This window comes from Copadichromis virginalis, linkage group LG11 (genome assembly GCF_057382275.1).
Source record: "Copadichromis virginalis isolate Kocher_CV1m ecotype Utaka linkage group LG11, C_Virginalis_male_GT1.1, whole genome shotgun sequence".
In the NCBI taxonomy this organism is placed as follows: domain Eukaryota; kingdom Metazoa; phylum Chordata; class Actinopteri; order Cichliformes; family Cichlidae; genus Copadichromis; species Copadichromis virginalis.
This window is the reverse complement of record NC_140628.1, coordinates 15,322,535-15,582,758: the sequence shown is the minus strand read 5'-3', so window position 1 is coordinate 15,582,758 and position 260,224 is coordinate 15,322,535. Positions and strand designations below refer to the sequence as shown.

Genomic DNA, 260,224 nt, shown 5'->3' with positions numbered 1-260,224 from the left:
ATTTCAACCACACACTTTGCAGGCAAGTTTGAAGTATGTAAATATTGCATAAATGTACAATAAATATGGTGAGTTGTACTGTATGTACTAGTTAAAGTGCAAGTCTCACATCTCGCTCACTGTGGCCTTCATTCTTGTGGAATACTCATTACACTTTGTGCATGTGTTCAACACTTGCCGCTTGTTCTGTAGATAATCAGCTAACAGGCTGTATTTGGCTCTAGCGTTCTACAATTTCGCGCTATAAGTGTTAATTATATTAAATTAATGTCTTCAGCCACATTACAGCCTCTCAGCTATTGGGATAAATGAACTGCTTTTTAAGTTACTTTGTTGATGTTGCTTTTTTTAAGACTGAGGATAAATTTCAGTAAGGTGGTGTAGCTTTCTTCAACTCCTTAAATGACTTAAATATCAAAGGTGAAAGATGCGCTCAGTGTTAAAATGTTGATGCCTCTTGTGCTGAATCAACAGTGACTTAATTTATTTGCTACAAAAAGTTAATCCTCTGCTTTTTGCTGTTTGTACTTTCGTTTTCATATGTTCAATAAAGTCTAGGCTGTGGATAGAAACGAACGCTTTTCTTTTTTTAAGCTTTTCTTTTAGTTTAGGTTTTAGTAAGAGGCCGGGAAAGTTTAAGACAAACACCTTCACAATAACCGTGAGAAGAATGAAACTGAGGAAGGGATTTTGTCACAGGTCTAAATATAAATGTGATTTTTGTCCAGTGGAGGGCAGCAGAAGCAAACATCCACATGTCACCCAGGAACAGCTGGTGCATGTTTGCTCTGCGGCTGCTCACTTGTCCTGCTATCATGATCTTTAGGAACATATTTCTATGTGTTACTGATAAGGGCCGGCACAATAATGACTGGATTTGTTCTGTAACAGCCTCATGGAGCTGCTTTGCCTAACTGTAAATGTAGTGGAAGGCTGTTATCGCTGAACAAACGGGACTGTAACCTGAGCCCTTCTCATATTCCCGGCAGCTGTACAAGCCCAGCTCGATGATGGCTGAAGTAAACAGGGTTGGAGTCAGGTATCACACTCCTGTTGGAACAAAGGAGAGGGTTTGTTAGGGGGAAGATAAAGGTTGGTTAACCTTTATTTGCTGTGGCAAATCGGTTGCATTTTAAAGTATGAATACATTTGATGAAAGGTGGATTAAAAAGGAAAAAGCGTGGGAGGAGTCACTGTAACTGCCTTTACAGGAAATCATACTCGCATTCTTTACGTTAAAGCTCATACGCCCACTCACATCTTGAAGTCATTATCAGCGTCTGGATTTTTTCCACCAGTGGGAGAAAAATGTTCTGTACTCATGAACATCCTCTAAAAGGAGTTAAAGTGTCAGTTCAAATAATTTAAAGGTAAATACAAGTAACTGGTAGACTGGGGGAAAATAAATACTACAGTGGAAACAAATGAAAAGCTGTTAAATTGAGTAGGAGCTAAAAGAAGTCAGATTGAATCTCACCGAATCTTAAATATAGCATCCGTGTAACCAGCACATGCAATTTTTCCTCAGTCAGTACAGCTTTAAAAATTCTTATGACAATTCCAGTCTGTGATTCTCCTTTTAAAGCCATTTAAGATATTTCCCAAGCGCTGTTAAACAGCAAGCATAGTTTTAACATAGCCTTTTCTAAATATCCTGGTTTTATTTTGGATATTGTAGAAACAAAACTACAACAAACAGCTGTGTGTTGTCATTTTCAACAGTCCCACACATCCATTCTTTCTTGGCGACTCTCTCAAGGTCCCCACAAATTTGCAGTGTGATTCTAGTCAGGGCTTTGTGCAAGCCAGTCAGTAATACTCCCATTGGTTTTCTGGAGGTACTTCTACAGGAGCGACATATTTTGTGGCTCTTTGTGTTGTTGGAATACAAACCCAGACCCAGATTTGTGCTGAGTGCTTGCATTTATTTCTTTTTTTCTTATTTTCACATGTCCTTCTTTCTTCATGTTTCCCACAGCATAATGCTCCCACCACTGTGTTTCACTGTGGGGACAGTGTTCTTTGGATCGTACACCTCTCCCTAAGAAGGATCTCTGTGGCCAAAGAGCTCTAGTTTCATCTCATCTGACCAAAGGACCTGTTTCCAAAGAGAACCAGACAGTATAGAACAGTATGCTAAGGATGACCTTTCTCCTGGTTGTCAATATCATACTTCAATCTGGCTTCAGTCAAGTGAAGATTTTCTTGATCTTGCAGTCAATTCTTGTGCAAGGTTTTAGTGACCGCCTTCTTTGAGAGGACAATTCATGACTTGGCTAAGTCATTCACTAATGTCTAGGCAGTTGTTCTTGAGACACATTTCACACTAGTTTTCTTTCCAGAGTCTTTGAAATGTTTCACTTCCTGCTTATACCAGGCTCATTCTATAACCATGTGTGACTCGCCTTGAATTTCTTAAAAATACTTCTCACTGCAGTTCTTACACTTGGAAATGCTTTGACTACTTTGTATAGCCATCTCCGACTGTGTTAGTGTTAGAGTCAAATTGTTAAATGTTGCCATTATTGTACTTACATTTGTAAGTCTTAGTTCAAACAAAGACATTCCTTTGTTTCTGACCCCCGATGACGAGCCAGAACCATGCAGGAGCGCTGACGGGCTTCAGCCTGGGTTGAAGCCCGCCAGCGCTCCCCAGGACGATGATGACGTGCTGGACATCGGCCTGGACATCCATGGTTTGTCGGAGGATGAGCAGGAGAGCTCATTGTCGGCCCAATGTACTGCCGCTGCTGCGCCGGTCGGCCACGATGACACCTCTCTTTTCTCCCTGTTTCGCCGTGCTGCTGAGAAGCTGCAGGTGGACTGGCCCTCTCCTCCGCCAGCTCAGAAGCCGTCGCGGTTCGCGGGGTTTTTCCTCCCACCGGAGCCCGCAACGGCCAAAAACTGCCTTCCCATGTTCCCAGACTTTCTCTGCGAGCTAACAGCATCATGGGACAAACCTCTGTCTACCCGCGTCACTGTGCCCGGCTATGGACAGTACATGGAATTGGACGGCGCTGAGGGGGCTGGCTTAACTAACCCACCCCCTATAGAGCCGTCTCTGGCTGCTCATCTGGCCCCGTCCCATAACCATGGTGTCGGCGGCCCCGCAACTCTGCCGTCCAAGCACTGCAGATTCTCTGCTTCGCAGCTGGAGAAGATTTATCGAGCTCAGGCCGGCACTGCTCGCGCCATGAGCTCTGTCACCATGCTCCAGACGTACCAGGCAATGTGCCTGGCGGAGCTCGGATCGCTGGTTCCTGATGACAGCCCGCTGGCACCTCTTCTTAACGAGGTCAGAGTCGCCACAGATTACATCCTCCGTGCGTCTCGCTGTGCAGCGCTCTCCCTGGGCAGAGGGATGGCTTCGACAGTAGTGGCGCAGAGGCACCTGTGGCTGACCCTCTCTGACGTCCCGGATAGGGTCAGGGCTGTATATCTGGACGCACCAGTGTCTGCGGCTGGGTTATTCGGACATTCACTTGAAGCCATTCAGGCTAGATTCGATCTGAGGAAGAAGCAGACGGAAGCTCTGTGCGACATCATCCCCAGACGTCAGCCGAAACCCAAGCCCGCAGCTAGCTCTCACAGGCCCGCCGCTCCTCTGCCGACTGGCAAGAGACCGGCGCCCACTGCTGAAATGGGTGTGCTGCCAGCGAGAGCACATCCTCCGGCCCGAGCTCCACGCCAGTCGGCCTGGAGCAAAGGCCCACCCTCGGGCCCCCGGCGGGACCCGACGCCCAGGAGGAAGAAGCCTCAGCCCTCCTAGCTGTGGTTTCGAGTGGAGAGGGGGTCCAGCAGCAGGGAGACGCTGTTTTTACCCCTCTGTTGCCGCACAAGAGGTGCCGCTTAAGTTCTGTTCAGGTTGTCAGCCCCAGAAGGCGCTGCACTTTCCTAACACTGTCTCCCAAGCACAAAACCCCTGCACACAAAATGCCTCAGGTAACTCCCTGTTCAGGTGTGTTAAATGTTCAGGTGACCACATCGAGTGTTCCCGCTATTTTTCATTGTTGTGCCTTAGAAAAGGTGCCTCCAACAAAATGTATAAATGTACATGTTTCCATGTTAAAATCAATAAAGAGTGTTGTTTATTCTCAAACAATCACAAATGCTCAGCCTGCAGGCAGAATGTGCCAGGTCAGGCAGGTGATGCAGTCCCCTGCAGACACACTGGGGGGTGACGACACACTGGGGGGCGACAACGCCCCGCCGACGGTCAGCCGGCTGGCTGCTGACTTCCCTCAGTGCTGCGCTTGCGCCCCCTCTCCATGGGTGCTGCGAACTGTTGCCATGGGTTACCGGTTGCAGTTCCGGGTCAAGCCGCCTCGTTTCCAAAGAGTCGTAAACACGACTGTCAACACCGAGGCGGCCATGATACTCAGAGAGGAAATAAAGGCGCTATTGCAGAAAAGAGCAATACGAGTGGTCCCCGCTTCGGAGACAGACAAAGGTTGGTACAGCCGTTATTTTGTTGTTCCGAAAAAAGGGGGAGGGCTTCGTCCCATCCTCGACCTGCGAGTCTTGAACACGTATCTACGAACGTACAGGTTCAAGATGCTAACACTCAGACAGCTCTTGAATGCGGTCGGCTCGGGAGATTGGTTTGCAACAATCGATCTAACAGATGCTTATTTTCATGTCGCTATACACCCGAAACACAAGCAGTTTCTGAGGTTTGCATTCGAGGGCGTAGCCTACGGATACCTAGTGCTGCCGTTCGGGCTGTCGCTTGCTCCTCGCACCTTTACGAAATGTGCCGAGGCAGCACTAGCGCCCCTCAGAGAGAGAGGAATCCGCATCTTAGCCTACCTAGACGACTGGGCTCTCGTAGCTTGCTCCAGAGAGCAGGTAGAGACACAGCTGTTGCTGGTTCTGTCACACATTCAGACACTGGGGTTCTCTGTGAACTTTCAAAAGAGCTCGCTAATCCCGAGTCAGCAGATTACTTTTCTCGGTTTGGAAATATGCTCGCTTTCCAGCCGCGCGCGTTTGTCGGAGCACAGAGTGGCCGCGTTTCATCGCTGCCTCGCTCAGTTTCATTTGGGACGCAGACTGCGTTTCCAGACGATATTAAGCTTGTTGGGCATGATGGCATCTTTGATCGCCGTAGTGCCACTTGGACTGTTAAAAATGAGAGCGTTTCAGCGCTGGACTGACTCTCACCGTTTGTGTGCATCGCGTCACCTCTGGAGGAGGCTGCCGGTAACCGCGTCTTGCATGCTAGCTCTCAGTCCTTGGAGGGAGCCCGGGCTGCTCCTGTCTCGCTCTCTGCTGTTATGGTGCAGTGTTCATTTTCTCTCTCTAAGAGCCACCCATGTCCCGGGCCACCTGAACCTGGAGCCCGACCTTCTCTCAACGGGGGGGTCCTCTGGTGAGAGAATGGAGGTTACACCCTTTAATAGTGGCTCAGATTTGGGACCTATTAGGCAAGGCGCAAATAGATCTTTTTGCTTCCAGGGTAAATACTCACTGCCCCCTGTTCTTCTCCATAATCGACCACGATGCACCCTTGGGCTTGGACGCGCTAGCGCACCAATGGCCAGACGTGCTCCTGTATGCATTTCCCCCAGTGGAAATGATATCTCCAGTTCTAGAGAGAGTGCGTTGGCATTCCCTCTCTCTGATTCTAGTGGCCCCTTGGTGGCCCACAAGGTCGTGGTATGCAGAGATAATCAGCCTGCTAGCAGCGAGTCCTTGGCAGCTTCCTCTCTGCAGGGATCTCCTCTCTCAGGCGGGAGGAAAAGTGTTTGATCCGCACCCAGATCTGTGGCGCCTTCATGCTTACCTGCTGAGAGGTTAAACTTGATTGCTAAGGGTTTGCCACCTAGTGTGATAGCGACAATTCAGAGCGCTAGGGCCTCATCTACTAGAGGCTTGTATGCTTACAAATGGCGAGCCTTCGAGCAATGGTGCCAGGACCGCCACATTCTCCCATTTCAGTGCTCTATTGTGGATGTTTTGACATTCCTGCAGGAGCTGCTGGATAAGGGCCTTTCATTTTCGACAATTAAGGTTTATTTGGCAGCTATATCTGCTTGTCATATTGGCTTTGACGGGGTGACACCAGGTGCACATCCCCTCGCCATACGTTTTCTGAAAGGAGTTCGCCAGCTGAGGCCCGTGCTTAAGTCCAGTGTCCCTGCTTGGGACTTGTCTTTGGTGCTGGAGGCCCTTTGTAGCCCCCCGTTTGAACCCATTGAATCTGTGGATATGAAATTTCTTTCATAAAAGACTGCATTACTTCTCGCTTTGGCTTCGGCAAAGCGAGTGGGTGACCTTCATGCGCTCTCTGTGCATCCCTCCTGCACACAGTTCTCTTCTGATGGCCACAAGGTCGTATTGCGTCCAAATGCTGCCTATTTTCCCAAGATCATGCCTGCATCTTCTAGCTCAATGGAGTTTGAGTTGCTGAGCTTTTGCTCCCCTCCTTTTGCATCTGAGGAGCAGAGGAGGATGCATTCTCTTTGTCCAGTGCGTGTGCTACGCACCTACATTGAGCGCACTCAGAATGTGCGTTTATGTGACCAGCTGTTTGTCTGCTTCGCTAATCCAAATAGAGGTAGAGCTCTGTCGAAACAGAGGCTGTCCCACTGGATTATAGAAGCTATCTCACTGGCATACGGCTTGGTCTTGCTTTGCCCCACGGGGTGAGAGCTCATTCCACCAGGGGGATGGCAACCTCATGGGCTCTTTTTAAAGGGGTGCCTGTAGCTGATATTTGTGCGGCAGCTAGTTGGGCATCACCGCACACTTTTGTGCGGTTTTATCGGTTGGACGTTACAGCCCCTTCGATGGCTCATGCTGTCCTTTCTGCTGGGTCTACCATTCACTAAGGATGTGGTGGTCCGATTCCAGTTCGGTGGCTGCTCTGTGGGGCGTGTATATATGTCCCATACTTATGTGTTGTACCGAGTAAATCGACTGAAAGGGAACGAATAGTTATGTCTATAACTTCTGTTCCCTGAAGGAGAGGAACGAGGTACAACACAAGGTGGCCCCACTGAGCAGTTTGGCTTGGTGAAGAGCGGCTATCGAACTGAGGGATGACTGTGATGACAGCGGCTATATGTGCAGGCGGGGCCATGCGCGTGTCATCACACGTCATCTGCCTTAAAGGCGTGATTAAAGGTTTCTTCAGCCAGGACACGCGAGGGCGTGATATCCCATACTTATGTGTTGTACCTCGTTCCTCTCCTTCAGGGAACAGAGGTTATAGACATAACTATTCGTTTTACAATGGGTGTTTGTGGAAACTGGTGAACAACAACTGGTGCAACAGTGCGAACGTGGTTCCTCTCACACGCTCCTGCACACCAAATCTGGAACTACTGTCCATCATGTGTCGTCCTTTATATCTACCTCGGGAATTTACATCGGTCATTGTAAGTGCCGTTTATATTCCACCACAAGCGGACACGGTCACCGCCTTATGCGAGCTGCATGAGGCACTCACACAGCACCAGACACAACACCGGGACGCTGCGCTTATTGTGACGGGGGACTTTAATAGTGCCAACCTCAAACGCGCAGCGCCGAACTTTTATCAACACATCACCTGCCCCACCAGAGGTGAAAGGACACTAGACCACTGCTACACTACGGTCAAGGACGGCTACAAGGCACAATCCCGCCCTCCGTTTGGCAAATCCGATCACCCCGCCATCTTCCTCATGCCAAAATACAAACAAAGGCTGAAACAGGAAGTTCTGGTTCAGAGGAAGATCAATCGGTGGCCGCGTTAAAGGACGCACTCGATGACGCAGACTGGGGCATGTTCAGAAACAGCTCCGATGATGATGTCAACGTGTTTACGGAAGCAGTTGTGGGATTCATCGGGAAACTAGTGGATGATACCGTGGAGACAAAGACTATCACAACGTTTCCCAACCAGAAGCCGTGGGTGGATAAAACCATCCGCGACGCTCTGAGATCCCGCACCGCTGCCTACAACACGGGACTCACGACGGGGGACATGGACCCGTACAAAGCCGCGTCATATAACGTGCGGAGGGCGGTGAAAGAGGCGAAGCAGCGCTACGGGAGGAAACTAGAGTCACAACTCCAACAGAGTGACTCTAGGAGCCTGTGGCGGGGACTAAGGACAATAACGGACTATAAAGCACCAACAACCGGTATGACGAACGCGGCCGTGACTCTGGCAGACGAGCTGAACACTTTCTATGCTCGCTTCGAGGCTGCAGCTAAGGACTCCAACAATGCTAGTGCTAGCGGCGCTAACGGCTGCAGACAGGAAGATACTGCCAGCACCGGAAACGTTCTCGTCATCTCCGAGCATGAAGTAAGGAGAGCCGTCAAGAGAGTGAACACCAGGAAAGCAGCAGGACCAGACGGCATCCCAGGTCGTATCCTCAGAGACTGCGCATACCAGCTAGCTCCTGTGTTCACTGAGATATTCAACATCTCTTTATCTCAGTCGGTGATCCCCACATGCTTCAAAGAGTCCATCATTGTTCCTGTCCCGAAGAAACCCCACCCTGCTTCTCTCAATGACTATCGCCCTGTAGCCCTCACCTCAGTAGTGATGAAGTGCTTTGAACGCCTGGTCAGAGACTTCATCATTTCTTCACTACCAGACACACTGGACCCACTACAGTTCGCTTACCGTCCAAATCGTTCCACAGACGATGCCATCTCTCATCTCCTCCACACATCACTCACTCACTTGGACACTAGAAGGGGGAATTATGTTAAAATGCTCTTCATAGACTACAGCTCTGCATTTAACACCATAATTCCCTCCACACTCACCACCAAGCTGGAGCATCTGGGACTCAGCTCATCTATGTGTCAGTGGATCTCCAACTTCCTAACTGGCAGACCACAGGCAGTAAGGATGGGCGGACATGTCTCAGCCTCCACCACTCTCAGCACTGGAGCCCCCCAGGGGTGTGTTCTGAGCCCCCTGCTGTACTCTCTGTACACATATGACTGTGTGGCCACTACCAGCTCCACCACCATCATCAAGTTTGCTGACGACACCGTCGTGGTGGGCCTGATCTCTGATAACAACGAGACGGCCTACCTGAAGGAGATTAGGAATCTGGAGAACTGGTGCCAGAGGAACAACCTCCTTCTAAACGTCAGTAAGACAAAGGAGCTGATAGTGGACTTCAGCACTAAGCAGGAGAGGAACTACCAGACCCCCGTCATCAACGAGTGCCCAGTGGAGAGAGTGGACAGCTTCAAATACCTCGGAGTTCACATCACGCAGGACCTGTCATGGTCCTGTCACATCAACACCGTGGTGAAAAAGGCCCGTCAGCGTCTCTATCACCTCAGACGCTTGAGAGACTTCCAACTGCCCTCCAAGGTGCTCAGGAACTTTTACTCGTGCACCATAGAGAGCATCCTGACGGGAAACATCTTAACCTGGTTCGGGAACAGCACCATGCAGGACAGACGAGCTCTACAGAGGGTTGTGCGGTCAGCTGAGCGCACCATCCGCTCCGAGCTCCCTGACCTGCACTCAATCTACAGCAGGCGGTGCTGGACCAAGGCCAGGAAGATCGTGAAGGACCTCAGCCATCCCAACAACAGACTGTTCTCTCTGTTGAGGTCAGGAAAGCGATTCCGCTCCCTGAAGACCAACACAGAGAGACTGAGGAGGAGCTTCTTCCCGCAGGCGATACGGTCTCTCAATCACACCACCACACAGTACTGACCCACACATATAGTTCTTACACACACACTGGACATTCTGGACATTGTTTTCACTTCATCACTTAAATCACTTTAAGCATATTTGCACTGCACAAGACATAATGTGGATTGCACAACACTGGTTACTATATTCTTCATTTCCAGTTAATACTTGTACAGCTGCTGTTATTGTGAGTACAGGGAGTGCAGAATTATTAGGCAAATGAGTATTTTGTCCACATCATCCTCTTCATGCATGTTGTCTTACTCCAAGCTGTATAGGCTCGAAAGCCTACTACCAATTAAGCATATTAGGTGACGTGCATCTCTGTAATGAGAAGGGGTGTGGTCTAATGACATCAACACCCTATATCAGGTGTGCATAATTATTAGGCAACATCCTTTCCTTTGGCAAAATGGGTCAAAAGAAGGACTTGACAGGCTCAGAAAAGTCAAAAATAGTGAGATATCTTGCAGAGGGATGCAGCAGTCTCAAAATTGCAAAGCTTCTGAAGCGTGATCATCGAACAATCAAGCGTTTCATTCAAAATAGTCAACAGGGTCGCAAGAAGCGTGTGGAAAAACCAAGGCGCAAAATAACTGCCCATGAACTGAGAAAAGTCAAGCGTGCAGCTGCCAAGATGCCACTTGCCATCAGTTTGGCCATATTTCAGAGCTGCAACATCACTGGAGTGCCCAAAAGCACAAGGTGTGCAATACTCAGAGACATGGCCAAGGTAAGAAAGGCTGAAAGACGACCACCACTGAACAAGACACACAAGCTGAAACGTCAAGACTGGGCCAAGAAATATCTCAAGACTGGTTTTTCTAAGGTTTTATGGACTGATGAAATGAGAGTGAGTCTTAATGGGCCAGATGGATGGGCCCGTGGCTGGATTGGTAATGGGTAGAGAGCTCCAGTCCGACTCAGACGCCAGCAAGGTGGAGGTGGAGTACTGGTTTGGGCTGGTATCATCAAAGATGAGCTTGTGGGGCCTTTTCGGGTTGAGGATGGATTCAAGCTCAACTCCCAGTCCTACTGCCAGTTTCTGGAAGACACCTTCTTCAAGCAGTGGTACAGGAAGAAGTCTGCATCCTTCAAGAAAAACATGATTTTCATGCAGGACAATGCTCCATCACACGCGTCCAAGTACTCCACAGCGTGGCTGGCAAGAAAGGGTATAAAAGAAGAAAAACTAATGACATGGCCACCTTGTTCACCTGATCTGAACCCCATTGAGAACCTGTGGTCCATCATCACATGTGAGATTTACAAGGAGGGAAAACAGTACACCTCTCTGAACAGTGTCTGGGAGGCTGTGGTTGCTGCTGCACGCAATGTTGATGGTGAACAGATCAAAACACTGACAGAATCCATGGATGGCAGGCTTTTGAGTGTCCTTGCAAAGAAAGGTGGCTATATTGGTCGCTGATTTGTTTTTGTTTTGTTTTTGAATGTCAGAAATGTATATTTGTGAATGTGGAGATGTTATATTGGTTTCACTGGTAAAAATAAATAATTGAAATGGGTATATATTTGTTTTTTGTTAAGTTGCCTAATAATTATGCACAGTAATAGTCACCTGCACACACAGATATCCCCCTAAAATAGCTAAAACTAAAAACAAACTAAAAACTACTTCCAAAAACATTCAGCTTTGATATTAATGAGTGTTTTGGGTTCATTGAGAACATGGTTGTTGTTCAATAATAAAATTATTCCTCAAAAATACAACTTGCCTAATAATTCTGCACTCCCTGTATATATATATATATATTTATTTATATTTCTTCATACATTCTTATATAGTTCTATACTGTTTATTTTGTTGTACAGTTATTTTATTTTCAACTTTAATTTATATATTTTATCTTATTCTTTCCCAGTTAAATTTACCCTTCATTCTAATTTGTGTTGTACAGTTATTTCATTTTTAACCTTAATTTTTATATTTTATTCCTTCCTAGTTAAATTTACACTTTTTAATTTTTTATATTTATTTCCTATCTTATTCATAGCCTTTTCCTTTTTTTTTTCTTTAGGTCACGAGCAGTTGTCTAAGCATTTCACTGCATATCGTACTGTGTATGACTGTGACAAATAAAATTTGAATTTGAATTTGAAACTGCGTGTCACAGAAATAAAAGGCTGCAGTGGAAGCTGGTTCTTCGAAGTGGTCTGACACCAAGGGCAGAAGGGCTGCTCTGAGATCCTTCCCTTGCTAGCATGTGAAAACCGGTTGAGCTGCTCTGTCTTGCTTTGTTAACAGAAATAAGTCTAAACCAGTGGGACCTGTGGAAGTGCAGGCCCCGCTCAAGTCTAAACTTGTTGTTTTGGCACGATGCTTTCTCAAATGACACTCAGACCCTTGAGGTTTTTATACCGTGTGTACATTGGAAAATAAAACCCATCGCTGGTTTGTGTTATGGTTTCTAGGGGGGTGGGGGAGCTAATAATATCCACTCAAATCATTTTGTTTTTTTAATGGAATAATTTTGTAGTTGTGTATTAACAGAAACAGTTTTCTTTAAAATGCACCTGTACACCTGTAAAATAATGTATTCAACAGTTAAGCTGCAAACTCACTTATTCCACAGTTGTGTTCCCAAGGTTTCTATGGGAAGGCTCTGAAACTGGTCTGATAAAACTCATCCAATTAAACAACACAAACATTTTTCTCATGACATACTTCAACTTTATTTATAAAGAAATTTGGTATACAGTCTTAAGCATTGGCTACAAAGAAAACACAGAGTGCAACAGAACACCAGCGATACCTACACAAGTTTGAATACAGAGCGAATTGGAGCCCGACTGAACTGCTCCTCATAATGCCTCAACTGTTTCTACTTTACTGCTGATTTCGTGAGAAGCTTTGCACTCCTCTAAACAGTCTATGACATCCTGTTTAAGATTGCAAAACTGATGATCAACAGACTTCAGTCTTCCACTGTTTTTCAGCATGGACAAAACACATGTCTCCATCAGTGAGGAATTTTAATGTTCGTAAACATTTTAGCCTTTTAATACTTTCACAAAACTCAAAGTCAAACTTTAATCTCACAACCTAAAGTTGTGATAATCATTTGCCATTTAATCATGAAACATAAACTTTGTATGGCATGAATTCTGCTTGTGTAATGACAGCACAATAAACTCTCATTCATAAGGCATCAAAATTGAGAAACAAAACCCCATACATGTCAAAAATGTGACGATAGATGCGTGATAACATACAAAAGCAAATCATAAGCAAAATAACTGATTAGTAAATATGAATCTTTGGCAATAGATGCTAGTCTTCACACTGCTGAAGAGTAATGGGTTGCAGTGATTTGGATGTATTCAGCAAGATCATAACAATAAATTGCCAATCACTGTTGATAATAATTTGATTAACTCTGTAAGACCCAACCCATCAAAAAATAACCAGAAAAAATTCAGATTGTTTTGGAACTGAGATGTTTAATAACCCTTATAACCAAATCCACATTTTCTGTGCTATATTATGTTGTTTATGAGATATTTATGAGATATTTTCTTTGTATCACATTTGATACATTGGGCGTTTTTGACAATTTTTTGTTAACAACAATGTTAAATTTAGACTCTTTTAAAAAAGAGTTTTGTCCATAACATTTTAAAATTATGGAAGGTATTGATTATGTTGATGAGAAAGAGGGCAAATATGATACAAATGCCATTATAGGGTTAACGTCAAAGATTTTTCAGCACATTAGGGGCCACAAATTTAAAAAGTTTCCAATAAAACGTCATCCTGAAAGCCAATAATGTTCCTGATATGATCACATAACCTGTTTCTGAGCATGAAGAGGCAATATAGAAAAAATGTTAAATCAGTATTTGCCAACGGCATTTATCACAACTGCCACATAAACAATTGTGAGGATCAGGCCAGCAATACCGAGTCCCAAAGCCACATGGTTCAGTGTCCTGGCTGTCCTGCTGCTCCGCTCCGCTGACATCCGATCGCCAACGTGGTTGGATTCCCGAGTCTGAAAGTGATAAGGAAGAAAAACAAAGCAATTTGGTTGTTGTTGCTGCTCTTGGTTGTTGGACCTCCACTACACAGGATGATACTTGTTTAGAGCTTAAAAACCCAGAAAGCATATACTCTGATCTTCTGAAAATGGAAACGTGTGGAAGATGTAATGTTTTCCAGCAGTTTGAACATTGAGACATTCTACAACCTTCAACATTCATAATGTAAAGAAAATTATTAAATTACATAATAAAAAGAATGAGAAGTAGCATAGCCACGCAAGCCAGGACGTTTTACATTATCTCAGTAAGAATTCCAAACCAAGTTTTCCTGCTTGATTATCAGAATCAGAATACTTTATTAATCCCGAAGGAAATTATAGGTTACAGCAGGCAGCACGCTAATGGCGCATGCACACTTACAAAGGAACCTTCTGACCAAACTTACACAAACAACACATTGGGAAGACATGTCAGAGAGGTAGGCTGATAGGAAAGGATGTGTATTGCTGTTCTGAGTTCTGGTTCAGGTTTTCATTTCCCTATTTGGAGTTTTTGGTTACATTTTGGCTTTAGTATCCTGGTAAGAACTGGTTGTGTCCCTCTGTGTTCCCTAATTTGGATTTGTGTTAGTGCGTGTGCCCCTGCCTCTATCATCATGTTTACTGTGGGGATTTCTATTGCTGTGTGGCATTGCTTGCTTGGTTCCTGTTTTACTTTCACAGTCAATTGTCTCTTCTAACCGTCGTGATGTTTTCCCATATCTCATTCCCCATTGGTTTCCTGTGAGTCCCACCTTCCTCTTCCTCCTTTCAAATTGCCCGTTGCTCCTCCTAATGTGCCTCAGATTTACCTTGCCTAAAGAAATTGTGTCTCATATGTACGTTTCTAGTTACATCCTTTGTTGGATTTTTGGGTTCTCCAGTTTAGTACAAACCCTTTTGTCAAGTATTGTTGGCATCCTATGATTCTGCACTCTGCATTACTCTGTAGTGGACATGCATCAAGTTCATTTTTTCTCATCAGCCATCTCATCTCATCCTGCATCCTGTTCCCTCTTAATGATGATGTAAACAAAGATTATTTTTCACTTTGGAAAATTTGAAAACGGAGTATTGAGGAACTGATGCATGCACTTTCAGAAACACAAAAGCTTAGCAGTAACTCTTCACAAACACAATCATGGCACAGAACACTCTAAATTACTGTACCAACTGTTATGTTGTTAGAGGTGTGGCAAGAACGTTTAACTTACGGAAAACAAGCTGACTGTTGAGACTGTGGAACAAATGGCCCATGACGGTGATATGCACACACTGAGAAGGAACTCTATGTGATGATTACTACTTATGGGTAAACTGTAATTTGCGAGCAATTGCTGTTTAAGAGCCACACTGCAGAATATTTACTGAGGCAATATGAAGCACTCCCATCGTTTTATCTCTTAAATAGAAGTTTACCAAGAGTTTTAATCCAATATTTACTCCATTAAAAAAAAAAAAACCTTTTAGGCCACATGAAAACTTAAACTGACATGTTGGGACAACGTGGGAAACCACAGGACTTTTAATAAAATAGGAAACAACAGACCAGCTGTTGTTAGCATACTTTATTCAGTACTTAGACTGGACCACACCTATCCTCCATCTTTATTTTGAGCTCCCACTAAAAATGCTGAGGAGACATCTGCTTAATGTTTGTCTAATCCATTAGTTTAAAAAGTACCTTGAAGCCTTGAAGACTAATAGGGGCCACAACATACAAAAACAACATCACATTGCATTCAGTGACTCTTACAACTAGCAATCGAGCACAACCTCATCAAGTGAGGTTGTACACAAGAAAGCAAAGGGCTGTTTTCCTACAAACATTTAAGAACCACAGAGTCATCTCTGCTGCCAATTAGGGGGGGAAAATTCCTACAAAAGCCAAGGAATAAAACATTAAAATATATTCTTATGGTGATATTACAGCTGAATTATTTGTAGGAAGGAGCTTGGCTAACAGGATTAGACAGTCCATTCAACAGAACAGCAGGCCCAAGGGAAACAAACTAATCTGATAAAAACACAGCCCAAACTGGTTTGTAGAAAGGGCAGCCTTATACAGACTAATGCACTAGTGTCCCAAAATCGAGAAAGTGCTCTTTGAAAGCACGGCTCTCCTTTCCTTCTGACTAGCTTGCCTTGTTGTAGGTTAGACAGTATAATCTGTGTGCCGTCTCAATGGAGGGTTATCAGTGTGTCTGCCCGTGCTGCTTCTTCGTCTTCTTTCTGCATGGGATTTGGTAACATTGCAGCAAGCACAGCTGAACGCAGCTGATAAAAAAGTCTGCATAGTTTTGCCACAATGAAATGAAAGCAAAGTGACGGGCAAAGAGTAGTTTAGCTAGCTTATTCAGTGAGTTAATATTGTTCAGATGTTCTTGTTCTGTCTCTGTCTTTTCAACCTACAGTTTACCAACAGTTTAGAGATTTCCTGGAACATGTACAACATCCTCAACACATCTTAACCACACAAAATGTCACTCACCTCTGTGAGCCATCCGAATCTTGTGGTAAGGCTAACAGCAGGGGGGTTGAGTGGCATTTTGCTCTTTAACAGTTTTATGTATTTGTGGTTGAAACTCAGAAGCATATTTCTATGTTAAACACGTACCAACACGTACATACTTGTGATATATATGGAGTCATGGGAAAAAACGTTTTCACAGCCTTTTGGCCAAAGGTCAGACTGTTCAATACTCAAAGAAAGTAAAAACTAATAATACAACAACAACAACAACAACAACAATAATAATAATAATAATAATAAGAAGAAGAAGAAAATTCAAGAGCCAATGACAGTACAATTAGAAGAAGCACAGCTTGTATGGAAGGGTTGCCAAAAAGAGTCTTTCCTCTCTAAAAATAAGATAGCAACAAAGCTTAGGTTTGGAATTTTCACAAGACTCCTGGAAAAATGTCTTTTGGATGGACAAGCACAAAGTAGAGATGGTTGTTACGGTCATAATGCACAGTGCCATGTTTGGGGAAAACCAAACGTGGCATATCAACACAAACAGCTCATACCAACTGTCAAGCACAGAGGTGTGGAGTGATGATTTGGGCTTGTTTTGTAGCTATAGCATTTGGGCATAGCTCTAAAGTGATTCTGTTTCCCACACTACGCCGCCACAGTAGAACTTGGGGTTTTTCATTATCTGCCAAATCACAAATCTGTCTGCGGTCAGGATGTGGACCTAAATGTACTCAGAAACAGGAAGCTAACAGTTGCGTTATTTGCTAAAACACTCTTTGTAAGAAGTAAACTTTACAAAAACAAAACAAGAACCTCAAACATGAACTAACTAGACTCAGGAAACTAAAACTAGGAAGCATAGACTAGGAGAGTGGAACTGGGAACCAGAACTTCACCAGAACACAGAGGGATGAGACACAACACGGAGAAGGTGTGGATGACGTTAAAGATGTGACACAGACAGAGAGAATCGCAAGGCTTAAATACACAGACTGACAACGAGAGGATAGGGAACAGGTGATAACACAGCAGGAATAAATCAGAGCTAACAAGACACAGGAAGCAACGCAGACCAAACGCAAGACACGAAAACTTAACACAAAGACATCAGACACAGCAACAGGGAGGGAACACAGATGTGGGACCAGGACAGGCACAGAGACACAGAACAGGAGCTAAAAATACAAAACAGAAATCAAACCCTAAGAACAAGAAAATCTTAAGAATTAATCTTAAACATAAGATAACAGTATTCAAAACCAGTGAGTCAACTCAGGACCACGACAAAATCTCAAATTGAACTTTTAAAAACCCAATTGTTTTTTTCTTCATTACATTTGCAATTTAACTTGAAATAAAGATTGTATTTACCTGCATTATCATAATTATTTTATTATTATAACTAAGTGGCAGGTGAAGGTTCAGATAACACTGCACAAAAATAGGTGCTACACAAATACCTGTGCGTCTACTTAAGTGACAATTGTATGTGCTTTTCGCACTGCTCTGTTGCCCTGCTTTTAGATTTGTTAGCGATGACTTTAAATAAATAAACTTTTTACAGTCAAATATGCCAAAAGTTTTAGACATCAGAAAGGAAAGGGTTAAAACCGGATTCAGTACACTCAGTGATGAATTCTTACCTCACTGCACAGCTCTAATCAATGTCTTGCTAACCACTTATCATGGTGAAAACAAAATAATCTCTCATTAGATCTTTTTCACATCTTTCTACAGTTCTCCTGTCATCAACTGTTATTTCATTTAACCGAGTGAACGTAGAAAAGACGCCATTCACATCTGTCAAATAACATTTTCAAGTAAGTTTAATGTAATGTTCAGATAGAAAAGTGGTTATTTCTCTTTAGAAAAAAAATATAATGTAAAAAAACAAAACAACCAAACAAAAAAAACAGCTTCTTGTTGCTATCAGGTAGTTGGTCACACTGATCTGAGTAAAGTCCTGTCGGAACAAATATTTACTTTGGCTTTATCGGTTTTGGTGACTACAGACAGTTTTACATGAAGATCCTTTTACAGAATCAAATCTAATTTTCTTTAGTGTTGATCAAACATTTTACACTTTAATATTTAAATTTACCTCAATCAGATGCTACAGAGCACCTGACATTACAGCCAATGACCAGTGTTTGCCTTTATGTTGCTCTCTGTAGCTCCGTGGTTAAACACAAAACTGTCTCCACTTTGATTTCAATACGTAACATGACAGTTCAGTAACAAGAAATGCCATGTTAGACCAAAAATAAATTTGTATCACATTTTAATGTGACACAAACTAAAATGTATGCCACATTTTAAGGTCAGCAAGAGGAAATAACCTTAAATTCCAGTTAAAATACATCACCCCTCTGCAGAAGAATTAGCTCATCTGAATGTTCACTCATTGTAAATAAGGGCTTCTGAAGAAAATGCTGGCATTTGGGGAATGTTAGGGAGTTTTTATTGTTTTACTTGCTTATGCTTCAAAAGTTATGTTACACATATTTCACCAGACACAGCTTTCTGTTGAAACAGGAAGCTGACCCTGTGACACTGACAAGAGATCAGTACAGAAATACACATCTGCAGAAGTTGACTTGCATTATATTATTCTTAGAAATTGACTTGCAACACACATACTTTGTGACACACACACACACACACACACACACACACACACACACACACAGACAGCATCAGGACCTGCGTAACAGGAAATGTGATTATATTTGCATATTGACGATGTAACCTATAAAAATAAACGAATACTGCAGTTCGGTGTGATTTGCTCTGAGCTTTTCACCCGTGCCGCACGTTGTCAATCTTAAGTGTCTCAGTGTTGTTTATTCACCTGACTGTTTGTTAACTGTAAATCTCTGACAGGGAAACAAAGAGCTGTTTGGTGATGCCTTCACAAAAGCAGGCAATGCCCTTGAGCTGAGGTAACTGACTGCTCGAGCCTGATTGCGACAAAAGTGGGGATTTTTGGAAAGCCCGGGGGCATGTAGTGCTACTGAAAGCTCCACAGTATTTTGTCATAAAGCAATTAATTCAGAAAAGCTCACAGAAAAGGAAGAAAAACCCGGAACTTTTCCATTAGAAAGAATGGAAACAAACACGAATCACCGTTACCTCAAATTGTTCATAACAACAAGCCACAAGCTGTTAAGCCCCTGTTGCAACTGGCGTTGTTGCTTTCACAAACAGCAGCGTGCACCAAAACCTTTGGTCTTTATTCCGCTGGTTGTGCACCTCTCAGTGTCTGTCACCTCACACATGTGGTGTGGCAGGTGGTGCCAGGTTGAAGACATACAGTGGGGCAAAAAAGTATTTAGTCAGCCACCGATTGTGCAAGTTCCCCCACTTAAAATGATGACAGAGGTCAGTAATTTGCACCAGAGGTACACTTCAACTGTGAGAGACAGAATGTGAAAAAAAAATCCATGAATCCACATGGTAGGATTTGTAAAGAATTTATTCGTAAATTAGGGTGGAAAATAAGTATTTGGTCACCTCAAACAAGGAAAATCTCTGGCTCTCACAGACCTGTAACGTCTTCTGTAAGAAGCTTTTCTGTCCCCCACTCATTACCTGTATGAATGGCACCTGTTTGAACTCATCATCTGTATAAAAGACACCTGTCCACAGCCTCAAACAGTCAGACTCCAAACGCCGCCATGGCCAAGACCAAAGAGCTTTCGAAGGACACCAGGAAAAGTATTGTAGACCTGCACCAGACTGGGAAGAGTGAATCTACAATAGGCAAGCAGCTTGGTGTGAAAAAATCAACTGTGGGAGCAATCATCAGAAAATGGAAGACATACAAGACCACTGATAATCTCCCTCGATCTGGGGCTCCACGCAAGATCTCATCCCGTGGGGTCAAAATGATCATGAGAACGGTGAGCAAAGATCCCAGAACCACACGGGGGGACCTGGTGAATGACCTGCAGAGAGCTGGGACCAAAGTAACAAAGGTCACCATCAGTAACACACTACAACGGCAGGGAATCAAATCCCACAGTGCCAGACGTGTTCCGCTGCTGAAGCCAGTGCATGTCCAGGCCCGTCTGAAGTTTGCCAGAGAGCACATGGATGATACAGCAGAGGATTGGGAGAATGTCATGTGGTCAGATGGAACCAAAGTAGAACTTTTTGGTATAAACTCAACTCGTCGTGTTTGGAGGAAGCAGAATACTGAGTTGCATCCCAAGAACACCATACCTACTGTGAAGCATGGGGGTGGAAACATCATGCTATGGGGCTGTTTTTCTGCCAAGGGGACAGGACGACTGATCCGTGTTAAGGACAGAATGAATGGGGCCATGTATCGTGAGATTTTGAGCCAAAACCTCCTTCCATCAGTGAGAACTTTGAAGATGAAACGAGGCTGGGTCTTCCAACATGACAATGATCCAAAACACACCGCCCGGGCAACAAAGGAGTGGCTCCGTAAGAAGCATTTGAAAGTCCTGGAGTGGCCTAGCCAGTCTCCAGACCTCAACCCCATAGAAAATCTGTGGCGGGAGTTGAAAGTCCGTGTTGCTCGGCGACAGCCCCAAAACATCACTGCTCTCGAGAAGATCTGCATGGAGGAATGGGCCAAAATACCAGCTACTGTGTGTGCAAACCTGGTAAAGACCTATAGTAAACGTTTGACCTCTGTTATTGCCAACAAAGGTTATGTTACAAAGTATTGAGTTGTATTTTTGTTATTGACCAAATACTTATTTTCCACCCTGATTTACGAATAAATTCTTTACAAATCCTACCATGTGGATTCATGGATTTTTTTTTCACATTCTGTCTCTCACAGTTGAAGTGTACCTCTGGTGCAAATTACTGACCTCTGTCATCATTTTAGGTGGGGGAACTTGCACAATCGGTGGCTGACTAAATACTTTTTTGCCCCACTGTAAGTGTACCATGTCTTCAGGCACATGCTGCTGTAAATGCCATAAAATTGGTTTTACTGCTGTTTCAATGATTTGTCAGTACTGAAGCTAAGAGATTCACAGATTACACAGAGGCAGATTAAAAACAAAAATAAATCAGTGGGCATTCTCCATATTGCCAAAATGATGAAATTCTCATGACCGCGTGATCACCAACAATCTGAAATTCCTCAGCTTGACAAAAGAGCCAGTGTCTATGAGAAGAACTGCATTATTATGTCTAATGTAGACCAAAATGACCAGCCCCAACACAGAGATACTGTTTCTACAAGACAACACCAGACAAAGTGTTAGACCCAGCGGCTGTGATATAGTAATGGAAAGAGGTGGGGCTGCTATAATGCCAACTTTGTGTAGGCACAGACAAAACAAGGGCCAGGATGCGTGAACCTGCAGGAGAGACGAGGAAGACAGAGAGGGAGACATCGAGGAGTTCATGTTCTTCCAGCACGAACTGAAAGTGTGTCTATGCATGATTCGGGAGAGCAACAAATCATCAACCTTACATAAGTGCCCTTTATGAATGTGAGAGTGAATGAATAGTGGTATTGTAAAGCGCTTTGAGGGGTCCCGAAAAGCGCTATAGAAATGCAACCCATTATTATTATTATTAAATGCTAAAAGAGGCCGAAATAAGCCTTGAGTGATTAATTTTAAATCTTCTGCCTTAAAGCATAAACTTAGTGAATAGAGTTTGTTGATCTTATCGTGCCTTTGTCGTATCCCAGCATTTGATGCTAATTTTTTTCATATTTAATCCGCACTGGTCAATATAGATGCCTTTTTAAAAATTGTATTTATTTATTTTTAAGCAATAATCCTACAATGTTATGTAATGGTAAAAAATATGTTTTAGTTTTATTCTAATTAGGTTCACAACAGCAACTGTGGGAAACTGTGGACAACCACAATGTAAATACTGAAAGATACATGTGTAACATTTTAAAAATAACAGCTCGGAAGCATCTGCTGCTTTGGAAGGTATGTGTCGCGAGTTATAATTAGCACAGCATGACATGTGTAGTCTCAGCCATAACTTTAACAAAACCTAGCACAGGAAATTTAGAAAAGCTTAAAAGCTTAATGACTCTGTTTTTTCATCTGTCATTTTCTTTGTCTCAAGAAAGGCTAAAAAAAACAACAACAGAAAATGCAGGGCAATATGCACGCTTTGTGTTTCTGTAGGCTTCTGAATACTGATGAAAAAATAAACATAATATAAAACATTGTGCACAGTCACATAGAAGTGCATTGCAAGTCACTATGGCAAAAACATTTACATTAAAGCTTCAGAAGTCACCTTTATTTAAAAGTGATACTCTGCAGGAGTCTCTGCGAATGCAGTAAAATGTAAGGTTATTTTTGGCCTTTAACTACAAACATGGAGGAAGCAAGGGTGTCTTTTCCATCCTGTAAGAATCAACTACCACAACTTCCAGAGACAACGTGCATGCAGTAGCACTCTAATGAGACCGTGTTAAAAAAGGCATTAAAGAGGGCTGTTCTGCTCATTTTCACCTCCATATTTGTATTCCTGGACTAATTGTTGTAACTTTGAACAGTTACTAAAACTAAGATTTGTTCTAGTACAGCTATAAAGCAATGGCTTTAAGCACATCCTGCTTTATAGCCCTTCTTGACACTAATAATGACCATATTTTACAAAATAATCATCATATTGTTTTCAATACCACTTAAAACCAGGGACCATAAACTCATCAGAAAAGGCTTTACTGAGACCATGGATAAAGGGAGCCGTAGACTGTTTTCCCCATATATTCCTGTATAACAATATTTGTTACCACAAACATAAGAATTGCCCCCTGCTGGCTGGTATAAAGAATGCAACTTCCACATTGGATTCACTTTGAGACCCCTTTTATTTGCAGCCTACGGAAATTCTTTTTTCTGTCCCTTTAAAGCCCCTCAGTAAAGACCTACTTTCTTTTAATTGCTCTTAATTGCAAATGACAATTTTTCAAATCTACAGTTATGTCTTGGAGCCAGAATCTCGACTCTACCAGAATACAAAGAGCCCAACGTCAGCAGCAACAACGATTACAGCAGGACGTGCCTGTAAATATTGCATTCACTTATTGTGGTGGATTTAGTCCCTGAATAACTGGGATGGTTGTTGCTGATGATCTCTTTTACAGGACAACGCCTCTTTGCTGCTCACTGTGTGCCTCAGAGGAAATTATGTGGGTCTATATTCAATTACGCCGGTAATTACAGCTGCCTTCTTTCAAATGCAAGTGAAACCCTTGCACTGCAGAGCGTTTCACCACCAGCGTGTTCTTACTGCTGAGTTTTCCCACAATGGTTATCTACTCTACTCTCTCTCTGTCTCTGTGAAAGTCACACCTGCTGACTCGAAAAGACAGCCAGCTGTTTTATGATGGCCACACCCAATGCAGCCACTACTTACTCTTCTCCCTGCCCTCTGCAAAGACATTCAGGTCAATCAAGTCCAAAACCAACCATTTAAAAAGCCATTCGTTCCAGATGGAAGTAAAAAGCAACACCCATCCTCCCCTCCTCAAGACTGTGGGTACAATATTTTTTGTTTTGTTTTTAAACATCTCGCTCTCATCTCTCGTGCCACATTGGATATGGCATCTTTACTTATTCCCCTAGTCTTTTTGATTTCCATGTGAATTCTTGTCACACAGTTATTGCACATCTTTGCATCTTTCACTTCTCCTTTTCTCTGCACAAATTTTTACACCTTCTGGTAACCTAAGCATGTTCTCTAATCTGGTTCCCACGCAGTAACATGTGGGTGTTAGATGTTGTTCTGAACAGCATGGTTTACTTTAATACCTCAATGAACTTTATACTGAATGTTTTAAAACTATGGAGGGCTAAATGTGCTAAATGTGGGCTAAATAAAAAAAACTGCGTAAATAATAAATGAATACATTAAATTTATCATTAATTAATTAACATTTCAATTTGTTTAATTAAACATATCTTTAAATATTCCACTTTTTAATCAATTACTTCATGGTTCCTGTCCTGGAGTGCACCATAAAATTATTTTAAAATGTAAATTCTTGCTGTGGCTTTTCAACAGACCCCAACATCTAACAGCAAGTCAACACAGATTATCCAAGGTACTGAGTTGATGCAGTGTTACAGTCAACTGAATTGGTGCTGGTGTGGACTTGATGTAGCCAGGTCTCCCAAAATACATTATAAATGAAACCACAAGCATCAGTGGTGGAAGAAAGCCACCAGAACTATTAGTAATCTTTGAGTTTATTATTTTGATTATTAGTAGAATTATTATTTATTCCCAAATTTAATTACTTAATGACAAATTTAATTTATTATTTCATTTCATTTTAGAACTCTTGGAATTCTTTAGGTATCATCTCATCTCCTTAAACAAACAGCTTTATGATGTGTATTTATTGCAGTGCAACAGTCCATGAAGAATGAAAAACTTTCTTTTTTGAGACTCACCAAGATGGAGAAGATAAGGGCAGCAATTCCAAGTGGCAGGCAACAGCACAACATGGTGAAGATGGAGTAGCCCAAGTAGTCATTGACGGGGTTAGTTAGAGGACCCTGAGCCACATACACTGTGGGCTGGACCACGACAGTACCCTGCTGAGGTGCAGGGTACTGTCCACCCATGGGATGAGCTGGCTGTCCATATCCTGCCCCTGCAGGCTGTCCATATCCTGCCCCTGCAGGCTGTCCATAACCTACTCCTGCAGGCTGTCCATAACCTACTCCTGCAGGCTGTCCATATCCTACTCCTGCAGGCTGCCCGGGATAACCCTGCAGGACACAGAGGTGAAATAAGACCAACTCATTTCCACTGCAAACGAAACAGGTGGTTGAAGTGGGAAAACGGGTTGGATAAGTGATTTATGGAAAAACGAGACTGTTGTTGATAGAGGTTAAATATAGAAGGAGTACATCTTACCTCGTCTTTAGATCTCTCTCTCTCTCCATATTATATATATATATATATATATATATATATATATATATATATATATATATATATATATATTTTTTTTTTTTTTTTTTTTTTTTTTTTTTATATTAAAAATGTGTCTTTAAATGTGCTGGTTACCTGCAGTGGATATCCAGGGCCAGGGTTACTGTCGTCCTGGTAGGGTGGAGGGGGCGCTTGGCCCATGGAGGACTTCTCACTGGACCATCCCGCTGGTGGAGCGCATGGGTGTTTCCCCGAATCCATAATGCAACTTCTAGGTTTTCACACAAAAAAGAAAGTCAGCCTTGTTTTTTTGGCGCCGGGTTCGCGTATAGCTTACTTCTCTAAAATATTTAATTTTTTTTTTTCCTTTTTCTTACCAAGCCCTTTTGAATTTTACAGCTGAACACAATCCGCTACACGTCGTAGTCCTATTCCAAACGCTTGACAGTCAGCGTAGCCCCTCGTCGAGCATTGCATATCACACTTCCGCTTTCAAATTAAAAGAGCTGCGGAGCATATTCGCGGTTTTATTTTATCTTGTACCTGCTCATGCCGCGGTATTTTTGGTCTTGATCAATATTGGTCATAATGAGAAAACTGAAAATACAAAAGTAAAACAAACAAACAAACAAAAACAGCTGGGTCTGTACTCGATTTCACAACTTGAATTTGATTATGGTTTTCAAAATTAAATGTCTTATAGTTAACATATAAATGTAATTTACACGCACCTAGGAAAAATGCATAGGACAATGTGCTTCAAAAGGTCCCCCTGCGATGCTCAGGTCCTGCTGTAATGTAATTTTAGTCCGTCGTTAGGTGGTTGCCAGGCAAAGTGGGTGCGTCATGACTTGTCATGGTAGGGATTATGGTTGGAGTTAAAGTGACGTGATGCTTTAAGATAAGTCTTGGGTTCATACATGTTTAAAATTTGTAATTCTTAGTCCGTTAGTTGGTGGTTGTTAGGAAACGAGATGATGCCTGCCTTTCTATGTAGGCTCTGGAAACAGGTGAAGAGACAATATAGAATGAAAACAAGCTTATTTTTACCCTCAGCCTCCACAGACACATGTACAATTTAACCAAACCAATCTTATGATTATATGGGTCACACGAAACACATATCAACAATAAAACCCGGAAAATACCTATCTATAGCCACAAAAACACGTATAATTTCCACATCCAAAATGGTGTCTCCGTCTTGTTTCTTTACGGTCTTCAACGCAGTACGCTTTTATTTTGTGAATGCAAATATGCTTAATTTCCGGTCTCAATAGCTGGCTGGACATATGTAAATCAGGACCTATAGAGCCTATAGTATGGGTCGGCTCGGTGGGCATAATCAGGGGTGACGGTCTCTCACAAAAACTGCGAGTTAACTGGAAAACAGCCCTTTATGTGAATAACTGAGAAATATTATGGTCTTATGGTTTGAAGTTGTCATACAGTTAATTAAAAGAACGACTCATGTCGAGTTCTTCTCTGTAGATTTACACACCATGTAGTTTTGTTACTCAAGTATTTAAGTCTGTATCTCACGGGTAAACACGAGGGCACCGCATGATTGGAAGGCTCATTATGCGGTCTCACTACCTTAATCAGGCAGGGGGAAACAGATTGTCCACTAGATGGCGACAGAGCATGTCTAATAAAGAAGAAAGAACATGGCTATGAAGGCCACTCCTTATACTTCTATTCATTTACTTACTTTGAAAACCCCTTTAACGCTTACACAAGATGCTTTATGTGAGCTCCCTTTTTGATATAAAAACCAGCACAACTATTTTCAAACAATAAAAGTGAAAAGACAGCACTTTGTAACCAGCTTTTACGTCCCCTCAAGTCATCTTAAAAGACAGAAGCTACGGAAGTTTCTGGATTGTTTTTGTGGATGCAGTGGCACCCTGTGTTCACTGAACATAGGTAATGTGAGGATTTCCACTTTAAGGTTGTCTGTTTTTTATCCCACGACACAGAGTGACACATTTTTATTTATTTTTTGTTCATTGTATACTTTTTTGTTGTCTTTTTCACCCTTGTATACAGCGACTTAAACCTCAAATTCTTTTCTACATTTTTCCAACAGATGAGGAAATCAGCAGTTGATACATAACATGGTACACAGCCTTTTAAAAAGTGGTCGACTTCTTCTCTCGGGTGCTCCCTTTAGGGGTCGCCACAGGGATCTGCTCCCATCTCACCCTGTCCCTAGCATCCTCCGGTCACATGTATGTCCTCCTACACTACATCCATGAATCTTTGTGGTCTTTCTGCCCCCTGACCGCTCCATATTCAACAGCCCTATGCCTCGTTTACACATTTCCAGCTATTCCTCTCCAAATTGCTCTGATATGATCATTTCTATCTTGCTAATCCTTTTCACTCCCAGTGAAAATCTTCATTCTTCTACTACTTCCAGACCGACCTCCTGCCTTCATCCAAACATCATAGCAGGTCTCACTACCACTTTCTGTCACAAACCACCTCTGACACTCATCTCCACCCACTTCACCCTGCCTGCACTGTATTCCCCACCTGTGTTGTAAACTGTCCGTTGCGTCAGAACGTTGACCCAAGGTATTTAAATTCATCTACCTTCACTACACCTACTGCTTGCAGATTGTTACACCCATGAGGTGAATCTTTCCAATTCTTTACTCCTTAAAACATCTTTCAGAAAATCAGACACACAGCGTACAATGAGAAGCGTATCCAGTTAAGCCTCATTCAATTGTTGGAAACAACACAGCTCACTCTCAACAACTACATCATTTTTGTCTCTGTATTACTGCCTTCGGTATACTGGTATTGTACAGCAGGCCTTAATTTGAAACTTCATAAAAAGCCCCTTTGTAAAAAAGTAAGAAGTAAAGAGCACATAGGTGTTTCAGCATTTCTTTTATAGAAACATGACTCTCTGAACAGTGCAATCCACTACACTCTTTCAAAAGGCAAAACATGGAAACGAACAGATTTTGATGAATTCCCAGCAGCACCCTAATTACTCATGAATACATGGATTTCATATAATTCACACAAAAGCACACAGGGTTAGGCCGGCCACAGTAAGTGACTAACATCTACATCAATGTTTGACTCAGACATACAGTACAGGTATGAGGAGTAATGTGAGACATTTATTTGGGAATAGGTTTGTGCTACTATTTTACTTAGATACATTCAAAACTACTAACATAAAAAAAGACCTGTGTGTCAATGACCAATTTCTGTCGTGAGCAGCTGGGTATCACAGCTGGTTAATATCGATTTATTCATTTTTATTTTTACACAGTGTGCAGTATCACAAAAGGTAAACTGATTGAAATGAAAGTGGCAAAACCGTGTGTGTGTGTGTGTGTGTGTGTGTGTGTGTGTGTATATATATATATATATAAATGTTTTTGAACGTGGGTGTATGGGTTGAGGGGCGGATTGAAGATCAGTAGCTCAGGTAGAAAGCGCCACACCTCAGATCAGGTGCACACAGACTACTCTTTGTTTATCTCTCTAAATAAACAACAGTAGGGTGTTGTGGGTTGTCACGAGTCCCAGTGCTCATCCTCTGCGGTGTCTGTTGCTTGCAGATTTGGGAAGTCGGTGTGTTCTGGCTGACATCTAGCAGTCGCAGGCACGACCTACAGAGACACACACAAAGGAAAGCATGGTTGACTTTCTTCCTGAAAATATGATTGCCAACATGAGGCACAAACGGGGTCCTTTAGTAGGGTCTGCATGACTTTGCTTTAATCTGCAATATAACTCAAACTGCATTTTTTAAAAAAAAATTAAACCTCTAGACTTTAGAGAACACTGTGACAAAACATTGCAGATTTAACTGGGATCTTGTGACAGCAGTAAACTTATTTAGAGAAGTAACTACTGAAAAGTGTGACTTTTTTTATTAGGCATTAAAAAAAGGAAAGAAGAAGCAAAATACTTCAAAAACAAACAAATAAAAAACACCCCCCAGCTCAACCCCATCATGGCAAGTGAGGCCGTAACAACGTAGCAATCATAATTTTATGTAAAATGATGAATGTTTGTGGCTCTTTGTAGAAAATCCACTCTTTGTTATATGCTGCTCATCATCTGAGAATGAACGTCAGAAAGAGGAAGAGTGTGTGGGCCTGTGAGTGGAAACTGCCTAACAGTGCAGTATGTCCCTGTGGGATCCTGCTGAGTTGCCTGTATACACACCCAGTGTTTTTTTTCCATATGGGCCACCTGTGTGTTTGTCCTATATTAAAGCTGCTAAAATCAAAACAGCTTGGCCTCAGTATCAACAGCTCCAACACAGAGTATACAAATTAACAATATTTCTGTGTTAAAAAAAAACAAAAAACGCTAAAAAATGCAAAGTTAAATGAAACAGCAGTACTTTTTGCCTTCCTCTCTCCTTCCCTTCTCTGCCTGCCAGACTCCCAGAGTCCCTGCACCTGTTGAACAGCGAGGTCTGTGCCATCTCAGTCCAGCACTATGAGCGTTTTCCATTCTGTGTCAGTGTGTGCGTGCGTGTGAGAGACACATGGGGATGTCTACAGTGAAGCAGATGGACCGAGTATATATAACTTGAGATCTAGGCAGGATGCCAAGTGGGTGATAAAATTGTGAATATGTTGATAAGAGAAGAAGTTGTTTATCCGGCTTCACACAACTCATAGGTATGCATTAAAAAGCTGAAATAGAGTGTCCTATACAGGAACAAAATATTCCATTTCCAATATTTATAACTTCATCACATGACAGAACATCAAACTTTTTTCCTCTTTTTCACTCAGTTTAACTGTCTAATGAGTGTTTTTGTTATAAACATTTATGTGGTTGTTCCCCCACTTAGAAGAACTTTATCTTTGCTCTCTGAGAGGAGCCTGCACACTGTGCCGAATGGGACATTAAATGGACTGGCCTGTAATCGGACACACGTGAGGCTGACCAGTCAGTCACTGATTCAGGGTGAGAATGCTGGACAACAGTCTCTGGCCGGTCGACTGGTGCACCTTTAGTTTGTGAACCAGTTAATAAGGTAAAGAGTGTTGTCAATGGGGCGACCGTGGCTCAGGGGGTTGGGAAGCGTATCTGTAACCGGAAGGTCGCCGGTTCGATCCCTGGGCTCTCTGTCCTGGTCGTTGTGTCCTTGGGCAAGACACTTTACCCTACCGCCTACTGGTGTTGGCCAGAGGGGCCGATGGCGCGAAATGGCAGCCTCGCTTCTGTCAGTCTGCCCCAGGGCAGCTGTGGCTACAACCATAGCTTGCCTCCACCAGTGTATGAATGCGAGAGTGAATGAATAGTGGTATTGTAAAGCGCTTTGGGTGCCTTGAAAAGCACTATATAAATCCAATCCATTATTATTATTATTATTATTATTATTAATCAGGATGTATGCATTACCTTGATCGGTAAGCATCTGCTGAGCATTGCTTCCTGTCCTCCGCCTGCAAAGAGAAGCAAGAATTCAAGAATTGGGGTTGAAAAAAACAAAACAAAAGCCTAACATGACTTGCAAGATAATATTTGATATGCGGTGCCATTAAGGTCCGTCCACACTGGAAGTGCTTTGTTTCTTGTGCATTGCTTTGAAACTGAGGGCTGGTTGCAGATATTCGAGGCTCCAGTTGTCAGGAGTATCCTGTGCTCTCATTGGCAGTTGCTTCAATCGCTTAGCTGGAAGTGCCACACAAAATGTGAGAAAAGTTTATCTCAGGTCCTGGCCGCTTCATGTTGCCAGCGGTTATTTAACCTGTAGTCACTTGTAGTCAAATGTGATCACTTTCTGTGGTCTCTGGTGGGCACATTGCTGCAAAACATTTCCGGTGTGGCCGCAGCGTTAGTTTACTCCTGTTACACAGATGTTTTTTAAATATTTCGATGACAGATCACCTCTTATTCTGGTTGAACTTGCACCTGCAGTGGCCGCCTGAAGTGAGAGAAAAGAAGCAAAGATGACTGCGTGCCTTTGATGGAGTCTATTTATAGCTGTGCATATATTTGTATAATGCATGTATCTGTGAGTATTTTGCCACTTACTGAGAAGGATGGTGATGCCAATGAGACAGAGAACGGCAGCTAGGATGAGGCCTCCGACACGCAGTCTGTGATAGTCTGCACGAACACATCATGTTAGCCATTAGACAACAACAACAACTTGAAGTAAAAAAAAAAAAAATAGTCAGACAAAAGGTCGAGACTGAAATCGATGCACCAACAAGTAAATAAATATTATAGACATTTACCCAACAATATTTATATTGCATTCTTCTTTTATATAAGGGTGCAACAATCAATATAAGGCATCATCTTCTTACTTTAATCAACTGACATAAGACAGTAATAAATTTACAGATAATTACCAAAGGTGAAGGGGTCATCTTCCGCTGTAGGAACAGAAATAAAGAGGATCAGTTAAAAGCAGACACACGGGAAACATTCAGAAACATCTAAGTAGTGTTATCATCAGTGGTATTATCAGAGTTACTAAATCGTGGCATGCCTAAGTGTCAGGAGGACAGGTTTCAAACATTAGGCTCTATTGAATCTGACGTCCAGGACTGTACTTACCGTTCTGTTCTTCTGCGAACACCAGGGACACAACTGCAAGGGATCAGACACAACAGTGAAACAGAGCCAATCTCGTGCTGCTGATAAGAGATCTTGAAAGTGGAAGCTGATGTTAAACTATTTCATGCAGCATTCAAAGAAAGGCAATGAAATTCTCTCAGTGGCAATTCATAAATACCCCTTAAAGCTTTCGTATTTAAAATTATAAATAAAGCTCCGTTTCACCAAATATCATCTCTAGTTTCCACTTGATGAAGCCTCGCTTCATTACCAATGGAAACTACACTGTCAGAAATTAGTTCCACATACGGTGCTGTGAAAATGTATTTCCCCCCACTTCCTCATTTATTGTTTTTTTTTAATGTAACATATTAATGACACTTAAATGTTTCTGATAAAACATTTTATTTTTAGACAAATATAATCAAAGTGAATACTAAAATGCAATTTAAAAAAAAAAAAAAAAGGATTTTATTTATCATGGGAGAAAAGTTACCCAGACCTATTTGACCCTGTGTGAAAGAGTTTGGTTTGAGGTCACAATAAAATATCTCGATCAGTTTTCACTCAAGATTGTTTTTTTTTGGGTGGGTGGGTGTGGGGGGGGGGGGGGGGGGGGGGGGGTTGTATTTTGAGCCATTCACAGGTGGACACGTGGTATATCTAACTGAAGTGTTCTTGAGCTTTAGGACATGAACTGATGGATGGACATTCTCCTTCAGGACTTTCTGGTAGAGAGCAGAAAGCAGCCCAGACCATCACACTACTGCCACCATGTTTGACTGTTAGAATCTCGTCGGTGTTTAGAATATTTTCTGCAAAGTTTTGGGGGGTCATCAAGTTTTTTTGGTAAATGTGAGAAGAACCTTTGGGTTCTTTCTGGTCAGCGGTGGTTTTCTCCTTAGAACTCTCCAATAGATGCCATTTTTGCTCGATCTTTTTCTTGTTGTTTAATCATGAACTCTGACCTTAACTAAGACTAAGTGAGGCCTGCAGTTCTTTAGTTGTTGTTCTGATTTCTTTTGTGACTTCCTGCATGATTTCTCCAATCATCAAGTATTTTTTAATTTATGATTTAATAATTGAGGCAATTACTTTTTCACACAGGTAGGTTTGAATACCCTTTTCCCTTAATAAATTACATCATCATTTAAAAAGTGCATTTTGTATTTACCCAGGTAGTCTTTGTCTAGTTTTTCAATTTGATGTGCAAGAAAAAGGAAAATCAGAAAGAAGCATATACTTTTACACAGTACTGCATTACTGTAAACCTAATTAAACCAAGACTGAAATGGTGACCAGATGATATCTGTAGCCACTCATGAACTCTGCTGTTTATTTTCTCCCCCCACCACGTTATCAGGAGTCCTCAAATATTTGTACAATGTTCTGACAGGAGAGAGACTTGCAAGCTCTGTTAGAAGGAAGTGAAGCTAACTGGTCATGCTTTCCGATTTAACAAATGAATGAAAATAACTTAAGTTTCTCATTTTAGAAAAAGAAAAAGAAAAAAAAACGTGATACAATTTTTTCCCCCACACTATATTAAAAGACTTGAGTTTTACTTACTTGTCATTAACACCAAAACACAGATCTTCAACATCTTCAGGATTTACATAAGGACAGAAACACAAGCTCTAGTTAGTTGAAACATCCAGAACTTCATGTTTCACTTGTGCATGCATGTTGACTGAAACCATTAACTTCTAGTCAGTACAAGGCTCTGGCTAGTACCAGCCAACAAAGTCAACAGACATGATGCAACATTTAGCCTCACAGTATTTTCTGAGGGGCAGTAAAAGGACTAAACACACAGAGATACGCTTACAGGACATGCATCTGTCCCCTTTGAAGCACACACAAAGTCAAATGATCAAATTCAAATGGATACAAAGTGGCCCCTCCTGCTTTATTTTCACACACAGAAACTTGAGCTGATGTTGATGGACACAAAGTGCTCTAATGGAGCCTCAACAGGAGAATTACATCTCTCGTGCATACTGCATTGCACTGCTGCCATCTTAAAGCACCGAAGCATTAATGTTCTATAGCCTGAATATAGACCACATTCTAATGTCATCATGCATTATATATTGTGTGGCCACAGCTATGGTGACTGTCCAGGTGTTTGAAGTTTCCTGTCAGTTTTTTTTAAGTCTTCTTTGTAAATTAGCTTTCACTTGCAGATAAACAGGATAAATCCACAAGAATATGGTAAGTGCACTCAAACTTCACAGCTATTTCTGTCTGAAAAAACAAGAACAAAACAACTGAATTCAACTTTTTTTAAAGGTGAACTGTGCATTGGCCAATTGAGCTATTTCTACTGTTGCCTGAGGAGCTTGGAAGAAAAGCATCTGGACTTCTTTAAGTTTCTTGAAGACGTTTCTCCTGTCATCCCAGAAGCTTCCTCAGGTCTAGGAGCAATGGTGTTCCCTTAGAAGTGAAGAAGATTCTCAGATGAGAGGTGAAATGTCTTCAAGAAACTTGGAGAAGTCCAGATGCTTTTCTTTCCAAGCTCCTTAGACTAAGACGACCTAGATACATCTATAAACTTGTGTCACTGTTTATAGAGAAATGTATTTCCAGAGAAGGGCACCCATATTAAACACACTATCTGAGGTATTTGTGCTGTGTGAGGTGGAATATCGGAGCAGGGGTATCATGTGCTCTCAGAAAGGACACGCCTTAACCCCCTGCCCCTGAAAGAAAAAAACCAGGGCAGCGATTTTCCACTTGGCATAAACATTCACACATTGGAAACCTTTAAAAAGTCTGGCATCCCCTGACATCCTGAGACAATGGGTTGGTCTGAGTTTTCAGTCATAGACTATAAGACTTTTGCAAAGATCTGGGATCTTGACAGGATTAGTTTTTTTTCCCCCAAGACTGCAACGAGATTCTTTTTGGGATTATTCTCCATCATGCTCCTGGTGGAAATTTACAAGAAGAAAAGCTGTTGATCCATGGGGGAGAAACAGAAGCAGCGTTTAGTAACGACTGCCTTGGATTGAATGTTGTTTGCATGAGGCCAGACACAAAAGTTAAGATAACATTAAAGAGAGAGGGCTCCGACTGAGCTTTGCGGCCACCTTACACCAAACAAACCAGATGGGGGACACAAATTTAGCAAAACTGTCATGTATGCCCTGCAGCATTTGTCTGTGAACTGAAAGGCTGCCATAAGAGGAGATCTGAGTGCACCCCTAGTTACTTGTCAAATTTGATGCCCCACTTAGCTTGTCTAAACTGTCCTGAAACCAGTAACAGCTTACCACTTACCCCCCTCTGTTTTTCATGAAACTACTATTTCCTGTAATTTCATGAGAAACATGAGAAATTATTGATTTTCTCCACCATACTTGATATGGGAAAGACTATCTTTGGATTTTGGACTGACAGACAAAAACAGACACCTGCCAATGATCTGATGGGTCTGTGAGAAAATCTGTATTTTTCACGTGTCATTTTATATACAAAATTATTAAATTGGTCAATTAATCTGGTATCTTCTAGCATTTTTGCTTGTGTGAAAGGGAGACATGGTGGTCACTATAAAGAATGTAAGCAAGAACAATGTGTCTCCCTGTTCAGCTGGTGGTATTTCGGAGTTTGGCAGCAAAGAGGAGAAAAAGAAGATCAGGACGAGCGCCTCCATCACAGTGCCTCCCCACAGCAACCCAAGGCGAGCCAGGGGGAATGCACAGTTGCTGGAAATAGGCCAACAACCACTGGAGAATGGTTTACCTAGTTAGAAAGGCACCGGGGGAGAGAGAAAGGTGGGAGAAACAAAGGCAAAAGCAGACAGAAAGACAGTAAGAGAGAACAAAGATGGAAAAAAAGAAGGGCAGCTGAAAGGTCAGGCAGGGGAGAGAAAGGTGGCGCCTCCCAGCTCCTACTGAAAGATCATATTCTAACGCAAATGTTAGTGTAGGGTGGGGCGAGGCAGTAAGTGATGAAGGTGTGTATCCCAATCATTGTGTTCATGACTTGCAGAAACACAAGAACAAACCACCTGGTGTGTAAGTAAAGTGTTCAAACTTGGCCAGAATATGCGGATTGTTCATGAATAACTCACATTTACACAACTACTAGATTTTTCATGTATAAAAAGAACAAGAAAAGCTGCAGATCTTCAAATTGTAAATGCTGGAAACATCAATCTATATTGTATTTTTGTTTAAAAACCTACAAGAGTCACTGGCTAATCATCCTGTTGTTTCTGACCTAATTTAGTTATGGTTTCAGGCCACTTGGAAATTACAAATGTTTCCAGAGAACCACTAAAAACCTATATTCACAACTGCGGGCACCAACTCCCCGTGGAGCTTCTTCTGCTCCAAGGATAAAGAGCTTTCTGTTCTGGCTCTCCCCGCCTGTCTCCGACTATCCCTCGCGTTTTGTTGTCAGCTCTCGGAGCATCCCTCTCCCTCCTGACCTCGGGAGTGCTTTACACTCCGTCTCATGCTCTCTTGCTGCGTCCTTTCACCCATTGCTTCTTTCACTTCATCTTCTCTGTCCTCATCAGAAAGTGTTCAGCAATCGCATGTTTGTTTAAACACTGCTGTTTCATACAGCTCTTCTGTTTTTTAAGCTCCTGTTACCCTTCCAGTGCCCTCCAGTCAGTTTAGACCTCTCCTTTATTCTCTACACTCTTCAGTTCCTGGACACGCTTCATCACGTCCTTGCACTTTCCCCAGCATTCTCTCGTTTATCCCTTCCCTTACAAATTCCCTTGAAGATAGGCTTTCTACTCTATACACTCGAGCCCATGGTGAGCTTCCCTTTTCCGCCCAACACTCCTTCTCCTCCCTTTTCTACAAGTGAGGTTACGCAATAAACTTCAGCTACGTTCCACTTCGACTTCTGCTAACAAGTAAAGCTTCTGCAAACTGATTTTTAAGTAACGTGAACATTTTGTGATCAGAATTTTTTCCTTGTGTTGGTGCTACTGCAGGAAAGATCGTAGGGATCCAAAATACACAAGGAGCGCTCCTCGGCTACCATTCAGTGTCAAGAAGATGATCTTTGGGGAATGAAATGAGCAAAGCACACAAACATGTGAGCACCTCGGCTTTGAATGTGAGCCAACTGCCAGTTCCACCAGATCATGCTTAAGCTGCTTAACTATGTTTTGAGCCATGAGGGTAAAGTACAAAATGAATCAGTGATACAAGTACGCGTGTATGAAAAACACACGCATGCAGTACGTTATAACTACACTCTAAGTCTTAATATCAGAGCTTCCTCTACTGTGTGTGTGTTTACAGCATGTATGACTTGGTTTCTGTCTTCTAACAATCCCCCCACCCCCCGTCCACCTGTTTGAATGCTGGACACTGGTGTGCTTGGGGTCATGTAATGCACTACAAAGCCAGCTGCCTATTTTCAGAGGCATTTTTTTATTCCTAAATTAGAAGCAGTGAATTCCAGTATGCAAAACATCCTGTACGAGTCACACACCCACAGGGAAGTCTTTGTCCTCGAAGAAACACACTGCACACAGTGTGAACCTGCTTTAACCAATACTTTTCCTCTACTTGCCCAAGACAGAGCAGAACCTCCCTTCACTTTGTGACTCCGGCGTTTGATGATTTTCCAGAAACGAAAGGCTGGAAACGAAATGTGTGATCACAAATGCAAGCTGAAAACAGCAACCACAAAATGGGCTCTGTTGTTGCAAAACTGTGTGGACTCCATTGACAAGTAAAGAGAAACAAGCAACAGAGAAAGGAAGGAAGAGGCATGAGGTGGAGGAGATCAGCACTGGCAAAGAAAATGAAAGAGTGACAAAACTGAAAAAAAAAGGGAAAGAAATACATCACATGACATAAAGTTTTGAAGTAGGATTTAAGCTGACAGTGAGTGGGAGAGAGGAAGATGAGGGAGAGTGCGGTTGGGTAAGAGAGGGGAAGAGGAGGGACACAGAGAGGGAGTGGAGCATACTAAAGCCATGAATCACTCATGGAAACCACAGTGAGCGGCTAGAAACAGTCTTTATGTTGTAGAGTCATACTCAGCAGATCAACAAAGACCGTACATTTCCATAATTTAACCTCCTCTTACACCCATCAATCTCCCAAGTGCTGACTAGCAGCTGCTCAAAACAAAATTTTTTGGAAGACCTCTATCATCGGTTTCTCTTCCAACATTATCCCAGAGAAGGAAAGGGAATGCTCTGAAGGTCACAGTCACATGGCTGATCTAAAATCAATGTCTTCTTGTTGCAGTTTCTAAATTTGTGTTTGTCAGCCACTGAACTGATGCAATTAGGAAAGGTGAGCAGCAAGTGTGCCACCTAAGAGCGCTTCCTCGTCCTCCCTTTTCTCTCCACTGCTGGTCCCGTTTTCTTTTTAGGCTTTTGTAATTTACATGAGGAGGAGAGGACGTCCAGACAAGTCTGTCTCAGCTAAGAAAGGAAAGAAAACGCCATTGCAAATACTTTGACTATATAAGTGAAGTTATTATCATCACAAAATCATCTTATTTAGCTTCTGTCCTGTCTTCTTACCATCTCTTCTATTATATCACCAGCCTATTATCCTAATGTTTGCCCCCTAGCTTATATCACTGGAAAAACAGGGAAGAACTGTTGGGAGAGAGTTGATCATCATTTTCCACAGAGTACATTTGCTCTGCAGCACTCCCATCACGTCTTTGCACAACACATTTCACAGCCTCACTGTGGTTATTTGGTTCTGTGGGGGCTTTATTTTGGTGGAAAGTTAACTTATTTGCTCCATATCTGAATTCCTTGTGCTCTTGCAGAGTCTTCTTTGCACATGCACAGTCTGTATCTGAAACCATGACGATCAAATGATTGCTTTGATAAATTAGCAGCATGCTATGCATGTCCTGTGCAACATAATCTGACTGCCTGTGTCCTTGTCCCACTCTGTCCTGGTGGCACACAGTCACTTCTGCTCTTATCAGCTGGTCACACATACCATTTTGCAGTCCTGTTAAAAAAAAGACCGTGTATACAGCCTACAGTATGAGCACGTTAGAAAAGTCTAAAGTAGGAAAGCTTACAACCGAAAACGGAAAAATAATGTGCGCTTTTTAAAAATCCAACTCCTTATTGGTGCGATAAAATATGCCGCAAATATTCCTTTGAGTTTTTCCTCTTATCTGATGAATTTAAACAAGGACCTATCTACAAAAAGCTGGTGTACATTAAGCCTGTTGAGCACTTAAAAAAATAGCAAAGAAGGTGATGGACACACGCACGCAAATAAGCGCGTGCAGTCCCGTTGTCCTGGCACTGGTGGGCTCGATGGAAACGGCCAAATAGACGTTATAGGCGCCTGACGCTCTGCTTTTCCGCCTACGTTGTATTTACTCGTCTTATTTGAACCTTTAAGTGTAGAAAAACACAATAACAAAGTTTTTCCCCCCCAAAAGTTCTTCTTTTCTAAGATGACAACCTAAATGTGACGTGACCCTACAATTAGCCCGGAATGAGATTAACGCTTTCAACTGACGAAAAAAAACGTAACTTCATCAACAAATTTCCGCAACTAAGGATAGACGAGGGCGTCACTGCTGTGTGAAATGTGAGCTAATTTATTTGTTTCGGCACTTACCTTTGTGTTTAGCAGCGACAAGCAAATCACGAGGAAATTTCTCACGAGCGGACGGATACGTGACACTGAAACTGCGACTTCTCTCCACGCGCTGCGCCAACACCCTGCCTTCAGCACTCCGTGACACTCTACAGGTTGGCTGGGTTTTAGGGAAAAGGGGGCAGAGTTTAAACTGCTGGAGCTTTGTTGCCGTATCCTGATCCCAGGTCAGTTTTTGGGGGTTACGTTTGTCAGCAGAAGGGTTGGCGGCTGGAGAAGAGCTGGGTGTGGAAGCTGATCCAGAGTCAGTTGTAGGCGCAGAGTTGGAGAGGAGGGGAATGTTTGCTTGTGGAGAAGGAGACGAGGTTTGTGGGGTCGGGGTTGGCTTTTCCTCCGCTCTGTGATGTATGTTTACAAAAACGGGCAGTAATAATTTTATAAGTACTGTAATAATAGCATTTGTCACCATTACAGTTGAATATGAAATAACGTCTTATTTTACTGCTGGAAATGAAAGTTTGCTAATTTGCTGTAGGGAAGTTATGAAAATGAGACTCTTGGTTAGTGACACCAACATTTATTTTGACTTTAATTTCGAATTGACTCAGGATATTTGACAGAATACACTTTTCATGATTATTCCAATAGTTTAGAGTTTGACAGCATCAGTATGGACAACTGATCAAAACAGCAGGTAGTAATGCTAAAATGCTAACTGTGTATTACTTAATCAGCTTTACACAATATTAATAACTAAAGAAGCACCATATGGCAGACTGGATATGATGCATGGATGAGTGTGTATTTACAAAAATAAACATCAACGTATCAGCACAGAAGTGGACATTTACTTTTTCTCTTTGCATCTCCTTCTAGCAGACTGGAAGGAAGTGATGTCAAATTTGAGCAGTACTTGATTAAAAAAAAAATAGGATGTGTCTTCACACAGGTATCTGAGCAGGTGAGCCTCCTCTGAACCCCCCTGCTCTCAGGAGGCAGTCAATCTCTCCGCCCCATCTCCTGCCAGCTCTTCTTTCAAGGCCAAAACCAGTTTGTCAAGCATCAGATCAGATTTCACTGCTGTTGTCAGTATGTTTTCTACAAAGTGACAGAGGAGCGAGAGGAAGTAATTAGTGAAGTTTCAACAGAAAGACGGAGATGGAGACAATAAATAAGAGTCACTCAATTAGGGCTGTCCCAAACGATTATTTTGATAGTCGACTAGTCACCGATTATTTTTGCGATTAGTCGACTAATCAGATCATGCATCCATTGAACGTAAAACGTACAGCTTATTGCACCAGCATGCATCTGCTCTTATATAACTATCATTAGCTTACAGCTTTAAGTGTTTAAGGTATGTGCTAACTAAAAATAAAGACAAGATAGTTTATTAAATTTAAATGAAATTTGCAGATTGTTTCGGTGAAGTTTAATAAACTCAGCCGTCTGCTCCTTGCTATCTAAAATATAACAGGACACCGGAGTATATTCTCAAGCATCTCACACTTCTGATAATCAGTTGTCTGCTTGACGTTTATTCAGCTGTGTATAAACTATAACTTTAATCTCAGCCAAACCGATTTACTCAGGAACAAATACTGAAAAAAGCCAAACACTAACATTTTTAAGTTATCTAAGTGACTTATATTACATGTTTAACCTGAGTAGCGAAAGACGGCGGTGGGTTTGAAAACGATTTGCCGGTCCGGTGTTCTCACGGCTCTAGTTAGCCTAGCCCCCGGCTAACTATCGAGCTAGTGGGTAACAGATGTCTCTGAAAACTTCGGAGCACTTTTGAAAATATGTGGTGTCTTGATAAACTGAGCAGATATTTCAAGTTTACACAGCTACATTAACATAAAATATGTTAAACGTTTATTTTGTGACCAGAAAGAATAATAAGAGTAACATTAAAACTAAGTAGCTGCCGCCATTGTTGGAAACTGAGCTGGGCTGCACTATGAATTCTGGGACACAGTTTCTTCTTCTCCGGGGTTTAACGGCAGCTGGCATCCTTGTACATGCAGTGCTGCCATCTTCTGTTTCAGTCCGTTATTACACTCTTAAATCCTGCTACTTATTCCTGCGTCTTTTGGGATCTAGCTTCAAACGACGCGTCGACTATTAAATTAGTCGTCGACGATTTTGATAGTCGACGTAATCGTGACTAGTCGACTAATCGTGGCAGCCCTACACTCAATTTATTTTACAAAGTGAGGCTTAAAAAAGACACAAAAAGAACAGCTTACCCTCTCTTCTTGCATTTGCCATCTGTGGAGAGAAACCATGATGTAGTCAGTCCCAACTCAATTACAGTGACCTTTTTTTTCTACAGAGGTTCAGAGGCACATTTTTGTCCATGTGTGTGTTTTTGTTGCGATTACAGTACTTACAAAGCAAAAAACCGATTCCTGCACTGATCAACAAGATGGCAAAGACCAGTCCTCCAATCCGTAGGCTTTCATAGTCTGTTTGATGCAAAGCAAACACATCCGCAAATCAAGCAGAGAACCAGCACATTTTCATTTATGATATGGATTAAACTGAACAGAATACACATTGTCATACTCTGTTCTTTTATAACTTTTTAATGAGCACATATTATTGATGTGGTAGATTTCAAATTGTATATGATAAAAGAAATAAGAGCATGTACACTTACTGTAAACAAATGAATCTTCAGACACATGAAGGAGGCGATATAAGAGAGGGAAAAAGAAGTTAGTGACAAATTTGAAGTAGTCGTGAAGTGTGACAGCATTTGGTTTCCTTGAACCAGAGGAAAGAGAGAATGTAAAGCAAATGGAAATAAATAAATATGGTGTAGTAATGACATTCTGTGAATTATCAGTTGAGTAGCTATTATTAGAACTAAGCAAACTGATTTATCTGCTCTGCGATGACCTTCTGCAAACAGTTTGACTCTAAAAATATTAGTCAGGGCTGCAGAAGAATGACTTTGATTGTAGGGAGAAATACATTTGTGGATGGCTTGTTTATAAACCAGGACTGCGACAAACCCATTCTCAAGGTTAGGTGCACGTAGTTTTGACCTTACTTGCTTCGGCTTCCACAAAAAGGCCGAACAGCACTGCAAGAGAAGCAAGGGTGATAAAATATGAATTCTATGGATTTTATGTGGACTTTGTCTTTAATGTCATTTTCTGCATTTCTGTTTTGTTTACCTGTGAGAAAAGCCACAAGAGTGAGATGGCCCATCTTCAACACAACTGAATGAGACAGATGGAGAGAAATGGTGAGACACGATTGCGAGACATCACTTTTTCTCACATGCATACATAAGAGAGCCAAACAGCGCACGCTCTGCCCTCTCCTCGGGAAGATTGCCCTTGCCGTGTGAGAGGTCGGTGTCTCGTCAGCAGGGATGCACTCCGAGTGTTTGGAGAGTAAACAGCGGATCGCTTTTTGTTTTGGGGAGGAACCCAGCGGGTCCTTTCCCTCAGCCTACGCTCAGCTCTGCAAATGTTCATTGCAACTGGATGAATGCTGTCATGTGCTTTCCAGTATCGTTTGTTTTGGAAGTAACATGCTCAGTGGAAAAAAAAAGAAAGAAAAGTTTTGCAGTCTTTTAAAATGTATGGTGTCTGAGGAAATTAACCTCAGCGTCATCCCCGAGTTCTGAATGACCTTGGAAGACCCCTGGGCTGGCAAGAGTCAAGGCATTCTAGAAATTTAGCACCTTTTCTCTTATTGGCTCTTCTCTCTCTTGCTAAAAGTGATTTTCCATCACTGTTTGGATTTTTAACAGCCATGCCTCTTTTCAAACCACGCACAAAACCCAGCAAGATAAAAGACACCTCGTGCTTTTAAAACACATCAGATTTGCCTGTCAAGAAGATCAAAAAACACCTTGATGCATAAATATGCCGTCTGATTTTTTTTCACCATGCATTGATCCAAAATCACAACTGCACAGAGTGATAACGGAGTTTACCAGGAATGGGAGAATTTCTGAAAAAACCCATCAAAAATGAAAAAAACAACAACAACCCCAAAACAAACAGACCGTGGTTGCAGTGGACACCTTTCTCAGTTTCACTTCAGCTCTTTGTAAGCTATAAGTTTGTAGTTCTCTATGGCTCACCGATGGACCAATGTCAGCAAAAACACAAGTAGTACGAGGTAGGTAGACCGCTTGTTTGAAGCTACATTCAGACTGCCAATGCATCGCCAGTGCACTAGAATGGCTGAACCATAATTTGCCCATCAGAAAACAGAGCAGCAACATGTTTCGTTTTTACAAGATCATTGATTTGATCTATCCAGAATTGACTTTTCAATTCTGAATATGCAAAGAAGACACCAAGACAAAAAACATCCTAAATATGGAAAAAGATAAAGTTTTGCAGTCTTTTAAAATGTATGGGGTCCGAGGAAATTAGCCTCAGCGTCATCCCCGAGTTCTAAATGACATTGGAAGACTCGGTGCATAAATAAACCAAATATCCTAGATGCCCTTAACAAGTCTACAAAACAAAAAAGATTTGCTAAGCACTCTCTTAAAGCAAGCTCAGCACACCTACACCATCACCGAACAGCAACTACAAAGAATCATAACCTTGGCGCCTGATTCCTAAGTCCTAATTCCCATTGTACCTCGCTGCACCATACCTGTGCTTACCTGAGCTGATGGTTCAGTGGCAGTGGTGTGTGCGGTGACAATGTTCTAAGACACGGTCTTGTTAAAAGCGTCTTTCTTATTTTACCTGACTAAGTGCTCCCTCCTCCTCCTCCTCCTCTTTATTTGGGATATAAACAATTGTGTGTACACGTGTCCGGTGTGGATGTGAGATTGGCTGCTGTGTTGACGCATTTACACATGTATCAGAGACCAAAGTCACTGTTGCTACATAAACATCTGCGTGTGTATGGGGATAGCAGGAACAAAGCCTGTCATAATGTCCCTCAGAGAGGACATTCTTAAACGTAGTTGAGAAACTCTGTTATATATGTTGATAGACATTATTATCATGCTCTAAGCTAAGCACTGCTTTGAACTGCAAAGGATGCTTTGACATAACGGTGAGTCGATGAATCCTTTAAATAGACTCATTTGCTGTCCCTGCTGCTTTCAGAGTGGATAGAAGTCAGGAAAATACACACACCAACTCCCTGACAGTAGCATATAGACCACCTTGCTAGCAACAGGTTAGGTCCCTTTTGCCTTCAGTTCTTTAATTTCCGAAAGATCAGCAGTTTCTGAATTACTCAGACTGTCCGGTCATGTCTCCTTCAAAGTCACTTACATCACCTTTCGTTCTCATTCTGATGCTGGTTTGAATTTCAGGGGGTCATCTTGACCATGTCTACATGCCTAAATGCATTGAGTTTTTGTCCCAGGTTGGATTTTCTAGCGTATTTACAGAAACACTAAATCAAGTTGAAGCTTCAGCTCCCTGCACAGGTTTTTCTATGGATTTGCTACGGATTGGCTAAGCCCCTCCATGATCTTAATGTGCTTCTTCTTTAGCCCTTTCTTGCCTTGGCAGTATGTTTTGGGTCACTGTTATATCATGAGACCCATCTACTAAAATATAACAGAATAGCTCTTTATTGTCATTGTACATGTACAATTTGTTCTGGCTGAGGGAAATAAGTTCTTATGGTAATCCACAACCAGTGAGGCAAGACCTTGCTTGGAGATTCATACTGAGGGCGATTGATGGTCTTTTTTATATTTCTTCCATTCCTGAATAATCACAGCAACACTTGTCACCTTCTCGGCAAGCTTCTTGGTGATGGCCATGTTGTTCAGTCCATTGTGTGTGTTTATAATCTTGTCCCTTACATTCTTTTGCATGGGATGGAAGAAATTGTTTCTGCGGACAGGTGTGCTTTGCACATATAATGAGTTGCGATCAGGATTGATTGATCAGTGGGTCACATGGGCACACAGCCAAGCTGTGGGAACCAGAATTCTGGCTGTTATTCGAGATCAAATACTTATTTCAGTCAGTGACATGCAAACCGTTTTATAACTTCTATGTAATGTGTGTTTCTGGATTTTTGTTTTATATGCTATCTCTTTTCATTAAAAAATTAAAATACCATAAAAAGTAGAAACTGTTCATTCCTTTGGAAGTGGCAAAACTTACAAATTCAGATATCAAGTAAGAATTTTTTCCTATTTTCTACTCTATTCATTTTTTGTATAGTGTTATATATTTATCAGTTTTTATGTTTGAAAGTAAAATTTTGCCTGAATTATTAAGGCTTACCTCTAAATGTAGCCTTAAATAAAGACATGCTTGTGTGAGCCTTTGTCATACATGTTATTTTTCATTTCCTTCTCCTTCTCCTTTTTTGGTCATGCCCCCCCCCCACACACACACACACACATATTGTCCTGTTTCTGCCATTTGAAGATCTGCTAAGTTTCCAGGTATCCCCGGTGCTCATCTTTCTGTGGAATATGTTGCACTGTTTTGGTCTGATGGTTGCTGGGCATTTTCCGTTTATTTGTCCTGGGCAGGATATAGAGGTCGTTCTGAGAAGAAAACTTTCAGCTTTCTCCTTGGTTAAAAGATAGCATAAACAAAAACACAGTTTTCAAATTGCGATGTGTTTGTTTTTGTTTAATAAGGTGTTTGTGTACAAGTATGCTGGTTAGTTATCCGCGTAGATTTTCTTTGGTGTTACATTTTATCATGCCGTATAGTGGTGCCATTCCTTGTTCTGTCACACAGCAGAAAAAAGCCGAGGTAGACTGTATCCGTCTGATACCTGCAAGGTTAGAAAAGAGAGACAATGACACAGACACAAGAATGTAAAGTATGTGTGCTGAGGTTTTGGTCTATGGGAGAGTAAAATACTTTGACACATGATAGTGGCAAAGCTGATGACAAGAAAGGAAAATGGGGGAGTGGAAAAACTAAAATCCAACATTTTTTTTTTACATCCCAATGCTATGCTTATGCTTAGCTTAACTAATTTATAATTCATCAATGGTTTGAAGTTATTTTTTATACAATTAAATCACATTATTAAGCATACAGGGGTGAAAGAATGAGGCACTCAATAACAGCTGTGTGTGTGGTGTCTGTCTGCATAAAGCACCACTTGCTTGTCATAAGTGAGGTTAAATAAAGGTCATTTTCTTCCATGACATTGGCATGTCACTGATAGAATTACAGGACGTGTCCTGTACAATATGTAAAGGACACTCATGCATTTCTTTTTGTGAAGGTAAGAGGTTTCTATCTGCAGGAGCTGTTTTCTTCTTCTCTGGCCTCCTATCTATATTAAAGAACATTTTAACAGCAATAAGAAACCACAGTAAAGTTTATCCTCGAACAGGTATGAAACTACTCTGAAACTACCCCAGGTCAATATAGCATACTATTGTTCTTTGACAGTGAAGCTGTTGAAAGTCTGGTTCTTTTCTTTAAATACAGGTTGTAAAAGTAAAACAAGCTCTCAAAAATAACATTTACAGTCGCAGGACATCATTACAGTTCGTACAGAACTAAGAAAGAAGGCATTTTCTGCCCCGTCTTCAAGGACTAGATTATAGAAGCTCTCTCGATGATCGATTTCACTTGCAGACTTTAAAAGACATACAAATGACCTTGTGAAATCATCACTGGGAACTAGTTCCTGTTTTTGACATGACTGTGTAAACATTAGACAATTCTTTGCTCTTTTTATGTTTTTTGTTTTTTTTATTGTTGTAATTTTAATATGTTGTCTCTCTTGTATTTGAGACATTGAGTCTCAGTGGGACTACCTAATAAATAAAGGTTAAATAAATAATGTCAACTACTTGTTTTGGAGACATAATGTTTTAAAGCATGGCATAAACCAAAATGTTTATAAAATATTTATGTTATGTGTTGATTTTTGGAGAGCAAAATTTAAATTTCAAATCTCTCAGGAGCTCTCCGAAGGCGAACAAATCCTCCTTAAAAGCACAAAAAAATAGAGGCTGTATCTAAAAGTTGTAAAAGCTATAAAACTGATCAACTGCCCCACAACTAACTCAACTCGGCCAGTGCTACTAGTTATTACTAGTCTACTACTAGTCATTTCTTTCGATATAATGGAACAAGTTAAATAGTTTCATTGTATTTGACAAAGGTCATCTTGAGAAGACACACTGAACAGTGGACACACACGTGCGCCTCTGTTATGGTGGTATTTGAGGGTGTTTTTCCATAAACAGGAGAAAGAAAGGTGTGAGGACAGGTAAGCTTACGTAATAGTTAGAAGTCAGACCTAGAAATGTGTATAATAATAATCCTTGCACATAATTATCCTTACAATGATATCATTATAATGATATCATAACAATAACAATAAAAGCCCAACAATAACAATAAAAATGATAAAGCCCTTCAAAATAAAGTCACAACATGGTTTATACGCAAACACAAAGTCATTCAGATTTACTAGTTGGTGGCCATGTGAGAGTCCTGTGTGTTTAGACAGTTAGATTTAATCCCAGCCAGAGTAAGAAATAAAAAGTGAGGAACATAACCTGACTGGCTCCTAAACACATATCCATCATTTTCCTCATTCATCTTTTAGCCATGCTAACACTACGGGCTAAGATGAGACACTAGAATATGACAGAAACCTATCGTGGTGCGGACCGAGGTGCAGATGAGCAGCTGAATCAACACTTTGCTCCAAACTACCTCACTGTATCAACTAAAAGTTGAGGGAGAATTCTCTCCTGCTGATCTCACTCTCTCTCTCTCTTTCTTTCTCTCTCCCTCTCTGTCTGTGTGTGTGTTTTGCTGGGCTCGTCAGTCAGGTGTCACAACACACAGCAGAGTGAGTGAGGATCCCAGTCAAAGGCAATCAAATGGCAGGGTAAGCGCTGTATTACTAATGAGAGACTTGGTCCCTGTTTTATGCACCCAGACGTGGCACGTTTTATGAGTAGCAATGTTTTAGTGACGTTGGAGAGAACTTTAGCAACATTAAGTTTAGAAATAAATGGTTAGTTTATTGGAAATGTTATGAGCAGCTTGCTTAGACTGACATGAGGGTGGAAAGTTAAAAAAAAAAGCAAATACAAGTAGGTAGTAGCTGGTCCTGAGACAAACTGTAATCACCACCAGGGGGAAGCAAAACACAAGAGGTCGCTAAAAGAGATTTACTTCATATCAACAGGGAATTACAGTTTTTTCTGAATGCTTAAACCCTAACTGTGATTCCTGTAGCACAATCTCTAAAACTATTCAGACTTATAGCAAAACCACTCACTGAGTTTGCAAAACTAAAAGCACAAAAACTGCTTTGCACTCAGTTTGCAATTTTGTAACACACACTTTGCACAACTGTAGGCACAATTCACTGCACAACACTCAATTACCAAATTTCCAACACACTCCTAGCAAAAGTATACACATGTATGGCTATCATTAACACTAATTTGCCAACTGTCTGGCACACTTTCACATGTGAAAACTTTTTTAGATAATTAGTTCACTTTGCAATCAGCCTAAGCACTATAATACAGGTAAGCTGTGTGTGCGGAGTACAATGGAGGGAGCAGAAAGAGTGAGAAGTAGAGGAGGCCGAGGAAGAGGACGTGGAGGTGAAGAAGTAGGATGAAGAGGACGACAAGGACAAGGAGGAGCAAGAGGAAGACGAGGAGGAGGGAGAGGAAGATGAGGAGGGGGGAGAGGAAGGGTAGGAAGAGTAAGAAATAGAATTGCTGATGACATCAGAGCTACAATAGTGGACCATGTAATCAACCGTGGAATGACCCTGAGGGTAGCTGGCCAACGGGTCCAGCCTAACTCGAGCCGCTACACTGTAGCAAGTACCATAAGGACATCTTGAAATGAGAATCGGTTAATACAGTCACTTCGCACAAAGATTTGTAGCACTGCCATATGCCAATGAGAAACACACCAATACCATTGATGTAAAAATACTGAAATTGTTACTTTACAGAATTGCTAGATGACCAGATGCTGGGGGCAGAGGAAGCATGTTCACTGCAGACCAAGTAACCCATATAGTCATTATGGCGATTGCAAATAATCCTATACTTGGAAATAAACACTTGTGTTTGTTTTGATGTGTTTGAATAAACACCAGTACTTGATGTTTGGATCCCTCTATGCTTATGGATCTGTGACAGAAGTATGAGCTCAAACTGACATAGCCTACCTTGTGCACAGAGAAAGCAAAAGCCAGATGTGTTTTGTATTCATACCATCAGTGTGCAGTTGGCGCATTGTGTGCTTAGTAGATGATGGCTTGTGTGTACTGTTTGATACGGAAACTGTCAGCCGGTGATCGGCTGTGATCAGCTGATAACGGGGCCGGGGTTAAAAGAGAGACGCCATCCACCTGTTCGCCGCTCAGACATCAGTCTCTTCCTGTCAGGAGCTCCGAAACTCTGCCGACATCAGTCTCCGCCTGATTCAGCAACCGTGAGTGACAATCCCTTTCAATCCTTTTTCTCTTCCCGGCTCCGCTCGCTCTCTGTCTGTAACGACAGTTCCGAAGCCACGCTTCGTGCACTGATCATTACTAGAATAACTGCGTGTCTGCTCCAAACCCACCGCTAGCCTTCGCCGCGCTTGGGTCTAGCCAGCACGCCACACGGGCACGCCGAATTACTGTGTGTGATCCGCCCGACCGTGACAGGATGTCTGAGCCCCATATAGACCCAGCGGAATTCGAACGGCTGAAAGCCGAAGTATTATATCTTCGCGGTGTGGTGGATCGGATGAGCACAAAGATGGAGTCTCTCACCGAAACTGTCCTCCAGCTTTCCTCTTCCGTCACCTCGCTGCAACGTCAGCCAGCGCCGGTGAGCGCTGAACCCCGGATCGGACTACCAGATAAGTGGAACGGAGTAGACGGCCGGCCTGATGGGTTGCTCGCCACCTTAGACATGATGTTTGAATGTCAACCCACTAAATATGCCACTGCCCGTGCAAAAGTGGCGATGCTAACCTCTCTCTTGTCTGGCCAGGCTCAGGAATGGGCCGCGGCTCTCTACAACAATAAGTCTGCAGCGTGTAATGACTATGCTCTGTTTGTGCAGGAGTTAAAAAAGACTTTCGTTCCCCCCAGCAGTGAAGTGGAAGTGGAGTCACAGCTGCTTCATTTACGCCAGGGCAGCCGACCAGTCTGTTACTTCGCCTCCCAATTCCGCACCCTGGCTGCTAAGCTTCAATGGGGAGATGCTTCTCTGCGCTCCATCTTTCTAGAGGGACTGGCTGATTACATCAGAGACGAGATGGCCGGCCGTGAGGCCCCAAAGACCTTGGATGAGGCCGTGGACCTTGCCCTGAAGATCGACCAACGTGTGATGTCGCGGCCTCGCCATGCCCCTCGGGCCTTAAAACCCTTCCAGCCTCAGCAGACCACGTCGTCGCGACCTCCTCCCCCCTCTGATGGAGCCACGGCTAGCCCAAGCAGCACATCCAGCGAGGAGCCCATGCAGCTGGGTGGACTCCCCAAAGAGGAGAAAGAGAGACGCTGGCGTGAGGGCCTCTGCGCCTACTGTGGATCAGCTCGACACCGTCGTCCCCAGTGCCCGCTACGGCCGGGAAACGACGACGCCAGGTAGACTGCGGGGGTGTCCCACCTGGCCCTTCCCACTCCTCCGATCCCTCTCGTTTTCTGTTACCGGTCACATTTCACCTGAAACACCAACAGCTCTCATCCGAAGCCCTCCTGGACACCGGAGCTGCCGAGAACTTCATCGACCAAAAACTAGCCTCTCGGCTTCGCATCCCATTGACTTCCGTCGACCGATTTCTCCCGGTGACCTCAGTAGACGGGCGACCACTCCAACCCTACCCGGTCCAGTTCCAGACCCAGCCAGTCCGCATGTCTGTCGGGGATCATCAGGAGGAGATCCGGTTTCTAGTCGTCTCGGCCTCTTCCTCTCCTCTCATCCTCGGATACCCCTGGTTCCGTCGACATGACCCCCACGTCTCCTGGTCTTCCTGCCAGATCCTGGACTGGGGTCCCCGGTGTTCACGCCGCTGCCTTCTCCTCCGGACTGGACAGGACTCAAAGTCAGAAGAGGCGTCACCCCCGGAGCCCATCGATCTGGATAGGATTCCTCCGGCTTACCATGACCTGTCCGAGGTCTTCAGTAAGAGGCGAGCCTCTGCTCTCCCTCCTCATCGCTCCTACGACATGGCCATCGAGCTCCTCCCGGGAGCAGTCCCTCCTCGTGGTCGCCTGTTCTCGCTGTCAACCGCAGAGAACAAAGCCATGGAGGAGTACGTCGCTGAGGCTCTCCAACAGGGCTTCATTCGCCCTTCTACCTCCCCTGCAGCTGCGGGGTTCTTCTTTGTAAAGAAGAAAGACGGCGGGCTTCGCCCCTGTATAGACTACCGAGGCTTGAATAAAATCACTGTTAAGAACCGCCATCCTCTTCCTCTGCTATCCACCGCGCTTGATTCCCTCTCCCAGGCCTGCATCTTCACCAAACTAGACCTACGCAGCGCTTACAATTTGGTGCGGATTAGAGAAGGGGACGAATGGAAGACGGCCTTCATCACCCCTAACGGGCACTGGGAGTATCTGGTGATGCCCTTCGGCCTCTGCAACAGCCCTGCTGTCTTCCAACACCTGATCAACGATGTCTTGCGGGACATGCTGGGCCGGTGGGTGTTTGCCTATCTGGATGACATCCTGATCTACTCCCGCACCGAAGTGGACCATATTCGCCATGTGCGGGCCGTGCTAAGCAGGCTGCTCGAGTACCAGCTGTTCTGCAAACTGGAAAAGTGTGCCTTCCATCAACGGTCCACTACCTTCCTGGGCTTCACCATCTCCTCCAATGGCCTGACCATGGACCCGCAAAAGCTCCAAGCCGTGACCCAGTGGCCTCAGCCTTCCAGCCTTAAGCAGCTACAGAGCTTCCTGGGCTTTGCCAATTTTTATCGGCGCTTTATCCGCAATTTCAGCACCATTGTCGCGCCACTGACATCCCTCACTAAACCAGCTAACCTGCCCAGGCCCTTCTGCCTCCCCCCTGGTGCGAAACAGGCATTCCGAGACCTTATCCGTCGGTTTGCTACAGCTCCCGTCCTGCTCCACCCTGATCCTGCCGGAGATTTTGTGGTGGAGGTGGATGCCTCCGATGTTGGCGCTGGCGCCGTCCTCTCTCAACATGGCCCGGATGGAAAACTTCACCCGTGCTGCTATTTTTCAAGGAAATTCTCTGACACGCAGCGACGGTATGGTGTCGGCGACCGGGAACTCCTGGCCATCAAGTGGGCCTTGGAAGAATGGCGGCATTGGCTCCTGGGAGCGAAAGAACCATTTCTGATCTGGACTGATCACCAGAACCTGATCCATATTCGTTCTGCCAAGCAGCTCAACCCAAGGCAGGCCCGTTGGGCCTTATTCTTCGAACCGTACAACTTCCACCTCGCCTACCGCCCTGGCTCCAAGAACACCAAGGCAGACGCCCTCTCCAGGCAGTTCGCCCAGGACGACTTCACGTCAGACCCTGGACCTATCCTACCGTCTCATTGTTTCGCTGCCCCCCTTCGGTGGCCCTTGGAGGACTCTATCCGGGATGCCCTGACCGCCGAACCGCCTCCGCCGGAGACCCCAGCTGGGCGGCTCTATGTGCCATCCCGGTGCCGTCAGGAGGCCTTGCTCTGGGCTCACTCCTCCCCGCTCTCTGGTCACCCAGGGCCCGACAGAACCCTCCAGCTCCTCCGTCGTGCCTTCTGGTGGCCCTCCATGACTCGGGACATCCGTGACTTCGTTTCCGCCTGTGACACCTGTGCTCGGGCCAAGTCCTCCACCCAGCCGCCCGCTGGCGACCTTCACCCTCTCCCGGTGCCGAGACGTCCCTGGTCCCATGTCGGCCTTGACTTTGTTACCGGCCTTCCATCTGTGGACGGTCTTGACACCATCCTCACCTTTGTGGACCGGTTTTCTAAGGCGGTGCACCTGGTCGCCCTGGCCGGCCTCCCCTCCGCCAAACGGATGGCCTGGACCATGTCGTCCGGCTTCACGGATTCCCCAAGGACATAGTCTCCGATCGGGGGCCACAGTTCACCGCCAGGTTCTGGAAGGCCTTCTGCCGCCTGATTGGAGCGTCTCCCAGCCTCTCGTCCGGCTATCACCCTCAGACCAATGGGCAGGTTGAACGGACCAATCAACAGTTGGGGCGCTTCTTACGGTGCTTCGTCTCCGCCCAACCGTCGCTATGGCCTCGTTACCTGGTGTGGGCTGAGTTGTCTCATAACCTTCACATCTCTTCCGCCACCGGTCTCTCGCCCTTTGAGGTCTGTCCTGGATTTCAACCTCCTATCTTCAGCCATCAGGAAGCGGAGGTCGACGTGCCGGCTGCTGAACGGCTGGTCCGCCGCTGTCGCCAGGCCTGGATCAAGGCGCGGGCTGCCATTTCCCGGGCCAACGCTCTGTACACCCGGCAGCATCATCGCCGCCACCGCCCGGGTCACCCCTTCCAGCCGGGGGACCGCGTCTGGCTCTCCACAAAGCACCTACGGCTGCGCGGTGAGTCCAAGAAGCTCGCTCCCTGGTTCGTCGGCCCGTACGAAGTCACTGCCCGGCTCAACCCCGTGGCTTACCGTCTCCGGCTTCCGCCCGCCATGAAGGTCCATCCGGTTTTCCACGTCTCGCAGCTTAAGCGGCACGTCGCTTCCCCACTGGCGCCCCCCTCCCGGGCCCCGCCCCCGCCCAGGATCGTCGATGGGGGTCCTGTCTACGCTGTCCGTCGGATCTTGGACTCCCGTCCCCGGGGCCGGGGGGTCCAGTATTTGGTGGACTGGGCTGGCTACGGCCCTGATGAGCGCTCCTGGGTGCCGTCCCGCTTCATCTTGGATCCTTCCCTCATCTCGGATTTCCGTCGCCGCCGTCCTGGCCCGTCGGGTGCCGGTCCTCGGGGGGGGGGGGGGGGGGTCCTGTCAGCCGGTGATCGGCTGTGATCAGCTGATCACGGGGCCGGGGTTAAAAGAGAGACGCCATCCACCTGTTCGCCGCTCAGACATCAGTCTCTTCGTGTCAGGAGCTCCGAAACTCTGCCGACGTCAGTCTCCGCCTGATTCAGCAACCGTGAGTGACAATCCCTTTCAATCCTTTTTCTCTTCCCGGCTCCACTCGCTCTCTGTCTGTAACGACAGTTCCGAAGCCACGCTTCGTGCACTGATCATTACTAGAATAACTGCGTGTCTGCTCCAAACCCACCGCTAGCCTTCGCCGCGCTTGGGTCTAGCCAGCACGCCACACGGGCACGCCGAATTACTGTGTGTGATCCGCCCGACCGTGACAGAAACACCATTTTTACGAAGGTGTGAAGAGTTAATCTAGCTGTGTTTGCTTTTGCAAGAGAACTACAATGTTTTGATTATTGGGTGACAGGTTTTCTTATCTGTGTGAAGAGTTTTGCAAAATTAGCCAATAGTTACAAAAAATGTGCTTAAGCAATCAGAAAAAACTGTAAGTCCATGCTGAAGTGGCAAAAACTGCAGTTCAACACAGACTCTTGTGATAAAAAGTCAAATTTTAGAGGATTCAAAAGCATATTTACTCACTGTAAAAAGGCCTTTGCATGGTTTCACCATTCATAACAAAACTGAGAAGGGTGGTTTATTTATTTATTTATTTATTATTATCATCATCATCATTAGTAGTAGTAGTAGTATGCATGTATGAGGCCACCTCTGGCTTCATTTCATGGCTCAACAGTTTTCTCTGGTATCAACTGCCTACTGTTATATGCTACTAAGTCACTCTGAGAGTAGATAGTTAAGCATACTGTAACTCAAATTTGTGTATAAAATGTGGCATGTGTAAGACTAATGCAGACATTACGCAGTGGAGTTCCATCAGGAAAAGTAAGGCAAGTAACGCTTGCCTTACTATCACATTTAGAAATAGACATTAATTAAATAATACCGAAAAAAGGGATCTCTCTCCTTTCATTTCAGACAGTGCTGTCATAAAGCTCCTTGCCTGTTTACATCCATCCGTTACATTATTGCCATCTGTATGGTGTATCCATCTCCTGTTAACAATGGCTTGAACTGGGCAAGCTGAGAGGCCAGGAGCTTTTTTCTGTTTTTTTTCACATTTGCATCATCGATAAACCTCTGCCATGTTAAACAGATGTGGGGAATCATCTCTGGATGCCTTTCAGTGGTCCTCGACACTGACATAGCTTTGACAGGCATGATTTGCTCGTCTTGGTTCAGGTGTCCATTGTTCTTGTGGTGTTATCATTTGGAGGATTGAAGGTGAAAGCTTTTGCAGATTGAAGAGCTTTGCTATGGGCTCAACATGTGGTCATAAATATTTTGTACTTGTAAGTCAGTTTTGTACTTGTAAATCAGGATTTGTATGTGTAAAAAGAATTTGTGTGTGTGTAAAATTTTTTGTATGTGTAAAAAGATTTGTGTGTGCGTAAAAAAGATTTGTGTGTGGACTTAGCCAGAAAAAAACCCTGCAAGTTACAAGTACGAATTTTGACCCTGTTTTTCTTCCTTTCATCTGATTGGTCAATATCATGTCAATCACAAATGTAACAATCCAATCAGAGAATAGATGGGTTTTCAAGAAGTCATCTAAAGTCATTTAAGGTCCTTGAATAATATATCTGTCATTAAAGGAGCCTTTGTCACTGTAGCTCAAAGCCATGTAATGCTTTCGTGTTTTAATGATGCAACTGATCTTGCCTGATCTGCACTTCTCGTTTTAAAGTATCTACAACCTCAGAGTACACCGTTGTTTTCAGAGATCATAACATATGTATATGGTATAATGTGTGTTACAATGAAAGGATTAATAAATAATATTAGCATCACACTTAGCATAGATTTGATTAGTGCATAACTCTAACGTACAGATAGAACAACCATTACTATCGCATTTGATGTTAAGCTGCCAGTTTCATTCACTATGGGGTCACTTCAATGCAGACAAAGTTTCTTCTGTCTGCGCAGTCCCTGATCATCCACGTGCTGTTTGTGTCAAACTTGGACAAAGTCCCACAGTGTTCCCAGTTGGACGGACAGTCCGGCAGCATATCTTTGGGACCTGGTTTGTCTCCATTTAACCAAAACCATTTTCCTCCCAGGAAGCGCAAGCCAATCCAAGCCTGAGAAACACAGGACAAAACTGGGAGAGTCACTCCTGGCTGTGGAAGTGTTGATATAAGAGATTTCTATTTGCAAATTAAGCCGGACACAAATACTCATTACCGAGGCTTTAGTGAAGCCTTTCCTGAAATGAATATTGATCCTTTTTTTAATTTACCCCCACCCCCTCCTTCCCCCCCCATGCAGTTGTTTTGTACAGTATAGATTTTAAACACATTGGACATGAAAGGACATCTCCACAGCACAGCCTGCCTTAAAGCACTGAACTAGTAGAAAGAGTAAAGCCACTTGAACGTGAACTCCTCTGGTGTTTAATGCAGAATCTATGAACAAGTGATGCATTTAGAAGAACATCTATAATTCAAAACTAATAAACTCAAACCTCATCAGTGGTTGCTCTGTAGATCCTGTCTCTGACATAGTTGTACTGAGAGACATCGGTCAGGCTCAGGAGGTCGTACGTACAACCAGCACATGATGCTTTCATCTCTCTGCAGTGAATCAAGGCGTCCTCCCATGTCTTGTTCTCATTCACCACCACCAGGTTGTCAACAAAACAAAAAGGGTTAAACTTTTCAGAGCAAGCATAGCCTACCCAGCCTCCGATAAAAGCATGCAAAGAGCCACAGTCTGCAGTGAGTGGCTGTCCTGGTGCCCAGTTTCTGTAGCTAGATGCTAAACTACCCGTCCAGTTCCAGGTCTTGCCTCCCACTCGATACAGTCCAATCCAGCCCCGTTTGTCAACATCACCTGAGTTTACCTGGGTGACAGTGGCTAGGTAACCATAGTTTTCCATACAGCACTTTACAGCATCATACCAACTGAGCATAACAGTGTGATACTGGATTACATCACCTCGGGAACAGTAGACATTATTGATACTTGAACATTGTGCACTGTACCACATGAGGTCATCTCCTACAACTGCACAGTAGTCCTGCTGTGCAGAGGCCCATTTGCTGGTATGTGAGAGGTCATCACCTGAGACACCTTCACCTGTTCTGAAATCAACACAACAATCATCTCAAAATCAGCATAAACAGACATGGATATTGACATAAAGGTCATTTCAAAATTGACACTCACCTTAGATTTATAGACTTCCAGAATGAGTCATCTTCAGGATCTCTGAGCAGACCAATCCAAGTGTTTGGGATATTCCTTTGGACCAAAAATGGTATAATAACTTTCATATTTATCATCTCCAAAGTAGCCAAGTCAACATAATGTGTCTGGCAGAATAGTCTTGCTTGTGTCCAGTTCCTTTTCCCAATAAAAATTTGTGTGTCACGTTCAATGTTTCCTTGTAAGCCACAGGCAGCAATGAGTACGAGGCAAAGTGCCAGTTCAAAGTTGCTTTTCCCCATATCTGCTCCTGTTTGGACAACAAGCCACACAGATCAGTTTTCAGAGATTGTATTTGCTGTCAGTCAGTTTATGATGTGATCCGTGGCTGCTGAACAGCAATCACCCTGCTTTTATAGCAACCAGCTATGTGATCAGTGCCACCTACACACACCTCAACATCCAGCTTACCAATAGGAACTCTGCACAATTTCAAATACATTTCAAATGGCCCTGTTGTTGTACTCTCCTGTTGTCACCTTTGACTTTGTTCTTAAAGATGCTCTCCTACTCTACTGTGACACTACATGTTTTATTTTATATTTGTTGAAATAGTTTGGGAAAACTCTTCCTTTCTCTCTAATTGGGAAACTAATTGCATCTGTTTGAGAATGTCTAATTTCTTTCTTAATAAGTGTGCAATCCAGTTAACTCCCACTACTACTAATAAGTGAGGTTTTAACAACAGCTCAATCATATTCAGTCTTGTATGGAGCTTGAAACAGAGTTAATCTTAGTTCAATCTTAACCCTGTATCCCTAGCATTACCCACTGCTAAAACCCCCACCAAATCTGGTATATATTTATACGATATTTGCATGAATGGGGGTCTTTGCTTCTTTCAAGCAGTTACAAAGGAAATAGGGATTGCAAAGTAACATCTTATCCCTGCTACCTGCAGGTAACGTCAGGTATAAATTAATTTTGAGACTATAATAGAGAGTAGCATGTAGAAAAATATGTTAAAATCCCACCTGACGCTCTCTTGTCTGCAGGCGCCTCCTCTTCTGCTAAGCGGGAAAATTACTTTGGAGAATGTATTCCAGACGACATTTGGGAGAACTGCCTTGAAAACATACAAGAACGCTTTCCATTGTCTCATTCAGTTTAAATTCATTCCCAGGCTTCATTATATTGTCAGGGGATGTAGCTCAGTGGTAAAGCACATGCTTTGCATGTCTGAGGTCCTGGGTTCAATCCCCAGCATCTCCAGGTTTTTATACCAACAAGCTTCTGAGCTACAGCTCAAAACTTCTACTGAATTTCCTGGAGGAATCCACCCGAGGGATTAATAAAGTTTCATCTAATGTAATCTACTCCGAGTTGCTGTATAATATGTATCCAGAGTTTTTGACTATCCCACAAAATCCAGCTTTTTTTGGCTGAGATATGTACCCCAATGTATGCGGTCACTAAGAAACTGTTTAGACCAGAACCTTTTTTTTGCTCACTCATGGTGTTTCTGAGACTTTCAGAAACGTTTTCTGTCATATTGTCTTTTAGCAGGCAATAAATAAATAGATAATAAATAGACTGCCCACTCAACCTGACAAATACACTCCATCTAAAAAAGATAAGACACGCTGGGGATGACAAGAGATGTACCTGGAAAGACTGCTGAGTGAGTGAGATTCTACATTGGACTTATTTGTGGATGTGAGAAGGATTTTTATTTTCTTTCTTTTCTGCCTCCACATCAATCTTTCCCTAAAGTTTTCATAAAATGTAGGTGTGTCTAACAAAGGATCAGACGTTTCTTTCTACTAGAAAAACCATGACAGTAAAAGTGGCCTGATCTCATTTGCTCCTTATGTAAGAAAATGGGAATCGTAAAAAAACAAATTTTAAGTAAGCACATAAAGTGGACCCAAATGCAGCCATGTGTGGTGGAGTAAAAGGCTCTGATGCTCTGTGTTTTAAAGCCCCAAAGAGATTTTCTACATTCAAATCCAGCCAGTCTCTGGGCTTAGTTGGCAAATTAAGGTTAGGTAAATGTCTGAATTTGAATCTTATTCAATATGACAGGCTACTGACCTCTGTCTCTTTCACGAGTCTTAGTTATTGGTCCAAATGACTGAAGTGCAGAAGAAGATGATGAAATGATAAAAGAAGATATCAGCAGAAGGCAAAAGAGCAAAGGACTTTCAAACTGGATCTGTTAAAATAAAACCTTTGGTATGGTCGGCCGTTCTGAAATATTTAACTGACTCAGGATAATGAGCCAAACATGTGAAGGGAAAATCCATCAGTTATCATCATAAAGCTTCATAATTCATAATGTGGATCAGCTGTGGACTGCCTTTCTTAAGTTTGAATATAAACAGAGAAGAGAAGAGAGTACAGTCTAATACTCTAAAACCATCTGCATTGTTGAAGCCGGATTGATATAAAAGTTCACTTTAACTAGAACCAAGACTGCAAATGAAAGTGATGTGCAGTTATAGGTAGAAAAATCAGATTTTATACAACAATTTGTATTTGTTGTATAAAAATGTGGAATTTTTCATAGATTCAACTAAAGAAATGGGAGCAGATGTTGCGCCGGATATTGTGATGTCTAATCGCATTACTGACTCGTGGTTGCAGGGACAATTCATCTGGGTGTCTTGTTCTAAAGTGAATACAAGAAGGTCTGACCAGCACAACATTATAGAAGGAAAAAAAATCTGATGGTAAACTTCCTACAGACTACAGAAGAAAATCAAGCCTACATCTACAACAAATGTCATAGACATAGACATCCAGATATCTCATTAAACACAACGAAAGGCCGTATCAAACGTAGTTTTTTATCTAACTTATCTTCTTAGGCTTTTCTGGGCCTGGATTCTACAAAAAACATGGTCATAGAATGATTTTTTGATATATTGATTAGGAGTTAGAGCACCTAACCTGCTCCTCTAATAACTAATGACCCAAGATTACATAGTGACCCACAGAGCGAATCAAACAGCTCAATATGGAGAAAAAAAATCAGTAAGGGCTGGATTAAAGTGCACTCAGCTTTTATTTTTAACATCAGTGTGTCTCATGAAAAGTGTGAGCAGCTGCAGCAAGATATATGTAAAGAAACATACAAATATATTTAATATATGAAAAAATTAAAGTAGAATGCATAGACGGCAAATAACCACATACACACAAAGCATAAAGAGTGATACACCCTGAGCTGTAAAAACTTAAAGCAACTCTGCTCTGTGCTGTCTTTATGGAAAAAGCAACATATAAATATAGATGCTCACTTCATTCAATAAACTCCAGTACATCAACATCTACAGTGTACTTTTAATTTATTAGCATATGCAAATTATGTTGACTAAGAGTTTTTATTCACAGTCATTCTTTGATGATCAGCTTTTCCTCAGAGTAAGTGCTTCCCTCAAGTGGACAAACTGACCTACTGTTAAAAGCACATGTAGTTCCTGCATTAGTGAGCAGCCCATTGTCAGGCTGAAAGCCTTCAAAAGCAGGCATAAATGGAGCAGAGAGAGAAAAATGTCAGTGCCATGTAGTAAAACATGGCACCGACTGGCTACAATGCACCGTCATTTCTGTCCTTTTCCTTCCACCTGGAGCTGAGATGAAAACATGTTTACAGATTCAAAATCATCAAGTGATACTAAATTACTTGTAATCACAATTTCAAGTTTAAGTGGCCTAAATCACATCGTCCTTTCAATAAGTAATCAGAATTGGTACAGGTGATTTTTGCGTCGTTGCACTGCATAAATGTGGAATTATAATATTTCCAAAATAAAACAGCTATAAAATACCAGTGTTGTTTTTCAAGCTAAGAGAACGACTTATTTAGATGTAAATGAGCTCATTGCTCTTTGTCTGCCTGATTTTTCTTTTCTCTACACACATACATACACTAATTTTAAGTAAGTAAGCAAGATTTATTTGGCTTGTGGTCACGAATAATTTAAAGCGTGAGAAGAAATTATTCAAAGCATCTAAATTGAACAGATCAAAGTGTAGGAACAGATTGTCTCGTCATATCTATGAGCACTTTCAGTAAAAGTATTGATTTTAAACATTTGCAACAGCATTATCTCCAGACCTTGGCTCAGTCCAGCTCTCACTTTAGCTAGCCTGGTAACAAAATAGAAACAGTTTGTGTATCTATTTTCAGTCTGTCACATCCTGACTTGATTTCTTCTTTTGTTCCGTTGATACAATAGTGATCATATCATCTTCGGTTTCTTCCCCACCTAAAAGCACAGACACATTGTATATTAATTGTCAGTCTATTTATTCTTCTCAGTCATTTCTTGTGCTAATAAATTTATCCATCACTCACCGAAGCATTCCTGGAAGGACTCAGATTTGACCAGGAAGGTGTATAACAAAGCTGCCACTAACAGGACGCCAAAGAATCCTCCAAGAATACAGCCAATGAGAAGGACATTGGTTGCACCAGTATCTAGGCATAAAGTAAAAATAAAAACAACATGAGTGCAAAACAGGACACCGCCATGTAAAGGAAACTTTACATGCTGTCTCAACTACACAGGCTTTTCGTGGTCTCTGCAGATTGAGCCAGCCTTGTTGCATCGTGTTTAAGAGAGGTCTCACCTTTCAGAGGGTATCATTCTTTTTCTCCTTATCAGAGGAGAAAAAGATCACTATATCTAAGATTATAACTGTATCTGGATCCTATGTATCCAAGTCATGCCATGAACAGATATGATGAAGAAGGCTTTCAGTTTTAAGGCATTCCTCAGAGATGAGCACCTCCCTGTAGTTTGTGTGCTTAGAAATGTCCAAAAATCTCAATGCCCATATATGGATGAGCTGGATGATGTAACCAGAGCAGCCCTAGTCTCGGCAAAGTAAATACATTAGAAATTAGACTTGCACCTGATTATGTACTGTGTGTGTGTGTGTATTTAACTGAAAAGGCTGAAAAGACGCATTGCTTATTACACTTTCAGTTTGTCATAAGGTGCGTCCTGCTTCGAGGTAGGTAAAACTATATGCTCTCTATCTCCTCTTTTCTGCCTCACTCAGTCCTCTACTTCCTGGAGAGATTGAAAATGAACACTGACAAAAAAACAAACAAACCACTCAATAAAAAGCTAAAGGGTTAAAATGACTGCACATTAATGAAATGCTGCCAAATTGAAGTTAAGAATCTCATATTGAAGAAACAATTTGAGTTTTAGTGGTTTATCTGCAAAAAAATGATCACTTAAACTTGTTGCCATAAGATGTAAAAGCTGCAATGCCCATTGTCTGTGGAAAGTCACTAAGCTCAGGGTGTCCTCTTGGCAGTACAGCAGGACTCCATAGACTGCAAACATTTTGTTGGGCACAGTGGTCTCAGACTTAGTGTCCCCCACAGAGAATTGACAGGTCTTAGTGTGTAATGTTGAGGTCCTACAATTAAGAGAGAAAACCCAAAAGTCAGATGATCCCCTCTGAGAAAGAACTAGGAGATGATGTTATTTCTCCTTTTAACCCCCTTTTAATGGTAAGAAACTACGGGAAACGCTCAAAGTGGGGCAACCATCTGATTAAACTGCAACTACTGAAAGGTACAAATAAAGCGACTTGGACCTGAACCCAAGAGACTACTGGATTGAATTAAACTGAAGACATGCAACGTTAGGCAATGCACTTAGTTTTACTGTATTTCAATACTTCACCATAAACATGCAGGACGGCAGAGAGCGCTCTCGGGTTGCTCAGCTGCTGACAAACTACTCTTGTGCCGTTGTGGGGCAAGGCAGTTCCCAGGAGGGTCCACGTAGCCAGCGACTCTCCATTCTTCATTTCACAACGTCCATAGACAGCCTGAGGATGGAGAAAGAGGAGAGAAAGGAGACTGAATAAGGGATTCAAAAGTGCTTCAAAAGAAGACGTTTTCATAGGGTGATTGATGGTGGTCAATTTACAATGTCAACACAATCTTAACACACGTAAGACGATGATACTATAAAATGATCCTGGGTCGTTTGATGGGGATGAGTTGAAAATGCACCATAGTGCAAACATGTTAAACTCATGATTGAATGTCCTTATAATGACCACTTACAATGAAAAAAATGATTATGCAGACACGCTTAGAATATATAAATCCACGGCACAGTGAGGGCTGCTGTAACCTTATTGTAAATGTGACTTGGTTCTACTTTGGTTTCCTAGAAAAGCTTTGTCATATTTGTTCCTCAATGTGCACATCCTGTTTCTGCTTCTTCAGAAAGACTCCCTGTAATCTAATAGCAGCTGTTTCCTGTCAGAAAACAACAGTCACATGGTCACTCCCCCCTCCCCTCCCTCACCTGGGGGATGTCTTCCACGTGGCCACCGGGGCAGGTGAGGCTGTAGTTGTGATTACTCCCATACAAGGTAAACGTGAGGTTCGGATGCGCTTCGGGCACGCCACAGTGAAACACTGCAGGCTCTCCCACACCCACTGAGATGTTAGATGGCTGTGTGCTGTACTTGAGAGCACCGGTGCTTGGAGCTTTGGTGGTGGTGCTAGCAGTACTCAAAGTTGTGTTTTGAGCTGGAGCAGTGATTGGGTGATCAATGCATGCGCGTGAGAGAGAGAGAGAAGGAAGAAAAATGATCAGGTAAAAAGTAAAAAGTTGCAATTTAACAAATGCACTGCTAACCCAAATATATCAGCAATTTCTATTTGGTAAAACTAAAGAGTAAAAAAATTCTTATAGAAAGTAAATAACATCAAAGTTATTTCACAAAATAAATACAAAACAAATATCCAAATACAGAGTCACACCTCCTCTCCTAAATGTATATCTAGCCTAATGACTGGAATGAAATGGATGGAAAGATTTGCGACGATGGAATGAGGAAGCGTGAGAGAGGAATGTCTCAGTGACTGCAAAGTATATTTTGGAAGTCATGGATGTGGTTGGTTTACCTGAGGAAGGTGTGCTGATCTGGAGCACAGTCAGAAACAAGCACATCAGAGGAAGCGCCCTTCTGCTCCTCATTTCTCCGTCCATATTTTCTTCACTATAGTTCCAGTTAGTAACCTGCAAACAACAAAAACTTCATAAACCATAAAAGAAGTTCAGTGAATGCAAAACCAGGTTATACGGGTGCCTGTGTGCGGGAGTGTGTAGATAACCAGTTATTTATGCAACCATTCTTTTCATGGGTGTAGTGCAGCAGTAGATGAACACTGTTCTAGAATTAGATATAGCAAACTGAGAGTGTTGACAACAACATAGTTTTAAAAATACTATAAATTAAACATACATGCAATCTAACATGCTGCTCTATGTCACCTGAGCAAATGACTTACTTTTTTCATTTTAGAAAACATATGAATTTCAAATGAAATTACTTACACTGAGCACAAAACGAACTGGAATTTCCCAACCAGCTCTACAGAAAGCTTCCTTATTTGAAGATTGTTTGACGGTGCCTCTTTAAAAAGAAAATCCTATTTATTGCACAGATGTGGTGGAGACCGGCCGCTGTGACGAACATCTGCGCCCACTGTCCATAACAGTGTCACTGTCCTCACACTTCTTACCCTTCGCTGCTTCACTTCTTTCTGCCTATCTCCATCCGCTCGCTTCAGAAGTTCAGGACAACAGGGCGCTTTTAGGAATGTGGAGAACTTCCTTATGTGCAAGCTGGATTGATGAAAACAAGTAACAAACAGGTTATGCAGGCCCAGCCTGAACCGATTATAGCTGGGTCAGACGTCAGGTTCGCGCACGCGCACACACACACAAACAAATGTCTTAAACCTGTCTTCTTTGTTCACCCTTCAATCAGTGATGCTTCTCTTTGAATGGTTTAAAAAAGGCACAAGGGACAAAGTTCATGGTAAATGATCGTGACCTGCCAGAAATGCCTTCCTTCTGTTAGAGGGTTTTCTTCATTTTTACATTTTGGTGTTTGGCTGGATGGAAAAAATAATCGAGGGGCATTTGTTTTCAAAGTTGTCATATTTTCATTACGAAGTGAGAGTAATAACAGAAATGGAAGTTGAACTAGTGAAACACAAGTTCCCCATCTGCCAGCTTATAAAAAAAATCTTGAAAAAAGTGAATAATAAGTTACAAATAAATGAATATTTGCTGTAATTTATTTATGAATGGGTTTCACAAATGTTATTAAATTAGTTTAAGGCCAAAATAAAACCATTCTGTCTTCTGTTTTGTTGTTTTTTCACCTGACTTTAAATTGTCACATTTTTGGCAATGAGTCATAACGGAGGATGGGTGAGAGACCGCTGAGCCCTCCCACTGTCTGAATCTCAAGTTCATGCAGAGGTCTCAATGCAACTCTACAGAGCAGAATGCAGAAATGTGTAGCTGGCGTCTACTGTATCAGCTACAGTAGACGCCAAGACTTCAAAGCTGTGTGGAAATATTGCGCATTGATGTGGAGATGATGATCGCAGTGCTGCTGCTCCTGACTGTGAAGTCAGGTAAGAAGATTATTTATCAATTGAGTTTTAAGATAACATAAAAGCTTGGAATGGAATAAAACTTCTTTTGATTGCAATTCTAGACTTTTTTTTTAAGTATACTTAGTAATTATCTGTTATGTCTACACTGCATGGGGCTGCTTTTACTTTGTAAGAGCCAAAGAGTGAATGTGGAACATGAGGATAGAAAATAACACAGTTGTTAAGATGACTGTACCTGCTGAAGCAATGATGCATCAAACAGGAATAAATAAAAAGATGAGACAATGAGTAGAGGGATTATATTATTCTGAAAGCAGGTACTTTCCAAGATTCAAATTTTTACAACCAACCATCTTTTTTTCTTCAAAGTTTCACTTTGATGTTTTGGACTTTCAGTTGCTAATGTGTAGCAGTGGAAGACTTAAATGCTGAAACAGTTAAAATGCTGTTTAACTGTTTCAGGATGTGTGATTTTCAGCGACTGCAGACACTCAAATACAAAAAAGTACTCAGTGGGATTTTCCTCTTTGAAAGTTAAAAGGCAACAAATGAGCAAGAAAAAACATTGATGAGGATGAGAACAGCAATATTATTCTCCTTAAATTTTATCGGAACCGATTGTAATCCATCAAATATGAAAAGCTTGGTAGAGAGCTGCCAGAAGAATATTATCTGATAGCAATTAGACAGTCACGTCACAAAAAAGAAACACACCCAACCTCTACTTGCTCTCTTAAAGGAACCTACTTACTTTCCTATTCTGTACCCAAAACACGTACCCAGTTTTCACTGTGGCAGTTCACATGCACATTTGAAAGTATTTGCATTACACGCACTGCTGGCAATCATGTAATCAGGTAATTTCCCCTGATTAACTGACTGTTTTAGTATCTGTCAGGTCAATGTTTGGTTATTTGTTTCAGTCTGAAAAGCCAAACCAAAATGATGACAACAAAAAGCTGCAGTTAGTGGAGGCCGAATAAGAGTGAACAGCAGAGTGATCTTCACCTTCTTGTTGTTGCCTTGTTTTGACAACTTCACTTCCTCATTTTTTTGTAAGAAGTAAAAAACACACTGTTCAGCGGTTTACTTCAATTTCCCCTTTACGTCTTGTCTTTGAATTCTCCATAATAATAAAAGAAACTAACAAAATATGTTCTGTCGTGTTTCATCACCTGTCAGCAGGAACTGTGAGTGCTGCTCGGTCAGTGACATTTGAAAACCCAGATCTTTGTGCTATAAAGGGATCATCTGTGACTTTTAGGTGCGTATACAACTACACAGCTGGGGAAACTGTTAGAACGACTGGATGGTACAAGGGACGTTTGGAAAATGGTGTCTGGAAACGAGTTGAGCTTTCAGTCGACCTTCTGTCGTATCGCCATCGTTATGAATATCTTGGCGACCAGCAGCACAACTGCAGCCTGAAAGTTCATGACCTGCAGGTTAATGACACTGGATATTACTACTTCCACTTTGGCACGGATACGATAGGAATGCGTAGCAAAACTTCTGTGCATCTGACCGTCTCAGGTAAAGTGATTTTACATTAAACCTGCTCTCCAGACTTAATGTTTCCAGCTTCTTGTTCTTTTTTAAAAAAAAAAAATTTAACTGACCCACATCCAGAGATGAGAGCCACAGTGCAGCCGGAGAGAGTGAGAGCTGGAGAAAAGGTGACTCTTGAATGTGTGACATCGTGCCAACTTGGAAGCACACTCTGGTTCAAAGATGGACATCCAATGACAAAAACATTGTTGTGGGCGCAGGCAGAAGACACTGGGAAATATTCATGTACTGTCAAGGGGTATGAGTCAGTGCAATCACACCCTGCTGCTCTGGATGTTCAGTGTAAGTAGATGAAGATAATATTGATTCTTGCAAGCTGAGTTTTTACTCATACAACACAAAGTGCAACCAGTGACTTTGTTTAATGCAGATTCTCCACTGAACGTGTCTGCTGAGGTGAGTCAGGCTGGCCTCCTGTCAGTGGGCAGCAATGTGAATCTTACCTGCAACAGCGCTGCTAACCCTGAAGCAGATAGTTACACCTGGTACAGCTCCAGCTCCAGGCTTCAGGTGGCCTCGGGCCGGGTGCTGTCTCTTCCCTCTTTGGAGGTGTCCCACAGTGGAGTCTATCTCTGCAAGGCCAGGAACAGTCTCGGAGAAAGCAACTCGACGGCGGTCCTGCTGGAAGTGGAAGAAACAAAGAGTGAGTCTGTCAGGCGAGTGGGCATAACCTATTGTTCAAATGATGCAAATTATTAGTAGATATTTCATAAAATTGTTAAGAAATCCAATCTAGTGGCTCAAAAAAATGTGCATTTATTTTTACATTTTTGCAGAGGAAACTATGCAGGCTTGGTCATTTGTCATTTTCTCCTACTTTTCTTAACAGTTGATCGTGTTATCCTCCTTTTTGGTATTGGAGTCAAAGTGGTTTTGATGCTTTTCCTTACACTGATTATTATCTGGGTTCGGTAAGTGAATCATACCAACTATTCCTAATTTAGTAGCAGTTGGATGATTTTGAATGTTTTTGTGCTGTGTTTGCAAACGTCTCTCGTTTCCTTGTTAAAGGAAGGGGTGGTGTAATCCTGCTGGGGACAGTAAGGTGAGAAGGATGACACGTTGGACTCGGGTCTGTTTGAAATATTGATTCAAACTGATTATAACCGTCTCTCACAAAATGTCTAATGCTGTCCTTTTATGTTTCAGATGGACAGCAATGATTATGAAAATATGACAATGTGAAATGGGTAAAAATAACCCAGAAAACAAGAATCCACACATACTATTATCATTTGCTAAATGTTGTCAGTACAAAAGCAGCAGGCTTTAAAGCAAGTTTTAGAGATAGGAAACATTTTATGAAAGTTTGACCTTATTCAACCTTGAAGAAGAGATCAGAGGTCTAAAGTAACATGATATTTAGAATATCCATATACAGCAGGTAAAACTTGTATATAATATAATATAATATAATATAATATAATATAATATAATATAATATAATATAATATAATATAATATAATATAATATAATATAATATAATATAATATAATAGGGGCACGGTGGTTAGCACTGTTGCTGCACAGCAAGAAGGTACTGAGTTCAATTCCACCATCAGTCTTTCTGTGTAGAGTTTGCATGTTCTCTCCGTGTTTGCGTGGGTTCTCCCCGGGTACTCCGGCTTCCTCCCGCAGTCCAAAGACACGCTGTTAGTCGGGATAGGTTAATTGATTAATCTAAATTGCCCATAGGCGTGAATCTGAGTGCGAATGGTTGTCTGTGTTTCTATGTGTTAGCCCTGCGACAGACTGGCGACCTGTCCAGTGTGTACCCCGCCTCTCGCCCCATGACAGCTGGGATAGGCTCCAGCGCCCCCCGCGACCCTGGAAAGGATAAGCAGAAGCGAATGGATGGATAATATAATATTTAAGCATTGACTACGTCAACAAGTAAATATACTTCCAAAGGTGCTAAACTGATCAAATCCACACATTATGCAATATTTTGTGCAAAATCCTTTGTTGGTGACTACAGCTTCAAAATGCCTCCTATTTAAAGAGAAATTATTTGCATGCATTGCTCAGTCGTGATTCTTCCACACAAACAGTCCTGATGGTTCAGTGGACCCTTTCTGTGAACTCTGACCTTTAGTTCTTTCCATAGATTTTCACTTGGGTTCAGGTCAGCTGATTGGCTGGATCATTTTAGCAGCTTTATTTTCTTCCTCTGAAACCAACTGAGAGTTTCCTTTGCTGTGTGTTCGGGATCATTGTCTTGCTGAAACGTCCACCTTCATCTTCATCATCCTGGCAGCAGATACATTTTTTCATTCATCCTTCCTTCAGTTATATTAAACATGTTGGCATGGTGTTGTTGGGGAGATATATGTAGTGCCTTTTAAACATGGTGTGTTTTTTGGCATCTAAAGAGTTTTTCAATTTTGGCCTTGGCATTGCTTTCTAATTACTGATAGATTTCCTCTGGTGCCATGACTTTCCACATCTTTTTGCGTCTCCCTTTTTTCCTGGGTTCAATACTTTTTCCCTGTGTCATTTCCCATTATTACACCTAATTTGTGGACATCTGTGGTTTATTTCCCTTGCATGTGTGGATTGGATGGGTTATTACTGACATCTGGTGAGAATTTCATGTCAATAGCACCTTTAGAAACACATTTACTTAGAAAATTGGTGACATGATAAATACTTATTTTACCTGCTGAATCAGTCCTTATGTGCACAAATGTTGTTAATAAAAACAATGGTAATATAAATGTAGTTGTAAATAGCTCTATATAGCATTAGTTACTTTTACCTTGGAGGAGAGGTCAGCGGTCATGTGACATGAAATTTAAAATCTTCATACAGTGCTTTCTATACGTTGCCAATACGCACCACACTTGATGGTCTTATAGTCTCTAAGTTATAAGGATTTTTATCTTTGTCCAATAAATGATTAACTTGACCTAGACGACCTTGGTGGATGTAAGCCAAATTTTAATGGATCGTTAACGTGACCTCACTCTATGTTCCTACAAAGTTTTATCGGAATCAATTCAGATTTTTAGCTGACAGACAGAATGACAAGCACAGAAAACATAACAGGTTTATGCAGAAAGAAAGAAGAAGAAGAAAAAGCTGAGCTGCAAGGTTGCCTTCGTTAATACTGGGTCATTGTTCAATTTCACGGCGCAGGGAGGGAGAAAATATAAATGTTTAATTCAACAATTGAGGCCCACAAGCCTTAGTGTGAATAGGAATTCTCCTGGGTGAAACTGAGAGGACATGTGATCTCTTTAAGTCTTCCTTCACACCAGTGTGTTATGTTAGCCACATTGCTGATGTGTGGACATATGGCTTTCATTGGTTACAACACTTTCTGCTCCCCCTTGAGTTACAATAAGCATGTGCATTCTCTTCTGCTCACAGGTCACATGACACCATCGCTCTCATAGTCTTTTCTGTTGCTAGAACTGTGGTTAATGTTTTAAAATGTTCAATGTTAATTGTAACAGAAGCTTGGATAAATATTTGCTGCCATATAACTGTATAAAGATTATTGTGTAAAACTTGTTGCCTTTTGATCTGCTTCCGGCTCTTCTTTTTTTAACTATTTTTTTTTAATTTCCAAGTTCAGTTTGACTTTGAAAACGGTCCGAAGTCTGAGTTTTGTAAGTTTTGGTCCCACTGCAGTTTGCTGGATGCTTTTCAGTATAAATTTCAGCTCGTGAGCATTTAATGAAATTATAAGTTGGCACTGACAGCACAATACATGCTCTACAGATCACATGAAAACATCAAATGGCTGCAAAAATGTGTATTAAATGCAACTTGTTACAGCTAAGAGTCACATGTGCAAAACTGTCTCTTTGGATAGTTGTTAATGAAACACTTTATTGTTTATTAAAACAACTTTGCACGTCACACCTCACTTTAATATGGCAAATCAAACAAAAGCAAAATCCTAAAATAGTGCAGTTTTTAGATGTCTGGGTGTTAGAGTCACTGTCCTCTTGGTTTTCATCCTCTCCCACTTCTCCTCACGCTCTGCTCAGTATCTGCTGGAGGCTTATCGCTCTCAGGAGTTTACTCAAAGCCACACAAACAGGATCCAGTTGGACTTGCCAGCAGCACTTAATTGGGTTATCATCTTCGCAGTCATCATCACTGGCAGGCCTTCAGTAATAACTTCTTCAATGTTTTCTCTTTCTGGACATTGCTTGTACATTACCCGGTGCACTTTGTGCTGTGTGGTTACAACCCTGTGTCAGGAAGTGTTAGCGAGATCTCCGGATGTCGCCTGTAGTCGTGTTATGCAATGAACCGTGGAGGATATTTAAATTCAAATCTGTTACGGCAACACTCCAACAAACTGAAGCGAATAACATAAAATAATAAAATAAAATACAAATAAAATAAACTTAAAAACAGTAATAAATAAATTTGAGGTCATATGAAGGGGTGACATTTGTTTCCTAGCTTCTTTCTTTTGGAATAAAACCTTTTCTTAGAGATGCATCACTTCATCCTCGACTCAGTACTAGGCTTAATCCTAAAGAAGAAATGCATTTAAACTAATGGAAAACAAGCGGGTGAAATACATTCTGACGGTGCTCCATTGTTCGCTTCTTTCTGAAAAGGAAACGAAAGCTCAGGTCAGTGCTTTGAAATCTGTCGCATCCTGCTTGCTTGAATGAACATTGATGTTTATCACATGAGCTGCACACGCTCACAGCTGGTGAGAACTGGTGCCAAAATTTGATTACCACCTTAGACTTCAGCCATAGTGTAATAATCATTTAAAGTTAATGTGATGTGGTCTTACTTTGGGGAAAGTGATGTTAGTAACCACACAGGAGGAGCTGAAGAAAAATATTTGCTCTGCGTGTGTGTGTTAGAGAAATGTACAGATCTGTTGTTGGTGCATGTGCTGCACTGTGGGTAAGATTCTAGGTAGAATAAAGCCTGATTTCACTGACTCTTTAAGGCTCTGACGCAGTTGCAGTGAGCACATATGACTGACGTCTGGATGACTTCTGTCTCCTGAAAGCAAAAAGAACAAAACATTTTAAGAATAAAGACATTGTCACTGCAATCTAAAGTCACTTTTCATGTTATATAATGAACTAAATTCATTAATTCATCCTTTCAGTCATATTTAAACCTACTGTTTAACTATTTTGGTTCCTTAAATGATCAAAGTTAGTAACCAATCAATCTACCTCAGAGATTTAATTAGACTCAACTAGACTTCTAAAAAGGTATTTGATATATGAAATTAAAATTAACAGCAATCATTATATACTGTATATTCAAACTTCGGGCCATAACATTTTTATGCATCGGTGATGACTCAGCAGACAATATTTTTTAAAAATATATGATTATATAAGAGAGACCCAAGTCTTGAAAATGAAAATGTGCACATATTTAACTACATCATGTTCAGTGTTATAGTTACAGTACTATGTAGAAACGCTCTGATATATGGAATTAAAATTTCACAGGACTCATTATATAAATTCAAACTTCCTATCATAAAATTTTTATCCAAATCTGCGATGGTCGAGCAGAAATCTCGTGTTGATTTGAGATAGAATGACCCAAGATAATTGATTGATTTATCTTTTTGGTCATATTTAAACCTAACCTTTAAGTAATAACTCATTTGCTTAAATGATCCACGCCAGTAACCAATGACTCTGACTTAAGCAATGACCACTCTCATTTGATTTTAATGAAATTATTTCACACATATTGTGCACGAGCCCAGCTACAGGGACTGTGAAGTGAATTATGATGAAAGTTACTGGTTGTAAACAAACAAAGGCCCACCTTATGACACAGATGGCTATGACAACAATAACCAGAAGGATTCCAATGAACACTCCAGCAATCACCCCTTTTCTTTTTCCAGAGAGGGGTGGGATCACAGCTGCAGTTGACAACAAAATACACATTAGTAACACTTAATGTTTGAAAAAAATGGATATAATGATATTGTGGTGGTAAAGTTTGGCTTTATGTGATGTTTGACACTGTAGGCAGGGAAAGGTCTTAATATTATATTAAGACCTGCCTCTTCATACACCTACCTCTGGAGGCTCTGGGCGTTATACTGAAAGTCTGAGATCCATGTCTGTTTCGTGCCACACAGCAGTGCTGCCCAGATTCCTCAGTGGTGATGTTGGCACTGCTGGATGTCTGGCTGCTTCCTGTGGTTGTAGCTACAGTTCGTCTGCCTTGATGAAAGCTTTTGTCTGCGTCACTGAGACATGCTGCACCCTGGTACCAGATGTATGTGTGCACGGGCGGGTTAGCATCACTGCTGCAGGTCAGAGTCATGGGGAGCTCGTAATCTAGCTGTCCAGCAGGTGACACTGAGACGGTTGTGTTTCGAGGAGCATCTAGAAGGAGGCATTAGAGATAAGTTAAATCTTCAAGTGAGTTTGATTCAATTCAAATCAGTTTTATTTATATAACACCAAATCACAATAACAGTTCTTCAAGGCACTTTATATTGTAAAGTAAAGGCCCTACAATAATACTGAGGAAACAGAGGAAATAAAAACTCTGTAAGAGCACTGCTTGTATCCCTGTTACAAAAGGTTAACCCAGGCTTAATGCGGAAGTTTCTTACTTTTAGAATTTCTCTAGAAAGAGTTAAAATGCTTCGTCAGCAGCACATATTTTAAGCTTGAAAATTTTCTTTCTGCTCTTTGGAGTTCTGTGTGTCAAAACAAGCTTAATAAATAAACAGATGAATGACCTTGTATATAAATGTTGATCTGATTTTTACATTTATAACAAAAGCTTGACTTACACTGCACATCAACTGGTAGTATGGTTGAGTTATGCACTTTGGCTCCAGTTTGCATCTGACAGTAGTAGCTGCCAGAGTCATCTGATTTAACTTTAGTAATATTCCACACCTGTCCAGTGTGTGTTACGCTGTTACTTGTGCTCTTGTGCCAAGTCACATTGGCCTGTGACTCTGCAGGGCTGCAGCAGGCCAAACGTAAGGTTGCACCCTCTGTGATGCCCCTGGATGGATTTGCTAAGGCAGTGACTGCACTGGGGAAGTCTGAAGGGAAAAAAAACAGAAACAGACAAAGCACATATGTGGTGAGATTATTATTTCATATATTCAAATGGAAAAAACAATCATGAATTACAAAAAGCTAAAAGTCAACAACTTTTAAAACACTATCCTAATAGTTAACTAGTTCATTTTTGTTAATGAGGACAGTATTCAAGGAACAAGCTCTGCAGCTGAAAAACAAAGCCAAAGTAAAAAAAACAACAACAAAACAGTTCCTCTAACGGTAACTGGAGGCTGACTCTAAAAGTGAGTCAGCCTCCATAGGTGCACATGTAAAAATGCGCAAATAGAGCAGAAGGAAGTACACTTACAGCCTGGTGTCTGTAGTCTTTAGGTACCCGTCCAACAATGCAACAACCAAAATACCACATTTGAGTCTAAAAAAAGTGGTTGGTAAGCCAATGGGTGGAGTGATTTATATACCATTTGTACATGCCTATTTTCTATTTAAAGGTAGGAGGAAACCACTATGAATGCTTTCTATTCCATTGTTTTTTGGGCCATATCACTATTACATGTGATAGTATGTATGTACTATTTAATTTCTTTATAGATCCACAGAAGACCACCAGTTTTAAAGGACAGGACTCTGATGCTCTCATATGCATGCAGAACCAGACAAGCTATACCAAGACATAGAGCTGAGAGGCTCATATTAAAGCACACACACAGGGAATGTGTTTTAATTTAATGCTAAACACTATTATTCCACAGTGTCTTAACATAATCATATAGCTATTTGCTGTCATTTCTCACACCAGCTTTATGTAAGACAGACAAACTCAACTCGATTGCCTCTCAACAGGTTATAATATCTTTTTCTCCCAAGCTCTGCAAATACTAACCCGTCTTTAATGTTTAGCTCTAAGAGTAATTTGACTACAACCTCAAAAGCATCAAAGGTTATGAAACAGAGTCTTACATCAAGATTACTTAAACCCAACAAGTCGTCGGTTTCACTTCAGCTTCTCATAAATAGCACAAAATGTCAGACAAAGGGTTGCACAAAGGAAACTGTTACTGAATATTGCAATGGTGCTAGAAAAAGCAACGAGCTTTGCTAAGCAGTCATTTAAGAAATACAGTAAGGTAAACTGTAAACGCTGCTAGCTTTAGGTTATTGGACAGTAAATGCTGGTCTCTGACTGCGCTGTGTTTCTGACAACAGGGAATCACACTCAGATCCATTCATCAAGAAAACAAAATAAGAAACAGAGCAAACAGAGATATATTCTGTGACAAGGAAGTTGAGCAACTTACAGAGAAGTTTTTTTTTAATCTTACTTACAGAGAAGTTGACCAATACATAGCAAAAGAAAGAGAAAGACAGACAAAACCACAATGCACATAGAAAATAATAAGGGATGTGTGGTTTGTCTTTAATGGTTTGCCAGGTCATACTGATGTGACTCATCCAGGGTATAAAATGATCATGACAACAGGAGGAAACTCATAAAAATAGATATAAAATAAGGTATCTTTTCTTGCGTACTTTGCAAATCTATAAAAGCTTTTGAATGATGGGGGGACGATGCGTTTGCTGATTGCACACCATCATTGTTAACGATGAGAATGATATTTTTACTCATTTAAGGTTCACACCTGCCACCAGGAGCTGTACGCCGGCCTGCTCTGGCATCTTCTCTGTGGAGTGGTTGGTGATGAGGTAAAACACGTAGGTCCCGCTGTCTGACTGCCTTAGATCAGTAATCCTCAGAGAGCAGACCTTGCTTCCTGGTTCTCCCAGGTACTGCACCCTGTTCTGGTAGGATAGATCTGGGAAGATGTGATCGCTGTGGTACACGTATCTAACACAGACAGAGGGAAAAGCAGACAGACTTAGACACCTGTGCTCTTTACTTCCACCCTCGTGTGTGTTTCTGTGACTTCAACACATCATTGTTACCTTGCCGTAATACACCGGCTGTCTTCAAGGCACCACATCTCAGACAAAACCATGTACTTTTGTCCTCCTTCACCTCCTCCACCCTAACAGATACACAGAGCTTTTTAAATCAGTGGATACTGTAAAGTGGAAAATTCTAGATTAACTTGACTGTATCTGTTCAAACCACACCCAAAACATCACCTGTAAGCTTAGCATAAAAACTAATTTTGGCTAGTTTTTATCAAAGAACTGACACTTGTTTTTATTCTGACTGCAGTTTTTAGCTCTTAATGCACAGTATAACTGCTAACAATGCCTTCTTTATTGAAATACCTGAGCAGAGGGCCACCCCTCTTCCCTGGTTTCATTGGAGGTCTGCGGGTAGTCATAGGAACACGGGATTTCTATGGAAGAACCAATCACAGCACAGATGGGACCAGATGGGAGATGAACTGACCAATCACCAGCAAGAATACCTGTAATACCAACAAAAAAACCCCCTAAATTCTAACCATCACTGTCTTTGCGTGAAGCTCGGATCCCAGCATGACTGCTGCAGCGCTTTTATATATGTACCTACCTTTAAGAGAGAGTGTGACCAAGAGCCAGCAGTTCTGAGCCATGCCTCCATGCATCTTTTGCCTTCTTTGCTGTCTGTTTAGCTGTGGTGCTCTGATCCTCCCAACCTTCTTTGGCTTCACTCTCACCCTGTCTAACAAGGCGTCCTCTTCTAGTCTTTGGGTAATTCAGTGCAGTTGTAAGTGTAAGTCAAATGTCAAATTCCCTTTTATACTATCTGCCAACGAGGAACTAGGACCGTGACTAGGCTTTCATGTCAGTAAAGAGAACTTGGTGTGTGTTTGTGTGAGAGAGAGGGTGCCGGCTGGTGGATACTGCATGCATCTGCTGACTCAGATTGAGGTCAACAAGTTCAGTATAATATACAAAATAACAGCTGACAGTGTTTGTCTCAGTGAGCTTGTGTTTATATGTCGGTGCGTTGAGCTGCGGCAGGTCTGTAGGGGTCCCGAGAGAGCCCTCGCGCGCGGTTTGTCCACTCAGAAACGTGTGCTGACGTCACTCGTGCCCCTCTCTTGTGCGCAGATGACCGCTCGCAGGACGACCACAGCACACGCACACACAGAGCGACGAAACTAAAAGTTTGTTTTAATTCGTCCAAATGTTTCTCTCTCTCCAGTTAGAAGCGAGCTCTGGTGGTTTTGGTTGACAGGAAGAGCTGTCGTAGAAAACGGCTATTTACTGTTTTTTCTTCGTCTTCTTTGTTGGGGTCAGTAACCTGTGGAGAGAGCAAAAAAAGGGGGGGAAGGATTTACTTGGCAAAAGCTCGGAAAGTTTTGGATTTATCCGTGTTGGCGTTTAAAATTGCTATCCAATTTCTTCCTATTAGAGGTTTTATGGGCCTTCTTTTGATTTGTACATCTTTTTAAAGCGAAAGGCTCCACCTGTAGCTGAGGAAAACAGACAGGTGAGTCATTGTCTGGAAGGCGATTTGAATGGTGTCTTTAAGCCTTGTTGGTTATTAGCAGTCACGCTCATTTCGTTTTCTCCTTAAGGAGTTAACCTTGCTCAAGTTATTTGAAATAGTCTAAACTAAAGTTGGCAGTGATATTTTAATTATTTAAAGTTTATATGGCGAGCTTCTTAAAATGCCCTTGGGTCTGTTTAACCTGTTTAATCAGTGACACTCAGCGGTTTAAATTAGTCTCCAATACTCACTGCCAATATTAGCCTACAAACAAACACTTTTCAAACGTCACAGCACAGGTTTTACATTGTGATGTATAGAATGGCAATGGGATAGACTTTTATACAGCCAGGATACATTACTTTAAATGAGATCTTCAGATCTCAGCGATCTCATTTGTATGTTGTATGTATGTTGTGCTTTTTCAAAAGCAGCAAAAATTGTAACTAATTTTTAAATGACCATCATCCACTTATCTGTTATTACGCACATGTAATTACACTCACTAGCCACATTTTTAGGTCCTTGGCAGCAAACCGATGCATTTAGGCAGGCAGACATGGTTAACACAACCTGCTGAAGTTCAAACCAAGCATCAGATTAGAGAAGAGGAAGGATTTAAGTGACTTTGAACGTAGATTGTTGTTGATGCCAGATGGACTGATTTGAGTATTTCAGAAACTGCCAATCTGCTGGGATTTTTCCAACTCAACTATCTCCAGGGTTTGCTGGGAATTGTCAGAAAAGTAGAAAATGTCCAGTGAGTGACAGTTCTGTGAGAGAAAATACCGTGTTCATGTCAGAGGTCAGAGGAGAATGACCAGACTGCTTTGAACTGATAGAAAGGAAACAGCAACTCAGATAACCACACATTACAACGAAGGTATGCAGAAGAGAATCTCCAAACTTGTCAAACCTCGAAGCAGATTGGTTAATAACAGGAAGTCGAGATTTCAATTCACACAGGCTTATCCTGTGTGTTGTAATCTAAAGCTGGATAATAGGAGACTGAAAAAACATTATCTGGATTGATGAGTCTTGATTTCTGCTGATAGGGTCAGAATTTGGTGTTGCGTGGATCCACGCTGCCTTGTTTTATATGTTCTGGTCGATGGTGGTGGTATAATGATGTGGATTATCTTAATAATGAATATTATAATAATGAACCATGTTGCAAAGTTCAGATCATCTCAGCCTGGTTTCTTGAGCACTGCAGTGAGTTCATGGTACTCAGATGGCCTCCACAGTCACCAGATCTCAATCCAACAGAGTGCCTTTTTGGGATGTGATGAAACAGGAGATTCCTAGCAGCCATCAAGTCTGCAGCAACTGTGTGATGCTGTCGAGTGGATATGGACCAAATGTTTCCAACAAATTGTTGAATCTATGACATGAAAAATTAAGGCAGTAGTGAAGGCAAAAGTGGATTTAATCTGGTACTAGCAAGGTGTACCTAATGAAGTGGCAAGTGAGGGTGTAATTCATAGTCGAGCCCAATGTAACAGGAACTTGTTGGAAAGCCTGGATGGGTGTGGGTCTTGGGTATAGAGGATAGATATACATCCTCCGAATTAAACAAAGTCAGTGACTAACAGCTGCTGTAACATCTCAGAGTTTCAGGAATTAATTGAAAATATAAAGATCAGATGTTTTAGAGATCATAAAATTTATCAAAGCAGGTTTTGAGTGAATTGTTTCTGCCCAAAGATAGACTATAGTACAATATTATACTACCCGCTTTATCGATTTTTTATCTTTTTTACACAATCCTATCAATGTCATGCTGCCAGACAAAAGGGAGCACCAAGGACTTGGACCATCTGCCTCAAGGAGTCAAGGAGAGGAAGAGAAAGGAAGAAACTGCCGCTGTCGACTGTTGCTTCCTGTTGTGCACAAATGTATGCTGAAAAATTTGTGACTGAAGGAAAGATGGGTGAGTGCGCATGTGAAATATACAAGTCTTTGCAGTCTTATCTCCTGCCTTTCACACACACACACACACACACACACACACACACACACACACACACACACACACACACACACGCGCATGCATGCATGCATACATATCTGAAGATTGAAATGCTGCGCTGGTCATGCTGCAGCCCATGCTGCCTACTTTCTGTGTCTGGGAAGAGACATCAGTCCACATGACAGTTAACCATTAACCGGTTTTTGCAAAGCTGGCTGTCTCTATGATAGTCACTGGAGTTATTTTTGAGGTTCTTTTAGGGTGAAAAACATATACTTGAACTGGCTGATGTTTTTCTCTTACAACAAGAATAAGCACCCAACCCAAGTAGAAATCTGATATGTCAAAGTCCTTTGCACACTAGCACGGTAAACTGTAACACAATATACTAACTGCAATAACAACATCATCCCTTGGCAATCGTAAACTAACTACTTACTGTAACCTTAGTTCTCTTGTTTTATTCCAACAGCATCAGGGAAAACCAACATTAAAAAGAAACCAGAGACTCCACATGTCCTCCTGTCTTTTGGTATTAGCTAAAATGTGATGTGGCACAGTTTTATACGCAAGTTTTACAGCTGCAAATGACTTGACTGTAATTTATGGAAGGAAAGATAAGATTATTTGCCATGTTATTGCTGAAAGGCACTTGTGTCAGTATGAACTGTGACATTCTGTTTGTGATGTCTACATAAATATGTGACCTTTCAAGAGCTCTTATCATTTTAATCCTAAAACAGTACTTTAACACTGTTTTTATCTCTTTTAAATGTGCTACTTATAAGTTGCTTTCCTTACCTTACACGAGGCACAGCTTTCCAGCATTGAAGCCGATAGTCTCCCAGGAAATGAAGTTTTCCTTAAAATGATTTCCACATCTTCCTCGGTTCTTCTCCTTCGGCAAGGCTTTGCTGTAATTTACTTTCTGTGTTTCAGCATGGGTTTGCGAACCACTAATGCCTCACAGAAAAGGCGTCCACCCAAACACAGGCTGCGTCTTTAATGTGTGTAATTATATGGAAAACACACTTCATCTTAGGTGTGTCACATATGTTGTGGCTAATTTTGTTTTTGTCTGAGCTAAGATTAGGTGGTACGTCATCAGCTTTCAGAGGCAATCTGTGTTTGTCTCAACCTCTACATGATAATACCACGTAAGTGTGAATAAGTAAAGAAAAGGAAATATGCACATGCGTGTAAGCACACTCTTCTCATAGGATAGTGTGTCTGTCTTATTAGATTAATATTTCCTGTGTTCGTGTTTAATTTTAGTCTTGTGTGATAATGGCCGCTACATGTATGACTCATAGCTCGTGTTGTAACTTTAGCTGTGTGTGAGGTCTCTTTCTGCTCCTGTACTGTTATTATCCCACTCCTACTGTACCACACCTAGGCTTACTTGATGATGGACATTCCTCTGTTCGTTTTGCGAACCCCTTAAACCTTTTTCCTATTTATATTGCAGGGGATGTGTTTGTTGAAGCAAGATCAGACCTGTTTTGATGAACCAGTTACATAAATATCTGATCTTCCTGGTTTCCCCATGTCCAAATGTCGCTGCTTAGAGGATAAAGGATGATACATTAGATGCTGACAATGCAGTAAGGAATGGAGAGGGTCAGCAGACCTAATAAACATTAGCATAGCACAGGGGTGTGAAACATAAGGCAGGGAGGCTGAAATTGGACAGACTGCGATCCGGCCCACTGAACAGCTTTTAAAAATGTGACGGAGGGCAGATATTTTTACTTTAACTGTAGTTTAAATAGGTTTTTATAGTTTTTCCTACTGATAAAAGTCCCACCCACATTTTTTTTTACAATAGGTTCACAGCAAAATAAAGAAATTAATTATCAGATTTTTTTCTGTAAGCAAGGTCCATAAAGACATGGATGAGCGAGTTTAGTGTGGAAGAACTTGACTGGCCTGCACAGAGTCCTGACCTCAACCCGACAGAACACCTTTGGGATTAGAGCAGAGACTGTGAGCCAGACCGTCTCGTCCAACATCAGTGTCTCACCTCAGAAATGTATTTCTGGAAGAATGGTCCAATAAATACACTTATAAACCTTGTGGAAAGCCTTCTGAGACAAGCTGAAGCTGTTATAGCTGCAAAGGGTGGGCTGACATATTCAATTAAATTCTTCATTATTGATTAAGAATGGGATGTCTCTTAAATTCATGTGCATGTGAAGGCAGATGAGTGAATACTTTTGGCAGTATAGCGTATCATAAAATGCACTGTGGTAACATGACAGTAGTCATGTGGTGTGGTGTTTTTGTGTTTTTTAACTTGGTTTAGGGAGGCTTAACCTGTCATCTGGTGCATAGCTGTTGCTTTTTAACCAGCAGTCAGATGCTACATGCGATGTTAAAAGTATAACGTCCAACATCCCACAGAATGACTAACATGTGACTCATGATTGAGAACAGACATTGGAAACTATAAAAGAGTTTGTGGATGATCTGCACGTCTCTGTGGATTGGTCATGTACTATATTATGATTCATTCTTACCCTTATTTGCCATAAAGACAACAAACCATGGCAACAATCTATCCAGACACACTTCGTAGCAGCTCTAAATTTGGAATTCATGGTAAAATTACACCAAAACAGTGATGTTGCTAATACACACTAACTAAAATGTTTTTGTTGACTAAGCTTGTTGTTAGCAAGAGCTCAGGGCTCAGACTTTGTATCTTGTAAAAACTTTTGTTAGTAGCTTTTATGTTTGGGTTAGCTGTCAAGATAAATGAACAGGATTTGCTAGTGCGTTCTTTCAGGGTAGCATATATTCCTAATATCATTCATATGGACTACACTCAGTGCTTTATAGGAACATTAACTATTTTAATCCAATCATCGACTATAAGACCACAGCGATTTCAGAAAGCCCTGCCTCATAATACACACATTGACATGTATACCCACACACACAAGAGAAAAGTGGGTCTCAGGTAGAGGTAGATACAATGGAGAGCTTGTTCTGACCTGCTTTGTGATTAGGAAAATGGCATGTGGGGAAGTATAGCTGGAAAAAAGAAGGAACGGCCAATATGAGGAACAAGAAGGGTGAGTGGCACCAGTCTAGAGATGTTTCACATGTAAACTGGGTATACTGGAGAGAGAAACAGTTAGAAAGTGACCTTTATTCACATGTAGAATATGATTACATGTAGCTAAACAACAAGTCTATATGATGCTTTGTCATTTCTTCAAACACATTAGATTTATGTGTGGGTGTTGATGGCTGGAGTGTGCAGGTGGCAGGAAACACTATGCCCACTAGTGTGAATTCTCTAGACAGTTACTCTTGTCTCTTGAGTGGGCTGAGCTGGCCATCACATGGAGTTTGTAATAGGAAGATGGAGGGGTATACCTCCTTTAATGTCTGACCTGACTGAGTTAGACATTTTTTGGTCTCACGTCTCTGTTGGATGTCTATCAATGTTCAGGGCTGCAGTGTATTAAAGCAGCAGTAGTGTAGTGGCTCTATCCAGAAATCCCTGTGGGGTTGTGCCAAGAAGGACATCTAATGTAAAAACCAACAACATTTCTTTGTGAAAAGAGAACAGCCAAAAATAGCTTTTTGGCATGTTTTTGTTAGAGCTGAGGTATGGTGGAAAGAAAATGTGAAAGAGCAAACATGGGTCGTTAAGTTTAATCATACATCTCTATACCTCTGTTTCTATCTTCACCATCTCCTTCTGACCTTTGGGTCACAGCTGTTACTCACAGTTTCAAAGAACAATAACACCATTGTTTAGCTGGATGGGAAGCCTGAGGACAGGAGAGGTGGAGGAGAGGACAGGTATGGAATGGGAGGAGGAGAAGGAAAAAGGTACAAAGAGAAGAGAGGGAGGAGGCAAGAAAGACGTAGGGAGTTTTCAAGCATCTGTGTACAGGTAGAGTTAGTCAGGGAGCAGTATCGGTTTTTGATACCGGCGACACGGGCGGTTGCCCGGGGTGGCATCATGGTGGGGGACGGCATCACGGGCATCGACCAAAAAATAAATAAAATTGCTCGTACTCATGCTGCCTCGACGTCATCCCAGCGCATATTGGGAATGGCATAGGCACCGATCGGTTTTCTATCGCCCATTTGCTGGGAGTAAGGGCGCCCTCCGTTTGCGAGGTGCGCCTGCTGCTTGCGGCACAGGGAGGAGAGGGCGGGGCGGCGGGGGATTCTCTGGCTGGCTGGCTGGCTGGAGCGGCGTCTAATAACCAACTCGCAAAATAAAACAAAATAAAAACAAAACAACAAACACGAAAACACCAGACATCATGATACAGACTTATAATTTGCACCGATGTTTTTTCGAAATTCTATACACGAAAAGTGAGCGCGAGAGCCCTCGGTGCGCCTGCTTGCTGCTGAAGTCAAAGTAAACTATACTGTCGTCTCCGCTACTTACAGTCCAGTATATAGAGAGACGAGACGACGAGGCTCCAGTTACAGCAGTGCAAGTAAACAAACAATAAATATAAGAAGAGTAAGAAAATAAACATATACATTAGGAAAGGGATCAATGACAATTTAAAATTTATAATTTACAGTTTGAAGATTTAAAGTCTTACACACAACCCTTCGAAAGGGTCAAAAGCTCTTTCCAAATAGAGCACATTTCATTCATAATGTTGTAAATCCAAGCCCATAATGTATTATTATGTATTCATGATTTGAATCCCGGGTTGTGCGAAATCCAAGAAATGCACCCTAGACAAAGCATATCTGTGAACTAAGGTGTAGGTCTATTAGGTTATGTTGTGGTGATCCTCGAGTTGGGGGATGGGTGTTCATACTGGAGTGCAAAATTAAAACCAATGGCAGATGGACAAGGGAATGTTCGCCCAGGGCGCCAAACAGGCTAGGACCGCCACTGTCAGGGAGAGGTTATGTTGTGCAGTGTGAGGAGTTAGCAGAGTAGAAGGTTAAGGTCCCTGGATCAGCAAGTCTACACAACTATCACGTTTCTTGATAACAACAATAACAATTCAGCAACTGTGGAATTGAACAGTCTCACTATATTTTCTTTTTAATGCAGTTTAATGCAATTTTTAAGATTTTTTAAAATTTTGCTGTTACACTTCTGCTGATCACATACTGGACAGAAAAATCCACATAAAGTCAGTACCTGTGGGGCAGGAGGGCTGATGGGGAGTAGATCTAATAAGAAAACCATTTAAGAACCCTTTAAAATGACCTGATCATGTTTGTTTCAGTGACATGTGTAGGCCAACTCAATGTGTCTGAGCCACAGATGTCAGGCATGAACTCTGGAGGTCAGAACCGCCCACCAAAGGGTCCTTTGATGGATTTGCAGTTTGAAAATTGCAGAGGACACAGGCATAATTTTCATACTGTTCACTGTTATTAAGAATGAGTCACATCATAAGACAGATTGTCTAAACTGTTAATTTATCCAAACTAGTGTTCTGAAGTATCATTAGGTTTATCCATCATCTGCCATACTACATCAAAGTAAGGTAGTCAAGCAAAGGAGCCAGGGTGACATGTAAAGACTAAAAATATGCAGAAAAATGAGACATATTGTTGAAAGTGCACTCATTACTCAGACATCTTGAAATGGTTATCATGTTTAGGGAATGTCATGGTAATTTCTGGGCTTTGTTATGAACTGTTCTCTTTTAAAAGTGGAACGATTGTACAGCATGCATCTTTAATGACTTAAAAAACAATAATTGAGTGCACAAGTTTGTATTTATTTTGGAGTTACACAGACTCCCACTAATATTGATTAAATGTCTATTAGCAGCGTGCACCTTGACCAGATGCTTTTTACAATCATAAACAAGCTTTGGCATAATTCTGGCTGGACATGTGACCACTCTTCACAGCAGAAGAGTTGGTTGGTTTCCTGACATTGAACTGGCCTTTAAACACAGAACACAGATTTTCAATAGGATTAAGATCTGGAAGTTCATTCCAGACACGTAATGGGCCATTTCTCAACTACTGCGGAGTACAGGATCTTCAGTTTAAGCAATTGCATGTAAGTACAAGTTATTCTGATATGTCATCACTTTGTCAGTCGGTGCTGAGCAAGAAGGAAGTTCCTTTTCTAAAATTGACATCTTCAAGCTCGAAACTTGTAGCCAAATGCTTTCTGGACAAACATGTTATGATCAGACGAGACAAAGATTGAACTATTTGGCTAAAATGGCAATAAATATGTTTGAGGGTGAAAATGTGAGGTTTTCAAACCTAAGAAAAATGTATGAGCTGTCAAGTATGGTGGTGGTAGCATCATTGCTGTTCTGCTGCCAGTGGTACTGATACATTGGACAAAGTGATGAAAGAACCAAGATGGACTGCCTCCAGGTTCTTCACCTCAAATTATTAGCTAGATGGTTGAACCTATGACACAGCTGAATAGTCCAACAGCACAAGGATCCAGGCACACATCAAAAGTTTTAGGAATGTACAAAGTATAGTAATGTTAAGCTTCTGAAATGGCTTTTTCAAAGCCCTGACCTCAAACTTAACTAATATTAGTGTACATATTCAGCTCCTGATGCTGTGTGGATTTGAGAAAATCCAAAAGAAATCGTTCAAATTCTTGTTTTTTAGATACTTTAAAGACGTATGCTGTACAGTCATTCCACTGACTGTACAGCATACGTACAGTGATCAAGGAAATTAATGGAAAGCCTCAAATCACAATGCCCATGATGAGTGTTTGTAAACTTCTGACCACAAGATGTAGGTATCTTTGCATCTGTCCCCATGATCTAAAACGAGCTTAGATCTCTGTATTCCTGTCTTTATTAAACGACTTGAACGTGAAATGACCAGCAATACTTTTAAACACTTGTTCACATAGCTGAGGCTAGAATGCGGTGTTCTTATTATTAAATTCAGGAGTACATTTTAAGGTTCTTTACACTATAAGGTAAAGATGCTACAGTACAGTAAATGACTTGTCAAATTGTGAAGCACTTGTGTACTCAAGTAGCCACTTGACATATTACAGTTTAGTATTTCCATAAGTTTCATCATGGCCAGTTAATAACTATACTAATGCTGGTGTGCTTAAGTATATCATAAGTGAAATATAAGTTGATATAGTCAGTGTGGTTGGGTATTTTATTTATACTTGTATCACTGTGGATGCCAAGGACATGAAGGAGGAGGAGAAGTGGAAGTACAGTAGTAAAGATTTGAAGCTGCAAGTCATCTGATTTTAGATGTGCTGTAGTTATAACCTTGATGAAGATTGTAACGACAGTGGGTTTGTGTAAATGGTTGGTAGTGGGAAGAGACACGGGGAGACATATAATTCACTATAAGGGATTGCATGGCAGACTGACAGTTATCGTAACGAGTTTCTTTATTATTATTTGAGTGAAGTTTAACAAACTTGTCAAAGCAAGAACAGGACTTATGAAACTGTTACAACAAACTGCAGACCAAATGGTTGTAGATCATGACAGTGAGCAACCCGACACAATACCAGGAACTTGAGACTGGCATACTAAAATGCTGTAATACTGTTAGGTTTTCAGTCCATCACATGTGTGCAATGAAAAATGAGTAATTACTCAAGGTCAAGTTGACAAGCTGTTCTCACAGCAGAGAAAAGCAGACAGGAGGGGAAACACTGAGAGCGACACCCCAGTGCAGGTGCAACACAAACAGACAGTACGTGCACTCAGGACAGCTTTGGCACTATATCATAGTTGAAGAGTTTGTTCTTGCTTGGTGGAGAAATCCTAGACTTTAGACTATTGATCAGTAAGTGTCACTTGTACTTTTCAGTTTGTGCCAGGGAATGTGCTGTATGTCTGCTCTCACTGGGGCTTGAGCCATCTCTGTGAGGGTTTGAAGGGCAGCTGGAAAGTAAAAACATGAACTACACAGCAGCTACGCAGCTAGTATAGCTCACTATTTACTCTTTTAGATTTCATCACCTTTTCAGCAAAGTGTTTTTGTTGGTGTGTTATGTAACGTTAAAAGCTGGAGTGCTGCACAAGCATGTTAGCATGCGAGCTTTTGTGCTTGTCAGTGTGTTGCTGTGCAAAGATGCTTTTATATTATCCTCTGCTATTTTATGTATGCTTGTTTGTGTGTCCTCAAATGTGTGTGTGCAGGGAGCAGGGGCATCTCTCTGACCTGTGTACTGACCCCCTGTCGGGTAATTGGAGTGTGTGTAACGCTGATGACCTTGGGAGCCATTGGAGCAGCCGTTTGGGCCGTAGGTCAGACTGCAGTTCTTGCACACCTACACACATTTGGTTCAAAAGTGTTGACGAACATAATCTGTTATTGTTGATATTTCAAGCAGTTGATATTCTGTGCTCTGTGCTCTGTCTGATGATGCAAATGCTTTCATTGTTTGCTGTAACAGACTGATGTGCTGTTTTTATTAAACTTTGTAGTTACATATTGCACAATGGAGGAAGACATAGAACAGTATGATGGTGAGTCTACTGATAGCTTTGAATGTATGTCTTTCTTTCTTTTTTCTTCATTCTTTAATTAGTGATACCGTCAGAACCCCCTCCACCCCCCCCCCCCCCCCCCACACACACACACATATATATATATATATATATATATATATATATATATATATATACTACATTACAGGAGTATGTGCTATTGGACCAGTAGTTTTAAAAGTTGCTCTTACAACTCCCCACAGTTCAGGTAAATTCACCTGACCAGCATCTCAGAGTCTTCGACTCCACTCACAGGAGGTGGCGTCAGGTGTGTTCCTCCCCAGTTGATGAACTGCTAGCTAGCATCAGCTGTGAAGAAGTGGGATTTGTCAGGTGTGGTAATTTCACAGTTGTATCTCGTTGTTTCAGTGTGACACACTGTCATCCTCGGGACTAATGTGTGCGCGTGCTTGTTTCAGCGTGGTGAATTACTCAGTCACAGCCGTGTCAGAGGCCAGCGGCGATGCTGGAGACTTCTTCTGCGTCAGACAGGAAGAGCTCAGCTATGGCAAGAAAATCAAAGACTCATTGTATCCATGGTAACGCATACACCTGAGTGGCTGTCTGTCAGCGGTCTGCCCTTCTACTACACTGTCCTCTCTGTTGCTCTTCCTGTCTCTTCTTTCACTCGTCTTCTCTGTTAACATAGAGGACAGCCGAACACTGGCTTCAGTTTTTGGATGTTTTCTGTGTCAGGTTGTTACTAACTCTGTCCGTCTTTGTTTCAGTGACTGTGAAAGCCGGGAAGTTCTCACACTGTTGTGCCAAGGTAAGATCGCAGATCTCCACTCATTCTGTCTGACACACTGGCCCACTTTATACACCGACACCCAACACCAACACTGTTTTCACCCCGGTGTGTAGAGCTCCCAGACACGGTCTGTTCTTGTCTTCTTTCTACTAATCTCACATGTATTTATTAAGCTATTGTCTGCTTTGTTTACTTTTTTAAATGGAGCTATTCTCATTGATTTCTTGTCCATAATATATCAGTCTTTCAACTAGAGTTTAAAAAGTAACTGGTCTTTTTCCTCACTGTTACTATCTTAAACCAGACTGCGGCAGACGTAGTTTTGCGGCAGACCGTATAGTGGGTGGTGTGGACGCCAGGCACGGCAGCTGGCCTTGGCAAGTCAGTTTGCAGTACGATGGTGTTCATCAGTGTGGAGGATCCATTATCTCAGACCGCTGGATTGTTTCTGCAGCTCATTGCTTCCCAGAGTAAGTGAAACAGATTTAACACAGAAACAACAGCTTGATGGATTATTGTAGCTTTTTGGAAAATCCAAGGCATACATGAAAGTTTAATAAATTTGTACAGACAGTTTGAATGAAACTGTAATTTTACTTCTATGAAAAGTTCATTTTCAACATAGCTGTGTGTGTATTTTGCCCTCGCCACATAGGGACAATCATCAGACTGCTCTGCCTGCTGTTTTGTTTAACGTAGTGTTTGCATGTAAATTTAGATGTTTGTGTGCATAAAAAAACACATCACAGCTCTCCTATTTTTGCTCTTCTAATGCTAGGCGGTATCGCTTTGTTAATCGCTGGCGTGTGCTGTTGGGCTCCATCTACAATAAACCTGTCAATGCCAACGTAGCGGAGGTTAAGACCATTGTTTACCACAGCAGCTACCTGCCCTTTGTAGATGCTAACATTGACGACAACAGCAGAGACATCGCTGTCCTGGCCCTCACTCAGCCTCTCACTTTCAATGGTAGGACGCATTTGCACATCATCAAAATCTGCCTGGTTTCAGTAACTTACCTCCTAAATTTGATCCAACATAATTGTTTCAGGATAAAAAAAATTGCAACTGTTGGTTGTTCCTGATGCTTTAGGGTGACACTAAAACTTAAACAAGCACTGTGTGCAGAATATTTTACATATTTTAAAAACATATATATATATATATATATATATATATATACACACACACACACACACACACACACACACACACACACACACACATCTTGGTAATGTGATAGACTAGAATTACTACAATCAATTAGTTACAAGATTTTAGGGGGGGAGAAAATAAATATCAGAGCATAAACAGTATTTATACTGAATAAAATACTGGAAAAAGTATCAAACAACTCACTCAAAATTCTGAAATATGAAATAATTAATCACAGGTTTTTAAAAATCTAATGTGACGATACCTTATAGGCACTGAACTAATTACTTCAATTACTCTAATTGAGAAAGACTGCAGATAGGAGATGAAGTGCGTCAGATACTGTTACATCTCTGTGCTGTCATCTACTACAAGTGTTATTCCAGTACATCATGTCTGACATCTAGTGTTCAACATTTAGAACTGCAAAAAAAGAAAAGAAAAGATGGAAACACTTTGGGTGATGTCAACAAGCAAGCATGAATGAAAGGGGAACAGCTGAGGGGTTTGGGGGAATCAAGTAAGAGGGAAGGTAGGAATGGCTGGCTTTCTTCAGGGGGTGACATGAGTTAATGAAATGTGACAAAATCAACTGCCTGCTATTTTCATTAAATGTATGCATTTGTTTTGTTAATAAATATTTGTTTGTGTTTCATGTTTGTCTCTGTGTGTAGAATACATCCAGCCTGTTTGCCTACCTGCATATGGCCAAAGGCTGATAGATGGACAGATGGGAACAGTGACAGGCTGGGGAAATGTAGGGTACTATGGTGAGTATACGTTACATTAGTTATTGATAAATTTGGTAATATTTCTATAGAACGTCGTCTTCTTGCATTCAGTCGTTGTTTTTGTATTTAAACTTATCATATTTTGCATGAATACTGCGGTGCACTAAATAACAATAACATAAATATAATGGGAAAGGTTTCAGTAGCGTGACGATAACAACTATTCATACGTGACTGTTTATATTCAGGTAAAAACACAGTTGCTCATATTTAAATTTTGATCATTCTAAACTATAGGCCATCTAGCAGATGTTCTACAGGAAGCCAATGTCCCCATCATCAGTGACGCCGTCTGCAATGCTCCTGACTACTACGACAACCAGATCACTACTAGTATGTTCTGTGCTGGCTATGAGAAAGGAGGCACTGATGCCTGTCAGGTCAGATTGTGCTCATGCAGCATTTCTGTCTACTTTTGTTTAGTCTGATAAGTCCTTCTTTTACTGGCATGAATATAAATTGGCATGCGTACTGGTTTGATGTTATATCAGTGTCATGCATGTGATTTTCTCTTATATTTTCCCATGGGTAGTTAAAATGTGAGTGTGTGTCTGTTGTTTTAGGGAGATAGTGGTGGACCCTTTGTGGCTGAAGACTGCTTGTCCAAGACCACTCGATATCGTCTGCTAGGAGTAGTGAGCTGGGGAACTGGCTGTGCCATGTCCAAGAAACCTGGTGTCTACACAAGAGTGTCCCGATTTCTGCCCTGGATATCCTCAGCCATGAGGGTAAGAGTCCTGCCATTTTTCATTTCATCGGACACTGCATAAAAACTGTCTGTGCAGCCCCATCCACTCAGCCAAATCTCCTTCAGTCCCAGCACTTTCGATCTTAATTGTTTGCAACATGTGATGTTCACTTGTGCAAGAATGAATCACTTGCAGGGGATGGGGTTGGAAGTCTGAACACATCTAATTAGCATCTGAAAAGGAGTGACTACATTCGCTCACATTCTGTCACTGGAAGAAGCCACCAAGAAATATCACTTGTGATTTGTCATAAATACTGATCCACTGTTATACAGGCTTAGGTAAACACCTTCATAATCACAAGTCTGTGTCAAAAGAGACTTGTCAGAAGCCTCTGGACTACACATTCCTGATTTATATTTGTATTGCAGTTGCACTATATTGCATTGATAGAAATCATTGACTTCAGGTGTCAATGATTCTACTTTTATGGCCACAGGTGTGTAAACCAAGCCCCGAGGCATGCAGACTTCTACAAACATTTGTGAAAGAATGAGTCACTCTCAGGAGCTCAGTGAATTCCAGTGTTTTATTGTGATAGGGTTCCACCTGTGAAATTTCCTCTCTATTAAATATTCCACAGTCAGCTGTTAGTGATATTGTAACAATATGGAAGTGATTGGGAAACAACAGCAACTCTCTTTGGGGGAAAGAAGATTATGGCATTGGGTTGTTTTTCAGGAATTGGGCTCAATTTCTTAGTTCCAATGAAAGGAAACCTTAATGCTTCAGCATACCGAGACATTTTGGACAATTTCATGCTCCCAGCTTTCTGGGAACAGTTGGGGATGGCCCCTTCCTGTTCCAATATGAATCTGCACCAGTGCACAAAGTGAGGTCCATAAAGACATGGATGAGCGAGTTTAGTGTGGAAGAACTTGACTGGCCTGCACAGAGTCCTGACCTCAACCCGACAGAACACCTCTGGGATGAATTAGAGCGGAGACTGTGAGCCAGGCCTTCTCGTCCAACATCAGTGTCTGACCTCACAAATGTGTTTCTGGAAGAATAGCCAAAAATTCCCATAAACACGCTCCTAGACGTTGTGGAAAGCTTTCCCAGAAGAGTTGCAAAGGGTGGGCCAACATCATATTAAACCCTATGGCTTAAGAATGGGATGTCCCTCAAGCTATTGTGCATATGAAGGCAGACAAGCAAGTACTTTTGGCAATAATGTTCCCAGACCTACGAACTGGTGGGTTTACTTCTGACATCCTCAGGCCTGTAAATCTGCAGTTACACCCAAGACTATATATTTATGTTTCCTGTGAGCAGAAAGTGCAAATATGCAAATACAGCTGAAACTACTGGATCAGTTAGTAATAATAAAGTAGATTTTTATAGCACCATCAACATGATCTCATACACACACAAACACACACGCGCAAAAACACAATAAAGAGCAAAGTCAGCTTGAATAAATAGGCAAGCATAAAACTTAAAACAACACTCACTTTATCTCACAAAGTGTTTCATGGAGTGGCACAGTGGTGCAGCAGTTAAAAACCTGTTTTATGGTATTGCTTTTAGGTATTTGACTAGGGAAAGGGGTATGCAACTATTGCAAACATGAATATGTGCCGTCCTCCATGGACCCTCAATGTGGTTGAACATTAACTGGTTGAAAAGTGGGCTGGAACAGTGGTGTTCACCACAAACGAGAGAAGTGCGAGAGACATATCAAAAACATAAAGCATGAAAAGAACAGACACAATGGACACTATTTCACTTCTGCTCTTTCTGTGTTTTAACTTTGCTCTTCTCTGCTGCTGGCAACGACCAATAACAGCACTAACAAGAGTAGTCCACAGGCCAGTCATGTATGACCATAATCAGCTACAACATGTAGACAGCAGTCCTCAGAGTGGTCTCTAGGATGTGACCACCATTGAACCATGTTGATGCCTGAACATTGCCACAAAGTTCTTGGTTAAATCCTGCTGGTTGCTTCTTCTTCACGATTTTCCAGAACCCAACAATATATTTGTCGGGTTAATTTCAAACTGGCAGCAGGTTTGGATAAGAGAGTGATTTCCTGCAGCTTTGTAATGGATTTGCTTGTCATCCTATGTCAACTGTGACAATGATTAAGAAAATGGATGGATAATTGTGTGATAAAAAAATAAAACAACTGCTGTATCTCAGAGGCTTGATGATCTCCTGAGAGGAAAAATTGAGACACTAAAAGGAAAGAATGGACTGTTGTACATCGGCTTCATGTCATACTGTGATAGAGAGGCTCAGGACCAGTTCAAAAGAGCATTTCCTTTTAATTTCAGCTCTGCCGTTCTAGTCCCCCCCCCCCCATGTATACAGGTCAGTGGTAGTGTGGAGATTGACTTGAGGTGACATTCAGTCAGAGATTTAATTCATTTCATTAGGCCACAGTCACACGGAGGATCTCATTATCCACGCGGTGATGTTCTGGACTTTCAGCTAGAGCGTCGTCCAAAGGAGGCAAGTCTGTGTCATCGGGCGAGCTCAGTCTGTCAAAACACAAAGCAAATACATCATAAAACATACAGCAGGTATTTAAACAGAAAAATGTGTCTCATGCTTTTGTTTTTAAACTTACAGTTCTTCAGTTTTGTAACTAGTGCAGTCATTCTCAAAGTTGTGATGATTCATAGCTCTCTATAAAAAACACACCAAGACACAAACTGGATTATAATCTTTTTCATCTATATTCTTATAAGGAAGCTTGAGTGCTATGCAGTTGTTAATAAAACCATCACCCAACCTGGGGGATAAGATGCTCTTTGAAATGTTTCTTTGCTGCATCTGGATTGTATGCGTTTGGAGGATTTCTGTCTGAATCCGGTCCAATATGCAGACGTCTGTGATGTGTAGATGTGTATTTTGGATTAGCTTCCAATCTAGCCTGAAGAGTCGCACACAGATCGGTGAGTTCTTTGCTTCGAAAGGAAGGAGGCCTAACAATCCACCCAGCCACCCCTTCAACAGCACCATCCTCCTCCTCGGACATCATATCAATTGTTACACCCCTCCAGAAGTCCAGTTCATCTGCACTGAGGACTCCCTGCCTGGCTTCCAGCAGCTGTAAGCAGAAGCAGTACATACAGTTGTGGATGTGCAACCTCTGTGTGGTGACAGTTTGTGCACTAATGTGACTGAAAAACAGTGCAGCAGTACTGTCAGTGAGTTTAAATCACATCAGATAACTTTACCCTTTTCCTTCTCTGACGGCTGCGGGCTGCAGTCTTCATTGCTTCAGCCTGGGCTGCAAGGTCCGGCTGGCTGTAGCGGAAATTCCTGCGTATGGTCTCATAGTATGTTTTACAGGCAGCTGGAACCATTAAGAGAGCATGTCACAAACCTGGAAACAGACAAAGCTACAGTAAAAGAGTAAAGCACAAACAGTGCTTACATAGAATGGCATCTCTAGCCACGTTGTGCAAATCCGGACTTTCAGCCAGAGCTTGGACCAAATGAGACGTGACTGCCTCATTGTGAGGCGAGCTCAGTCTGCGAAATCCAGATGTTTACACGTCAGCGATCACATTGCGATATATATGTATATATGTATTATACAGCCTGTACAACTTACACGACATAATATCTCACCCTTCTTCGGGATTATAGCGCTTGCGATTTCCCTTGGCGTTATGAAAACGACGCACCGCCTCCTACAAAATAAAACACCATAATTGACTTTATGAACAAACTCTCTCATCCAGCTGTTCCCAGCTCGTCAGATGTGCTAGTCGTTTAGAGCTTAGCAGTTAGCGGTGGCTTCTCTCTGCCTCTCCTGCTCGGGGTGTTTGTGCGGCTCTCCTCTGCCTCCTTAACGCACACGCCGCATACATGCACACATACATACCGCAATCTTGGGATTGTGCGCCCGTCTTTTCCTCTTCTCCTCCACACAAGCGCGGGAGTTCACTACTTCTTCTAAAGCGGTCATCCTCTCGTCTATGGAGTGCAGCTTTGCGTTTACCGCTGTTAGTTGGTCATTCACATCAGCAGCAAACCGAGCCAGCTGACGAGACAGCCCTCTCACAGCAGTGAGCAGTTTGTGGTCTCTGCTGTCCGGAGCAGCCAGCCCCGGTCTGTGCGGGGAGTTCCCGGCATTGCACGGAAAATCCAAGCCGCCAACACACGGTGTCCTAAATCTACCCAGCCTGACAACTTCTCACCAAGCGGAGAATAACATGCTCATATGGTAATAAGAGACGCTCTTCGCGAGGTTCCTCCAATCACCTGCAAGATCCTGGTCACATGGAAACCTCATCCAATTATATGCGAGGCTAAGGTCACAGGTACTCCCGGCCGGTGTGGCGCCCCCCGCCCCCAACCTCATTTGCATTTTTATAACTTACAGCATTTTCATTTGCGTGTGAAAGCCTCCACCTTACCTGGGTGGTGCCAGGCTTCTCTGACATGCAAAACTAGCTGAAATTCAAGTTCAACATAGATTCCCAGCAGTTCCTGATTTTATGTGCTGCCTACAAATTCCTGATCTCTACCTGCACCTCTGCTGCAATTCACTGTGCTGCTTACTTCAAAACCCCCACTTTCATGTGGTGATGTTCTTATTAGCGTTTTACTGTATTACTTGAATTTTATTATCTTCTAATAATAACAGAAACACAATGGTGGTGTTTACATATGTTGGGCAACATAACCTGCTGAAGTTCAAGAAAACATCAGAATGGAGAAACTGATAGGAAGGCAACGGCCTGTTACAACAGAGGTATGCAGATCTCTGAATGCACACCAGCCACAGGAGTGATGGTGTCACTCCTGCCAGCAAAGAATGGAAAAATTAGACTACACAGGCTCGTCAAAACTTGACATCAGAAGACTGGAAAAACACTGCCTGGCCTGATGAGCCTGCACAATTTGTGAGGTCAGACACTGATGTTGGATGAGAAGGCCTGGCTCGCAGTCTCTGCAGCAATTCATGCCAGAGGTGTTTTGTAAGATTAAGGTCAGGACGTTGTGGAGGTCAGCCTTCCACATTTAACTCGTTCATCCATGTCTTTATGGACCTTGCTTTGTGTATAGTCATGTTGAAACAGGAAGGGATCATCCTCAAACTGTTTCCACAATGTTGGGAGCATAAAATTGTCTAAAATGCCACGGGGCGACCGTGGTTCAGGGGGTTGGGAAGCTCATCTGTAACCGGAAGGTTGCTGGTTCAATCCCCCAGCTCTCTCTGTCCTGATCGTTGTGTCCTTGGGCAAGACACTTTACCGTACTGGTGTTGGCACGATGTGCTTCTGTCAGTCTGTCCCAGGGCAGCTGTGGCTACAACTGTAGTTTGCCTGCACCAGTGTGTGTGAATGAATAGTGAAATGTAAAGCGCTTTGGGTGCCTAGAAAAGCGCTATATAAATGCAGTCCATTATAAAATGTCTCTTTATGTTGAAGCTTTAAGGTTTCCTTTCACTGGAACTAAGGGGCTGAGCCCAATTCCTGAAAAACAACCCAACACCATAATCCCCCCTTCACCGAACCGAGTTGCAGTTGTTTCCCAATCAGGGATACTTTGTTATAATACCACTAACAGTTAACTGTGGAATATTTAGTGTTACATTGAGACCTGAGAGCGACTCATTTTGTCACAAATGTTTGTCGAAGCAGTCTGCATGTCTTAGTGCTTGGTTATATACCTGTGCCCATGAAATTGATGAGAAGACCTGAAGTTAATGTTTTGGATGGGTTGCTGAATATTGATGTTTTAAGATGAATAGAATGATACAATTAAGAATTTCATCCTGTTATAACATGTTCAATTCTGCTTTTGTTTTTCCTCAGAACTATCAAAACTCACCCGGTGTTCATAAAATGGCACGGACATGAGATTCCTGCTTTCATGTTTCTGCTTTTTCCACTCTTGGATGACAAAATGGACAGTCCCCATAAGTGATACTGTGACTACATAGGTGCTACGACAGGGGGAAACAAGGCTGTGATGTTCCCCTCTCGTCAAGCCTTCCATTCTCACTGAAGCATTTTTCTGAGGATTTTAACAACTCTCTGAGCCTTTACTGTAGAGTGAAAAGTCTGGACACACATGAAGGTGTGACACAGTCACACCTTCATACCGTACATATTATCAAATGTTAACAGAGGCTTATGTCTTTGCAGGGATACACAGACAGAGCCCAGACATGAGGATCTCAAGTGATGAGCTTACTGATTCACTGCAGTAATCAGAACCACTACAGTTTGTAAACTACATTATTTTTCTGACACCATTTTCTTTGCATTTCTGTGGAAAAAAAAAAGTTACCAGAAGTAAACCTATAAATACAACATCAGTTAATTGCGTACTTATAAGGTCTGTTTGAAGAATTCATGATGTAATTTCAAGCCTCATTTTATGAAATTCTTCTTTATGTGGAGATTTTATTTGTTCGCCCCACACAAGTCACTTTCTTCAGTGTTGGTCTTCCTGCAGCCTTCTACTCAGCAAGCCACAGTGAGTGCACCCTGCATCATCAATTAGTACTAAATACTTAAAGTACTTTGGTCTTAACAGAAAACTAGAGATTAGTGCTAATTAACATGTAGAGAAATCCTGGAGTTTCTGTTTTTTAAACTTAAAACTCATAACAGTCATTTACAGTTCAACCTGTACGTGTGTGATACACGCCATATCTTTTTATATGCAGTAGCTTTACTTTTTTATAATAAAAATAATAATAAATCATACAGATTACAGTTAAAATCAATCAGTTTTTTGTTGTTGCCTTGTAAATATTAGTCAGTGTCTTGTTTATGTAGATGTTTATTTGTGACATTTTACACATGTCTAAAAGACTTGCTGATCTGAAGAGCCAACAGTGCAATACCGACTATAATCATGTTCTTATTAAATATGTACGTTGCAGACTTTTATACTTCTACTTGTGACTTTCAACTTTCAAATGCTAAAGGTGTCCCATCACATTAACTGGTTTTATTCCTCCTACACACATATACGCACACACATTACTGTATATCTTGGTTTTGTTCTTACTTATTAGAGTGGCTGCTGAAAATTGAATTTATACATGACCCAAATAAATGATTCGATATTCTACATCAAGAACATCAACATCTTTTTATGATGTAGGCGTCAGTGGTAAGATTGACTTGTAAACAGATTTTACCAAGCAGGAAGTACTGCAGTTCAATCAAGTCTGTTCAGTCTAATAGTTACTATTTCGGACCACCATGTGGAATAAAATTGTTTTACACTTACAGGATTTATCATGTGCATACTATAAATATTGTAAAATGTAATTGTTGCATTGAGTGTTGCATTGAAATAAAGCTTTAATTGGCCGCAGGCATCTTGTAACAATATTCATTGTTCATTCATTCGAGCTAAATAAATAAATTCAGCTAAATAAAATAACAGTACAGAGCAGTTTTACAGTAACCCAGACTTAACAGAAATAACACGAGTACTCTGCCACTGCACAGCGTACACCCCTGCACCCACAGGAAGAATATCGAGACCTGGATTCGTTTGTGATGTTTCTTGAGAAAGTCACACTTTGTCCTGTCTGTAAATAGTAAAATATTATTCTTGAAGAAATTCCTAAAGCGCCAATCTCCTCCTCCCTGTCAGCTAAAATTGTGACTCATATCTGTTTATAATATATTAATCAATCCCATTAACAAATTAATTCACAAGCTGAACCAGTCTCATTACCTCTTAGCTGATGGAATGACAGAAATGTCATTTTTTCTCCCTGCCATCCTTTAAAACATATTTTAAATTTCACATGCTATTAATTTGATCAGTTGTGTTTTTACAACATAAACAGTGCAACAACATGATTGCTATAAATAATTAAAATTATTTCAATAAAAAACATTTAGTTTTCAAACGTTTTAACACTCCTGAAAACAGGTTTGCCTTAAGATGACGGTACACTGAGCTTTAAACTTGCTTATTTTCTTGAGAGGAAGAGGGCACATGACAAAATGCAGAGACTCAGCTGGATTTAAACACAGAGGCGTAGATCACAGAGTCGTTGTTTTCTCTTGCTTCGGACCTGAGGAGAAAACAGTGGAATGAACAATGTGGTTGGGTCGCAGTCTGAAGCTGTGTCAGGTGTCACTTCTGTGATAACCTTTATGATGACACACCGATAGCAACACTGAGGCAGTTTAAGATCAGTTTTGTTATCATGGAGTGTGGTTGTGTCTCCTTTAGTAACGTTTCTAGAAATGTGCAGGCTTTAGCCATTGTTATAAAGATAAATCTTAATTTTTTTATCTGTGATGATTTCAGTTATTTTGCTTTAGTTGGAGACGTGTGTGGAAACCCTACAATGCTGTGCTGTGAACATGTCAGAGTTTGGAGAGGAAGCATACCAGGAGTGCTGTGGCCGTCTGTTGGAGTTCAGGTGATGTGGAAAACTGGGGTCTTTGGGCCTGATGGTCACTGTGGAATAGGTAACCTCATCTTCATAAGAAGTGGTATCCTAAGAGAAAGAAGAAGTTGATGTAATATGAGTGTGTTGTGTTTAGCAGAAATGCTGAACAGTTACGACTGTGGATCATTACTTACATCCCGGTGTGAGCTCCTCTGTGAAGCCGTAGAAATGGCCTGAGGAGGGACAGAGGGAGTCGAGGATGGAAGCGGGTGGATGTTAGCATAAGTGGTGTCAGGTGGATCTTCGGCGGCTGAAGATCTTGATCTTGTTCTGATGAGCCTGGAGTCAAACACTCTCTGCCAGAGTGGACACATCCAAATCATCACTCTACTAGAATATTTGGTCTGCTATCTGTGTGTGTGTGTGTGTGTGCATGCTCTTCAGCGGGATACTTCCCAAACCTGTGTGTAACTGACAGATATGGCTTATTTAAAGATTTTTTTGCATGTACTCACTTTCTTGTCTGTGCTAGTCTTCTGTTTCTTCCTGCCATGACAACAAAATTTAAAAAGATAAATAAATCAAGGGTTAAATATGTCAAAAGTTGTGCCAACTCAAGCCAGAACAGAACGTTCTACGTTGCTCAGTCACGTTTCCTAATGTTTAAGGGAAGCTGTTATGTAATACTAGCAAACACAGGCAGCTTACATGCTAAAATACTGCCTTCTAGGAGTTTCTTAATATATCAAAACTAACTAAATGTACAGACACAATCTATAAAGAATCCATGAAAGTCGTTTTATGTATAGTAGTGACCTTCTGTGCTGATATGGACCCTAGCAATGAATGCTCCCCTCCCTACTAAATGCCAAGATACCGACTGTCAGTGTAGAAATATGCTGCGGTGACTGATGTGTTAAAAATGGCAGCAGCAGAATGGAAATTCAGATGACACACACGGTGCATGTTAACACTCATTACAGCATTAGGTAAGACACGTTTTTAAAAGTTCTGCAACACGTGAAAAAAAATACAGTGACATAAGAAATATGCACATTTAAGTAAGTGTTTAAGTGCAAAAAATGACATGAGTCAGCCTCACTAAAGCCTCACTCTCCATCTCTTACTGACTCACCGGAACAGAAGAAGCGCCACCACTAGTGTCACAAGAAGAGAAACTCCAATTCCAGCCACGACTGGGAGGGACTGCCCTTCTGAGGGGAAAGCACACACTCAGCTTGGAAATCACATATAGTCAATTAGCTCAATAAATTTCAATAAAGGAATTGAGGCAACTTAAGATTTATTTTTCATATCAGATTAAGAGGTTGTGGTATTTGGCACAGATTGCCTTTTGAGGATACAACGAGCATCTGTAAGTATTGGCTCCTACCATCCTGCTTTCTCTGCATGGACAGCAGCACCTGAGTTGAGTTGCTCTCCCCGAGACTGTTCCTGACCTTGCAGAGGTACACTCCACTGTGGGACTCTTCCACAGAGGGAAGGGAGAGCAGCTGTCCTGAGCCCACCTGCAGCATGGAGCTGGTGGCGTCAGAGTCAACCATTTTGTACCATATGTAGCTGTCTGCTGCGGGGTTAGCCACACCGCTGCAGGTCAGATTGACACTGCTGCCCTCATCAAACAGCTGTGGATCCACTGAAATGGAAATGTTCGTTGGAGGGTCTGAAAAAGCCCAAACATCACGATTGTTAACAGATTTGTTATAAAAAGACAGGAAAAATGGTGATAAGTGATCAGCTGTTCACAACCTCTTCTTCTTTGAGTGCTAAAATCTGAAGAGACACATTACAACTAAAATAATTACATTTAAATGTGCTCTCTTGTCTTCCTAATAAAAACAGAAGAGATACACTTCTCAATAGCTTTAAGATCCAAAATGTAAATTAAAAAAAAGGATGACACACCCCCCGGCACACACACACACACACACACAAAAGCTGCTGACTTTAATTAATTTGGTTGCATGTAATCTTGCATCTAACTTTGATGCCTAACTTCAGTGGAAAATGTTACATTTGTTGGAATCTTGTTAAAGATTAATTCTTTGAATGAATAAACCTTAAGAGTATCAGTTAAACTCTAATTTCATCACGTATTTGTTAGGACAGGACAGACTTTGTCTTCCAGAAGTGATCTCTAAATTAAAGTGGGCATGTGGGACTAATTTGGACCATGGAGCCCTAAAAAACTGTTATAGATTTAACTCTTTCCGTGAAGCTCAATTTAGGAAATAAATGTTTAAAATAAAAGTTTTTAGAACCCACATAAACCCACCTAAACACTAAAAAACAGTCTAAGGGGGTCACCTTAGACTGCAACAATTAGATTTTTTAAAAATGTGTTTCTGGTCCTTTCATTCATCAGTCTCTTCTCCCTATGGACAACACTAAAGAACTTGTTAACTTGTGAATAATCAGGTCTTAGAAAATTTCCTTTTTAAGTAGATGGTGAAACCAGTTAGACGACATGTGTGCTTTACTGTAAAAAGTTAAAAAATGATGCATCAGCATGGATATTTTAATATCACTTCCTCCAGACTGAACTTTTTGACACATTGTGACAGCAAACAGACAGACTGTAGCAATCATCAGGAAGTTGTGATATCAGTCAGTTGAGGATTGCCTTTGAAATGTCTGACACTGTACTCATGACCATGTGTCTAATTGCCCTCCTAGATAGCTTCCAAGTAACCAGACACACTCACATCTAACGTCAAGGTGAACCTCTGTCGAGTTGATCAAGTCGATGCCCCTCCAGCTGATGTTATTCCATGCCTGGCAGTAGTACCATCCTCTGTCGCTGGGGAGGATGTCAGAGATGATGTAATTCTGCCCTGAACTGAGAAGCTGTCCATCCTTATACAGGCTGTATCCGCTGTGTGCCACAGGAGGGTTGGCATCGCTGCTGCAGGTCAAAGTCGCTGTCCCTCCACTGCGGATGTCTCCCCATGGACTCACTGATAGTGTCACTTCTCTGGGAGCGTCTGCTTGAGAGGAGATAAGGAAGTGTAGCCACATGGACGATAAATCCTGATCGTAATGATGGAGTCATTAAAAGTGTCAATACATGCAACAAAAATAAAATACAATGAAGGAAAATTTCAGTATTTTACTTCCCCTTTTCTGTTTTTAAAACTAATTTTTACAAGCCACAAAAAAACTCCTCTGTCATCCTGCTGTCTCTTATCTCATCGGCATGGGCCACAACAATGGTGCTCATGCTGGATAAAACATAACCTTATCTGACCTTATTTCACACTTAGATCAAACTTCAAGCAGCCTTTAACCTAATTTCCCAGAGTAAAGGTGATATATTGTGATGTCCAAGTGAGGATATGTAAAAGTACAACTTGAGCCAATTTCTGGACACAATTGTCCAAAAATGATTCTAATAATTCACATGATCAAAGTTATTGAAATATTATGATGAGATTCAAGTGTACTCCTGTAACAATTGGTCTTCCTCACAGGAGACAGAAAGAAAAACACAGTCATATATAATAAAGTTAATCATATATTCATGTAGCACGTGAATAGAGCGGGGCCTGTAACTTGAATTCTGTGGTATGCTTTCTTAACCCTCTACTCACATTGAACATTCAGAGCCACAGGTGCGGATCTGACTGATTCCTGTCCATGGACTGCACAATAGTAGTCCCCAGCATCCTCTCTCCTGGCCTGGAAGACTGGATTTGACACAGGTTGCCCATCTCTGAACCAGACAATGTCTTTAGGCTCAGGACAGCCTGACATACAGGTCAGCGCGACATGACCTCCCTCTGTCACAGTGCTCGGCTCGATGACTGTGGTCAGCTCTGATAAAGAAACATAAATCAATAAATGTTTGCTAAACTCATCGAAACAGAAATGTTCTCGTAATTAGTTGTTACCTCCCACAGACAAGTACATCGGTTTTATGCTCATCCATCTGTTGAATGTTGTGGTAAAACGAAAATAGTAAGCTCCTTCATCAGTGTGTTGTACATCATTGACCTTCAGACTGCAGTCGCCGCGGAAGTTTCCCAAATATTTAAAGTGGTCCAGACTTGAAGTAAGTTTATCAAGAGGAAAAAGTCCCCATCTGCCAGATGCATACAAGTTTTTAAACCAGCTGACAGAAGTAACAAAGTGACCTACAGGGTAGTCATATTTGCAGTTGATCAACACTGATGTTCCTTTCAAAGCACACTGATTTTCAGACGTCACACTCCAGTCTCCGCTCCAGACACCTTTGGACAAAAATGCAGAAAATGAAGAAAAATGTATTTCCAGAATTAGCGCTGCAGTTCCATTTTAGTCATCACATATCCTGTTTATTAGATTAAAAAAATAAATCTCCTCACCTGGCGTTATTACCAGAATGATCAGGCTCCAGCTTTCCATTATTTGAAGTTTTACCTGCAACAATCATGACACAGGTCAATATACACCAGCTGTCCCAAAAAATAAAGAAACCATGAGTTAGTGATCAGAAGTACTCACCGGCTGAAGCAAAGTGGCTTATTGCTTTACACATTCTTCATTTTTGTGGTGCAAAAAGCAGAAGTAGGCACACATCCTTTCGTTGCTTCCTCTAATGTCACACTTTCAGAATGATTATGAAAAGTTATAGTTTCATTTTTTTTAAAAACGGATATCAACACAAATATTTCAATTTATAATTAACCTATTAAAATGTTTCCATACTCTATTAAACAAGCATTATCTAATAATTGTATTTAAAAAAAGACAACTAATTGATACAGCTTACATCTAATGAAGATGTTTTATTTATTTAAGATGATCAACTCTGACTTCGACTAACATCACTTTAAAATGACTGTTCTTAATTAAGGATTTCTCATTTGTTGAATGCCCGCTGTTCTAGCTCATCGCCTTTTTTTGGCCGAGGAAAGGAGTCAAGGATGTAGGAAGGGCTTGTAGACGACCTGAAATATATTTTTCCACCAGGTGGGGCTACCGCTCTATTTAAGTGAAGCTGGAGAACCCACCGGTGTCTTCATAGATATTTTTTGCTCAAAGTGCAGCGCTGTGATCGTCTTAACGTATTTTCATGTGATACCTCTGTGTGCAGCTGTCACTCTAACGCTGTGGCAATGGATTGTTTTGTGTTTTGGATCTCGCAGGCGTTTAAGTATCAAAAGCAATGGATTTTAAGAGCATGTTTCATGACTCATTCAGGTTTGTGGTTCTTGTATCCAACATAAGTGAATTATGCTGTGCACTGTGGTTGGTGTCCATGAACAGGAAGAGCCTGTTCTCAAAGGAACAATCACCATGTGATTTCCTCTCCTCTCCGCTGTATTTAACTAAGGCATTATTAAGGTACTTTTATATCGTGCGTCCAACAGGATGATTGTAACATCATGATTTGTCATGACTGATTTCTTAACGTTGTCTTTTCTGGACACATTGCCCCACGAAATATTGCAATTGCTGCAAAAGAAAGGAAATGTTACAAACAGCGCATTAGTGACACATTTATAGGCAAAAACATTTTCTAAAATTTGAAAGTTTGAAGCTATAGGATGAAGTTCTGCATCAGGTCAAATATGTAGACTCTTTCAGAAAGAGTGAGTGAGCCTCTAAAGAAATTTGTGTACAAATCTGGGACTCATCAATACTTTCTTGAATTTGTTCGTACTCTACGAGCAAATGTAGAAGCGCTTCAGAACATATGAACAAATGATAAAAGCCCGGATGTCTTAGAAAATTTAGTCACACATCTTTAAACTGAACACTACAACTACTAATTCTATTACTAATACTGGTTATTATAAGTTTCTTCATCATTCAAAGGTTTCCAAAACACTAAAAGCTTAAAGTGCTCAGAATTAGAATGAAATATGTGACAAATGTGAACACTTTTAACCTTTTTATTAATAAGCATATAACAGCTAACAAAGGCATTGTGGTGTCTAATCTTATCTCATCTTAAAATATTCTTCATTTCCATCCAGCAAGTATGGAAGATGAAGAGTATAGTTTCATTTCTCCACACTGTCCCAGCTTTGCTCGTGATAGTGGATGTTTTTCAATAACTGCAGTGCAGTTTCTCATCTGAGGCTGACACATCCTTGTCCTCAACTTTTTTTTCCCAATATCAATTTAGATATATTCCAGCCCAAGCCTGGTGTTTTCTGCTTAAAAAAAGGGAAACAATCACTTTAGAGTAAAAATGCACTTTTTCTTCAGAGACTATAGTTTCAGTAGCCTCAGTCAGACTTCATTTATGAATTTATTTCCATTAATTTCAAGATAAAGAGATTTCTTTATATAGAGAAAAGAGGGTGTGGTATGGAGATTATGGTAGCAGTCAGGAGTAGTTGAGAGTGAATCCAACAAACGCGGTGATAACTGGGACAATACTGGTTCATGTTTGAGGTTTCACTTTCTTTCTTTTTTTGCGCAATAAGAACATTTAGGTTAGTGAATGAGACCCAATATGTGCTTATTTTTCCTTTTCAGGCTTAAAATCTAAAGTGTTGCAAAACAAGACGTGGATCACCACAAGAAGCAAGACGTTCTTGAGTCGATCCATGTCACTGTGGAAAGTCTCAAATGTCCGGTGAAAACCGTGCACAAAGTACACAGTCATAGATAAATACATAAGATTCTTGTGAGAGTTAATTGTTTGAAATATTTATTATTTTATTACAAATGAATTAGATGATATTTTAAAATCAGCAGCAAAGAAAAACAGACATGCACAACTGATTGATTTTATTTTATTTTATTGACAGCTCATTTGCATTGATTGGATATAATACAAGCTCTATCAACTGCACAAACATCTAAATTTAGTGGAGAAGATCAATCAGTGCGGGAACTCATCAATGTGAAGTGCTGTATATCCTTTATGCATGTCAAAAATGATTCTACACGATTTCTCCCTCAGATATCAAGCTCTTATTTTCATACAAATCATCACTGCAAATGATAAAGTAGCAACCGCTAATAATTGGTCATCAAAAATTCCACTGTTAAGTATCAACAAACAGGCAACACTAGAAATATGGCAACCTGCAACGTGGAGTGCAAGCAAAAAGGCATTCAGTGTTATTGCTGTTCAGGTGCACAGAAAGAAACAGCAAAGTTAGGAGCTGGACTCCAGGAAAGAACACATGCTTCTCTCTTAGTGAATCCATAATGTGACACAATCCGAGTGTCTGATCCAGAACGGTGTACGGTGTCACCAGGGTGAGTTTCCTGTCCCTTGAGTGGACAGAAGCAAAGTGATTAGCTCAAATGAGGAAAGCTGATGTGCCATTCAGCTAAGAAAGAAAACAGGAGAAGAGAATAAAATATAAAACCTGCACTTAAACAGGGAGCGTGTCCAGGTAAGAAAAGCAACAACAAACCTACATCACAGTGCTGTTGCTGTTTTTGACACGAGCAGCTGTAAGTGACTTACCTGAAGCTGCTTCCTCCTGGTTAGTGACGAGGCTGGGGCAGTAAAGTGTAAACAACTTTGGAGGAATCCTTTGGTTTTTTATCAGCACCCAGTGGCCGGTTGTGCACCTGCACCTGATCTGTGCTGCACGGACAGCAAACAGGAACCACATTAGTTCATCTCACATCATATCATAAAAGTAACAGGTCAACATAACATAAAGCAATAGTAGAAAACAGCAAAAGTAACAATAGTACTGTGGACCTAAACGTTGGAGAAACAAATCGACAGTGAAACAGGAAGTGGGTCTTAAATTTGGGGACGATTACTGGGGAAAAGTAATTGGCAGAATTCCTCACCCTCATGAAAAAGACTCGCCCTTATTCAGGTTAAGACTGTATACAGATTGCATTTGTAAAAATCAAGACGATCTAAAACACATCCCGGCATCCTTTTAATACCTCTGCCCGTGATTTAACTTGCATGTTTTTTACCAGCTCAGTCATGCTGGACTTTTTATTTTGAGGTGCTTGCGCATGTTTTGATCGTTGCGCTGAAATCTCATCCACTAGTTGCCATTTTTGGTCTCTGAGGATTCCACTCTAAACCTTAGTCGTAAGCTGATGGATGTTTTTGCATTTACTTCAGTGTTGATGTAGAATTTTGCTGTCCTCACCCTCCAGCTACATCACTTTGGCTGAAAGATGTTTTTTTTTAAACTGTGAAAAAACTAATTCAGGCTCAGAGGGAATGCTAATAAGTTCTTGTACATGTGGCGGCTGTTTATCATTTATTTTAACTGCTTGAACACAATTGTACTAGGCTAATTTTGAGTGTATGTTTTTTAAATTAAAATTTTTTATATATATTGGGTGGGACCTTTGGGATGGGGAAGGTTTGTAGTTTGCGTAATATGGGAAAAAGATATGCAGGTGTGCCGTACCTGGACAACCTGGAGTAGTGCACAGTGATGTAGTTGGAGGCAAGGCTGCAACTTTGACCTTCTGTGATTGGTGGAGCATCCTTCAGAGGAACAATGGAGGGATGGGAGCTGTCACTCAAATCCTCTGGCTCCTCCTGCACACACACACACACACACACACACACACACACACACACACACACACACACACACACACACACACACACACACAAATGCAAAAACTGCATTTCTCATCCATAGCCATGTATGCCTCGTAAATATTTTCTCACCGGTATGTCGGACATCTTGCCCTTCCTCACTGGGTAGATATGTTCAGCTGACTCATAAAACATAGTGTCAGCTGTCACTGATGGACACTGTGGGGGTAACGCACGAAAACACACACACACAGCAGAGAAAACTGAGAATTAGACTTACAGCAAAACTACAGCAAGAAATGAAGAGATAGAGCAATTCCATAACTGATCAAAACCAATTAAACAAAGATCACTGTACCTTGTTTGTCACGTCTACTGACTCTGTGTCTACTCTGTGCATGTTTTTACTGGGAAGGTAAAGAAAAGGGATTGTTAGCAAGTGACAACCCCTCTAACAACACTAATACAAATAAGCCAAAGGGAAGAAAAACGAGCAACTGACAAAACTGTCATATGTTCCTCCTTAAAACAGAGGAAGAAATTGTGCTTTTTTTTATGTCTGCATAAGATCACAGAAATAGCCCAGGAGTAGTAATGGATAAATAGCAGTGTACTTCCTGTCACCTGATCATAACAGCCACTGTCAGTGTGATGAGTCCAGCAGAAACACCCACTGCTGAGGCCAAGGCAATGACCTTTAAACGACCTGCCAATGGAAGGATTACAAGGGTTATCAGTGTGACTAGAGGGGGGAAGAAAGGAGATGAAATGATGGAGTACAGAAGTGCCGCAAGCTAAAAAAAGATCAGAAATAAAAATAGAAAGTGTATGTGACTAAAGAGGGAAAGAGCACGGCATTAGTTAGCCGCTGTCTAGACTTTAGTCTTGTGTTTCCAGTCCTGATTTCCAAACCCAGCTCCACTTCTTCGGCTGTCTAGACTCACAGAGTCGTTTTCCACAGCACCTCATCACCTCCTCCTCCCCCCTTGTAGAGAGAGGGCTTTAAGTGACTCACCATGACTCATACAAAAACAGTCAGAAATCATGAGACCATATACAATGAAGACCAGAGCCTGCGATACTGACAGGAAGGTTTCATCACCATTCAGACAAAGGAAAATCTATCCAAACATCTCCTATGGTAAAAAATTGCAGATAAATACTCGAAGCCTTGTTGAGTCTGCGCCTGATTGAGTGTGAGTGTGTAAAAAGTGAAGAGATCCCCCAAATTACTACAGTTTATCCGGAGGAAATGTGTACATTGTGTATGTGAGGACAAAGTTTAAAAACTTTCCAATGATTTTTGAGCTTTCATTTTGATGATCTCTTGCTGCTTCCAAAGAGCAATATCCTGGGAGGAAAGTACCAAAAACTGAAGTTCTGAAACTGGACATTGGCGCTAGCTAGTGCCAAAAGTGAGTCAATCTAAACTTGGGCAGAATTAGACCAACAAAGCTTTGGTCTATGGTGCTAACATACCTCTTTATTGAAAACTGTGCGGATATTTATGTTATTATTAATGTTTTTGGGGGGAGTTTTTCTAGCTAAAACTACCTATGCTGGTAAGGTTTGGCTAAAACCAACTGCTAAACTGCTTTTCTGCTCTCTGATAGCGCTTTAGCTATTAGCTATGTATTGCTTCAGCTAATAAGAATAAGAAGGAATTGTGCCTGTGGTAGCATTTTTAAAGCAATTATATAATGAATATCCTTCATTTTTTTCTTATTAACTGTGCTTTTTAACTATAGCTTGTTTCACACACATTTGGTGAACAGTATTCTAGTATCATTTTATTTTCATGTTAGCTCTAATTAGCAGGGATATGTGTCTGTTTGCAGAAGCACTTTGCTAACCACAGCAGGAGGCGTTAGCTGGTAACTTAGCACTCCACTCTGTCATAATCAGTTTTGGCTGCATATAACAACAAATACACTAAACTTGAGGCTTCAAACCATGCACATCTTTATATATATATATATTTATAGTCTGTAGGTGTTGCTAGTTAATCAGTGTTTGGATCCTCTTTAAGAATATTCATGTCCCTACGTAATTTCATCTTTGTTCAGATATTTCAGTCTCAGCCAAAGTGGCGGGCAGACCAAACAACATGTCCTTCTTTAAAGTTGCACTGTGGTTAAAAATTACAGCCATATTTTTATAAACTAACAAAAAAACTGCTTGATAACATCCTGTTGACAGACATGTAACAAATGTGAATGTGTTTGTACCTCTGACTCTTACGGTGAGGACTGGAGAGCTGTGGGCTCCAATTCGATTCCTGGCCTCACAGTAGTACTGACCGCTTGCACTCGGGCCAACCTCAGAGATGGTAAAGACAGGACCAGACTTGGTGACCCAAGCTGCATGTCAGAGCACAGGAAAGGAGATTCTTCTTATGCATGCCACAACACAAATTCATATAACATACTTCCTGTGGAGGATCCTACAGATGGAAATGTTGCCTTTGTATAAATGCTTTAAAATGTATTAGTTAGTTTTTATATGCTGACATTGCACAGCCCCTCCATCCAGAGCTAATCGGTGCCATGTGAAGTTGTCCACTGCTGGGTTCGCCTGACTGCTGCAGGTCAAGGTCAAAGGTCTGCCAGCATCCACAACACTGGAGGGACGAGCCAGAACTGAAGTGTTCTTAGGGGGATCTTGAGAGAGAATAAGAAAGAATTAAGACAGCTTCAAACTTTACTCTATGAAGAAAAGCCACAGGAGTACAAGCAGAGCAGAAACTGAGACAAAACTGCTAAACGACACGAAGCCAGCCAACACATTCATTACTTACACAGCACAGTGAGAGTAGCAACAGGTGACGTTTGGTATCCTAATCCGTTTGAAGCTCTGCAGTAGTACTGACCAGCATGGTGAGCACGCACAGACGACAATGTCAGGTTCTGAAAGGCACCTTTAGCAATCACCTGGTCACCAATGATACGATACCAAGCATACCTGTAGCAGAGAGGTGATTATGGGGGTGGGGATGATGATGATGATTAGGGTGAAAATGATTCATGGGACTGGGCAAACATGAAGCAATCATTTTTTGTTAGTTTTCCCTGGTAGAAGACTGAAGATTAGGGGGGACAGGGGCTTTTAGTCTGTGGCACCCAGACCCTTTAACAGGTATAATCAGGCCTGCTGTTGACATTCATTTGTCTTTAAGTATTTTTTTTTTAATTCTGTTTTAAGATGTTTCTCTATTGATGTTAATAAAAGTGTCTTAATTGCTGTACAGCACTCTGTGCCTTTTATGGCCACAAACTGTGCTAACTAAATAAACTTTACTTACTTATATTTTTAATGACTGATAGTGCTGGGGGGTTTTCGGTGAAGAAATAATAAAATAATTCAGGACTTGCAAAATATCCAGTTTTAAATGAGAAACAAGACTGAAGTTTGAATTTACATAATTTTAATGTGGTGAAAAGCCATGAGAGAATCATGATACTGACGAGGAAAAACACCAAGACAAGGAAAAAATACGTAGTAGAATTAAACTTGGTTGTTGCTGTACCCTCATACCTGTTGGCAGGAGGGTTTGCGTGGCTGACACAGCTCAGGTTTGCAAATGAGCCCTCTCTCATATCCCCTCGAGGACTCACCAGCACATGAGTGTTCTTCGGAGAGTCTAAAGAAGCGGACAGACAGTCAAAAAAGAAAAAAAAGATGCTATTATTTATAATGATTATGCAAATTGGTCAGGTTGCGTCAGTAAGGACGTCCAGCATAAATTTCCAAATCAAACACACAGAGCTAAACACTGTGACAAACCCTTGTGGTAAGAGAGCAGCCAAAAGAGCTTTTTTATTTGATTATTAAACTTAATCTGTGTGGAACAGTATGAAAAAAAAACTGTCTGAGCTGAGGTTGTATCACTTCCTGTTCCTTTATCCATATGACATTTATTTGAGTACTCGCTTCATATCTCGCTTAAAATAGAGTCGTTGCTTAATCAGTTTAACCCAGACTGCCCTTTGACAGATTTACAGAATAAGAACTAGAATAAAACCCCGACTAGAATAACCATTTACAGAAAATGACACCAATCTATTACTAAACACATGATTTTGATTGGTTTAATTGGGGGCAGATTGTCTCTGTGATATTAATAAAAACATGCAACAAACTTACAAGTGACATTGAGTAGAAGCGCTTTGGAGCGATCCGTTCCAAGTGAGTTACGGGCTACACAGAAATACTCTCCTCTGTCTGTGTATTTGAGGTTGGACAGGTGGAGCTGAGGCCTGAAACTATCTGGGATGCTCCCACTCTCCATGTCTGGAAAACACACAAAGGATTAGTGCAGGCATAAAATTTAAGTGTGGTCATAATCCAAGAAATATGTTTTCTTCTATAGTACACTGTTTCCAAAACTTCAGTTAGTTTAGATTTTTTTATTTCTACAAATTATTCATTATTATGTCTACTTATGTGTAACTGTCATCAACCAGTTAGTCCATCCATCTCAATCAGGTGGACGTGGATGTATCACATATAATTTAAATACAATGAACAGAGGTGAGTCCGGTACCTTTGAACCAAGCAAAGCTCTCGACAGGCGGAGCTGCATCGCTGCTGCAGGTCAGAGTGACGGAGCTGCCCTCTGACACCTCTCCTACTGGAAAGACTGTGATGGAGGTGAAGCGAGGACCATCTGGTGAGCATGAGAAAGAGCAAAGAGGGACAACCCCATTACCAAAAATCTGAGAAGATGAGTAAATATAACAAAATGAAAACCCTGTATTTAACAGAAAACAGTACAGACAACATATCAAGTGCTGAACTAGTCGAATTTTATTGAATATGCTCATTGCGAATTTGGTAACAAGAGCATGTGTGCAGTATATTTTATGTTTGTGATCTGAGGAGAGCAGATGTTGTTGTTGCTTTTTTGAATTGGTTGATTTTGGATTGCAGAAGCACAGCAGTTTAGGGGCAACTCTGTTGTATTTTTGTTCTGTGGAGTTCAAAATGTTTCTATTTCAATTTTTCTACAAATCCATGCTGTACATTTAGAATGTAGTTTGGCATTGTTTCACTGTAATAAGAAAGACGATTAAAGTTAATTTGGTTGGTCAGACCTCAGGATAGTTTTTGCAAATGTTCTTTGGAGGGCAATCAGTGTTGGTTTTCAACCTTGTCCCTGAAGGTTCGGATATTTTCTCTGGATACTGAAGACTTCATTGTGGAATTATTGAACTGTTTAGCCACACTATATTTTATTCTGAAAGGACCTTTTTCTGCACATTACTTGGTAACCTCATTAGCTATGACATGATTAAAAAAAATTAGTGTAACATACTTATGTAGTCTTTGTATGATTTTGAATTAAATATAAAATTTAATTGATTTCTAAATAAATCGTTATGTGTAGATTTACATTGTGCACAGCATCCTAATGGGTTTGTACACAATTTAACGTTTATCAGGGCCAGTAACATGCATATATGCCCTATATGTGAAGTTCAGTAAAATCTGAAAATTTAATTGCTGATCTTTCCAGCAGTTACATTTTCCAGCTATTCCAGGAATATCCTCCTACATGCCTGTGAACATGACATGAAGAGATAAACTAGAAGATATGAAAAGCTTTCAGGTTTGGTTGCCTGAGGTTGCTTACGTCCCAGTGCCAGTGAGAGTGATGGAGACTGTACGTTCTGGGGTGGGATCGGTCGACAGGTGTATGCTCCGGCATGCTGCTGGTCAAAGCGGTTAATGATCATCCATTTCTCATAAGAGCCGAGGTTTAGACCATTCCTGCGTGCACAACAGCACAGAAAATCTACACTTAACATGGACTGTTTTTATAAATGCTCAACAGACTGGTTCTTTTTTCTAACACTCGAAGCATTTTACACAACATGCCTCATTCACACCCATTCACTCAAGCACTTTTCTATGCTTAAGTGCTTTCTGTCTAGCATTCACACACCGATGGATGCATTGGAGAGCAACTAGGGTCTCAGTATCTTGCCCAAGTATACTTTGGCATGCAGGCTGGAGCAGCCAGAGATCAAACAACCAGCCTTCACATTAGCTGATGACCTCCTCTACCTCCTGAGCTACAGCCACCAACAACAAACAACATAATTCTAACTTTACTCTAATAACAGCTGAGAGACATGTACGGTGTGTACTGTGTACATGCACACTCACGCACCTGTAGAGCGCAAGGCTCCTTCCTGGAGCAGCACATCCTCTGGCCTGGCAGCCCACAAACACAGTGTCTCCGAAGCCGAACATGTTGCCAGGCCTGGCTGGATGCAGCTGGACCTGGAGGTCTGAAGCACAGCTGTTAAGACCTTATTACATAATAGCAGTCATAGCAACTTTCATTAGTGTGAACCTACCTGTTACATCCAGAGTGATGGTGTCCGGGGAGGTCCATCTCCCCAGGGGCTGATCTGTCTCAAATCTGAAGTGATACTGACCTGCATCACTCAGCTTTACACCGCGAATCTGGACTGAACAGCTGGAGTAGCTACCCCCAGTATAACTGGAAGATAGATTTATATTAAAACACATTATTTCTAGAAGTGTTAAAAGAACTTTCACAACCAAACTTTCACTTTAATGCATCTGTGATGTGCGGGTGGTCCCACCGTGTGCGTCCGTGGTATGACAGGCTGATCTGGTTTGGGTCGGTGTGGTGGGTGAACTCCCTGCGACCCTCAGCAGACACACGGAACCACATGACCCGCTTTACAGTGTGACCTGTGAAGATCATAAAAACAAACATACAAACAAAAACTGCAAATTTCATCTTTCTTTAATGCTTTACATTTTTATACTATTTCTTACTATCCAGTGTTTATCTGATAGTACAGAACCCATCTACCATACCCATCTTCTGTACCTGATGGGTAGTCATATCGACAGGGCAGAGTGACGGTCGTTCCTGCCCACACACAGATCTGCTTCCTAGAAAATGAGACACTCCACCTGCTCTGGATGCCTGCAGGGGGTACAAACAGGTATAAGACAGAAATATTGAAGAACACACACACACACACACACACACACACACACACACACACACACACACACACACACACACACACACACACACACACACACACACACACACACAGTTAAAAGAAAGCCTACAAAAACCACATGTGTATGATTCACCATCTCATCACGTCATCTTATAATACAGGCTCCACCAGGGTCAATGAATACATATTTGGGAAGTAAAAGAATAAATCTCAACAACCCACAAGTTAGAGTGACTCCTCGGAGGGAAAGCTGTCAAACCACAGCTCTCACTGCTCCGTTCAGAGGGACACATAAAAGTGAAGCAGTGTAAATGAGGCTTGATGAGCAGCCATTGTGACTTCCTGTGCGCCTAACAGCCTGCCTCGGCTGACTGCGTTGCACAAAAGGCAATCAATACTTATAAATAACCTGAGCGTAAAGGCAAGGACACCTGGCTGCAGAAGCCTTGGTGCACAATACATCTGTAAAAACTGTTGTTGTTTTTTTTACTCCTGTCATGTAAATCCTTTTGCATGTGATATACTTTTCAATAAAAATCAGTTTAATCTTTGATTAAAAAAAACAAACAACCCACACATCTAGTAATTAATCTCAAAGAATGCACAAAGGTTTAGTTTGCTTCTTGTTTGATGCACAAAATGGAAAGAAAAATGTCATACTTTGATCTCTCTGTGATTTCTCTTACCTGGTAAAGCTGTAAGGATGGTGCCCAGAACTAACGCACCTGCCAACATCTCCGCTGACACGAGCGCTGGAATGTCACCGGAGACGGAGAAAAACACGGGCAGACGGAGCGCTAAAGATCACATCAGTCAAATTTTTAAAAAAAGTCATCGAGTCAATTAGATCTGAAGTACTCACCTCTCAGAGGGTTTACTTTCACCTCGGCCAGTCAAACAGAGTTGTGGGATGTTTGCTACCCCTGATAGTGATGGAGGTGATTTTTATAGTGGTGAGAGTTGCATGGTGATCTGAATCGGCTGGCAGGAGGAGCGGAAGGGGCAGGAGGAGGAGGAGGAGGAGGAAGAAGAAGAGGAAGTATAAGTAAAAAAGTAACCTCTGATTTCTCCTCTGTCTTCATCTTGAAGCATTTTCACTTTTACTCCCATAGCTTTTTTAAGGTCACTCCTCTGGTGACTTACAGTTCCTATTTTGTGTGGCTGTGAAAATGTGACATCCTTGTGATCATCTCACTTGGCAATGTTGCAATTATTCTTACTGCAGGTTAAATGTCATTGACCGGTGGTACGTACAAATAGGTGGTCAATCAGTTCGTAGTATAGCCAAACTAAAGAAGTGATAAAGAACTACCAAGATCTTTGATTGAAAGTGGTTTAAATACGCACAAAATTGGGGCATACTGACCATTAATTTTTTCATATCTGGTCGCAGGCTGTTGCTGTAACACGTCTCCCTCGATTTTCTAAATTGTTTTTAATTCTCTGTAGTTATAGCATTATGAAAAAGTCTTGAGCTATCACTCATTTTTTTCAAATATTTTTAAAAAGGCAAATGGGAACTGTGTGAAACAAATGCAATCATACATGGAAATACAGCATACAAGGCAGAAAAGAGGTTTGTAAAACTAATAAGCTTGAAAGTCAAATATTTGCCATGACCACCTTTATTTCAGGGATAGCTCTTCACGAAGGACATCCAAAGCTCTTCTTTGGATGTTGGCTTCCTTTTGGTCTGTCAGTAAAGTTGAGGTTAGGACTCTGGGGAGACCAATCTATGATAGTGTCCCACTGTGTTTTTTCTATCCAGGTATGCTTTTACTCCCCTGGCAGTGTGTTTGGGATGATTGTTATCTGAAGAATGAAGCCCTTTCCAATCAGACGTTGTACTAGTGGGTGGAAATGGGAAGCAATGTTTCTGTATTTATAATTCCATCAGTTTTGAAAAGATGCCTAACACCACTTTTTAAGGCATTTGACATTTTTCATGGATTCAATCAAAGATATGGGAATAAATGATCTGCTGTTGCAACAAAATGCCTAAAAATACAATTTACCAATTTAAAATTGGTTCTTTGCTAAGTTGTCTGTCATGTGGCGACACATGGCACTGATTAATCTCTTGAATTAGGTGCTTTTTATGCTTTATTCACAGGTCAGTGTTAAGTGGTTCAAAAAATAAACAAAAAAAAACCATTCTTCTGAAAATGGTCAGGTGTTAGGACTGGACTGAACTTGAGCAGCCAGTGTTCAAAGAAAAAATTTGAAAGTCCTTCAGATAGCCTGGAAAACTACTGCTCAAGATCACTTTATAAATTAACAGTCTGTGAAATTGAATTTTTTTTTAAAATTTTGCTTCCAAAGGGCCAGCCAGACTGTCACATGGTACTGCAATTACAGTGTAAAATGGGTAAAATAAGTCTAATAAGTGTTTACTATGCTTTTTGCATGTTGCAATGTTTAAACAACTATGCTTATGTCCTTTTGGGTTAGAAGAGTCAGGCTTCTAACCCAGAAGCTTTACTGAACTGTTTTTTATGCCTTTTTTCTTCACTGGGAACAAAACTGAGATTGGGTCCAAGAGTTGACTCCAGTTGGTTCCAAATGACATAAATTGTCTATGTACTATCCAATTTGTTGCGACCACTTCACTGTGAGGGCCAACTGCACACACTTCCTTCAAGCAGACTAAAAAGCAGTATAATAAGAACAGCTCGTCTGCGGTATCTGCAGCTGTCCATGTGCGTCAGCAAGGAAGTATAACCTCAGCCTTCACCTCAGTTCCTGCTGTTCCTGCTGGCAAGTGCACTTCAAAGCAATGTACAGAAACAAACGGCTCATTAATAAAATATTAAAACAGAGTAGAGACTATTTCCAGTTTTTATCTTGGTATCTACCAATCTACCTCTATGGTAAGTTTTGCCAGCTTTATGTTTTGTGTTGAGCAGGTAATCTACCGTGAGTTCATCAGAGATTTCTAGAGAAAAGAAGAAGAAGGAGCGCTAATAAGAATAGTGATGAATCTGTGTGAGTTGTCTGCATGAGCAACACCTTCCATGGATACATATTTAACCAGTTTGTTGAAATAAGATCAATGCAGCATGTTAATCCTGCAGAAATGCAGAATTACTGATCTAATTGACTGCAGTGTAAACGACACTGACATTGTCACAGACTGGTGGAACTCTGACCATCCCGATTGACTGATGCGCATGCACGGTTCATTTATGAAACAAGACCAGGCCTGTTGGCGTACATTAATATACATTAGTCAAGTAGACATTGACTCAGCAGCCCAGATGTCCTCTCATCCACTGCTCTAATTGAGAATTGTTGGCACTGAATCTACCCACAACCAGACGTGGGGAGGTACGAGACCTCTCAGTCAACTGTGTCCACTTAGGCTGATGAGTCTAAATGACTTTAACATCCTAGCCTGCCACAGCTTGGCCAATAGATGTCAGTTTAGCGTCACGGCTCGGCCAATTGGCTACTTACTCCAGCTTTGACCGAGGAGTAATGATGATGTACAGTTTAACATATAAGTCAATCTTCATTCATGGGCATAGAGTAGAATAAAGTGTGTGGGGGGGAGTTCAAAGTTTCAGAGATGATATTGATCACCATCTGGAAATGAAGCTTGATATTTTGCTTTCTAGCCAGCTGATCATGAAAATGATGGCGGGTGGGCGACAAAGGGAATGCTGTCCGATTATATCCAATTTATACGCTGCAAGATTTCAGCATCTGTAGGTCTAGCTTTTGTTGGGCTTCAGGGAAAAATGAGAATAATTGTCATTTATTAATACAAATATATTGGTGGAGTGTTAGGTTAATGACACTCCATATGCTCCCAGTTTGGGTTCCTAAGAAGAGAATTTTGTTCAAGGGATCTGCACTAAGTTTAGTGGGAAAGCTCAACTTTAAAAAGCAGCTTTAATCAGGAACAGAATGTCTCTGGTTGGGAAAGTTACCTTGAGAACATAATGAAAGTTTTCAGGATATGAGGTTAAACGAACAATATACTCCAGTTCACAGATTGCTTGGTTGGATTATGAGTTGGACCCCACTCTACTGAGCCTCCACATGACAAGAAGTCTTGTATGATTTAATGATCCTGGATCCCAGCGTAAAAAAGTCATTTTGGTCGCTGGCTGAAAAGTTTTTAGAACCTACACTGATTTTTTTCCTCTCCCCTCCAAATACTGTCTGTATTATGTTGAGTAAGAAGATTGGTGGGCTTTGAGCTTAACCTGTAACCACAGAATGACTTCAAAAGGATCACGGCACACTAATAGGTCAAAGCCTGATGTAATCTTAATCGAAAACAGAGGGGACTAAATGAATGAAGAGAAACAGATGGATGGAGCTAGATTAAGTGTGACTGACCACAAACAGAGAGAGAAAGAGGACAAGAAAGGGAGGAATGAGAAAATTTGAAGGGAAGGTAGCAGAGGAAGGGGGGATAAAGACAAAGGCATAAGAGAAAGAAATAAAGGATATACAGACGATGGAGCTTAGAGAGGCCCAGAAAGCTGAGCAGAATATAAAAGAGAAAAGGGGGGACGAGGCTGAAAAGTAGAGAAGTGTTACATTTGTCAGAGAAATGGAAAAGAGTGTGAGCGGGAGCAACAGACAAATGCATGACAGCGTATCCTGCCCTGACGGTAGGCAAGATATCCATCCGCTGACCGCAGCCTCCAGGCCAGATGAAGTGTGACTGTCTGGTGGTCAGACTGGACCTGAAGATTTTCCGCTGTTGCAAAACACTTCCTGCCTGCTGTGTTCATGTAATGTGACCGCTCACAGTTTGCTCCCCTGCCATACTTTAAGTTGTCCAATATGTTATTTCTATGTTTTTCCTTATGCCCACAGATTAGACTCTTGGCTCTGCAGGCCCTCCAGCCTTGGACGAACTCCACATAAGCAAATAATCATTCGACTGTCCAACATGTGTTAGTCTTCATATTGAGTGGTGCTCTCCGCAGGGGGAGTCAGGGCAAGATGATCAGAGCTGCAATCATATCTGACAAGGTGATATGTTGTTCCTGCGCTGTCTTTTAGGAGCTCTAAGTGATGACTTGATGAGCAGGATTTCAGCCAAGAGAATCACTGAATCGATGGGGAATTAAAGAAAAGAACAAAAGAGAAACAGAAAAGCTTTTCTCCTTAGCCTACCTCATTCATGTTATCAATAAAACACACAGAATTTACTCGTTCACACACTTGACTTTTAACAAAAAAAGAAGGAAAAAGCCAATCCAAACACTTGGTGATTTCTTAAAACTCCTAAATCTTTGAAACTTATTGAAGGCCTATTAAATTTACCCTGGTTTTGCTCATTCCGGTCCCATTCACAAACTCTGCTGTGGGGTCGGATTTCTGTTCCATGTCTGCCAGAGACCTGTCTGTGGCTGCTGTGGTATTCCACGCTGAATGAGTCATGTCTGGTGGTTATTATGGGCAGGCGTTTGCTCCCCCCCCGTCCCGGCTCTCGCCCCGTCTAGTGGCAGCAGACAAAATTACATCTGCTTTTGAGCCTTGTCCAACCAAGCTGACTAAGATCAGGTTTTCATTTGACCAGACTAGATGAGTTAAGTGCACATTTTTGGTTAGTGGCATAAGAATAAATTGTTGTTTTAACTTCATGTTGAGGGAATTGTGTGCAGAAAGCTGATCGAGGATGGTAAAGTAAATTTGAAGCTGAATAGAGGTGGTGATCAGTATCATGGTGAGCATTTTGGAATGTTTTGGGGGCCCAAACAAAGGGGAGCAGTTACTTAAACTTGTTACTGAAAACTTGAAAGCAGGCACACTGTTTGTACTGTCTATAACAGCTTCACAAAAACGTCTTGATGCATTCCCAATCATCCAGGTAAGTAAATCTTATAAACAGTACATTTGCATAATGACTGAAACCAGCTGATTGAACCAGTGGGCTGGTTTCAGTCATTATGCAAATGTACTGTTTATAAGATTGGGGAAACCTGCAGTCAGCTGAGACTGAAGAAGTCACTTGGATGAATGACGAAACGTTCCTCCCACTGAAAACGCTACGTCCAGATGAACAGAATCAACTTTTGGAGCTTCACAAAATGTGCTGGAAGTAGGAAGCTCTGTCCCTATTGTGAAGATTTCAGACAAATTAAACATGACTTTTTGGTGTTTGGCCTGCGGCCTCTGAAATAAGCCTGAACCACTTGTGCCCTTGAAATTTCAGCACGAGTATTTCCAGACTGATGATGCCTTGGAAACGGTACATGTTGCAATGTGCTGCTTGTTTGTGTTTATTAGTGAGAGAGAGCTGCAAGCTTGCTGTTTCCCCATTTTCAGCAAACTAGTTGCCAGAGTTGGGAAGTAATGAAGAACAAATACTTTGTTACTGTACTTAAGTAGAATTTTGAGGTATCTGTATTTTACTTGAGTAGCTTTTTTATGACATATTTTACTTATATTCTCTACATATTAACACAAATATTTGTACTTTCTACTCCTTACATTTTCAAAACGGGTTTGTTACTTTTGGTTCAACACATTTAAAGTGAGTAAATTCGTCACTGCGAGCCTTTAAATATCAAATCGATTTAAACCTAAACCGTAACAAATGAAAGTTAGTCCTGTTCACGTATTAATCACCAGGGGATGTTGCATAAAAAGAGATGACGTGTGCCACACTCAGGAGTTAAAGTGGGCTGGCATTTTGTGTATCTGTCACAACACCGGAACAACTGCAGGTGCCAGTAAGTGGTGATGGTGGCACTTCAGCATCTAGCTAGCTGTACAGAACACGAGCGAGAATAAAGGAAATAGCATGTTGTTTCAGGTAATTTCAAACGCAGTGTTTCTATCAGCTCAGGAAACATAAGCGAACACACAAACTGTTTGTGTGAAGTCTGTTGCCTAAAGGTCCAGCTGCTGTACTTAACAGAGAGAGAAAAGAAAGAGCTAACTTCACTCAGAGATGGAGAAAGATAAGAAAGACAGGAGAGGAAGAAGAGAGGTTATATTTAAACCTCAGAGCAGCAGTAGCTTAGATCCGCTCTATTGGAGCTCTAATTAGAAATAATTGTGAGTTGTGATTCTTTTTCCCACACTGAGCAATTACTACAAATTTTAGGGTCCCACTAAGTGCTGAATCCCTCTTTAAACTATTCATTTCCTGTTTAGAGGCAAAGTTACCCTCTGCAATGTAGGCAACAAAAAACAGAGATATATTCTTCTTCTGAGTCAAGCTGAGTACAATTAGATTTAAACTTTAGACTAAAATAAAGTTTGTATTCCTGTCTACTAATGTTCTAAAAGCATGAGGCTCAGTTAGCTTTGCACTAATTCCTCCAAGCAGCTACTTTTTACTTTCTTACTTTGAGTACATTTCAGAGCCTTTACTTTTTAACTTTTACTTGAGTAAGGTAGCTGAATCAGTACGTCAACTTTTACTGGAGTATTTTTAACACTACTATCTGTATCTTGATGCATTCTCAATCATCCAGGTAAGTAAATCTCCAAAGGTTGATTCTGTTCATCTGGACGTAGTTGTTTCAGTGGGAGAAACATTTCATCACTCATCCAAGTGACTTCTTCAGTCTCAGCTGACTGCAGGTTTCCCCAGTCAGATGAACAGAATCAACCTTTGGAGATTGGTATCTGTACTTCTACAGAATGTCTGTACTTTTGCCAACTCTGCTAGTTGTTGGTTGTAGCTTCCTTTATACCACACGGACGTGAGAGCGAAATCTTTTCATCTACCTCTTGGGAAGAAAGCAAGTAATTATATTGGGTTGGACACACCTTTTACCCTCAGGCCTGCCTTAATTCTTCACGGCACAGACTCAACAAGGAGCTGGAAATATTTCTCAGCTTCATGTGACAGCATCACATAAGTGCTGCAGATTTGTCGGCTGTACAATCTCCTGTTCCACCACATCCCAAAGATGCTTTGTTGTACTGAGATCTGGTGACTGTGGAGGCCATCTGAGAACAGGGAACACATTGTCAAGAAATCAGCTTAAGGCGATGTGAGTTTTGTGACATGGCCCATTATCCTGCTGTTCAATTGGTAGTAAGGAGCCAATGTGTGCCAAGAAATCCACGCTTTCATGTTATGGACACCAAATTCTGACCATCCATACATTCATAATAAAAATTAAGATAATAATAAGATAGATAATCCATCCATTCATTCTCATCCGTTTCTCTAGTACAGGGGGGCGGGGAGACTGGACCCTATCCCAGCTACCATAGGACGAGAGGTGGTGTCCACCTTGGACAAGTCGCGAGCCTGTCGCTGTACTAACACAGACAACCATTGCTTTCAGTTGAGCAGGGTGTGTTATCATGCAAGCACAGTTTTATTTACTTTTTTTTAAATGATTTTTTTGTGTATATTGATTGTAAATGTAGTGACTGTCATGTATAGTGTACATTTTGTTTAACATGTACAGCACTTTGGTCAACTGAAGTCGGTTTAGATGTGCAATAGAAATAAACTTTGATTTGACTTGCTGCTGCCTTCTCATCAGCTCGAAGAGTCTGTGACTCCTGACATTTTTACCCAGGGAACTGCTGCACACTGGATATTTTCTATTTTTCAGACCTTTCTCTGTAAACCATAGAGATGGTTGTGTGGGAAAATCCCAGCAGATCGGCAGTTTCTGAACCACTCAAACCAGCCTGTCTGGCACCAAAAACCATGCCACCATCAAAGTCACTTAAATCCCCTTCCAACATGATTCAGGACCTTGGTTTGAACTTCAGCAGGTCAAGTGATTGGCTGACTGGATATTTTGCGCTAACGAACAGCTGCACAGGTGTACCTAATAAAGTGGCAGCTGACTGTAGTTCCCAAGATAACACAGCAGCCATTTTTAACCATAGCTCAATACCATGAGAGAGGTAGTTAGCTTTTTACATTCATATTACACAATTCAGGTTTTTGCAAATTGTTTGCATGTGGCTGGTCAGTGTGTTCCAATCAGTTCCAGGCAACGCAGAAAATTCATTCGGCTGTTTCGATGGAAACACTTTGTGCAGCTTAAAGTGGTTCTGGAAATCCAGGGTTCGCTGTGTGAGGAAGAGAAAGGCACACCTTGTTCATTTCTACTATCCAGATATTCCCAGCTGGGAATCTTGATCCGAGACAGCAATGGCACAAATTTTCTGCTGCGAGCCAAACGTCTCTCCGTCTGTCTCCCTGCACTTTTTTTATTTGAATTAAAAATAAAAGCCATTTCCTGGTTGAGCTTGAGTGAAACGTGCACGTCTCCTGTGTGTGAGAGCAAGGCAGTGTGTGGGAGTGCATATGTGTGTGTCTGTGATAGTTTTACCATGTGCAGAGTCGCTGCATGAGGCTGAATGAAGTCGGATGTGAAGGAACCTGTCAGATCTGGGCTACCGTCGGAAACACTCCTTCTGCTATTACCTCCTCCTCTTCCTCTTCCTCCTGATTGAAGACTGGACAGGAAAACTCTGCTATGCATGCTGCCAGGAACTTTGTCTTTATAATGTGTATGCATATAATACATTTGCATGCTGCAAATGACTTGAAAGTTAAAAACTGTTGTTAGAACATTTTAGTTTTCTCTTGCTGTTGTCAGTTTGTATGTCACTACCAAATATTTTGATACCAATAAATCTAAAAAATAATAAGTATATTCTATAGACTCTATAGTTTGGGGTTAGTCCAGAGGGGGAGTCATCAGATTTGTCCAATGTTCAGTCCCACCCTGGCAGCCCTTTGGCTACGCCCCTGGTTTCACATCTTCCACATGGAACAATCTCAGTCCAGGACTTTCCTTCAATCCCAACCCCAATCCTAACTTTAACCTAAACCCTATAATTAGCTTTTCGGAGGGAAAACTGTCCGCACAAGTCATTTTCTGGTAATTGACTGCAAGTAGAGTTTAAATGGTCACAGGCACATACGCATGCAGCGTGTGCACGCAGTCACTCCTATAAACAGTGGTCGTGTGCAGCTGCGGCGTTTGTGATAATGAGACAATCCTTGGAGGGGCTCATCTGGACCAAGTTATATCATCGCCCTGGAAACGGTCCACAGCTCTAAAATAGGAGTGTTTGCTCCCAGTCAGCTGCAGCATGATGTCATCCAATATAATTCAAACAATCAAGGAAAAAAAGGGATATCTGATGACATGTGAATGTGCAAAGAACGGTGGTTTCCTTAAATAAGGAGATTTTTGTGGTGCAGACTAATTTTGAGCTCTGTCTGCAGCTGATGTTTGTCTAAACAGAGACGTGCCATAAACAGAAAAACATGTTGCTTTAACCGGAGCACCTGTCCCTTATTATTCGAAACAAAAAATATGCAAACCATGTGAACTGTCAGTATATTTGATACATGTGAAAAACTAAAGACTTTATACAGTGCACATGAAAAAAAAGCACCTCAGTCTGCTGTTTCTCAGGTTCTTCCAGGTGTTCCACTTTTCTAATGAGTTTCACTGAACTACTGACTTCATAGCAATCACTGGGTGTCCCCCTGCTGTGGCTTGTATTACTAACCCCACATCTGGATGAGGGAGTTCTACAGTACATTCACGGCTTTACGGTAGAACCATATGCAGGCAAAATACTTATAATTGCGCACATCACCTAAAGAAAACAAAACAAAACACAATGTTCAAAATAGACCATCATTTTAGGTTATGTGTTCTTTTTTCCCTCCTTCTGGTCTGAGGAATAAGGCTGTCCTGTACTGACCCATTAACTGCCTGAATCTATATGAACGCGAGCGTGACCGTGTCACTCTCGCCTTAAAAGAGCTTCGGATTGGTCGAGTCTGGTCTGTTTTACCGAGCAATAGCTTTATTAAAGGCTGCGTTTGTGCGTGTCAGTATGTGTATGTGTGTGTGGTTTACTAGAGGGCTGTGGTGGATCTCAGGGGACAGCCCACTCCAGCTGCTCCTTTACAAGACTCTAACATCAAACACACACACGTACACACACACACTTAACACAAGGGCTCGACTTCACACATCTTTCCCTTACACCGTCAGCCTGCTTTAACAAGTTCATCAAATGAACGCTTCTCATTTCTTCCATTCCTGACATGCCGCTGACCTTCTCTCTCTCACACTCGCCCTGTGACATGAAATATAAATATACATATTATATATATGAATGTGTTCCGTTTTTTCTGTTTAATATGTTGTGTATGCAGTGCAGTTTCCTATTGTTTATAATGGGATAACTCACATGATAATCACCTGCAATTAAACAAGAGTTGTCAACGCGCTGCTGCTTTTGAGCTTTTGAGCAACATTAAAATATCTTTAAATATGAGCTATACACCAATAGGTGTAGCACCAGAGGTGACCATGATCTCTGAGCCGCCAGGAGCACAACGTGCAGAAAGGTTCTCTTCAACCCCTGCCACCCAATAATTTCAGTGTCACTTTTAAAGAGGGATTATTTTTCACTCTCCAAGGTCTGATGGGTGAAAGCTGCTTGACTGCTGCAACACAGTAGAACTGTCATAAAATGTAGTATGAAGTATGAAATGTTTGTACTTGACCTGCCATAAAACTCCCTTTGCACTTTATATTTATTTTCATCACACCTCTGCATTAACGTTTCAAAAGCAGAACTTTGGAAGGAGTCTGCAAAGTGGTCCTGGGTACATTTATGTAGTCAGAAAATAATGGTACGCCTGCATGTCTATTGCACAAAACAAGGCTATTTTCCAAGATGTGAGAGTATAGATTTGCAAGGTGGGGTTGGAGCCTTGGTACTGACTGTGTGAGAAGCAGGGTGCACCCTGGAAGAACTCCCAGCATATCATGGGAGTTATGCAGGAATATAGAAAAACCTCACAATGAAAAATTTCTGTTGCAGTGCAATAGTGAAAAATACTTCTAGTGTGTTTTTTCAACATATTTTATTCAGCTCTGTTTTATTAGCCGTCATCACAGGGCACTTTACGTTGTGAAGTAAAGACCTTAGATAAAAAGAAACTCAACAGCACCCAAGAAAGAGACAAAACAAGACCACAGGGAGACAACGTGCAAAATAACAATACCTGGAAGGCAAGTAAGGTCAGTAACTGGAGCTCCAGAACCAGAGATGCCTGGGAGAAGGCAAAGGGAGAAAGAGGACAGACAGGAGAGAGGACAAAAGGGTAATGACACACAGTATTGGAATGTAAATAAAGGAGAGCAAAAAACGGAAAAACAACAACAAAAAAACAAAATTGCAAACTGCCACCTAGAATATGCTCTGTAAAAAGGGTAAGTGTAATGAGCTAAAGTTTAAGGCTATAACTTGATTGTGTTCTCAAGCACTTGTTAATTATTCTTGTTCACCTTTTTTGTCTTATGTGCTTACACACCACTCTGCATTTAATCACTGGTTATGAATAATCTCTGGCTCTACTTCACAGCATGTTTTGTCTGTTTGGTTGCCCCTCCCTGACGGTTCTTCCTGTTAAATGGGAGTTTTTCCCTCCCACTCTCGCCAAGTACTTGATTATTGGGGTTTTTGCTGTATTATTGTAGGGTTTTTACTTTACAATATAAAGTGCCTTCAGGCTACTGCTGATGTGATTTGGTGCTATATAAATAAAACTGAAATGAATTGAATTTATTTTTCTTGGTGGTTGTTGTTCTTTCTGAAAAACTACAAAACCTGCCAAAAATAAATTAATCTCAAAACCTCAAGTAAGCAGATCCCGTTTCTCATTTTAAACAATGCTAAATAAATGTTTCTGTGTTTATGTCTGTGTTTCTTCCAGTACCTCTCAAAGCTCACTCATGGATTTCACACTCAGTAGCAAGTTGCTGCTGATAGGCTATAGATAGTCCATACCCCTTTCTCTCTTTCTCTCTGTTGCGCTCCAAGCTGCCCTTTCTTTGTCCCCCCTTTCTCTCGCTCTCTTAGTGATGTGAGCTCCCTGGCATTTGAGGCAGCCAGTCATTACACCATGGAACGTATTGGAGCCAACCAGAGCTTCAGGAGTTTGGAAAACCAATGTGTAATGTTTTATTTATTATTACCTTTTAGTTACCACTCATTTATTACAAACAATCCTGTTTGCATAAATGATTTGTTTCATAAGAGACTTGATCAAAGGTTTAGCGAGGTTTTAGTTTATACCAGTGATAGCTGCCCAACTCTTCCATTCAAGTGTGGCACTGGAAATGATTGAAGTGAACCAGCAGAGCCGACTAAGCTCATATAACCAGTGAGGGAAAACACACAGCCCAGGAAAAAGAAAAAAAAGAGGGGGGACGGCAGAGATGGTGGCACATGGGAGGGGAAGAAAAAGTGGGTGAGAAAGTGACTGAGAGACATTTAGAGAAAGTTAAAAATACAGAGAGAGAGAGCTGAGGTGGTGAGTGAGTCAGGTGGTCAAATCGTTCCTGCCACCTCATTAGTGGCGATGACATCACAGCTGATTCCTCTTTTGGTCCGCTACTACTGCTCCGCCACTCCTCTGTTAACAGAGCTGCTACTGGCCAGTCTTTAACGGCAGAGTCTGGGGAGCCACTTTTATGTCGTCAATAACTCAGAGAAAGTAGAAAAGGAGGCAGGATCCACCGTGATTGGTGAAGCCGTCTTTTTTTTTTTTTTTGAGATTTGATTTTTTAATGTTAGATTTATTCCCCGTCATGAATACGCTGCAGAGCAGCTGCAGCTGTCTGTATTCAACTGATTTAGTTGAAGCAGAGTCTTTAACGGTTTCTCCTGAGGATTTGGCTCACATTAATGCCTATAGAGAGATTTCAAGGACGTTTATGTAGCAACAAAGCAAATATCTCACAGGTGAGCAGCAGTGCTTCCAAACTGGGTTTCAATTCAGAAACAAACCCACTACTTGTTTGTGTGTGTGATTGTGCTCATTTTCTGCATACAGCATTAACTCAACAAGAAATATAAGCCCGATAATCAGAAGAAGGCTGTTCTTGAAATGTAGCAGGACTTTGATTTACACTGGAACAAAATGCGTGTGAGTGTGGGTTAAAGTTAATGTGTAACCAGCTGGGTTATGTTGGCTCCGCCCACCTGGAATTGACCTGTTTGGAATTGACACACAAGTCATGTGTTGACCACCTCCACTCCATGGTCTTTCTTTTGAAGATGAGGAACAACATGGTTCAGTCTTATTTGCCTGATACTGAGTGGGGTCGGCTTCTCTATGCAGCCAAGGCTGCTTTGCCAGTTCAGTTTTATTTCCAGCATCACTTTTCTGGGTTGCTGCTGGGTTTTTATTAAAGGTTAGCCTTCATGGCTGTTTAAGTCTCCTGTGTTTTTATTCATTTATTTAAGGAGGGCTACTTAAGTGTTGACTTGATTTTAAACTTTATCAGAGATGTCCAGCACCTATTACAGAGCCAGTTGTGCACTGTAACAAGTGACTTCAGTTGTGTCGCTCATTCTTTGCTTGCATGTGCTTTTCATTTCCACTGATTGTAGTTTGCAGTGGCAGGAAGCCATTTTAAAGTGCCATTTGGCTGTCTTTTAGGGAAACCTTTGTTGTGTGGAGGAGAACCAGAAGATTGTTTGGGTGCAAGTCTCAATATGGCAATAAGAACTTTTAACCTCGTGCCAGTCTGGTTACAGGCTCCTCAAAGATATGCAGTAACTATGTCTCTGGGCTCCTGGACTATGCACCAGCTTTGATTTTGATTGTCTCCTTGGCAGGACTACACCGCGTTCAGTGGAGCTGCTCTGCTGTGATGAGTCCTTGAAGTCCGTCTGAGCATTTCCCTTGTGTGTCTGTGACGCGTACTGGATCTCCTCATATGTCAGACTTTGGGGAAGAAAATGGAGCCATGGGGCGCCAAATCTGGTACGTAGGTTGAAAGAAATTGTGCTGATGTGGCAAAAAAAAATCTGGCACAATGGCACACATCACTGCAATGGGTGTTTCTGCCAAACGCTTTCCCACATCAGGATGTAACAGCTGTGCTCGACACTCTGACCTTTGTGGATTAATTCACAGTCCATAATGAATTAAAATAAATAAATAAATAAAAGTGACCATACAACACGCCCTCACTTAGATTCCTGACATGTTGATTTTGGGCTTGTCCATTGAAGTTTAATGTTAAAATGCAGTCCAATGCAGTGACTTTTACTAAGAGGTAAGCAGAGTTGCCATCCTAGAAATCAGTGTTACATGGATTACTGCTGCATGTGTTTAAGGTTGAGATCATTGTAAATATATTCTGTATAATGACAAGCATTATATTATAGAAAATCGGGCTTGTGGTCGCTGTCCTGTGAGAATCTCAGTTGTTCATGAGCTCATAAACATAATCATAAATTAATCTGAAAGTGCTGCTGATCCTGCACCTGCTTAGCTTACCAGTTTTATTAGAACTGACATGGTGAGAACTGTCCTCTCTCCATCGTTGCCAGCTTATTAAATACGTTTTTAACAGGTTTTTCAAACTCCATCTTCTCGACATACACCGTTAGCAAGATGAAACTGAACTGTTACAATAATAAATCACTGAAGCTAGTTTGCTTGCTAATGCTAGCTGTGTTTCCATAAGAAGACATGGATCTAACTGATCTCAGAGCAGTGAAAGCGCCAGCTCGCGTCACACACTGGTTTCTGGAAAGCACTGCTTGCCTTGCTTGTCCTTATGGAACACCACTGGCAAAAGGTAAGAGTAGGACTCCTTGGAAGCAATCTTAAAAAATACAAACCAAACCTGTAAAAAGTGTTGCAGCTGAGTTACCATTGAAAATTTTGGGGGTTTCTATCAACTTGAAATCACAACTTCTTCCCTTAATTTCTCTTAAGTGAAGCGTGCAAGTTAAGTCTTACTTATTATCTGTTGCTTGTAACTTAAATCTGTTGGAAGGTTCTGACTTGCTGAAATAAGTTGTTTTAAAATAACTTAATTAAATGTGTTACCAGTTCACATAATATCATTGAGTTGTTCCAACAATTCTCTTTTTTTCAGTAACCAACCAACAAAACAAACTGAAATTGATAAATTCTGGTAATTTTTGTTTTTACCCTAGTAACTGGGCATTACATTTGGACCTTTCTGCACTTTTCTTGAGTTATGATGTTAAATGAACCCATTGTTCCCATATGAATTCATACTTTAAAACCAAAATAAAGACTTACTGTCACGGCTGCCGAGGCGAGCCGTGTGGATATAGAAGGAGGACCCAAGATGCAGGCAGTGGATGAGATACCGGTGGTTTTATTTACAGAGGTGTAGTGGCAAACAAACAGTGGGGCATAATAAACAACTAAAGACACCTAAACTGGGAGAACTAAAATAACAGACCTGGGAGCATATGACAACGGATGATGAATAGCAGAAAGACGCAGACGAGGAACAGGACACCGTGGAACACAGGGTAACAGACTGACACAGAGTTACACAGACTGACACGGAGGAACACAGACGAACCGGCAACAGGCAGGAGAACACAGGGCTTAAATACACACACACACACACACACACACACACACCAGTAATCGGGGATGAGAGACAGGAGGGCAACACAGCTGGGAGGAATCTGGGCTGACGGGACAGGGGAAACGTAAACTGATCACACTCACATATGACACGGACCTTCACAATAAAACAGGAAACTCAGATACATGGAACCAGACAAGACATTGAACTAAACAGACAGATTCACAAACAGATGGGGAGACACCATAGACAGACAGATACAGACGCAGACTCAGAGGCAGATCGAAAATAACACAGAACTTAAACAATCATCATCTAGAAAATGATAACAAACTAAAAGCGCTGGGTCACCGACCCAGGACCATGACACTTTCTATTCAAAGACGATGCTTAGTTTTTAAATTTATTGCATCCAACTCACCACAAATAGCATCCCAAATGGTTCCCAGCTATGTGCTTGGTGTCAGGAGGTAATTGGTGCAGGCATGAAAGCCTTTAATTGCTCATCCAACTAATACTCTGATCAATTACCAATATCACAAAAGACAAAGCAGTGTATACTTGACATATAGGTGTTCCACTGATCAAGCATTTAAAGGCAGACATAAATGGAGTGTGTATCCCTTTGCAGACTCTCATTATGCAGTGGAGGTGGACTTTACCCTCGGTTTTCCCATAGGAGTAGATCAGTGACCAGAAGCTGCTTGTGGAAAAAACACAGTGCATGTGTGAATTAACCTAATTTCTTTATTTTAAAGTAAAGGCATCTGATGAAAACCCCGTCAAGGTGGAACAGAAACTCAGAATGCAGTAGAAATGAAGCAAATTCAAAACGACCACAAGATAAAGGATTAGAAGCAGATTTCCGTCTCTCAAAGTTTCTTTTATTGGCCCACTGTGTTCACAAACTAAAAGGAGACATGCTCATACAGCAGGGCTCAGATGTATGACGACAGCCTTCAGACGCACTCAGACAAACGAGATAAAAGTCACACAGACTTTAATTTCCCAGCATTTCTTTCATTGTTTTACAGCATTCTGAGGGATGTCAAATCAAACAATAGCTTTTTACTACACGCTTGAACCCAGTGCACCGCAAGCGTGTTTGTGAGAAACTCTATCATAAAACGGGATATGAACGGAAAAAACTAAGAGAACGAGCGCAGTTTCGACTGATGTCTTCCAGTTGTGTGACCTCTCTTTCCTTCCCGGTCTTTTTTCTGTCTCTCTGCCTCTCTCAGTTTAATAAGGCCAGCTGTAGAGTCTGGCTCTCTTGGGAAACACAGTAGAGTGTGGCTGGCGCTGAGGCTGAATGAGGCTGAAATTGGGGCTAGTGGTGGTGGGGGCTGCAAGTTGGGGGGGCGAGCACTTCCGACCATTTTCCCCATACAATACACTTTGCAGTCCGGAGCGCTGGCAGGCTGCCACCAGCTCTCTCCTCTTCGTCTTCTTTGACACCCCCCCCCCCCCCCCATTCACTTCCCCCTTTTCCATCCTACTTTTCTTCCTTGTCCTGCTTTCCACCTTCCCACCTTCTTTTCTCTCTATCCCTACTCTTCTTCCCATTGTCATTATTTGTGCGCTCCCTGCTGCGGAGAGCACACACTTACTTTTGGTAATGACCCAGTCCAGACGTCTGCTTAGTGGCATCATAACAGAGATCTTCCCCTTTTCCCTCTTTCTATCAGTTTCGGTGGAGGCTATAGAAACGATTATCCGAGGACTACAATAAATAGCTCAGTTCCTTGGAGTGTCTTTCCCCTGCTAGGCGCCTGCTCTCTGGTACGGTATCGAGTCCAGACCTGCTTCCGAGTTTTGACAGGTCCCTGACCTGTGCCAGAGTTGTTCACTTCACTTATTCTGACTGAGAGAGAGTGTGTGTGTGTGTGTGTGTGTGTGTGTGTGTGTGTGTGTGTGTGTGTGTGTGTGTGTGTGTGTGTGTGCGCGCGAGGCTGGGCCCTACTAAGATGGTGGGTGTTTTTCATCAGACTAATGAATAATACGTCTGAGCTGAGCAAAGAGTATCAAGCGAGAGGAGAAGAGGAGGAGAAGGGATGGGGGAGGAGAGGGGAGGGGTAATGACTATCAGATGGTGCTCTACTACTGTGCTGCTGCCACCACTACTGCTGCTGTGTCTTTAAAGGAGAACACCACTCAATTTCAAAATGCGTGATTAAAAAACACACACAAAAAATAAATAAATCTAAAACTGTCATTAAAAAAAAGAACTTCCAAAGTCCCAGTGTGAGAAGAAAGAGCGATGCAAGTCGAACATAAAGTTCACTGCTCATTTTTCAATAATCAATCCTATTGGCCTTTTTTTCTGTGATGTTGGTTCATGGGATTCTCTAAAATGAATTTGCCAAACTCTCTTTGCCAGCTCGTACTAAATCACTTGCTTCAGCCTGACAAATGCCATAAGTCCACGGTCCAGAAGGTGTGTGCTCGGGAAATTACATCCTCGGTACAATCAACACCTCTTAAAAATACCATGAGTGGCTACCTGTTCATTCACAAATAAAAGAACTTTTGAAACTGCCTTTTTCTTCTGGCTCCGCTTTGAGCTGCGTCGCGCAGCTGTTTCCAGTGAAAAAGCTCCAAGTCTGAACATATACTTGCTTTTAAGTATGCGTTCACCAGTGCACGATATGGCCATTTGGCACTTGGTTGGTGCAAAGCCTCAAAACCTAATGCTAAGTTTATACAAGATGCAATTCCCACATTCTGGTAGGACTCTGTCATATAACACGGCATGTCAAATGTCACCGTTTTCATTATTTGCACTATGCAAATCATGCATCATACATGTACAACTTAAGTGTAAAACTGTAAGTGTTACACTGCAAATTGGGTCTGCAGTTCAGTACAACGATAATATCTGACACAGGAACATTCAGCATCACTGTGTAATGCACAGTCTGCATCGAGGAATATTGGTCAATATTTTTATGTAGTTTAAATGTAAATGTTGCCATTACTGAATTGTAATGCGACTCCTTTCTTCTTATGCAACATTCACTTGGCAAACATACGTGATTATAAATAGTGGATATACCCAGTCGAATGGGTTCTGGCAGTGATTCAGAGAGAAATGGATACTGTATTAGACCAGCCACACGCTCCTGGGATATGCAAACTAGGGGAAGATCATGCTAATGCAATGTAATGATGGGCCGCAGAGAGAGCGCAGCTGGTTTGGAAATACACCTCCACATTTTAGCGGTCAGTCAAAAATATGCAGATAGGCAGAGCACAGCGCAGAACAAGTCGTTTCAAAGATCATGTCTTCATCTCTCTCTAACTCCAGGGCTGTAAATCATCGCAGGATTCCTCAAGCATTGACAATACTAACATGCCACATTACCGCAACTCCTGACCTTTTGTTGCATGCCCCCCCTCCTTCACACACACACACATACCACATTTTCTGTCCGTCTCTGCCGCAGCTATCAATTAAAGGCATATATGCCAAAGCAATAATATTTAGAAGAGATCCAAAATGTTCTCCAACCCAAACCCAACTGTTTACCACATACTGTCCTAGTTTTCTCCCTCGCAAGAGCGATGAGCTGTCGGATACAGCGCTGGCTCCTGAAAGACAAAGTTTGTTTTCACTGAGGGATTTTGTTATTTTTGGTCCACTTTTATTTAGTTTTTCGGCATTAGGAAAAGTTTAAATAGCTACAAGAGCATCATTAAAGGTTCTTTTTCTTTAATCTAAAACATTGATTGGAAGTTGGCCTGATCTCATGAACGGATGTGTTCAATAAGAGTTGAAGGGAAGTGGAAAAGGTTTTTTCCAACAAAGTGTAAAATTGTTACACTTGGGGGGTGTTTCCCTTGCTTTCTTCCTTGTTTCCATTACGTCCTGCAGCTGAAGATTATTTTTTATTTATTTATTTATTTTTCTTAAGGAGATTTATTCATGGTAGCAGTGTGAACTCTGCAAAGGTGGTGTAACGTGAACTGTAGGAGCAGAACCGCATTGTTTGATTGCACCTTCAGGAGGAACCGATCAGTGCCAAAACTTAATGCTTCTCTGCTTCTGTGAAGCACTCGTATGTAGGAAGAGCAGCACATTTTGTTTTCATTATAGTAGTCCGACTGGAGTTTAATTCCCACCTATGCTGCACTTTTCTGTGCTTCCTGTAGGTACTGCAATCAACCGCTGCAACCAGCGTTGGCTTTGGTTCATTCACTCAACACCACAGCATAAACACCACGACTAAGATTGAAGGGCAGGGATGGACACCGAGGGGAGGGGAGTCAGGGAGAAATATGGGCAGAAGAGGGAAAAAGACAGAGAAATCGAGAGTGATGAATGCCGACTGTAACATTGTGTAACTCTGACAGATTATTCATTGTGCTATTAGTTTTCAGCAGCAGCTTACTCTTTGCCAATCTACACAAAAGAGGCATACCAGTAATGGCAGTTGGGTTTAGAGTTTTCACTGAGGTACTGCTGAGGATTACAGACTTCATAGCTGAGCTTTACATAGGTTGTCAACCTTTAACCGCTGTACATTTAAAGTAGGAAGAAACACATAAAGGTCACACAGTCTCTTGGCAATAAGAGTTAAGCTGCGCGATCATGACTAATAATATCACAAAGAGTTTAAGCAGAAAACACAATTAGACTTTGACGCTCCTGTCTTGCCTTGTCTCTTGCTAATTTACTCCCACTTGTGTCTGTCTTCTCGCCTCTGTCTCTGCTTCCTTTGCTGTACCTCGTTTTGAACTATTAACTTCCTTCTCGAAGAGAGGATGACAGATAGATGAAGGCAGTTTAAAGTCGCAGCTCTCCTACTACAATCTCCAATCGCATGAACCTTAAATTCACGTTAAATGTCTGAGTCCCATGAGGATAGATACATTGCAAAGCTCTTTAGTGCCACAGCTCGTACAGATAAAAGTCTTGCGGTCGGATAAACCTACATTTTGGCGTCATCCATGAGCTCAGCGATGCCTCCCGGCCAGCTGTCCCGGGATGAAATCAGAGATGTAGACGGAGGGAAAGAAAAAACACTCACACTCGCCACTCTGTCTTCACAGCTTACTGCAGTCGAGGAAGTGGTTGAACGAAACATGATTTTTTTTTTCCTGCAAACGCAAAACCCAGTTGTACCTCTTGCTGGTAGCGTGCCCTGTCAGACTAATGACAGAAACCAGGAAGAACATATCACATGAGAAACTGAAAACAAGTTAACACAACAGAAATTCTTTTAAGATATTCAGTCGTTATTCAAAAGACAGTTTGGTAAATTTGATTCTGGACACATTTCTGTGGAAAAAAGAAAATAAATATAGAGAAATAGATCAACCTGACATCTGATTGTACCGTCCAAGATAACAGCTTTATTACTAATGCCACATGACAGCATTTTATCCAACACATCGACCGTATTTCTTAAATTTTAGAGGGCCCCGTGGGTGATGCAAGATCTGTTTTAGGGTGGATTTCCCCTGGAACATATCAGCATGCAGCCAAAACAAACTCCTGCGGATGGTTTGCCTCTTGCCTCCGGTCTCTCCGGCCTGCTTCTAGAGAGCAGCCAAGGGACCCTCAGTGCTCAGAGGGAGGAGCAGTGCAGTCCTTTTGCCCTCCCACTGGCTTTAAGACCAGAGACAGACGGAAACACTCAGACTGCAGGCACATGTGGAGCAGAGACACACAGAGAGGGAGAAAGGACAGAGAGCACGAGAGAGTGAGGCGGCTGGCGCAGAGTCGTTCCTGGAATTGAAACGGGCAAATATAGAAACGAAGGGCAAAGAAAGACGCGCAGAGAAGCAATGAGAAACGAGACCAATTTTTGCTTCAACATGCAAGTATAAACTGATTTTTTGATTCTTATTTTGAAGTGATAGCTGCAGGAGACACAGATCTTTGGGATGTGAAGTGCATGTGAATAGATCCAGAAAGAACAAGAAGGACTTGGAACCTGCAGCTGTCCATGACCCGAGTGCTCTGAGGTCAAGTTGTCGTGACCTCTTAACCTGCTTTAGGATCAACTTCAATAAGGGGAGATTACAAGTTGAGGCAAATTAGACTCGCAAGGGAAACATCCGATTCTCCTGGCTTAATTTATTTTGTGAAGAAGAGAAGTTTTGGGGGAAATATCTCTGGTGGACACCTTCAGCCAGCTTCAGCCAACAAGCTTCATCAGCTCAACCTTGCCTTGAGGAAGCCCCCACAAGACTGACCGGTAACTGTCACGCTGTTGCGCCCAAGATGACATTCGCCATGCTGCGCACGGCACCCCCCGCGGGCCGCTTCCTGTACGGCGACATCGCCCTTCTCTCCGAAGACGATGACGAGAACGGCAGCGAGGGCTCGGGCTCCGAGGAGCGTACCAGCAATTCCTCCAACGCCGCCTTTCGCTTGTCCTCGTCTTCCCCATCTGCCTTTCACATCAAGGTGAACAGGAAGAGAAAGCTGTGCGGGGGAGGAGGCGGAGGGATAGAAGTAGGGGGCATGGCCGCGAGACTGGTCCCCCCGGACTCATCTCCACCTAAGGAATATCGCCAGAGGAACGCGGCCAACGCGCGGGAGAGAGATCGCACCAATTCTGTCAACACAGCATTTACAGCGCTGCGCACACTCATCCCCACCGAGCCTGCAGACAGGTAAAGACCTGCATGAGTTACTGTTTTGTGACATCATGCACAAATAAGACGAAAAATTCTAGCATCTAGCATCATTCTCTTGCAGGTTTGAACATATCCTATGAGGCAGATATCTTTACGTTACCCTCCAAATTTCTTTTTTTCCTCTGTCAACACCACAACTGTTTTCATGATTGCAGGAAGTTGTCAAAGATCGAGACGCTGCGTTTGGCCAGCAGCTACATAAGCCATCTGGGTAACGTGCTGCTCCTGGGCGAAGGGCTTCATGACGGACAGCCCTGCCACGCTCCCTCACCGCCGTTTTTCCATGTCAGCTCCTCCCCCAACCGAGGATCCGACCAATCAGCGCAGCCCAAGCACATCTGTACCTTCTGCCTCAGTAACCAGAGGAAAATGGTGAGCGGATAACGAACTCTCAGTCAGTTAAAGAAGAAGAGGGAAATCCGGGAAAACATTAAGTTAAAAGTGCGTTTTGCTTAAAAATCCTCTAAAACTAAATGGCGGGAAGTTAAAAAGAAAAGTCTTGTTTTCTTTATTTATCTTTGTTAAATTTTCCAAAATACAAATGATAGAGATTTAGCTGAAGACCAGTGCGGTCAGAGACACTGTGTGGTGGTTTAGGACAGCTGACCTGAGATCAGTGAATGTGCCCATAAACCAGATTGGCCCAGAGGGACTGTAAAAGCAAAACCACTTTTTAAAGGACTCAGTGTTATTGTATCATCGGGGGTTAGTTTTAATTAAGCAGGTGGTTTCTGAAAATCTCTGAGCATTACAGTCCACAGCAGTGGTTGTTTTTCTCTCCGAGAGCTGGGTTCAAACAGCACGCAGGCTTTTTCCAGACTAAATGTGTACGAGTGTTGTGTCTAAACCCATCTATGGTGTTGTTTGTGCTCTCTTTTTAAAAAATATGAATTTAGAGTTTACAAGGGTATTTATGCAGTGACTGAGATTTATGACCAGGAGCCCGTGAAATCCGTCCAAAACCATGCGTATAATTTCAAGAATGCATTGACGTCAGCCCGAATACGAGAAGGTTTTAATCATAACTTCTCGAGATTGACCTGAGAGATACAAATTGGTAACTGGCAATTACTTTGTTCCAGTGAAAGTCACAGTCACAGGACAAAATGTAGGTGGAGAATCGATAACATTTTAGAGCAAAAAAACCAAAACAACCAACTTTTCTTCTCCACTTTTGTCAATAATCTTGATAAAAATCTACATTTCTCTACAACTATTAAAATGGATAAGCTACACCTTAGGGCGAACCTGTTTCTGCTCATATTTGATTGAGTCATCGCGGGAAATTAACATAATCAAAGCCACTCTCGCAGACGAAAATCATCAGCTTGATGAGAAAATACAGAAAATGAGGGATCAGCTGAGTGAAGTTAAATATATATGACCCCAGTTCTGATTTTGACAAATGCTACAGAAGATGATAAAGAGTTGACTTTCCCCCCCCCCAGCCCATAGCTGCCGCCCATTTAGCAGGATTTATGGGTAAGGGGCTGACATCTGGCAGACTCCGCCGTTACCCCAGCAGTGTGTGAAAGCTAATACCCTCCTCAGTGTCTCAACCCAGAGACCCTTTAGCTGGGGGATAACCTGAGACTCAGCAGTCTTAGTGTCCCCCCCACCCCTCCAAACTTCTGCGAGTGAAAAACTAGACGTCCTGAGCGTCCAAACCCAGACGTCCTCAGCTCGCAGATAACTCGCCTGAAACCTATACCCCGTCCCTTCTTTTTTAACCTGTCTGTCCTCGCTGACTCCTTCACTTCCTCCTTCACTTCCTCCTTTGTCCTCGCAAACATCTCATTCTGTTTCATTTCTTCACCTTCAACATGTGCACCCCGGCTCCCCTCAAACACCACCACCACCACCTTTGTGCATATCGATCGACCTGATGGAGGTCAGAGCTGCCAGTAGGAGCTTTGTAATACTATCTGCTGCTGTCAGCTCGCTGCTGTGGTTGCATGACTGACCTGTAAATGCATGCTGGGTAGAAAACTATTTCTCATGTCAAAACACTCGAGCGCAGACACTTCAGCTTACTCTGTGTTACACACTGTCAGTCACGTTATGATGTTTCCCGGTAGCTCAATGAAAAGTCTCATTATTCTCCCCTGTGTGCTGTGTACGTTGCATCAAGCGTACTTGGCTGACTTCCCCAAACGAATCCAGAAGAATCGCAAGCGAGAAGACAGAAGATGAGTTAGCACAAGGGTGTAGAAATGGTTGCTTAGTTTTGGTTTATGCAAACAGTTTTATGAATCACACACAAACAACTATAATGTCTTTGCAGTTCTGCTTAAAGTGAATTTAGTAGCTTATCAGTATCACAATGTGAAGATCTTTTTTTTTTTAACTCTATATTGCATTTTCTTTTACTGCATACAACCAGTAAAAAATGTTAAATGGTGCACTTTCTTGGTCTAATTTCAGTGGTGGATTAATCTTCACTTGGTTAGTTAGACGGTTAGCAGCAGGATGTTGTGTGGGTACAAGTACAGCATACACTGTGTGGCTATGTTTAAAGTTAAGCTGTATTGGCACACAGGAATAAGCTGAGCTGGGCTTTGGATACAAGAACAGGACTTGTTAGCTGGACCCTTCAACAAAGGCCCGGTGGAGTCATAATAATATCACTCCACCAGGCTCCAGTGCTCCTCCTCGCCATCATATCGGCACACGCAGTGCAAAGAGGCTCATGTATCCACGCTGAATGTTTATTGTGCGATTTCCAAATTAAATTGATGCATCCATCCATCCATCCATCTTCATCCGCTTTATCCGAGGCCGGGTCGCGGGGGCAGCAGCCTGGTGTGTGTGTGTGTGTGTGTGTGTGTGTGTGTGTGTGTGTGTGTGTGTGTGTGTGTGTGTGTGTGTGTGTGTAAATTGATGCAATTATCTAAAATATATTTTAGGAGAAAAATGAGGTTCATTTGGCCTCCTCTGATTGGCAGAACCTGAGAGCATTTCGTTTTCTCTGGAAAAGTGGCTACAGTGGGTCTAAGTGGGCTAAAGAGCAGAGTCGGTGCTGGTGATTACAGAGAGGAAACGATTGTGAAGGTAAAATGAGACTTTGTGTCCTGAGTGCTCTCTTTGTATGTTTTTATGGTCATTGAGGTTCATCACAGCTGTCAGGTCTGCTTAGACCAGCTGCTTCAGTTACACTTCTTTCCAGCGTCGGAGAGGGCGAAAGTGAGAAAAGTATACGCTCATTTCCTCTTATTATGTGTGTGAATACTGTATAACTGTTTCAAAACAAACAGTGTTGTTAGTAATGACTACTGCACACGGAGTGCTACGCTTTACATCTTACAGAGTCGGAGGAATAGTGATGGGATTTCATTATGTGTCGGTTCTTTATACACATGTCTTAAGGAGCTTTAAAATGAATTTCACTCATTTACGGTGAGTTTCCTGAAAATGATACAGAACATGATTAAAACCCTCTCAATATCGCTGCGTCGTCAAATGTCAGCCGTTTGATGAATGACGGGTCTTTTTTTTTTTTTTGTCAGATTTTAGGTTAAAAATTTTCACCCACCTTCAAGTCGTCTGAAAAATTCGAGAGGTTTAGTAGAGGCTTGTCAGGAAAAAAAATGTATCTATTTTTAATTTTTTATGCCAACATAAAGAACAAAATCTCTCTCTTGATGCCCTAAAGTGTCAGGTGAAGCATGAAAAGCTACTTTGTGAAATTTACTCTCAGTATCTTTTTTGTTTTGATGCCAAATACCTCCTTGAATGTTCATATATATCACAGCAAAAATCTGATGTGTAAGGGGTGGAGCACATGCAGTTTGGCAAAGACAAAGTGGATAGCAGCTCTTGCATGCTGGTGCCTTTGATACTTGGATTTAAAAAAGGGGGGGGACATGCTTGATGGCTACATCTGTAAATGAGATGTACAATACTGAGGACAGACGACTGAGGTGAGCCGAGCACGGCTCAAATCCCCGTGCTGTCTACTTGATTGATGCAGCTATCCTGTGCAAAGGCTCTTTGCTGTCAGTGCAACTGTCAGATGCCTGGACTCAACATGTGACAGGAGAAGCTCACAGTGGCAGCTTTTATAATCATCAGCTCTTTATTGTCTTAAGTCAATATCTGGTAGAGGTCACCTTCAGTGATGGTGAAAGTGCTGAGGTGGTTGTCTGCTGCAGTTATTTTACAATCTGAATTTATGCAAAACGTGATTCAAAACAAACATCTTTTAAAATGTGCTAATCTATCTGTCTCTAGTCCGCAGCGTTCAACTGTGGCCTATTTCTTTTGGCCCGAAACAGAGAGCGGGTTAATTCAATTCAAAGGGCTAAAGTAAATAGAAATAGCAGTTCGTCTGCCAATAAGAGCAATCACACTGCATTCTCCTTTCTAGCTGGATGTGACGTGCCCAAGCGTTTTCCATCATTTGAATTTCGAAGAAGCTCGTCTGATTAATTAAAAGCAACATCTTATGTTCGGAAACAAAATTTTTAAAAAAATGAAAGAAAAATTTGGTGAAAATATAACTGCTCTGGTGCTTATGGTGTGGTTGGTGTAAATAGACCAGCGCTTCTTTTGAAATGGTTAAATTTAGATGCGTTTACAAGCATTTTAAGGCACGGCCCAGAGTTTTACTCGCACTCAACGGAGGTCATTTATTTGGAATTTCTGGAAATCAAAAAGCAAACGTAAGCAGACAATGCATTCTGCCTTTGATATCGCAAACGGTTCTGATTTATATCTCGGCTGCAGCACAACTACGCATGGTGATTTTTGTATGTGGATGGAGAGACGGGGGCACTAAAATCTCACTGTGCAACTGGAAACACCTCTTCTCTGCTGGTGTGAGGGCGAGGACCACTTGCATTTGTTTTTGCATGAGACGGATGTGAGTGACACATCTAGAGTGAATTTTTTAATGTGTCTTAAGCAGCAACCTTGCAAACACACTCACAGACAGATACACACACACACACACACACACACACACACACACACACACACACACACACTGGCTGGCTCTCTGTGTCTGGAAGTCATTGGCAGCACAGAGCGGAGCAACAAATGAGCTAATTGTTCTGTAAATGATTTATCCTCTGCTGAGGCCATACAGCCAGTGTTTAATTCAGCGGCTGCTATTAGAAACACATTGACGTTGGGCTTTGATGGTGATGTTAAAGGAGCCTGGAAACCACTCACTGTGAAACGCCCTCCCTGCTTACGCTCACGCCCACACCAATCACACATATATATACACACACATGTGGGCGCACAGCACACCACCGCACTCAGACACTTTTATCAAAAGCATTTCACCCTACCTCCTAGTCTTTCCAACCAGACAGCCGTTCACCACTTCTAGACAGCGTGCAAAAAAGAGAGAAAAAAAGTCTTAAATATGATTACTTAGTTAAGGAGTTCTGGATCATGACTGCGTTTTCAACACTTTCTAAACTAATGGTGTGCAGGAAGTTGTGGAAACAGAGATGGAGAAGTAGAGCGAGAGAGAAAGAGAAATAGCCAACGACTCAGCGGGATAATCAACTTAGCTATTTATCCTCCAGTTTGGACAGTTGGTTTTTAGGCTGTGCTCAAACTACACTTTGCTTCTTTATAGAGATCAAATGAACCATGGGCCTAAAGAGGGCTTAAATGCATGCATAGGACATGTGCGGGGCCGCGCTAATGACTGCGGTTTTTGCAGTTATTTGGATATTAGTCTGTTTTCACTGGAAAAAAGCATTGCGTCACTTTTGTGCACGGAGTCGACGTCTCGGTAGAACGTCATAGATGAAAACTAAATTGCCCTCATTTGCTGATAATGCTAGCGTTGAGTTGGAGGGAATGTTTTTCGTGCCTCGTGAGCAAGAGCTTCGCTATGCTAATGAGGTGCATCGAAGGCAGCTAACACGCTGATGGCAGCGTCTAAATGTATTCTCAGCCACGCTCGGTGTGTGTGAGTTTGTGTACGAGTGTGTGCCCTCGAGCGTGGACCTGTCTGTATATTTTCAGCACAGATGGAAACGGTTAAATCCTAATTTAACACCAGCAGAAGAAGCCGGGTCAGATAACTAACAAAATCTATTAGCAAAACTATCATTCTGTAGCCATTCGGTCTTTGGGGAAAGGGCCGCTCACCCAGAAAATTAAAGCAAAAATACAGAAAGTCGAGCCAGGCTTTAGAGAAACACAGCGACAAAGCAGGATTTATGCTGTTTCTTGAAACAATATGTACTGAAGCTAATGACATACTGGTTTTTTTAGGGTCTACATCTTAGCACTGATGATCAAGCGCTGGTTAGTGCATAATGTAGCAAAATTAAGTCATCTGAGACTAGTGAAAATGAAGTCTGGCTTGTTATGGAGTCATTAAAACAGATTTTTAAAATGCTGGGGAAAATAAAGTACATGTGTGGCTGCCTGGTGCAAGCAGCATCTAATTAGGCAATCTAAGATTAATCAAGAGCCATGCTTACTGGCAAAGCTGCAATGAACATGAATTTGTGATGTGTCCAAGTCACGTAGTGGCAGACTGGGGCCTTATTTTGTGTTTTATTTCACTCAATTGAAGTCTCTTATGTTTTATTTATCAATTAATGATCATTTATGGGGGAAATTACAGCTTCTATAAGCCACCAGAGGCCCTGATGCATACACATACTTTCACTCGCTAAACTGAAAGGATATTACCAGTTTTCATTTCATGGTTAAATACCAATCTCCTTATACGATTGCGGGCCAGTGCCCAAGTAGAAATTATTTTTTCCAACCAGTCATTCCTGTCCTCGTGCAGCCAGAAACTAAATTAGATGTTTGTATTTGACAGAACAGCTTAACACAGGAAAAAAAGAGAATGGAAAATCCAGTTATAGGTGAAGGAACGGCAGGATTGGGTTTCGGAAAAACAATACTAAAGACTGAATTTGTGGACTTGATAAGATGCTGTGAAGACAGTGTTTACTGTCTTCACATTAGGGTTAAGACAGGCTGCTTTCTCCTTGTTGGTCCAAAAATATTGTTCAAGTTTGGTAGTATCATCATATCATATCTAAAGTAAACATCAGCAGGTAATCATATTAATGTCAGACAAATCGGCCTCCTGGGAAGACAGCGGTATGTGTGTGTGCGCGCGAGCCTGTTTGGAAAGAGAAAAGAGAGAGCAGAGATGTCATCCGAGCATGCCCTATTAGTCTTCAGGAGATTGTTTTGACTACCAGGCCGGCCTTAAAGCCCCCCTCCCCAAATCCCCTCCACCTTCTGTTTTGACTGAACCGGCTTCACTCCAGCTGAACCGCCTACACCAGCTACAGCTGTGCCTCTAAACTGTCACGGAGCACTAACAATGAGACGTGGGCTGATTCCTACCGATTCCGCTGCAATTTGATGTAATTTGGGAAATCATCCAATTTTCACACACAGGTTTCAAGTGAAATTTCTCACGTACCCACTTTAACTCTAAACTGCCTCAAGTACTTTTCCTTCCACTGACAAATGCCTTTAATTTTCCCCGTTGCTTTCCAACAAACACCCAGGAGCATGGCTGCGTTTTTGTCTTCCAACTGATGGTTTTGATGGTTTGTGAAAGGGAACAAGCACAATGAGATCACAGCGTCAATGAAGCCGAGGTTTTTCCAGGCTGTAAGTGACACAAAATAGACATCTGAGCAAGACTACATGTCATGTCAGATGGTTAAACTGACAGATAATTTGAGGCAGATCATTAGTCTTGTGTAATCTTTTACGGTGATCATATCAAGACTCTTCAGTTGTACTAGGAATGGATTTGTGCCTGAAGCAAGGGTTCTTAATGTGGGGGGATCCCCCAGCGCTCCACGAATCACAGCCAAGAGATTTACTATAAATTATAAAACTGCGCTCTTCAGCAAAAAAGAGCAAATCTACAGATGGGATCCACGGACACCAACAAAATAAGGATTTTCTGTCCTTTTCTCCCACTCGTTTTGTCTTTGGGTCATAAGAAACTCTTAATATGATATAAGTGCCTCTTATTTATTTATGGTACAAACAATCCAGAAGGCAACTGAGAGTATAAATGGTGGTAAACATATGCTTATTTGCATTAGGATTAATGCTGAAAGACCTCTATGATCTTTAAAATGAGGAAACCCTACATGTGCTGATTGATGTTCTTATATTTCCTTATGCTAGTAATATCTCATCTACTATCTACTTAGTTTTGAAAACAGGACAACAGAAGAACAAATAAGACACATTTGGTCACATGAAGTAGCTGCTTTTAAGCGTGGCTACTACATACTAAATTATACCGCTGGTGTTGCTCATACTTGCACTCGCAGCCAGTAACACAGTGGTAATGATTCATGTCTAGCAACGGTAATGGTTCAATTGCAGTGTAATCTAATGATCCTCTGCTGATCCAGCTGGAGGAAGGATTGACAACAACAGTTTCTGCGTCTCCTCACACTCACTCACCTCCGTCAGTGGGAGTACCAATTCCTGTCCAAGTCTTATGATCTCATTCTTTGATTACCGCCTGATACCCTTCCAACCACCAACCCACCTATGTTGATCTCAGGCAAACGGATTTTTCCAAACACCTACACCTTGTGCGCCGTCTGAGAGGAAATGTGTAACAGGTGTTCGGCGTGATGAGAGGAAAGGAAAGTGGGAGGCAGAGAGGGTTAGTTGAGATGATATGAGAGGGGGTAGAGAAAAGTCAGGAGAGGACATGAGTGCTTATATTAGCATATGGGATAATGGTAGCCTTATTCTTCAGCTGAAGAATTAAATAACAAAGATCCGTTGTCAGCTATGAGTTAATCCTTAAAACATCCGTCTTTTTTCTCCTTTTTAAATTTTTTTTTTTACAAAAGCATGGATGATATGTGTTGCATATCACTCAGTGGTGTGTTCAATAAAATCCCTTGACTGTTGCCTGAAAAGCCAGTGGTAGATGGCCCAAGTGAGCTGAGAAGAGGTTAGGTGAAGAGGGAAAAAGTGATGTTATTTTCCTGGCCAGATAGCGAAGGTCTCCCAACCAGCCAGGAAATCAGGGCCTCCTGCTCTGATACCACAGATAAATGAGAAGCATATCATCATGCTCTGCTGTCATGAACCAGCTCATGATGTCAATCTGCAGGCTGTAATAGTATTAAAGAAAAGCTCATTTCTCTCTGCCACCACAATTAATGTTGTGTGCTACATTACAGAATGTGTTTATGTGAGTTTGCTGCACGCAGTCAAGGCTAATTTACTCTCCCATCAACTAAAAGCAGAGTACATCTAAAACCACATGAACTTGCTGTGCCAGTGATTCCAGTACGAAACCATATATTTTTGAGTGCATTTTTTATGGTTTACATAAAAAAAATCATCTTTTTTACCTGTTATGATTTTTTTTTTTACTGTAAAATTGCTGGGCTTCTTTAGAGCCTCTGTGATGAAATATGGTTTGAATAAATTCATTAAACGTAAAGTATACTTGTGTTAGTGAAACCAGAGAAAGCTTCGATCAAAACTGGCAAATTTTCATGAAATGACGATTAAGAAGTTTGTTTCTTTGAGCTTACCTCAAATTGTTTTTTATATTTGTGAGACTGGACAGATAAAGTCGACTTACAGGAGGGAAGACTTTCTGAAGCCACCCTCCTGAGAAATCTATGAAATATATCAAGTAAAAACACCAACAACATCCATAAAGAATCAATGTTCGATGGCAGTTAGCCTTTTTTCCACCTACCGTTTAAGTTTTCTCCAGCTCTAACTCATGAGAGCAAAACCCAAACTGTTGTTTCAGTTTGATTTCAGTGAACCCGTCAATGATGTGAGATGTTGTTTCTGTCTCTTGCAGAATAAAGACAGAGACAGGAAGACCGCCATAAGGAGCTAACAACGACGACACGAGCCACGTGGATAAAATGCTCATCACTTGCTTACAGCGATTTTTAAAATTACTGCAACTTGAACACTAACCAGACTCAAAGACTTTTGAAGGACTCCTTGCAGCACTTCCAGGATTTTCCAGGAACATTTTAACTAAAGTTTGCATTTTGTTAAATGACCTTTTTTTAAAAAAAATTTTTTTTTACAGTTTGAGAACTTTCAAATGGCTTTCACATGCATACCAACACCACCAAGAACCTCTTAATACCACTTATAAAAGACTCTTGACTGTATCAGTGACTCTGAGAACTTACGGCACATGATCTGAAAACACACTCATAAACTTGTATTCCCGAAAAGCTGTGTGTTATTAATGTGTAAACTGAAGTATAAATGTATATTTATGTGACATAACATTATATAATGAAACTATGTTATTTAACGGCTATATGACTTTTTTTTTGACAAACAATGTGCATCGTTTTGAGGTACAATCGTTGGCTATATGACATCACAAAAATATGCTGGAACATTGTTGGCATTGGTTATTTCTAATAATCATTTTTGAGAGTTGAACTTAACTCAAGATGAGCAATAAATTGTTTGTATATCTGGGATTAAATTTCATTCATATGCTGCTGGTATGTTAAACAGATTGTACTCTAAAATGTTCTCCTAATTCTTGCCAGTCCCAACCAATAAACGTTGTAGAAGTTTCCACCGTGACTTTCCGGTGAGCTGCAGATATATTTTAAAATCAATGCTGTATTATGCTTTTGTGGCTGGTGGAGAGAATTAAGTGGAACTTCCTCTCTGTCTGATCCCATAGCTCACATAAACCTAATTACCCTTATTCACCTGCGACGCTCTCTTTCTCTCTCACATGCTTGTTCCTTCTCTCCTCGAGAACTCGGTTCTAGTTGGTGCTGCTGTTGCTCAGACTGACTAAAGTTGCAGATGAGGTTGGCAACAGAGGCTTAAGGAGGAAAGAAAAAGGCAAGGCAAAGGGAGAGGGGAGAGGGGAGAGGAAAATGAGCAAAATTGAATCTGCAGGTTGGCTACTTGGACATCTGCCTTTGTCCCTTTGCTGTCCTCTTCTTTACCTTTCCACATGCTTGTTCTCTCTTCTCCTCTGCTCTTCCTCTCTTTTCCCTGGAGTGCCACTGCCCAGAGTCTGGTTATTGATGGCTTTCCAGTGTGCTTAGCCCCACACCAGCTACATTCTTCTGAACTTGTCCTTTTATTGATGCATCCATACATCATCTACTTGTTTTCTTATTTTTTCTGCTGCCTTTTCCAGTGTTTCTGACTCTGTGTCCTCCATCACCTTCATGCAGCATCTCCTCCAGTCTGGCAACTGCTGTGATGGAAAATGTAGATTCTGCCCTTCATTTTTGAGCATATTCTCTTTTTTAAAATAATAATTTATCTTTTTCTTTCTCCTGTGACTACTACACATTTTTCCTACATTATCTTCAAGGTCAGAGGATAGAAGTTATGGCTACCTGAAAATGTTGCATCATCTGGGTGATATATTATCCTGCATGAAGAGTATTAAAATCTTATAATGCCACTGGTGTCCCAAAGTCATATAACAGTAGAATTTCTTAAGCTATTTTCCACCATTAAAAGAAATGTAAATTGAGCCTGTTCTTTTAATGGAGGCTAACCGCTGTGCTGCACTAGTTCGGTGTTCCCAAATTATTTTTTAACAACGCTAACAAGCTGTTTCTGCGACTGAGGTGCCAATTATCGAGCTTTTTCCTACAATGTGACAAGTGCCCGATGAAGGAAAACAACTAACAAAAAATTCAAATGCCACTTTCCACTGCCAAAAAACAGCTTTTAGTGGAAATGGTGCTGAAAAACAAAGCTGATTTATTTTGTGTGTGTGCATGTGTCAGATCTTACAAACACCCCCAAATTATATCACTACTGGGGACTCACAGCCAGTTCTAGAGTTAATATGTCCCCAGATGGATGTCTTTTAGAGGACACGCACTTTAAAGAAACAACTCACAAAGGTGATGAAGGAGAGAAACGTGTCGTCTGAAAGTTCATTAAAATCTGAATTAAAGATAGCTTCAAAGCCTATAATCGCTTATACCAAAGAATACAGTTGTTTGATATGCCCTACGAGTTTTTTTCTTCTAAAACGTAACGCGGGATGACAAAAGACTAAATCTCAGGACACGGATTCAAAATAAGTGGTCCCTGCTGCTTATAGGTTTCTGAGAAAAAGATCTGAAAAGCACCGCATGTCTTAAAGATCTTAGTCCTATCATGAGCCGATGAAATGTAGATAATCTTACTGCTGGGGTATTTTTTTTTTGTCTTTTTAAAAGGAAGCAATAGCTTTGAAAAAGCTCTGTGTGTCTAGCGTGTCCTAATGACTTCTGGTCCAGTTAGTCTGACAGTCTGATCTCTCTAGCAGGCCGTCTGTCTGGATACTAAAGGGGGGGACTGGTTCCTCCCACACAGACCAGATCAGGTTCCCCCTACGCCTACGCACGCACAACTTAGCATACACACAGATGACCGTTCACACGTTTGTGCGCAGATGAACTTACATATGCACAAACAGATGGATGTACTGTGTGAGCGGACGTGCACATTTGCACACACGGGAAGATCTGTGATATAGCTTAGCTTTCTAATGATCTCTGTATTTTATATTGATGAAACAGATCAGCTGAGAGGGCAAACTGCTTTTTATTTAAGTGGGCGGTTTTGGACCAATGTGAACCGGAGGTTGGAAGACCGACTGACTCTTATTATTATCACTATAATGATCTGACAGAGATGACCCCACGGAAATCTGGCATGTGAACGCTGATAGCTGAAGTTATAAAAAAAAAATAGAGTTTGTGCTGGAATTTGCACGCTTTTACGGCACCACCGGCTTTGGTATGGACCATTTGTCTTAAAGTAGATGATTCAGATAAAACATAACTACACTTCACTTCATTCAATGTTTGGACATTGACTCTTTATTTTAAAAAATGCTTCCGTCCAATGCCGCAGTTTGTTTGAAATCAAACAATCAATATGTGATTGATGATTGTAGACTTTCACAAAAATATTGCATTAACTGTTTAGGATTTAAACAGTTCATTGGATGACTGACTGACAAAGCGGTTTCATGGCCTGTTCCCTTGTTATTTCATGACAAATTAAGAAGATAAATGATCTGGAGTTGACTCCCACTGTTAAATTTGCATTTGGTTGCTGTTCACTTGAACACTCAATATGAGGCTCAGAGAGATGTTGACACAAGTGAAGGAGACCATCATGAGGCCGAAAAACCAAAATAAACCTATAAGAAAGATAACAAAAACTTTGAGAGTGGCTAAATCAACATTTTGGTACTTTTTTAGAAGAAGGAATGCATTGACCAGCTCATCAACACCAAAAGGCTGGAAGGACCACAGAAGACAGCCAAAGTGGAAGATGACGGGGAAAAAAATTCATTTCAGTGATTTAGAAAAACAACTAACCAACGTCAAGAACACTCTTGAGGAGGTGTATCATTATTAAAGTCTACAATCAAAAGATGTCTATTAATTATTGATTAAACTCAAAAACAAGAAGGTCAGATTAGACTTTTCCCAAAAAAACATCTAAGAGTCTGCACGACAGCGAAAAAAAATCTTTGGATAGATGAAGCCAAGATTAGCTTCAACCAGAATGATGTGAAGAGAAAAGTACGGAGAAGGAGAAAAACAGCTTATGAGCTGAAGCATACCACATCATCTGTCAAACATGGTGGATGAAAGTTTATGGTATGGGCATGTATGACTGCCAGAGAAAGCGGGCCACTAGTGTTTATTGATGATGTGACTGCTGATAGAAGTTGCAGGATGGATTGTGAAGTGTACAAGGCTCTCTGCTCAGATTCAGCGAAATGCTGCAAAACTGATCAGATGGCATCTCACGGCCCACAAATTTTGCAAAAGCAACCCAAGAGTTTCTCAAGGCAAAGAAATGGGATATTCTCCAACGACCAAGTAAGACGCCTGATCTCAACCCAGCAGAGCATGCTTTTCATTTAGTAAATGCAAAAATGAATGCAGAGAGACCCACAAACAAGCAGCAACTCATCATTGAGTTCTAGACTTTAGGCAGTCATTGCCCGAAAGAGATTTTCATCTAAGTATTAGAAAGAATCAAGAAAAGTATAGTTTTTTAAACATTATATTAGTTTGTGCAGTTACTTTTGAGCCTGTGAAAATAGGGGCTACACATAAAAATGGCTGTAATTTCTAAACAGTTATTGCCGTAGCTTTGTTAAATGTCTTAAATTAAAGGTAAAATTCAAAAACTTTAAATAGTTATGGCCTTGGAACTGCAGTCAGAGCTTTCTTTTTATTGTCTATGTATATTTGCAGTTTACATTTTTATTTGTGTTGATGTGTAGCTACAGTCCCACACACCAACGCAAAGCCCTATCCTAATGAGGACACACACTGTCTTTCTTTTAGTTTTTACATGTGAACACAAACATGACAACACAAAGCAAAGATGGAAACCAGCGCAAAGAGACTTTAAAGCGATCGCCACAGATTCTGCTTTAGAAACACGAACAGGTAGAAACGAGCGGCTTGACTGCTCATCAGTTTGTTACCTGTTGAAGTTCACGGTCTGGCTGCTGCCTGCACACGAATTGCAATCAGTTGATTTTTGCATTAATTGTGAAGGAAGAAAAAAGCATGTTTGTATGATTTTTTTTCTTTCTCTCAGCCATGTGTACAGATATCTGAAGTACCTTTGAAACACAAGTAATTGCATAACTGTAACTATAATGTAATTACTCAATTTATAATATGGTGCCTTGCAGGCATCGGGGGGCAGTTATCAGCCTCCTGAATCTGCTTCTGTCCCTCAACTTAACGTAGGCACAAGTTGTTTTGGCTAGTAGGAAAAATAAAATGTTTCCTATAAATGTTTTAGTGTTAAAATGTCTGCCCAAAACCTACTCAACTAATTTCCCCAAACATATAGCATTATGCTTCAATATTAAGACATTGTCCTGCCCAATCAGCTCTCACTTCACTATTATTAAACGCTATATTGGATGCTTTTCATCTCCTCTTCCACGTTCAGTGACAAGGAAAAAAGAATCATAGAAGGTTATGTTTTAAAACATGTAATTATAGATTTTTATGGTCATTTGGGTGCAGCACAGAAAGCTCCAAACATAATACTGATGAGCAAAAAACTAGTAATATAATTTCAACTTGTAAAACAATTCGCAGTTCAAACGTCCAGCAGACAGGGCGGAAGATTAACATGAGGTTTAATTCATTTTGACTTTCTGGCAACCCAGAAAATGCAAAAACAAATATACACTTTCCTTTTGAGCTCAATTTCTACCACCTCTAGAGAGAAATATTCTTAAGCTACTAAATACTATATTAAGTTCTCCAGATAGCTGCTAACGTTTGCCATTCAGTGCTAGGCTGTGAGATGCAGTGGAATATTCCCAGGTTTTTGCTGAAAACAGCTGAAAAATGATACTGAAAGTGTCCAGGTTCCAAATTCTATGACCAAAACAATATGCTAAACTAGACTATGCAATTTCTGGAGAAACTGGTGGGATTTTTACTGCTGTTGGACATTTTGGAGTGCATTTTCTTGTGTGGGTTGCGGTTTAAAATTTGGGAAGAAGGACACTTCGGTACACAGACATACAGAGGTACACAAGGTATCAAATAACATGACCCGGCATTTTTATCAAGTTCCTCTATGGCTGCTCACTTTATTAGACACTTTAGCTGTACCTAATAAAGTGACTTTCACAGATGGACCAAACAAAGTGGCTGGCAACAGTTTTACCTACCAAGGTGGCCACCTCTGTATCTAATAAGGTGTCCCTAATGAAAAGGCCACAGGTAGACCCAATATAGCTGTCCATGTTCACTGGACACACTGGATATTAGATGTATGAATGGTGTTTCTATAACAAAGTGTGCAGGACTAGTTGGGTGAAATAGATTTGGTTTTCTCTACGTTGTTCAGTTTGCAGTAATCCCACCAATGATGCTAATATGTGCCAAGGCTCCCAAAGGTTTGGGTTTCTTACTGTTAGTGTCATGTGACACACAGCTGATAATACTGTAAAAAAATGTTGGTGAATGCAACTCTTAACACGTCACATATGGAATTATTTAAACAAACCTCCCTAAAAACTGTTTTATGCAAAAGCTTTCTAAGCCCTATGTGTCAGTCTGTAGATCCATAAAATGAAGCTTTGTGAAGCTCAAATTAATGTTTATCATGGTATTTATTGACAAATAAATCTTTTTTTAAAAACAAGTGGCTACATTGGCCGTTCTCTCAAAAGCGTTACCAGGTTTTTTCTACATTAATCAACAATCATGACACGAGAATCAGTGAAGTAGAGAGAAGCACCTCCTGTTTTTTACTCTAACTCATCCATGTTTTTGTACTCAGATGGTACCCAGCTGAATAAGGCCTATTAATTAAAGATGCACAGGTAGCAGTGCTTTTCCTGAAGCATGACCTCCTGTTGACACTGGAGCACAAGTTTCCTCTGGTGTCCTCTTGTGCTCGGTGAGCATGTTGGCCAACTTCCTGGCTCCACTTGAACTGTCTCAATAAAACATAAAGAACAAAGATATAAAAATGTGGAGGAAAGAGTGAAATGCACCTTTAGGAACATTAGTCTTTGTAACCCAAGTGGGACCTGAGCTACACACACACACACACGCACACACACACACACACGGCAGGAGGCTAACTGCTCCAAGTGGGAGCTGTGCTGCTGCGGGCCGGATGAAAGGAAACACTAAAACTACAACGAGGGAAAGACAGGTGGCCAGTTTGGCAGCTCCACACACTTGCAAACATTCTGACACACGCATACACACCAACACACACGTATGAGTAGGTACACAAACTCCTTCCTCCTCTAACCCCCTGTTGTGCACACCTGCGAAAGTGCCAAATCCCGGACTTGTTCGGCTCTCTAGCTTTCTTAATGCCTCCTCTCACTGTATCTCCGCCCCCCCACAATGAATCTTTCTCCCCCTTTTTCTCTTCGACAGGTCCTCAGAGTACACATTCCTCTTGTAAGCTAGCAGCCTGGCTCACCTTTAATTGGTTGTTAAAAAGACATTTCCTGCTGAAGAGGATACCACCATGGAAGCCTATATAATTGCATGTGAATGTGTGTGAATGTGTTTTTCCCCAACAAGAGGGTAATTAAGGTGTCCAAATGTTTATCTTTTAACTTGTGCATCACTCTTGCAATCATCAGTCATATTTAGTCACCTTACCACAAAAACACGTGAAAATGAGAGCAGAATGAGCGAAAACAACTTTGCGGCTGACCAGAGAACCACAGTTCCTCATCATCTGCAAAGCTGTGAGTCTTGCGCAATCTCCTCAACACTTCTCAGATTTAAAAGGCTCGCTGTTTCCCTCTGCTGCCTTGTCAGGTAAGGTCAGACAACAAAAGCTGATGCACTGTCTAGTGCCAGTGATTGTTTCTCCATTTCACTCATCCATTGATCCCACATTTTCCACCCTTTTCAAAAATGCCATTAGTAACTGTCTAGACTCAATACAGATGTCTCTTTAAAGAACTTTAACACTGGTTTAAGAGAATTTTTTTATTTTAAGAATTGTGTTTTAATAGTTTAACTATTGCTTTAGTTGCGGTAGCAAGGAAATGAATATGTGACCTCCATTTAGCAGAGGCAACTTTTACAATAACATAGTTTGTATTGTTTTTTTCAACAAAACAAGCATCTGATACATCATTTACCATCTGAAATGTAATGTATCACATGAACTGACAATTAACAAGATGAACACTTTATGTAAGTTCGAAGCCTAGAAAAAAAAAGAAAAAAACGAAGAAAAAACAAGAGAAAAAAAAGAAAAAAAAAGAAGAAAAAGAAAAAAGAAAAAAGGGGAAAAAGAAAAAAACAAGAGAAAAAAAGAAAAAAGGGAAAAAAGAAAAAAGAAAAAGAAAAAAAGGGAAAAAAAGAAAAAAAGAAGAGAAAAAAAGAAAAAAAAGAAAAAGAAGAAAAAGAAAAAAAGGGGGAAAAAGGGAAAAAAAGGGAAAAAAAGGGAAAAAAAAGGGAAAAAAGGGAAAAAAGGGAAAAAAAGAAAAAAACAAGAGAAAAAAAGAAAAAGAAGAAAAAAAAAAGAAAAAAAAGGGAAAAAAGAAAAAAACAAGAGAAAAAAAGAAAAAAGAGAAAAAGGGAAAAAAGAAAAAAGAAAAAGAAAAAAGAAAAAAAGGGAAAAAAAGAAAAAAACAAGAGAAAAAAAGAAAAAAGAGAAAAAGGGAAAAAAGAAAAAAGAAAAAGAAAAAAGAAAAAAAGGGAAAAAAAAGAAAAAAACAAGAGAAAAAAAGGAAAAAAGAAGAAAAGAAAAAAGTTTGAAACCTAGAGTTAAAAAAACAAACAAACAAATTGTAAACTCAAGAAATCCCTGTTTGTGTTTAAATTGGTGTATTTAGGTGCATGATGTTTTACCTACTCACAGTTCCATAAGAAGTTGTTCCAGGTTAAAGATCTTACAGTAGGTGCTTTTATCAAAAACATTTATCGCACTGAGCTCAGGCTGAACGTCTGAAAAGAATTTCGGAAGCATTTGGAGTGAAGCTGTATGTGTAAAATGTTGAACACTACGTTTGGCATCAGTGAAACACATATGGATATGTCTCAGGCTGTCTTTCCACCAGCCAACAGGATTACATCTAATTTCTCTCTCTTTGCATCCTTTGTTAAACTATTTATTTATTTTATTTATATTACCTCACATACAACATAAAAATAAAGTCCGTGCTATGGTCAAATCTAGGGAAAGGACAATATCCATAAGGAAGAAGACGTCAAAAAAATTTCTCTAGCAAATGTTTCCAGCGCTAAATAATTGAATTACGTTTTACGAGAAAGAAAGAGTGATCCATATAAAACATACTAGTATGTTTATGTATTTACTGTACTGTAAGTTTGATAACCAGATGCTTAAAGGCCCTCTGCAGTGACAGTAGTAACACAGGAAACCTTTGAACAGACCACTGAAGAAACAGGAAATTAAAGGAAAATAAACCAAGATCACATTAGAGGCTGATGAGAAATTGCTTAAGATCTCATTTTCATACTGGGAACACTGACACAAGCTGCTGTGCTATGGCTTCATGGTAGCAATTTAAATGTGCAGACCCACATGCTCATAATTGCAAGGGAAAATACTAAATCAAACCAAAGACAGGCCAGGTACAGCTGAACACTTAACAAATGGACTTTCAAACTTTAAACCTTGACAGTAACAACAAAAGCAGATACCCTTAATACTGCTCTGTATATTGTGTGTATTTCGCCTGCACTAAAATAGCGTTAAGGGTAGATTTGTGTCCATTTGACAGAATAATTCTGCGCTGTCAGGGTTGGAAAACAGAGCCAAACCTTAACCAAGCACAGGCTAAATCACTGCCAGCTGACAATCTCGGGTAAATCTATAAAATCTTATCAACCAAAACAAAGCCCGAATATCAGTTAACTGTTCATTAACTCTTCCTTCAGTCCTGCATTAAGTTTTCGACCAACAGAAATAGTGGGTGACCTATGCAGACATTTCTACTAGATCTGGGCTGGGCTAGATGGATATTAAGATAGATGGGAGTTTGAGACACACCCTAAGCTGCCTTAGTTGCACACACACACACTGGGCTGCAAGTGTAATAAGCGTTTCATCCTTTTACAGGCTGTGTGAATCAGGAGGCACTTTAGGTTTTATTAGCTTTAAGCAGGCGTGTACAGATCCAACTGTGACCACGTATAGCTCTCCCCAGACTAAAACTCAGAGCACCCTAGACACAGTTATTAGTTGGAAGATGAGAAATAAAAACCAAAACAGGACTAATCAGAAAAAAAAAAGAAGAAAGCAAAAAGGTTTTTTTTTCCACAAACATAAATAATAGGTCAACAAAACTTGACAGCAGGTTTGGGTGTGGCAGCGAGGAGGAGCACATCCAGACTATAGCAATCCTCTGCTCAGAAAGAGAGACAGAAAGAAATGGCATGAAAGAGAGAATCAGAAAAGAAGCCAAGCTTTCAGTCAGTAGCAGCTTGCCAGAGCGTTGCTTTGCTTCGCCAGGTCCCTGTGCTCTCTGCTCTGTCCTCTCCAATAAGACCCCTGGTTTAATGCTGGAAAATTCTCTCCAAGCTGTCAATCACCTCCTTTAATAAAAACAAAGTATAACATTGCGGTCTCGCTCGCTCTCCGTTCTCCCTCGAGAATTAGAATGCAAGGTTTTGTCTGCGGAACTGTGAAAATCTCCTCTGCTTTTATTAGCAAAGCCCTGGTTCGCCCGAAACTCTGGAAAAATCTGGCCACTCTCCTCTCTGTGTCTCCCATCTGGACTACATTAAAGCCAACCACCTGGACTCAAACCAAACCTGAAATGAAACTGGGGGTATTACAGAAAATAACTCCAGGATCTGCCTGCATACACACGCACACTCAGATACATATCTTCCTATATTCACTCACTCACACACACATTCACATGCATTTGTGCTCCAGACATGGTTCATGGAGCTTTTTGTTTCTCCAGCTTTCTATTTCATGCTTAATTAGATTTCCTTTAGGAAAACTATTCTTAACCTACATGGGATCTGATTTGACTGACTGGCTCATTGCATGTTATTTTTTTTATCTCAGTTGTTTGGTTAACTCACTAGCTGATGGGCTAGTTGGGTGCTGACAAGCTGGCTAACGCAGCTGACAGAATGAGGGATTGACTGGCTGACTGATGAGTGACAATTACTGAGTGGCTGAGTGGCATTTGGCATTGTATCGCATGTGTGACATTAATGAACTCTTTCTTCTACCTGTCAAACTAAGAAATAGTCCTTTAGGCTTTTATTTCTGGGCCTGAGAGCACTGTAAGGCAGGCATCATTAGATTTTAATTATTACTGGTCGTTATCTTATTCTTTTGAGGCACAGATCCATTCTTGTCTCATATTAACTATTAGAGTATTATGAGACGTAATGTTACTTTAGTTTTAGGTGTGCATACTTTCTCCACAAATTGAAAATGAATTTAAAAAATCACTGGTAAGTTGTTTTGGCAAATTAGTGAACCTCTTTAAAAGACAACACATTTATATTTCCAGTGGAAAAAGAGGCCTAGGGCTACGATCTACTTAAAGGCTTGGTTAGCATTAAAGGACTGTGAGAGACTGTTGGGTTTAGTCTATAAATGTGTTATTATCAACAAGTATAAATTACATCAGTGGTAAAATGATCAGTAAATTACTAAAAAAAAAAGATTTATCAAGAAATCCTGATAACATAGGATAGATACACCTATATACCATAGATAAAAAGCAGGTGAAACCAGCATACCAGGAGCGAGAACCAGAGAGCTGGACAAAGGCCATCGGACCCTGTTAGAGAGGAGAGAGGGAGCCTGCGGTAAGGATCCAAATGTCAGCCAACTCCTCTACATGGATGACATTAAGCTGTATGCCAGGAGTGAACAATATATCGATTCACTGAACGATACCATGAGGATATATGGCAATGACATCGGGATGTCATTCGGACTGGAGAAGTGTAGTCAGATGGTAACAAACAGAGAGAAGGTAGTCAGAACCGAGAGGGTCACAACTACCAGAAGGCGACATTGCAGACATCGAGGACCGCTATAAGTACCTGGGAATCCCATAGGTGTGAGGGGATTTTTTTTCATTAAAGGCTGATTGATAGTGGAGTGGAAGTTCTTCCATAAAATATGGTTATATAGAATTCAGTGCTAAACACATCACCTGTCAGGAAACACTGCATAAAGGTGGTGTTCCAGTTCCAGTCACAATTTCTGACTTCCCACTTAAAATAAAACACTGTATTAAGTGGGATGGGCCAGTAAAACGAAACACCAGTAAAAGACACCTGAGGCAGAGTGAGCATATTAATAGCACTGAAATCATAATGCAAAGTAAAAGACACATTTTACTCTACTTCCCACTCTCTATACAACAGGAGGTAGCTTTTCATGTCATTTTCACTCAGTGAGTGACTCATTTGCAAAGCAGGTGATGAACTCCTGAGCTGCATGAAGAAACCTTAATGTAGAGTTTTGCTACTTAGCAACCATCACTAGTAACATTAGGTTAGATGTGGAATTACTTTTAATGTTCCATTTTTCACTTCTGACAATGCATGGTCAGACTGGACCCTTTGCAGGGCTGATTATATATTTGATACTCCTGCCCTAAGGCATACTCTTCTTTATTGTCTATTTTACACTAAATGTGACCATAAACCATAATCTGAATGAAAAGCAGTTATGACTATGGATATATTATGAACGTCTTTACGTCGTAAATCAAGTGAGAAGTGTGGTAACTTTCTCAGGAGTATCCCCTTACTGATCATTAGAAAGCATGCAGATTCGAGACACTTCTGCACTGGCTTCACTTTGCTTTTATTTACAGTCAATGACATGTGCACATGCTCAGACAAAATAAGCCAAAGCTGGTTGCATTAGGCAGCTTCCTATAAAGAAACTTCCTTCCAACACTTTGATTAGTGCTTATTTGAAACTGTAGCATCACATTTCTCTAAACATAATCAAGTTGTTTTTGTGTCCGAACCAAACTAAACCCAGACCGTAGCAGTACGACATCATAAAACTGATTTACTGATCATTTGTAATCGTTTTGGAAGAGACAGATACTATTGCCCAGCCACAAAAAAAAAAAAAAAAAAAAAAAAATCTGCTCAAATTCCTAACCAATCAATGACATGTAAAATGTTTATCTAATTGTATTATGTGAATAAAATGTGAAGTGTTACATTTAATGAAAACTGGTCAAATTAAATTGACTTAACTGGTACACATTCAGTAATGATTAATTATCTAAACAAATTGCTTTTGATTTGATATATTTCAGTCACCCCAAAATAATGCTTCTACTGAGGTTTTTTTTGTTTTTTGAGTGTGAGATCTCATTTACTAATTTATTTAATCTGAAGGTTTTCAATGTTATTCCTCAAAGAGCCGATGTTGTTGTCCTTATTTTTTTAGAAGACAACAACATCAGCTGAGAGCAAAGAAGGCCTGTTTCAAAGACATCAGAAATGATAGGAAAGAGATAATAACTGCTGGTGATTTGCAAAATATTCAACATTACTGTAATCAACTTAAATACCAGTTATATCGACATTGTACAGAACATGCTGAGATGACAGGTGCAGCATGCATCGAAGATAAAGTTATTCTATCCCACCTTTGCTACCAGAGCTCTGCAGATTGGAGAAACGAAGCAGCACACGGGGAGGAACTGGTAGCTCAGTGCTTTGGAAGATACATGCACGCAAACAGGCTGCCAGCTGGTTGCACTCCAAAACCACTCTTAACCTCCTTAAATCACCAAGGTAAAGTGTTAGTAGAGGCAGAACAAAATGAAATGAAAATAAACATGGCAGAGCAGCGTTTACAGGCCAGAACCCGGTATCACTCCCCTTGGTGGAAAACACACCATAAATTGCAGCAGATCATTTTGTGGAATTACGGAAAAAAGTGGTTCCACACTCCAACAGAAAAAATTGGGCAGCTGATTTATGTCAGCATTAATTATGTGTGCATGTGTGCGATGCGTTTGGGTGATTTGTGCATGTGCCTGCTGGGTGTCCTTGTTTGCATCTATTTGTTTATATAGAAAGGCCATCTCAGCTTTGTGTGTGTGTTAGTGTATGTGTGTGTGCACACGTGTGTGTGTGTGTGGGCGGAGAGGGGGATAAAATAGGGAGAGAGTGGATTTTAACTGTGGAGAGTAACAACTCTGCGGTTTTTGACCATATGATCCCGTACATTTCTTCTGTAGGCAGCTGGACAGTTTCCACCGCTCATAATAACAACAATATGTTCCAGATGAATCCCACTCCTCACTACTGTCAGCGTTTGGCTGCGAATCCAACCCCCAGCTGCACGGATTTGTAAAGCATATATCCTTTGACTGGTACTGGTCTGGAGCCAATAAAAAAGGGACAAGACAAAATCATCAGTGTCAGAGCAATTCACTGTTTACTGTAGCGTCACTGAGTGAGATGTTCTCCTGGGACACGATGAAAGGTGACACCGCAGCTAAACGTGCTCACAAGCTACTGTGCTGTCGTGCAGTTAAGATGCTAGTGATGCATCCTGTGTGCCAACCAAATGTTACAAAATGCCCTCAGAGAAACATTTTGGAGGTTTTTTAAGCTTTCACTTTGTGGCCCTTGAACTGATCAGCTGTTGTAGCTCTCTCTCTGACTCTTTTCCTCACAGTGGTGGATCGGAGCAGCATATTTACTGTACAGGCAGAGAACTGAAGAAAAAACTAAACCCAAGACAAAGAATTAAACTACTAAAAAAAACTAAAAAAAACCTGGAAATCTCAACATGAAGATGACAATGCAAAAATCAAATTTAACAACTAAGGAAATAACTCTTTTCCAGGCTATACCCTACTTCAGCTGAGCCTCTGGCAGCTCAGTCATTGTGGGCGGCTCACAACCACTGCCAGCACAACAAGGCTGCAACTTCGGCATATAGACAGTGGCTCCTCCTAATCTATCATTCAATAGATAATTGCAACGAGAAATCCCTCCCTCTAAATAAATGAATGTTGTTACAGACAATGCAATGCAGTAGCATAAACACAGAGAAAAACCTGCTATCTAATTATAAGAAAATTGGAGAGAGCACTGTTTGCGGTAATTACAGCTGTGGGACTAGGTTGAATAATATCAGCTTTGCACATCTGGACATAGCAATTTTTGCTCAGTCCTTCCTGACGAAATTGCTCCATCTCAATGAGAAGGTGAAAAAGGTCAAAATGAAATTCAAGTTCAGCTTGGGGCTGGGCTCTGTGTCCCCTTCGGTTATGTGTCTGGGATCAGTGCCCTGTGGGAAGATCAATTATCTGCAACTACAGGTCAATTTGCCCCTACAATTCTGCACACAGTTTTATTTTTTAAAGCTTTCAGTATTTGATGGCACATAATCCACACCAGGAGATGTTCCCACACTTGTACCTAATAGGAACGAAGTGTGCTTTACTAAGCACCTCTGAGTATGATGGCCAGAAAACTTTAGTCTTCTGACTATAAATGATCATTTCTCATGACTCTTCCAAAATAAAGGAGAGAAAAAACTTCAAGGTAGTTGCAACAATATAACAACACTAAATTGGGATGGTTTGACTTCTTTGAAGACTTCATCATCCCCCAAATTAGAGAAAGGTATCTCGGCCTATGGTTTATAACACAAACAGGATTATACACTGGCAGCAGCTCGAATGGAAAAATGGGCATCAGTCACAGTTGTGTGGATGGAAATTTGCCCCACAGAGCAGTGCACGCTATGAGTGAAGAATCTTCAGCGTACCTCACTCTGCTGTAATATTAATCTTACAGGACATTTTCACGGACCAGCTGTCTGTTGGTATTTCTGGTGTCCATGAAGAGCTTGGTGACTTGGGCCATCGTGTGGAGGCATCTCATTTTCTGAATGTTCACTTTGCTTCCAGACATTTGCCTGTGTGTGATATTAATCTGTCATGGACACAAAACAAGGGAAATTTTTTGGTCAAGGAACTGTCCCAGAGAGAAAGAAAGCTTCAGGTTAGTACTGTATCTCATTTAATGAGTTGGTCAGTTTTAAGGAAAATTGATTGACTTGTGAGTAAAGTGGCTCGAAAGGCACTAAAATGTTCTCTCTACATAACTTTACTGTGCATGATGGGGATAAATCAAGTGTGTAGCTGTACATAATATGAACAGAATGTGTTATATCTTTGATTTTCAATATTGTATTATGTTTGAATTAACTGTTTATTTGCAAAATTGTATTTTTCCTTTGGCATGTATTTAGCTGGCAAAAACTCACTTACCCCCTGCACTGCCAACATACAGAGCCTGTTATGAAAGTGACTCAAAGAAAGATGATACATGCAGTAAGACGATACATCTCAAGGAGTAAAATAGAAACCAGGATTTCACTCCCTAGATAACCCATAATTCATACAGCCCCAGGACAAAATGCCTGTTACAGTAGCCCACCAAAGGAGGCGAGGCAAAAATGATTTTAAGAGCACAAGACATCAGGGATTGGGAACTCCAAGAATATGAGCAATTTATAATCCAGGAGAACATCAGCGACTGCCAAAGATTTGACCTAGTGTTCTTGTCCATTACTCAGCAGCATGTTTACTTTGCAAAGCTTGCTTTGCTATAAGAGCTTGTAGCAGATGATGCGTGCTGTATGCGAGGAAAGAAATATACCAAACTAGCAGCAGCAGTGACCTGGCAGTGCAGGATACGCCCTGTGGAATCTGGGTGCCACGGATTTTTAGCCACTTCCATGAGCAGTTTAGCCAGTCAGTTACAGCAGGGTTTTGTGGTCAGGGCGAGGTCAGAGCGCACCGTGCTTCCCTATAGAGCAGCAGCAATGGCTGAAAAAATACAGGACAACCATAACAGGCTCGTGTCATGAGTAACTAAATATAATCTGATAGCACAGCAGCGAGCTGTGCGTGTAATTGTTTCCTATATTGTTCACTTCAGCTCAGTGTGACATGTCTGAAGTGTGGTTTCTGTGAGACAAATTTCTGTTGCTGTTTATTCTTTGTGGATGTTTCTAGGAATAGCTGAAAATTGTTGCTTTTGTGATCCTGCTCGGCATAACTCAGATCGGTCAATTACTTCAATTCAGTTGAATTCAAATGAGTTTTATTTATATAGCACCAAATGACAACAACAGTCACCTCAAGGCTTTTAATAATGTAAAGGAAGAGACCCCACAATTATACAGAGAAATCCAACAACCACACGACCCATTTATGTCCTCATCTCAACAATGCACAAAACCATCACATTTGTTTAATCCAATCTAAGGTGTGGTGTATTCAGCCATCAAATCTTATCTGCAGCTTTAACTGCTGCATTTTTACAGTGTGACAGGACAGTGTCTCCTTTGAGGCTGAAATATCTTTAAAGGCTCCTTATGGGAAAACATCTTTGATGGAATCAGTGTTAAAAAGTCCAGTTACCTCTTATCTTGTCCAAACAATATGAAACAGTTTAAACACCCTTATCTATGAAACCACTGTGCAACCTAGAGCAAAAGAACAGCAGAACTGGATGATATCAGGAAAAAGCTTGCATAAATCCTCCCTAAAAACTGTCTGCATGATGAGCTGTAAAGAGTTATGGTTGTTCTTCTGTCTTCGAGCCACTGTTTCATTTCTAAATAATGATGCTGCACTCGAGCCTCGCCCAGATATATGAGCTTGGATAGAAGCTAGCAGCAAACTGACATTTCATTGATGAATGGTTTTACGTGTCTTACAATTTTATGTTAGTTTTCTATTTTTATCATGGAACATGATCATGTAATAAGTGAAGAAAAACACACAGGTACATAAAAAAAAAAAGTGATGCTGTGGTTTTGCTGGAACCGACTACAGTCTTTTTCCCAGATGGTCTACTGACTCCAAGGATCGGGAAATTTAAATGACAAAACAGGCAAGTCGGGAGGAGAAATGATGGGAAGACAGATGGATGACATGTAATAAATGGAAGATGCTTCCAATAGTGACACAAAACATACATCCTACGATGATTCATTAAATGAAGATGATGACTAAAGAGACCGAAAACCGAGATCATCGCTAGTCATTTTTGTTTTACTTCTGTTTTGCTTTCACTGCTTTGGCTTTGGAACGACAGCCTTGTGTGCCATGGTTGCAAACTTGTGTTATTATAACATCAAAGTGATTATGTTTAGAAATATGAGAATACAGTGAAAACATCTAGAGAACCGAGGGTGGAGATCAGCTTCTGTTTACACTTTGTAAAGGCTGGATTTACAGTGGGCTGACCCAGCCAGCAGTCACACAGTGCAAACATACCCTGGCAGATGGGGAGTGATGGGATTACAGGTCCCAATAAGTTACGGTATGTGCTTCTGCCACTTGTCTCTGTATGGATCATAAACCCACCTTCTCCTCTAAGGACAATGAACCTCCTTGTGAGAGAAGGAAGGATGTTCAGGGAGAATGAGCTGAGCCTGCCAACAGAAATAAAGATGGAGGAGATGGAGCGCTCTGTAGAAATGTGGAAGCGCTCAAAAGAAAGAAAGACTAAGATCCCTGCTCCTCTGTGAGCCATCGATCAGATCAGAAGCCACTCGCTTTTTGCTAGAAGAACAAATGATAATATTTTGATCAACATAAATTAGGATTTGCACATAACAGAGTATTTCATTTCCATAGATTGTACGTTTTTAATCTTAAACTGAAAAACTTTAAAGTATCTTAAAAAACAGTTCAGGTCTACACATAATCTGTCCTCAGAAAGTCATATAAGGGAGTAAAGTAGATTCTTGGCTTTCTGCAGCATCTCTTTGCTTAACTTTGTTTCCTGCAGAATTAAATACTTAAATCATTTTACTTTTTGAATAATTCAAAAACAGTTGACAGACTGGAGTAATCCTCTTTATATTTGTTGCTTTGTGCTGGTAAACGTTGAATTGAACTTGGTGCAGTTAGATCGAATTACCAGAGAAGTCTCCTGTGTTTTGTTGTTAGGTAAACGTAAGATATAATATCAGAGAGATCAGTTAAATGAAACCCAATCGCTTTTGGTTTGATCATCTGAAATTAGCCGACTCATTCAGCACTTTGAGAAGCACTTTGCTGAGATGAGAGGAATCATCGTGTTCTGTTGTCAGAGGGAATTACTCTTCTTATTTTTGTCTTTCCACATGTTCAGATCACTTTGGCCAGTAATCTGATTGTCAGTGCACACCACAAGCAGAAATAGATTACGGTGCCTACCATGAAATACTTTCTATCTCTGTTTGTTTACAGGTTTTCTTTTAAACATAAATGAATTTGTGTATATATGTGTGTGTTGTTGGGTTTCTTTTTTTAATAAATGAACCTTTCCGGATTATCTGCAAGGTTTTCCAGCTCATGCTGATTACAGTTTCAGACAACAACAAGCTGAAAGTGGAAAAAGAGGTAGGAAAATTTGTACTGGGACCCTTTTGGGAACAAATTGGCTCTGTTACGGGAATTTCTGCTAAGCATTTTAGAGTAAATGTACTGTTTAGTGGCAACTGCAGCTGACTGAGCCGTATGGAAATAAAGTGAGCAATGCATGACAAGCTTTTTTATCAACACAAATTGTGGTTGAGACAGCAATATTTCTACAACAAAAATGGCCCACGTGAGCAGGCACAAACTGCAGACTTAGGTCAGTTATTACTTTGGGGAAACTGCTGATATGCTTTCTTTTTGTTTTAGAGCACACTTTGTCAGGACTTTTGTTTCTTGCCAGCAGCATACAACCGCATGCAACACAATACCCATATGGCATTTGTCAGGAAAGATGTCACCTTTAAATGAAAGCCAGCCCTGGTCAAGGTTCCTTTCCAGGCCCTGACAGACCCTGATGTCCACAGTACTCGTGTTGCTGTAAGGATGCTGGTATCACAGTGAGGTACACATTTATAGCAGTACTTTTCCATGGCGTTTCGTGCCTGTTTAACTCTCCTCCACACCCAGCGTCAAATAATGAAACTGCACCAGTGCAAAATTTAACCCGTTTTTTTGGTGTCAAATCAATAGTTTATCTCAGGCTGATGTTAATCATTAGGTATCTAGGCACCAGGTTTAAAAAGATACACAGTGCGGTATTATTATATATGTTGATGGGTAGAAATAATCTCTGTTTCAATGCTCTGCAGCTTTTTAAAATAAAAACTGCTGTAATATAGTGAAAATATTTTTGCTTTGACTGATTTACGTGTGTTTCTCCTCACTTATTTCTCCTCAGTATAACACAGAGATAATATAACTCTTGGTTGTCTGAAATTTTAGCCTTTTTGTTCTTCTTAATGTAAGTTCATGTAGCTTTTTTTTTTTTTTTTTTTTTTCTCGAGTTGAACTCCCCACCGCTGAGTTATCTACAATTCTCACCGACACATTTAACAGCAACGTCTAATAGCTTAAACCATTTCTCCCCTTTGAGGTTAGCTTCAAGTTTGAAATATGAAGTTGGAGCATATTTAGTGATGGAAACCACGAGAAGTGCTAAAAATACCTCTGCCAGTCTGGTAGCCACGAGGCTCCATCACACACTCATTACCACACGACCTGAGGTTGGGAGGAGAGGAGAGAGGAGGGGATGTGGTCAGGAAAAGGAGGCATATAGCGTGTGTGTGTGTGTGTGTGTGTGTGTGTGTGTGTGTGTGTGTGTGTGTGTGTGTGTGTGTGTGTGTGTTTGTCTGTCTGTCTTGAATGGGTTAGCAGCAGAAGGGAAGGGAGAAAGTAAGGGATGTGGTAAAAAGAGGAAAAGAGAAGTGGAGAGTGAAAGAAAGGAAGAGGGAAGGAGGGAGGGATGTGAGGTGTGTGTGTGTGTGTGTGTGTGTGTGTGTGTGTGTGTGTGTGTATCTGTCTGTGTCTGCACAGACTCAAGAATGGTTGTGGTCAGATACATTAGTATTATATGATATTTCCTATGGTCTCTTGGCATTTTTGAATGACGGCACATATTGCGCCTGCTGGACTATTACTAAAATCTTACATCACATCATTTCTGAAGAATTTGCAGTTTGTTTGTCTCGACAAATCTCTTTTTTCTCTGATCCCCTCTCCTTCCTTTTCATCATTTCTCCTCTCCTCTCCTCTCTCTCTTGTCTTCTTTCTCCATTTCTTTCCATCCTCGGCACTGCTAGCCACCTTCCTTTATGTCCTCTCTTCTCTGATTTATTCCCTTGTTCCTCTCCATCCGTCCGTCTGTCTATCCGGTGTTCTCTGTTCCAGCTGCTCTGTCCCTCCAGGACCATCAATCCTTCTCCTCAACCCATACCTGGCCCTCATTCAGCGCACACATGTGAACACATGCCGTAGAGATACACACACACACACACACACATCAGGAAGCCAGAGGGGCAACCTGATCCTTCAGTCAACCTTGGAGTGAATCACACAGATGGAACTTCCAGGTTTGGAAATCAAGACTAACAAGGTGATCTGTGGCTCAGCGGGCCGAGGCTGTGTGCTGGCAACTTCATGAGTCTGAGCTTGGCTGCCACTGACTTCAGTGAATGATAAACTGTAGATACGCACACTGATAGCAGGATTTGGATTTTTAAAGTTTCTTTAGAAACAGTTTATCGAAGCTTAATCTTGAAAAGATTTTAGAAACCAATATTTTATCTGTTTAAATTCAAACTGCTCAAATTGAGTAAAATTATAAGTTCCAGTTCATTTATCTGTTTGATGAGGAGGGTATAGTTTTTAAAGTATTTATTCAAGGTATTCACATGTACTGTAAATAAAAGATGAACATCATCTTTTATTTGGCATCTTTTGTGCTGCAGGCAGAGAGAGGACTCAAATGCAGGAGTCCGTAGACAAACTTCAGAACTTAGCACAGCTTCATTTCTGGACTTCACAAACAAAATCTTTACTAGCACAAGGAACTGAGAGCTTAGAAAACACACGGCATGAGGGAAGCTGCTATAGCAATGTCATGAAGAACAATGAGAAACTGAGGACTTACACACACGAGGTAATTAGGGAGATGGAACACAGCTGAGGGAAACAAGGCACAGGTGAACTAGGTCAGAGTAACGACAGGGGAAGCAAAACTAAACAGAACACACACAAGACGAGGGCCTGTCAAAATAAAACAGGAAGAGCAAGAAACACAGAGGCAGAAGCCCGGACTCGACACAGAAACTCAATGCACACGGGACTGTCAGAATAAAGCAGGGAACAGACTGAGACCAGGCACAGGAAAACACGTACAAAATGGGACACACGTACACAGACTCAGACTGACTAAATACAGGGAACGGATGGAGGAGACAGAGACAAGACTAGAAGACACAGAATGAGGGTGAGAGACCGAGGGACCGAGAGAACTAACTGGGAGAAGTCAGTTTTTCAGGTGTCTTTATGGCATAAATTCATGCAGGTGTGTCATGGTCTTATTTAAGAGGCAGTAACCTCGTCCACCTTCCTCATGGCAAAAGCAAACTGACTCGCATGTTTAATGGCAGGAGAAGGTGTGTGTATAAATATGATGGAGAGGAGGCCTTGGGCCCGTTACAAATAAGATACACCCCTGTGTTTGCCCCCCGAATGTCTTTAACATAGATCAATCCTGGCAGCTGTTCCTATGAAGCATCCTTCAGTGTCAGAGTTTTAAATCCCGCTGCTAATGTGCAGACTTATGGGACACAGCTACAAAGGCATACAGGAAGAGGAGAGCGGGAGGCAGATCTCCAGGTAACACCAAGCTTGTTGCAGCTCATCATAAAAGTCTTCTTCTTTGTTTATGGCTGGAAGGAACTAACTAGTCGTTGTTTAATCGCATAATAATTCAGTAATAATTAATACGACCTCCTTCAGTTCATTTCAAAGTTATGCTTCAAGGACATATTGCTCTTATTTTCTCTCGCCTGTACAGTTCCCTTTCGGACCTTTCCTTCTCTGGAATTTAAAAGTGTGAATTATTGTGTTTAAACAGATAATTAAAGGAGTTGTCTGGGTAAACATTATCACATGTTTCGGTCCATATATATGTCAAAGGGTGCGGGGCAGCCCAAAGCAAACACATGACATCAGCACACAGAGAGGCATGCTCACAGAGACACACAGAAACCGGTGTTGAGAGAAACTGAGAGATGAAGTGCGATATAGGCGGGAGAGAAGAAAGATACGCAGTAACAATAAATAGGCAGAATTAGGTGAAAGAGAAGAAGAGGAGGTGGAACATGGGACAAAAACACAAAGAAATAGGAAAGAAAGCATTAGAAAACAGAGAGAACGTACTATATATGGTTTGTGGGTGGCCAACAGATGATGTGTTATATATGCTTAACATTTACATGTACACGTGATAGTGACAAGGAAGAGGGATAGATGAGGAGCAATAGGGGAACGGTCACAGGCGGGACTGGGTGTTGATGCTAGAAGGCGAGAGGAGACAAGAGGGGAGCGTAAGATGAGTAAAGCTCAAGTGTTAAAATATTTTATAGCAGAGGCCTAACACAGAAAGAAAAGAGAAGGCAAAGAGCTAAAAACAGAAAGGAGGGAAATGAAAAAGAAATGTGTAGAGCTGAGCAAAGACTAAAAGTCAGGAGTTGCATATATACAGCTGGGCATTCTGGGGAAGAGCTTCACTAACAGCTGTTAAAGCAGGGGTGTCGAACTCCAGGCCTCGAGGGCCGGTGTCCTGCAGGTTTTAGATTTCACCCTGGGTCTACACACCTGAATTAAATGATTAGTTGATTACCAGGCCTCTGGAGAATTTCAAGACATGTTGAGGAGGTCATTTAGACATTTAAATCAGCTGTGTTGCATCAAGGACACATCTAAAACCTGCAGGACACCAGCCCTCGGGGCCAGGAGTTCGACACCTGTGTGTTAAAGCATCATAGCACCTCACTGCTTATTGTGTGTGTTTTATTATTGACAGTATATAATCTACTGAGCTCATTAGGAACTATAAATAAATAAGATCTGTACTTTTATTACCACGGTTAAGACCTTAAAATGAAACCTTTATAGATGAGCAGTGAGAAGAGTAATTAGCTGCAGTCACATTGAAAAATATAATGCAGTGTTGGCTGATTGTGTTAGTGATATAGCGAGACTCAAAATGCAATAATGTAATACACAAAATGAGAAATATATGACTACATCAAAGAATCTGATCTTTTTCGCTTATCATTATCAGAGTAAAAAAGCCTTTTACGACTCCAGTCTGTTTACCTATTACCAAATTTGGACTTGGGAAAGTGTGTAAAGCTTTTTTCAAGCAAGAATTTGTTTTTATCTGTTCGGTTGTTGTTAATAATGATACTTAGATATGGTCAGCATGGCTTTCTCTTTCAGTTTTACTCTAGATTTGTGAGCTACCAGTTCCTTTTAGTCTAAAGTTAGCTGTCACACAAAAACAGTCATTAGGATTTCTGGTAAGAGTTTACTCATTTTCCTGTGTCTTGTTCACACACACACACTCTCTCTGTGCTTTTTCCTCCATACCCGACTCTCTGTTCCTCCCCAAAAGCCTTTGCTCATGTCTCCCGAGAGCCACCTGATGTTTTCGACAGAAGGTGAGCAAAAGGGAGAAGACACGTTGCATCTCAAGAATGTTGTCTTATCCTTGCCACACCACGTTTTATACACACACACGAATATTTGTGAGGGCATTCCACCAACCTGCGTCGTTCTTTAAACCTTACCCTTGACATTCATCCAAACCACTATGTGACTGAACTTTTGCTCTTGTGCTGAATTCAAACCGCAACAAGCGGCAGAACAAAGTAACACAAAACATTATTGTTTTGCATGCACATCACTTTCTCGCCAGCTGGAAAACCAGTTAGATGTTGTAATATACACACCACCTATGCAAAAACTGTCCATCTTTTTGCCGCTGCCAAAGCCTGTCATCTAGAAAGAAGAGAACTGCTTCTGAATCACCTTGACTTCAGATGTGCTGAAGAGCAGGGGAAAAGAAAAAATGAGAGAAATTGGCAGCAAGATGCTCAAGGCGGGTACGACTGGGGACATAAAGAAACAGAGAAATAAAATATAATGCAAGAAATGCATTGTTAAAGAAGGATTGAGATCAGAGAGTAAAGAAAAAACATTTAAGCAAATCTTAGCGTGGTCAAACTGTGCAAAGTGAAGGGAACTCGGCATGGTACTCTTCTAACAATGCTGGACTCAAAGTGAGAATTTTTAGGATTTTTACTCTTTCTTTTAACCTGGCACAGTCATTACCCATCATACAACTCAACCACAGAGCACTGAGCTGGACATTTTAGGTATGTTATGGTAGTACTGACAAATATAGCCTGAAGGCTCAAGCAGAGATGTGGAGTGGGCTGCAGAGATCTGGAAGAGATCTGGCCAAATCACTTCTTCCAAACTCTACAAGCCCTTTGTTTATAATTTCAAAGTGTTCACCCTAGCTGATGCGCTCTTTGAAGACAGAGTAGTTGCCAAAACCAGCATCTGAGCTTTGGGGAATTTTGGAGGCTTTTAGGTAATGTCAGTAAAGTTTCACTCATGTACATTCAATCACTGTCCTCACCTCTTGGTCTAATCTGATCCAGCCAACACAGCATTACAGATAAATGATAGGACAGGCTAGTAGCCCCATTTTCTTTCTTTGCCCAGCATCAAGCCTAGCCCCCATCAGTGAGGGCAAACCATCAACTCTCTGAAAATGTTGGACATTTTATACCAACTTTCCTCACACAGGATTTTGTCAAAATAAACAGGAGTCGTGTGAGTGCCCTTTAAATATCGACCACTCTTCTCTTTTTCTATTGAGGTTTGACTGGTCCATAGACTGTACTCACTAGCCACAGTGACATCACCCATCAGTTTGTGGGCTACCCTTTAGGCGATGGGCCGAATGTTAGCCCTAGAAGTCCCAGGTCCAGTCAAAATGGAATACGCCTCCTAGGATGGTTGAGAATGACCGAACTAAGATCCTGTGGGATTTCCAGATACAGATGGACAAGCTGGTGATGGGTAACCAACCTGACATTGTAGTGATGGGCAAGCAGAGGAAGATGACCGCAGTGACAGATGTAGAAATGCCAAGTGAAAGCAAAATCAGAAAGAAAGAACACAAGAAGCCTGAGAAATGCCAATGGCTGAGAGGAGAGCTTGACACGATGTGGCAATATATTGTGTTTGATTACCACAAGCAACAGTGGTAATCGAAGCACTTGGTGCAGTGACCCCCAAACTGGGTGAGTGGCTCCAGCAGATCCCAGGAAGAACATCTGAGATCTCTGTCCAGAAGAGCACAGTCCTAGGAACAGCAAAAATGATGCGCAGGACCCTCAAGCTCCCAGACCTCTGGTAGAGGGCCCGAACTTAAAAGACTGCCAGCAGGATGACAAGCTGTCCCCTGCCCACACAAACACACACACATCTTCTCATAAACATCTACATGATCTAATTTCTTTAACATTCAGAACCGTGCACACCCTCTGCTGGTCATTAGGAAGAATGCAAGCTTAAGGTACATCTGCATGCCTTCACTTTCTAATCTCGTAGGCTATGTTAGTACCTCATCTACGCTGTATGGCCTTGACCTAACAAAATCTTTCCAGTCTATTTTAGCATAATTTGATTTGCTGTATTATTACATTTTTTAGAACCCCGAATTTATGTCTCACACATTCATAATGTTGTCTGTACCACATATATTGGGCATCGCTGATTTTGGAGATTCTTTTATATGATCTTTTTAATGTGCCAAGCTGATCGATAGTTTCTGTTAAATGTCAAGTACTAAATACTCAAATACTACATATTCACTCCATGATATGTTGCCTGATAGGTTGTTTGTTTCCACAGTATGATCCAGCCAAAGTAAAGAAAGGTTCAAACTGGCACCAGCCCACAGACCGCTGGGTCTGATTGCAGTCTTTGCAGGTAGTCTGTCTCTCAGATAGACTAAAATGCTGCACTTCACAGAGTCGTGTCAGAGCCAGCAGTGTTTGTAAGAATCTGCCAATTTCAAGTTGAGGATTTCAAATCATATTAGCAGATATCCTACGGAAGCCTCCAAGAGAAACAAATCTCTGCTGTGATGAGGTGACACTTCCAGATCCTCAGTGCCAGGCCAAAGAAAACACAGGAGAGTGGGAGAGGAAGTGAAAAGATGCAGACAGTGGAGAGATAGGTAGGTAGCTATGAAGGTAGGAATGTAAAGTGTGTGGATGTGTGGACTGATTGATCACAGCTCATTTTGTAATTATAGGGTGTAAAAATAATTTCAGCACATGATATTCTGTTGTCATTTTTGCATTTTTCATGTATCACTGTCCAAGATCTCAGTTTATGTAACCACAATTGTGTCTGTTTGTGACAGTATTTTCCTACAGACAGCGTACAGTTTCAAGAGGGGCTTTCAACCACGGCAAACGTTCTCCTGCACAGTTCTCCAAAATCCCAACCGCAGGCTGCTCGATGTGGATGACGCTGTGCGTCACTCGAATGCTGACTGGCTGACAAGTGAACCAGAACAGGGTAAGGAGAGACAGCAGACGTCACCATGAACAGGAGAAGCACAACAAACACCAAAGAATACAGCATGAAAAGTAAAGACAGCAGCTGGCTCGCTAACTGACCAACAATATTAGGAGCAAGAGTGGCTCACAGGCTTCACTGACACTGCCTTCATCTGATGAAGGACACTCTGCAGGTAGATGGGCAGCTTGAAGCTGCCAATGCACTGACAACCCGCCACCACTGCTTGACTAGAATTTCCCAATAAGTGATGGTTAATTAATCCAGTGGTCATTTCACTGGATTTATTTAATCCAGTGAAATGACCTAAAAAATAAAATGCATGATTTTTTTTAATGATGGATTTTAAGCTTTCCTTTCTTCTTCCCATTTGACAAACGCCCTGACTGTTTTGTTTTTAAGCATGTTGTACATGTGTTTTGCTTTACTTCTCACCGAGATCAAGGCCACTTCACAAAGTGGCCTTGATCTCTGGATTTACACTGCAAGCTCATCCAGAGCCTGAGTAAATGTTTGGTTATTATATGTTCACTTACTTAGAGGCAGCATATTTAAGTCACATCTAGCCTGAGGTAAACTAACATGCATTCATGCCTATACTTTATGCACTTTTAGGAGATCAGCTGGAGGTTAAGCCCAGTTCTGGCGATACTCACGATGTAGACTTTTCAGAGGATTGCCTTTCTCCAGACCTTCAAAGGACGGCTCACCATTTCCTTCCCCCATTCTTGAACTCTGCTAGAAAGACTGGAAAATTCTGAAAATGCAACCGTCCCCAGCCCACGTTACACATATAAGTGGTGCGGATGGTTTAAATCTGACTAAAGAAGGCTTTGCTGTATTTCATCCCCCGTCTTCCTTCCTTTCTTGCATTTTCCACTCTGTGCTTTCTTAACAGGCAGATATGCTATAAAAAATAATTGTTATAATGAATGTTTTAACTTTGGCTAAAATCTGGTCCGCTAGACTCTCCATCCAGACTCTGTGGTTACTGATGCTAAGCAGCTCTTGGCATGAGCATAACTCTGCGATTAGTGCCCTTTTAAACACTTATAATTCACAGCCTATGAAAATATTATCAGAGAGGGCCAGCTCTCTGCCTGAGGGGGTCAGGAGGTTGTTTTAATGGCACCGTGGGTTCAGTGTGTTGAACTGTTCGAGCTCACAGCATTAGACTTCTCTTAAATCACTTTCAGTAGGTTGAGAAAGTGGAGAAAAACTATTCGAGATATGGTCATATGTGCTGTAATGTAAACGTGAAAATTAGCCATAATGTTCTGGCTATTAAGACCTTCACATAACTGCCACATGTGGAAATTATTTTCAAATTACAACATGATAAATGGTTTGTTTTTTCAGAGTTGCGTATGAAGGAAAGCCTGAATTCTCATATGTTCACATCCGCACATGTACACACCCACACACCTCTGCTCCGACCTAAATTTCCTGTTAGGTAGTGGTGGAAGGTGTACATGAAAGATATGTCATTTGGCCGGTGGCTGGTTTCAGCTGACAGTTTACATAAGGAAGTTTAAATATCAATAAATACTTTGTCCTGCCACACAGGTGCTTTCCTTTTATAATGTTTAATGTATGGTGTGTGTGGAGGCAAGAAATGATGAAAACGATCCAAGAAAAGCTGAGTTTATGACATCAAATAAGGCTGCACGACAACATAATCTATGTACTACAAACAAAACGGGGGCTCAATGCATATATAATGTCTGCTGAATTAGGTCTTGAGGTCCAACTGAACAGTTAAATTTATATATTTTAAGTGTACAGACTTTTTTTGGGGGGGGTGTTTCTTTTTTGTTTTCTTACCTCCAAGTAACTCCCTCCTCACTAATACTGCCATATATTAGTGTTTCCAAGGCAGTGCTTGCAAACTTTTTTCTTTTTTTCAAAAGTTTCTAATGTTTTTTACTATCAAAAATACAATTTCTGCAACAAACACAATCTTTATGTATCTAAATCCATGATTTTTAAGCTCTGTGAAAATTAAGAGGATAAGAAGGTTTATTTCTGTTAAAAAGGAGTTCCTTCTTCCCACTGTTGTTAAATGCTTGCTCAAATCTGATTGTTGGGCCTCTTGATGTAGTTTATGAAACCCAAAAATGTTCATCAGCATAATCGCATCAACACGGCTCTTTATAACAGGTATCTGTATAATTTGTTGTGTATACATTTTTTTTATGTTTCTTTATTATTTCTTAAATATATATACACTTCAATATTTTATATGTGTTTCATGTGTCAGCCAAACATAAATGAGCAACAGCACTGACCTTCAGAGGCCACTGTTACTATAAAGGGAAGTTTGCCCCCTGGTGCATGAAACTATATGTGTGCTACTGTTAATAAATGACCGTGCTGCTCCTCTTTTTCATCAGGTCATCTCATTGTGCCAGTGAAAAACTGAACAGGAAACACTCACACACGTACAGCAGCGTGCTATTTAACACAGCTGTTTGTTGAAGTGTAATTTCCCATAAAGTTGACACACTTCATTTATGGAACTAACTCAGCCTTACTAACTCAACACAGAATGATGTGGTTAAGAAGAAGACAGGCTGGCTGAAAGACAAATAGCTCTTAAAAAGTTTTAGAGTTTGTTCTTCGGGTCTCCAGACACTGACGGGAACATCCAGTCCAGCAATTACAGTTACACGCTCACAGGCAGATCCTGTTTCTGTTTCAAACTTCAATATCTCACGTTGCATCTGTAACTCTTTCATACCTCTCTAACCTTGAGCAGAGCTGTTTAACATGACAGCAATGCAGAAAAATCCAAATTTAGTACAGGTTCAATATTTAGTGACAAAACCTTTAGGTGCAAATCACAGTCCCTCTCTGTGCTATGCTGCTTAGTTCAGTCACAGCAATCTTTCACTATATTTTTGTTTTGTTTTGTGAACAACAAGGCAAGCATCTCTCATGTTTTGTTTTATGAATATTTATGCACATTATATAAAGTGACTAACCTTGTTGTCCATTTAATACACTATGTTTAATCTCAGTGGAAAAGATTTCCTCTCCAAAGTATGACACCAGGTAATCAGATGGAGAATATTATGTTTACCTGTTAGACTCATCTATGCAGAATAATGCATTTGCTGCAAGAAAGAGTGAGAATTTGCAGCCAAACAGATCAAGATTGAATCCCGGATATTTTTTTTTATCATTTGTTTTTATTCTAATGTACAACTGTACAGCTTATATTGTGTTACTAATGGCACTGATTGTGGTTTTATTCTCTATTGTAAAATGTTCATTTTCTGTTTAATGTGAGACAATGCAGGAAATTTACCCATCACGTTACAAAGAAATGTAAGTGCTCCTTTGCTTTACAGAGTAGAATGTAAAACCTTTTGCTTTGTAAATGAACATCTCAGGAATACTTGCTTAGCAGTCAGTTTGATAACGTATCCTGCAGGATTTAGATGTCTTTGATCCAACACAGCTGATTTAAATGGCAAAATTACCTCCTCAACATTTCTTTAAGTTCTCCAGAGGTCTGGTAATGAACTAGTCATTTCAGGTGTGTTTACCCAGGGTGATATCTAAAACCTAGAGGACTGGAGTTCCCCACCCCTGCTGTAGGCATTCAGTAAATACATGTAAGATAAGATTTTTGTTACATTTGAAGACAAGAACATACTTCTAGTTTTCTGTCATTCTGACTAAATGGGATATAAACATTTTTGCTCCACATCGTGTCACAAGATTCATTGTGGTGTCTATGACCAAAAACCTTCATGTTGCATTTTGACAGGCGGATTAAAGGTTTTAGGGAGGTTACATCTTTTGTAGATTGTAGTGCAAGATGAAAGGGCTGTTTTGGTAAATTAAGTTTTAGAGCTAAAGTCTTTTAAAATGTTTTCAGAAATATGCCAAAGCAACCAAGAAAGACTCATCCACATGTAGGATCTGGGTTTCTCCAGGAGATGGCGCTTTTGTTTATTTTGTGTGTCCCGAGTGGGCCTCAGGATGGCGCAAGATTTCAAGCGTGTTTACCGTCACTCAAACGAAAATGACTTTGGTGTTTAACCCCGTGAACATCGGTAGAAAAATACATCTGTGCAAAGGTTTTAAGCTACCACTTGTTTTTCTATATATTGCTAGGAAGATGGGAAATATGTGCAGCAATATGAGCAAACATACATGGAAATACAGTATTTAATTAGGGGGGAAACTGTTTGTACAATTCTAATGAGCTTGAAAGTCAGTTTAGTACCACCTTTATTCTTCATCACAGCCTGAATTCTCTTTGACAAGCTTTCTTGTCATTTCTTTAAGTAGTCTTCAGGAATACCGTTCTGGGCTTTTTGAAGGATATTTGAAGAGATTCCTCGGATGTTGCCTGCCTTTTCTTCTGTTCTGCATCAATATGATCACACGTGCTTCACTATTGAGGTCTAGGCACTAGGGAGGCCACATGACTGATGGTGTTCCCATATTTGTTTTTCTATCCAGATATGCTTTTACTGCACTGACAGTGTGTTTGGGATCATTGTCATGCTGAAAGATAAACCTGTTCGAGTCAGAATCAGACTCTTTCCTAATGGTACTACATGGTGATCAAAATGAAAATGTATACTTTTCGGTGTTCATAATTCCATCAATTTTGACAAGACCAGTTCTTGTGTATAGATTCAATCAAATTATGTGTTTTTGTGACAAGCTTGTCACAAAGTGCCTAAGTGGTTTAACATAAATAAGTAAATAAACATTCCTCTGAAAATGGTCAGGTACAAGGATGGGACTGAAAATGAGAAATCATCCAATGTCCAACAGCTTCAGAAAGCCTGAAGAATTATTACTCAAGACTATTTTATTTATTTATTTTGTATATAAACATTATGTAGGAGTAGGGATAATAGGTATTGATTTATGAATAACTTGACATGAATAACTTAACCTTATAATATACTACAGTATATTTCTAACTAACTACATATCTTATTTTATTTCTTTAACTTTCTCTTTACAGTTCTTTCATTAAAAATGTAATATACTTTAGGCACACGCACGCAGACGCAACCTAAAACACAATTTACCTAATTAACATAATGCATTGTCATAATTCTCTTTATTTTACACAACACCATAGATAGATAGATAGATAGATAGATGGCGCTGTTAGTCCTTATTTCGGATTTATTTCCGATGCTTCATAGCCTTCATAGCCTTTTACCGTAACTATAAGGCTATGTGAGCTAAACAAGTTACAGATTCGTTATGATTCGTCACTTTCATTAAACGACATCCTCTAGACGGAGCAGCTTGCTGTACGATGCTGAAACCAAACACTGAATCTATACTGACGAAATTCGAAAGGGGGTTGTGAAGCATGTGCAAATAACGTCCCTCCTACTGCACTGCAGGGATTTCCCATTTTATGACTGCACGCATCCTGCCTCACGTAGGCTTGTTCTTAGTCTGACATGTGATCTGAAGAAAAGAAGAAAGAACAGAGCTAGCATATTTACGTGTGTGTGTGTTTTATTATTATTATTAGTAGTAGTAGTAGTATCATTATGCGGGATACTGTATTTTATTGCATATTGGTCGTACGGTCATAATCGATTAGTCCAGTTTAGAATACCGCCAGTTCTTCATGTATGACTACGTGACATGTCCAGGGCTCCCTACATATCGCTGCATACATCCATATGGGCTCTCTCACACACTAACTGCCCTCCATAGGAGGGCCAGTCTGCAGTCAGATCAATGCACAATCGAGGCCTGCTACCAAAGCGTTTGGCCCTCCATCCTACCCTCCCACACGTAGAGTGTCACCAGCCTAGTTACTTTGTATGCTTAACTCGCACTTTTGCGATCTAAACCAGCTAGTGCGGGCTCATGAATTGTTCCTATGTAGCCTGTAACAGCTTTATTAAAGCAAATGTGCCCCATTATATTACATCAGAGCCTCGTGTAACCGCTGAGCATCTTGGGACATCGGACCAAAATCTTCATCATTTCATCGCTGGCGTCCTGCCAGCCTCGCTCTTCCTGTCTGTGCATTTCTTTTGATATTCTTATGAATATCACCTTTCATCCTCTACGCCACCCTCGATCCTGCCCTGCGGACAGGCTCTGTGAATAAAGACGTTAACCACACCGACGATTCATTCTTCCGTTACTATGGCAGCGAGGAGAGACCGTGAGCATGTACGCGTTCAGAATGGAGTCATGACAGAAGATGGCATGACGTCACGTCGCCAGGGCGACCAGGCTTCCCGAGTCACGTGTCTAATATAAAAGCGGAAGGCGCCTCGGTGAACTGCGCACACAACTCAAGAAGCATCATCCGTGAGGTAAGCCGCTACACCGCTTTGCTTTTCAGCGCAAGGACCCAACTAACGTCTGACTTTCAAGTATTTTTAAGTATTCAGGTAGAAGAAATGAATTCCGCTCTACTTTCAGTGTTTCACTCCTCTTTCAGGATGTAGCTACGTGACTCGCGGAAGCTGGTGAGCTTATCATCACCCTGCATCCACGATTCATTAAGTCGGGCACATAAAACGTCGAAGTGGTGCAGAATGAGAGGAAATAGGCCCCACGTGTGCTGCAGGGGTGGTTTATGGTTTATTAAGTGTGTCATTTTTGGCAGGGTTCACGCTTGTATTGTACAGGAAGAGAGGATGCGGCCGTGGCCTTGCAGTCTGGAGAGAGGCAGGCTGTTGTGTTATGTGTTCTGTCTGCGCCATTTTTAACATAATGTGGCTTCAATTAAGAAATAAATCCCGAAAAACACGAAAACAATCTCAATTAGACTGCACTGTGAATTATCATGACGTAATTGTCGTGTATTAAGTTTGCTCCATTCATTCGTCTCAGCGGGCAACGTGACATTGGCAGCTCGGAGTGCTGCATCTGCGGAAGTGGATTAGTCTCCATGTTATGTAACCCAATAGAAAAATGAAGCCTATCTCAGAAGCATACTGATCAGTAGAGTTAGGAGGCAGATGCTTGAATGAATATGTCCCGCAGTGATGCACAGGGATGTAGGGACTTGAAGGTGGAGGATGAGTAGATGAAGGTGACGCTACGTGCTTGCTCCTGTCTTCACCATGAAGTCTGTCGACGTTGCGCCATTCTCAGCTGAGCTGTGCGCCTGCAATTACTGCAGCCTACATGAGGCAGAGGCCTCAGAGATGAGCAAATGGACAAAATGAATAAGCTATGGTTTATTTCATGGCAGAGAGAAGGAGGCTGCAACTCCCCCCTCTTGACGGCGCAGTGTCGCATGATTCTGCCGCAGTTTACTCCAGACTGGACTGACCTGTTGATGCAGTTCTCTGCTTAGGAGGCCCGTGTTCTCCTTTAATGGCACAGAAGCATACAGGATACAGTTATTGTTCAATTCGTTATTAATAGAAAAGGTCAGATGGGTTCAGTACAGGAGAATTATAATGAGATCACAAGCGTGAATTCATTATTTTAAACTCCACAGAGAATCGTGATGTTTGTCAATATTTGTGTAGTAATACATTATTTGTGTAGTAATAAATACCACGATGTTGGGTTATTAGTTAAGGTGAACAGTGTTTTTGCTGCTGATTGATTTCATATGCAGGTGTGGTGGGCTACATGCAGATGGAGCCATGGTTGACTGTTGAAGGTCATCCCTCCGGCTAGTGAAGGTCACAGCAGGCCCAGAGCTCCAGTGCTGATACCGATCAGCCAGTAATGCTTCATCTTAGACTCCTTTGTCAGCCTGAAATCATTTATTGAGATTTCAACCATGAAGGGGCACTCACACGTTAGCTCATACTGCTCTACGCTGAAGGTCACAGTATCTTAGGATCCTTAGCAGTCATGCTAAGCACTGTAGTCACACCCTGTGCTGTCAAGAGGCCTTCAGGTGATGTGCATGACCGATGATGACCTGTTCCTTTAGATTTATTTCTTCTACAGAGTAAAGAAATATAGAATTTAAAATGAATGCCGGGGAGTTTAGCTAGTCTCTGCCTGTAACACACGGGACATGCTATCCTGAGGTGGAGTTCAACCATGTAATTACTAAGATGTAGAAAAGCAGGGGCTCATGTGGCCTCTTTGATGTTGGGTGTAAATGTGGGCTTGATTTTCGTGTGCTGTCTGCAGGAAGAACGCTATCAGGCCACGTTAGTCATGCCGGAAAATATTCCCTACCTTGAACCACTCATTTTACACCCAGGTACTTGTGGGTAAAACCCTACCCACATTAAATGACCACATCCTGTAGATGGTGGGTTGTCCCCTCTACTAAAAGTTAGTTTTGCGATGACACAGATTTACAAGTAGCCTTGAGTCATTCTTGAAGCACTTATGAGTCGCTGTTTCTAGATTAATTCAGGTTTTCCATCAAAGGAGTTTAGTGGATTACAGGCTGAGGTTGGTGTGAGTGTCCCACTTGACTGTGCTCTGCAGACGTCTTATCACCCTGCAATCTTTTTTAGGTTGTCTGAGCGAGAAGGAACTCCAGAGTGATTCAGCGCTCTGTGCGTAACTGCCCCCAATTTGAGGAAATAAACTCTTGAAAAATGTAGGAAGTAGAGCGTGTGGATGTAAGATTGCCTCACTTATTCAGCACAGCACTTCTTATGGATATTACAGTTATAATATATGTTATAGTATGTGGATTTTTGCATAACCAACATCTTTTTAAGACAAGCAGAGAACACCGCATCATTTTACCAACGTGCTGTGGCTTAGCTTATGATATAAAAGGAGGCAAAAGACAGGGACTAACACTTAAAAACCAGTCACAAATTAGTGCTGTGAGGACTGTGTGTGTCTGTGATCAGCATAACTGGGATCAGGGAGTCACGTGTCCTTCTGCTGAGTCCTCTGCAGTTTGATACAGCACAGGCTTTACTAATTCATGATGGCCGGTGTGTGCACAAACTCTATACAAGTTTTAGTGGATTACCAAACCATTATAGGCCTCATTGTATTCATCTTATCAAAGCTGGTGTATCTGGTCATAGGAATACACAATTGAGTGCCACTAATTAAATGCCTAATAGAAAAGTAGGTCTTCTAATCGGCCTGTCCCTGTCCACAGAAGGCCGGTATATTAATTACAACACCAAAATACAACAGTAAAATAGTGAAATAGGGGAAAAGCCCTTATTGGAATGGAAATTGCAGTAATAGTATGACTTTTCCCATATAACTTTAACTCTATAGTGCCCAGCAGTGCATAGTGAAAGTGATACGAACATTTTTATGGCGTTCTCTCAGAATAATAACATAATAGTATAGCTCACTGCGACTTGTTTGATTTTTGCAAATCATCCAGAAGCGGCAAGAACAGAAGACATTACCTAATTGGATAGTGCGCCCGGCCTCTGGCCAATCAACCTACTGCAGTGGAAAACCACTGGAGAGAGAGCGAGGGTGTGTCAGGGGGATAGATAGCTGTGGGGGAGGGGTTGCAAAATAAGGGCAAATGAAGGAGGAAAGCCAGAGGAGTTAGTGGGCAGGAAAAGCCCTGTCAGAGTCAGTGAGTTCACTCACTCACTGACAAATCTTTCAGATGGAAGCGCTTCCAATGAATGCACCAAAGCAAACCAAAGAGCGAGAAAATTAGCTTCAGTCTGCCTCCCATGCAGTCAATAGAGTGAGCTGTGTCTCTCCTTCAGCTCCGTCTCTTGTGTGTGAACAGTGTTACGTAGCAGAACATCTGTGCTACCTCAAACTTATGTCCATATAAGGGTTTGTAGCAAGTCCCTGCAGATCGTATGTTGTTCAAAGGAGACATATTTTGAAGAAACACAATCAGTGTTTGTTTTGTCAATCGTAGGTGCTCGACGCTGTAAAAAATGTGCACAGAAGGAAAGAAATGCTGTGTCATTATGCTCCACTCCCCTCTACTCCTTTCACTTACGCGTCCGCTCTCAATTTTGAGAATTTATTTTTTTCCAGCTGCTGATCGTCTTTGTCCTTTTTCTGGTCGAATAGTTATGAGTCATCTCTCTCCCTCAACAGTCCCTCCAGTGCACGTACAGCAAACACTGGAGGGGCCCCTGTTCTGCACCCCCTCTGCATAAACCTGGGTGAGGAATATAGGCCAAAGCCTTGGGGGTTGGGGGAGTCTGTGTCGGTGGTGGTGGGGTTACGCAGACAAATGAGCGCCGACAAATAGAGGGATGGAGGGAGGGTGGTGAATTTTAATGATTAGTTTGGGTGGTGGGAATGAGCAGAGGGCAAATGTGTGGAACTCATGGAGCCAGCAAAAGTAAGGGAGGGATAACAGCTCGAAGTGCAGGTCAGAAGGGAAGGACAACAAGCACGCACCATATGTCCAGCTATTCAGTATGATCTAAGCTTTAATACCATTCATTCTTTTATTCCTTTCACCTGTTCAGAACGATTTTCACCACCAATTTCTTGGAGCAGCCTTGTTCACCTACATTTAGATCAGATCTCAATTTTTTCCCAGTCTTGCATTGACTCCTCAGGTCAGTCTGTCTTTCTGTAAATGCCGAACAGTGTTTGGTGCATCTGCGTGCAATGCATGGTCAGAAAAGTATAGAATGCTTATGTTCCTTCTTTGAACAATTGAATGAGTATCAGCAGATTGGAAGCTGCAGTTACCAGCATATCACCTCTCCGCCCTGCACAGTGCTGTCTTTGTGAGATGTGGCACGTCTGTGCGAGCACTCTTGGGGGGTGGGTAATAACAGACCAGTGCTGTTTGGGCTGACGGTAAATTCAAATGCAATGTCCTCGGTAGATATGCGCAATAAAAACCTGGTGCAATTTAGGCGACCTTTAGTGAAACTATGGTGTTGTAATTGTTGCACAAAAACCTTACAAAGTGTAATGTAATATACCTCACCATTAGCATGATGCAAAGAGTTTTACTGGTTATCATAGTGCTCCTTAAATGGACTACTAAATAGTGATGCATGCAGCCTGATACCAGCGACCTTCATTGTGTCATGACAGAAGTGCCTGCCATGACATGAGTCTGTCTTTAGTATGTGCTCCATCATGCCGTCCTGCAAAGATCTGTCTCCTTGTGAGCGCCCTGCTATTCCATTTTCTATCTTTAGTTCAGTATAAAAGCCTCTTAAAAAGTAAGAGAGCGGCTGTTTTGTTATGGTTACCCGAGGCAGCTGCTCCGTGTTGGAAAAACTTGGAGCAAGAAGAGAGAAAATCGAGGAGGGAAATGAACTGTGAAACAGGCAACAAGGGCAGAGAGAGGTGGAGGGGGGGACCCTGCAGTGTTTTGTGAATGCACAAAAGGTGAAACCTGAGAACTGCGCGGTCACACTGGACCTTCTCCCTCTCTCTTGTCCCCTCTCCATCTTTTTTTTTTTTTGTCTTGGTGACCTTGTGTGTGGATGCAAGCAGCAGAACACAAAATGGCCGCTCTTGTCTTCAGCAGACGGTGCTGCAAACATGGAGACAAGAAGTCTAATAACTGAAAGCACTGAGGCCATCACAGGTCGCATCACATCACTGCTGGCAGGCTGTTCGATAAATTGATTCTGACTGGAAACAAATGGTGCCGCTCCTCTCTGCTTTAATGACTACAGCAGATACATCCAGGTGAAAATAATCCAGAGTCTCATGTACAGTTATTTTTGCGTGAAAGAGAGCGATTATTCATCATAATCTGGCACTCCCTTTATTCTATTTAAAGTGCTCCCACAATGCATTTCACCAGATCCACGACCTGCCCTACTTGCTTGTCAGAGAGACACGCACACATTTGTGTAGACACACACACGCTCTCTGTCTCTCTCTCACACACACACACACACCCGCGCACACACACACACACACACACACACACACAACAGATTAGGAGATTACAGTTGTCTAAAATGACGAACAGCCAGTTCCAAGGACAATCCGCATTGCCCTTACTTACTCTACCTGCCCTGCCACTCGCACATATACACACACTTACATGCACATGCTGTCTCACACACACAGCACCAGCATCACCAGCACTGCTTTGATTGTGAACGTGTTATTGGTTGGTGACAAGCTACAGATGGAAACCTCCCATAACCCCCCAACATGAGGTTGCATGAGTTGGGAGACTAATATAGAGAGAGCGAGGACAGCGAAGGAGCTGAAGGGGCGGAGAGGGGAAGCAGAGCTGGTAGAAAAGACAAGAAGGGTGGGACTAGGAGGAGGTGTAGTGAGGAGGAACCAGAGTGTTCCAGTATGAAAGGGAGAGGAAGGTAGAGGGAAAAAGGTCATGCTTCCTCTCTATCAAGTCCCTGCTTGCTCCACATACCTACCTCCTTCCCTTTATATCCCATTGTTGTCGAAACATGTCGCTGCATGAGGTAACACCTCCCTACTCCTGCGGCAGTTGCCTGTACAACACATTTTTTTGGCAGCCTGTATTTTTCCCCTGTTGCCATTAAACACAGTCACACTCTTGCACACTTTCTGGCTTGTGCTATGCTTTCAGTCATCATACCTGGCTCAAAAATGTCATGCAAATTCATGAGCGTTCTTCACAGGTGTTAAGTGTTTTTGCCTTTAGTGCTAATGCGTCACAGAGGGCATCCAGGTATTGTGAGATGACAGATTTTTACAGTGTTGCCTCAATGCTGAAATCACCGAAGGGGCTGATGTTGAAATTTGGGCATTTCAAATCTTTTTAAGATGTTGCATACGACAACATGTAACCTCACTTCACCCCACACGGCCTCCGACTGAGTGGAGAGGACAGAAACAAGTGTGAGGATCAGTGTAAAACGTGGAGGAGAGAAGGAGAGGAAGACAAAAAAGACCATCTGTAAATTCAAAGTGAAATGGATGATAGAGGGTAGCTTGGCACAAATGGATTTGTGATTTATTGCACATGTGCTTCTTTTTGGTTTTGCCTGCTCATTTCCTGTGGTTGTATGAGTGTAAGGTCATGTATTAACTTGCCACAAATTTTTTTTCTTGACTTCCGGTATATTATATTCATTTTGACACTGCAAGCCAACAATATATCTGTCCTTCCTAAAGCTGCTTCATTTTCTTGGGGCTGCACCCTGCCTGACTCTGATGTTTTAAAAATTTTATATATCAGCTATTTTTGGCTGGGTTGACAACATCCATCCATCCATCCATCCATCCATTCGCTTCCGCTTATCCTTCTCAGGGTCGCGGGGGGCGCTGGAGCCTATCCCAGCTGTCATAGGGCGAGAGGCGGGGTACACCCTGGACAGGTCGCCAGTCTGTCGCAGGGTTGACAACAGATGGCATTTTTATCTGCCTTATCTGGGGTTGATGGCTTGCTTGTTATTTTCTGTCATTTGATGTTCAATGTTGTTTAAATTAATTCATTTCAAATGTGATGATTTATTTAATTTTCTTTCTTTTTCTTCCAGGTTACTCCACACTCCCTAAGCAGCAGCCACCATGTCAGACCTCTGTGTTGGAATCAATGGGTCAGTTTGAAACACACACACACACACACACACACACACACACACACACACACACACACACACACACACACGGACACTACTAAGATGGGTAAGAGTGACTTCTGGTGGTTACAGTAGGATATCATTGAAGCAAAAACTGGGGCTGGGCAAGCATTGGTGGTTAGTAAAGATGTGTTAAAGAGGAACCAAAGGGCAAATGCACCATAACACCATAACAAATTCATTATTAACAAGTAATAACTGCACAGTAAAGCCTGTTTTGATGCTGAAAGGTTTACTGTGATATTGAATTGAAATTATTAGAAGTAAACACTCTCCATGATTGAGCCACCTCTTCCTTTAGCCATCGTTCAAATTATATTATATTGTGGTTACAGTTTGAGGCTATATTTGTTTTCAGGACTAAAAAAAAGATAATTGTTTTTTTGTTCAGAAATAATTTCATCCACCGTAACATTTCTGTAATATCACAGTCACAGATGTGCTTGTAGTGAGGGACACAATCTGTCTATTTTTGAGTAATTGAAAAAGCATGACATGATGTGGACATATAAGAGTGTAGTGAAAGTTCCTCGTATTAAAACTGTAAAGTGTTGCTGCAGTGGACATGGACTGATCCCATGGGTGCTGTGACATCCTGAGGAAGTTTCCCACTGTTTTCCCATGGCAACTATTCCTAATCTCTCCATCTCTGTCTCTGCAGATTTGGTCGCATTGGCCGCCTGGTCCTGAGGGCTTGCCTTCAGAAGGGCATCAAGGTTGTGGCTATCAATGACCCGTTCATTGACCTGCAGTACATGGTGAGTAAATCTACTGCCTGCTAAGTAGGGCTGTGCAATATGACAAAAATCTCATATCCCGATATAAGACGTTTATCGTCCTGACAACGATATAAATCACAAAAATGCAATATTTTCTGTAAATTCTGTGACTCTCGGGCAACTCGACTTGTGTGAAGTTTTTCCAGCTGGGCGTCCTTTACCTGGATGCGAGTGTTTTAACCGATGCATGAAACTATACATTTTTAGACATAAGTTGTAACGGCCGCCGTTTTCTTTCAAAGTTTAGTCTAAGGTTTATTTTTTAGCACCTAACGGCTCTTTTTTTTTTTTTCTTCTCATCCGTAAACTCTCTGCATGCTCTTTCACGTGATTCAGTTTATTTTGAAAAGTCTCAACAGGATCTTGAGCTTTATTGTGAAAGGTTTAGTAGAAAACAAACAAGCGGACAGCGGAGCCACGCCATGGTTTTACCATCATTGTTGCTAACGACAACATGTAAAAATAGGCGCTTGTCCGTGTGGTTATATTAAATATAAGAGAAAGAGAGAACTTTAAGAAATGAATATAGCCACTACAGTGACCATCAAAACGATGAAAAAATATTGCTGTAAACAGCTTATTTTACGACACCACGAAACAAACGATAGCGTAAAATGAAACGATAGACGTTTTTATATCGTCATCCGATATATATCGTTATATCGAACAGCCCTACTGCTAAGTTATCTAAATTATTCAGGCTGTGTAGTATAAATCCATGACATGTTGTCAGGTAGGAATGGACGTCTGTTGTTTGGGTGCTAATAGAAAACTTAATCTCTGAAAACTGCCCAGAAAATTCCAGGAGGGTATAGAACGTGTTTGCTTCCTTGTGAAGCACTCCCCATATTAACGTCATCACTGTCATCCCTCCTGCTTCTAGGTTTACATGTTCAAGTACGACTCCACTCATGGCCGTTACCGTGGTGAAGTGTCTGCAGATAATGGCAAACTTGTCGTCGATGGCCAAGCCATTTCTGTCTTCCAGTGGTAAGTAACGACAGCATTAACTGGCCCGTGGCTGTGTTCTGCTACAGAGAGCAGATGTTCCAGTTCAGTTTTTTTTTTATATAAAGCTGCTTCATTTTTCAAAGTAAACATCCAGTGACATTAGAGGAAGAACATCAGCAATCTTCTCTGACCAGGCATGTGATGAGAGTGGGGAAGAGTGTAGACAGGAGCGGTACAAAGCACTGACTATGGCTCCAAGAAAAGTTGCTGCTCTGCAATTGTGGCAAATAAAGAAACAGGGAGTGAGAAAAGGGAAGTGAAGAAGAAGTGGTCAGTTCACTATGGGAAGTCCCCCCCCAGCAGCTTGAGGATATAATGACTGCAACAACTGAGGGATGATTGAGGGTCACCTGACCCAGCCCTAGTTATGAGCTTTTGAAAAAGGAAAGTTTTAAGTCTGATCTTATAGAGAGGGTGTCTCTGTCCCAAATCCAAGCTTGGAGCTGGTTCCATAGGAGAGGGCCTTTAGAGCTGAAGGCGCTGCCTCCCATTTTACTTTTAGAAACTCCAGGAACCACAAGTGAGTCTCAGAGCGATATGCCTTGTTGGGATAATATGAGGTTTTTAGGATGTGATGGGCCGCATATTTAGCATTTTGCATGTGAAAAGAAAGACTTTTAAAATCAATTAGCCAGCTGTATGTAGTAATACTCCTGTTTCGAGGGTTTTTTTTGTTTTTTGTTTAGGATAAAATACAGTAACGTGAACCAGGCAAAAGCAAAAGAAGCTGTTTTACAGAGACCTGCCAAATTTAAGGTGATTCTGGACTGATGCAGTTTCTTCTATAACTCTAGTATGAAGCCAGCTGAAATCCCCTGGGGCAGCTCTGGAGCCATATATGTTGTTGAGTCCACTGGAGTTTTCCTCAGTGTTGAGAAGGCCTCTGTAAGTACAAAAACACAGACAAACACAGACAAACGCAATGACATTCCAGGAAATGTTTCGAACCTGCGCTCTCTCTCCCAATCACAGTCTCACATCCAGGGTGGTGCAAAGCGTGTGGTTGTGTCAGCCCCCTCACCTGATGCTCCAATGTTTGTCATGGGAGTTAATGAGGACAAATACGACCCCTCCTCCATGACTATTGTCAGGTAACACAATTTAATTGTTAACCTAAATTTAGCTTTAGAACCTCAAAAGAAACCCTAAATATCATATCTACTAGTATATTGTAAAATAACTAATCGTGTCTGTTGCTCTGTTCATAGTAATGCCTCCTGCACCACCAACTGCCTGGCCCCCCTGGCCAAAGTCATCCACGATAGCTTTGGCATCGAGGAGGCCCTCATGGTAAGTAAGAGTAATTCTATACAGTATCTGAGTATGATAAGCAAATGTAATATTTATGATCTTCTTTTTTAAGTCTTAAAGGTTAATAATGTGTCATGTGATATCTGTAGACAACAGTCCATGCATACACAGCCACACAGAAGACAGTGGATGGTCCCAGTGCCAAGGCCTGGCGTGACGGCCGTGGTGCCCACGCAAACATCATTCCAGCTTCCACTGGTGCTGCCAAGGCAGTGGGCAAAGTCATTCCTGAACTCAATGGGTAAAGACACACATACAAAAGTTTCAGCTGCCTAAGATGGTGTACACTTTAGCCAGTTGTTGAAGAAATGAAGACTGATTAATAAAAAGTGCAGAAATCACTTTTTTGTCCTCTGCCTCCTTCTTTCTGTAGTAAGCTGACAGGCATGGCATTCAGGGTGCCAGTGGCCGATGTGTCAGTGGTGGATCTGACATGCCGTCTCTCCAAGCCTGCTTCATACGCTGAGATTAAGGAAGCCGTCAAGAAGGCCGCCGAGGGACCCTTGAAAGGAGTGCTGGGTTACACCGAGGACCAGGTATTCTATATAAACAGCTGATTTAATATTGTTATCATCGATCTGTGATTTGCTTTACTTTACACTCACGTGGTGTGCTTTGTGTTTGCCAGGTGGTGTCCTCTGATTTCATCGGTGATACCCATTCCTCCATCTTTGATGCTGGTGCTGGCATCTCCCTCAATGACAACTTTGTCAAGCTCATTTCCTGGTGAGTTTTCAGCATGTCCCGTCCAGCCCCTCATAGAAAACAGGAAGTCTGAAGAAAAGATGCTAACTAATTCATTTTCCTTTCCTCCAACCAGGTATGATAATGAGTACGGCTACAGCAACCGCGTTGCCGACCTGCTGCTGTACATGCACTCCAAGGAGTAGGCACTTTCTGTCCACCAAGGAAATCAGCAAAGGGACCACCCCTAATTCATCCTTTACTTCCACCCTTCTCTTTTACACACAAGCCCAACCCATAGTCATAGCATCACAACCATTAGCTCTACTACAGTATATGTAGGCAGCAGCAGTGTGTTTGAGTGTTTATGAGTTATTCTGGTTTTGTTTTATTCTTCTTATAATTCCAAGGCGACTGTTTGGTGAAATTTTTGTGTCCGTGTGCCCCTCTCCACCTCCCACTGCCACCTTAGATGTGTCATTATGACTCAGTACTATGGTAACTACTGTATCCATCGCCCTGTTGGTGTGTTTAAAGGCTTTATCACCAGTAAAAGGAGGAAGCTGAGAGGCAGAACTATTCCAACTCTGCTGAAGGATAAATAAAAGTTGAAAAACCTCATGTTGTCCTGTTTTATGCTTCCAATCAACCAAAACACAACTTGTTTGACTGAAATATGTAATAACAACCATTAACACTGTGATATACAGAATTACTAGAATTACTGTAACAATGATAACAAGAAGATCCATGACATAGCCACTACTCCTGGTCATGACAGCATTTTAAATTAGCTGTTACTGTGATCTTTGGGTATGGACATGCAGAGGAGGGATGGTGGATGCACTCGACAAAAGATCCACACTGAAAATTATCGTGATTTGCTTTGAACTCCAACTTCATATTCAAAAGTTCTGGCAAAAGCAGCTGTGTTTTAATCCACAGGATAATCTTCCAATTTCCAATTTTATTTATAAAACACTTTTAAATACCCAGCAAAGGAAAAAAGTGTTGTACAGAAAATAAGTTAAAACAATAGAATAACAGAAAACAGCAAAATAAATAAATAAAACACATAAAATTAAAACAGCCCTATATTAAAACAAAAACAAGATAAAACAGCATAGAATCACCTAAAAACAACTGAAATAAAAACCAACATCTCACATGAGTCAAATTCAGGGTAAAGAGGTGGGTTTTCAAGAGTGACTTAAAAACAGGTAAAGAACTGGCCTGTCTAATCTCTAAAGGAAGCTCGTTCCACAGTTTTTGAGCTGCTACAGCAAAAGCACGATCCCCTCTAAGTTTATGCCCAGTCCTGGGTACATTCAGGAGCAGCTGATCAGCTGACCTGAGAGAGTGGGGTGGGTGTATAAGGCTGTAGCAGCTCAGAGAGATACAATGGGGCTAGGCCATGGAGAGCTTTAAAAGTAAATAAAAGAATTTTAAAATGAATCCCAAAAGAAATGGGCAGCCACTGAAGTGAAGCTAAAACAGGGGAAATGTGCTCAAACTTTTGAGTGCCAGTTAAAAGACGAGCTGCGGCATTTTGCACCCTCTGTAGATGACTAATATATGATGCGCTGACCCCAATATAAAGTGCATTACAGTAATCTAGCCGAGTGGTAACAAAGGCGTGGATCACTGTCTCAAAGTGCTGCCGTGAAAGAATTGGCTTTATTTTTGCCAGCTGCCTGAGGTGAAAGAAGCTAGATTTTACCACTGCCTTAATTTGATTATTAAACTTCAGATCACAGTCCACTTTGACCCCTAGGTTTGTGACAGTTGGCTTAACATACTGGGCCAGGGAATCTACATACACATTGGGGGTCTCAGTGGGGCTACCAAAAACCATCACCTCTGTCTTTTTATCATTGAATTTTAAAAAGTTAACAGACATCCAAGTCTTAATGTCATCGAGACACTGAAATAATGGCTGTGTAAGGTATCTGCCTTTTTTCTTTAGAGGGACATAGATCTGACAGTCATCAGCATAAAAGTGGAAAGCAATGCCATGCTTTCTCAGTACAGAACCAAGAGGAAGCAGATATAAAGAGAAGAGGAGGGGGCCTAGAACTGAGCCCTGTGGGACACCACACAAGAGGGGAGCGGAGTACGACACATAGTCACCGAGGCTGACACAAAAAGTTCGCCCTGCCAAGTAGGACCTGAACCACTCCAGTGCTGTGCCCCTAATGCCCACCCAGTCCTCCAAACGAGAGAATAAAATGGTATAATCCACGGTATCAAACGCAGCTGTCAAATCTAAAAGCACAAGAACAACACAGTCCCCAGCATTAGTCGCTAAAAATATGTCATTAAAAACTTTTAAAAGGGCTGATTCAGTGCTATGAAAGGGTTTAAAACCAGATTGAAAACCTCGAGAATTTTGGAAAGAAAAGGTAGGTACTTCATGCATGTGTCTTAAAGGCAACCCCCTAGCGCACACACACACACACAGATGTGTTTAGATGCTCTTGTTCTTCAATGAACTGTGCACAAGTCAAGTATATAAATCATATTTGATTCAGAATTAACAACAAAAGTATGAGTTGATTTAATTCACACGAGAGAATCGTGGATGCAGATAATATCCACTCTAGATCGTAGGTTACAACTTTGAAGCGTCACAAGTTCAAACCTGCTCAGTTTGATCCTGACTTGATTGTCATGCTTAAATGTTTCTACTCATGCTCTGTAGAATAGAAACAGCTGTTCTACAGACACTGAGATGTAAACATGGGCTTCTTAACTAATAAGACAATAGCCATTTTTTGTGTATTGATATGTCAGTATTTGGTCATAATTATAAAAACTAAAGTTGGCTAGTAAATGTCAAAATTTGTTTTGTATACAGAGATAGGAAAAACGTGGGAGATTAATAATACATTGCCAGCTCTGATGTATCAAGTTAATGCTGCCATGAGAGAATAACTGCATATTTTTAACGTTAAAGTTCAAGTCAGCTCTGCAAAAACAGGGGACTGGTCACTGAGGACACCTGCTGTCTTTTTTGCAATACTGCAGAAAGGCACAGTCTGCATGCTGCTGTGATGCAGGAACATTTTTTAACTAAGCTTGTCGCTGCCTTGGCAACTTTAATTGCTCTTAAGAGCATTTGACATGCAAAACTCTGAACTCAGCTGTGCTGCAGTGCTTCCTGTTGTTTAACCGTATATATTTTCACCACCTCAGTAGGGGCAAAAAGTGCCATGAGCATGTTACATTGATCAACGGGTGTGTATCGTGAAGTGATATGAGAATGTGTATATTATTACAACTGCACATCACTTGCAGCTACAGCAATGGCAGTAAAAGTGAAAATCTGGGACTGAGTCGGAGGGATATCATTCCCATCATTCCTTTTTCAGAAACACAGATAGTTTTCGAGTATTAGATGCGTATGACCATAAGGATTGTACGTGGTTTACCATCAGCTTTAGTGCTACGGCTAAATGGGCAAAAGCTTGAGATTTTATTTCATTTATAAAATAACAACTTTAAAGGTCAAAAAAGTTCTGATGGTAAAATATTACACTAACTTTATAAATGACAGTTTCTTAGATCTCATGGCCGTAGACTGCCATTCTTAATGATTGATGGAAACACAAAAGATGATATTGAATCATCTGCATTGTTGAAAATGTTTATGTTAAAGGACTCTTTTTGTTCGTTTCTTGTTGTTGTTCTTGTGAACTGGACACACCATGTGACTGAGACCTAGTCTCTGAACTTCTGCCTGATAAACGTGGATTTATCAATTCTTTCAGGTTAACCAGCATTGAAGGGGTCTGGTTTAAGTTTTTAAGAATGAATTTTCTAGCTGCCTATTTTCCCCAGTAACAATCTTTAAATCCCAACAGAAAACATTTTCTTTTCATTTGTTTTTCCAACTTCAGACTAACTTTAATTTACTGCCATTTTTCCTCCCCCCACATGGAGGTAGTTTGTAATCAGTTCCCTTATTTTGTTGTCTGTCTGTTTGTTAGTAGTCAAGTGTCCACACTTTTGAAGATATAATTTTCCAATTTTGCATGGTTTATTACCCACAATCTTTGGGGTGAATCATGTTCAAACTTCACAGCAATATAGGCCTTGGGGGACCTGAGGACCTAACTATGCTAAACATTTTACCATGACCTCTTCAGCAGCTGGAAACTTATATCAGGCAAGAATGGGACCAAATTCCAACATCAAACCTCTAGGATCTCATAATCTTGATGTGCAGAAACAGTTTTGGAAAGAAGAGGAAATGCTACATCGCAGAAAACATTTCCCCGTCCCAACTATTTTTTTCCCTGTAGCAAGCATCAAATTTGAAATGAGCTCACTTTGTGCATAAAATTGCAAAATTTCACTGTTTAAACATTTGTCGTGTTATATACTTTCCTTTTTCAATAAGATGCTGGCTCATGTGATTTGAAAATCTTTTATTTTTCATTTTGTTCAAATTTAAAGAATGTCCCGGTTTTTGTGGAATTTGTGTTGAATGCTGCACTTTGGTCAATGCCGGTCGTGTTTAACACCTCAAGACCAGCTCCCGATCATCAATCGCTCGTGAGGGTCTCACCACAGCCGCTCACACTGCTCACGCACAAACACGTAAACGTCGGTGAAAAAGACGGCGCAGCACGGCTGTGCAGCGTGTGATCTGGACACAAGCGATGGAGGCACAACTTGTAGAACTTTGGAAAGCTCATCCGAGCCTTTTCGATGTGGCATCACAAAATTATCACGACCACAACAACCGTGAAAATAGTTGGATTTACACTGCTGCTCAATCACAGCTGCCTGATCAATGTTTTTCATTAGCAGTTTAGCAAAGTTGATGGTGGTGGTGTGTGTGTGTGAGTGAAAGACAGAGAGGGAGAGCGAGCGACAGATTTTCTGTTATAACCTTAATTTTATGGACGCACAGGGTGAGCTCTCAGGTCGCATCAGAGCATCGGGCCGTATAGTGTGAGACCCTGCACCGTGACCTACCAACTTCTAACCCCTGTGAGTCAATCGTGCAGTTTGAGAAGGAGCTGAATCGCGCGACTGAAAAAAATCGCAGTGTCTGCCCAGCTTTAGGTGTACTGTCGTTCGAGACTTGCACCGCAGTGTCGGCGTTTGTTTCCCTGTTGGCCATGCTTCTTGTTGTGGTCATCTGTTGTCTTCCGGTATTTTCTCCGCAAGCGACCTTTCCTCGACCAATGAGATGAGCGGTAATCTGAATTGTCATACTCGAATTGTCATAAGTGTGCTGTCAGCTCATTGGTCACAAAGCAGGAGAGGGGCTGGGAATTATGTTTTCAAACAAAGCGTTAATTCCATTAAAAGTTATAGACTACTTTTGATTATCACTGTATTACGGGACAAAGTGCGTCCCTTATTAGCTCAATACGGGACGTGTACTTTTGTTTCTAAATACGGGACGATTCCGTATTTTAAGGGACGGTTGGCAACCCTACATATCGGTCACATATTTGTCAGTAGTTTGTACTGTGAGCAGCAGTGTAACCCTGAGCTGAGCATCAAAGACAGGCGGTGCAGGCTTAGTCAAATATGATGGGCGAATTTTTAATTAAGTTTTCTCCATTGTTTTCCTTGGTCTGACTGTGGAGTTTGTTTTGAAATTCATGACAGGAAGTACTTCTATTTAGCTAAACGGAAGCTAAACGGAAAAACAGAGTAGCCCCCACTTCTTGCGTGATTCTGGCTTCACAGCAGGAGCTCAAACAACTTTGCAAGATTTGAGTAGCGCAGAAATTTGGGAGAAGCGTCCCACAGAGCGACAGTACAGCCTGCGCTCCGGATCACCGTCTGTCATTCAGCAGGTGAGTAACACTTCCGTCTGTCTGCAGGAGCAAGTGTGCTGAATACTCGAACTCTGTTAATTTATCTGCAGGTTAGAAGTAAAACTCAAAGGCAAAAGTTATTTGCTACTAAAACTCCTCTGTTAGAGGATGGAGACCAGTAACAACAACAACAACAATAAATAACAATAATACATTTATAGCAGTTTGGATAAAGCCACACATTAAAGATAAATGTTCCCGCATGCAGACACACAGTCCTGAACACTGACTGAGAAAAGGACGGTGCTCTGACAACAACAACCTGACGTGATGCGTGATGTAGTGTGATGTTGCGTGCTCGCCGTGTGGAAACTACAGTATGGAGAAGATGGGTGACAACATGCGCATGGAATAGAATAGAATAGACCTTTGTTGTCATTGAACATGTGCCAGCGAAATTGTAGAAATGCTTCACCAACGTGTTCTTACCCTGTTGATCTTTGCAGGTTACTTGGATAAGAAAAAACAATATTGATCATTTTTAGAATAAAGATTTCGATATTTCTAAGGCGTGGCAGATGTTTTTAAAACGATTGCATAATTGGCACTTAAGCTGTGAGCGCAGTGCCAAAACTCTCTGTCCTAAATCACTCGGTGCGCAGGGTGAGGAAGTGAGGTGTGAAGAGCGCACACAGCAAGCCACGTCTGGCTGAAGAATCTGTAACGAATACAAGTGAAATGTCCTATGAATGAATCCGTGTTAGTGCGTTAGATTAATCTCCATGTGATAATGTGCGACATAGTAACTGGAACTCTCTCATCTGATGGCAAATGATGTTAGGTCTGCTTTCACACACATTTAGCCTATAAAATCAAATGCATGTTATTTTAAGATAAGATACCTTTATTAATCCCACGGGTGGGAATTTTTGTTAATATTTAAATATTATATGTAAATGTCCTAATTACTTATTTAACTGCTTTGATCTAGTGGAATGTCTTCCTTCCTCCTTGTTTAGGATTTCTGTGACTGCAGTAAAATTCCCTCCATCCATCACTTACCCCACGAGACCTGAGGTAAAAATTAATTTATGATAATCACACAATTCTCACTAATTGAACTGAATGCCAATATGCATTTATAATGAGCATTTACATGATCTGCACAACTTTGTTTATTATGTTGTTGTTTTCATGAATGACCGGAGGGTCTGTCCCAGTGAATCATGGGACAGCATTTTCTCCTCTCTATTAAGAAAATATGGCCCAGTGTATGCTGTTCCAACAGAGCTGATATAGGAAGCACCAAAGCTCCTTTCCTCAGTATTTGGGGAATTGGAGCATCTCTTATTATGGCGACTACACTACCTCTGGTCATCACTCTAATTTAGGAACATTTCTAATCAAAGTGGATCATTGGGACTTGTGGCGTTACTGTCACGGCTGGCGGGGTGAGCCGTGTGGTGTAGGAGGAAAAGGACCCAAAATGCAGGCAGTTGACTGGTGATGAGAGTGATGTTTTATTTACAGAAGTGGAGCAACTTGAACAGGCAGTGAGAAAAGACGAATGACTGAAAAAAACCTAGACTGGGGGAAAACTTAATGACAAACCTGAACGGGGAGCGGAGACTGCAGAGCGCCGTCTTTACACCAACAAACACAGACGATCCGACGATGAACAGAAGCCAACACACACTATAAATACACACTAGGTAATGAGGAGATGACACGCAGGGGTGGACACAGCTGACACTAATGGACATGATGAGAGGCAGACCTACAAAGTAAAACCGGAAACACACAGACTGTTTTACAACAAAACGCAGGGACCTGAACGGAGCACAGAGGGGAGACACAGGTAGGGATAATAAACACGACAACCAACCCAAAGAATTAATACCAAACACAAGATGAACCCAAAAAGAAACACAAAACGCTGGGTCAACGACCCAGGATCATGACAGTTACACTCCTTCCTGCATATACACTTCCACATCCACATTACATGTGAATTATAATCAAAATAACAGGTGGAAGATTAAAAACAAATGAACATACAAATATGAGTTTTAAACAGTTCTGTTAAACAAACCACTGATTCATTCGACCGAATCGACTGATTTTTGAAATAAGCTGCAGTTATAAGGTGCCAGTGTTTAGAGTTAATCAAGACCAGGACAAATTAAAGTTTAGTGGAACTAAGAGATCCAAATGACTGGAAACCATTAAATGTTTCATTTTTGCAACGTTTCAGATTAAATACATACGATTGGGAAAAGCTTTGATATGTGAGATTCAAATGCTTGTCAAAAGTAATACCAAGGTTTTTATCAGATGATTTGATATTGCTGATGTAAGGGCTCTCCTCAGAGAAGCTGCCAGACCCAAACAGTGTCAGTTTGAGACATCCAGTTAGTTAATGGCAGTGAAAGATTGCCTGAGATAGCTGTTGAGGTTGTTTGTCTTACAGCTGTGTATCATCTGCAATGACAGAAGATGCTTTTGAAGCTGTTTAGTAGGATAGGATATGTAATGAAAATAGAATTGGTCCAAGGATGGAGCCCTGAGGGACTTCATTTAAATTTATACGTACATTTCAGAATTCGTATTATTACAAATATGTCTCTCGGTGAAGTCTGATGAGAACCATTTGAGAACGTTGTCACAGATACCAACACAGTTCATCAATCAGAATGGCATGATCAATGGTGTCACCTGCTGCAGGTCAAGTGGGAATGAAATCAAATATTTCCCAAGTGCATAAGAATGTCATTAGTAATTGTTAGTAATGCTGTTTTCAGTTTTGTCAATAATCAAAAGTGATTTCATACTTTCTACCTTCAGTGTTAGGCAGAGGCGGAGCCAGACATTTGAAACACCCGGGGCTTAGCCCTAAAGGGTATGCATTTTTTTTTCTTTCTTTTTTTTTGAGGGGGGGGGGGGTTAGAAATGACTGAAAGATTAATAGGCTCTGTTTTGAGTTTTGTTCAAAAAAGAATGACTTCATATAGGGAAAAATATATATCACATATGCAGGACACCTTAAACTAGTTTTTTAATTAAGCAGCGAGGCAGAACAAAGTCAGGGCTGCATCAAGACACGAGGACTGAACCCCAAGTCAACCAGACCCAGAACTGATCCAGAACTAAAACAGGACTACAACAGTTCAAAATCAGGACTACTGAGGACTTAACCAAGACAGAACCAGAATCAGAACTAGATGATAGCAGCACTAAAAATCATCATAGACCTGCACTACACTTATTTTTTTTAATTGTACCAAAGTCCACTATTTAGATTCAGAAAAGTTTATATAATTATTTAGCCTTGTTGTGCAAACAAGCCTGCAAAACTTAATAAATATATAACTTGAAAAATAACAAACCTAAAAAGAAACACGAGATACATGAGTACCTATGATACGGTGATACTTTTGGTAAACAACCATTTGACTAACATGTGTGTCTCACCTGCTCTTGTTCCATCTCTGTTCTGTCCTCATTCCCCATCTCCCTCTCTGCTCCTCTCTCTCCCTCTCTGCTCCTCTCTCTCTGTTCCTCTCTGTTCCTCCCTCTCTGTTCCTCTCTCTCCCTCTCTGCTCCTCTCTCTCCCTCTCTGCTCCTCTCTCTCCCTCTCTGTTCCTCTCTCTCTCTCTCTGTTCCTCTCTCTCTCTCTCTGTTCCTCTCTCTCTCTCTCTCTCTGTTCCTCTCTCTCTCTCTCTCTCTGTTCCTCTCTCTCTCTCTCTGCTCCTCTCTCTCTCTCTCTGTTCCTCTCTCTCTCTCTCTCTCTGTTCCTCTCTCTCTCTCCCTCTGTTCCTCTTTCTCCCTCTCTGTTCCTCTCTCTCCCTCTCTGCTCCTCTCTCTCCCTCTCTGCTCCTCTCTCTCCCTCTCTGCTCCTCTCTCTCCCTCTCTGTTCCCCTCTCTGTGTTCCCCTCTCTCTCTCTTTGTGCTGACAATCATCAAATATACAGTTGAAACCAGATATTTACTCTTCAGATAAAAACACTTTTTTAATTGTAACATCAAATCAGACTAAATGTTTATTTTTTTTAGATTGATAAATATAAAAACATATTCGTTAACTTTCTATCTGTATTTCTTAATTGCAAATGTATTCAAACTGAGCCACACTTATGGAGCTCCACAGTTCTGTTCCTGGTGTTTTGGTTGACATCTCTTTATTTTCCCATGTCAAAGAAACAGGCTCTGTGTTTTGCCTTATATGCATCCACAGCTGTGCCACCAATTTACTCACATGGACTCTACTAACCTATCAGAAGCTTCTGCAGCTCAGAATGGAATCGTCTGGAGTTTCTTATTATTTAACAATAAACTTAGTGTACATGGACTCCTACATTTGATCAAAGTGATAAAAATGGACAGCTCTGTCTCTTTATTCTGAAATTTAACTAATTCAAAAGATATTTCAATATTTATCTAAAACAAAAAGTTTACTCTAAATTGATGTTGTACAGTAAAAATGTTTTATGTTTTCTCCCTAAAGTGTATGTAAATATCTGGTTACAAATGTGAATATCCTGCTGTGTACTGAAATCCCTCTTGTTTTGCATAGAAATATACCAAACAACACACAAAGCATAATATATAAAATACTACCTGAGTTTTTTCTTTGAAAGAAGCTCCTTATGTCCATTCTTGTATATCAGTGCATTACTGAAACCGATTTAGCCGTGGAGGGTAACGACTGAAAATATGAAATAAACACACATGTAAGCTAAGACTCTCTAAAGAAACAGCATTGTTGTTGTTCAGCTTTTCATTTCGCCATTTGTTGATTCACTTGAAGAGCGAGTAACGTAAAACGGGTCAAGTGATCAGTTTGATATCAATCTTTCGTGATGCACCGTCATATTTACATTATTTGTACGGTACGAATGATTTGCTTTGGTACCTGTGTTCCAGATCTACTGGCGTTTAGATCAACTGGCGTTGGTCGAACAGATGTGTGGCAGTCTTGCGTTTCAGGAGCTGCTACCGACAAACCAGCAAAAAAACGGCAAATGTGTCATCTGTGACACTTGTGAGGTTGTCTCAAACACACTCCGTCAGTCTTGATGCTGTTGAACAACAAAATGTATAAAAATGTGGCGAGTTTACCTGGTGATATCCTCATGCGCAACGCGATCACGAAAACAGCAAACAAGTAATACCACGCCGATGTTGTTCACAGGACAGCAAGAGTAAACGATCGGGAGACTGCTGTCGTCGTTATCGTTCCCCTCGCACGGTTTGTTTCTCCGAATTCAGCGTTTTTGCTTCACAACTACAGCGTGCAGTTTACTTTGTGCACTAACATGGAGTCAAGTCAACCAGCGCCACCTCTGGCCAAGTGCCACAGCCTACAGCCAGATCAACTTGTGACACACATCTGCAGCACGTTTGAATTCGTTTCATGCACATTTGTACCTTTCAACCGTGTCTGTTTGTGCGTCATGCAAATAAACCTTTGAAATGAATGAAATGACACTAATATTTCATATATTCCTTATTGGCCTACATTTGTACAAAATTCCAAATTATATACACAAAGTCATAGACATCACCACTCCAATTGGTCATCATGATTTTGATATTCTCTTTTTCCATAACAATGAAATATGCCTTGGACAAATATGACACATCAATATTTCATTAGTGTTGTCACATCACATCCTGTAAGCATCGTTTGTCTGTGTCCTTTCTCTGGAAACAAATTTCCCACGTGTGGGACTAATAAAGGTTATCTTATCTTATCTTATATTTCCAGCCAATATAGGCAATCCATCAACATGGCTGGAGAGTTGGTAGTTATATACAGTCTGTATAAGTGTGGTTAATCCAATGAAGATTTGTAAGGAGACGGCAGTTACTTTGAATTCACAGCAGTTACACAGTGATTAGTAATAAAAAGCCAGTGAGAGTGAGTGGATTTAAGAAAGTCAGTGACTCAGGTGTGTCGCTTGGTTTGTCATCTGTTTGTGAGACTGGAGGAGACGTAGAAATCCTTTGTTTTAAATCTTAGTTAGGAAGGTTCCTGTTTGAAAACAAGCACTTTTTGTGAGAAATGCAAGAAGTACATCTGCAGAAAGCACACAGTTACATTCTGTCCATCATGTGGACAAAATAGAAAATGTTGAGCATTGAAAAACTGAGAACGTTGGGCAAGTTCAAAATACGTGTTTGTAAGAACGAAAAACCAAATTGTTCCTAAAATAGTTATGGAAAGTCTAACTGTTGTATGTCTGTGTTCTACATGTTTATCTAATGGAAAATAAAGTTGCTATTGTTTTATTGCAGTTTCTTGACAATTCTGAGTGGATTTACACAGTACGGGTCAAAATGACCCGCAACAAAATCAATGTCACTTTTTTGTTTTTCAACTTAATACAAGGGTTAATTTCCAAAACTTCCATATGATCTTCAATTTGTAGCAGATCCACTATCACACAGCAGCTGGAGCAGTTTCAAATGGAGGTCAGTCCACTACTACCATAGCCCACTACTAGATTAACTTGTGACACATCTACACCTGCTGCTATGATCACATTGAGTAGAGGCTGAGTGGCTGCACTTACCCCTGGTACATCCAGATCTACCCACAAACATGTTGAAAGATGCAATGCCAGCAATGTGGATTGTCAACACTGAAAACAATCAGTAAGCAAAGACAACAGGGATCATTTGTTTCTGTTTATTTAGCATGCACAACATTTGTAGTCGCCTTCTGCACAGGGGAAGTCCACACACACTGTGTGGTACCACTTTCCACAGAAGGTGCATTCAATCTGCAAGACTGAATGAGATTGTCAGAGTCATTGTCTGACTGTTTATTACTAATCACTGTGTAACTGCTGTACATTCACAGTAACTGCCATCTCCTTACAAATGTTTATTAGATTAACCACACTTATACAAACTGTATATAACAACCAACTCTAACATGTTTGTTCGCAGAGAAAAGACACAGACAGACTACGCTAACGACATGTGATGTTACAACACTAGGGAAATATTAGTGTCATTTCATTCATTTCAAAGGTTTATTTGCATGACGCACAAACAGACACAATTGAAAGGTACAAATGTGCATGACACGAATTCAAACATGCTGCAGATGTGTGTCACAAGTTGATCTGGCTGTAGGCTGTGGCACTTGGCCAGAGGTGGCGCTGGTTGACTCGAGTCCATGTTAGTGCACAAAGTAAACTGCTCGCTTTAGTTGTGAAGCAAAAACGCTGAATTTGGAGAAACAAACCGTGCGAGGGGAACGATAACGACGACAACAGTCTCCCGATCGTTTACTCTTGCTGTCCTGTGAACAACATCGGTGTGGTATTACTTGTTTGCTGTTTTCGCGATTGCGTCGCGCTTGAGGATATCACCAGGTAAACTCGCCACATTTTTATACATTTTGTTGTTCAACAGCATCAAGACTGACGGAGTGTGTTTGAGACAACCTCACAAGTGTCACAGATGACACATTTGCCGTTTTTTTTTTTTTTTGCTGGTTTGTCGGTAGCAGCTCCTGAAACGCAAGACTGCCACACATCTGTTCGACCAACGCCAGTTGATCTAAACGCCAGTAGATCTGGAACACCTGCTCAAACTTCAGCTCTCCTCTGTCTGCCTGGCTGCATTTCTCCAACAGCGCACTCGCAGGCAGCAGCTGCCCCGCCCCGCTTAGTGTCTGAGCTCGGATCATACCAATATTAGGGGGGATTTACGCACAGTTGTAAATTCCCACAGTGTGCACTATGTGCTTTGAATATTGTGTGTAGTTTTTGTTTTATACAGTTGTCAGCCAGGCATCTAACTATGAAAAAATTACACTCCAAAAGACCCCGGGCTTCTGACAAAACAACCCGGGCTTAAGCCCAGTAAGCCACCCCCCGCTCCACCACTGGTGTTAGGAATGTTCATTTTACTCTTCACAGCCGTCACCACAGTGGCCGCAGTCTTGGAGTCTGACTGCTCATTACTGATTTTGTTACCTGTTCAAGATTAGGCTGTGGCTGCTTTAAGTGTGGGGACACAATTTCCACCATGGTTTCTAAGCACTGATCCAGACAGTTCAAGTTTCCCGTGTTTCTAAAATTAAGGGACTAAGCGTGTAAATGTAAAAAAGTAATAAAAATATAATGTAAAGCAGTAAAAGGAGTTAGTAGCTTTTTCTCAGCTTTCTTGCCAGCCCGTTCTCACTCCCGAGGCGTAACATGCCGACGTTTTGTCACGTCCCACGGCGTTTCTGAGGAACGTGAAAGGAGACCTTCAGCGTTCTTGTGGTACGCGGAGGGTTATGAAAACCAGTGCAATGACACTCCCGCGGTAGTAGACGTTCCAGCCCTGTATTCCAGCCCTAAACATGACCTTATCCCCGACCTTAACCAGGACTTAAAACGTTAAATAGCGTGTTTTTAAGCGATTTGAAGAAAAAGAGCGAACATATGTAGATTGAGTCCAGACGGTTCTCATATTTCCTCATTTTTCCGAGGTCGTCATTTAGGAACGTGGTGGGTAGCCGAAAACGTAATATGTTGACGATGTGTCACCTAGCGTAAAATGTTCCGCTTTGGGAGTGAGAACGTGTTGCTAATGCTGCCTGTAACAGTCTTCATTGTCAACCTTTCACTCGACTGTGTGCTGGAATCATAACCAGTTTGTATTATTCATGATTAAAAGCACTAGAAGAAGACACGAGTACAGTCCTTGGTTAATGACTTCACCACGGTTTGTGAAATGCTTGTGAAAATGTTACTGTAGCGTCAAAGCTATGGTCAACTATGGTCAGTTAAATTATATTCATTGGTAACTGACAGCGACTGACGGAGGCTTCAGAGTCATTGGTGGGAAACTCCAGAATACTACTGGCTGTAATACAGGTACCTGTCAGTGTATCTTTACACTACAATTACATGTGGTTTGATTTTTCTTCCAGTGTTTCTGTTCTGACAGCATGAAGTGCACGTGGCCACTTTCCTCTCTGTTGCTGCTGCTCTTAGAGGTGAACAGTGCTTCTCTGCAGGAGACCAACAGGCCTAATTTTGTCCTGATAATGGTGGATGACCTAGGAATTGGAGACCTCGGCTGTTATGGCAATAACTCACTGAGGTAAGAACATGTTGCTTCTCACTGACGCTGGTGAAGCTTAAGTGTAATTTGGCTACTGGTTCTTAGAGACGTGATTGGCAGAAATGGGGGGAACTTGTAATTCTTCAAGCTGCTACTCCCAGAACTCTTTCATTTGACCTCCTGTTATTGTAGGCCGTTTTGTTCCCATACTGGAGTGAATATCTTTGATTGTGGCTCTGTTGATTGTTCACTGTTCAACTGTTCACAGTTGTCTGGGGGGGGGTTAGACTACTGAATCTGTAGATAAACAGGACAGCAGGCTGCAGAGAGGGTAGAAGAGCACAACATGTTCCTGTGATATTTTGGATATACACTACAGGAAGCCCAGTAGAAGAGAGAGGACTCATAAAAGACTGGCAAATACACTCAACAAAAATATAAACGCAACACCTTTGTTACTGCTCCCATTCCCCATGGGATGGACGTAGAGACCTAAAATTCATTCCAGATACACAATATAACCATCCCTCCCAAACAGTGGTCACAAATCAGTCCAAATGTGTGGTAGTGGGCACATCTGCTATATTGAGATAATCCATCCCACCTCACAGGTGTGCCACATCAGGATGCTGATCTGACATCATGAGTAGTGCACAGGTGTACCTCAGACTGCCCACAACAAAAGGCCACCCTGGAATGTGCAGTTTTTTGCGCTATTGGGGGTCTGGGGACCCAGAACCGGTCAGTATCTGGTGTGACCACCATTTGCCTCATGCAGTGCAACACATCGTCGCATGGAGTCTATCAGATTGTCAATTGTGGCCTGTGGAATGTTGGTCCACTCCACTTCAATGGCTGTGCGAGGTTGTTGGATATTCGTGGGAACTGGTACACGCTGTCGTATACGCCGGTCAAGCACATCCCGAACATGCTCAATGGGTGACATGTCCGGTGAGTATGCTGGCCATGCAAGAACTGGGACATTCTCAGCTGCCATCTGCCCTGAACAATGTGAACCATGATTCATCTGTGAAGCGCACACCTCTCCAACGTGCCAGACGCCATCGAATGTGAGCATTTGCCCACACAAGTCTGTTACGGCGACGAGCTGGAGTCAGGTCAAGACCCCGATGAGGACGACTGGCATGCAGTTGAGCGTCCCTGAGACGGTTTCTGACAGTTTGTGCAGAAATTGTTTGGTTGTGCAAACCAATTGTTCCAGCAGCTGTCTGGGTGGCTGGTCTCAGACGATCTTGGAGGTGAACCTGCTGGATGTGGAGGTCCTGGGCTGGTGTGGTTACACGAGGTCTGCGGTTGTGAGGCCGGTTGGATGTGCTGCCATATTCTCTGAAACGCCTGTGGAGACGGCTTATGGTTGAGAAATGAACATTCAATGCACGGGCGACAGATCTGGTTGACATTCCTGCAGTCAGCATGCCAATTGCACGCTCCCTCATTGCTTGTGGCATCTGTGGCATTTTGCTGTGAGACAAAACTGCACATTCCAGGGTGGCCTTTTGTTGTGGGCAGTCTGAGGTACACCTGTGCACTACTCATGATGTCAGATCAGCATCCTGATGTGGCACACCTGTGAGGTGGGATGGATTATCTCAATATAGCAGATGTGCCCACTACCACACATTTGGACTGATTTGTGACCACTGTTTGGGAGGGATGGTTATATTGTGTATCTGGAATGAATTCTAGGTCTCTACGTCCATCCCATGGGGAATGGGAGCAGTAACAAAGGTGTTGCGTTTATATTTTTGTTGAGTGTATAACCAGAAACTAACTAATTCAAAGAATATTCAAAAACACTGGACCCACAGACCCAGGACCATGACAGGAGATAGCCTCTCCCAGAAACTGTGCCAGTGGAAATATTATCATTTGGGATTACTTCACTGTATTGGATACTGTGCAAACAACATAAATTCAGCATTTATTGCTTTATTTAATGCTACATTTAGCATTTATTATACTAAAGTGACGCTACCCAAGAATATCCGCTAATATGAAGCCTATGTGAGCTAAGTACAAAAATCAAGGGAACTTTTTTAAAAGATATTTTTAGATCAATCTCAAACTACCTCTGACTCAATGTACTGCTCTAAAATTCTCCTTTGACTTAATTGGGGCCGACTAATTGAGAATAAAGATTTCTTTGTCTGTTCATTTGTTTCTTGTCCTGTTTCCTGTTGTGACCTCTGTGTGAAGAGCCTTTCGTCGAGCTTGGTTTTACTCAAGGTCTCTTCCTGTCGAGTTCTGCCCATTGGGGAGTTTTGGCTTGTAGGGGCAATATTATTATAGATGACTGCTGTCGAGCAGTTATTATTGCATCCAAGTGCAATAATAAAAATACATACATACCATTTTATATTTGTTGAATGAGATTTTATTCCTGTGCTCTTGTTTCCATGCAGTAAGTTTTATTTGTCGAGGTTCTCTTTCTGATATTTCTTTCTCTATCTCGCTACAGTAAAGGTGAGTGGAATTTTAATAGAGCTTTAATTCTGCAAAGACGTCGGTGCTTTCAGATATTTACGTTCATCTCCAGTGTTTTTGAGTAGATTCAGAATGATCACAGCGGCGTGTCCCGGTTAGTTTTGTTTACTGATTTTTATCTAAGTCATAGTTTTTCTTTGATAAGACTTTTTTTTATGAAACAGGGACACTGATTTTGTAAAATAACAGTAAAGTGGTGATTTGTGATTGATTGGAAAATTTGGGCATTAAGAACTGAGTAAGAGATTCTTGGGCAACAGCTGGAGATAAGTTGCTTTAACTTTATTTCAGGCATTGACAAGTCTGACATATTCTGCTTTGATGAGAAACCTGTTCTGTAATTGCTGATGATGTGATTTGCAGGACCCCCAATATTGACCAGCTGGCAAAGGAAGGGGTGAAGCTGACCCACCACATTGCTGCAGCCAGCCTCTGCACTCCCAGCAGGGCAGCGTTTCTCACCGGACGATACCCAGTGCGATCAGGCCAGTTAAAAGCTGCACACACAAACAAGCTTCCCTGACAGGAGCAGTGCTCAATGTTGGCCTGGTGGAGAAGTTTCCAGAATACAGGAGCGTTAAACACAGCCACCTTTAACAGAGGCCATTCATTTAGTGAATTATTTAAGATCGCTTTGAGCCCAATTACAATAAAACTGTCTATAAAACTCTTTATGCACATTGTTGTGAATTGAGTCATTTTTTTTATGCATGCTAAAGTCACACGTTTGTTTTTGTTTTTCTTTCTTTCCAGGTATCGCTGGTTATAGCAGACCAGGTGTCTTTTTATTTAATGCAGCATCTGGAGGTCTCCCCAGCCAGGAGATTACGTTTGCCAAGGTTGTCAAACAACAAGGCTACGAGACTGCTCTCATAGGTATGATGTATGAATCTTATGTGTCTTATTAGCAAAAACAACAAAAAGCTTGTCATTTCAGACCCTTACACATCTGTTAGGAATGAATATGAATATGTGGAAACGCTGAAAAAGCATTATGTCACCAAGAAACATGTTTAGAAGCTGACATTATAAGTGCTGTACTTTGGTGTGATTTGTCTGATGTAGAGTCTAAGCTGGTGACTCTGTGAACTTACCAGTGCAGTTGTTTTAGACACAGCGTGAAAGAAATGAGCAACGTATACCGTGGATAGCCATTTCATTGGCAGACTCCCAGTGTCATTGGGAGTCTAACCATTGGTACACTGGTCACACTGCAGTGCAGTCCTGGTTACCTTCGACTTAGTGATTTGGAAGAAGGTTTCTAACATCTGCAGTTTAGATTGTGTTGCTGATATGACTTAATGATAACAATTATGTTGCTGTATTTGTAGACAGGTCTTAGTACAGAGACTTGATTTTTCCATCCTTCCCTGTGAATCAGATTTTTGTGTATTATTAGTTTAAATTCTGTTTGTGTGTATAGAGCTTGAGATCGTGACAGTGTAACCGGTTTCTGCTTCATCCCGCTGCAACAGTTCGGCCCAAACAGACTCCTCAACTCTGCGTTGTGTAGTGTTTTTAAAAAGACAAGGAGTCTCTGATCGATCGTTGCCACTTTATTTCCTGAATGGAAACAACGGTGTATTATCAGTGCACAGGCTCGCCATACACCACTCCGCACAGCACACTACGGCAGAACATCTCATTAGCATTCCGCTTTAGCATACAGTTTCACACATTAATAAACAAATGAAAAGTACATAAAACTGATGTTAGACATGTGTCCACTAAGCACTTATTACACTCGGTGCTCGTCAGCTAATCAAACATGTTTTATGTGTCTGTACTAGAGATGGCACGATACCACTTTTTTATGTCCGATACCGATACCGATATCATAAATTTGAATATCCGCCGATACCGATATGAATCCGATATAGTGTTTTTTAATCAACAAAACTGTTTTTTAAAATATCTTGCTGCATTTTGCAAGTCTGCAAGTTCATACTCAAGTTTAAAACAACAACTACACTAAAGCTATTCTGTTATACCTGTATGCAAAAAAAAAATATTTCATAGTTCAGCAATACTGATCAATCTAATAAACTTAAACCTACACCATCCTCCCTATTCTGGTATTTTAAAGAGTACTTAGCGTAAATATTAAGCAACCTAACTAATAGGGCTCCAACTCCCAGCAACAACAAAAATAAATAAATAAAAAATAGGGAACCACCCCTCACGCGCCACCTCATGATGCTTAATCGACGTAATCAACCTTAATTTGATGCAGTGTGAAAAAAAATGCACAGAAATCAATTATTTTTCAAGAAATATTAAATAGATTCAACATCTTTCTTCAACAAAATTGCAGACTGCACAGATGGTACCTTCCCAAAGGAAAAAGTACTATAGCTTACTAGGGTATATTAGACTTAATAGTTACTATATACAGTAATTGACTTCTATTCATTTTACATCAAATTAAAACTTTGGGTGTCAGATAATTATTTATTAAAAGCTAGACATTTTAAATGAGAATAAGAAAGAAAAGTATGTCTTTGTGCCCCCTTTTCCCTGTTAATGCCCTATCGGCCCCCCTGGCTAAACTTTGCTAGATCCGCCCCTGCACAGTTACCAGCGTCAGCTACGTAGAAAAAGATCCTCGAGTAGAAAGTAATATTAAATACATTCTAACAACAGCTGATCAAGCTTAAACGTGCTGCTGTTGTTCAGCCGCTGGTTTCCTCTTTCTGGTGCAAAGTGGGCCAAAAGCAAACTAGAGACACACTCGCGACAGAAAAGCCGATCAGCTGATCGTTAAGCAGTTTCATGATTGAAGTAGCAGCAAGAAGAGGCAGTCGCTCCATATATCGTTTGTTAAGCTTAACGCAGGAATGCTTTACAAACATTCAGAGATGGACTTACACACTTGCTTTACTTCTCTGGGGGATAACTTTGTCGGAGATGAAATGCCGGGTTGCTAGCGAAGCTCCACATGCTATCCAGACCACCGACAGGTCCTGCATGCCACAGCCGCTCTATCACGTGATGCATACTGCTCCAACGTGCTAACGTTCTGAGGTGAGTTACGGTGTGTTGCAAGTTTTGTGAGGTGCTTTCGTGATATTTAATGGATCGGATTACATTTTTTATTTTTCTCCGATATCCGATCCAGTAATTTAGGTCAGTATCGGACCGATACCGATACCTAATATCGGATCGGTCCATCTCTAGTCTGTACTACTTAGCTATATTGTGTGCGGAACAATACAACTCACCTCTCGTATGGCTACGGCAGACTGGCAGCGATTACTGCAGCCAGCCTCACCTAACCAGCCACACCGAGAGGGGGGGGGCGCTGTTTCCCCATTACACTGGCATTTGTGGCAAGTGGAATAATACCACATAAACACTGTTACATTCCCCCCTGCTGAATTCCACTTGCACACTCAAATAAACAAACACCACAAACAAAAAAACACCCTTAAAAAAAATCAGGTACACCACAGTCACCATAACACAAACAGAGGACAAAAACCCAATAATCCTCAAAAAAAAAAGAACAAGATAAAAAAAAAAAAAATCCAATAGCTAATCCACAGCTATCAGCATGTGATAAATCTGTTCAGTAATACCAGGTCGTACAGTCACAAAGAAAATTCAGTCAGAGGACTATCCCCAAAGGAAGTAGAAGAAGAAGTTGGCCAAACCCCTTCCAAAAAAGAACAAAATATGCCAGTTACATATTTCATCACATCATAACTGTACGCCACTCCGACACAGAAAAATCAACGACAAATAATCAGTTTCAATTCTAAAGATCAAAGTCCCACTTCAACAACAATAGAATCAACTCACAGTTATCAACAATATTTAAACTTTAACAGGTCTCTGATGCATCATTTCAATCAACCTGGAAACAGGCTTAAGTAACCGTCCCACTCTCGATCTAGCACGGGTCCCCACCATCCTGCTAACATCAATCGGGTCTGCGTTGGGTGGAACAACTGTGGTTGAGACATGACCCTCAATCGTAGCTTCATTGTCCTGGTCACTGTCAGTAATGGCTGCCAACTCCGAAACAGAGGAGGCTACAACTGGGGCCACAGACATAAGCAGGTCAGAATGTTGACCACCAGAGGTGGCATCTACCTGCTCCTCAGTGTCAACAGGGGGAACACTGGTACAGGCAAGCTCTCGATCCACCATGCTGCCTTCTGGTTGAGTAACCCCTGTCATCAGCGAGTCGCTGGACACTGCAGACGGTAAGTCAGACACCCAAGCTCTTGTCCTGTATTCAGCCGTGCCCACTGATGAGTTGCAGACAGGTTCTCCGTCGCATCCAACCATCAGCAAGCCAGACTCAGAAAGCTCATCTCCATCATCCTGAACTAAAACACCACTGAGAGGGAGGAAGTTCACTGGCATTATCAGGTTGCGATGCATAACTTTCACTTGCCCTGTGGAATCATCCATCAGCTTAAAGGTGTGACTCTCATCATTTTTGTCAAACTGTATAGACAACACTCTCCCAGCGATCAGCAAGTTTTCTTTTGCCACGTCCCTTTTTGTTGGCCAAAAGGACGCGATCACCTATCGCTACTGGGGCTCCCCGCACTTTCCGGTTGTAGAGGTCCGTGTGACGCTTCAAATTTTTGCGAGCCACCTCCTGCGCCAAATCCATGGCCTCTTTGAGGTCCCTCCTCAATGTCTGGACATATCGATCATAGTTCATGATGTCTTGGTGCTCAATAACAGAGCCAAAGATCACATCAATCGGCAGTCTTGACACTCTGCCAAACATCAGCAGAAATGGCGCATAGCCAGTTGTCTCATGGACTGTGCAGTTATAGGCAAATGTGAGAGCTTTCAGTGCCTCAGGCCACCTTTTCTTGGCTCTTGGGGGTAATGCACGAATCATGTTGCCCAAGATACGGTTCATCCTCTCGCAGGAGCTGTTTCCCATCGGATGGTATGGGGTCGTGTGAGACTTCTGGACACCTGCCACATTCAATAGCTCGGCAATGAGCACACTCTCAAAATTAGCTCCTTGATCCGAGTGAAGGCGTTTCGGAAAGCCGTAGATGCAGAAGTAGTTATGCCAGAGTTGGTGTGCCACCGCCTTAGCAGACTGATTGGGGCATAGAAAGGCCTGAGCCATCTTAGTAAAGTGGTCTGTGACCACAAGCACATCCACTGATTTGTTCGCCGAATCCTCCGCAGACCAAAAATCTATGCAGACCATTTCAAGAGGCTCTGATGTTCTGATATTCTCCAAAGGTGCTCTCGCCTCTGGCTCAGGCGACTTGCTAACAACACACCTTCTGCAGCACCGTACATACTCTGACACATGCTTGGCCATACCAGGCCAGTAGAATCTATGCCTGGCCAGATAAAGTGTTCTTTGTTGTCCCTGGTGACCGGCTTCATCATGGACGCCTTTCAGTACAGCGAGCCGCAAGGTTGGCGGAACAACATACAGATAAGTCTTTGTCTTTGAGACGGGATTCTTGGAGACTCGATACAGCACACCATCCCTCACAGTTAACTTGTCCCAAGCCCTTAGAAATCTCTTCGTATCAACCGGTTCACTTGCCCGCTCCCTCCTCGAGGGTCTCCGTCCCCTTTCCACATAGGAGATCACTCTGCACAGCACATCATCACGCCGCTGGTGTCCCACTAGGTCATCACGCGAGAAGGGTTCAGAATCAGACTGGTTTGGCGTAAGCACAGTCTGAGAGCATTGGGGCAGAAGGAGAGCATGTGGCCACACCCTGGACTCATGTTCACTATGGGCCTGGAAGACAGCTCCCACCTCAGAAGATGTCAGCATTCCTGTCTGTGCAACAGCCGTGCACTGCGAAACAACAGGCTGGTCATTGCTTGAGGCCTTATCAGCTGAGTGAACAGTCCATCTGAAGGCCTCCTGAACCCCACCAGTGGCGACTGCCTCTGCTTCTGCCAGAAGTTCCTTATATGGAACTCTTATCAAACGGTGTGACGCCCTGGGGTGCACGAAGGGCTCCCTGCTCAGCGCGTCAGCAACCACATTTTTAGGACCAGGAATGTACTTTATGTCAAACTGGAAAGGCGCTAGCTTTGCGATCCACCTCTGCTCACATGCATCCAGTCTTGGCTTAGAAAGTATGTAAGTGAGAGGGTTATTATCCGTCCATACGGTAAACTGATGACCCCTCAACCAGTGATGGAACTTGTCGCACACCGCCCACTTCAATGCAAAGAACTCCAGCCTATGCGCTGGGTACTTGGACTGTGCATGATTGAGTGTCTTACTGGCAAAGGCGATCGGTCTTGATGTAGAAGCCCCAGAAGGAACTTGCGACAACACGGCACCAAGGCCACTGCTGGAGGCATCAACAGAGAGCAAAAAGGGCTCCTCAAAATTAGGATGGGCCAGGAGCACTCGATCCAACAAGGCCTGCTTCAGCTCATTGAAAGCTGCCCTGCATTCATCCGTCCAGTCCTCCTCACACAGCTTTGTACGCACCAGCCAGTGCTTTCGCCGTGAACCACGAGGGCCTTTATCCCCAGATGTCAGCCAAAACAGAGGTTTTGCGATGGATGAGCAGTTCTCAATAAATTGTTGGTAGAACATTACCATCCCCAAAAATGAGCGGACCTTCTGTTGGGATGGGACACTCGAACCCTCTTCCATAAGGTCTGCCTCTGCAAGGGATGTAATGGATGCTATTTTGTCAGGGTCTGACTGTATCCCATCAGCATTTACAATGTGCCCCAGGAATTTCACAGACTGTCTCAGAAAATGGCACTTCTTTGGAGCCAACTTAAGGTTGTGAACCTGGAGTCTCTGGAACACCATATGCAAGCGCTCCAGTGCTAATTCTTCTGTCGGGGCAAAAACCAGAACATCGTCAAGATAACACAGCACACTGAGGAAGTTCTGATCCCCAAAAATGCCTAGCATCATCCTCATGAAGGTGGCCAGACTGTTGCACAGTCCTTGTGGCATACGATTATATTCGTACAACCCAAGAGACGTAAATGCCGTGTACTTACGGTCCTCCTCATGCACCTCCACATTATACTAACCCGAAGTAAAGTCCATTGTGGAGAACAATCCGTTCCCTCCCAAAGCAGCCAGTGCGTCAGCCGGATGCGGGAGTGGGTGAGCATCTTTGACAGTTCTAGCATTAAGCCAGCGAAAGTCGTTACAGATTCTCAACTCACCGGACTTCTTCCAAACTAAGACCAGGGGTGATGCAAACTCACTGCAAGACTTCCGAATTATTTCCCGTTCCTCCATGTCATTCAAAGCCTGTCTGAGTTTTTCATAATGAGTCGGCGGCACACGTCGGCATGGCAACCAGAATGGCTTGTCGTCCACAACTCGAATTCGATGTAGGCAGCCTTGCCACAATCCAGCTTGTCTCTCGAGAAGATAGACTCAAACTGGGCTATGAGGCCAACCAGTTTTTCTTTGCCAGTTGGCGAAACTGCACATGAATCAATGTCGATATCAGACAGCCCCAGATTTTGCAGCACTGCATGTAGGGGGCTACAACCACTTGTCACCTCCTGTGAGGGTGAAACATCTGGCAAAGTGGAAACATCAGTGACTAGACTCTGCTCATCATGGCACCAAGCTGAGCCAGTAGACCGTTGCATGTTCTGTTGCAAGTAGGAGCCAGTGGGGCTGAAGTTCTCCACTGCTGCACAGGGGGACACGTCAGCCAACTTCATGTTCCGTTTCAGTGTTATCGGCTTGTCAAAGGGGTTCAGCACTTTCACAGGGAGCCACCCATCACTGTTTAGATGCGCTACAGTTCTCCCAACCATAACTGACCTCGGTCCAGACCTTGACCCAGTGGGCTCTACAACGACAGCACTGCCCACTTCCCCATTATTCATTAGCTGCAGCCTGCCCCAAACAAGGTGTTCTGTCAAGGGCTCTAATGTTACAGCTCTCTTTAGCTTGACAGTTCCGATCTTATCACCAACATGCCCTGGGGCCACCACTCCTGACATTGAACTCAGCAGATTTTTATTAAGCTGTTCTTCCGCACTCAGAGTCTTGCTGCATTCCTCTCCTAAATGTCCCTCTTCCCTCAGGCGATTACCCAGATACCTCATTAGGTTACTGCCCAAAATGAGGTCCTCACTCTGCCCTGCAATCACCAACATTGGCACAACAACTTTACAGCCATATATCTCCACTGTAAAGTCACACACACCTGATGGAACTGTCCTCGAACCACCACAGCCAATCAGGACGACATCCGTGGGTTGCAAGGTGGGGGTCTGCAGCACTGCATGATGTAATAGTTGGGGCATCATATTGGTGCTGAGGGTGCAGGCCATAGAGCCACTGTCAAGCATGGCTTTAACAGACACTTTGCCACCCAGGGTCACATTTTCATAGAACAGCTCATCATGCTGTTTTAGTCTGTGTGTGTTCTGAAGAATGGGTCTCCGGCCTAGCTGGCGCTCCTCACAAACAGTGTGTAATACAGATTCTAAATCATCAAAATCATCCTCTTTGGGGGCGATTTCAGGCCTAACACTTGCCCCCTCCACATGTAGGCCATCTAGTTTCCCAGCTGCTGGGTGGCTGATTCAGGCCCCCTCACTCTGACAGACACTGCCCTGGGGCATTGAGCCCGTGTGTGGTCGCCAGCATGGCAGATGAAACATAGCTGATGGGCTCTACAGTGGTGATACGTAGAGTGTTCAGTGTCACCACAAATCACGCAAGGAACAATTTTGTGTGTTTGGTTTCGGGGAACCCTTACATCATCCTTAACAGGCAGCTTTGCTTGTCGAGGCTGTCCCTCCAGGACTTTCTCTAACAGGGCTATCACATGATCAAGACGATCAGTAGGTGGTTTTGCATGAAGGTCAGTAAGTGATGCTGAGGTAGAGGTTGGTGATGGTGTAATACACTTACTGTTGCCTGTCGCCTGCTGCACATTAGGACTCACCTCCTGTTGCTGAAAACTTAAGGCACTGACTGCACTAAACTGAGGGGTGCACTTCCGGTCCTTGCCATGCTCCAGCAATTTCTCGTGCACATCAGCAACCGTCCACTGCTGCAGGGGCTTGCACTTGAAAATAAGAGACAGTTCTGAGTCTGGACAGTGGCGGATAAACATAGCAGTCAGGTCTTTCGTCAGATATGCAAAGGACTTATTTTGTCTCTTCAGACAGTCTTCAGTCACCTCCATGGCTCTGTTCAACCTGAGCCAGTAATCAAACGGTGTTTCACCTGAGTTGGGTAGTGTTGCATAAAAATCAGCTAAAGGCATGCTTGAACAGGCAGTGTCACTGAAGTGCTGCTTTAAGATCTCAAAAATGGGCTCTGGGCCCCTCTCAAGACACACCGATGGCTTACTATGTATGCCCACCTTGACTATTTCTTGTGCCCTCCCCAGCAGTTTACTTAGCACATCATCAGCTTGTTCAGCAACTGGTACCCCTCTTCTCTTAAAAAAAGTCATCATCATTTCCTCCCATTTCTGAACACTGCATGTATCACAGCCATCCCCTCTAAAACACACAGGTTCTTTAACATCAGACTTTACAATCACATTCAATAGTGAGGGTTCAGATAACACATTATTGGCAGACCCAACAACACTGTTTCCCACTCCAGAGCCCAACCGAGATTCAAGACAAGAGGCAATGCTTTCCCCAATAGAAAACCCAATTTGCGTTGCAATCTCTGCATAAAGGTTCTCTTTTGTGGGAGTGGTTTCTGATCTAGTATTTTGTAGATCATCACAGTTCCCAACAATAGGGTTTTCATTTAACTCAGCAAGGACAGGCTTAGGTGTGGAGGAAACTGGGGCTGTCAGCAACCTTGATCTGCCTCTGCCAAATGAATGCAGAGGGGTAAAACCAACTGCCCCCCTTCCCCTGCCAAAACTGGGAAAATCTGCCATGGCTCAGCAATATGTCCCTCCCTTTTTTTTTTTTTTTTTTTTTTTAACTCTCCAAAAAAAAGAAAGCACAGAGCCCCGCCCCAATGTCTCTAAAGAACGCAGAAAATGGCGGGACTAAGAAAAGCCAGTCTCCCGCGACTTTTCCACCTTCCAGGAAGTAGACGGCCCCCGTTGCGGTCGCAGGATAGCAGGAGCTGGGGTCACGGCACCAGTGTAACCGGTTTCTGCTTCATCCCGCTGCAACAGTTCGGCCCAAACAGACTCCTCGACTCTGCGTTGTGTAGTGTTTTTAAAAAGACAAGGAGTCTCTGGTCGATCATTGCCACTTTATTTCCTGAATGGAAACAACGGTGTATTATCAGTGCACGGGCTCGCCACACACCACTCCGCACAGCACACTCTCGTATGGCTACGGCAGACTGGCAGCGATTACTGCAGCAATATTACAATTTCTAATATACAATAAAATAACAGCAACAACAAATGATGTACCTGAATGGAAACAACGGTGTATTATCAATGCACAGGCTCGCCATACACCACTCCGCACAGCACACTACGGCAGAACATCTCATTAGCATTCCGCTTTAGCATACAGTTTCACACATTAATAAACAAATGAAAAGTACATAAAACTGATGTTAGACATGTGTCCACTAAGCACTTATTACACTCGGTGCTCGTCAGCTAATCAAACATGTTTTATGTGTCTGTACTACTTAGCTATATTGTGTGCGGAACAATACAACTCACCTCTCGTATGGCTACGGCAGACTGGCAGCGATTACTGCAGCCAGCCTCACCTAACCAGCCACACCGAGAGGGGGGGGCGCTGTTTCCCCATTACACTGACATTTGTGGCACATGAGGCTACATGAGGCTCTCACAGATCAACAAACACTTCACCGAGATGCCGCACTCATTGTTATGGGAGATTTTAACAGAGTGAATCTCAAACGGACATTTCACAACCTTCACCAGCACATCAACTGCCCCACCCGGGGCACGAGGACATTAGACCACTGCTACACCCCGTTCAAGAACTGTTACAAGGCTCAACCCCTGCCGGCATTTGGAAAATCGGACCATTCCGCCATCTTCCTCATACCTGCTTACAAACAAAGGCTAAAGCAGCAACCACCAATCAGGAGGGAGGTCGCTCGCTGGACGGACCAATCGGTGGCCGCGCTGCAGGACGCACTGGATGACGCAGACTGGGACATGTTTCGGCGCAGCTCTGATGACATCAACATGTTTACGGAAGCGGTTGTGGGATTTATCGGGAAACTAGCGGACGACACAGCAGAAAGAACTATCATCCGAACGTTTCCCAACCAGAAGCCGTGGGTGGATAAAAACATCCGCGACGCTCTGAGATCACGCACCGCTGCCTACAATGAAGGGCTTGTCTCCGGTAATATGGACCTATACAAGGCTGCGTCCTACAACGTGCGCAGCGCGGTCCGAAAGGCAAAGCGGAGCTACGGGGAAAAACTAGAGTCACAGCTACGACAGTGCGACTCTAGGAGCCTGTGGAAAGGACTGCGGACTATAACGGACTATAAACGACCAGCTTCTTCAATGATGAATGCCGATGCTTCACTGGCTGATGAGCTGAACACGTTTTATGCTCGCTTCGACGCCGCAGCAATTAAAACAACAAACGGCTGCGCGCTCGGAGTGCACCAGTGAAGAAAATGCATTCGTCATCACAGAGCATGCCGTGAGGAACACCTTCAGGAGGGTGAACACCAGGAAGGCAGCAGGACCAGATGCAATCCCTGGCCGGGTCCTTAGAGCCTGCGCTGATCAACTAGCACCGGTGTTCACGGAGATCTTCAACCTCTCCATGGCCCAAGCTGTGGTTCCCACGTGCTTCAAACGGTCCATTATTGTCCCTGTTCCAAAGAAACAACAGCCCGCTTGCCACAATGACTACCGTCCAGTAGCACTGACTTCAATTGTGATGAAGTGTTTTGAAAGACTGATGAGAGATCACATCACTTCTTCACTTCCTCCCACCATCGACTCACTTCAGTTTGCTTACCGGACTAATCGTTCCACAGACGATGCCATATCTCACCTGCTCCACACATCCCTGAGTCACCTGGACACTGGTAGAGGGAATTATGTTAGGATGCTGTTCGTGGACTACAGTTCAGCATTCAACACAATAATTCCCTCTAAGCTTTTCACCAAGTTGACGGATCTAGGACTCAGCTCATCACTGTGTCAGTGGATCCTCAACTTCCTCACAGACAGACCCCAATCAGTGAGGGTAGGAAAACAAGTCTCCCCCTCCATCTCACTCAGCACTGGAGTGCCTCAGGGCTGTGTTTTAAGCCCCCTGCTGTACTCACTGTACACTTATGACTGTGTAGCCACATCCGACACCACCTCCATTGTCAAGTTTGCTGACGACACTGCTGTTGTGGGCCTGATCTCCGACAACATCGAGACGGCCTACCTGGAGGAGATTAGGAACCTGGAGACCTGGTGCCAGGAGAATAACCTCCTCCTAAACATCAGCAAGACTAAGGAGCTGATCGTGGACTTCACTACAAAGCAGGCGAGGAATTACAAACCCCTCATCATCAGTGGCACGCCAGTGGAGAGAGTGGACAGTTTCCGATACCTGGGTGTCCACATCACTCAGGACCTGTCATGGTCCTGTCACATCAACACCCTGGTTAAGAAAGCCCGTCAGCGTCTCTTCTTCCTCAGAAGACTTAGAGACTTCCATCTGCCACTGAAGGTGCTCAAGAACTTCTACTCCTGCACCATCGAGAGCGTCCTGACGTCAAACATCTGCACCTGGTTTGGGAACAGCACCAAGCAGGACAGACGAGATCTGCAAAGGGTGGTGCGCTCGGCAGAACGCATCATTCAATCAGAGCTCCCTGACCTGCTGTCCATCTACACCAAGCGGTGCAAGTCCAAAGCTAGGAAGATTATGATGGACCTCTCCCATCCCAACAATGGACTCTTCTCACTGTTGAGGTCTGGGAAGCGCTTCCGCTCCCTTAAGGCCAAAACAGAGAGAATGAGGAGGAGCTTCTTCCCCCAGGCTATTCGGGCCCTGAACCAGGTGTAGGACTGGACTCTCCCAAACACGTCACTATAAGACTGGACTCTCACACACGTCACCACACGCACCACCACACATTTCCTATAATCCTATAATTCCTATAATTTATAATCCTTATCTTTATAATCTCTTCTGCTATTTGCACATTCTTTACTGTAAATTCCTAAGTTAATTTGTAAATTTTTGTAGTAAACTGTAAATTGTAAATATTGTAAAACTTTTCTTCTGTCATTTAATGGTCGGGCATTGTACAGCTACAAGCATTTCACCCCCATGTCATACTGTGTATGGTTGTGTGTGTGTGACAAATAAAATTTGAATTTGAATTTGGTGTGGATTTTGCAAATAGGATGGAATGGCTGAATGCGGAAGTGCAGAGGTTAAGAAAGGAGGAAGTGAGGGCAGCTATGAAGGTGTATGAAGAGTGAAAAGGTGGTTGGTTGGAGATGTGTAGGAGACAGGGCAGTGGACCTTTGACTGTTTAACAGTCACAGAGAGTGAGAAGATGCCTGAGGAATGGAGAGTTTTGAAGAACAAGGGTGGTGTGCACAGATGTAGTAACTACAGAGCTTTAATGCTGATGAGCCATACCATGAAGTACACTATGGGAAAGACTGGTTGAAGCCAGGTTAAGGAGAGAGGTGGTGAATGCCCCAGATCTCCTAGGCTCTGTCTTGAGGTATCCTGAGGTAGATGCTGAACCCTGAGTTGACCCCAGTGCCTGTGAGTGTGTGAACACGCGGGTAAAAGTGCTTAGGCACAGAAAAAGCTGGTGTATGAATGCAGACAGCAGGTGCTATGTAAGCGCCAGTCTATTAAGTACAGCATTAAATGTTATGTCAGACAAGTTGAATAAAGAGGTCTTTGGCTGAGTGTCTCGTGTGCTCATCGCAGACAGTTTTGAGCGTTATTAGCAGCTAAAAATGAAGTGACAGAGCTCACACCGATGTCAATATTTATACCCGTAACCGTAGTGAGATTTGTTTGTTATAGGACGTGTACAGTTTACTCTCTTATTGTGGCTTCGAGCTTAATCGGGTTTCTACTTTCTGAGTTTTTGTTTCTTCTTCTTGTCTGCAGGAAAATGGCACCTGGGCCTGAACTGTGAGAGCCGTGACGATCACTGCCACCACCCTAACAACCACGGCTTCAATTATTTCTTCGGTATCCCTCTGACTAACCTGAGGGACTGCCAGCCGGGACATGGCACCATTTTCCAGTTCCATAAATATTTGCCATACAGAACAATGGGCATCGTTTTGATCACTACAGTTGTGCTGCACTACAGCGGGGTCATCGGCAGAAGGTCGATCCTGAGCTTGATGTTTCTGTTGCTTTTGGTCACTGGTTTGCTAGTAGCGTTCATCATGGTTGTCCCATACTTAAACTGTGTTCTCCTGAGGGACCACAGCATTGTGGAGCAGCCATATAAGTCTGAAAACATGACACAGAGGATGGTCCACGAGGCAGTGGACTTCATAGAGCGGTACGTGAAGCTTTCCTGATTCACCTGGATCTGAAAACTCTCTTGTTGCAATGTTTCATATTCATTGTTTGTTTCTGCAGAAATTCAAACAGGCCTTTCCTGCTCCTTTTCTCTTTCCTCCAAGTCCACACAGCCATCTTTGCTTCAGCAGCTTTCAGAGGAACGAGCCGCCATGGTATCTACGGGGACGCTGTGCAGGAGGTGGACTGGAGTGTGGGTAGGTCATTCTGTCTGTTTAAAGGAAAAGCTGCTTTTCTATGTCTGTCAGTTCTTTCAAATCCAGTAAAAAAAGCCCAGAAGCTTCCGACCTCTCCTCTTTGCCCAGTTCAGTCAAATGACACTAAGAAAGAAAGAGCCTTCAGGAATAATCATTAAAGTGGGAACAGAAGATAAGTGTGTAGTCATAGCAATTACATCTTGTCACGATCTTATCATGTTAGGAGGGTAGGCTCTGTGAAACGGTTAGTTATGTCTATAACTTCTGTTCCCTGAAGGAGAGGAACGAGGTACAACACATAAGTATGGGATATCACGCCCTCGCGTGTCCTGGCTGAAGAAACCTTTATTCACGCCTTTACGGCAGATGACGTGTGATGACACGCGCAAGGCCCCGCCCGCACATATAGCCGCTGCCATCACCGTCATCCCTCAGTTCGATAGCCGCTCTTCACCGAGCCAACTGCTCAGTGGGGCCACCCTGTGTTGTACCTCGTTCCTCTCCTTCAGGGAACAGAAGTTATAGACATAACTAACCGTTCCCTTTCAGTCGATTCACTCGGTACAACACATAAGTATGGGACCTATATACACGCCCCGCAGAGCAGCCACCGAACCGGAACGGGACCACCACATCCTTAGTGAGTGGTAGACCCAGCAGAAAGGACAGCATGAGCCACCGAAGGGGCTGTAACGTCCAACCGATAAAACCGCACAAAAGTGTGCGGCGACGCCCAATTAGCCGCTGCACAAATATCAGCCACAGGCACCCCTCTAAAAAGAGCCCATGAGGTCGCCATCCCCCTGGTGGAATGAGCTCCCACCCCGTGGGGCAACGCAAAACCTCCGGTGCTGTATGCCAGCGAGATAGCTTCTACAATCCAGTGGGACAGCCTCTGTCTGGACAGAGCTCTACCTCTATTCGGATTAGCGAAGCAGACAAACAACTGGTCACACAAACGCACATCCCGAGTGCGCTCAATGTAGGTGCGTAGCGCACGCACCGGACAAAGAGAATGCACCCTCCTCTGCTCCTCAGATTCAAAAGGAGGGGAGCAAAAGCTCAGCCACTCAAACTCCATTGAACTATAAGATGCAGGCATGACCTTGGGAAGATAGGCGGCATTCGGACGCAATACGACCTTGCGGCCATCAGGAGAAAACTGTGTGCAGGCAGGATGCACAGACAGCGCATGAAGGTCCCCCACTCGCTTCGCCAAGGCCAAAGCGAGAAGTAATGCGGTCTTATACGAAAGAAGTTTCATATCTACCGACTCAACGGGTTCAAACGGAGGGCCACAAAGGGCCTCCAGCACCAAAGACAAGTCCCAAGCCGGGACACTGGACTTAAGCACGGGCCTCAGCCGGCGAACCCCTTTCAGAAAACGCACGGCGAGGGGATGCGCACCTGGTGTCACCCCGTCAAAACCGATATGACAAGCAGATATAGCCGCTAAATAAACCTTGATCGTCGAAAACGAAAGGCCTTTATCCAACAGCTCCTGCAGGAATGTCAAAACATCCACAATAGAGCACTGAAATGGGAGAGTGTGGCGGTCCTGGCACCATCGCTCGAAGGCTCGCCATTTGTAAGCGTACAAGCCTCTAGTAGACGAGGCCCTGGCGCTCTGAATCGTCGCTACCACACTAGGTGGCAGACCCTTAGCAACCAAGTTTAACCTCTCAGCAGGTAAGCATGAAGGTGCCACAGATCCGGGCGCGGATGAAACACTTCCCCCCCCGCCTGAGAGAGGAGATCCCTGCGGAGAGGAAGCTGCCAAGGACTTGCTGCAAGCAGGCTGATTATTTCTGCATACCACGACTTCGCGGGCCACCAAGGGGCCACCAGGATCAGAGAGAGGGAATGCCGACGCACCCTCTCCAGAATTGGAGATATCATTTCCACTGGGGGAAATGCATACAGGAGCACGTCTGGCCATTGGTGCGCTAGCGCGTCCAAGCCCAAGGGTGCATCGTGGTCGATTATGGAGAAGTACAGGGGGCAGTGAGCATTCACCCTGGAAGCAAAAAGATCTATTTGCGCCTCGCCAAATAGATCCCAAATCTGAGCCACTATTGAAGGGTGTAACCTCCATTCTCTCACCAGAGGACCCCCCCTGGAGAGAAGGTCCGGCCCCAGGTTCAGGTGGCCCGGGACATGGGTGGCTCTTAGAGTCAGAAAATGAACACTGCACCATAACAGCAGAGAGCGAGACAGCTGCAACAGGGGAAGAGAGCGTGTTCCTCCCTGCCTGTTTATATAAGACACCACTGTTGAATTGTCCGTCCTGACTAAGACATGCTGGCCCTGCAGGACTGGACGGAAACGCTTTAGAGCTAAGAACACTGCTAACAGCTCTAAGTGGTTGATGTGCAGCTGGCGCTGAGCCGCGGGCCAGATCCCTCTCACTGACGCACCCTCGCACAGCGCTCCCCACCCACTTAGGGAAGCATCTGTGGACACCACCTTGCGAAACAACACCCTCCCAATCCGAGAGCCCTGGTGCAGTAGCCCGGGCTCCCTCCAAGGACGGAGAGCTAGCATGCAAGACGCAGTTACCGGCAGCCTCCTCCGGAGGTGACGCGAAGCACACAAACGGTGAGAGAGAGTCCAGCGTTGAAACGCTCTCATTTTCAACAGCCCAAGCGGCACTACGGCGATCATAGATGCCATCATGCCCAACAAGCGCAATATCGTCTGGAAACGTAGTCTGCGTCCCAGCTGAAATTGAGCCAGGCAGCGATGAAACGCGGCCACTCTGTGCTCTGACAACCGTGCGCGGCTGGAAAGAGAGCATATTTCCAGACCGAGAAAAGCAATCTGTTGACCTGGGATTAGCGAGCTCTTCTGAAAGTTCACAGAGAACCCCAGTGTCTGAATGTGTGACAGAACCCGCGACAGCTGCGTCTCCGCCTGTTCTCTGGAGCAAGCCACGAGAGCCCAGTCGTCCAGGTAGGCCAAGATGCGGATGCCCCTCTTCCTGATGGGCGCTAGCGCTGCCTCGGCACATTTCGTAAAGGTGCGGGGAGCGAGCGACAGCCCGAACGGCAGCACTAGGTATTCGTAGGCTACGCCCTCGAATGCAAACCTCAGAAACTGCCTGTGTTTCGGGTGTATAGCGACATGAAAATAAGCATCTGTTAGATCGATTGTCGCAAACCAATCTCCCGGGCCGACTGCACTCAGGAGCTGTCTGAGTGTTAGCATCTTGAACCTGTACGTTCGCAGGTACGTGTTCAAGACTCGCAGGTCGAGGATGGGACGAAGCCCTCCCCCTTTCTTCGGAATGACAAAATAACGGCTGTACCAACCTTTGTCCGTCTCCGAAGCGGGGACCACCCGTATTGCTCTCTTCTGTAATAGCGCCTGTATTTCCTCTCTGAGTACCAAGGCTGCCTCGGGGTTGACAATCGTGTTCACGACTCTTTGGAAACGAGGCGGCTTGACCCGGAACTGCAACCGGTAACCCATGGCAACGGTTTGCAGCACCCACGGAGAGGGGGCGCAAGCGCGCCACTGAGGGAAGTGAGCAGCCAGCCGGCTGGCCTGCAGCACTGACGGCGGGGCGCCGTCGCCCCCCAGTGTGTCTGCAGGGGACTGCATCCCCTGCCTGACCTGGCTCATTTCGCCTGCAGGTTGAGCATTTGAGATTGTTTGAGAGTAAACAACACTCTTTATTGATTGCAACATGGGAACATGTACATTTATACATTTTGTTGGGTGCACCTTTTCCGGGGCATAACAATGAAAAACCGCGGGAACACTCGATGTGGTCGCTTGAACATTCAACACATCTGAACCGTGTGCAGGGGTTATGTGCTTGGGAGACCGCGATAGGGAAGTGCAGCGCCTTCTGGGGCTGACAACCTGAACAGAACTTAAGCGGCACCTCTTGTGCGGCAACAGAGGGGTAAGAGCAGCGTCTCCCTGCTGCCTGATCCCTTCCCCACTCGCAATCACAGCTAGGAGGGCTGAGGCTTCTTCCTCCTGGGCGTCGGGTCCCGTCGGGGGCCCGGGGGAGGGCCTTTGCCCCAGGCCGACTGGCGTGGAGCTCGGGCCGGAGTACGTGCTCTCGCCAGCGGCCCTCCCACTCCAGCAGTGGGCGCCGGTCTCTTGCCAGCTGTCAGAGGAGCGGCGGGCCTGTGAGAGCTAGCAGTGGGCTTGGGCTGGGGCTGGCGTCTGGGGATGATGTCGCGCAGAGCTTCCGTCTGCTTCTTCCTCAGATCGAATCTAGCCTGAATGGCTTCAAGTGAATGTCCGAATAACCCAGCCGCAGACACTGGTGCGTCCAGATACACAGCTCTGTCTCTATCAGGGACGTCGGAGAGGGTCAGCCACAGGTGCCTCTGCGCCACCACTGTCGAAGCCATCCCTCTGCCCAGGGAGAGCGCTGCACAGCGAGACGCACGGAGGATGTAATCCGTGGTGACTCTAACCTCGTTAAGAAGAGGTGACAGCGGGCTGTCCTCCGGAACCAGCGATCCAAGCTCCGCCAGGCACATTGCTTGGTACGTCTGGAGCATGGTGACGGAGCTCATGGCTCGAGCGGTGCCGGCCTGAGCCCGATAAATCTTCTCCAGCTGCGAGGCCGAGAATCTGCAGTGCTTGGACGGCAGAGTTGCGGGGCCACCGACACCATGGTTATGGGACGGGGCCAGATAAGCAGCCAGAGACGGCTCCATAGGGGGTGGGTTAGCTAAACCAGCTCCCTCGGCGCCGTCCAATTCCATGTACTGTCCATAGCCGGGCACAGTGACGCGGGTAGACAGAGGTTTGTCCCATGACGCTGTTAGCTCGCAGAGAAAGTCTGGGAACATGGGGAGGCAGTTTTTGGCCGTTGCGGGCTCCGGTGGAAGGAAAAAACCCGCAAACCGCGACGGCTTCCGAGCTGGTGGAGGAGAGGGCCAGTCCACCTGCAGCTTCTCAGCGGCACGGCGAAACAGGGAGAAAAGAGAGGTGTCATCGTGGCCGACCGGCGCAGCAGCGGCGGCATATTGGGTCGACAATGAGCTCTCCTGCTCATCCTCCGACAAACCATGGATGTCCAGGCCGATGTCCAGCACGTCATCGTCTTCCTGGGGAGCGCTGGCGGGCTTCAACCCAGGCTGAAGCCCGTCAGCGCTCCTGCATGGTTCCGGTCCGTCATCTGCTAACCCGTCAACGTATTCCATGTGGTCAGCCCAGCTAATCGCGGGGACATCGACCTGAAAATTTTCGTCTTCGGACTCGGACGAAGCCGGGGCTCCAGACTCGGAAAGAAGAGGGTCATGCCGTGCGACAGCCGAGCGTCCCAGCACTCTTTCCACAAACGTCACCCGTCTTTCCAGGGTCGAGCGTCGGAGCTGGCGACAAAACGCACAAGCTTCGGGCTCCGTCAACGCTCTCCTAGCGTGGACGATCCCCAGGCAGACAGGGCAGGCATCGTGCTGGTCGCTGTCGTGCAAAGAGAAACCACATCCCTGAGGACAGGGGCGAACAGAAGATTTCTGCTTTGCTCGCTTCGGTTTGGAGTCCATTCCCAAAACGCAAAGCGAAACGCTACACAAGAAAAACTTGAAAATAGCGCTCCGCGGGCAGCCTACGCACCAGCTGGGCGGTGGAGGCTAACACCAACAGGGGCAGTTAAGCTAGGTTCAAGTTGGCAGACAACGGAGCTAACTAGCAGTAGCTAGCTAGCCCAACTCAGCAGAGGTGTTCTCAGCGAGGTGAAGAGCGTAAGAACTGAGGGATGACGGTGATGGCAGCGGCTATATGTGCGGGCGGGGCCTTGCGCGTGTCATCACACGTCATCTGCCGTAAAGGCGTGAATAAAGGTTTCTTCAGCCAGGACACGCGAGGGCGTGATATCCCATACTTATGTGTTGTACCGAGTGAATCGACTGAAAGGGAACCCCCCCAGCTTCACCTGCTGCTGCAGAGGAGAGAAGAACCAGTGAGTGAGGCGAGATGGAAGATGTGAGGAGATCCACTTAAAACCTTGTGGATGGAGAACTGATCTCACTGTGCTTTGTAGTGTTTATCATGACCTGACCTTAGTATACTGCATGTCAGGGAGAAGCCCTAATCAGACAAATCGCTATGAGTCTCACGTGGCGACAGTGGGAAGAAAAACACCTTTTTAAAAGAAAACCTCCAGCAAAGCCAGGCTCAGGAAGCTCAACCATCTGAGCCGACTAGATTGGGGTAAGGATTACTAAATATTAAATGCAATACTGGTGTATAGAGGAGTATAAATAGGAGTGAAGAACTGCATCATCATCAACAACTATTACAGCATAACTACTGCACTGACAGGGACTCGAAAGAGAGAGCAGATTTCTCCTGTCTTGGCTTCCCTTCATTGGCTTCCTGTTAAATCCAGAATTCAAAATCCTGCTCCTCACATACACGGTCTTAAATAATCAGGCCCCATCTTATCTTAATGACCTTGTAGTACCATATCACCCTATTAGAGCACTTCGCTCTCGCTCTGCAGGCCTACTTGTTGTTCCTAGAGTATTTAACAGTAGAATGGGAGGCAGAGCCTTCAGTTTTCAGGCCCCTCTTCTGTGGAACCAGCTTCCACTTTGGATTCAGGAGACAGACACTATCTCTACTTTTAAGATTAGGCTTCAAACTTTCCTCTTTGCTAAAGCATATAGTTAGGGCTGGACCAGGTGACCCTGAATCCTCCCTTAGTGATGCTGCAACAGGTGTAGGCTGCCAGGGATTCCCATGATGCTCTGGGAGTTTCTTCTTCACTCACTATGTGTTAATAGGTCTCTCTGTCATTACAATTATAATAGTCATTACTTCTCCGTCAGCACTCTCAAAGCCAACAGTTTTTCTCTATATTAGGGTCTAAAAATAAAGCCCCTTGAAGTGACAGTTGTTTTGATTTGGCGATGTATAAATAAAGTTGAACTGAACTGTTTTTGGCGACTGAAAAAAGTTAATGTCCAGTAGTAATGATGGACATGATCAATACAATCCCTGTGTCAAGGCTGATGGGCACGCTGGACTCAGGAGATCAAAGTTCAGTGTGTTTGTTTACAGCGAAAGTATATTTGCACAAAGACACAATGCAAATAGTGGAATAGTGGTCCAGGGGTCCGGGGGGAAGAGAACCCATGTAAAACCGTCCATCTCAGGGTTCGACCCACCACACACCAAGGAGGGGAATCCAGGGAAATGTACAGAAGAAACACACTTAGTGTTCGAGGATGTCGGAGGCACCACAAACACAGAAGGTTTAACTCATTGTGTTGTTGAACGGTCCAGTGAAGAGTGGCCTTGATGAGATGAGGACACAAACACACGTGCACAGATAGAGGAGAGAGGCACAGAAAGAAAGCAGAGCAGCCAGCGAGCACTGATGCCTACTTTGACCAATCTAATATAGAAGATGTATTTTTCCTCCTTCTTTAAGCTGCTCCGTTTAGGGGTCACCACAGTTCATCTGCATCCATCCCGCTCTGTCCCTCTGCCTCTGTCACACCCACTCTCCTGCTTGACATCATTGACGACAAACACGAACCTCCTCTGAGGTCTTCCTCTTTTCCTCCTGCCTGGCAGCTTTAACACATGTGTTGTTTTACAGTTTCTCTTTCTCGTTCTGTTATTCATACTCAAACGGAAAAATGTTTCCAAATAATTACAGACTGGAGTTTGCACTGTGTGTATTCTCAGGTCAGCTCATGGAGACGCTGGACAGACTCAGCTTGAGAGGAAAAACTCTTGTTTACTTGACTTCAGATCAAGGGGCTCATCTGGAGGAAATCTCTGCCAGAGGCGATGTCCACGGGGGATCGAACGGAATATATAAAGGTACACCGAGAAGAAAAACGGAAAACTCTTCTTGGTTGTAATGCTTAAAGCTGAAGACCTTTCTGCCTGTATACATCAGCAGGATTTTACCATTTAGTTAATAATTATAATTGCAGCCACCGGCAGAGCAAATGTAGACAATGACAGTACCACCTGTGCAGACGGCTCAGTGGGGATTTGGTGCAGTGCTATCATTTAGGCTTAATTGGTAGCCGGATGAGAATTATTTTCATGACTTCTTGTTCTTTTTTTTTCTTTTACCGAGCAGCAGGGAAGTCCACGAATTGGGAGGGAGGAATCAGGGTCCCTGGAATTTTACGTTGGCCTGGGAAAATCCCTGGTGGCAGACAGATAGATGAGCCCACCAGCAACATGGACCTGTTTCCTACTGTGGTGCAGCTGAGTGGAGCTTCAGTCCCAGAGGACAGGTGAGGCTGCACAGCGGTGAGACTGTGCTCCTTCCTTATGTCAGCCTGAAATCTAGGTCACATTTAAAGAAAGGAGAGGCAGTGAGAGCGATTCACAGTGAGGGGAATCCTGGATGTGAGCAGAGGGAACATGTTTTCTAATGAAGAGTGGGGTGTTAAGGTAATCCAGAGGCTTTGATCAGTTGCAGCCACCATTGTAATTCATGTTCACTTTCTTTCTGCAGGGAAATAGATGGTCATGACCTCATGGATTTGCTACAGGGGAGAGCTGGACGTTCCAAGCATGAATTTCTCTTTCACTACTGTAATGCCAACTTGAACGCTGTCAGATGGCATCCCCAAAACAGTAAGTGTGCAACAGAGAAAGATGAAGCCGTATTGATAACCTCTACCGTTTGTTGACAAGTGCAAACACACTTTGCACCAGGTCAGGCAGCATTTTTAACCTAACCTGCAGGGTCAGGTTCAGTCTGTCCAAGTGACACAGCATGTCGACCAAAAAGACCAGATCCATAATCCACTTGAGGTCCGAGAGCTCGGGATAGTCCTTCTCTACCATTAACAGTTTCATGGGCGACCGTGGCTCAGGGGGTTGGGAAGTGTATCTGTAACCGGAAGGTCGCCGGTTCGATCCCCGGGCTCTCTGTCCTGGTCGTTGTGTCCTTGGGCAAGACACTTTACCCTACCGCCTACTGGTGTTGGCCAGAGGGGCCGATGGCGCCATATGGCAGCCTCGCTTCTGTCAGTCTGCCCCAGGGCAGCTGTGGCTACACCTGTAGCTTGCCTCCACCAGTGTGTGAATGTGAGAGTGAATGAATAGTGGCATTGTAAAGCGCTTTGGGTGCCTTGAAAAGCGCTATATAAATCCAGTCCATCATTATTATTATTATTATTATGGCATCCAAAAGCTCAAAGAAGCGAGAGAGTGCCTGGGTTTATCACAGCCACCTCACAGTGCAGTGCAGCAGCAGGTCACCTGGAAGCCTCGGGTCCAGCTCAGCGATGAGATTCTTGAATTGCATGTGGTTAAGTGCATGTGTGTGGATGCAGTTGATGATTTCCATCACAGGCTTCATGACGTTGTCTAAATTCAGTGATTTAGACGCGAGTTGCTCCCTGTGGATGATGCAGTGGAACCAAACGTGAAACATGGGGAGGGCACAGAAACAGAAACTCCAAGCTTTGTTTGCAATAATCAAGTATAAATCAAACACAAACACAGGGTCACACCCATCATGACACTCGCACCTACTGGGAAACTTTGTGGTATTTCCATCTCACGCACATTTGCATTTGATGAAAATACAGTGTTAAAGCACTTTGAATCACCTTGTTGTTGAATTGTGCTATACAAATAAATTTGCCTTGCCTTGCCTTGCCTTAAACTCAAACGAAGCGAACACGCAGATTAAAAAAACCACAAACTTCAATATAAGAGCTGCATGAAACCAGGCAAAGAGCTGCATGCGGCTCAGGAGCCGCGGGTTGGCCACTTCTGAAATGGATTAATAAACTACTAAAATGTAACATACCAAACTAAAGGACAAAGATCACTTTGTACCAGACAGATACAAACTCTGGTATTTGAGGCCATATTCCTGGTGCTATTTGAAGTCAACATACAAAGATGAAAAGAGGCTGGCTTCCTCAAGAGAACAATCATCCAAAGCAGACTTAAATATTTGTAACAGTCCCCTGGCCTGAATATCAGAGAAGGTCTCAGGGGAGATCTGACACCGCAAGACAGTCTGAAAAGATCTCTCAGCTGAAGAGATCTGCAGGAGTGGCAGCTTAATATTATTAACTGCCACCAAAAGTGTTTACAGGCTGCAGCGTGAATGACTTGGTGTCCACACTTTCACAGATTCCACAGTTACTTATGTAGTTTTTCCAAGTTAATAAAATACAGAATGGAGTTCATTAACAGCAATGGTCTCATTTGAAAACCTGAGCATGCTGCTGCATTTCTATTTATGGTCACTTTTAAAGACAGCAGTTTGGCCAAAGTGCCCGACCACTGCTGATCTGTATCACACTGAAACATATACTATATTACTACACATTATAGAGTTTATGGATAATAAGTATACCATGGCCCCATACTCGTGTTTGGAGTTAAAATTTAAAAAGTGAAAGCATGAAACCAGCAGGTGATGTGAGCCGTCACATGGACCAAATGATACAAGTGCATGGATGAAAACAACTTCAGACGTTTCCTGCAGATTTCTCACACTCAGCTCAGGCTGAGGCCGTCCGAGCTTCTAGAAGGCTCTTTAAGCCTTCTGCAGGAAATGTTTGACCAGAGCTTTCAACAAATGAGGAAACTGACCAACTACAATCCCAGGTGTATTGTAGCAACTGCTCATTTAGCTGAACTAGATCCAGGGGCAGCACCGTGGTGCAGTTGTTAGTAGGGCTGTGCGATATGACAAAAATCTCAGACATTTATCGTCCTGACAACGATATAAATCTCAAAAATGTAACATTTTCTGTAAATTCTGTGAATCTCAGGCAGCTCGACTTGCGTTTAGTGTTTCCAGCTGCGCGTCATGTAGCTGGAGTCGAGTGTTTTAACCGATGCATGAAACGATACATTTTTAGACATAAGTTGTAACGGCGCCGTTTTCTCTCAAAGTTTGAGTCTAAGCTTTATTTTTTAGCACCTGACGGCTCTTTTTTTGCTTCTCATCCGTAAACTCTCTGCATGCTCTTTCACGTGATTCAGTTTATTTTGAAAAGTCTCAAAAGGATCTTGAGCTTTATTGTGAAAGGTTTATGTGGAAAACAAACAAGCGGACAGCGGAGCCACGATGAAAAACAATGAAAAATATTGCTGTAAACAGTTTATTTTGCGACACCACGAAACAAACGATAGACGCTTTTATATCGTCATCGATATATATGGTTATATCGAACAGCTAGTTGTTAGCACTGTGTGCAGAGTGTGAGGTTAACTGATTATTCTAAATTGTGAATAGGTGTGATTGTGAGTGTGAACGGCTGTCTGCCTGTAAGTGTTAGCTCTGCGACCGAGTGGCGGCCTGTGCAGGGTGTAATTTTGTAATGTACCATATCAGGTCATGAAAAAAGGCAAATGGAAAATGTGTTTCTCTTTGATATTATTTGACAAAACATACATTACACACTTTACAAAAGGTTGATTCTGTTCATCAACCTTTTGATAACATGTGGCTTCTGCAGAGATCCAGTAGGCTGGTCATCTACAGTTAGGTCCATAACTTGTTGGACAAAGACATCATTTTTTTGTAGTTTTCAAACCATATGTGACTGAAGTATTTCAGCTTTCATTTAAGGGGTTTTACAAACATGCATTAACTGAATTACAGCCACTTTCATGCAGAGATCTAAAATGAATTAGGTAGTTCAATGACAAGCAGTTTCATGACCATGCGAGGTTATTCCCTCATCAAATGTATCAGATATACAGTGCTGTGCATTTGCCACATCCTGTTTCAGATCATCAAACAAATTTTATATTAGACAAAGACAAAGTAAATACAAAATGCAGTTTCCAAATGATGATTTAGGAGAAAGAAACTAAACCTACGTGGCCATAGCTATTCAAGTAATCCCCCCCCTCATGTCAAATCAGCAACTGACTGTGATGAATCCATTTTTATGGAAAGCTGAGTTTAACTGGATACTGTGTGACCTGATGAATCAAGGAGGATAAAAGATCTCAAAAAGTTGCACATCATGACACAAAATACACTCTAGAACAGATAAGAACCAAAGTCATTAACATGTATGAGTCTGGAAAACATGACTTTGCAAAGCTATTTTTAACACTTTGGGACAGCAGCAGTAAGGCAGAGAGGGGCGTCCATGGAGAGAATATTGAATTAACAGTTTATAGCTTCTCGCTGTAATTTTGAATAAGAGGCCCAAACACGATGAAGCTAATGTTAGCTTTATTAGGGTGAGCTGTGACGTGCACAGGGCTGTACTCTGCTCAGATTCAGACAAATGCTGCAGAAACCTGATTGAAATCTTGCAGAGCAGCTTTTCAGTTGATAACCAGAAGGATCCACAAACTGAAGGTGGATGCAGTAAATGCCTGACGGAGCGTCTCTCAGGAAGAAATGCTGCATTTGTTGATGTCCATGGGTTTTAGACTCCAGCTGGTCATTTTCTACAACAGATTTTCATCCAAGCATTAAAATAAAATTGTTAGTTTGTTGAATTAATGCATCTGAAAATGTATAAATGTTGTGCTTCCTTTGGTTTGTAAAAGTCTTACATTTAAGGCTGAAAGTCTGCACTTCAACACCCTGCTTCATGGAGGGAAAGTGGCACTGAGTGCTTTCATTTATCGTTCTCAGGTAGCTCGGTGTGGAAAGCTTTTTACTTCACTCCAAACTTCTACCCAGAAAACAAGATGGGATGTTTCCATACACATATCTGCTTTTGCACGCCGGAGCACGTTACCTTCCACGATCCTCCTCTGCTCTTCGATCTCTCAAAGGACCCATCAGAGAGCACACCGCTGACCCCAGACACTGAGCCTGCCTTTCACTTTGTCCTGGCCACAATGAAGGAAGCTGTGAAGATGCATCGGCGCTCACTGAAGCCAGTGGAGAACCAGTTAAGTCACGCGAACCTGATGTGGAAGCCCTGGCTGCAGCCCTGCTGCTCCACAGTCACGCAGCTCTGTCAGTGCCAGCTGTACCAGTAAGCTTCTGTGGAGGCGGCACTGTAAGATCCTTGCTGCTGTTTAGAGTCACACTAATCTGAATATGGACACTTCATATGAACTTCTCAAATCCACGATTAAACCTTTGTTTTGTCAGGGCGCAGTCATCTGTTGCACTGATTTTATTTCACTTGATGTAGTAACAAAAGCCTCACATTCAGAGATCTAGTCAGCACACAGGTGGCAATTATAAAATACAATAGACTGGATAACAACAAAGCTGAGCGACTAACACAGTAAAGTTGTCAGCTGTCAAATCAGAAAATATATTATGAGACTTAGACCTCAATAAAAGTTCAGAGAATCGTCTTATACAAGTCTAAGAGCTACAGTACGAGCTGCAAAGGGGGGGTCATGAATGATTAACAAATGTTGTGATACCCACGATCTGATACTGATTTTCTGGTTTAGTTGAGGCAGCTGAGGTAAAGAAAATCAGGCTTGGTTGAACTAATTTCCAGAGAATATGGTGACCATCCGTGAGCTGAGCAACAGTTTGGACTTTAAACACAAAGTCAGCTAGATTTCAAAAGTCTAGTGTGGTCTGACATGTTTGTATACAGTTCAATTCAGTTTTATTTATACAGCACCAAATCACAACAACATTTGTCTCAAGACACTTTATACTGTAAGGTCGACCCTACAATAACAAAAACGAAACAGAACAAAACCCCAACAATCAGATGACCCCCTATGAGCAGCACTTTGGCGACAGTGAGAAGGTAAAACTCCCTTTTAACAGGAAGAAAGAACCAGGCTCAGGGAGGGGCGGGGCCATCTGCTGTGATTGGTTGGGGTGAGAGAAGGAAGACAGGATAAAGACATGCTGTGGAAGAGAGACAGAGATTAATAATAACTAATAATTGAATGCAGAGTATGAACATGATGTCAACTGTGACTGAAGTAGAAACTCCCAGTGCATCATGGGAATCCCCCGGCAGCCTACACCTATTGCAGCATAACTAAGGGAGGATTCAGGGTCACCTGGTCCAGCCCTAACTATATGCTTTAGCAAAAAGGAAAGTTTGAAGCCTAATCTTGAAAGTAGAGATAGTGTCTGTCTCCTGAATCCAAAGTGGAAGCTGGTTCCACAGAAGAGGGGCCTGAAAACTGAAGGCTCTGCCTCCCATTCTACTTTTAAATACTCTAGGAACAACAAGTAGGCCTGCAGAGCGAGAGCGAAGTGCTCTAATAGGGTGATATGGTACTACAAGGTCATTAAGATAAGATGGGGCCTGATTATTTAATAATAATAATAATAATAATAATGGATACTTTATTGATCCCCATGGGGAAATTACTTGTTTTTCTCTGCATTTGACCCATTCACTCAGTGAAGCAGTGGGCAGCCCACTAAGCAGGTGCCCGGGGAGCAGTGTGTAGGGACGGTACCTTGCTCAGGGGTACCTCAGGGTAGCCGTTAAGTGGATTCGAACCGCCGACCTTCCGATCATGGGGCGACCACTTTACCTACTGAGCTATCCCTTGTATGTGAGGAGCAGGATTTTGAATTCTGGATTTAATAGGAAGCCAAAACAGGAGAAATCTGCTCTCTCTTTCTAGTCCCTGTCAGGACTCTTGCTGCAGCCTTTTGGATTAGCTGAAGGCTTTTCAGTGAGTTTTTTGGACATCCTGATAATAATGAATTACAGTCATCCAGCCTGGAAGTAATAAATGCATGAACTAGTTTTTCAGAGTCTCTCTGAGACAGGATATTTCTAACTTTAAAGATGTTGCGCAAATGGAAGAACGCAGTCTTACATATTTGTTTAATATGTGCGTTGAAGGACATGTCTTGGTCAAAAATGACTCCAAGGTTCCTCACAGCGTTACTGGAGGCCAAGGTAATGCCATCCAGAGTAAGAATCTGGTTAGATACCATATTTCTAAGATTTTCAGGGCCGAGTACAATAACCTCAGTTTTATCTGAATTAAGAAGCAGAAAGTTAGCGGCCATCCAGGTCTTTATGTCTTTAAGACATTCCTGCAGTTTAACTCATTGGTGTGTGTTATCTGGCTTCATAGACAGATAGAGCTGGGTGTCATCTGCATAGCAGTGAAAATGTATGCTATGTCTTCTGATGATACTGCCTAAGGGAAGCATGTATAATGTAAACAGAATTGGTCCTAGCACTGAACCCTGTGGAACTCCATAATTAACCTCAGTGTGTGAAGAGTAGGAGTGCAACGATACACAAAATTCACGGTTCGGTTCGGTTCGATACTTTGGTGTCACGGTTCGATATTTTTTCGATACAAAAAAATGTTCATGCATTTTTAATTTGTCATTTATTAAAATTATAAATATATATTTTAACTCAAAAGTACAGTTTTTAAATTTAACCCTAACCCTTGTGCGTGTTTTTTATTTTGACAGCGAATGCGCACCTGCGGACCACTTATGTGCAGCCCTGGTTATTTAGCTCATCATATCGCAGCCACAGAAATTCTTTTGTCCATGAAACCATAAAGCTGCACTTTCTTTTTGCCTTATAGTCTGATTTGTCATAACTTCTCCGTTTTGTGGTAAGCTTTTCTTTGGCTGTCACTTCTTCACCCTGACCTGTCTTATTTGGCTCAGCAGAACTGAAATGCTTTTACACACGGACTCACATAAGCTCAGCGATTCTCTGCGCGATCAACCTCTCACATGTGTAAGCTGCGGGAGATTTCACTTGTCATGTTTGCATAGTAAGCTAACGATTAATAAGACGATGTCAGAGGAATTGGTGCACAAATTATCATCACTCACAGATCAGTGCTGTCGCTCTCTATACACAGTTCGCACGATTGCAAAGTGAAAGCAAAAAAACAAGCGCAAATTCAAACGCGACTTCAATATGTCACATATTGACAGTGGCTCACCGATGCCAATGACATAATTACCCAGCTACATTTCTGAAAGAATGCAAAAGCATTGACATATATTTTTCCTACAATAGCCCGACGGGCAGGGAAGAGAAAGATTTTGGTAGCCCGACTGAAAAAAATCGCTAGCTCCAGGACGTCGGGCTAGCGATATTGCAAGCCCTGTATCTGATTGAGGAATCACTCATCTTTGGAAAAGAGAGTTTATTACAGAGAAATGGCTCTTTCCAAAATAAAAGCTATACTATCCGCTTCTTCTGGGCTATATTCTCAGCAGCATAAGGAGAATCATGTGCTAACAGCTGTCTAAATGACTCGGCTAAAGTTAGTAGCATGCTTGCTTTTTTTGTCTGCTTCCACTTGTCTTTGCACTAGGATGATGTCGGCGTAAATGTGCAGTCATATTCGTTGTGTTCCCACTAGTGCTTTCAGGTTAATCTCGTTGAAATGACCTTAACGCCACAACACGGCAAATCTCCGTTAACAAGCTACCGCCGATCGCTCCGTGCATGGGGCTAGACGGCCAACACGTTAACGAGCTAACTGCGCTAACACACTAGTTCACACCAATGTAATTGAGCATTGCATGGCACATCCAACATACTGTTTTACTTTAGTCCATGACTCGCTTACCTTCAGGGTCATACGTCACATGAAAACCAAAATAATTCCAAACGCCAGATCTGAATGAGGTTCAATTTGCCTGTTGCAAGTAGAGCTTAACTTCTGTCTCGCTAGCTTGCCCTGCGCTCTTCCTTCTGACTATGCTGTCTATGTTGAGCGCTCAGTGGATCTGCGCTCGACAGTGCAGCCTAGGCGGAGTAGTCGAACACAGATTCACTGAGCGCTCAACACAGACAGCATCGTCAGAAGGAAAATTGATAAAATAAATTACAAATGTTGTATTGTTCGATACATATGCGTACCGAACCGAAAGCACTGTATCGAACGGTTCAATATCGATACGAATATCGTTGCACCCCTAGTGAAGAGGACTCTCCATTTACATGAACAAACTGGAGTCTATTAGATAGATATGATACAAACCACTGCAGTGCAGTACCTGTAATACCTACAGCATGTTCTAATCGCTCTAATAGGATATTATGGTCGACAGTATCGAATGCTGCACTAAGGTCTAGCAGGACAAGCACAGAGATGAGTCCACTGTCAGAGGCCATAAGAAGATCATTTGTAACCTTCACTAAAGCTGTTTCTGTGCTGTGCTGAGCTCTGAAACCTGACTGAAACTCTTCAAATAAACCATTCCTCTGCAGATGATCTGTTAGCTGTTTGACAACTACTCTTTCAAGGATGTTTGATATGAAAGGAAGGTTGGAGATTGGCCTATAATTAGCTAAGACTGCTGGGTCTAGAGATGCTTTTTGAGTAAAGGTTTAACTACAGCCAGCTTGAAGGCCTGTGGTACATAGCTGATTATTAGAGATAGGTTGATCATATTTAAGATCGAAGCATTAATTAATGGCAGGACTTCTTTGAGCAGTTTTGTAGGAATGGGGTCTAAAAGACACGTTGATGGTTTGGAGGAAGTAATTATTGAAGTTAACTCAGAAAGATCAACTGGAGAAAAAGAGTAACTTAACATCAATGGTACTAAGAGTAGCTGTAGATAATATTACATCTGCGGGATGATTACTGGTCATTTTTCCTCTAATGATTAAAATGTTATTTGTGAAGAAGTTCATGAAGTCATTACTAGTTAACGTTAAAGGGATGGTTGGCTCAACAGAGCTCTGACTATTTGTCAGCCTGGCTACAGTGCTGAAGAGAAACCTGTGGTTGTTCTTATTTTCTTCAATCAGTGATGAATAGTAAGATGTTCTGGCTTTGCGGAGGGCTTTCTTATAAAGCAGCAAACTATTTCTCCAGGCTAAATGATGATCCTCTAAATTTGTGACTCTCCAGCTTACGAGTCATCTGCTTTCAGGTGAGTGTTTGAAAGTTATACCTCTGATGTGAGAATTTCTTTTTCAGAGGAGCAGATTCGTATGTAGTAAAGAAGTGAAATTGTTAACAAGATAATCGACCTCTGTGGGATGGCATGAAACCTTTTGGAATCCAAGATAACGCTGACCTCAGCCAGGGGGACAGTGACAACCTTCAGCAGCACCAGGAAGAGAGCCATGTTGCTGCCGTTTGGGTTATTTTCCCAGAGAAGACCCATCTATAGCACCAGTTCACTGATGGTGTCAGTGGTGCTTTATAATTACAGTGAAAACTATAAATGTCTTGTGAGCAAGCACTCTACAATAGTGGGAAGGAAAAACACCCTTTTAACAGGAAGTAACCTGCAGCAGAACTATGCTCAGGGAGGGGCGGGGCTCCCGGGCCCCTGCAGCCAGTCTTACCTGAGCCCTTTTCCACACCCCACCACCCTGTGTTTAAGTCAGGACCTGCCCTAGCGTCTTTTTAACCATCAGTTACTGTGTGTGTGTGTGTTCCAGTTCAGGTTCAGTCACTGGAGCTCGAAATTCAAATAAACTTATTGGAACCACATTTAGATGTACGGCTGAAAAATATCATTTTGTGCAGCACCGTAACAGGTTCAAGCCTGACTTCTCTGAAAAGCTCCATGAACAGTGCGTCTGTGGCTGATGACAGTCGCAGGACCTCTGTGATCATATCTGGCACTGGTGGTAGTGGAGTGAGAGATCAGAGAACAGCAGTATCTATTCATTCCTCAGAGCTGAGGAAAAAAGTTAATTTGAACTCATCAATATCCAAAGAAATCAGCCTAAACTGCACAGAATGTGAGCGTGTGAACAAACAACCAATGAAAGCTTAGTCTGGGGCTGAGCATCGGGGCATGTGACCTGTAAATGTGTTCAGTGTGTTTCAGGCATAAAACCTGCCCACAGCGTGGAAAGAAAAGCGTCTGGACTTCTTTGAGTTGCTTGAAGACGTTTCACCTCTCATCCGAGAAGCTTCTTCAGTTCTAGTTATTGTCTGAGTGTGTTGCTGGGTCTGAAGTACCCGGCCCTCGAGGCCTGGAGTGTGACACCCCTGGCCACACTCCAGGCCTCGAGGGCCGGTGCCCTGCAGGTTTTAGACGTGTCCTTGATCCAACACAGCTGATTCAAATGGTTAAATGACCTCCTCATCATGTCCTGAAGTTCTCCAGAGGCCTGGTAATGAACTAATCATTTGGTCAAGGTGTGCTGACCCAGGGTGACACCTAAAACCTGCAGGACACCGGCCCTCGAGGCCTGGAGTTCGACAGCCCTGTTGTAGTTGGATACACTGTCTGAATGTGCCTGCAAAAAATAAAATAAAATCAACCCTCAGCATCACTAACAGACCTGTAGCCTGGTGTGTTTCAGCAGTGACGTGAGCTCTTTGCTTTGAGGGAACGTGGACAGGCTGACTATGATGAGGACTGCAGACCGTAAGTCACATCAGAGCTCGTGATAACAGACTGTCTGTTGAGAACACAGGGTGGGATATCACGCGTCCTGATTCGCCCTCAGTTTAGGCCATATACTTTAATACATGTCACGCTCCTTCATGCTCAGATAGTACAGTGTAGAAAACAATCAGGAAATAGCCGTTATGTTTTGCTTATTTCTTCAGCGTGCAGGCGAGGGTAACAAAGAAATCTTTGCAGCTTGTGGAGTTGTTTATTAGTCTGTGCAAAGGTACCAATCATATCTGCCGAATGGATCTCCCAGCAGCCCCGGGGCACAGTGGGAGCTTCTACTGCAGTATTGTGGTTACAGCCCAGAATCCCATTTCCCCAAATAACTGTGGACAGAACAGCACAAAGGGCACGGATGTTCCTGGATTGCATAAATACTAGACCTCCATCCTCTTTGGGCCTTTGTAGAATCAGTTTCCACTGCATTCGTTTAGGACCAGAGGACAGTGCAGCTCGCAGATGAAAAACTTCCAGGAGCTGAAAAGCATTCTCTGCTTTCCAGTGGATCTGAACGGCTTATCACACAAATAACACATTGCAGGTGTGAACAACAGCTTTTCAGTCCCATACACTGAAGTCAACAGCTGAATGATTACACTAACAAATGAGCTCCTTCAGCTGGCCTCCGTCCACACAGCAGTCCCCTACTGTAGTTCATTACGAGACTCAACATTAGGGAGAAAAACATAAGCCGGGGTTTCTTTGCCGCAGGCGCAAGCTTTAAATGAGCCTTATTACCACAAGCAGCAGGTGAGCTTACATAATAACACAATACGCACAAGTGAGATATGTGTGTGTGTGTGTGTGTGTGTGTGTCGAAATCAAATTTAGATGTTACAAGTTTAAAATGCAAAACAATCCTGAATCGTTTCAGTAAGAACTCAAACACAAACTCAAGCCTGTCCTGGTGACTCAGGTCATGTTTGTCTGTTGACATTAGTGTTGAAGACTTTGTTGTTAAAGGTAAGAATAAAAGTTGACTGATTACAGCAGACAGTAGGATGACCTCTGTGTTTGCAGCAGATCTTCACAGATCTGTTACTAATAATGTTTAACTGACGATACAACATTCAGGTTCTGTACTATTCAGGACTGTTCATGATGCACATCCCTGGGTGGACTTCTGCACGTCATAAATCAGCTACATAAACTGACTTGAACTGAATTCATGATGATCATTGGTGGATTTTCCCTGCACATGTTTGCCAGTCGTCTTTGTCGTGAGTCTGTTGAATATTTCAGAAAAAAGGGGCCGCACAAAAGCAACTATTTTATCTTAATAGATCAATTTTTAAACTTTTTGAAAAATAAAGTAAAAGTCTTTTTCACTTAGTTACATCTGAACAGTTTTGCTAAATCTTGGAACCCATGAGGCTGTGGGTCTATAGCTTTGCTCTTTTACTTTCTCCTTTCTCTCTTTAAAACTTTAAGACACAGAGGAACAGAGCCTTTTACTCCACTGGTTGTACTTTGTGTGTTTATTTAACTTTTTTCTCATGATTTCCATTTACTTACATTAGAAACAAATGAGATTAGGCCACATTCACTCATCATAGTGTGAATGTGGGGGCATAGCGTTTGTTTAAGGTTTGAATGGCCCAGGGGAAGAAGCTGTTAGTTTGTCTGGAGATGTGGGTCGGTGCCTCAGAGACACAAACAGGTGGTGGGTCAGGTGCAAGGGGCTCACCTTTGATGGTCCTGGTTTTTCTGAGACAGGAGGATCTGGCGATGGCCTCCAGGGGTGGCCGAGGGCAGCCAATGATTTTTGGGGCGGTATTAATTACCCGTTGAGCAGCCTTCCTGTTCTCAATAGTGCCCACTGTGTACCAAACACCCAGGCAGTAGGAGAGCATGCTCTCTCTCTAATGAGAGTGGAGCGGACCTGTCTGTGCCTCATGAAGTCCATTATGAGTTCTTTTAAGGACGTTCAGCTTCCGGTTATGAGCACAAGCGGGACAAGTTCTCTCCACCCTGTCCGCTGTCTCATCTCAACAGAGAAGAGTCCAATCATAGTGGTGTCATAGGCATACTTGATAAAGACGTTGGTTGGATGGGTTGGTGTACAGTCATATGTGTACAGGGCATACAGCAGGGGGCTGAGAACGCAGCCCTGAGGGGATCCGGTGCTGAGTGACAGTGGGGGGAGAGGTGGGGCCGAGTTAGACTGATTTAGACCGGTTTGCAAGAAAAACTTTGATCCAGGAGGATCACGGAGGATCTGAAGGTGGTCCAATTTGGCTGTGAGGATTTCTGGTATTATGGTGTTGAACGCTGAGCTGTAATCCATAATAAGCATCCTCATGTAGCTCTTCCTGCTCTCCAGATAGCTCAACTCTCTGTGAGGGGTGATGGTGGTGGCATTCTCTGTGGATCGATTTGGTCTGTACGCAAACTGGTGGGGGTCGAGGGACGGGGGGTAGACAGTCTCTGATGTGCAGAGACACTATGTGCTCGAAACACTTCATGATTACAGACATGAGGGCTATAGGCCTGTAGTCATTGAGGCTGTCTATGCCAGTTCAGTCTTTCTTGGGGATGGGAAATGGTAATTCATTAGGTAGTAGAATATGGGGGCAGAAAAGAATAAATATCACTGATCACAGAGAGACAGACAGAAAAAAATACTCTCACTTCTACATATAACCCCTAATTTAGACCCTTCAATCAACTTAACCTTTCTGTCTGTGTACTGTGAGGGAAACAGGAGAAACCTCAGAAAACTCATGCAAATGCAGACCGCTTCACTGGTATGCAATGATCACACTAGAATACCTGCAAGATTGGTACAAACATCAATAAAACTAGCATTAATCAAATAACTAAAAACATATAGTGTCACAGTAGAATTTGAGTTGTAAAGGAAAGCATCTTTAAGAACAAAGTCAAAGGTGACAACAGGAGAGTACAACAACAGGGCCATTTGAAATGTATTTGAAATTGTGCAGAGTTCCTATTGGTAAGCTGGATGTTGAGGTGTGTGTAGGTGGCACTGATCACATAGCTGGTTGCTATAAAAGCAGGGTGATTGCTGTTCAGCAGCCACGGATCACATCATAAACTGACTGACAGCAAATACAATCTCTGAAAACTGATCTGTGTGGCTTGTTGTCCAAACAGGAGCAGATATGGGGAAAAGCAACTTTGAACTGGCACTTTGCCTCGTACTCATTGCTGCCTGTGGCTTAAAAGGAAACATTGAACGTGACACACACATTTTTATTGGGAAAAAGAACTGGACACAAGCAAGACTATTCTGCCAGACACATTATGTTGACTTGGCTACTTTGGAGATGATAAATATGAAAGTTATTATACCATTTTTGGTCCAAAGGAATATCCCAAACACTTGGATTGGTCTGCTCAGAGATCCTGAAGATGACTCATTCTGGAAGTCTATAAATCTAAGGTGAGTGTCAATTTTGAAATGACCTTTATGTCAATATCCATGTCTGTTTATGCTGATTTTGAGATGATTGTTGTGTTGATTTCAGAACAGGTGAAGGTGTCTCAGGTGATGACCTCTCACATACCAGCAAATGGGCCTCTGCACAGCAGGACTACTGTGCAGTTGTAGGAGATGACCTCATGTGGTACAGTGCACAATGTTCAAGTATCAATAATGTCTACTGTTCCTGAGGTGATGTAATCCAGTATCACACTGTTATGCTCAGTTGGTATGACGCTGTAAAGTACTGTATGGAAAACTATGGTTACCTAGCCACTGTCACCCAGGTAAACTCAGGTGATGTTGACAAACGGGGCTGGATTGGACTGTATCGAGTGGGAGGCAAGACCTGTGCTGTGGAGATGTCCTTTCATGTCCAATGTGTTGAGAATGTATACTCTAGAAAAGAAGTGCGTGTAAAAATATATATATATATTTTATTTTATTTTATTTTTTTTAAAAAAAGGATCAATATTCATTTCAGAAAAAGCTTCACTAAAGCCTTAGTAATCAGCATTTGTGTCTGGCTTAATTTGCAAATATAAATCTTTTTGTCAGTAATTGATTGATTTGCCAGTTTATTTGCATTTTTCAGCTTTCTCAGAAAACTACCAACACTTCCACAGCCAGGAGTGACTCTCCCAGTTTTGTCCTGTATTTCTCAGGTTTGGATTGGCTTGCGCTTCCTGGGAGGAAAATGGTTTTGGAGACAAACCAGGTCCCAAAGATATGCTGCCGGACTGTCCGTCCAACTGGGAACACTGTGGGACAAACAGCACGTGGATGATCAGGGACTGCGCAGACAGAAGAAACTTTGTCTGCATTCAAGTAACCCCTCAGTGAATGAAACTGGCAGCTTAACATCAAATGCTACAATAATGCTTGTTCTATCAGTTCTTTAGCATATATTTAATTATTGTACACCTCTAAGTTTGATTCTAATATTATTAATCCTTTCATTTTATGCAATATAACTGTAACAATCTCTGAAAACAATGGTGTACTCTGAGGTTGTAGATACTTTGAAATGAAAAGTGCAGGTGATGTTTCACTTGTTGTGTTTAAACCTCTGCATCCAGCATATAAATTGTTTTGGTTTGCCTTGCTTTTCATTTATAATTAATTTTTCATTAACATGAAATCATGACTTACTGCTGCTACAGTGATACAGGCTCCTATAATGTTGGCTCTGTTAAGGTTATTGTAAAATATTTCAATTCAACAACCATCTCAAACAACTCTAGCTCTCAAAACGTAAGAATATTATTTAGTTTTTTTTAAAATACTCAGTCTATACCGAAATATTTCTTGTTTGCTGAAGACAGATTGCATCATTTTGATGTTTTAAGCAATTAAATAACATATTAAGAGAAGTATAACTGACCACCTGGGCTCTAGTGGTGGGAAGGGTCTTTGCGAGCCTCCATTAAAGCAAAATCGCACCAGAAAAGAAAAAGAAAGGGAGGGAAGAAATGTCAGGGAAGTCTGCTGTGTGGAGAGAAAAGCAGAGCAGAGCAGCTACAGGTTAAAATATATCATATAACATTTAGAAAAATTTAATCTAATGCAATTTAACATTCTGTTTTTAGGTTGACTCTACTTTAGAATTACAGTTTCATGAATATGAACTATATCTAAAAGTTTGGACAATCATTTAAGCTTTCATAATAATCAATAAAAAATGTAATTACATTATTAACCATTATTATAAGTTTCATTAAGTTATAACTGGTGAAAAACTACCCGAGGTTGGCAATGTCCCAAGATAGGGCTTGCACTTCTCACCACTGAAATCCAATAGGCCAGATAATTTAGTTTTAAAGATCTAATTAGTGATTTTGCTAAAAAGAAAATGTGCCAAGTGGTATGTTACTGAGGAATAAACTCCATCATCATCTATACATTATCATTATTGATTTATTATATTATTATTTGCATTTATTATATTATGATTTTTTTAAGATTTCTTAACACTTACGATTTTTTTGGCCTTCATGTTTTGAACCATTACACTGTAAATTAGGAAATCTGATGCTTTGTGTCCGTTACTGCAAATAAAACATGGCTCCAATGAATTGTTCAGTTGTCTTTATCGTAAGCAGTTTCTAAATGTGAGCCTTACAAAGCTAGGATTGCCTTTTGACGCCCTTTTATGCAATAAATGAAACAAAGTAGATTTATTTACTTATATTAAAATCAATCATTCACGAGGGAGATGGGTTAAGAAAGGAAGCAGGGCCACAGATTATTTATACATACAGTCCATAGTTTTGCGCTAAAGGCCCCCGGAACCAATTGTTAGGTTCCTACAGTAAGTAGAGCATTGTCGGATGCATTCCGAGGTGGAGCTAAGCTTACTTCCGTTTGTCATTCAGCTAGAGAGCTGCTGGATACATGGTGTGTCGCTTGTCAGGTATTTAAAACGCAGTAACGTTCTCCTTTTCTCTTTAAAAAGTCTTGATACGTCAAAACAAGGAAAGAAATGAGATTCGTAATCACAACATAGGAAAAGAAGGTGCCGGAGGGTTTGTTACCTGGATGTCGCGGTGTGTCCGCACAGGGTGTGCGGGATGTAGCTTAGCCAGCTAATGCACTGGTTATTCATTTCCTTTAGGACCCTACACTACTCTGTAGCTCTGCTAATATTCATATAAAATACACAAGCTAAACGACTCACTCAGAGACGGCAGACTGTCTTTGAATTTTTAACATTTTAAATTCCCGCGATCAGTGCAGTGTCATCAGTGAGGAGTTGATATTAAAATACTTTTACAGTAAAGAAGTAAACGCTGGCTAAGGTTTAAATGGTGCTGAATGAACCAAAAACCCAGTGACGGTAAATACAGCAGATATTATTAAACTGTAACTGATAGTAATTCAAACCCGTAAGTGAGCTATTTCGAACTTTTTGTCTGCTGCGGGAGTGAGCAGCTTTTCTGTGTTTTAAATCACTATAGTATCATATATAATTAAAGAGATGTTTTCTCTTGTTTTCTAACACAGTAAGTGGTTTTACTGACTTAAACTAATGCAATTGTTTCCCCCAGTCTTTGATCATTCTCTCTCTTTCTCTCTCTGCAGGAAGCTGCATTTTGTGACGAGACATCATGACACTTTTTCACTTTGGGAACTGCTTTGCTCTGGCCTATTTTCCGTACTTTATAACCTACAAGTGCAGCGGCCTGTAAGTGTCTGTGTGAATCAGTCAGTAATGCTTGACGGTATAATATTTAAATGCAGTTACAAGTAACACACTCATACATGGGCTCACATAGACCCTTCTTTCACATTCTTCTTCTTCTTTGTGGTAACATATGTTGCCAGACTGGGAAGTGTCTGCTAATAATCTTCTTAGAAATGTTCGAGCTTTTGGAGAGGGTCCACATAATCCTCTTAGACCTGCATAGTGTGCATAGTACGTTCATTAAAGGCATAATGTAATGTTGATTTTAAGCAGGCTGGACCAGTGAAAGTACATAATGAATATGTAAAATTACAGAATAATTTCTATTAGTTGATTGCCAAGACTAATTATAAAAAATATAAGTTTCATTAATTTACAGAAGTTTTTTATTTTTAAAACTGTGGCCTCATTGTTTGTTTGGTTTTTTAAACATAATATAATAGATGGTGGAAAAACAGAAACCTTTGTCTATTAATTGTTTGTCAATTAATTTCGGGGTGTCAAACATATGGTGCGAGGGCCAGATGCAAGTTGACACAGTAAATGTAAATGGACTGGTTCTTATATAGCGTAAATGAACAAAAACTTTGTCTTTTAGAATTACAGGGTATTCTAGGCTATGAGCTACTATTACATTTTCTGTACAATTATGCATTTATTCCTTAATTTAAGCACTTTAAAAGAAATATTAAGCTATTTAAGAGGTTAAATGCACAAAGGGAGGTTTCACTGGTCCAACCCACTTAAGATGCAAGTGAGCTGTATAATACCATTCATACTATACAAATTACTTTTGTATAGTATGAATGGTAAGCTGGTTTTTTATTGATATGGAAAGCTGTTAAATGTATGAAAATGCATAATAATAAGTTCATAATCTAAGCTGTTCAGTGGGCTCAATTGGAGTTTTTTGCTGGGGCTATTCTGGCCCCGGGCCTTATGTTTGACCCTCTTGAACAAATGTTCTCTGTTTAGCTCGGAGTACAATGCCTTCTGGAGATGTGTCCAAGCTGGAGCAACGTACCTGTTTGTCCAACTTTGTAAGGTGAGACATTTTTTGTGGTTATGAAAATGGATCATATTTTTTTGAGGCAGGAAAAAAAGCACAAAGTTAACATAAGTAAGTTTGGGTTTCAGATGCTGTTTCTAGCCACATTTTTTCCCACGTGGGAGGGAGGAGTAGGAGCGTATGACTTTGTAGGGGTGAGTGTTTAATGACAGTAACAACACCAAAAAGGAAGATAATCGTTCTTGTCATGTGTATATCATTAGAGAAAGGAAAGCATACAGAATACCAGCTTTAGCATTAGGCTGTAATGTTCTTGTTTGCGTTTCAGGAATTCATGAAAGCCACAGTGGACCTGGCAGACCTTTTAGGCCTCCATCTCGTTATGTCTCGCAACGCTGGCAAAGGAGAATACAAGATCATGGTGGCTGCCATGGGCTGGGCAACAGCAGAGCTCGTGATGTCGAGGTTAGCACTAACGTCTCATTTTATCAAAATGTGCTACACATCTACACAACAGGGGCTCATTCTGCATGTACGATCACACGATTAAAGTGCTGTCACAGTGAAGTTTGCATAAGCTCAAACAAGCTCAGGAGACGTTTTCTGTAGCATAAGCAGCATTACGTGAGGACCTGAAACCGTGTTGCTTAACCATGGCTGTGCCGTTCTTGTGAGAGGAACTGGTTTTAATCGAGCCAGTGATAACGGGAGGATTTAAGGGGAAGGAAAATAGCTCAGTCATTAAAATCCCTTTGCCTGCTCATTTCTTTTAGAAAGATGTCACTTAAATAAATGATATGAAATGCATTCACTGCCCACAGTATATGACACCATTTCACCATGACACCAGCCATTTCTGCTGCCTTGTTTTTAAGTCAGACAACAGTAAAAAAAAAAATCCTACATAACATTTAAGTAATATTTAAAGCTGATAACTTTAAATATTACTTAAATCCGTAACCTGTTTTATATTGTTTTTTTTTATAGTATTTCATTTTTAAATTTTACTTTGTGGCCACATGTCTGTGAAAGGCTCTTTATAAATAAATGTTATTTACCTGGAATATTAACGGAGTACATAAGAAAACATGTAAATGATAACTTAATTAACATGATGGACACAGAAGTTGCAACAGTTAATGAATATCTTACTGCAGCATGCTTTTTGATTATTAGTTTCCTGTTACTTTTCCCTCACTACAAAGTAAAAGAAAAATATCCAAGACAACTGTTCCTATTAAAAGCGGAACAAACATACCTGTTTCTTCTCTTATCGATAATTTTCAATTTTAAGTTTCTCACAGACTTCTAAAATATTTACTTTTGTCTTTATGACAGGTGGCCTATTTAAGTTTATTAAGAACTGTATATATGTAAAATCATATTATATAATCACCGAGTGAAACATGAAAAACAGGTCCCATAACTCACTATCCTGCTTTTCAGGTGTCTTCCCCTGTGGGTCGGAGCCAGAGGGATTGAGTTTGATTGGAAATACATCCAGATGAGCTTTGACTCAAACATTAGTTTGGTGAGTGACTGCTGCTCTTCTCCCTTTTTAATATTTTCACACTAGTGACTCATCTTGTTTGTAGCGGTTTTACAGAAACATCACAGTAGAAACAATTTGGTCTTTGCATGTTCAGAGAAATTTGAAGTTTAAACGACTTCATTCCTGCGTTTCTTTTCTCTGTTATAATTGGCATTATCGTCATTGTTGTAATATGAGTGATTTTATTCTGGTACATTATTAAGGTACATTACATTGCTACGGCATCAGTGGTATGGATGTTTACACGATACGACCTTCCAAAGAGCTTCAGGCTGCCTGTGACTGTGCTGCTGGCTCTCTGTGTCTATAAGGCCTTCTTAATGGAGTAAGTCTTGGATGTTTCATATTTCATGTTACCATTCTTATATTATATAGGCTTACACAATATAAGAATTATTGTATTTTTACCACATTAAAGTCATTTTTTACCTACAATAATATATTTAACATTTATCTGCCCTGTGTGGGTGTAGCAAGCATATTACTGTATGTACAGTAATATGTTGTATCCTGGACTAACATTGTTATGAAGATGTAGGAACAGCACCGACAGAAGGATATCAGATCACACTTGCAACAATTTGAGTAACTTGAATAACTCGAATACAAAAAAATCCCTGATGCAAATTTTTTGCTTCGGTACTTCATTTAATGCAACAGAGATTGTCTGGGGTACCTGGATGTCCATCATGTGCATGCACAGAGGTACCAACAGACTGTTTCTGTTGTGGTACCTCTGTGCATGCAGGTACTACAAAGTTACATGTGCAACCTGGGTGCAGGGGAAGAGCAGCAGCCAGCAGTCGTCTCCTTTTCATTGTTTCACCTTTAAGCGCATACTGTGTATGTTGTTACCATTAGCTAGCTGCAGTGCTTACCACCTGTGCCAGTAGCCTCGATCCTTCAGTTGGAGCTCATTTTTTCTCTCCCAGAGGCTTCATAGATCACAACTCTCTGCACTCTGTTACTCAGAGTCGTGACAAAATGACAGGAGACGCAGTTGGGTGCAGTGACTGTCCAGGTGTTTCACATTGCCTGCAGCAGTTATCCAGAATGCATAGAACCCTAGTTATATTTGTAACTCTGATTTTACATCAAAGCCAAACGTCCAACTTAGGTGGGAGTGCATTAGTCCACCAGTGATGCTCCAACAATATAAATCTAGGAGGTGTAGGATTCATGAAAGGCATCAGCACAAAGCCTGTAATATTTATCAATTTTAAAAATTATTACAAATAATGTTCGTAAAATCATAAAATAAAAAGTCTGTAAAAAATACCTGAAATAGCTTTTAGGAAAAAATATTTTTGACTCGATAAACTGTTGCTTTATTGTTTGAAATTAGTTTTTGGGATTGATCTGCTGTTGAGTTCATGGGATTCATATACCGTACTTTCTGGACCATAAGCCGCTACTTTTTCCCTAGGTTTTGAGCCATGAGGCTTATACAAAGGTGCGGCTATTCTGTGGATTTTTCTTCCACCACTAGGGGGACTCTAACCAGAATTAGAATAAAAAACAAGATAGATGAAAAATCAATGCAAAGAAGAATACACTACTTTTTCTTTAGCAGATAGAACACGCACAACAAATTACCAACTGGTAATTATTTTCAAATCCTCGCCCCTTCATCATGGAAACCACACGAAGAAGTTCGTATGATGCAAGTTTTAAGTTGAAGGCCATCGATCTTGCTATCCAGGAGGGAAACCGCGCTGCTGCATGCAAGCTTAGCGTCAATGAGTCTATGGTGAGACGTTGGAGGCGGCAGCGGGAAGAGCTCATGCAATGCCAAAAGTCGAGAAAAGCTTTCAGAGGACATAAAAGCAGGTGGCCTGAACTTGAAAATGTCCTGGAGGAATGGGTGAACACACTGAGAGCAGGTGGCCGAGGTGTATCCACTGTACAGATCCGACTGAAAGCCAAAACAATCGCCCGCGAAATGAATATTAAAGATTTCAAAGGTGGGCCGTCATGGTGTTTCAGATTTATGAAACGTAAAAACCTGTCCGTCAGGGCACGGACCACTCTCTGTCAGCAACTCCCCCCTGACTATCAGGAAAAAGTTGAAAACTTCCACAAATTCGTTGAAAAAAAGATACAAGAAAACTCCATCGGACCAGACGATATAATCAATATGGATGAAGTACCTTTAACATTTGATCTGCCTCTGACCAGGACCGTTAACAAGACAGGTGCATCATCCGTGTTGTTGAAAACAACAGGCCATGAGAGGACGCACTTCACCTGCGTTCTGGCATGCACGGCATCCGGACAAAAACTTCCACCAATGGTGATTTTTAAGCGCATAACTATGCCGAAAGAACAACTCCCGAAAGGCATAGTGGTCAAAGTTAACACCAAAGGGTGGATGATAGAAGGTCTAATGAAGGAATGGTTAACGGAGTGCTATGGGAAGCGCCCGGGAGGATTTTTTCACTGGAAAAAAGCACTGCTTGTTTTGGATAGCATGAGGGCCCACATCACAGATTCTGTGAAAGCAGCGATCAAGAAAACAAACTCCATTCCAGCTGTGATTCCTGGAGGTACAACAAAGTTTTTGCAGCCACTTGACATCAGTGTAAATCGGGCATTTAAAGCTGCACTACGGGTTGAGTGGGAGACTTGGATGACAAGCGGTGAAAAGTCATTCACAAAAACTGGCCGCATGCGAAAAGCATCCTTTTCTGATGTCTGTCAGTGGATCCTAACAGCGTGGAGTGCTGTGAAAGAATCCACCATCACCAATGGGTTCCGAAAGGCTGGACTGCTGCGCGAAGAGAGTGGCGCACCTTCAGAGCCAACTTCACCGGAGGATGACAGTGACACGGAGAGCGAGACTGATGGAGACAGATGTGATGAAGCGCTTCTGAGCCTGTTCAACTCCGACACTGAAGAAGACTACTTCATGGGTTTCAGCGAAGATGATTAAAGTGACATGTGGTTTCAAATACAGGAAAAATGGAGGTAAATAAATAGCGGTTATTTTCTCTTGGTTCTGTTACGTTTTAATCAGCAAAGTTGCTGCCGTGTTAAAAGGCATTGTTCGGAAAGAATCTGTTCAGGTACATACTTGTACATTTGCACTACAAGATTGTTCTGTACATGCAGTAAATATCTATGATGAAAAAATAGATATTTACTGCATGTACAGAACAATCTTGTAGTGCAAATATAGCTGGGTGCGGCTTGTATATCTTTTTTTTTTTTTTAATTTTTTAAAAATAGAGCGGATGCGGCTTATATACAGGTGCGCTCTATTGTCCAGAAAGTACGGTAATAATGAGACATTTTTGAGAAAACAAAGCATGGAGTGGAGCTACACTCTCAAACTTATACATAGCTTCCTAAGTTTTCCATTAAAAAACAAAGTAAAACATATTTAGAAATATCTTTTCTTTTTCTTTTTTTAAAATTGGAGACATAATTACTAATAGAAATATGGTTCCGGAATCAAAATGATCTGTTTCCATAATTTTTACTGGTTAAAATAAGTGAAAAATTGTTGCAGTACAACTGCAGGATTTGTGGACTTAAATACACTTTAAATGAAGAGAAATTATTTAAAGATGTGGCAGCAGAAGATAAGATAAGCTAAGATAAAACTTTATTAATAATCCCTCGGGTGGGTTCCTCTGGGAAATTCGGTTTCCAAAAGCACAGCACCGACAAAAGTTACAGTTACAGAATATTATATTTATATATATATATATATATATATATATATATATATATATACACACACACACACACACACACACACACACACACACATATATATATATATATATAAATACAGAGACATATATAAATAAAATAGACGAAGGGGATAAATAGAATAAATAGGAATAAAGATAAAAATACAAGTGAATTGCACATTTCAAGTATTGAGAAAGCCTTTGTGAAGCACAAGATGGCAGTACAACACTGGACAAGTATATGACCTAATATTTTTATATATAAAGGACATAATTTGCAGGTAATTGGAAGAATTGCTAACTTGCATGTTGTGCACCATAAGTGCTAAATTCTCCAATGAATGACTTCACAGTTTGGCATCTTTAGAAACTCTTGCAAAGAAAAGTTTCTTGTTCTGTTGGTGTGAGTGGAGTGAGTAGAAAATGGGGTCAGAGTTTGAATAAATGTTTTGAATATACTAATTATCCCTCTGTGTGTTTGAGCAGTGTTGTTTTGCTCTTTTAATTTGAAACTTACACACATTTTCCCTGGTTTTGTCTTCAGGTTGTTCGTTCATGTCTTCCTGTTGGGCAGCTGGACAGTGTTGCTGGTGAAAGCCGTGCTGACTGGGGCCATCTCTCTGTGCTCACTTTTCCTCTTTGTCACTCTGGTTCACTCCAACTAAATAACCCTAACCCCCCACCGGGCCAAAGCCTTTGACAGTCTTTCTGGTCCTGATAGGACCGGGGTTGTCCTGAATCAGGAGCTGACACCACATCAGTCTTGCTGTCACCATACAACATTCAAGATGGCTGAAAAACTACAGTTGATATTGAGCAGAAGTTGGGCAGGTCTGCCTGGAACACTTACCAGTGCTCCCAGTTTATTGTGATGAACCCATTGTTAAAAACTGTGTGTGCTTTCAGTCCATCTGTTGAAGCTGCAGAGCTGCGGTGGTGACATCAGAAGGCTTCTGTAATACGATTGGCTTACCTAAGCTGTGTTGGTTTCATGGAAATGTGACTTTTATATCAAATGAATCAAGACTTAGTTAACAGCATATTTAGTTTTAAATGTTTTCCAGCATTAATGCTCAACGTAAGAAGTTTAATATATAACAAATAAATGACATCAGTAGTTTGTTTGCCCACATGTGTCTTTTTGTTTGTATAAAAGTAGTAAAAACATGCATTCTAGGACTTTTTTTTTTCTAATTATTGAAAAGACTTGAGGTCTAAATAAAAAATCAGAAATGCCTTGTTGTAAAATTAATGACAGGTTCTGTGATTTTGACATGAATAAATGTCTTTGTATTCTTTCTCTCAACTGTCCTTTAACAATCAGCCTAATTTGTTTTTAATAAAGCACAGTTGCAGCTATCTCAAGAAAACAATCTAAGCATTGTTTCCTTGGTTTCTTTTGTATTCAAAGATTCACACTTTGGGCTTTGCAGGCATTAACCGATCATCTGGGGTTAAAAATCACTTTAGAGTAACTCTCATTTTCTGTTTTTCATCTTTTTAATTGAATTTGTTCATGACCAGCACGGTGGGTGCCGTGGTTACCACTTTTTGGGTTTGTTTTTTTTTAAAAATAGTTTTATTGAGAAAGAGGAATATACATTATTCGTTCACAGTTACAATACAAGCTGTTCCCCGCACACACGTTAAAAAAAATACAGTTTTAAAAAATTCATTAAAAGGGGGGGGGGGGGGGGGGTGAAAATATTAATCAGCTGGTAAAACGTTCAGTGACTTGCAATAGTTGACAAAGGAGCCCCAGACACGATATATTCGGCCTTTGCTGCTAGGCCTATCTTTTGCAATTTTAAGAAATGACATAACATCTCGAAACCAAAAAGAAACTGAAGGTGTCTTTGAAGATTTCCAATGGATTAAGATACAACGTCTAGCCCAGAGGTCGACAACCCGCGGCTCTTTAGTCTTCATTTTGCGGCTCTGGGTGGTTTGGGAAAATAAATTAGAAGTATTTAGCTGAAGTGTATTTTATTTGTGTTTAGTTCTTTTTTTTAACTTGTAGTTCTAAATTGGAAGATTGTGATTTTGAAATATAAAAATAAAATTATATCTTATTTTTTCGTCGCTCAAAATAGGGCTTTGGAGCGTGATGTCACACTCGCGGAAGCCGGTGTACCCGCAGAAACGCCGTGCATTCAGGGGCGGAGCGTGGGGGTGGCTTACTGGGCTTAAGCCTGGGTTGTTTTGTCAGAAGCAACCCAGGGTCTTTTGGAATGTAATTTTTTCATAGTTAGATGCCTGGCTGACAACTGTATAAAAGAAAAAGTACACACAATATTCGAAGCACATAGTGCACACTGTGGGAATTTACGACTGTGCGTGAATCCCCCCTGATATTGGTATGATCCGAGCTCAGGCACTAAGCGACTGAGCGAGAGGGCGGGGCAGCTGCTGCCTGCGAGTGCGCTGTTGGAGAAACGGAGCCAGCCATACTAAGGAGAGCTTAAGTTTGACCAGGTACCAAAGCAAATCATTAGTACCGTACAAATAATGTAAATATGACGGTGCATCACGAAAGACTGATATCAAACTGATCACTTGACCCATATTACGTTACTTGCTGTTCAAGTGAATCAACAAATGGCAAAATGAAAAGCCGAACAAATGCTATTTTTTTTAGAGAGTCTTAGCTTACGTGTGTTTATTCCATATTTTCAGTTCTTACCCTCCCCGACTAAATCGGTTTCAGTTATGTACTGAAATATAAGAATGGACATTAGAGGGTTCTTTCAAAGAAAAAACTCAGGTAGTATTTTATATATTATGCTTTGTAAGTTGTTCAGTATATTTCTATGCAAAACAAGAGGGATTTCAGTACACAGCAGGATATTCACATTTGTAACCAGATATTTACATACACTTTAGGGAGAAAACATAAAACATTTTTACTGTACAACATCAATTTAGAGTAAACTTTTGTTTTAGATAAATATTGAAATATCTTTTGAATTAGTTAAATGTCAGAATAAAGAGAGACAGAGCTGTCTATTTTTTATCACTTTGATCAAATTTAGGAGTCCATGTACACTAAGTTTATTGTTAATTAATAAGAAACTCCAGACGATTCCATTCTGAGCTGAAGAAGCTTCTGATAGGTTAGTAGAGTCCATGTGAGTAAATTGGTGGCACACCTGTGGATGCATATAAGGCAAAACACAGAGCCTGTTTCTGTGACATGGGAAAATCAAGAGATGTCAACCAAAACACCAGGAAAAGAATCGTGGAGCTCCATAAGTGTGGCTCAGTTTGAATACAATTTGGTGCCATTTACAATTAAGAAATACAGATAGTTTCTCTCTTTACTCTTAAAGTTAACAAATATGTTTTT

The 260,224-nt window shown here is 42.0% G+C and overlaps 14 protein-coding genes, 1 long non-coding RNA gene, 1 other non-coding gene and 1 pseudogene across 27 annotated transcripts; 8 read left to right on the top strand and 9 right to left on the bottom strand.

Annotated features, from left to right (window-relative positions):
• The first annotated feature begins 4,128 nt into the window (after nucleotides 1–4,128).
• LOC146698266 (uncharacterized) lies at nucleotides 4,129–6,833 on the top strand (annotated as a pseudogene).
• A 5,500-nt stretch (nucleotides 6,834–12,333) lies between these two features.
• On the bottom strand, nucleotides 12,334–26,045 carry LOC146698265 (uncharacterized). Of its 2 annotated transcripts, none has more exons than XM_085473314.1 (5): nucleotides 25,825–26,045; nucleotides 25,471–25,690; nucleotides 25,229–25,364; nucleotides 24,607–24,927; nucleotides 12,334–13,677 (listed from the first exon to the last, which is right to left on the bottom strand). In XM_085473314.1, exons 3-5 carry the CDS (start codon nucleotides 25,352–25,354, stop codon nucleotides 13,519–13,521), a joined length of 606 nt encoding a protein of 201 aa, XP_085329440.1. In that variant the 5' UTR covers nucleotides 25,355–25,364; nucleotides 25,471–25,690; nucleotides 25,825–26,045; the 3' UTR covers nucleotides 12,334–13,518. The 2 variants fall into 2 exon arrangements, with proteins under 2 accessions (XP_085329440.1, XP_085329441.1); XM_085473315.1 differs by having other exon boundaries at nucleotides 25,471–25,599.
• Nucleotides 26,046–28,510: 2,465 nt separating this feature from the next.
• On the bottom strand, nucleotides 28,511–39,522 carry fxyd3 (FXYD domain containing ion transport regulator 3). Of its 3 annotated transcripts, none has more exons than XM_085473311.1 (8): nucleotides 39,241–39,509; nucleotides 33,224–33,257; nucleotides 31,655–31,687; nucleotides 31,447–31,470; nucleotides 31,124–31,198; nucleotides 30,977–31,013; nucleotides 30,488–30,531; nucleotides 28,511–28,731 (listed from the first exon to the last, which is right to left on the bottom strand). In XM_085473311.1, the coding sequence occupies exons 2-8, from the start codon at nucleotides 33,255–33,257 to the stop codon at nucleotides 28,712–28,714; spliced, it is 267 nt and encodes an 88-aa protein (XP_085329437.1). In that variant the 5' UTR covers nucleotides 39,241–39,509; the 3' UTR covers nucleotides 28,511–28,711. The 3 variants fall into 3 exon arrangements, with proteins under 3 accessions (XP_085329437.1, XP_085329438.1, XP_085329439.1); XM_085473312.1 differs by lacking the exon at nucleotides 39,241–39,509 and adding an exon at nucleotides 37,953–38,063; XM_085473313.1 differs by lacking the exons at nucleotides 28,511–28,731; nucleotides 30,488–30,531 and adding an exon at nucleotides 30,538–30,893 and having other exon boundaries at nucleotides 39,241–39,522.
• Nucleotides 39,523–39,780: 258 nt separating this feature from the next.
• Nucleotides 39,781–43,956, bottom strand: LOC146698263 (uncharacterized). 2 transcript variants are annotated; one of them, XR_014923010.1, is made up of 7 exons: nucleotides 43,865–43,947; nucleotides 42,408–42,452; nucleotides 42,281–42,313; nucleotides 41,885–41,899; nucleotides 41,616–41,690; nucleotides 41,472–41,493; nucleotides 39,781–40,317 (listed from the first exon to the last, which is right to left on the bottom strand). It is a non-coding gene; the product is annotated as an uncharacterized LOC146698263 (long non-coding RNA). The 2 variants fall into 2 exon arrangements; XR_014923009.1 differs by having other exon boundaries at nucleotides 41,885–42,313; nucleotides 43,865–43,956.
• An 11,702-nt stretch (nucleotides 43,957–55,658) lies between these two features.
• LOC146698262 (secretory phospholipase A2 receptor-like) lies at nucleotides 55,659–57,610 on the bottom strand. Its single transcript, XM_085472650.1, has 3 exons — nucleotides 57,393–57,610; nucleotides 56,689–57,307; nucleotides 55,659–56,305 (listed from the first exon to the last, which is right to left on the bottom strand). The coding sequence occupies exons 1-3, from the start codon at nucleotides 57,506–57,508 to the stop codon at nucleotides 56,105–56,107; spliced, it is 936 nt and encodes a 311-aa protein (XP_085328776.1). The 5' UTR covers nucleotides 57,509–57,610; the 3' UTR covers nucleotides 55,659–56,104.
• A 961-nt stretch (nucleotides 57,611–58,571) lies between these two features.
• trnaa-ugc (transfer RNA alanine (anticodon UGC)) lies at nucleotides 58,572–58,643 on the top strand. The gene has a single exon. It is a non-coding gene; the product is annotated as a tRNA-Ala (tRNA).
• Nucleotides 58,644–60,419: 1,776 nt separating this feature from the next.
• On the bottom strand, nucleotides 60,420–65,030 carry LOC146698260 (uncharacterized). Its single transcript, XM_085473310.1, has 6 exons — nucleotides 64,757–65,030; nucleotides 64,324–64,438; nucleotides 63,719–63,945; nucleotides 63,083–63,230; nucleotides 61,735–61,857; nucleotides 60,420–61,645 (listed from the first exon to the last, which is right to left on the bottom strand). Exons 2-6 carry the CDS (start codon nucleotides 64,406–64,408, stop codon nucleotides 61,563–61,565), a joined length of 666 nt encoding a protein of 221 aa, XP_085329436.1. The 5' UTR covers nucleotides 64,409–64,438; nucleotides 64,757–65,030; the 3' UTR covers nucleotides 60,420–61,562.
• Nucleotides 65,031–65,729: 699 nt separating this feature from the next.
• On the top strand, nucleotides 65,730–70,928 carry cd22 (cd22 molecule). Of its 2 annotated transcripts, XM_085473307.1 has the most exons (7): nucleotides 65,730–65,850; nucleotides 67,015–67,365; nucleotides 67,462–67,683; nucleotides 67,772–68,044; nucleotides 68,231–68,312; nucleotides 68,413–68,446; nucleotides 68,551–70,928. In XM_085473307.1, the coding sequence occupies exons 1-7, from the start codon at nucleotides 65,811–65,813 to the stop codon at nucleotides 68,584–68,586; spliced, it is 1,038 nt and encodes a 345-aa protein (XP_085329433.1). In that variant the 5' UTR covers nucleotides 65,730–65,810; the 3' UTR covers nucleotides 68,587–70,928. The 2 variants fall into 2 exon arrangements, with proteins under 2 accessions (XP_085329433.1, XP_085329432.1); XM_085473306.1 differs by lacking the exon at nucleotides 68,551–70,928 and having other exon boundaries at nucleotides 68,413–68,537.
• A 1,395-nt stretch (nucleotides 70,929–72,323) lies between these two features.
• Nucleotides 72,324–77,310, bottom strand: LOC146698258 (lachesin). Its single transcript, XM_085473305.1, has 8 exons — nucleotides 76,915–77,310; nucleotides 76,668–76,810; nucleotides 76,353–76,435; nucleotides 76,049–76,254; nucleotides 74,168–74,428; nucleotides 73,440–73,751; nucleotides 73,180–73,279; nucleotides 72,324–72,387 (listed from the first exon to the last, which is right to left on the bottom strand). The coding sequence occupies exons 1-8, from the start codon at nucleotides 76,967–76,969 to the stop codon at nucleotides 72,327–72,329; spliced, it is 1,221 nt and encodes a 406-aa protein (XP_085329431.1). The 5' UTR covers nucleotides 76,970–77,310; the 3' UTR covers nucleotides 72,324–72,326.
• Nucleotides 77,311–77,440: 130 nt separating this feature from the next.
• Nucleotides 77,441–99,009, top strand: hpn (hepsin). Of its 3 annotated transcripts, XM_085473303.1 has the most exons (14): nucleotides 77,441–77,622; nucleotides 77,743–77,820; nucleotides 79,611–79,753; nucleotides 87,910–88,017; nucleotides 88,198–88,239; nucleotides 88,464–88,593; nucleotides 88,680–88,799; nucleotides 88,989–89,029; nucleotides 89,316–89,481; nucleotides 89,790–89,980; nucleotides 90,841–90,936; nucleotides 91,195–91,337; nucleotides 91,521–91,685; nucleotides 97,487–99,009. In XM_085473303.1, the coding sequence occupies exons 3-14, from the start codon at nucleotides 79,717–79,719 to the stop codon at nucleotides 97,529–97,531; spliced, it is 1,284 nt and encodes a 427-aa protein (XP_085329429.1). In that variant the 5' UTR covers nucleotides 77,441–77,622; nucleotides 77,743–77,820; nucleotides 79,611–79,716; the 3' UTR covers nucleotides 97,532–99,009. The 3 variants fall into 3 exon arrangements, with proteins under 3 accessions (XP_085329429.1, XP_085329428.1, XP_085329430.1); XM_085473302.1 differs by having other exon boundaries at nucleotides 77,441–77,820; XM_085473304.1 differs by lacking the exons at nucleotides 77,441–77,622; nucleotides 77,743–77,820; nucleotides 79,611–79,753 and adding an exon at nucleotides 84,804–85,811.
• Nucleotides 92,239–95,857, bottom strand: LOC146698257 (uncharacterized protein C14orf93-like). Its single transcript, XM_085473308.1, has 7 exons — nucleotides 95,548–95,857; nucleotides 95,292–95,353; nucleotides 95,095–95,192; nucleotides 94,895–95,013; nucleotides 94,447–94,764; nucleotides 94,282–94,340; nucleotides 92,239–94,192 (listed from the first exon to the last, which is right to left on the bottom strand). The coding sequence occupies exons 1-7, from the start codon at nucleotides 95,629–95,631 to the stop codon at nucleotides 94,084–94,086; spliced, it is 849 nt and encodes a 282-aa protein (XP_085329434.1). The 5' UTR covers nucleotides 95,632–95,857; the 3' UTR covers nucleotides 92,239–94,083.
• Nucleotides 98,483–104,461, bottom strand: LOC146698255 (B-cell receptor CD22-like). Its single transcript, XM_085473299.1, has 10 exons — nucleotides 104,409–104,461; nucleotides 103,956–104,294; nucleotides 103,656–103,880; nucleotides 102,771–103,049; nucleotides 101,438–101,728; nucleotides 101,180–101,258; nucleotides 100,560–100,590; nucleotides 100,239–100,400; nucleotides 100,043–100,152; nucleotides 98,483–99,720 (listed from the first exon to the last, which is right to left on the bottom strand). The coding sequence occupies exons 1-10, from the start codon at nucleotides 104,446–104,448 to the stop codon at nucleotides 99,660–99,662; spliced, it is 1,617 nt and encodes a 538-aa protein (XP_085329425.1). The 5' UTR covers nucleotides 104,449–104,461; the 3' UTR covers nucleotides 98,483–99,659.
• A 2,318-nt stretch (nucleotides 104,462–106,779) lies between these two features.
• Nucleotides 106,780–116,506, bottom strand: LOC146698254 (sialic acid-binding Ig-like lectin 10). Of its 3 annotated transcripts, none has more exons than XM_085473297.1 (19): nucleotides 116,411–116,506; nucleotides 116,235–116,345; nucleotides 115,407–115,505; nucleotides 115,153–115,264; nucleotides 114,901–115,046; nucleotides 114,711–114,831; nucleotides 114,171–114,307; nucleotides 113,082–113,204; nucleotides 112,682–112,828; nucleotides 112,073–112,178; nucleotides 111,336–111,499; nucleotides 111,049–111,198; nucleotides 110,767–110,898; nucleotides 109,163–109,244; nucleotides 108,897–108,945; nucleotides 108,671–108,757; nucleotides 108,402–108,535; nucleotides 107,480–107,602; nucleotides 106,780–107,339 (listed from the first exon to the last, which is right to left on the bottom strand). In XM_085473297.1, the coding sequence occupies exons 2-18, from the start codon at nucleotides 116,281–116,283 to the stop codon at nucleotides 107,500–107,502; spliced, it is 1,941 nt and encodes a 646-aa protein (XP_085329423.1). In that variant the 5' UTR covers nucleotides 116,284–116,345; nucleotides 116,411–116,506; the 3' UTR covers nucleotides 106,780–107,339; nucleotides 107,480–107,499. The 3 variants fall into 3 exon arrangements, with proteins under 3 accessions (XP_085329423.1, XP_085329422.1, XP_085329424.1); XM_085473296.1 differs by having other exon boundaries at nucleotides 116,235–116,300; XM_085473298.1 differs by having other exon boundaries at nucleotides 106,780–107,280; nucleotides 116,235–116,300.
• A 20,903-nt stretch (nucleotides 116,507–137,409) lies between these two features.
• LOC146698253 (basic helix-loop-helix transcription factor scleraxis-like) lies at nucleotides 137,410–149,152 on the top strand. Its single transcript, XM_085472649.1, has 3 exons — nucleotides 137,410–138,530; nucleotides 138,710–138,926; nucleotides 148,360–149,152. The coding sequence occupies exons 1-3, from the start codon at nucleotides 138,136–138,138 to the stop codon at nucleotides 148,396–148,398; spliced, it is 651 nt and encodes a 216-aa protein (XP_085328775.1). The 5' UTR covers nucleotides 137,410–138,135; the 3' UTR covers nucleotides 148,399–149,152.
• Nucleotides 149,153–181,737: 32,585 nt separating this feature from the next.
• gapdhs (glyceraldehyde-3-phosphate dehydrogenase, spermatogenic) lies at nucleotides 181,738–193,351 on the top strand. Its single transcript, XM_085473295.1, has 11 exons — nucleotides 181,738–181,820; nucleotides 188,844–188,903; nucleotides 189,607–189,703; nucleotides 190,608–190,714; nucleotides 191,530–191,620; nucleotides 191,708–191,826; nucleotides 191,944–192,025; nucleotides 192,136–192,287; nucleotides 192,420–192,582; nucleotides 192,675–192,772; nucleotides 192,867–193,351. The coding sequence occupies exons 2-11, from the start codon at nucleotides 188,875–188,877 to the stop codon at nucleotides 192,934–192,936; spliced, it is 1,008 nt and encodes a 335-aa protein (XP_085329421.1). The 5' UTR covers nucleotides 181,738–181,820; nucleotides 188,844–188,874; the 3' UTR covers nucleotides 192,937–193,351.
• Nucleotides 193,352–198,123: 4,772 nt separating this feature from the next.
• LOC146698251 (steryl-sulfatase-like) lies at nucleotides 198,124–247,774 on the top strand. 3 transcript variants are annotated; one of them, XM_085473292.1, is made up of 13 exons: nucleotides 198,124–198,549; nucleotides 199,530–199,587; nucleotides 207,446–207,618; nucleotides 210,448–210,569; nucleotides 210,838–210,960; nucleotides 224,116–224,521; nucleotides 224,602–224,738; nucleotides 232,407–232,544; nucleotides 232,813–232,972; nucleotides 233,197–233,318; nucleotides 237,316–237,577; nucleotides 247,322–247,396; nucleotides 247,482–247,774. In XM_085473292.1, the coding sequence occupies exons 3-13, from the start codon at nucleotides 207,464–207,466 to the stop codon at nucleotides 247,624–247,626; spliced, it is 1,845 nt and encodes a 614-aa protein (XP_085329418.1). In that variant the 5' UTR covers nucleotides 198,124–198,549; nucleotides 199,530–199,587; nucleotides 207,446–207,463; the 3' UTR covers nucleotides 247,627–247,774. The 3 variants fall into 3 exon arrangements, with proteins under 3 accessions (XP_085329418.1, XP_085329420.1, XP_085329419.1); XM_085473294.1 differs by having other exon boundaries at nucleotides 198,150–198,549; nucleotides 247,487–247,540; XM_085473293.1 differs by lacking the exons at nucleotides 247,322–247,396; nucleotides 247,482–247,774 and having other exon boundaries at nucleotides 198,171–198,549; nucleotides 237,316–237,785.
• A 1,989-nt stretch (nucleotides 247,775–249,763) lies between these two features.
• tmem147 (transmembrane protein 147) lies at nucleotides 249,764–258,237 on the top strand. Its single transcript, XM_085473291.1, has 8 exons — nucleotides 249,764–249,848; nucleotides 250,517–250,619; nucleotides 251,595–251,664; nucleotides 251,757–251,822; nucleotides 251,957–252,093; nucleotides 253,075–253,159; nucleotides 253,384–253,505; nucleotides 257,423–258,237. Exons 2-8 carry the CDS (start codon nucleotides 250,543–250,545, stop codon nucleotides 257,541–257,543), a joined length of 678 nt encoding a protein of 225 aa, XP_085329417.1. The 5' UTR covers nucleotides 249,764–249,848; nucleotides 250,517–250,542; the 3' UTR covers nucleotides 257,544–258,237.
• The last annotated feature ends 1,987 nt before the right edge of the window (nucleotides 258,238–260,224 follow it).

Excerpts from the sequence above, each read along its gene's own strand:
- LOC146698257 (XM_085473308.1), bottom strand. The coding sequence starts at position 95,631 with ATGACCGCTTTAGAAGAAGTAGTGAACTCCCGCGCTTGTGTGGAGGAG. Across the intron at positions 94,341-94,446 it reads AAGAGCATCTTATCCCCCAG|AGAGCTATGAATCATCACAA; the intron begins GTTGGGTGATGG and ends TGTTTTTTATAG. Across the intron at positions 94,193-94,281 it reads AGTTACAAAACTGAAGAACT|ACTGAGCTCGCCCGATGACA; the intron begins GTAAGTTTAAAA and ends GTGTTTTGACAG.
- fxyd3 (XM_085473311.1), bottom strand. The coding sequence starts at position 33,257 with ATGTTGAAGATCTGTGTTTTGGTGTTAATGACAA. Across the intron at positions 31,471-31,654 it reads GTTCGCAGAAGAACAGAACG|CGGAAGATGACCCCTTCACC; the intron begins GTAAGTACAGTC and ends CTGTTCCTACAG. Across the intron at positions 31,199-31,446 it reads AGATGACCCCTTCACCTTTG|ACTATCACAGACTGCGTGTC; the intron begins GTAATTATCTGT and ends GTGTTCGTGCAG.
- hpn (XM_085473303.1), top strand. The coding sequence starts at position 79,717 with ATGTATGCTGAAAAATTTGTGACTGAAGGAAAGATGG. Across the intron at positions 89,030-89,315 it reads TCTCACACTGTTGTGCCAAG|ACTGCGGCAGACGTAGTTTT; the intron begins GTAAGATCGCAG and ends ATCTTAAACCAG. Across the intron at positions 91,338-91,520 it reads GAGGCACTGATGCCTGTCAG|GGAGATAGTGGTGGACCCTT; the intron begins GTCAGATTGTGC and ends CTGTTGTTTTAG.
- gapdhs (XM_085473295.1), top strand. The coding sequence starts at position 188,875 with ATGTCAGACCTCTGTGTTGGAATCAATGG. Across the intron at positions 189,704-190,607 it reads TCATTGACCTGCAGTACATG|GTTTACATGTTCAAGTACGA; the intron begins GTGAGTAAATCT and ends TCCTGCTTCTAG. Across the intron at positions 191,621-191,707 it reads TCAGTGTTGAGAAGGCCTCT|TCTCACATCCAGGGTGGTGC; the intron begins GTAAGTACAAAA and ends TCCCAATCACAG.
- cd22 (XM_085473306.1), top strand. The coding sequence starts at position 65,811 with ATGATGATCGCAGTGCTGCTGCTCCTGACTGTGAAGTCAG. Across the intron at positions 65,851-67,014 it reads GCTCCTGACTGTGAAGTCAG|CAGGAACTGTGAGTGCTGCT; the intron begins GTAAGAAGATTA and ends ATCACCTGTCAG. Across the intron at positions 67,684-67,771 it reads TGCTGCTCTGGATGTTCAGT|ATTCTCCACTGAACGTGTCT; the intron begins GTAAGTAGATGA and ends TGTTTAATGCAG.
- LOC146698251 (XM_085473292.1), top strand. The coding sequence starts at position 207,464 with ATGAAGTGCACGTGGCCACTTTCCTCTCTGTTGCTGCTGCTCTTAGAG. Across the intron at positions 210,961-224,115 it reads CTACGAGACTGCTCTCATAG|GAAAATGGCACCTGGGCCTG; the intron begins GTATGATGTATG and ends TCTTGTCTGCAG. Across the intron at positions 233,319-237,315 it reads CAGATGGCATCCCCAAAACA|GTAGCTCGGTGTGGAAAGCT; the intron begins GTAAGTGTGCAA and ends TATCGTTCTCAG.
- LOC146698262 (XM_085472650.1), bottom strand. The coding sequence starts at position 57,508 with ATGATAAATATGAAAGTTATTATACCATTTTTGGTCCAAAGGAATATC. Across the intron at positions 57,308-57,392 it reads TGGAAGTCTATAAATCTAAG|AACAGGTGAAGGTGTCTCAG; the intron begins GTGAGTGTCAAT and ends TGTTGATTTCAG. Across the intron at positions 56,306-56,688 it reads ACAGAGCAACCACTGATGAG|GCTTGGATTGGCTTGCGCTT; the intron begins GTTTGAGTTTAT and ends TGTGTTTCTCAG.
- LOC146698258 (XM_085473305.1), bottom strand. The coding sequence starts at position 76,969 with ATGCATGGAGGCATGGCTCAGAACTGCTGGCTCTTGGTCACACTCTCT. Across the intron at positions 73,280-73,439 it reads AACGCCCAGAGCCTCCAGAG|CTGTGATCCCACCCCTCTCT; the intron begins GTAGGTGTATGA and ends TGTCAACTGCAG. Across the intron at positions 72,388-73,179 it reads ATAGCCATCTGTGTCATAAG|GAGACAGAAGTCATCCAGAC; the intron begins GTGGGCCTTTGT and ends TTTTGCTTTCAG.
- LOC146698265 (XM_085473314.1), bottom strand. The coding sequence starts at position 25,354 with ATGGATTCGGGGAAACACCCATGCGCTCCACCAGCGGGATGGTCCAGT. Across the intron at positions 24,928-25,228 it reads GCCCTGGATATCCACTGCAG|GGTTATCCCGGGCAGCCTGC; the intron begins GTAACCAGCACA and ends TGTGTCCTGCAG. Across the intron at positions 13,678-24,606 it reads CCCTTATCTTCTCCATCTTG|ACTCGGGAATCCAACCACGT; the intron begins GTGAGTCTCAAA and ends TATCACTTTCAG.
- LOC146698254 (XM_085473297.1), bottom strand. The coding sequence starts at position 116,283 with ATGTTGGCAGGTGCGTTAGTTCTGGGCACCATCCTTACAGCTTTACCA. Across the intron at positions 110,899-111,048 it reads GGATGGAGGGGCTGTGCAAT|CTTGGGTCACCAAGTCTGGT; the intron begins GTCAGCATATAA and ends TCTGACATGCAG. Across the intron at positions 109,245-110,766 it reads CCTCACCGTAAGAGTCAGAG|GTCGTTTAAAGGTCATTGCC; the intron begins GTACAAACACAT and ends TTCCATTGGCAG.
- LOC146698255 (XM_085473299.1), bottom strand. The coding sequence starts at position 104,448 with ATGGAAAGCTGGAGCCTGATCATTCTGGTAATAACGCCAG. Across the intron at positions 100,153-100,238 it reads AGAGGAGCTCACACCGGGAT|GATACCACTTCTTATGAAGA; the intron begins GTAAGTAATGAT and ends TCTTTCTCTTAG. Across the intron at positions 99,721-100,042 it reads AGACGGCCACAGCACTCCTG|GTCCGAAGCAAGAGAAAACA; the intron begins GTATGCTTCCTC and ends TTTTCTCCTCAG.
- tmem147 (XM_085473291.1), top strand. The coding sequence starts at position 250,543 with ATGACACTTTTTCACTTTGGGAACTGCTTTGCTCTGGCCTATTTTCCG. Across the intron at positions 250,620-251,594 it reads ACCTACAAGTGCAGCGGCCT|CTCGGAGTACAATGCCTTCT; the intron begins GTAAGTGTCTGT and ends TTCTCTGTTTAG. Across the intron at positions 251,665-251,756 it reads TGTTTGTCCAACTTTGTAAG|ATGCTGTTTCTAGCCACATT; the intron begins GTGAGACATTTT and ends TTTGGGTTTCAG.
- LOC146698260 (XM_085473310.1), bottom strand. The coding sequence starts at position 64,408 with ATGGACGGAGAAATGAGGAGCAGAAGGGCGCTTCCTCTGATGTGCTTG. Across the intron at positions 63,946-64,323 it reads GATCAGCACACCTTCCTCAG|CTCAAAACACAACTTTGAGT; the intron begins GTAAACCAACCA and ends TCACTGCTCCAG. Across the intron at positions 63,231-63,718 it reads ACGTGGAAGACATCCCCCAG|GCTGTCTATGGACGTTGTGA; the intron begins GTGAGGGAGGGG and ends CTCCATCCTCAG.
- LOC146698253 (XM_085472649.1), top strand. The coding sequence starts at position 138,136 with ATGACATTCGCCATGCTGCGCACGGCACCCCCCGCGGGCCGCTTCCTG. Across the intron at positions 138,531-138,709 it reads CCCACCGAGCCTGCAGACAG|GAAGTTGTCAAAGATCGAGA; the intron begins GTAAAGACCTGC and ends TCATGATTGCAG. Across the intron at positions 138,927-148,359 it reads TCAGTAACCAGAGGAAAATG|AATAAAGACAGAGACAGGAA; the intron begins GTGAGCGGATAA and ends TGTCTCTTGCAG.